Source organism: Oncorhynchus mykiss, chromosome 7 (assembly GCF_057628025.1).
Source record: "Oncorhynchus mykiss isolate SJ-2025 chromosome 7, ASM5762802v1, whole genome shotgun sequence".
Classification (NCBI taxonomy): domain Eukaryota; kingdom Metazoa; phylum Chordata; class Actinopteri; order Salmoniformes; family Salmonidae; genus Oncorhynchus; species Oncorhynchus mykiss.
The window spans coordinates 59,112,779-59,396,360 of NC_143028.1; the positions used below are offsets into that span (position 1 = coordinate 59,112,779).

The 283,582-nt window shown below is 42.4% G+C and overlaps 11 protein-coding genes, 1 long non-coding RNA gene and 2 pseudogenes across 22 annotated transcripts; 4 read left to right on the forward strand and 10 right to left on the reverse strand.

Annotated features, from left to right (window-relative positions):
* Positions 1–18,468: 18,468 nt before the first annotated feature.
* LOC110528242 (EEF1A lysine methyltransferase 3) lies at positions 18,469–21,640 on the reverse strand. The gene is made up of 3 exons (XM_021610130.3): positions 21,203–21,640; positions 20,924–21,035; positions 18,469–20,646 (listed from the first exon to the last, which is right to left on the reverse strand). The coding sequence occupies exons 1-3, from the start codon at positions 21,365–21,367 to the stop codon at positions 20,249–20,251; spliced, it is 675 nt and encodes a 224-aa protein (XP_021465805.1). The 5' UTR covers positions 21,368–21,640; the 3' UTR covers positions 18,469–20,248.
* Positions 21,641–21,814: 174 nt separating this feature from the next.
* On the forward strand, positions 21,815–36,827 carry LOC110528243 (syntaxin-16). Of its 2 annotated transcripts, none has more exons than XM_021610134.3 (8): positions 21,815–22,262; positions 24,153–24,260; positions 28,393–28,533; positions 32,718–32,880; positions 33,111–33,199; positions 35,007–35,150; positions 35,310–35,390; positions 35,541–36,827. In XM_021610134.3, the coding sequence occupies exons 1-8, from the start codon at positions 22,131–22,133 to the stop codon at positions 35,640–35,642; spliced, it is 960 nt and encodes a 319-aa protein (XP_021465809.2). In that variant the 5' UTR covers positions 21,815–22,130; the 3' UTR covers positions 35,643–36,827. The 2 variants fall into 2 exon arrangements, with proteins under 2 accessions (XP_021465809.2, XP_090097634.1); XM_090241508.1 differs by having other exon boundaries at positions 21,841–24,007.
* Positions 36,828–38,741: 1,914 nt separating this feature from the next.
* Positions 38,742–48,804, forward strand: npepl1 (aminopeptidase like 1). Of its 2 annotated transcripts, none has more exons than XM_021610137.3 (12): positions 38,742–39,186; positions 40,098–40,283; positions 41,001–41,171; positions 43,401–43,490; positions 43,724–43,805; positions 45,370–45,512; positions 45,778–45,855; positions 46,006–46,106; positions 46,341–46,464; positions 47,103–47,279; positions 47,500–47,610; positions 48,058–48,804. In XM_021610137.3, exons 1-12 carry the CDS (start codon positions 39,037–39,039, stop codon positions 48,220–48,222), a joined length of 1,578 nt encoding a protein of 525 aa, XP_021465812.1. In that variant the 5' UTR covers positions 38,742–39,036; the 3' UTR covers positions 48,223–48,804. The 2 variants fall into 2 exon arrangements, with proteins under 2 accessions (XP_021465812.1, XP_090097635.1); XM_090241509.1 differs by having other exon boundaries at positions 39,019–39,186; positions 40,098–40,501.
* A 328-nt stretch (positions 48,805–49,132) lies between these two features.
* ctsz (cathepsin Z) lies at positions 49,133–63,869 on the forward strand. 2 transcript variants are annotated; one of them, XM_021610139.3, is made up of 6 exons: positions 49,133–49,278; positions 56,458–56,621; positions 57,310–57,489; positions 57,651–57,801; positions 62,066–62,231; positions 62,805–63,869. In XM_021610139.3, exons 1-6 carry the CDS (start codon positions 49,244–49,246, stop codon positions 62,928–62,930), a joined length of 822 nt encoding a protein of 273 aa, XP_021465814.3. In that variant the 5' UTR covers positions 49,133–49,243; the 3' UTR covers positions 62,931–63,869. The 2 variants fall into 2 exon arrangements, with proteins under 2 accessions (XP_021465814.3, XP_021465813.1); XM_021610138.3 differs by lacking the exon at positions 49,133–49,278 and adding an exon at positions 51,640–52,077.
* LOC110528246 (negative elongation factor D-like) lies at positions 63,265–70,661 on the reverse strand (annotated as a pseudogene). The gene is made up of 9 exons (XR_016497500.1): positions 70,653–70,661; positions 70,406–70,498; positions 70,195–70,306; positions 69,922–70,030; positions 68,582–68,689; positions 65,370–65,521; positions 64,849–64,979; positions 64,390–64,519; positions 63,265–64,288 (listed from the first exon to the last, which is right to left on the reverse strand). The product of XR_016497500.1 is annotated as a negative elongation factor D-like (transcript).
* A 2,241-nt stretch (positions 70,662–72,902) lies between these two features.
* LOC110528247 (lysine-specific demethylase 5B-B) lies at positions 72,903–101,975 on the reverse strand. 4 transcript variants are annotated; one of them, XM_021610141.3, is made up of 27 exons: positions 101,737–101,975; positions 101,167–101,334; positions 95,222–95,299; positions 93,418–93,540; positions 93,055–93,225; positions 90,833–90,958; positions 90,407–90,506; positions 90,122–90,222; positions 89,735–89,893; positions 89,345–89,464; positions 88,947–89,105; positions 88,460–88,641; positions 85,593–85,755; positions 85,386–85,505; positions 84,873–85,067; positions 84,383–84,564; positions 83,866–83,990; positions 83,389–83,539; positions 79,075–79,195; positions 78,485–78,840; positions 76,872–77,010; positions 76,417–76,596; positions 75,946–76,104; positions 75,120–75,642; positions 74,754–74,950; positions 74,114–74,371; positions 72,903–73,781 (listed from the first exon to the last, which is right to left on the reverse strand). In XM_021610141.3, the coding sequence occupies exons 2-27, from the start codon at positions 101,317–101,319 to the stop codon at positions 73,647–73,649; spliced, it is 4,476 nt and encodes a 1,491-aa protein (XP_021465816.3). In that variant the 5' UTR covers positions 101,320–101,334; positions 101,737–101,975; the 3' UTR covers positions 72,903–73,646. The 4 variants fall into 4 exon arrangements, with proteins under 4 accessions (XP_021465816.3, XP_021465817.3, XP_090097636.1 ...); XM_021610142.3 differs by lacking the exon at positions 101,737–101,975 and having other exon boundaries at positions 101,167–101,527; XM_090241510.1 differs by lacking the exons at positions 101,167–101,334; positions 101,737–101,975 and adding an exon at positions 100,578–100,979.
* Positions 101,976–102,235: 260 nt separating this feature from the next.
* Positions 102,236–104,158, reverse strand: LOC110528248 (guanine nucleotide exchange factor MSS4). Its single transcript, XM_021610143.3, has 2 exons — positions 103,680–104,158; positions 102,236–103,363 (listed from the first exon to the last, which is right to left on the reverse strand). Exons 1-2 carry the CDS (start codon positions 103,830–103,832, stop codon positions 103,115–103,117), a joined length of 402 nt encoding a protein of 133 aa, XP_021465818.2. The 5' UTR covers positions 103,833–104,158; the 3' UTR covers positions 102,236–103,114.
* A 2,115-nt stretch (positions 104,159–106,273) lies between these two features.
* Positions 106,274–113,543, reverse strand: LOC110528249 (adiponectin receptor protein 1). Of its 2 annotated transcripts, XM_021610144.3 has the most exons (9): positions 113,243–113,543; positions 112,547–112,620; positions 112,228–112,450; positions 111,563–111,670; positions 111,049–111,220; positions 109,014–109,200; positions 108,671–108,858; positions 108,229–108,422; positions 106,274–107,675 (listed from the first exon to the last, which is right to left on the reverse strand). In XM_021610144.3, the coding sequence occupies exons 3-9, from the start codon at positions 112,369–112,371 to the stop codon at positions 107,547–107,549; spliced, it is 1,122 nt and encodes a 373-aa protein (XP_021465819.1). In that variant the 5' UTR covers positions 112,372–112,450; positions 112,547–112,620; positions 113,243–113,543; the 3' UTR covers positions 106,274–107,546. The 2 variants fall into 2 exon arrangements, with proteins under 2 accessions (XP_021465819.1, XP_021465820.1); XM_021610145.3 differs by lacking the exon at positions 112,547–112,620 and having other exon boundaries at positions 113,243–113,428.
* Positions 113,544–114,084: 541 nt separating this feature from the next.
* Positions 114,085–122,117, reverse strand: LOC110528250 (NADH-cytochrome b5 reductase 3). 3 transcript variants are annotated; one of them, XM_090241514.1, is made up of 10 exons: positions 121,492–121,600; positions 120,501–120,574; positions 118,750–120,413; positions 118,467–118,539; positions 117,919–118,025; positions 117,599–117,728; positions 116,031–116,114; positions 115,818–115,903; positions 115,534–115,633; positions 114,085–115,047 (listed from the first exon to the last, which is right to left on the reverse strand). In XM_090241514.1, exons 6-10 carry the CDS (start codon positions 117,681–117,683, stop codon positions 114,875–114,877), a joined length of 528 nt encoding a protein of 175 aa, XP_090097640.1. In that variant the 5' UTR covers positions 117,684–117,728; positions 117,919–118,025; positions 118,467–118,539; positions 118,750–120,413; positions 120,501–120,574; positions 121,492–121,600; the 3' UTR covers positions 114,085–114,874. The 3 variants fall into 3 exon arrangements, with proteins under 3 accessions (XP_090097640.1, XP_021465821.1, XP_090097639.1); XM_021610146.3 differs by lacking the exon at positions 120,501–120,574 and having other exon boundaries at positions 118,750–118,896; positions 121,492–122,117; XM_090241513.1 differs by having other exon boundaries at positions 118,750–120,574; positions 121,492–121,905.
* Positions 122,118–131,745: 9,628 nt separating this feature from the next.
* LOC110528251 (innate immunity activator protein) lies at positions 131,746–150,992 on the reverse strand. Its single transcript, XM_090242220.1, has 9 exons — positions 150,969–150,992; positions 144,907–145,044; positions 137,593–137,715; positions 137,082–137,310; positions 136,901–136,954; positions 136,507–136,789; positions 135,371–135,523; positions 134,390–135,116; positions 131,746–132,246 (listed from the first exon to the last, which is right to left on the reverse strand). Exons 1-9 carry the CDS (start codon positions 150,990–150,992, stop codon positions 132,154–132,156), a joined length of 1,824 nt encoding a protein of 607 aa, XP_090098346.1. The 3' UTR covers positions 131,746–132,153.
* A 36,263-nt stretch (positions 150,993–187,255) lies between these two features.
* LOC110527139 (C-X-C chemokine receptor GPR25-like) lies at positions 187,256–189,061 on the reverse strand. Its single transcript, XM_021608286.3, has one exon. It carries the CDS (start codon positions 189,009–189,011, stop codon positions 187,884–187,886), a length of 1,128 nt encoding a protein of 375 aa, XP_021463961.3. The 5' UTR covers positions 189,012–189,061; the 3' UTR covers positions 187,256–187,883.
* Positions 189,062–193,113: 4,052 nt separating this feature from the next.
* LOC110528999 (olfactomedin-like protein 3A) lies at positions 193,114–195,569 on the forward strand (annotated as a pseudogene).
* Positions 195,570–196,273: 704 nt separating this feature from the next.
* Positions 196,274–260,235, reverse strand: LOC110528252 (synaptotagmin-6). The gene is made up of 7 exons (XM_021610149.3): positions 259,139–260,235; positions 203,434–203,854; positions 202,099–202,657; positions 201,772–201,892; positions 201,289–201,460; positions 200,530–200,680; positions 196,274–197,566 (listed from the first exon to the last, which is right to left on the reverse strand). The coding sequence occupies exons 1-7, from the start codon at positions 259,296–259,298 to the stop codon at positions 197,495–197,497; spliced, it is 1,656 nt and encodes a 551-aa protein (XP_021465824.1). The 5' UTR covers positions 259,299–260,235; the 3' UTR covers positions 196,274–197,494.
* A 2,187-nt stretch (positions 260,236–262,422) lies between these two features.
* Positions 262,423–264,946, reverse strand: LOC149982619 (uncharacterized). Its single transcript, XR_016497362.1, has 3 exons — positions 264,789–264,946; positions 262,808–262,869; positions 262,423–262,519 (listed from the first exon to the last, which is right to left on the reverse strand). It is a non-coding gene; the product is annotated as an uncharacterized LOC149982619 (long non-coding RNA).
* Between the last annotated feature and the right edge of the window lie 18,636 nt (positions 264,947–283,582).

The following is a 283,582-nucleotide window of genomic DNA, read 5'->3' on the forward strand; positions in this document are numbered from 1 at the left end:
GGAACGGATGTGGCCACTATGCAGAGTCTCCTGTCATGACTTTAGTAAGCAGTGGATAGACAGAGGCCTTGTTCTTCCACCAGCTCAGAGGATCTGCAGATCTATTTGGAGGGGCTCCTCCAAATAGGATCGGACCTCCATTATGGCATCTGCTGAGGGATTCCTTCGTGCTGCATCCCCAGTTGCTCTCTCGTCAAAGAGCATACGTTTGTGGCATTACAGCTGGAGCTTCGGCTCCATCTGATCCCTCTTCTTGCTGTTGCCCTGGTGCCTGAGCCAGCTGACTGCTGGGGCTGTCCCTCCCTGCTGATGAGGTTATTCTTTGAAGAGCCTCATCAATCGCTCTGGCATCACTGAAGGCTAACTTCTTAAACCTGGGGTCAGGTGCAGCGGTTTCTAATAGCACCATTCTGTGGAACTTTCTGTCCATTGATGAACATAGGGTGTCCATCAACTCTGTTACATGTCCTGTGGTTACATTTGCTTCTCTCTGGCGGCTGGCTGTGATTTGCTGCAGATGCTTACACAGGAGTATCATTTTTGAGGCTGTCACATAGCTGAAAAGAGAGAACAGTAACTTAGTAGTTCAGGTTCATGTTTTGTCTACTGATACTACATTCTCATCTACTGCTCATATACGTACATATATAATACTGGATTAAATAACGATGTAGTAATATCTGCTTACTGTACCTCTCTCCACTGATCTCCACAGTGACCTGCTCAAAGGGTTCCAGGACTCTGCACACCTCCTCCCATTCCTCTTGGGTCAGAGCATCAACAGGTACATTGACAATGGTGATGGCATCCTTTGACTCAAGAAACCACTTCAACATATAAAATGTTGAATTCCACCTTGTAGTGCAGTCTTGTTTAGGCCTCAGTTCCGGCATCCCCATCTGGCATTGGGTAGACTTGAGTTTTTCAGCACCTACTGTGCTCCTGTGGAAGTATTCCACAGCTGCTTTCACTTTGTCCACAGTGGGCTTCATCACCTTCAGAGCATCTCTTACAATCAGGGTGATTGTGTGGGCAAGACATGGATGATGGGTCCATTTTAAGATTTTCATGAGTTTGGTTATGTTAGCTGCATTTTCGCTAACACAACAGAACACTTTTCCATATTACTTGCCATTCTCTGGCCACTCAACAGTTCCTCTGCCAAGTTCTCTGAGGTGTCTGTCGCTGAACTCAAAGCAGTCCAGAAGACAGCTAGACATCAAAAAATCTTCAATGAAGTGACATGTAACCGACATGTAAGAAGTGGTTACCCTTGATGTCCAGGAGTCAGTGGTAAGGCTTTTTGGACTCTTTCCCGCACTGAAGCCTGTGTGCTCTCATACAGTTGTGGAATAAGTGATTTTGAAAGGGTTTTTGTCATATATACATATATTCATACACATAGCTCATGTATTATACAGCGCCAAACTAATCCGCTTGACTCAAGTCATTGCACGTATCCCTGCCCAAACAGGAACGAACACATATACCCAACAATAAACTGCCCTCTTCTCTTATCTCTTCTCTTATCTCACGACCCCAGGACACACACAGACATTCCATCGCACGAACACACACACCCAGCCATAAAACTGCCCCTCTCAGTTCCCCCTACCTCACGATCCTCTGACACACAGAGTCGGGTACTGGTCGGGTGCCCAGAGCAGAAGACTCTGCGGTGCACCAATGGGGCTCCTGCTCTGGCTAGAGCCGCCTCCAACCCTTCGGGACCATTCAGAAGGCGACACGACAAGACTCTACCTACATTATTCTATGTATAAAAACTGCTGTAACCTTTGTCTAAGCGCTTTTTCAGCTGACTCCTTACTGAGTCATATGACTAAGTCCGTGCACGTTAAACTGCAGGACAAGATATCTTTTGACTCAATAAACTGCCATTTTGTTACAACTGAAATCCACTCTGTCCAGCGTCCATGATTTGGTCTCGTTCTCCTGTATTTGAACATCAACATTTTCCTGCTTGGAATTGTGTACATTGGATTTAGACTATTGCTATAATTTCTAAAATCTCTGTCCACAATCGAAAATGGCTCGAAATTGGTGGCAATTATTTCAGCCAATGCAATATCAATTTGTCCTTGTTTTGCTACAGACATAGACTTTGGCATAAACTGGTCTATAGAAAACTGCATTGCTGTGGTCGCGGAGTAGGCCTACTTGACTGAGTGGATACATCTCCACGTGTGGAGGTGCTGGGTCCACCACTATCACTAGCAGGCCCGCTAGTTCCTCGAAGCTCCGCTACAGCTAGCTTCACAGTTGTGTGCACAGTTCGCATATTCCGATGTAGGTTGTGCGTAGAACCGGCTTTATATGAGATTTTGTTTATGGCAAATTCTACACTGTGCTCTGACATTGTCTACATTATTAAAATGCATCCAAATGCTACTGTGCTTCAGACTCATTTTCCAGCTGTTGTTTTCACAGCTTCCCTTCCTCTCTCTCCTCAGCTGCTAAGTGTGTGACTGTGAGTGAGTTGGCTCTGCCTTCCCTCACACGTCTTTGGTTCATTGGTTGACACTGCGTGTCTGATTGACAGGATCAACAGGTGAGGCTGTTAGTCTGAGCAGACAGTCAAAACGAATGTGTGTGTGCTTGAGCATTTAGGCCTATATTATATATAGATTTTTTCGTTCTTTGAATAAGTTAATTATATTAATTTAAATATTTTGATTATTCATATCTTCATTTTAAAATGTTTAAATAAATAGATTCGGCTCTTCTGATATGCGAGCCGCCTCCCAACGTTCACCTACAAGAGCCGGCTGTTAATGTCGACTCATTCGCGAACGACCCATCACTACTCCCCATAATTCAAAAAGTGACGATTGTACATCCGCTAAGGAAAGTCCGCCAAAACTTAAAAACAACATCGATGGAAAGGTCAACATACAAGTGAAAGTAAAAACAAACGCAAATAAGTTAGAAATTGCGCTACTACGTAAAAAGTATTATTTGGGAAATTGTAGAAATAAAACATTTCCCTTCTTCAGCAGTCCCAGTTAGGCAGGCTAACGTTAGTTAGCTAATTAATTTGCTAGCTATCATACAGTAGGCGTATATTAATAATTATGTTAAATATAAGTAGACATGCACTCAATTGAATGTAGCAAAAAACACCCACAAGCTACCGGTTGCTGAAAACACAATCATCGCGGCATGAACGAGTGATGAATTTCCAGCCAAGAGTGGTCCATTTAAAAATAATTTCTTCAATCCAAATGTATTGATAGTGAGTGTGTTACTACACATATTTGTACTGCTCCCCTCACAGACCATAGGGCTATTTACATTGATATCAAAATATTTACCCCTGATACTAACCTTGGTAGAGCATCCTACTGGAAGCTAAATAGCTCATTATTAAATAATGATATAGTTCAATTTGAGGTTAAAAATCTGCTCTCACACTTTTGGGAAAGGGCTTGTGAAGAAAAATCTTATTGCAAGAACTGGGAGCTCTTTAAATTTGAGGTGTCCAAATACCTTAGAAAATATGGTAGTAATCTCGCTAAGACCAGAAGAGCTGAGGAGGAAAAGGTGATCATTAAGATATCTTCCCTTTCTCAGAGGTCCCCAGCCAACCTCTCGGGGGAGGAGACGATGGAACTAATTGAGTTACAAAATAAACTGGATAAGATATATAAATTAAAAGCAGAAGGAGTCTTTATTAGATCTAGGAAAAAATGGATTGAGGAGGGAGAACAGAATTCATCCTATTTCTTTAGACTTGAGAAATTTCACTCAAAAAATAACACAGAAGACCAAATATTAATCGCTAAATACTGTAGCAATTTTTACAGGAAATTGTATAGCTCTACGTACTGTCAGGAATCCACAGATATGTTTTTTAACTCACTGAATAATGTTCGCTGTATCAGTGATAAACAGTGTGATGAACCCATCAAATTTGAAGAGATTATAGAGACTATCAAACATCTAAAGAACAATAAATCACCAGGTGTTGATGGAATTACATCAGAATTTTACAAATTATTTTCTGAACAAGTAGCTCCCTTCCTATTTGAAGTCTTTTTAGAGAGTATTAAAAACAATGTTCTCCCTCCTACAATGAGTCAGAAGTGCTGCTCATCGATAACTGCCGTACAATTTGTCTTCTTAATAATGACTACTAATAATGATTACTACTTGCAAAAATAATTAAAGAGGTCCTGGATGCAATCATTGATGAAACACAGTCTGGCTTCATGAGGAACAGACATATTTCTAACAATGTCAGGCTAGTATTAGACTAACTTGACTACTCATACCTAATAACTGAGGATAGCTTCATATTATTTTTAGATTTTTATAAAGCATTTGACACAGTAGAGCATCAGTTTCTCTTCCACTCCCTTGAGAGACTTGGCTTTGGGGATTTTTTTCTGTAAGGCTATTAAGACTCTCTATGCAAATGGTAAAAGCTCTATCAAATTGAAATATGGCACCTCACCTAGATTTGAGTTAAAGAGAGGAATTAGGCAAGGTTGTCCTATCTCTCCGTATGTAACGGCTTTCTTCTGTGGGCGAAGGAGAGGACCAAAGCACGGCGTGGTTAGTGTTCATCATGTTTAATAAAGACGGTAAATGTGAACACTACAAAATACAAAACAACAAATGTGAAAAACCGAAACAGTTCTGTCTAATGCAGACACACGAAGACAGAAGACAACCACCCACCAAACCCAACACAAAACAGGCTACCTAAATATGGTTCCCAATCAGAGACAATGACTAACACCTGCCTCTGATTGAGAACCATATCAGGCCAAACATAGAAACGGGAAAACTAGACACACAACATAGAATGCCCACTCAGCTCACGACCCTTGCCGCCGACCCTGACTTGGGAACCCTAATAAATAGACCCACAGGACTGAGGGACACCTCTGGACTTAACAAATTCCTGAGGGGCAGCTCCGGACTGAGGGGTAGCTCAGGACTGAGGGGTAGCTCAGCACTGAGGGGTAGCTCAAGACTGAGGGGTAGCTCAGGACTGAGGGGTAGCTCAGGACTGAGAGGTAGCTCAGGCTGGTTGACGGCTCTGGCGGCTCCTGGCTGACTGACGGCTCTGGCGGCTCATAACAGACTGGCGGCTCAGGACAGACTGGCGGCTCTGGCAGCTCAGGACAGACTGCCAGCTCTGGCGGCTCCTGGCTGACTGGCGGCTCCTGGCGGCTCCTGGCTGACCTGGCGGCCCCATGCTGACTGGCGGCTCCATGCTGACTGGCGGCTCCATGCTGACTGGCGGCACATGACAGACTGGCGGCTCTGGCGGCTCAGGGCTGACTGCCGGCTCTGGCGGCTCAGGGCTGACTGCCGGCTCTGGCGGCTCAGGGCTGACTGCCGGCTCTGGCGGCTCAGGGCTGACTGCCGGCTCTGGCGGCTCAGGGCTGACTGCCGGCTCTGGCGGCTCAGGGCTGACTGCCGGCTCTGGCGGCTCAGGGCTGACTGCCGGCTCTGGCGGCCCAGGGCTGACTGCCGGCTCTGGCGGCCCAGGGCTGACTGCCGGCTCTGGCGGCCCAGGGCAGACTGGCGGCTCTGGCGGCCCTGGACAGGCGGGAGACTCTGGCGGCCCTGGACAGGCGGGAGACTCTGGCGGCCCTGGACAGGCGGGAGACTCTGGCGGCCCTGGACAGGCGGGAGACTCTGGCGGCCCTGGACAGGCGGGAGACTCTGGCGGCCCTGGACAGGCGGGAGACTCTGGCGGCCCTGGACAGGCGGGAGACTCTGGCGGCCCTGGACAGGCGGGAGACTCTGGCGGCCTTGGACAGGCGGGAGACTCTGGCGGCCCTGGACAGGCGGGAGACTCTGGCGGCCCTGGACAGGCGGGAGACTCTGGCGGCCCTGGACAGGCGGGAGACTCTGGCGGCCCTGGACAGGCGGGAGACTCTGGCGGCCCTGGACAGGCGGGAGACTCTGGCGGCCTTGGACAGGCGGGAGACTCTGGCGGCCCTGGACAGGCGGGAGACTCTGGCGGCCCTGGACAGGCGGGAGACTCTGGCGGCCCTTATTTTCTGAACAAGTAGCTCCCTTCCTATTTGAAGTCTTTTTAGAGAGTATTAAAAACAATGTTCTCCCTCCTACAATGAGTCAGAAGTGCTGCTCATCGATAACTGCCGTCCAATTTGTCTTCTTAATAATGACTATAAGATATTAGCCTTACTATTTGCAAAAATAATTAAAGAAGTCCTGGATGCAATCATTGATTGAATGCCTCAGCTCAGCTCAGCTCACGTCCTGACCAACATTAAAACAAAGAAAACACAAAGGAACTATGGTCAGAACGTGACACCGTACCTGTTTTTATGAATCACCCAACTTCTTGCAAATTCTTTAAATAATAGTCCTGTACAAGGTATTTCCATAGCTGGTAAAAATAATTATTATAAACCAGCTGGTTGATGATACTACACTTTTTCTGAAAGACGCTAACCAAATTCCGATATCGATCAATGTGATACAATCCTTTTCCAAAGCGTCTGGTCTATATCTTAACATTAATAAATGTGAACTCATAGCTGTCAAAGCTTGTGTGAGACCTTCATATTATGGTATTCCAGTAAAAGAAGAACTTACATATTTAGGCATAACCATTACAAAGGATCAGAAGTCTAGAGGCTTACTAAATTTTAACCCTCTTATTAAAAAAACCCAGAAGAAGCTAAATCAATGGCTACAGAGGGACTTATCTTTAAAAGGTAGAGTCCTAATAACCAAGGCTGAAGGTATCTCTAGACTAACACATGGCACTCTATCTTTATATCTTGACAGTAAAATAAGCAAGGAGATAGACCAGATGCTTTTCAACTTTCTTTGGAGAAACCGTACCCATTACATTAGGAAAACTGTTGTAATGAACACTTATGAGAATGGTGGACTGAATTTTCTGGACTTTACTACTTTAAAATAATAATAATAATAATTTTAAGATCAATTGGATAAAACAATTCCTAATACCCACTTCTATCTGGAATTTTATTCATCATCATGTCTTCTCTACTTTTGGTGGCCTTAACTTCATGTTGTTTTGCAATTATAATTGACAAAGTTCCAGTGAAACTTTCTGCTTTTCATCGGCAGGTTTTCTTGTCATGGTCCTTAATTTATAAACACAATTTTTCTCCACGCAGATATTATATATGGAATAATGGAGATATATTGTATAAAAATACTTCTTTGTTTTTAGAATATTGGTTCTGAAATAATATCCTATTGGTGAGCCAACTGGTAAATGCAAAGGGTATTTTACTCAGTTATAAGGAATTCTTATCACTTTACAAGGTCCCTGTAACACCTAAAGATTTTGCAATTGTTTTAGATGCCATTTCCTCAGGTGTTGCTATGTTATTCAGGAACGTGTCAAGACCTGACCCTCAGAGCCTACCTTCTATTGACCCTATTGACTCATCAGTAGGAAAGATTTGTTTCTCTTTTGGTCCATTCAACAACAGAGCGATTCGAACCTTGTTTCAGCAGGATGTTGTATGCAAACCTTATGTCATGCCTTATTGGAATGGATTTATTGATAATATCTGTTGGAAAAAAGTGTGCATGTTGCCACCCACATACCTACCTGTTAACAAAATTAAGGAAGTTCCCTTTAAAATTATTCATAAATATTATCCTGCCAACCACTATATAAAGAAGTTTAAGGAAAACATCAGCTCAAATTGCTCCTTTTGTAATGACCACCCAGAAACAGTGTTGCATCTTTTTTGGCATTGTGTGCATTTAAGAAAACTGTGGCAAGACATCAGTAGGTTTATAATTGAACACATTTATGAAGATTTTACACTATTGTGGAGAGATGTACTGTTTGGATTCTTTACATACAATAGAAATAAGCTGAAACATTTTTATGTAATTCATTTCATAATTCTTTTGGCCAAATTTCATGTGCACAAATGTAAATTTACAAACAGAAAACCACATTTTCGTACCCTACAAAAATAAATTTAACTGTATTTTAAGACTGTTAAATGCTCTACTAACAAAAAAGCTGTTAGAATTGTAAGTATATGTACAGTGCCTTGCGAAAGTATTCGGCCCCCTTGAACTTTGCAACCTTTTGCCACATTTCAGGCTTCAAACATAAAGATATAAAACTGTATTTTTTTGTGAAGAATCAACAACAAGTGGGACACAATCATGAAGTGGAACGACATTTATTGGATATTTCAAACTTTTTTAACAAATCAAAAACTGAAAAATTGGGCGTGCAAAATTATTCAGCCCCCTTAAGGTTAATACTTTGTAGCGCCACCTTTTGCTGCGATTACAGCTGTAAGTCGCTTGGGGTATGTCTCTATCAGTTTTGCACATCGAGAGACTGACATTTTTTCCCATTCCTCCTTGCAAAACAGCTTGAGCTCAGTGAGGTTGGATGGAGAGCATTTGTGAACAGCAGTTTTCAGTTCTTTCCACAGATTCTCGATTGGATTCAGGTCTGGACTTTGACTTGGCCATTCTAACACCTGGATATGTTTATTTTTGAACCATTCCATTGTAGATTTTGCTTTATGTTTTGGATCATTGTCTTGTTGGAAGACAAATCTCCGTCCCAGTCTCAGGTCTTTTGCAGACTCCATCTGGTTTTCTTCCAGAATGGTCCTGTATTTGGCTCCATCCATCTTCCCATCAATTTTAACCATCTTCCCTGTCCCTGCTGAAGAAAAGCAGGCCCAAACCATGATGCTGCCACCACCATGTTTGACAGTGGGGATGGTGTGTTCAGCTGTGTTGCTTTTACGCCAAACATAACGTTTTGCATTGTTGCCAAAAAGTTCAATTTTAGTTTCATCTGACCAGAGCACCTTCTTCCACATGTTTGGTGTGTCTCCCAGGTGGCTTGTGGCAAACTTTAACCAACACGTTTTATGGATATCTTTAAGAAATGGCTTTCTTCTTGCCACTCTTCCATAAAGGCCAGATTTGTGCAATATACGACTGATTGTTGTCCTATGGACAGAGTCTCCCACCTCAGCTGTAGATCTCTGCAGTTCATCCAGAGTGATCATGGGCCTCTTGGCTGCATCTCTGATCAGTCTTCTCCTTGTATGAGCTGAAAGTTTAGATTACAGTTTTTGATTACACACAGGTGGATTGTATTTATCATCATTAGTCATTTAGGTCAACATTGGATCATTCAGAGATCCTCACTGAACTTCTGGAGAGAGTTTGTTGCACTGAAAGTAAAGGGGCTGAATAATTTTGCACGCCCAATTTTTCAGTTTTTGATTTGTTAAAAAAGTTTGAAAGATCCAATAAATGTCGTTCCACTTCATGATTGTGTCCCACTTGTTGTTGATTCTTCACAAAAAAATACAGTTTTATATCTTTATGTTTGAAGCCTGAAATGTGGCAAAAGGTCGCAAAGTTCAAGGGGGCCGAATACTTTCGCAAGGCACTGTATGTCCCTTAAGGTCCTTGTGTAATTGTAATGTGATATTGTACCCCCTAGCTCGATTGTCCATTGTTTGTAATCTATGTATGCTTGTGTTCCCTCATGTGCTTTATGTATTGAATTTTTGTTAATAAAAAAATAAAAAAATAAAAATAATTCCTTCCTCCCTCGCTCCTTGCCCTGCAAGTGTATACTCATCAAACGTCATCAGAAGTGTCCACTTAATTTGATGGCTATGGGGATAGGGTGTCTTTTAAGTGTTTGGACCGCAATCTAGCAAAGCTGACGAAAAACAAAGGCTGAGGGGTTTAAGTTGAAAACTTCCCTTGCGTGGCTCATCATTTGGACCGCCCACCAAAATGACGAGGGTGTGTCTTTTGACCATTATTTAACCATGTAGGCTAGTTGAGAACAAGTTCTCATTTACAACTGCGACCTGGCCAAGATAAAGCAAAGCAGTTCGACACATACAACAACACAGAGTTACACATGGAATAAACAAACATAGAAGTCAATAATACAGTAGAAAAAAAGTCTACATACATTGTGTGCAAATGAGGTAAGATAAGGGAGGTAAGGCAATAGATAGGCCATGCTGGCGAAGAAATCACAATATAGCAATTAAACACTGGAGTGATAAATGTGCAGAAGATGAATGTGCAAGTAGAGATACTGGGGTGCAAAGGAGCAAGATAAATAAATAAATACAGTATGGGGATGAGGTAGTAGCTCTGACAGCTGGTGCTTAAAGTTAGTAAGGGAGATATGAGTCTCCAGCTTCAGTGATTTTTGCAGTTGGTTCCAGTCATTGGCAGCAGATAACTGGAAGGAAAGGCAGTCAAAGGAGGAATTGCCTTTGGGGGTGACCAGTGAAATATACCTGCTGGAGCGCTTGCTACTGGTGGGTGCTGCTATGGTGACCAGTGAGCTGAGATAAGGCAAGGCTTTACCTAGCAAAGACTTGTAGATGACCTGGTGGGTTTGGCGACGAGTATGAAGTGAGGGCCAGCCAACGAGAGCATACAGGTCGCAGTGGTGGGTAGTATATGGGGCTTGGTTGACAAAACGGATGGCACTGTGATAGACTGCATCCAATTTTCTGAGTAGAGTGTTGGAGGCTATTTTGTAAATGACATCGCCAAAGCCGAGGATCGGTAGGATAGTCAGTTTTACGAGGGTATGTTTGGCAGCATGAGTGAAGGATGCTTGTTGCGATAAGTAACTTCAACAGAAACATGACAATGAGGCTGATTATTATTTACATTCAAAACTAGATTCAACTAGTATAAGAGACACTGTGTGATAATAACTCCAAGCTGATTCTAGATTTAATTTTGGATTGGAGATGCTTAATGTGAGTCTGGAAGGAGAGTTTACAGTCTAACCAGACACCTAGGTATTTGCAGTTGTCCACATATTCTAAGTCAGAACCGTCCAGAGTAGTAATGCTAGACGGGCAGACAGGTGCAGGCAGCAATCGGTTGAAGAGCACGCATTTAGTTTTACTTGCATTTTTTAAGAGCAGTTGGAGGCCATGTAAGGAGAGTTGTATGGCATTGAAGCTTGTCTGGAGGTTAGTTATCACAGTGTCCAAAAGAAGGGACAGAAGTATACATAATGGTGTCGTCTGTGTAGAGGTGGATCAGAGAATCACCAGCAGCAAGATTGACATCATTGATGTATACAGAGAAGAGACTCGGCCCGAGAATTGAACCCTGTGGCACCCCCATAGAGACTGCCAGAGGTCTGGACAACAGGCCACCCGATTTGACACACTGAACTCTATCAGAGAAGTAGTTGGTGAACCAGGCGAGGCAGTCATTTGAGAAATCAAGGCTGTTGAGTATGCCGATAAGAATGTGGTGATTGACGGAGTCGAAAACCTTGGCCAGGTCGATGAATACGGCTGCACAGTATTGTCTCTTATCGATGGCGGTTATGATATCGTTTAGGACCTTTAGCGTGGCTGAGGTGCACCCATGACCAGCTCTGCAACCAGATTGCATATCGGAGAAGGTACAGTGGGATTTGAAATGATCAATAATCTGTTTGCTAACTTGGCTTTCAAAGACCTTAGAAAGGCAGGGTAGGATAGATAGTCTGTAACAGTTTGGGTCCAGAGTGTCACCCCCTTTGAAGAGGGGGATGACCGTGGCAGCTTTCCAATCTTTGGGAATCTCAGACGATATGAAAAAGAGGTTGAACAGGCTAGTAATAGGGGTTGCAACAATTTCAGCAGATAACTTTAAAAAGAGAGTGTCCAAATTGTCTAGCCCGGCTGATTTGTAGGGGTCCAGATTTTGCAGCTCTTTCAGAACACCAGCTATCTGGATTTGGGTGAAGGAGAAATGGGGAGGCTTGGGCGAGTTGCTGTGGGGGGTGCAGGGCTGTTAACCGGGGTAGGTGTAACGAGGTGGAAAGCATTGCCAGCTGTAGAAAAATGCTTATTGAAATTCTCAATTATAGTGGATTTATCGATGGTGACAGTGTTTCCTAGCCTCAGAGCAGTGGGCAGCTGGGAGGAGGTGCTCTTATTCTCCATGGACTTGGCAGTGTCTGGGGGCAGAGGTGGGGGCAGAGGCAGCAAGCGGCAACAGTGAGAGACTTGTTTCTGGAAAGGTGGATTTTTAAAAGTAAAAGCTCAAATTGTTTGGGCACAGACCTGGATAGTAAGACAGAACTCTGCAGGCTATCTCTGCAGTAGATTGCAACTCCGTCACATTTAGCAATTCTATCTTGTCGGAAAATGTTGTAGTTAGGGATGGAAATTTAAGGATTTTTGGTGGTCTTCCTAAGCCAGGATTCAGACACGGCTAGGACATCCGGGTTGGCAGAGTGTGCTAAAGCAGTGAATAAAACAAACTTAGGGAGGAGGTTTCTAAGGTTAACATGCATGAAACCAAGGCGTTTACGGTTAGTCAAATGAAAGTGCCTGGGGAATGGGAGTGGAGCTAGGCACTGCAGGGCCTGGATTAACCTCTACATCACCAGAGGAACAGAGTAGGATAAGGGTACAGCTAAAGGCTATCGGCTGGTCGTCGGCCTCCCGGGTGGCGCAGTGGTTAAGGGCGCTGTACTGCAGCGCCAGCTGTGCCATCAGAGTCCCTGGGTTCGCGCCCAGGCTCTGTCATAATCGGCCGCGACCGGGAGGTCCGTGGGGCGACGCACAATTGGCCTAGCGTCGTCCGGGTTAGGGAGGGCTTGTGGCGGGTTAGCGACTCCTGTGGCGGGCCGGGCGCAGTGCGCGCTAACCAAGGTTGCCAGGTGCACGGTGTAGCCTCCGACACATTGGTGCGGCTGGCTTCCGGGTTGGATGTGCGCTGTGTTAAGAAGCAGTGCGGCTGGTTGGGTTGTGTATCGGAGGACGCATGACTTTCAACCTTCGTCTCTCCCGAACCCGTACGGGAGTTGTAGCGATGAGACAAGATGGTAGCTACTACAACAATTGGATACCACGAAAAAGGGGTAAAAAAAATTTTAAAAAGAAAAAAGAACTGGTCGTCTAGTATGTTCAGAACAGAGTCTAAAAGGAGCAGGTTTCTGGGCGCGATAGAATAGATCCAATGCATAATGTACAGACAAAGGTATGGTAGGATGTGAATACAGTAGAGGTAAACCTAGGCATTGAGTGATGATGAGAGATATATTGCCTCTAGAAACATCATTTAAACCAGGTGAGGTCACCGCATGTGTGGGAGTTGGAATTAAAGGGTTAGCTAAGGCATATTGAGCAGGGCTAGAGGCTCTACAGTGAAATAAGACAATAATCACTAACCAGAACAGCAATGGACAAGGCATATTGACATTAGGGAGAGGCATGTGATCATAGGAGTCCAGTGAGTAGTTAGGCTGGCTGGAGACACAGCGACACAGCGATTCAGACAGCTAGCAGGCCAGGGCTAGCAAGCTAGCAGAAGGGCCTTAGAGGGACGTCGCGACGGAAGAAGTCTGTTATAGCCTCCTCGTGCGGAGCCTCCTCGTGCTGTTACGTCAGTAGTCCAGTTGTGATGGATTAGTAGTGTAGTAAACGGGTCCAGTCCAATTGGCAAAATAGGTATAGTGGCCCAAGAAATTGGCCGATGGATCTCTTCAGCTAACAGTCCAATATGCTCCAGACGGCTAGCAGATGGGCATTCAGGGGACGTCGCGACGTAGTAGCCAGTTGAAGAACCCCTCGGGCGGATTACGTCCGTAGTCCACTTGTGAAGGATCTGCGGGTCTCCGGACCGGCAGTAAAAGGGGTCCAGGCCAATTAGCAAACTATGTATTGTAAGAAAATATTTGCATGACATAGGCAGATCAAAAGAAGATTTGTATAGGATACTTTTCAAAATTCAATAGTTATACAATAAAAAATAGCCAACATTAAATTCTATGAGAATAATTCCAGTGTGTTATACTCATTTCCACATGAAGGAAATGTAATCTCTGTGATATATGAAGGAATTGTTTATGAAATACCTTGCTAAAAGTAGGCCTAATGAGTGGTTTATTGTTGTGTCATGTCAATCATGAAGAGGACATACTGTATCAATACTTCAAATGGCGACCAATACAATAAACTCATTCTTGACCTGTTGAAAATTATATATTACACAGACTATATCATGGTTCATTTTTTAAGTTTTTTTTTTTTTTTAAACGGCACAATTATTGAAACATAATTACGCAAAAATGCATCATACTAAATGCACATCTCTAAGCCAATAATCTCACATCATAAATATTAATGGAAAAGTATCTCTATTCCCAAACACAGCAAAGAGATTGTGACCATTGAGAGATGCTTTGGCAATAACTACACCCTGCCATACAATAAATCGCAGAGGTTTTGCAAAATGCCCTTTAAAGGTGCAATCTGTATTTGCTACAGATTTGACTTATAAATTAATTATATGTCCCCATTCATTCTTGAAAAATATAACTTAGTAATGCCTCAAAAGCATAGGTTGACTGTCTTACCCCATCAGAACCCCAAATATAACCTTGTTTTACTCCAGTATTTGTAAACAAAGTAAATGTAAACACACTGTATAGCCTCAAAACATATTTAAAGCCATATATCATAGCTGGTCAGTCCTTGCATCCCTGGCTCTGTACATGAATTTGAGGGTTACATTTCTCCAGACCATCTCTCAGCTTTTTAGCAATACTGTGATGGGATGCCTTGTTATTGTTTCAACATATCTCTGTAGCCCAACAGTACCGTTCCATTCCGCTCCCTCAGCAACACAGTGCTTCATGTTGGTGTCAGGCTCCTCCTTACTGATGATCTCAGCTTCACAATCTGTCTCCTCCTCAGTCTCTGTCTAAGAGTCAAACTCTCCCTCGGCCCCCATGATGACCGTGTCCCCTGAGCCGTGGCTGTTTGTGCTGCTGCAGGAGAGCTGTCATCTTCAGCTGGCCTGCTGGGCTCTTTCTCACTGCGTTTATCATCCTGTGTTGACGTTAATCAAAATGTGTCCCTTTTCGTGATCCCTTTGCACCTTGCAGTCCTTTGCTACTTCAAGGGAGCTTCCACCAGAGCTAAAAATCATCCCCTGTCTCAGGCTATCACTACTCTGGAACAACATATCCCCAATGGCCAAATAAAATCCTTCATATAGTGCAGCACCATCCTCACCAGCACTTTCTGTATCCCACAGCTCACGTCCCTCTTCCTCATTTTCTGAGCCAGGGGCTTTGTCCTTCCGGATACATTTCACTGCATCCCAGAGGGACTTGGGGTATTGTGGCTCCTCTCTATGTGTGGTAAGTGTGGTGGATACGGACAGGACAGGGGTAAAGGCCTCGGCCAGTATCTCTAGGCTCCAGGCACTAGAGGAGGGTTCTGGAGGGGGAGTGTGGGACCGAGGGAGATGGAGGGGAAGAGCGGGACTGAGGGAGGGGGAGATGGGAATTGGGACAGGGAAATGGAGTCTGAGTGTTCAGTAGGAGGGTAATCAGGGTGAAGGGGTAAGCTTATATCTGAGGGAGAGGGTGGATCTTCAGGGAGAGACAGGGTGTCTATGTTAGACTTAGGGAGGGGAGATAATGAAATGAACTGGGAGGGTAAAGTCAACAAGTGATGAGAGGAAGAGGAGGGTCTTGAATTAGAGGGGGAGGTAGCATTTAAAGGTGAGTGTGGGGGAGAATCTAGGTTACTTAGAGGTGGGTTGAGGCACTGAGAGATGGGTGGGGGAAAAGTATCATCACCAAATTGACCTGATTCCTGGCAAAGATTGAATGGGGGCTCGTTTGCACTACCTGTCTTTCGTAAAGACTTCACCTTTAAGTCACTGGTGTTCTCCACAGAGACATCACATGGGCTCTGCAACTATATCTGGTGCAGACTGGTCATCTAAAGTGACATCAGTATCTTTAGCAGAAAAATAATCTTCAGTGAGGCAGCGGGCCGCCCAGGCCTCCAGCTCCCGATAGTTACTGTCACTCAGACTTCTCTTGGCTGGCTCCCTCCTGTAGCGGACAGGACTACATGGCTCCCACTTCCTCTGCCACCCCTCCCTCTGCATCCTTCTCTCACACTCCCTTTCCCTCTCCCTAGCTGCTGCTCTATGAGCCTCTCCCACCTGCCATTCCCTCTCTCTCTTCTCTTGAGCCTGATAGTCCCTTAAGCCCTGGAGCTGTCAGAGCTGGTTGTCTAGAGCAAAAGGGAAATGAGGGATAGAGGGCGACAGATATTGATCAGTCCAGTTGGTATAGTCCTGTAGGACCCCTCTGGTCCTAGAACCTGGTACTGTCCAACAACTGAGCTCCCTGCCCTGGTACAGTGGACAATCTAATGCCTGGTGCTTGTCCTGATATCTGTGGAAATAATAGGGTGGGGAAAAAAACATGAAGATTACCCCAATACCTAGCTTTGCAGGACACAGTGTAGTAGCATGTTACATGGACACCTAATAACCCATATAGACAACAAAGAAAATATTGCATATAGTAAATTCACTTGTGAAATATATTTTTGAATGAATACAAACAACCTTATTTACACATCTTTATGTGATACTAGGTTTATTTTTCTTAGGGTTATGACTATTCTGCTCGGTTTAAGAACATTCTGCTCTGCTTCTGTTTGCCAACAAAGAGACATGAATACAAACTAAGCATAGCTATTTGTTTACACTTCTCACCTGGCAAGCTTTCACCGAGACAAACACACTATCACTTTAAAACAGCTTAAAATGAACTGAACTCACACATGTGCAAATGTGTCATATATAGGTGGTTGCCCCTCACCCACAGCCCAGAACTTTATCACAAGAGGTTTGAAACCAGAGATTGAATTCTGAAATTATTGTAGAGGAAAAACGTACATTTTATTGTTGTTTCCCTAATGTAGATTTGCCTTTTCAACTACAGTATTGCTTTTAGCATTTAGATTTTTTTTCTTCTCTATTTCATCAAATGAGATGCAGTTTCACTGTTGAAGTAGAAAACTAAACTTTTATAGTCCAGACTTGCATACAAAAGTCAAACTTTAGATTAAACCAACAAGTGTGAATTTGTATGAATTTTAAATAAGATAAATTGAAAGCACATTTAATAATCCAATGACTGTCATATCACACATACCTATGGTCAGTGTTTCTGGAGGAAGGTCCTTGCTTTTAGGGTATAATCTGATGCTGACCACACCAACGGAGCAACTTGTTTTAGAAAGAGAATGTTATTGATCCCCCCCCTTCCTCGTCCCACACACCCTCACTCCCCCGTCACCGCCAGAGAGTCCATCCTCTCGTCCACAGCCAACATTCCCATTCAAAACATCACAGTGGAATTATTTTAAGAGGCACACCCTGGTTGCAACAAACATTCCCCACCCAGTCACATTCCCTGGGCTGACAGAAAGCAGGATGAGAGAAGTGGGAATATAAACAGTGTCTGTACATACACACGGACCAATGTGACACATTAACGCAGGTTAAAAAAAGACAATGCCTGCTCCCAAATGCTTACTTCAGCGTTTCTTGGATGAAGTTAATTGTTTGGGGCAACAAAGGCTGTCTGTCATGAATTTACGGGTAGAGACGTCCTAAGGATCACGAATAGCAATAACCTGAATTTATTGGGATTTAAAATCGGATAGTTTTGGGGTAAGATTGAGGATTAGGGACAGCAGTGGTGGAGGATTTAAAACCTGATCGTTTTGGGGTCAGATTGAGGATTAGGGACAGCAGTGGTGGAGGATTTAAAAGCTGATCGTTTTGGGGTCAGATTGAGGATTAGGGACAGCAGTGGTGGAGGATTTAAAACCTGATCGTTTTGGGGTCAGATTGAGGATTAGGGACAGCAGTGGTGGAGGATTTAAAACCTGATAGTTTTGGGGTCAGATTGAGGATTAGGGACAGCAGTGGTGGAGGATTTAAAAGCTGATCGTTTTGGGGTCAGATTGAGGATTAGGGACAGCAGTGGTGGAGGATTTAAAACCTGATAGTTTTGGGGTCAGATTGAGGATTAGGGACAGCAGTGGTGGAGGATTTAAAACCTGATCGTTTTGGGGTCAGGTTGAGGATTAGGGACAGCAGTGGTGGAGGATTTAAAACCTGATCGTTTTGGGGTCAGATTGAGGATTAGGGACAGCAGTGGTGGAGGATTTAAAACCTGATCGTTTTGGGGTCAGATTGAGGATTAGGGACAGCAGTGGTGGAGGATTTAAAACCTGATAGTTTTGGGGTCAGATTGAGGATTAGGGACAGCAGTGGTGGAGGATTTAAAACCTGATCGTTTTGGGGTCAGGTTGAGGATTAGGGACAGCAGTGGTGGAGGATTTAAAACCTGATAGTTTTGGGGTCAGATTTGAGGATTAGGGACAGCAGTGGTGGAGGATTTAAGGATGACACTATGCAATATATCTTTCCAAAGATGTCATCCTTGATTTTCATGTTTGCTTGTACAATACTGAAATGACACCGAGGGTTGGCACACTTCACATTGTATGTACATGGTTGATTTGCTTAAAAGTGAATGACATTGCAAACCTAAGGGGAAAAAAGCATTACAACATGTCATCTATTATATCAACGACAATGCAGACAAGGAGATTGTTGCTGAAAGTTGTATACATTTTATTAACTTTATTTCTCAGAAGGTTTTGGTTCTCAATAATTTGATAATTGAACAATTAATAATTTCTTACAGGCACTATAGGCATAGGAAAATGATGCATAACATTGCATTTTTTTAATGTTGTACCACAGGTTACTTTTTGTCCAACTTGCTTGGGCATTATCATTACAATATTGATCAAAGGATTATTACACGCACGATGAATGTAAAAATGTGTGCCATGTAAAATATGTGCCATGTAAAAAAGCTAACGTTTAAGTTCCTTGCTCAGAACATGAAAACATATGAAAGTTGGTGGTTCCTTTTAACATGAGACTTCAATATTCCAAGGTAAGAGGTTTTAGGTTGTAGTTAATATAGTATTTATAGGACTATTTCTCTCTAAACCATTTGTATTTCATATACCTTTGACTATTGGATGTTCTTATAGGCACTATAGTATTGCCAGTGTAACAGTATAGCTTCCGTCCCCCTCCTCGCCCCTACCTGGGCTCGAACCAGGAACACATTGACAACAGCCACACTCAAAGCATCGTTACCCATCGCTCCACAAAAGCCGCGGCCCTTGCAGCGCAAAGGGAGTAACTACTCCAAATCTAAAAGCGAGTGACGTTTGAAGCAATATTTGCGCACACCCAGTTAACTAGCTAGCCATTTCACATTGGTTACACCAGCCATTAGGCTGATAGGCTTGAAGTCATAAACAGCGGTGTGCTTGCGAAGAGCAGCTGGCAAAACGCACGAAAGTGCTGTTTGAATGAATGATTACGGGCCTGCTGCTGCTCAGTCAGACAGCTCTATCAAATCAGACTTAATTATAACATAATAACACACAGAAATACGAGCCTTTGGTCATTAATATGATCGAATCTGGAAACTATCATTTCGAAAACAAAACGTTTATTATTTCAGTGAAATACGAAACCGTTCAGTATTTTATCTAACGTGTGGCATCCCTAAGTCTAAATATTCTTGTTACATTGCACAACCTTCAATGTATGTCATAATTACGTGCATATACCCTGACTCTGCGTGCAATGAACGCAAGAGAAATGACACAATTTCACCTGGTTAATATTGCCCGCTAAACTGGATTAGTAGTTATAACTAGTGATTATGATTGATTGTTTTTGATAAGATAAGTTTAATGCTAGCTAGCAATTTACCTTGGCTTGTACTGCATTTGCGTAACAGGCAGATTACTCATGGAGTGCAATGGTTAGAGCGTTGGACTAGTTAACTGTGCGGTTGCAAGATTGGAACCCCTGAGCTGACAAAATGAAAATCTGTCGTTCTGCCCCTGAACAAGGCAGTTAACCCACAGTTCTAAGGCAGTAATTGAAAATAAGAATGTGTTAACTGACTTGCCTAGTTAAATAAAAGGTATATATATAAAAGGTATATATAAAAATACAGATTTCCGATTGTTATGAAAACTTGAAATCGGCCCTAATTAATCGGCCATTCTGATTAATCGGTCGACCTCGAATACAGACCTTTTCATTCAACATAGACCTATTGGTCTATATTTTGTTTAAAATAACACTTTTGGGAGCACTAAAATCAGAGTGAGGAGCCTTTGCTCTTTTGTGTCAGGTGCCTATTCTTTCTTATCCAGCTCCTGCACAAAGTTTTTTCGGAGAGGAAGGAACACCAGAGGGTTCAGAGAGTTAGGCACTGTTGTGTGGTTCTCTTCCAAGTCTCAACCTATTTACCGGTTCATCAGTCTCCCAGTCCTATCCAGTCTCATTTCTGTCACTGCTTCCCTCTCAGAGTAGCGCTGTAGATGTTGATGTTCTGTGTGGGGTCGCGGTGCTCCAGCTTTACATGGAACCTCTGTGGCAGAGTGTCTCCATAGAAGCCAGGCGTTCCGTGCTCTTCTCGCATCTTGGATGAGAGGTACACCACTGCCCTGTCCTTGCACAGGTGAACCAGTGTGTCCAGTAGGAGGGGGTAAGTCTCAGACAGGTACACAATGTCTGCACCCAGTACCAGGTCCCAGTCCATGGGGAAGATGTGCTGGTCTTGGCCCCAGGAGAGGGGGAGGACGGAGGGGGCAACAGAAGGCCAGCCAGAGGACGGCATGTTGGCTGAGACGTTGCTTTGCAGTTGAGGGACAGCAAGGGGGAGGTCTGTCAAGGTCACATCCGCTCCTGTAACAGTGGGAAATTAGGTAAATACACCTTTATAAATGATTATCTTTGTGATGTTTTACATTTTTATTGTAGTGTTTCAAAGTCTTTGAAAAGTGCATTTGCAGGCTATTGTGCGTGTGACAGGGTAGAACACAGTGTGATGGAAAGGCAATTCAAATTCTATAAACGCTATTAAAGTAAATAATAATAACTAGGCTATTGAAATAACAGTGGCTGCTGCTGAAAATCGACATTGCCGACCTCTACTGGACGGACAAAGAATGAACCAACATACCCAAACGTGCTGCCAAAATGCCAACAATGCCAGTTCCTGCGCCCAACTCAATGATGCGCTTTCCTTTCAGGTTGAGCGAGTTTTCCTCGAAATAGCGGCATAGATGAAGCGCCTATTTAACCAACAGTAACCAAACAGTAAATACAACAGGCAGCTCATTAAATTCCTTGCATAACACTACTGTATTAAATGCACTACTACATAACCAATAAATCTGTATTCATCATGTGCAGAATAAATGTAGCCAGTGTGTACTAATGGAGTTAGTAGTGAACTTACGGCGTCCCACACTGGCGCTGCTACGCCGAGGTTGGCGCTGAACACCTGGCTGATCTTTAACTCTTGACCGATGAATTTGTACACACTATCATCAGAAAATGTATCAGCAAATAAACCGTCGTCTACAGGCAACATGAATCCCTCTTCCTCTCCATATTCTGCCATTGTCTTTAAAAATGGTTAGACTGTTAATGTAGTTTACCCTTAGCCATTAGCTTTACACATTCAAGGAAGCATGCGCAATAGAGATTCCAATGGGTACGTTCCTGTTCGCTGATAGTTACAGTTGGGGGTAGCGCTAAAAACCGAATATATATCTCAGTTGTATAGATGCCAATGCTTTTATTGCAATATAATACTATGCAATGCAGAACTATATATCATGCATCCTTGATTACCTTCATTATTTCAACTGTTCTTCAAAAATATCGGTGGACTGAAACCTTGTGGGATTGACCCGGAAAATAAAATGTTTCTTGTTTTTATGTATTTATTTTATTAATATAAAAGTACATAATATGAATATACATAAAATATTATCAATGATGATTAGATTTAGATTTAAAAATATATTATCTTTGAGGTCTCCAATTCAAATTAAAAGTGTTAACCGGGAAGTGTTTGGTCACGAAGCTCTTATTGTGTATTTACGTTTTCCACGTAGATGAGGACAGAACACCGACCTTCTCTTCAGTACATGTTTCATTGAAGTCAAACTTTATATTTTATTTATGTACTTCATAAAAGCGAAAGATAGAAACCAAACGATATGTTATTGTGAGGACAGAAAGGGGAATAACCCTTCGATTAGCCGGTACAGGCTAGCTCGCTAACTTTCCTTGCATTGTATAGTTAGCTAGTCGTTGTAGTCACTGTGCGCAGCGGGTTGTTATTTGATAGCTACACATCCTAAGTGTGTAAATTAATCATGGCAACTAGGCGCTTGACCGATGCCTTCTTATTAATGCGGAACAATGCAATCCAAAATCGTAATATATTGGCTGAGCAAGTGAGTACATACGGCACCCGTCGTACTCTGAGTACACGTAGCAATGCTGCGGTGAGTCTAACGTTAATCGTCAGGATTGTGTGTGTGTGTGTGTGTGTGTGTGTGTGTGTGTGTGTGTGTGTGTGTGTGATGGCTACCACATTTACTAAACTAGCCGTAGCTTGATTACGTCTCCTCGTTCGCTAACTAGCTTGTGGCCATCTACCACACATTAATATGATGTTGGCTACTTGCTGCATTTAGCTGTCAAGCTAGAACGCAACAACTAGGTACAGTTAGCTGTCAAGCTAGAACGCAACAACTAGGTACAGTTCGCTGTCAAGCTAGATGCGCACATTTGCCTTGGCCTGAGTCATGTCACAGAGGCATGCATTTAGAGTACTGATAGCCTCAACTTGCATTACCAATCATCTCAGAGCATGCGTTCTCCTTTGGCATGATAGTCAATTGAAGCAATGCATTTGTCAAAGTAAGAAACGAATTAAAAGTTTGGCGTAAGGTAGAACATGAAGTAAATTTTAGGGGCAATGTTCAGTACTTGATAAAGAAGTCATAAGTGTATGCTGGAATGAGTTGGATAGTCTTTTGTTATAGAGATGGTCAAATGTAACAATTGACGTGTTGCATTTTATGAGGTGTTTGTTTGTAGTGTGTACCCTTTTGCTTTTTAGTGATTTGCATGTCTTTCTCAAACCTACCCTTTTTAGATGGTGCTTTGCTCTGTTTTAGATTGAATTGATCCTGTGCTTGGTGTTGGGTTGTTAAACTGTTTAAGGTATTTTACAAACTTTACATTGATATAGCCTAGGCCTACTTGTTACTAAGATATTTGTATATGCTAATTTAGAATACCTAGTTTGCACTGTTGGTCACTGATATATATTTTCTATTTTTCATTATTGACCAGGATGCAGGGCCTTTTACAAATGCTGTCTATGTAAGTCCATAATATCTTAGCCTATTTATTTTGCTTAGTTCTTTCATTCACCCTCCTACTTCTGGGCACTAAGGTGTTTTGACTATGGGACCGTTATTGTGTTCTGCAGCTTCATAGTAGAACTCAAATCCAGACTTTGAAAGGCCTTCTTTTCATCCACCTGATTGTGGATAGTCGAGGAAGCGTTAGGCCAAATTCATTACATGACAAATCAGTCGTCTGGCATTTTGGGGCACAGTAATGTTTGTTTGGATCAAAGAGCAAATCCAGTGTTTACTAGGTTTTGAGTTTCTGAAGTAGCTTAGGTGCTCCTCCCTTGTTTTTATGGCATTATTTCTCTTGCATGGTGTTCTGGGTGCTCATGCTGAGTGATCTGCATGCATATCAAAATCCTCTTATAATGTGAATCTTTGTCCTGCATCTTTCCTTTCTCTAGGCCTATATGAAATGCTTCTGTGCTTAGGCTAATCATTTGGAGATCAGGGACATAGGCTAGCCCTATTTCTTTGCCTTCGCACACACACTCTCATGTCACACTTCACTGACCCAATGTATTTAGGCCTAGCGTAGATTTATCAAAGACAGGCCTACCTTTTTAAAGGGTGATTTTACATGTTTGAAGAACCTCGATTGATATAAAATTGCATTTCTTTGGTCAAAATTAGACATTTTGGAACATTTAGTATGATCCCTCTTTAAACGGTATCTGTGACATTGCATGAAAAATGTCTGTATGAAGCTGATCACTGCTTTTTGTCTGGGGCTCACTTACTGTTACTTCTCTCACTTCATCTCACCTCTCCCTCTCTCCTCATTGGACTTCGCTGGGGTCTGCCAATCACATTAGGAGCTTGATGAGGTACTGTCCAATCTCCTTGTATCCAAACTATACTATCAGTCACAAGGACCTATTTTTCTGGGGAAACATAAACCATGCTTTGTATAGAAAGTCTGCTTGAAATGGGAAATGATATGCTGTGTATTATCTGTGATGTTCCTATCAGTTGGCTGATGACCGCATGGCCCTGGTCTCTGGGATACGTTTGGACCCAGAAGCTGCCATCGGAGTCACCAAGAGACTGCCGCCCAAGTGGGTAGATGGGGTCGATGAGGTAAGAACCAATCACATGCTTTTTACAGTACTTCAGTATGATAAGTTTTTATTTTGTCTTTACAGTGCATTCGGGAAAATATTCAGAACCTTTCACTTTTTACACAGTTTGTTGCATTACAGCCTTATTGTAAATAAAATACCCCATAATGACGAAGCGAGAATGTTTTTTAGAAATGTTAGCAAATTAAAAACAAAAAAACATACTTTATTTACGTAAGTATTCAGAGCCTTTGCTATGAGACTCGAAATTGAGTTCAGGTGCATCTTGTTTCAATTGATCATCCTTGAGATGTTTCTACAACTTAATTGGTCAATTCAATTGATTGTACATTATTTAGAAAGGCACACACCTGTATGAGGTCCCACAGCTGACAGTGTATGTCAGAGCGAAAACCAAGCCATGAGGTAGAAGGAATTTTCCGTAGAGCTCCGAGACGGAATGGTGTCGAGGCACAGATCTGGGGAAGGGTACCAAAACATTTCTGCAGCATTGAAGGTCCCCAAGAACACAGTGGCCTCCATCATTCTTAAATGGAAGAAGTTTGGAACCACCAAGACTCTTCCTAGAGAAATCGGGGGAGAAGGGCCTTGGTCAGGGAGGTGACCCAGAACCCGATGGTCCCTCTGACAGAGCTCTGGAGTTCCTTTCTGGAGATGGGAACCATCTCTGCAGCACTCCACCAATCAGGCCTTAATGGTAGAGGGCCAGACTGAAGCCACTCTTCAGTAAAAGGCACATGACAGCCCGCTTGAAGTTTGCAAAAAGGCACCTAAAGGAGTCAGACCATGAGAAACAAGATTCTCTGGTCTGATAAAACCAAGATTAAACTCTTTGGCCTGAATGCCAAGCGTCACGTCTGGAAGAAAAGAAACCTGGCATTATCCCTACGGTGAAGCACGGTGGTGGCAACATCATACTGTGGGGATGTTTTTTAGTGGCAGGGACTGGGAGACTAGTCAGGAATGAGGCAAAGATGAACGAAACAGTACAGAGAGGTCCTTGATGAAAACCTGCTCTAGAGCGCTCAGGAACCCAGACTGAGGCGACGGTTCACCTTCCAACAGGACAACGAACTTATGCACACAGCCAAGACAACGCTGGAGTGGCTTCAGGACAAGTCTCTGAATGTCCTTGAGTGGTCCAGCCATAGCCCATACTTGATCCCGATCGAACATCTCTGGAGAGGAATAGCTGTACAGTGACGATCATCCCCATCCAACCTGACAAAGCTTGAGAGGATCTGCAGAGAAGAATGGGAGAAACTCCCCAAATACAGGTGTGCCAAGCTTATAGTATCATACCCAAGAAGACTCAATGCTGTAATTGCTGCCAAAGGGGCTTCAACAAAGTACTGAGTAAAAGGTCTGAATACTGATGTGAATGTAATATTTCAGTTTTAGATTTTTTAATACATTTGCAAAAATTTGCTTTGTCTATTATGGGATATTATGTGTAGATTGAGGGGGGAAATTATTTAATCCATTTTAGAATAAGGCTGTAATGTAACAATGTGGAAAAAGTCAAGGGGTCTGAATACTTAAACAAATGCACTGGATACAGTACCAGTCAACAGTTTGGACACATCTACTCATTCAAGTGTTTTTCTTTATTTTTACTATTTTCTACATTATAGAATAGTGTAGACATCAAAACTATGGAATCATGTAGTTTAACAAAAAATTGTTAAACAATTCTAAATATTTTTGAGATTCTTCAAAGTTGCCGCTCTTTGCCCTGATGATAGCTTTGGCACGCTCTTGGCATCTGTCAACCAACTTCATGAGGAATAGTTTTCCAACAGTCTTGAAGGAGTTCCCACATATGCTGATTACTTGTTGGCTGCTTTTCCTTCACTCTGCGGTCCAACTCCTCCCAAACCACCTCAATTGGGTTGAGTTCGGGTGATTGTGGAGGCCAGGTCCTCTGATGCAGCACTCCGTCACTCTCCTTGGTTATATAGCCCGTACACAGCCTAGAGATGTGTTGGGTCATTGTCCTGTTGAAAAACAAATGATAGTCCCACTAAGCGCAAACCAGATGGGATGGCTTATAGCTGCAGAATGCTGTGATAGCCATGCTGGTTAAGTGTGCCTTGAATTCTAAATAAATTACTGACGGTGTCACGAGCAAAGCACCATTACACCTCCTCCATGCTTCACAGTGGGAACCACACATGCAGAGATCATCCGTTCACCTACGCTGCATCTCACGAAGACACCGCGGTTTGAACCACAAATCTCCAATTTGGATTCATCAGACCAAAGGGTAGAGTTCCACCAGTCTAATGTCCATTGCTTGTGTTTCTTGGCCCAAGTAACTGTCTTCTTATTGGTGTCCTGTAGTAGTATTTTTTTTGTTGCAGCAATTAACAATGAAGTCCTGATTCACACAGTCTCCTCTGAACAGTTGATGTTGAGATGTCTGTTACTTGAACTCACAAGCATGTATTTGGGATGCAGTTTCTGAGGCTGGTAACTCTCATGAACTTAATCCTCTGCAGCAGAGGTAACTCTGGGTCTTCCTTTCCTGTGGCGGTCCTCATGAGTACCAGTTTCTACGTAGCGCTTGTTTTTTTTTTCAACTGCACTTGAAAACTTTTCTGCATTGACTGACCTTCATGTCTTAAAGTAATGATGGACTGTCATTTCTCTTTGCTTATTTGAACTGTTCTTGCCATAATATGAACTTGGTATTTTACCAAATAGGGTTATCCTCTATAAACCCCCCCCCCTACCTTGTCACAACACAACTGGCTCAAACGCATTAAGAAGGATAAAAATTCCACAAATGAACTTTTAACAAGGCACATCTGTTAATTGAAATGCATTCCAGCTGACTACCTCATGAAGCTGGTTGAGAGAATGCCAGGAGTGTGCAAAGCTGTCATCAAAGCAAAGGGTGGCTACTTTGAAGAATATAAAATATATTTTGATTAGTTGCAAACTTTTTTTTGGTTACTACATGATTCCATATGTGTTTCATAGTTTTGATGTCTTCGTTATTATTCTACAATGGACAAAATAGTGAAGATGATAAAGAAAAACCCTGGAATGAGTCGGTGTGTCAACTATTGACTGGTACTGTATATAATATTTTTTTATTCACAGTGAATGAAGGATAACGATGTAAAGACATTGTACATTTTTCCTCTACCAATCTTTGAGGCTAAGGGAGGATTGATGTATTTCCAATCCAATGAAATCTGTCTGTGGGCCAACAGGGAGACAAAGGCAGTGGCATCTAGCTGTCTATTGGTCAGGGAAGGATTGTTTGGTACTCCAAAAATAGCCCTTTCTGCACTAGGCTGCAACTCTATATCCAATGCTTCAGAAAGGGTCTTACATATAGTGGACCAATCTACCAGATGTGGACAGGACCAGAACATGTGACTCAAGTTTGCCAAGGAAGCTTTTACACCTGTCACATGTACCATCAATTTGAGCAGATTTTTAAGAATATGACCTTACTGAAATGGATACGGTGAAGTACCTTAAACTGTCTAAGGCTGAGCCGGGCACAAGAGGAGCTTCCATTTACTTTAATAAGTAAGCCACTATTTCAGACTTCATCAGAGATCTCTCCACCAAGTTTCTTTTCCTCTTTGAGGACTATCTTTTTAAACATGTAGTTTACAATTTTACTACTTGATGTTAGATAGTCCCTCATCCTGAAAGTAGTTTATGCGTCAGGAGAAACTGAACCATGGATTAGTTTTCTTTAAACAGCCACAACAAACTGCACCTTACTTTAGCCACCATAATCAATGGTAGTGATGGGGACATGTGAGCATGTTAAAAAAATAAATATAATATTCATGGCCAAATCACCTTTTTAAGTAACATCTAACCAAATATGGAGTTTCAGGGTGAGGAACAATCTAACATCAAGTTGTAAAATAGTGAGCTAATCCTTTAAGTTTAGGCTATTACATATGCCTAGTTTCACCACCATAATGAAACTGTTGAGCTGTAGATACTTAACAAAAATATCAGCTTATTAGTATTAGCCTGTACCAAATTCCAAGGTTCCGTGTCAGTCTTCTTTAAAATGTAATTTTTATTGGAGCTTTCAGTGCATGTCCTGTTCTCCCGTGCATCTGTGTTAATCTTGTGGTTGCGTGGGCTTTCAGATTCAGTATGAAATCACACGGGTCCGGCAGAAAATGAAGGAGCTGGCCGCCCTCCATGATAAGCACACAAACCGTCCCACCCTGGATGACAGCAGTGAAGAAGAGCATGCCATAGAGATCACTACTCAGGAGATCACACAGGTTGGTCAGTGACAGGAGTCCATACAAGAAACCCAATTTAAGAGAATATCATATTTATTATTCAAATCACTAATATTTATTATTCAAATCAAATTTTATTGGTCACATACATGTGTTTAACAGATGTTTTTGGGGGTGTAGTGAAATGATTGTGTTTCTAGCTCCAATAGTGCAGTAAATATCTAACAATTTCACAACAAACAATGCACACATCTAAAATAAAGAATACATAAGTATTTGGACAAGCAATGTCGGAGTGGCATAAATATAGTAGAATAGAATACAGTATACATATGAGATGAGTAATGCAAAATATGTAAAGATTATTAGTGACTAGTGTTCCATTATTAAAGTGGCAAGTCTGTGTATATAGGGCAGCACTCTCAAATGTGCTAGTGATGGCTATTTAACCGTCTGATGGCCTTGAGATAAAAAGCTATTTTTCAGTCTCTCAGTCCCAGCTTTGATGCACATGTACTGACCTCGCCTTCTGGATGATCGTGGGATGAACAGGCAGTGGCTCAGGTGGTTATGGTCCTTGATGATCTTTTTGGCCTTCTTGTAACATCGGGCGCTGTAGGTGTACTGTAGGGCAGGTCGTTTGCCCCCGGTGATGCGTTGTGCAGACTGCACCACCCTCTGGAAAGCCCTGCGGTTGCGGATGGTGCAGTTGCCGTACCAGGCGGTGATACAGCTCGACTAGGATGCTCTCAATCTGTAAATGTTAGTGAGGGTTTTAGGTGACAAGCCAAATTTCTTCAGCCTCCTGAGGTTGAAGAGGCGCTGTTGCGCCTTCTTCACCACACTGTCTGTGTTGGTGGACCATTTCAATTTGTCAGTGATGTGTACGCCAAGGAACCTGAAGCCTTCCACCTTCTCCACTGCGGTCCCGTGGATGGGGGGGGTACTCCCTCTGCTGTTTCCTGAAGTCCACGATCAGCTGCTTTTGTTGATGTTGAGTGAGAGGTTATTTTCCTGGCACCACACTCCCAGGGCCCTCACCTCCCCCTGTAGGCTGGGTTGTCATTGTTGGTAATCAGGCCTACTACTGTTGTGTTGTCTGCAAACTTGATGATTGAGTTGGAGGCAGGCGTGGGCACGCAGTCGTAGGTGAACAGGGAGTACAGGAGGGGGCTGAGCAGGCACCCTTGTGGGGCCCTGTGTTGAGGATCAGTGAAGTGGAAGGAATCAGCTGCACAGAGCGGGATTCAGACCCAGGGTCTGAGCTTAATGTTAAGCTTGGAGGGTACTATGGTGTTGAATGCTGAGCTATAGTTAATGAACAGCATTCTTACATAGGTATTCCTCTTTGCCAGATGGGATAGGGAAGTGCGATGGCATCGTCTGTGGATCTATTAGGGCGGTAAGCAAATTTAAGTGGTTGTTAGACAAGGTAGAGGTGATGTGATCCTTGACTCGTCTTTACGGAGGGAATAACAACACTGTTTGTATTTTGCCATATTCCCAGTCACCTTACCATGGTTAAATAAGGTGGTTTGCGCGAATGCTGCCATCTATCCACGGTTTTTGGCTAGGGTAGGTTTTAATAGTCACAGTGGGAACAAAATCTCCTATACACTTCCTGATAAACTCAGTCACCGTATTCGTCAATGTTTATTCTGAGGCTACCTGGAACATATCCCAGTCCACGTGATCAAAACAATCTTGAAGCGTAGATTCCGATTGGTCAGACCAGCGTTGAATAGTCCTTAGCACGAGTACTTCCTGTTTTGAGTTTCTGCCTATAGGAAGGGATGAGCAAAATGGAGTCGTGATCAGATTTTCCTAGGGGAGGGCCTTGTAGGCATCCCGGAAGTTGGAGTAGCAGTGGTCGAGTGTTTTAAGCAGCGCGAGTACTACAGTCAATGTGTTGATAGAACTTTGGTTGCGTTTTCCTCAAATTTGCCTTGTTAAAATCCCCAGCTACAATAAATGCGGCCTCCGGTTATGTGTTTTGCATAATGTCCAGTGAAGTTCTTTGAGGGCTGTCGTGGTATCGACTAGAACGGGACTATACATAGCTGTGACTAATCGAAGATAATTGTCTTGAGGTAATATGCTTGGCATTTGATTGTGAGGTATTCTAGATCAGTTGAACAAAAGGAGTTGCGTTTCTGTACGTAATCACAATCACACTATGAGTAGTTAATCATGAGAGCTATTTATTCATTTCTGCGCGATGAACTAAGAACCCAACTGACTGTACGTACAGGGACAGTATATCTCGAGAGAGACATGTTTCCCTGAAACAAACTATGTTACAATCCCTGATGTCTCTCTGGAAGTAGATCCTTGCCCTGAGCTCGTCAACTTTATTATCCGGAGACAGAACATTAGCGAGTAATAGCGGTGGGTAGTGTGCGCGCCTCCTGAGTTGGACTAGAAGTCCACTCCACTCCGAATACCTCTTCTACTCCGGTGGTGTTTTGGATCAGCCTCTGGAATCAGTTCAATTGCCCTGGGGGGTACAAACAAAGGATCTGTGAACATGTACAGTGACAGAGATGGGAATCTAGACAAGAAACCCTATTGAACGAACTTTGAAGAGTCACTACTATTATTATCACCTAAGATACCTTTTTCCTCAGCTGGTGACACCTCATAAGTGGCATTCTGTAAAAGCCACCGCCTTTAAGGAGTGCCTAATAATTGTTGTTATGAATGGAGCTCTTTGTTTGACAATATGATCTAATAATATTTAGACTTTTACGTGTTTACGTTTGTGCCTTTTTATGAGGGCCAACGGTATATGCAGCCTGCTGATGTAATATGTTAACCATTGTGGCCATTCTTGTTATGTAGTAGGATAAGAACCAATTTTTTTTCAGTAAGTATTTCTCTGTGCTTTCGGTTTGTGTAGATTAGATGTGTTGCTTGGGTTTGTGTAGATTAGTGGTGCGCGGGTCAGCGGTTTGTTCACCCGCCCGCAATTGCTAATAACCTATCAACAACCACGCGATGTGGTAAAGAGAGAATCTGAGGCCCGCACCCGACCCCAACCCGCAAATATAGAAAATGCTCTGTAGGCTACAGTCAGATGGCGGATCGGTTATAATTATTATTTTTGACAGGAATTTTTCTTGCTTAATTTAATGTGTTTCTGCTTATAATTTTGGACATTTTGGTAGGCTATTTGTCAGTGATCTTGTTCATAATTAGATACATGCAGCTTCTCTTCTGTCATTAGATGTTGCCCTAGAAGACTAAATAAACCCTTGCTCACCAGAATAAATTATAATGAATGCTTCAATCTTGGTGACATCAGTAAAGTTTTCTGTCAATTCTGCTTCTTTCGTGGAGCAAAGACGTTTAGCGACCGGGGAGAAAATGCAATAACTCTCTCTGTGCAAAATTTCCAAATGACATCCGTTTGACAGGTTGTAAGGAAATGGAAAGCTGTGGAAACGACTTTTTACCTCTACAGACAGTCCCTAACTGCGCATTCATTCACATTATCTTAAGATGCTGAAACAAATCATATTTATCCAATCCTGTTCCCAAGTCAAAATGTACATTTGGTGAATCACTTTACAGCAAGAAATGCTTAATTCTGCAGGATTTAATATTAAGTCTATGTGGGGGGGGGGTTATAGACCTACAGTCAGTTTCCAGATTTAAGTTTCTATTTAATCCATTTGAACAGTAGGCTACAGTTGCATTGACGTGCCATAGGCCTATTTAAAGTCCCCGTCAAGTGACTGTCAAATTTTTATAGCTCCTCAGAATCCTGACACATAGCATATGCACTGCTATCGTCGTCTTCTACCACTTCACCAAATCTTTCCCAAACATTAGTTTTCTGGCCCTCCTTTCTCTTTATTTTCAACTTTCCATTTCACAGCTTTTCTCATATTTCTCTGACATTGTCTTTTTTGGCTCAGTGGATGACATTAACTTTTTCTGCCCGTTCACAATAGCATTTGGTGGTTGGTGTGCGTAAAGTTAGCCCCTAAAGCTTTGGTTTACACACTAATGCCAGATAGCTTAAAATAGTGCATAAATTGCACTATAATTATACATTTATGGATGAAAGAAAATACATTTGTTTTCTTTTTATTCAACCTGACTCTTTATGAATCTAAACGCGCCTATTTATTTTGAATTTAAATTGTACAAAGGTCAAATGTTTTTCTCTAATATAGCAAAGATATATTGAGTGCTTGCTCTTTTGCCTCTGTGTGTAGATGTTTCACCGGTGTCAGCGTGCGGTGAGAGGTCTGCAGTCTCGCTGTGGCCACTGCACAGAGCAGGAGGAGAGGCTTCTGAGAAACGTGGTGTCCTCGTTGGCAGGGAGCCTGCAGGAGCTGTCCACCAACTTCAGACACACACAGTCCAGTTACCTGAAACGTAAGCGAGCACTCACTCAAACTGAACGGTGGTATTTCACCTTACTGTATTTACTCCTACACCTCTTCAGCTATCTCCCAACCCTCACTTCTCTCTCTTCTGGCACGAACTTGTGCACACACACACCAAACACACACACACACACTCTACATTTCTCTGGTCTTAGGTTTCACCTGCACCCTCATCATATGTCTCTTTTATTGTCATAATGTTGATGCTTTCTGTTACAGGCATGAAGAATCGCGAGGAGAGATCAAAGCACTTTTTTGACTCCGGTCCTCTAATGGAGGAGGATGAAGACATAGCACTATATGACAGGGTGAGCTTGGAACTGACACTGTCAGTGTATTTTGACATTTCCCTGATCAGCATTATTGCTTATACATACAGTTGAAGTCAGAAGTTTACATACACTTAGTTTGGAGTCATTAAAACAAATTTTTCAACCACTCCACAAATTTCTTGTTAACAAACTATAGTTTTGGCAAGTCATTAAGACATCTACTTTGTGCATGACACAAGTAATTTTTCCAACAATTGTTTACAGATTATTTCACTTATAATTCACCGTCTCACAATTCCAGTGGGTCAGAAGTTTACATACACTAAGTTGACTGTGCCTTTAAACAGCTTGGAAAATTCCAGAAAATTATGTCATGGCTTTAGAAGCTTCTGATAGGCTAATTGATATCATTTGAGTCAATTGGATGTGTACCTGTGGATGTATTTCAAGGCCTACCTTCAAACTCAGTGCCTCTTTGCTTGACATCATGAGACAATCAAAAGAAATCAGCCAAGACATCAGAAAAAAGTTGTAGACCTCCACGTCCGAAAGCCTGAAGGTACCAAGTTCATCTGTACAAACAATAGTACGCAAGTATAAACACCATGGGACCACGCAGCCGTCTTACCGCTCAGGAAGGAGAGGCGTTCTTTCTCCTAGAGATGAATGTACTTTGGTGCGAAAAGTGCAAATCAATCCCAGAACAACAGCAAAGGACCTTGTGAAGATGCTGGAGGAAACAGGTACAAAAGTATCTATATCCACAGTAAAACTAGTCCTATATCTACATAACCTGAAAGTCCGCTCAAAACCACCATAAAAAGGCAGACTACAGTTTCCAACTGCACATGGGGACAAAGATCGTACTTTTTTGAGAAATGTCCTCTGGTCTGATGAAACAAAAATAGAACTGTTTGGCCATAATGACCATCGTTATGTTTGGAGGAAAAAGGGGGAGGCTTGCAGGCCGAAGAACATCATCCCAACCATAAAGCACGGGGGTGGCAGCATCATGTTGTGGGGGTGCTTTGCTGCAGGAGGAACTGGTGCACTTCACAAAATAGAGGGCATCATGTGGAGGGAAAATTGTGGATATATTGAAGTAACATCAGTCAGGAAGTTAAGCTTGGTCGCAAATGGGTCTTCCAAATGGACAATGACCCCAAGCATACTTCCAAAGTTGTGGCAAAATGGCTTAAGGACAACTAAGTCAAGTTATTGGAGTGGCCATCACAAAGCCTTGACCTCAACCCCATAGAAAATTTGTGGGCAGAACTGAAAAAGCGTGTGTGAGCAAGGAGGCCTACAAATCTGACTCAGTTACACCAGCTCTGTCAGGAGGAATGGGCCAAAATTCACCCAACTTATTGTGGGGAGCTTGTGGAAGGCTACCCGAAATGTTTGACCCAAGTTGAACAATTCAAAGGCAGTGCTACCAATTACTAATTGAGTGCATGTCTGACCCACTGGGAATGTGATGAAAGAAATAAAAGCTGAAATCATTCTCTCTACTATTATTCTGACATTTCACATTCTTACAATAAAGTGGTGATCCTAACTGACCCAAGACAGGGAATTTTTACTCTGATTAAATGTCAGGAATTGTGAAACTGAGTTCAAACGTATTTGGCTAAGATGTATGTAAACTTCCAACTTTCTTTGTGTGGTGTATGAAGAGGTTACTGGACCGCAGGGAAAATTACCTGTGAACAGCACTATTCGACTGAAGTATTTTCATAGCATTAAGATTGTAACAAAACTATTTTTTTCCCCTGCAGAAGGGTGCCATTTGGGACAAAGACAAAGTTTTATTCAGTGAGCCCATATTTCTGATCTCTCCCAGGGGTTTACAGGTGACCAGCTGGTCCTGGTAGAGCAGAACACAGTGATGGTGGAGGAACGTGAGAGAGAGGTCAGACAGATTGTCCAGTCCATCTCTGACCTGAATGAGATTTTCCGAGACCTGGCTGGATTGGTGGTGGAACAGGTCTGTGAGGGAAACCCTATTCAGTGTTTGGAAACATTACAACACCATGTTTATACCTTGTGATGATTAACATCAATAACAAACTGTGTCAGTATGGCCCATGGATATGGCTTTGTATGTTTTCCCAACTGATTTGTTTCATTCTTTATCCAATATCAGGGCACAGTACTTGACAGAATTGACTTCAATGTGGAGCAATCGTGTGTCAAAACAGAAGAGGGGTTGAAACAGTTACAAAAGGTGAGGACACTATGTTAGATTGTTGATGTTTCAGATGTGCGTTGCACAATGGTTCAAACAAAGCCCAATGTATGATTATGTCCATGAAAAAGGGTAAGATGTCATTTTGCCCACAAACTTAATTATAACATTTTCTCTGTTTTCTTGCAGGCTGAACAGTATCAGAAGAAAAACCGAAAGATGCTGGTCATTTTAATCCTTACTGTTATAGTTGTCGTTCTAATACTTATTCTATTTGGGACCAAGTTCTAGTGATGCATTCCTTTGCTTTTGGTATGTTGTGTGTGCTTGTATGAGGGTCTTATCTGTACTTCAAATGATGTTGATTACCTGTCCAACTTTTCAATCAACATCTGAAGAATCATTCTTCATCAATCATTGTATGACTCATGAAGATGTTGAATGCATGATTCCTAAGAGAAGACAGCCAGGGAGAGTTCCTATTTAACTTTGGAACATGCCTGCACACACCCACTGTCTGCTCCAATACCCTCTTGAACATGACCATATCCATGTGTCATGGTACTGCTACAAAGAAACACAGAAAAAACATATTCAATTCCCTTGTGGTCGACTACTGATTAATTGTCATGGCCATATAATTTGCTTGGTTTTGGAGAAAATAAGTGGTTTTCTTGTGAGAATTAGCATCATCTGTCCAGTTTTAGTGTAAGCTATAGTTGTAAGCTCTGCTCTTCCATGTATGTTATTCCAAGAGAAGAATTCCTACAATTAAGCTACTGCACAGATGAATACTGAATGTCTATGAACGAGGAACATTTTGTCTCGTGGTATTGCTTTTACGGACCCTGGTCATTGCATACACTTCATTTGTTGAGCATTTGTTTCGTTTTCTGCTTTTTCATGTTTCTTTTTTCAAAGAGGGAGAAATTACAATGGTTTTTGTGACTCAGTGGCTGAAACTGGTTGAATACCAATAGTTCCGTTTGGATTTAGACCATCCTAAATGAATGTCTCTGTACCAACAGCAGTGTCGTTCATGATGGTGCACATTTAGATCACATGACTGCTTTCTCTTGTTTTACGACCCTTTCTATTGTTCGGTATCACTGATACATCAGTTGAGTTTATTTGGTCTTTTATACCTCTCACAGTTTGCACATCGAAAGACTGATGATTGGTTTCATGTCTGTCAAACTACTGTCTGCTGTATATTATGAAATTATTTATTTTTTAATTTAAATTCTATAAAAGGTCAAAGGATTTTGTCTAATATGGCAAAGATGTATTGAATAGCCTAAATTGTGTCTGTGGTGGCCTGTGTTGGAATGAACGATGTGTTGCAAGCTTTTGCACTCAGAAATTACTTTGCCGATTCCTCTACAAAATCAACACTACAGTTTCTTATGAAGAATGGTCCTGTTTTTTGGAAAGATATGTGACCCATTTCATGTTAAATTATGAATAGATTTCAAAGTGTGCTCAAGTCTTTATTACTGATGATGAAGCTGAATTCATTGTGAAGTCCCAAATGGCACCCTATTCACTAAATAGTGTACTACTTTTGACCAGGACCAATAGCCAGGGAATAGGGTACAATTTGGGATTTGGGATGTCTTGGACAGAATTAGCTATTTCCAAAACATTGCCCAAGTCCAGTTATATACAGTGCCTTGCGAAAGTATTCGGCCCCCATGAACTTTGCGACCTTTTGCCACATTTCAGGCTTCAAACATAAAGATAGAAAACAGTAACTGAAAACTGAAAAATTGGGCGTGCAAAATTATTCAGCCCCTTTACTTTCAGTGCAGCAAACTCTCTGCAGAAGTTCAGTGAGGATCTCTGAATGATCCAATGTTGACCTAAATGACTAATGATGATAAATACAATCCACCTGTGTGTAATCAAGTCTCCGTATAAATGCACCTGCACTGTGATAGTCTCAGAGGTCCGTTAAAAGCGCAGAGAGCATCATGAAGAACAAGGAACACACCAGGCAGGTCCGAGATACTGTTGTGAAGAAGTTTAAAGCCGGATTTGGATACAAAAAGATTTCCCAAGCTTTAAACATCCCAAGGAGCACTGTGCAAGCGATAATATTGAAATGGAGGAGTATCAGACCACTGCAAATCTACCAAGACCTGGCCGTCCCTCTAAACTTTCAGCTCATACAAGGAGAAGACTGATCAGAGATGCAGCCAAGAAGCCCATGATCACTCTGGATGAACTGCAGAGATCTACAGCGGAGGTGGGAGACTCTGTCCATAGGACAGCAATCAGTCGTATATTGCACAAATCTGGCCTTTATGGAAGAGTGGCAAGAAAGCCATTTCTTAAAGATATCCATAAAAAGTGTTGTTTAAAGTTTGCCACAAGCCACCTGGGAGACACACCAAACATGTGGAAGAAGGTGCTCTGGTCAGATGAAACCAAAATTGAACTTTTTGGCAACTATGCAAAACGTTATGTTTGGCGTAAAAGCAACACAGCTGAACACACCATCCCCACTGTCAAACATGGTGGTGGCAGCATCATGGTTTGGGCCTGCTTTTCTTCAGCAGGGACAGGGAAGATGGTTAAAATTGATGGGAAGATGGATGGAGCCAAATAGAGGACCATTCTGGAAGAAAACCTGATGGAGTCTGCAAAACACCTGAGACTGGGACGGAGATTTGTCTTCCAACAAGACAATGATCCAAAACATAAAGCAAAATCTACAATGGAATGGTTCAAAAATAAACATATCCAGGTGTTAGAATGGCCAAGTCAAAGTCCAGACCTGAATCCAATCGAGAATCTGTGGAAAGAACTGAAAACTGCTGTTCACAAATGCTCTCCATCCAACCTCACTGAACTCGCGCTGTGTAGCAAGGAGGAATGGGGAAAAAATTCAGTCTCTCGATGTGCAAAACTGATAAGAGACATACCCCAAGCGATTTACAGCTGTAATCGCAGCAAAAGGTGGCGCTACAAAGTATTAATTTAAGGGGGCTGAGTAATTTTGTACGCCCAATTTTTCAGTTTTTGATTTGTTAAAAAAGTTTGAAATATCTAATAAATGTTGTTCCACTTCATGATTGTGTCCCACTTGTTGATTCTTCACAAAAAAATACAGTTTTATATCTTTATGTTTGAAGCCTGAAATGTGGCAAAAGGTCGCAAAGTTCAAGGGGGCCGAATACTTTCGCAAGGCACTATATATATATATATATATATATATAGAAAGAGAGATTTATACACACTTCAATTATAAATCATAATTGCTCATGTCTGGATGTTTTCTTTGGGTGGGGAAACACCTTCGTCCTAATGGTATATTATGGCTTATGTTATTCTTATGTTTTTAGTTTTGTTTTACGATTGTGGTTTAAAGAAATAATACACGTGCATTGCATTGGTTCGTATCCGCAGTTTGAGATATAGCTGCTTACCAAGAAAACATTATGCATAAGTAAGATTGGATAGTCTTTTCCACTTTGATTTTACGGGGAAAATGAACAAAACTTACTGGTTTAAAAATATATTTCTCACACACTATGTACAACTACTGAACAGAAAAATCCAATCCTATTCAAGATCCGTGCTAGTGCTGACTTCCCATTCAACCTCAGCAGTGACACAGCTCTTTGAAAAGCAGGATGTGCGATAAAGTGCAAAGGGCATCAATCCATCGGTTTGTCCAAAGATGGCGAACGTGGTGCTCGAGTTCAAGGCTTCTGCTGGAGATTCGGAGCCTCAAAATCGCCCTGTCCTGATTGTCGGTCAACTGAATAACTTGGCCCAAACAAACTGGACCCAGGTCAAGGGGAAATTGCAGCCAGCTGTCAGCGAAAAGGTGAGGAAATAAAAAGTCGGGGCTGCTCGTGCTAGAGCTCCCCGGCAAGCACTCACTTGTCAACTGGCGCTGACATTGCAAGCTGGATAGTGTCAGTAAAAAAAATCTAGTTAGTAAGTTAGCTAACTAGTAATTATAATATGAAACATGCTTAATTTTACTCTTGGTATTCTGTGAAATAGTTCCAATGGGCCATGCATAGTTCCTTGGCTTGAATCTGACAATGCTAACAAAGTTAGCTAAATGCTTGCTAGCTAAATTAGCTATCACAAATCAAGTCATGCTAGCTTAGCTTTTAACATGCCATCTCCATTCTCCAACCACATTGACTCGTTACTTGATCCCTGACAATATTTTATTGGCCTTTTATTCTTAATTTCAAGACATTCTCATTTACGTCCCCCCTGCCCCATTTTACTTGAAGAAGCCAGCCTGAAGGAAAGTCAGTTTTACTGGATTAGCTAGTTAAATTATGTTTCAAGTTGCATGTGCCCGAATAACCTAACTATTGCTCCTCGTGACTACTTTATGTTTGGTCCAGCCAGCTGCATGTGGAGTCAGACCAATTCTGATCTTTTCCACTATTAGTCTTTAGACCAATCAGAGCTTTTGCCATTAATTGGGGGAAAGGATTAGAATTTGGCTGCCTGTGTAAACGCAGCTTTTGATCACTATTTGGTCTTCTGCTTTGCTAATATCTGATCACTGTTTGACAGCACAGTGTGTGCAACTTGCAGGTAAATTGTTCAACAATTTACCACATTGTCAGGCAACTTATGTCATGCTTTCACAAGTCTGACTGTATTCAGTGCCCATCAGAATCGATGCCAGCGCTTATGTGATCATCATAATATAGCACTGACAGTGACAATAATTTGCTAACAAAATGAAAACTTTATTTTTTTATCCAGGTCTGGCAGGCTGCTCTCACTGCTCTGAACCCTAACCCTACTGACAGCTGCCCTCTGTACTTGAGCCATGCAGCTGTGGCAGCCCTGCCCTCACGGGTTAGCAGACACAACAGCCCTTCCTCTGCCCACTTCCTTTCCCGTCTGGTCCGTACCTGCCTGCCTGGAGGGACAAGCCGCTGCATCCTGGTCAGTCAGCTTTTGCACTCAGAAATGACTTTGCCGATTCCTCTACAAAATCAACACTACAGTTTCTTATGAAGAATGGTCCTGTTTTTTGGAAAGATATGTGACCCATTTCATGTTAAATTCTGAATAGATTTCAAAGTGTGCTCAAGTCTTTATTACTGATGATGAAGCTGAATTCATTGTGAAGTCTGCCTGGAGGGACAAGCCGCTGCATCCTGGTCAGTCAGTTCACTGCACTGGGATTAAAGACTAATTCTGAGCTATACGGGGCCGGTTTCCCAAACACATTAAACCTAGTCCTGGATTTAAATGCACTTTCAGTGGAAGTTGTCCATTGAGAATAGTTTTTAGTCCAGGACTAGGCTTAATCTGTGGTGGGAAACATGCCCGTGGAGTTTAGGGTGATGCTGACCTTATCTGCCATTACGCGTCAGACACCAGACATTTATTATTCATCCTTAGTGATAATGTGATCGTTAAGCCATAGATGGGCCCCTACAGCTGTCCGAAGTCTCAAACAAATATAGGTTAGGCCTACATGTGGTTGAATATTTAAAGTAGGCCTATGCGGTATTCTTTTGATTTTACTTTTTTTTTTTATTTTTTACTTTTACTTTTTTTGTGATTGACACACTGCATTTATTGATCATTTTAGGTTGACTGTTATTACAAATTTGTTATCAGACAGTGAAAGTATGTTTGTTCCTGTCTGTCCAGGTGGTGTGTGAGCGGTCTGATGTGTTTGCCTCAGCCTGTGCCATCGCCCGGGCTTTCCCCATATTCTCCCGTCGTTCTGCCTCCTCCCGCAGGACCGAGAAGAAAGAAGTCACTGTGGAGTTCATCACTGTGGGCCAAGACAACGGACCACTGGACCCCACTATACTGCAGGTACCTCTAACTTCTATACTAGTCATTGCCAGAGCCATTGTGGACCTACATCAGCCACTGTTGTTGCTGCCAACCACTGGTTTTGTAAATGACTGATCAAACTGACTACAAGATCTATATGGAGTGCTTTTATGATGTACTGCACAAGTATTCCTACCAAACCGTTTAGTATGGGCACCTCTGTTCGGTCTGCACTGTGAACCTGAATGAATACATAACAAAATATAAAAACCACCTGGCCTATAGGCTATGCCTCTTGATTAAATCTGAGCTGAAAAAACATTATAGGTTATTTCCGTTAAAACCACTACAGTGCTGTGGCAAGTAAAACATTTTTTGGCCAAGCAGGTTATAGATTTAAAAAAATAACTAGCAAACAATTACGCTACTCCGATCAGAATTGAATCGGTGTCCTCCGGATGCAATGTTTTGCTCATCCCAATCTCTGTAGTGCACATCGGAGTTTAATTATTGTAGGCCAGCGTTGACAGGCACGAGCGGTCTTTCACTCATGCAGTCGCAAGATTGTTTTTTGAGATCAAATTGAGCTGTGTTTGCACCATAATTTGCAAATAAATTCATTAAAAATCCTACGATGTGATTTTCTGGAAAAATGTTTCTCATTTTGTCTGTCATAGTTGAAGTGTACCTATGATGAAAATTACAGGCCTCATCTTTTTAAGTGGGAGAATTTGCACAATTGGTGGCTGACTAAATACTTTTTTGCCCCACTGTACATGTTTTTTTCCATCAGTCTACACACGTTACCCCATATTGACGAAGCAAAAACAGGTTTTTAGACATTTTTGCAAATTTCTTAAAAATAAAAAACATACCGTATTTAAGTTTGCAGACCCTTTTGATATGAGACTTGAAATTGAGCTCAGGTGCATCCTCTTTCTGTTAATCATCAACTTGGAGTGCACCTGTGGTAAATTCAATTGATTGGACATGATTTGGAAAGGCACATACCTGTCTATATAAGGTCCCACAGTTGACAGTGCAAGTCAGAGCAAAAAAACAAGCCGTGGGGTCGAAGGAATTGTCCGTAGAGCTCGAAGACAGGATTGTGTTGTGGCACAGATCTGGGGAAGGGTACCAAAAAATGTCTGCAGCATTGAAGGCCCCCAAGAGCACAGTGGCCTACTTTCTTAAATGGAACAAGTTTGGAACCACAAACTCTTCCTAGAGCTGGCCACGCGGACAAATTGGGCAATCGAGGGAAAAGGGATTGGTCAGGGAGGTGACCGAGAACCCGATGATCACTATGACAGAGCACCAGAGTTCCTCTGGAGATGGGAGAACTTTCCAGAAGGACAACCATCTCTGCAGCACACCACCAATCAGGCCTTTATGGTAGAGTGGCCAGACAGAAGCCACTCCTCAGTAAAAGGCACATGACAGCCCGCTTGGAGTTTTCCAAAATGCACCTAAAGGAGTCTGACCATGAGAAACAAGATTCTCTGGTCTGATAATCAAGATTGAACACTTTGGCCTGAATGCCAAGCATCACGTCTGGAGGAAACCTGGCACCATCCAAAGTATGGTGGTGGCAGCATCATGCTGTGGGGATGTTTTTCAGTGGCAGGGACTGGGAGATTCATCAGGTTTGAGGGAAGATGAATGGAGCAAAGTAAACAGAGATCCTTGATGCCAACCTTCTCCAGAGCACTCAGGACCTCAGACTGGGTGAAGGTTCACCTTCCAACAGGATAACGACCCTAAACACACAGCCAAGACAATTCAAGAGTGTCTTTGGGATAAGTCTCTGAATGTCCTTGAGTGGCCCAGCCAGAGCCCGGACTTGAACCCGATCAAACATCTCTGGGGAGACCTGAAAATAGCTGTGCAATAACACTCCCATCAAACCTGACCGGGCTTGAGAGGATCTGCAGAGAAGAATGGGGTTAACTCCTCAAATATAGGTGTGCTAAGCTTGTAGCGTCATACCCAAGAAGACTTGAGGCTGTTGAAGCAACTTTGGCAGCAATTATAAAGTACTAAGTAAAGAGTCTGAGTACTAATGTAGATGTGATGTTTTATTTGTAATACATTTGCAAAAAATTCTGAACCTGTTTTTTTTTTTTTGTCATTATGGGGTATTGTGTGTAGATTGAGGTGCATAAATGTAAATCCAGAGTACATGTTTGCATGGTTGTAATTCTCTCTGGATAGGAGCATCTGCTAAATGACAAAAATGAACTTAATTTATGCTTTGGCTCTTGCCAGTGTCTTGCCAATGCTGCTGATGGAGTGAGACTGGCAGCACGGATTGTGGACACACCGTGCAATGAGATGAATACTGATCACTTCTTGGAGGCAAGTGATATCGTAATGTAGTTATCGGCTGCATCACAAATGGCACCCCATTCCCAACATAGGGCACTGCTTTTTATCCCTGTGGGCTTTGCTCAAAGTAGTGCACTATCGGGTTTAGGGTGCCATTTGGGACGCTTCCATAAAGCAATAGCACACTCGACAGTGACTTCTTAAAACAACTTAATTAAACAAAATGTACTTTTTCGTGACTGGGTATGCCTTTTTGTCTTCAGGAGATTAAGGCAGTGGGAACTGAACTGGGCATTTCTCCTGTTATCATTCGAGGAGAGGAACTGAAACAGAAAGGATTTGGAGGTAGTGTATCAGGACAGGAGGGTCTTGGCTATGTGTTATGCTTCTATGTTTTGGACCAGATTATGTGAGTTTGCTAAATATTTTAATGAACTGAGTAAACACACCGGTGCAGAATCAAGGTGACTTACAAAGCTGAGGAGGGCCAAGAGCAAGAGAGGGAGTGTGTTGTAGTGTCCACAACTAGTCATCGTGGAATCTGAAAAGACCCGTATCCCGAAAGCATGATGGTCTACTTCGTGCACATGCTAAAAGAAAGGATTGAGGTGGGTAGCTAACTGGCATTGTAGAAAAGTATTTATAAACAATAAATCTGATCTCTTAATTTTCATTCTGTCTATACAATAGGCTATCATTGATTTTGGCCCAATAGGCCTGACATGTTACTTCTTTAAATGAGCTTTCTGTTTTGATAGGGTTATACAAAATGTCAGGCCTACCTATAGAAAAATACAAAAACAACACTGCAATACTGCCTCCCTGGCAAGAGTGGGCCGAAGGGTGTTTAGCATCCCCAGTTGCTCTGCAAGCGCAGAGAGGTTATTCTCTGCTGCTGGCCTGCTCTGCAGGCACCATCACACGAGCCTGAAGCCACACTCTGGCCAATCTCTTGTTTCTAAAAGTGAATTCAAAGGCACTAATAATTCATTAGATTTTAATTATAATTAAGTCACAGCCTATATGCACAATTTATAGAGTACAATGACTTAATACAACAAAATGTTTAAATGCTGAGTGCTTAATGTTCCTGCCAGCCTAGTGTGTCGACACTCGCAAATGCTTCACTATTTATTTATTTGTAGGCTATAGCCTTGAATATAGCCTAAATGCATTTAGGCTACCCATCTGGTTCCTGACCTATTTAAAGTGTTTATATGCAGTTTAATGCGACACCTCGCCTATTTGAAATTGTGAATGCTTTTAGTCGCCTTTTCATGTTTATTAAAATACTTTATATAAAAATATGGTTTATAATATCATATGGTTTGTTTTCAATACTTCAAAACCAAGTAGTCACAAAAATAGATGGGTGTTGGTTAAATGGTGATTTTAAGGAATGGAGCGAATATGGACTCAGTTTATCCTGTGAGTGAGGATTGTATTTTAGAGGAACTGTTGGAAAGAATTTGGTACGCCAAAGCAACACTGCTCTCATACTCTAATTGGGACTCAAATATTTTTGGTGCTTTGCTTCCCATCACACAAACTGTGTGGGCCAGTTAGAAAAATGTTTTTTAATCATGTGTATCAGCTCGCATATATGATGACCACACGCTTTCTTCCACTTCCCTTTTGGAGTTTTTTGGGGGTTGGTTCTCCTCTCTGTCTTTGAATGTGCAATGTTTCTATTCTGATGATTTACTTTCTCAGTAAACTAGCTAATAAATGGGACCCAAAAGATTTAGGCCAAAAGGAATGTCAAATTAGTTTTCCCACATTGGAATAAAGCTTGTATTTTAGTTTGAGTTGTCTTGGGATGTAGATTCACTCATGGTTGTTTTCCCTGATAACTCAATATTAGTTTGTGGTTATCAACTCAATTACTCTGGACTGTTTGGGCCCTCAGGCATCTATGGAGTGGGCAAGGCAGCGGTGAACCCCCCTGCTCTGGCAGTCCTGAGCCACAAACCAGATGGCGCCACCCAGACTATTGCATGGGTGGGCAAGGGAATTGTATATGACACTGGAGGCCTCAGCATCAAGGGAAAGGTAAAGGCAAGCATGAGGCTTGTCAGTTTAGCTGCATCCCAAATAGCACCATGTTCTCTATAGTGCAGTACTTTTGAACAGAGCCCTATGGGCCCTTGTCTAAAGTGGTGTACTATAAAGGGAATGGGGCACCATTTGGAACAGATCCATGATGTGATCATTCTGTCTTTTGTATAATTAAATGGATATTTAACAGTAGCCAGCGAAATAAGTATTCAGTTACAATGTTGTGAAGGATGAATGTTCTTTTTTCCCCCACATCAAGACCAACATGCCTGGGATGAAGAGAGACTGTGGTGGGGCAGCAGCCATTTTAGGAGCTTTCAAAGCTACTGTCAAACAGGTGAGATCTACCTACTACCCCTGGTTAATCTTTCAAATCAACCTCTTATTTTGCAACATTCGGTCCTGTTTGGAGACACCCTATGGGATTGTATTGAGTGTTTGAAAAGTTGTGTATAGACCTTTTTTGAAATGCATGTCTTTTTTTTAGGGCTTCAAAGACAATCTCCATGCCGTATTCTGCCTGGCAGAGAATGCAGTCGGACCCGCTGCAACACGGCCAGATGACATCCACACACTCTACTCTGGAAAGTGAGTACCCTCCTAAATGTAGGATTAATTTAAACCAGTTAGGCAAAGTAATGGGAAACAGGCTAATACAATGGCAACCTGATGGAGGAAAGTAGGGTTTTTCCTTCTGATGGGCTTTGTGTGGGAAAGACACAATTGGCTGATATTTGACCAAGGATCCATTATTACGCTGCTGGCTTAGTTTGTGGTATGAATAGTGTTTTTTGTTCTCTTTTTGCTGCCTTTCTGATGAAGGACCGTGGAGATCAACAACACTGATGCCGAGGGCAGGCTGGTGCTGTCTGATGGTGTGGTGTATGCCAGCAAGGACCTCTCTGCTGACATCATCCTGGATATGGCCACCCTGACAGGGGCACAGGTGTGTGACTGGCAGGCTCTTCTATGGCCACAGCACTGCATCTTTGGCAACAACACACACCATATATAGGCTGAAATGAACATGTGCAAGGGTCAACAGGGCTTGTGACAGATAATTATACCCAGTAAGTTTTTTAATTTTGCTGATCTTTGCCCTAACTTAAATTTTTGTGGGCTACAGCTAAAACTCACCACATTCTCTGAGGAACTCAAAACAACGTATCAAGGTTGTCTCACACAAATGGATTTTGTGTCAAAAAAAATCATTAGGCCTAAATATTTCCTTAACAGTTGTTCTAACTCAAACACAGCTTGTGCTGACTGATAAAGCCACATCATGTGGTAACCCTCATGATGCACTGATGAGCTCATTCTGAAAGTCACATGCACCACAGAGTATTATTTTGGCTACCCAGTGAAGTAGTTCGCTAGTGAAATGTTAGTGAGGTCTGATGCACAAAAACAAGGCTGGTTTTTGTTGCTGCCCATCATAAGCGTTAGGTGAATTTGTACTCAATACATACATAATTGAACTTCTTATTACCACCTTTCACTTTAGTTCATTACCATAGTTCCTGTATAACAAATGACTACATAAGTATATGTTTCAAACAATGGTTTAATTTGTCTCTTTCCTAGGGGATCTCCACAGGGAAGTACCATTGTGCTGTGATGACCAACAGTGAGCAGTGGGAGATGGCATGTGTGAGTGCAGGCCGCAGCAGCGGAGACCTGGCTCACCCACTGGTCTACTGCCCAGAGCTGCACTTCAGTGAGTTCACCTCAGCCGTGGCAGACATGAAGAACTCTGTGGCTGTGAGTGGCACTACTACTCTTCTCTCTGCTGTATGCCCAGTCTACCAGGTCCTAATCTTAGATCGGAGTACGATCAAGTAGCTCCGTACAAAGAGTTGATGCTTCTACAGCCTATCATGATTGTTGTTCATTTTCCTTCACCCTATTATATATTTTCTGGATAAGAGCATCTGCTGAATGACTGAAATGTAAAGGTATCCCTTTTCTGTGTGTGTGAAAGGACCGGGAGAATGCTACGAGCTCCTGTGCCGGCCTCTTCATCGGCTCTCACCTGGGCTTCGACTGGCCTGGGGTCTGGGTCCATGTGGACATAGCCTCCCCCGTCCATGCTGTGAGTGACTGGATATTTGGGTTTAGTGGGGGTGTTTTCCTGGACACCGATTTAAGCCTAGTCATGGACTAAAAAGCTAACTTAATGGAGGAATCCCCACTGAAAATGCTTTTTAGTTCAGGATTAGGCGTAATGTGTCCAGGAAACCCCTTCTAATGAAATATTTTGGAAGTATAGACATCTATTAAATCCATTTCAGCCACTGCTTATCTTGACAGACTCTAACACTCTTCAAAAGAAGTGTGCTCTAACCTGCTTCAGCCTAGCTCAAACAAATGGGCAACAAAATGATCATCCTCTGTATACATTATCTATCTAGTGCTTGCAGATCGGTGAAAAAACAAATGTGTAAGAGCTAATGGAAGGGGGCTGGGAACAAAAATATATTTGAGTCATGGTGTAACCTGTTGTAACCTGTTCTATCATTCTCTTCCTTCCTCTCTGCAGGGGGAGCGTGCTACTGGCTTCGGCGTGGCTCTGCTCATGGCTCTGTTCGGCCAGGCTTCCGACGACCCTATGCTCAACCAGGTTTCTCCTCTGGGGGCGGCCAGAATGAATGCTGCATCCGGGGACCCGATGGTGCGCGACAGCAAAAGACGCAGACTGGTGTAAAACCTCTAAACAGCCACCTCTAGACTCCTCTGCCTCACGAACTCCAGACCCACACACCTCCCCTCTTTACACTGACATGCACTGTTCACCTAGAAAGCATTTCCAATCGTCAATTCTTAGTCTACTTCTTCACGATGCAGTGAACAAAATGTGGGGAAAAAGAGCAGGTGGCTAGAATTTCTCTCAGATTTGTTTGTGTTGTATTTCATTGACTGTCTTTTGATTATTTGTCCCACAAAGAATTGTGAGGAATTATGAATGTGCAAATGTTTATAGCATGTTGTAGACTTAAAGGTTTTGCTGTCCTTGAATATATTACAAGAGCATTATCACAATTTCTGAAAATGAAATCAAAATAGTCTGAAATTGACTGTTAAAATAACTGAATGAGGTATGTGATCCAAGCGATCCTGTGAGCTAAGTGATGGTTTCCTTTTTCGTTCAATGTGTGTCTTGAGTAAATTCGCTAGGCAAACACATATTTTGGTTTGCAGCCATAGCTTATCCACTGTTGCCAAACTTGTCTTTATGGACATTGGGAATAACTTGTGAATAATAAAGAGATCTTTTGGAGTAATGTTATCTGCTTTATCTTATTCCTTGTAAAATGATAACTGCATAAAATACAATGTTGACAAACTTGCCTGTAACAAATGTATAGTAAGCAAGCAAACCATAAACTATTGATGCAGGTCTTGCGATATATGGGGGGGGGGGGGGGGAGTTCAGTGTTACCAGCCAGGCAACATATTACCAAGATACACTTCTGCCATACTCCATCCCCAGGTGGCAGCACCAACTGGGTGAAGGGCTCTTCTTTGCCAGGAATCCTGGATAAATTGACAGGTGTGAGTAATCTGGATGATTGGCATTCTGTGACCAGAGGCTTCTTGGCCTGCCAGTGTTTGTGGGTTTTTGTTAGTTAACCTATAGTTTATGCTTTTCTCTAGTTTTATTGTTGTATATATTTAATTTGGGTTACCACTTTGAACCAACGCTAATCTGCTTGGATTGGCCAACTATGGCACTCATGACTAAGCTATCCCTGGAGCTAAGGTAAAGTTGCTGTCTCCTGGGTATTTGCATTCAACACCTGGTCGCATAGACTTACTTCTCACATTTATGCACACATCAAATCAGGTTACAGACCATGTAGTTAGGCCTAAAGCCCCAACATAATGGACAGTTTTGCGGGCCTATTAAACCTAATCTTATATTCAATTTGCACTTTTTAAACTCAATTGACTGAAATGGCATTTCTCAGATATGCCCTAGTTTAGATTGGAAGGCTAGTGGCAGGTTCAACTTCAGATGAATGTATAGTGGCCACTGGGTTGACCTTGGCAATGGAGGGAAATGGATTACCTGGACATTCAATGATCAAAGAGCACCACCAAGGACGGACAGAAGGGGGGTTATCGACAGGAGCAACCCACTGAATGAGTTAGATTAAATACATTTTCCATTACCGTTTCTGTATGTACAAAGTAAATGCAGCTGAGATCATTTGTTTGCTTGAGGCAAGGCTTTCATCTGACTCTTTAGGGAAGGCCCATTCCTCCTTCCCTACAAATACTGAGGTTTTTGGCATCTGAAACCTTCATCGTGAAACAAGAGATTTGTGTGATGTAAGTGAACTGACTGCATGCAGATTAGTCCAGTCTGCACTGCTATATGTGAACTGAAAGACAATTACGTCAAGTTCTCTGCAGACCACACCAACTACAAGGTAGAGTTTTATGAATATGGGAATTTGCCTGGAGTTATTGGCTGTATAGATGGATGTCATAATCCCATTAAGTATCCCTCTACTACAGCATATGCTGAGGAGTACAGGAATTGTAAAAAATGGTTCTCAAATGTGCAAAGTGTGTGTACACTCCCAATTTGCAGTTTTCCAACATTGTTGCACCCTGGAAAGGTACAATTCATGATTCAAGAATTTTCAAAAACTCCTCTTTGTACGCTCAGCTTGAAGGAGGACAACATAGTGAAATCATACTTGGTGACAGTGGGTATGCATAGACCAACTTCTTGTCCCCCCCCCCCTCTGTTCATGCAATAAGACCTGAGCAACAATGGTACAACCAAGCTCATATCCACGTCAGAGGTGTTGTGAAGCTCATGTTTGGTGTGTTGAAGCCGTTTCCAGTGTCTCAAACACATTGCACTTTTAACCAAGAACATTCTGCATTGTCAGAATTGCAACAGCAGTGCTTCACAATTGAAGATGAGGAGGACCCAAATGTTCCCATGGTTGAGGTAGACAATGACAGAAATGGAATAGACTGCAGTGATGCAGCACTTCTCACAACAAAGATAGCTCAAGCTATTTTAGCAAACAATAGCCATGGGATTGGTTATAACCTGAGGGTTGGGGCCTGTAGAAATGTATTAACTCCAGAGATACTGGATATAATGTCAAGATGCTTGTCTCCTCCCTAACAATGTGACTTGTTGTCCCCATAGCGGAACAGCGGCTGTAAACCTCTCCAACCACTCTCAAATTCATAAAACCTATAGATGCAAGGACTGACCATGCATCCATGATATAAAAATTATAGTTTTCAAGATGCACTATGCAGAAATCGCTCTGCCATTTCCTGGTTGCTAAACAGTCTAAAAGTTAGCCTAATTTCAGTTTGTGACAAGACAAGCAGTCATGGTGTATAGCAGAGTTCCCCAACTGGCGGCCCATGGGCCGAATTTGGCCTGCGGTGGTTTTATGTGCCCCCCCCAAGTCTTTTGAGCCCCAAAAAATAATGTTTTTCTTTTTGAATTTTCATTGTTGGACATAAGACTGTAATAACACCAGGGAATTAGTTCCAAGTGATATTAATTTAAGAAATCTGTTACAAGTGTTTCTACGCATAATAGAGACGTGATCGTATACAAACGTAAGCTAGCTTTGAAATGATTGTTTTGTCAAACATCTGTTTTGGGCTTCTTGCAGTCAATTTGCAGTCTACAAGTTTTATTTGTAATTATGTTCCGGCCCCCCAGCTGAATCTTGTTGATGATCACTGATGTAGAGAATCATTATACCATCTAAGCCGCTGTGAAATATATTTTCCATATCCCAAAATATTGTATTTTCAACTGTTTGAAGCTGGTGAACAAAATGAAAGTAAGAGAGACTGGAAAGCATAAAAATAACACACATACAACAGGTCTACTGCTTCTTAGACTTGCTTTCAATGAGAATGAAAGATTTGTAACTCACATTTCTATATGAATTTTGTCTGGTCGCCCAAAAAGTAACATATTGTAGCTTTAACTATGTTTTGAGGCTATCAATAGTGTTTGTTTAAATTGTTTACACACATTGGAGTAAAACAAGCTTTTATGTTTGGGTTTATCAATGGGTATATATCTTTAAGTCCACAAACGGACGTAGCAGCTAAAGATTCTTGCTTTAAAGGGCAGCAGTGGGTTCAGTTGGTTGGTTTATTAATTAATTAGAAGGTGCAACGTCTAAAACAAAATCAATTCAGCTTTTCCTGTTATACTGTATGTAGCGAGTCACTAATCATGGGATGAAATTTGCTATGTGGTTATGCACAGGTCGAACTGCGCAGTGAGAATCATATCGTCCTGTCTGTAAAACAGGTAATCAATGACAGGGAAGTCTAATACTTTTGACAGTCTGCGCTGCGCCTGCGCCCTGTTCAGGTTGACCCTCGGGTGAAACCATAAAAATAAAAGTTCCTAGGAAGTCATATGACTGATCTTTTCCAACATGGCTCGAGCACTGTTGTTGTTTGTGTTTATGTTGTCTGGTGTCTTTGCTGGACGCTACTTTAACGAGAAACAGCCATGCTATCGACCCAAGCTGACCAAGCACAATGGAGTCAGGTAACTTTAGCTGTCTTCTATCAGCTAATTTGATATGTTTGTTGTCTAAGTGCTTGCTCTCCAGCTAAAAATAGTAGCTAGAGTTGTTGCAACATGGTTCTAGTGATTTTGTTTCCAGTTGTATCAGTCCTCTTTAAAATAACAGATCTCAGTCATTTTTTAAATGAAATCTGGGGTAAAAAGAAAAGAGCAAAATTACTCCGTTATCTTTGTATTCACGCTGCCCTTGCCTTTGAATGAGGACTCAATTATTTTGCCAGTTCAATTCAAATATTTAGTGGTCCGAGTCATCTTTGCATTCACATCGCTATGTTTAGAAAGGAACCAATTGTATTTTTTCCAACATTCACTCAATGCACTCTGGGTTTTTGCGAAGTGCAGGACAAGCCATTCCATCAGACCTTGATGGAATGATGTACCTTGATATACCTGCTTACATTTTGGAAGCTAATAGATTGCATTTAATTAAGAGATGAGACCTAAAGGAACACTTTTTTTCCCGCTTGCACTGACTTTAGTGATGAATACTTTGAGGGAAAATGTACTTGATACGATTGTGATGGCTTGTTGTTTCACGGAGCGATCTTAAGATGAACTGAGAAATTGTAAGTCGCTCTTGAAAAGAGCGTCTGCTAAATAACTAAAATGTATGAATGTTATGAGATACTATTAGCATGTGAATATGATTGGTAACAGAAGAAATAGCAGAAAATAACTCGATTAAATAATGCTGTAATTAAAGTGTACACCCGATGTAGGTTACTGCTCCCTTTAAGAGCTGTAATTGATTTTGTACACTGTTGCGGTACTCCCTAAATATGTTGTCTCCTTACACTAATCAAACCCCACAATCGAATAAACAGCTTATGAAGCTCTATTTGCAATATGTGATCTATAGGCTTTTCTCTGCATTATTGACAATCGCAAATGAATATGCAAAAACAGCACACGTTTGTTGCGTGAACCTTTACATCTCCCCTTTGTGGCACCAATGTGAGTTATGGCAGGGAAACGTTGCTGTAGCAGTCTCGTGCGGGAATAATGATAAGCGAACCTGGGGGACTTTGTATTCGCATTGCCGTAAGTGAACCGAACTCGGACCATCTCTCGAGTTCGTTTCGGGGGCTCTTTTGATGGGTTCCCTTGGCGTGTTCACACTGCACAAAAAAATCAGCGAACCGGGTTCCGAGTTCACAAAAGTTGTGTGAAAGAGACCGAGTGGGGCGGCACCGAATCCCTGAGCTGACAAGGTAAAAAAAAAAACGGTCATTCTGCCACTGAACAAGGCAGTTAACCCACTGTTCCTAGGCTCATTGTAAATAAGAATGTTTTCTTAACTGACTTGCCTAGTTAAATAAAGTGTGAAAACACCCTCTGTCTAAAGATGGTCATTTATTTTGTACTTGCGCAACACTGCATAATTAGTCATTTTTGTGGTGTGTGTGTGTATATACTCTGACAGCATACAATCACAGCCATGTCTCTGATATGGGAAGTACGGTGGCCAGCCAGCGCATGTCAGATGACTGAGTGCCAAACGCTTGTTTCAGCATGGGTAGCGTCATTGAGGACTTTAACCATTTTTGAAGTAGTCAACTGGGATTTCCTGTGGGTTAAGGAAGGATCACATTATTCCATATGGGTCATCAGGAGGGATCAGTCAATTAATTATTTGTAAGCAAACAGTCCATAACTGCAGGTGGCAGGAAATCACATCAACACCATTATCCCAGAAAACCTAGGCCCACTTCAATTTGCATACTGCCCAACAGGTCCACAGATGGAATCTGTATTTCACACCAGACTGCCCTTTCCCACCTGGACAAAAGGAACACCTAAGTGAGAATGCTATTCATTGACTACAGCTCTGTGTTCAGCACCATAGTACCCTCAAAGCTCATCACTAAAGGACCCTGGAACTAAACACCTCCCTCTGCAACTGGATCCTGGACTTCCTGACTGGCCACCCCCAGGTGGTAAGCGTAGGTAACAACACATCTGCCATGCTGATCCTCAACACAGGGGCCCCTCAGGGGTGTGTGCTCGGTCCCCTCCAGTACTCCCTATTCACTCGTGACTGCATGGCCAGGCACGACTCCAATACCATTAAGTTTGCCGACGACACAACTGTGGTAGGCCTGATCACCGACAACGATTGGACTGCCTATAGGGAGAAGGTCAGAAACCTGGCTGTGTGGTGCCAGCATAACAACCTCTCCCTCAATATGATCAAGACAAAGGAGATGATTGTGAACTACAGGAGGAGGACCGAGCACGCCCCCATTCTCATCGACGGGGCTGCAGTGGAGAAGGTTGAGAGCTTCAAGTTCCTTGGTGTCCTCATCACCAACAAACTATCATGGTCCGAACACACCAAGACTGTTGAGAAGAGGGCATGACAAAGCCTATTCCCCATCAGGAGATTTGACATGGGTCCTGAGATCCTCAAAAGGTTCTACAGCTGCACCATCGAGAGTATCTAGACTGGTTGCATCACTGCCTGGTATTGCAACTGCTCGGCCTCCGACCGCAAGGCACTACAGAGGGTAGTGCGGCCCAGTACATCACTGGGGACAAGCTTCCTGCCATCCAGGACCTCTATACCAGGCGGTGTCAGAGGAAGGCCCTAAAAATAGCCAAAGACACCAGCCACCCTAGTCATAGACTGTTCTCTCTGCTAACGCACAGGCAAGCAGTACCGGAGCACCGTCTAGGTTCAAAAGGCTTCTTAACAGCTTCTACCCCCCCCCCCACCATAAGAGTCCTGAACAGTTAATAAAATGGCTACCCAGACTATTTATTTTACTTATTTTTATTATCTGCATTGTTTAAGTGCTTGTAAGTAAGTATGTCACTGTTCTTTTCAGTGCATGTGACAAATACAATTTGATTTTGATCACCAACCTTGGCATTTATACCTGTTAACCAATTGACAGGGTTCTGGTCTAGCATGGGTTCTGGTCTTTGCACAAAACACCCATTTAAATTATATAAGTAATTGTCGCTGAGACCTATCACTCACTGCTGAAGATATTAACCTTTTATATTCATCCAATGTTTATGGATGAAGTGATGACTTCTTCGCTTCTTGGGCTGGTCCCTGTGCACACTGAGTGCTAGTGCGCATGTGATGTTGCTCCTTTATAAACCAGATCTAGAAGGTCCATGTATGCGAAAGTGAGTAGATTCCCTTGAAAACAACGGACACGTTAGACAGTCCATTTCTTATTATACCTCAGTGGTTCAAACATAATACAGGTGGCAGTATGCAACCTTTGTTTTCCAACTCGTAGAAGTAGTAGAAGAAAATGGACTACTTCAAAATGGAGATGGCCTCAATAATGGGACAGTTATGCGACGCGATATCTGCGATGTCTAAATCTATGGCACTTGTCGCTAGTGGTTTCAACTGTCTAGTGTTGATTTGTGTTCTTTATTGGTTCAGGTGTGAATTGCCTGCATATTCTGCACTCGATATCATTGGTCAGTAACTGAGTATGAGTTTATTGCATGTAATTCTTTCATATGTTTTAATAATGGTTCAAATGTTGCCAAGTTCCTGCAGGTTTCAGAATTGTCCCATAATGAGAATTAGCTGATTGGTAGGCTCCTACATAACTTTCTTCTTTAAACAATATTCAAGTGCAGAATTTTTACCCCCTGTGATTTTGACTCAAGTGTTAATCAGTTTATTACAGAAAAGGCATATCATGGCTATCCAAAGTTTGAAATCAATGAAGCAATCAAAGCCGAGGGTGGAAACAAGGTAGAAAAGTTCTGACATGTCTGTGAGTGGAAGGAGATGACTGGGTCTCCAGTAGCATGGGCAGAAATTGTTTGGGACCTGACTTTTAAAGCTTTTCATCCCATTTTGCTGTTGGGCGATCAAAATTCTGCCCTCTCCAAATATATAATTTGACAACTGCATGTCTCCAGAAACATGCATGGCCCTTTCAACGGTAGTAGCTATTTGGCTTCTGAGTTTTGAAAGTATGATTGTGCTGTGGATGCTTTTGAGTGCTTGATCTTTGAATGGAGAGGCAGATATGCCAAGTTCGATCATGGGTGTATTCATTACACCTATTCTTTTTGTTTTTTTGTTGCTAAACGTTTCTTAAACGAAAGCAAACTGCATGAAACTGGGAGGGATATACCTGAATTTGTCCAATTGAAACTTGTTTTACTTGCAACACATTTTGCAACTGTTTGGACTAATGATTACACCCCTGGTCAGGTTTTGAATTGTACCGTCATGGTATGGGACCTTAAGTGCGCACTGCATTTTTGTTATCCGTCATGCTTGCTGAGACTGCTTTTAGCTGCTCTACATTAGAATTCTGTCTAGAGAACCTTGTACCCTGATGTCATGTCTTTCATTAGGACGTTGCCTAGACCCCACAAGTTCCTGAAACTCAATGAGCTCCCCAAGACGTGGGACTGGAGGAACATCAACGGCACCAACTACGTCAGCACCACTCGCAATCAGCACATCCCCCAATACTGTGGCTCCTGCTGGGCACACGGCAGCACCAGCGCCATGGCAGGTAGCTTAACCTCAAGTTCGCCTTTCCACAGTCGTCCGACCTGTACAGCTCATAGAAATGAACAAACCATATCCAATTTATTTGGGAGTTTTACAGACTCTCTTGCATCAGGAGGGAGCACCGTACAAAGGGACAAATGGATGATCAGATTGTGAAATTCTATTATTTGACCACAGATGTCTCAAACCTCTGATTCACTATAAGTACAGTATTGCACATCTTGGTAATTCATCATCAAGATGGTCATAAAGATGATTTGTACCAAATTAAAGTCACTTGGAAACAATTTTATAACAAAGGTGGAGTAAACATTAATAATTGTTCAAACATGCATGTCTGTTAGGCATTTAACACATGACCCAAATTCAGAGAAGTGGTGAGGCAGTGAAGCGGTGTGGCAATGCCAACCACTGAATGTGCTGACGTGCAGTTAAAGCTTCATGGTTTCCTGTAATTCAGGTTATGCTGTAAATCTTGTTCCTGTAAAGCATGTTTGTTGTAGAATGCAAAGTACAGTTCCTCCTTTGCTCATACAAGTAGTCCTTTGTCCTTTTATCATAACAATACCATGACTTCAGAGTTCTAGAGTAGTCCTTACTAAGTTTGACTTGTGAACATGTAAGAGCAGATTCTGTCACCTGTACTAAATTAATGGACTGGTTGTTGGTGGTTTGCTCTCCTTTGTCAGATCGCATCAACATCAAGCGAAAGGGAGCCTGGCCCTCTGCTTATCTGTCAGTCCAGAATGTGGTGGACTGTGGTGAGGCCGGCTCCTGTCATGGAGGGGATCACTCTGGGGTGTGGGAGTACGCCAACAAACACGGCATCCCTGACGAGACCTGCAACAACTACCAGGCCAAGGACCAGAGTAAGGCCTCAAGAACTCCTAGCTGAACATAATTTTTTCTTGGTTGTACATTACATTTTTTTCCCATGACTTGATCACAAGAATTTCTGTCACATCAAATTAAGATTCTGTTAATTTACAATTTCTCAGGCTTAAAATGTTCTCCATATTGTGTCTTGCAGAGTGCAAACCATTCAATCAGTGTGGAACCTGCACAACATTCGGGGTCTGTAACATTATCCAGAACTATACCCTGTGGAAGGTCGGAGACTTCGGCGCCATCAGTGGGAGGGAGAAGATGATGGCTGAGATCTACGCTGGAGGACCTATCAGGTTAGGAACTGGACCTGGTCAACATGGGCTGTGTCTCAAATGCAGGGGTGCAACTTTCACGTTCTGAAATTGCAATTTTGTCCCCTCCCCAGTTTTATCAATGCACTGTGATACAAAAATCGGCATGTGTGCTTTAGGACCATACGGATGCCTCAGAGTGGTCGGGTAGGCTGTTTGGAGGTTTCAGCCGTCAGGATTTTAGGGCTGCTCTCCGACACCACAGTGTGCAGACAGGCAGTGTGAAGACAAAGCTTCTGACCAGCACAGTGGTGCTGTCTCTTTGTTGTGCTTTTTCTCAGTTATCAGAGCAGAAACTGGCAGCTCTTTATTTGACTGATGTAGCTGTCAAGGTAACTGCTGTTTGACTTAATAGAAAAAAGTATTTATTCCCAGTTCTGAGCTAGTAGTGTAACTGAAATGTAACGTCAGCTAATGTTTCATCTCAAACTGAAATTCTGTTTGAAGAGAAACAAAGTAGCTAGCTAGTAGACCACAACCAGTTCAACTCTAGCTATCTATAAGATAGCAGAATCTAAAAGCTGCTGGGTGTATGGAAATGTCCCTTGTGTCCCGTTTCAAGAGGTAAATTAACTTGGCTAATTTTTGTCAGTTGACGCACCATTAGAGCTAGCCAACGTAAGCTAGTTCACTCACTTGATGTATTATTATTATTTTTTTAAGTAGACCTGAATAAAATCATGAAATCAGCAACCAAATGATTGAAGACCGATATACTGACGTTTTTTTTTTAGTCAGTATAGCAATGTAATGTTATTGATTTGTCAGATCCCCTACTTTTCACACTGATACAGTATAAACAGCTATGCAGACTGTCATGGTACACAATATTTTTATTTAACTAGGCAAGTCAGTTAAGAACAAATTATTATTTTCAATGACGGCCTAGGAACAGTGGGTTAACTGCCTGTTCAGGGGCAGAACGACAGATTTGTACCTTGTCAGCTCTGGGATTTGAACTTGCAACCTTCCGGTTACTAGTCCAACGCTCTAACAACTAGGCTGCCGCCCCAGGATTGGCTACGCATGGCCAATGTGATTTATAGAATATTTATCAGGATATTTTCTACTTGCAGGCTGCAATGTTTATGCTTTATGTAGGTTATTAAATAGCTAGCAATGGCAATAAGTTACTTTTAGATTTGTATATTTCTCATTTAGATTGAATGTAGATTAACCATAGACAAGGATTTTGTGATGTAAAGATTATGAATGAAAATGTGCATATGAAAATCATGATTGGTAGAAATTGTCAAATTGGCACTCCAAATGGAAAAGGTTGCTGACCGCTGGTGTAGCTCATTACCTGCAACCTCAGGCCAGCAGCGGGAGGAGGGGGTTCGGGAACAGGTATTTTTCTTCTTCTGGTTAGGCTCCTTCTTGAGTCATTTATTTAAACAGCGTGTTTCAAACATATAGGGTGTGTCTCTATATAGGCCAATGGAAAAATATAAACTTTACAGAAAAAACTACTCTTAGTGGGCCAAGATGTTATTTTTGTCAGGGACTGCTCAAGTAGAAATCCCCCCCCCCCACCCCCACTTCTATAACCAAAGTTACACTATGTAGGGAATGGGGTGCCACATAAATTCGTAACCATGGGCACCCTCATGGATATCATCCTGACCAACTTGTCCTCTAAATACACCTCTGCCTTCTTCAACCAGGATCTCAGCGATCACTGCCTCATTGCCTGCGTCCGTAATGGGTCTACAGTCAAACGACCACCCCTCATCACTGTCAAACGCTCCCTAAAACACCCCAGACTTGACTGCCCTTGACCAGCACAAAACATCCTGTGGCGTACTGCACTAGCATTGAATAGCCCCTGCGATATGCAACTTTTCAGTTAGGAAAGCTAAGGCTAGCTTTTTCAACCAGGAATCCTGCAACACTAATTCCAAAAAGTTTTGGGACACTAAACTCCATGGAGAATAAGAGCACCTCCTCCCAGCTGCCCACTGCACTGAGGCTAGGAAACACTGTCACCACCGATAAATCTACACTATATAATTTCAATAAGCATTTTTCTACAACTGGCCATGCATTCCACCTGGCTACCCCTACTCCGGCCAACAGCTCTGCAGCTGTATCTCCCTCTCTAACTTTAAGCATCGGCTGTCAGAGCAGCTTACCGATCACTGTACCTGTACACAGCCCATCTGTGAATGGCACACCCAACTACCTCATCCCCATATGATTTGTTTTGCTCTTTTGCACCCCAGTATCTCTACTTGCACATCTATCACTCCAGTGTTAATGCTAAATTGTAATTATTTTGCCTCTATGGCCTATTTATTCCCTTTACCTCCCTAATCTTACTACATTTGCACACACTGTACGTAGATTTTTATTTTGTTATTGACTGTACGTTTGTTTGTAACTCTTGTTTTTGTCGCACTTCTTTGCTTTATCTTGGCCAGGTCGCAGTTGTAAATGAGAACTTGTTCTCAACTGGCCTACCTGGTTAAATAAAGGTAACATTTGTAACTGGACTGGGTTAACATGGTGACTGCTGTTCTTCTCATGAGCTCCCACCTAACAGTGACTGTGTATGGATTCGCACAAGATGTAAAGCCAAATCACATATCTGATATGTAACAAAGGGTTTTTATTTGTACTATTTTCTACCTTGTAGACATCAAAACTATGAAATAACACATGGAATCATGTAGTAACCAAAAAAGTGTTAAACAAATCTAACTATTTTAGATTCTTCAAAGTAGCCACCCATTGCCTTGACAGCTTTGCACATTCTTGGCATTCTCTCAACCAGCTTCACCTAGAATGCTTTTCCAACAGTCTTGAAGGAGTTACCATATGCTGAGCACTTGTTGGCTGCTTTTCCTTCACTCGGCGGTCCAACTCATCTCAATTGGGTTGAGGTTGGGTGATTGTGGAGGCCAGGTTATCTGATGCAGTACTCCATCACTCTCCTTGGTCAAATAGCCCTTACACAGCCTGGAGGTGTGTTGGGTCATTGTCCTGTTGAAAAATAAATGGTAGTCCAACTAAGCGCAAAAAAGATGGGATGGCGTATCGCTACAGAATGCTGTGGTAACCATGCTGGTTAAGTGTGCCTTGAATTCTAAATAAATCACTGACAGTGTCACCAGCAAAGCACCATCACACCACCTCCATGCTTCACGGTGGGAACCACACATGCGGAGGTCATCTGGTTACGCAGTCTTACAAAGGCATGGCGGTTGGAACCAAAAATCTCAAATTTGGACTCAGACCAAAGGATTGATTTCCACCAGTCTAATGTCCTTTGCTCATGTTTCTTGGCCCAAGCCAGTGTCTTCTTCTTATTGGTGTCCTTTTTAGTATTGGTTTCTTTGCAGCAATTTGACCATGAAGGACTGATTGACGCATTCTCCTCTGAACTGTTGATGTCTTACTTGAGTGCTGTGAAGCATTTATTTGGGCTGCAATTTCTGAGGCTGGTAATTCTCTAATGAACTTATCCTCTGCATCAGAAGAAACTCTGGGTCTTCCTTTCCTGTGGCGGTCCTCATGAGAGCCAGTTTCTTCATAGCGTTTAATCGTTTTTGCGACTGCACTTGAAGAAGAAACTCGAAGTTCATAATTTTCCAGATTGACTGACCTTAATGTTTTAAAGTAATGGACTGTAATTTTCTCTTTGCATATTTGAGCTGTTCTTGACATAATATGGACTTAGCCCTATTTCTGTAAACTACCCCAACCTTGTCACAACCCAACTGATTGGCTCAAATGCATGAAGGAGGAAAGAAATTCCACAAATTAACTTAACGAGGCACACTTGTTAATTGAAATGCATTACAGGTGACTGCCTCATGAAGCTGGGTGAGAGAATGCCAAGCGTGTGCAAAGCTGTCAAGGCAAAGGGTGGCTACTTATATTTTCTATTTTTGAAGAATCTATTTTGTTGAACACTTTTGGTTACTACATGGTGCCATTTCATAGTTTTGATGTCTTCACTATTATTCTACAATATAGTAAAAAAAAAAGAGAACCATGGAATGAATAACTTTTTAGATGTTTCCAAACCTTTGACTGATTCTGTACTTTGAGTCAGCTGAACTTGTGGATACCGTTTTTGTCTCTGTGCAGTTTGAAGGAAGTTGCTAACTAGTATTACCCATAGACTTCCAATCTGCTAGTGCATTCTGTTTCCTTTCACGTCCTTGCAAAAACATAAACAAAAAAATGCTGACTAATTAGTTTCGCTTTAACTAAAGTTTTTGTTTTCTGTCCTTGGTAGCTGTGGAATCATGGCCACTGACAAGTTGGACGCCTACACTGGAGGCCTGTACTCTGAGTACATTGAGGAGCCCTTCATCAACCACATTGTATCTGTTGCCGGCTGGGGCATGGATGAGAACGGTGTGGAATTCTGGATCGTCCGCAACTCATGGGGAGAGCCATGGGTAAAATTTGTACATATTAGTCATTTAGCAGACGCTGTAATCTAGAGGGATTTTTATTTTTTATAAATATATATATATTTTTTAAATATTTTATTTATTTTATATACAGTTTCATTTATTTTAAGGTAGCTAGGTGAGACGACCACAGATCAAGTAGCTATCCACAAAGTCCGTGCTAAGACAAGTGAGTGTTGGTGAAAGTCTAGGGTGTTTAATTTTTAATTTTTATGGGGGGGGGTGGGGCTATGAGGTTAATCAAGATGCATGGTGAAGAGGTAGTTTTTTTTTTCGGAAGATGGACGTTATGGGGAAGCTTGTTCCATCCTCATTGACTGAATGAACACTGCATGCCATATTGGAGCTGGTAGTCTGTTGTGATCTTTCATGACACTAGCTGCAGCAGAGAATTTAAAACCTCATGCTCTACTGTAGATTTACCAATCCCAGCCTTTAGCCGTTCCTGTAGTTTATTAACTTGACTATTACATAAACTTCACTTTCTATTGTTCATGTTTGTTCTAGCATCTTTATCTAGCTGAAACGCCAGATTGAGTAAATGTGTTTTCTTGCCAGGGTGAGAAGGGCTGGCTGAGGATCGTGACCAGCGCCTACAAGGGAGGAAGTGGCAGTCAGTACAACCTGGCATTGGAGGAAGACTGCATGTATGGAGATCCCATCGTGCCCAAGACCTACATGTAGACAACAGGCAGTGGGACCAACCAATGTTTCTTCTGAAGACCTGGGGCCTCCATCAACCGTTGCATAAATTTCACACTAAATATCTGTCCGCATCAAAATATTGAGATTTTATGAATCGGACCTGTCGTAAAACTGCATGCGTGAACAAGCGTTAAAACTCTGCCTGGAAAATGCCCTCATTCACCTTTTTATGGTGACAATAATGCCCTTTATTTGCTGTATAAATTGGAACTAGGCCACAGTTTCTAAAAGAAAGCACAAATATGATCAAATGTTTTGAGGTGTTGACAGAATCTTAATATTTTGCAGAGGACAGTTTCTGAAAGGGAAAAAAACATTTTCAGTTTTTATGAATGCCAACTTTTGCATGTAGGCAGCATTTATAAATGAGGCCCTTGAAGCTGTTAATAGGCAGCATTGTCATAGAAAACTATAGATATACAATCTCAGGCTACTTCCACATTGTAACAATGTACCATGGTAAAATCGGGAAGAGGAAAGTTATTTTAAAAAATGTTGCCTTGATGTGCTTTCGGATCTTTTTCTTATACAAAATGTTACTGAACAAGTCATTATGTACAAATGCTGATATTAGGTGCACAATTTAGCTTAAGCTCAAAAGGCTAGGAAGAATTAATTGTGGCTGTAAATGTTGAAGCTTTGATCAATTCTGATGCCACTTGTCTTGTTGTATGCAAATTTAACTGAATGATTTCAGTATTCTGAAAGCAAGGCCAGGGTTCAAACAAATGCACTGATATCTCACTGCACTTAGCTTAAAGGTAATTTATGCTTGTCTTCATGACGGTTTCCACAGTTCAATTTGTTTGAATCCAGGCCTGTTACAGAAACTTGTTTTAATAGTTGATACATTTTCTGAACCACCTCAAAATAAATGCTGAAGAATGGTGGCTGTTGCTACGTCTGGAACTAATAAAACCAAGATGTGTCATGATTCTTGTCAAATTGAAAAAGGCAACCATGAAAAAGGCCAAACCTTTTGAGCAGTCAGTCATACATACATTTAACAGACCTAAACTTTAGCTCATACTAATGGAAACTACAGTGAAATGAATGGAGCTGCACAAGTTCTCCACATACCTCCAGACAAGCAATAATACACAACATCCTAATTCTGAGTCATGTGTTTACACCACATTTGAAAATAAAAAGTTGCAGGTGAAAGTCTACACCCAAGTGGTCAGCCTCAATCGGCAATGTTCCAGTCCTCGTTCAGCAGAACACATCCAGGGATTGGCTCATAACCAAAAGGTCCTGGTCTTCCCGCTACATCCTCAGTCAAGTTAAACCGAACCAGTGTCATTCTCAGTTCATTATGAAGTTGGATTTGCAGTGGGCTGAAACGGAGCAAAATGATGATTCTATAACTGAGCAAAAGGAAAATATTAAACCATGTAGACACTTTTGGGCCATGAAAAAGATGGTATAAGAGATTGACCTATGAACTCCGCAACAGGGTCATGTTCTCCTTCTGTCCGAATGGTTCCAGCGATGCTGTCGTTCTCCAGGATGGGCAGGAACAGCTGGACAAAGTCCGAAGTGTACGGTGGGGCAATCAAATCCTACACCTGATAAGGCAAACACTATCAATATTTTACTACTATCCAACCAATTCAGTTGAGATTGTGACAGTTGAGAGCATAACTTCATTAGACTGCCTTTTCCACAAAGCTGCTCACTCAATGTTCAAACTTATTGTAACACTGGATTTTACAGATAATACAACCATCCTTTCACAAAACGCAGGAATCAATTTAAATAAATTCAATGCATTTCCTTCAATCATATGTAATGCTGCCAAGATGGAGGACATGTATCAACAGCCTATGCTCCTTATAGGAGCCAAAAGCTTGTCAAGTAAGTCAATACTGGCAAAATAGTGTAGAGGGCAGGATACCTCTGATGTGCAGACTTCTGTACTTCCTGGCCGATCCTGCGCATGGCCGACCCTCCCTGCTCCTCCTGAGACATGATGGACATCATGGCCTGGGCAAACAGGTAAGTGTGCTCACCGTGACACACCATCTTCTGTGGAACACAGAAAAGGAGAAGAAAACAGTTCAGCTCCAAACCAACCACACAAACAGACACACTCATGCCAAAAGACAGGTAGCCTGCAACATGTTGTGTTGTGGTCCCAATGTCCTGCAATTACATATTGGTTAGTGAAATACTGATTGAAGTACCCCTTACAAATGATTCAAAATCTTGAATACATCACATTTACAAAATCATCAAACCAAGGATTTGTATTGAGTGAGAATGACAAATATGCCTAGATCTTATTCTTGGGAACACCAGGGCCGGTAATCATAAAGCGTCTCAGAGTAGGAGTGCTGATCTCTAGAATCAGTATTGCCTTTTAGATCCTAATGAATATAATTATATGGACAGGGGGGGACCTGATTAGAGGCTCACAGCGAACTCTGGCAGGTTCTTCTCCAGGTTGTCCTCTCCTCCATCCAGCAGTGTGGCCAGAGAGGTTCTCAGGACCCTGGCGAACACCTCCAGCTGCTGGCACGCCGTGGACACACTGGTGATCTCCCCTGGTAACCCGCGTCTGAGATGAGCTGAAAACACACACACACACACACACACACACAAAAAAATCAGCAAGGAGAGGAGGAAAATTACACAGTTTGACCCATAACGACGTTAGTTATTAACCTCTCTGCGCACCGAACCGGGTAGTGGGATGAAACTCGACAACATACGGTGATCACTACATGAATAGTCATATTAAACATTAATGACAATACAAGTGTCTCACATGTTTCGAAAGCCTAGAATCTTGCTAATCCAACTGCGTAGTCAGATTTAAAAAATCTGCTGCGAAAGAATACGATGTGATTATCTGAGGATAGAGCCCCATAAAAAACAAATATTTCAACCAGCACAGGCGTAACAAAATCACAAACTGCAATAAAATAAATTGCTTACCTTTGACGATCTTCCTCTGTTTGCAATCCCAATGCTCATTGGGACACAATGAATGATCTTTTGTTTGATAAATCCATTTGTATAGCCTAACACGAAACATTTTGTGAACCGCTTGTGTCGTGAATTCCGTCTCATTCCATTTTCGACGACACATTCGAGGTAAATACAGACACAGAACGTGACTTTTTCAGTCATGTTTGGTTTCATTGCAATCAACTGGTTTGTTTGTAACACAACCAAACCTGATGGGTCATTTCACGGGACGTATTGACTGAAAGAAACCGATTTGAAGACAACAAGTAATGACATCATTTTGCACCATTGATATGACCTCTGTTTCGTTGATTGACTATATTTTAACCCAATGACCACTGATCGTCTTGAAATCTAGCTGGGTAGATAGCCAATGAGCTGAGGTAAACGGCAAAATGTAATGGTTATGTGTTGGAAGACCAACCCATGTAGTAAACTCCGGCGTAAAGAGGTTCATTCGCCATTGACGATTCATACCGGAAGGAGCCACGCATGTTACGCACAGCATTGTTTTGGTAAAGCGCATATTCAGCTGTTTATATATCAATCAGTATGGCGACTAAGTCAGGAAAAGCTAAATCTAAGTCTAGATGTACAGATGTACACACAATTTTGGCCCTGTCCGGGGGTGTCCTCAGATGGGGCCACAGTGTCTCCTGACCCCTCCTGTCTCAGCCTCCAGTATTTATGCTGCAGTAGTTTATGTGTCGGGGGGCTAGGGTCAGTTTGTTATATCTGGAGTACTTCTCCTGTCCTAATCGGTGTCCTGTGTGAATCTAAGTGTGCGTTCTCTAATTCTCTCCTTCTTTCTCTCTCTCGGAGGACCTGAGCCCTAGGACCATGCCCCAGGACTACCTGACATGATGACTCCTTGTTGTCCCCAGTCCACCTGGCCGTGCTGCTGCTCCAGTTTCAACTGTTCTGCCTTATTATTATTCGACCATGCTGGTCATTTATGAAAAATTGAATATCTTGGCCATGTTCTGTTATATTCTCCATCCGGCACAGCCAGAAGAGGACTGGCCACCCCACATATGCTCTCTCTAATTCTCTCTTTCTTTCTCTCTCTCGGAGGACCTGGGCCCTAGGACCATGCCCCAGGACTACCTGACATGATGACTCCTTGCTGTCCCCAGTCCACCTGGCCGTACTGCTGCTCCAGTTTCAACTGTTCTGCCTTATTATTATTCGACCATGCTGGTCATTTATGAAAATTTGAACATCTTGGCCATGTTCTGTTATAATCTCCACCCGGCACAGCCAGAAGAGGACTGGCCACCCCACATAGCCTGGTTCCTCTCTAGGTTTCTTCCTAGGTTTTGGCCTTTCTAGGGAGTTTTTCCTAGCCACCGTGCTTCTACACCTGCATTGCTTGCTGTTTGGGGTTTTAGGCTGGGTTTCTGTACAGCACTTTGAGATATCAGCTGATGTACGAAGGGCTATATAAATAAATTTGATTTTATTAATTTAGCGATTCCCAAATGGAGGAATATTTTTTGAACGGAGAGGGCATCGTTTTGGACTGGTAAGTTCTTCTCATGCTAATGCCGTTGTTTGAAATTAATAATATAAAATATTATTTGTGAAATGAAATAGCCTATTTGAGGCTGTTGAGGGGAGGGCAGGCCCACAACAATGGCCAAAGTTAAATGGAGACAGTAGATACAGCTGGTCTGTCATAATATAATAAAGACAGTAGATCTAGCTGGTCTGTCATAATATAATAGAGACAGTAGATCTAGCTGAAATGTCATAATATAAATGAGACAGTATATCCAGCAGGTCTATAATAATATATTCAACCTTATGTTCCCTGTACTCTATATATATCTGTTTATTATACCTGTTGATACAGAGCTCATATGTGAAAATATTCTAACTGAACATTTTCTTTCACAGTGACATTTACTCCGAATGGGAGCCCGCAGTGCCAAGGTGTCCATCCCCCACTGAAGCTGGTTCATCCAGCTCCTGCCACAAGTGGTGTTCATCTGCCCAAATGTATTTCTGCAGGCATGGATGTGCTATGGCACCTGGCATCAGCAGCACAATATTGTGTAGAGGACTGAGGGTCTTCCAAATATTGTGTTATTTTGTAAATGTATATTATTTTTTCTCCATTTTTGGGGGTGGGGGTGGGGGGGGTGGGGGGGGGGGGGGGTGTTAGAATACCATTTTGGTATTTTGTATATAGTTATTCCATTCAAAATGTATAACTTCACCAATTTGGCCACTTGGGTACATTTTGGCTACTTGTGTGGGACACCTGGGTGACTTCATGATAAATGTCATGAAGCACACTCATTTTGGAGAGTATTGTTGCCCTCTTATGTTTTTCACTGAAATTGTTCCCATCATCCTTCTGAATGTTTGTTTTATCTTGTTCATTTTAAAGATGATGATACAATAAAAATAAAAAACATGTTTTTTTTCATTGTATTATCTAAACCAGATCTATTGTGTTATATTTTCCTACATTCAATTCACATTTACACAAACTTCAGAGTGTTTTCTTTCAAATGGTACCAATAATATGCATATCCTTGGTTCTGTGGCTGAGCTACAGGCAGTTAGATTTGGGTATGTCTTCAGGCGGAAATTGAAAAAAGTAGGGGGTAGCTCTAAGAGGTTGTTAACTGCTGGGTGATCATCAGTACCTTGACAGTGAAGTTGAGCATCAAACAGTCAGGGTTGGCCTCGGCCAGCTTGTAGAAAAGGTTTCTCCAGGTGGTGTGGGCGATCATCTGTTCCATCCAGAAAGGAGTCTGAACCAACAAGAGGACAGGGTTACTAAACTCAGTAAAAAAAAGAAACGTCCTCTCAATGTCAACTGCGTTTATTTCAGCAAATTTAACATGCAAATATTTGCATGAACATAAGACATAAACTGAACAAGTTTCACAGACATGTGACTAACAGAAATGGAATAATGTGTCCCTGAACAAAGAAGGGGGTCAAAATCAAAATTAACAGTCAGTATCTGATGTGGCAACCAGCTGCATTAAGTACTGCAGTGCATCTCCTCCTCATGGACTGCACCAGATTTGCCAGTTTTTGCTGTGAGATGTTACCCCACTCTTCCACCAAGGCACCTGCAAATTACCAGACATTTCTGGGGGGGATTGGCCCTAGCCCTCACCCTCCGATCCCAGACTTGCTCAATGGGATTCAGATCCGGGCTCTTCGTTGGCCATGGCAGAACACTGACATTCCTGTCTTGCAGGAAATCACACACAGAACGAGCAGTATTGCTGGTGACATTGTCATGCTGGAGGGTCATGTCAGGATGACCTGGTGTAACTCGGGCAGTTGTTGTTGCCATCCTGTACCTGTCCCACAGGGGTGATGTTCAGATGTACCGATCCTGTGCAGGTGGTCTGCCACTGTCCGTCCTGTCTCAGGCGTCTCACAGTATGGACATTGCAATTTATTTCCCTCTGCAGTCCTCATGCCTCCTTGCAGCATGCCTCAGGCACGTTCACGCAGATGAGTAGGGACCCTGGGCATCTTTTGGTGTTTTTCAGAGTCAGTAGAAAGGCCTCTTTAGTGTCCTAAGTTTTCATAACTGTGACCTTAATTGCCTACCGTCTGTAAGCTGTTAGTGTCTTAACGACCGTTCCACAGGTGCATGTTCATTAATTTTTTATGGTTCATTGGACAAGTATCGGAAACAGTGTTTAAACCCTTTACAATGAAGATCTGTGAAGTTATTTGGATTTTTACGAATTATCTTTGAAAGACAGGGTCCTGAAAAATGGACGTTTATATACACTGCATACTATAGGGTTTCTACTATACTCTGAGGGAAACACATTACATGCAAGAACAGAGAATTAAAAAAATGTATATGATTAATCAAGTTTTTTTTCTAGGAGACGAAATAAGAGTGAAAGAAAACAGCAAGCAAGCAGGAGTGCACCAGTTTTGAGCTATCTGTCACATTCAGATCACAGCAAAGCATTGGTGGTTTGTCTTTCACTGGCGACTGATATCTCACCTCTCCCTCCACGGTAAAGATGGAGTCAGCCTTCTGGGGGTCAAATGCTTGATCAGCAGACTCTTCAAGTGATTCTCTACCCGTTCCTGCACCTGAGCTGGATCTACACCTGCAATACACAGTCCGAAAAAACATACATTCCACTATGTGTCTCAAACAGTGTGAGAGGAACAAAAAAAACATTTTCAGTGTATGTGGAGTCCAGGGTTTTCCCCATGCAGTGCATTACTGGTCAAAAGTAGTACACTGCATAGGGAAAAGGGTGCCATTTGCAGCCCAGTCCATTGAGCCACTCTGCCAGCAGGTTGACAGTCTGGGCCACAGCGGAGTAGTTCTCCGACAGGAGCTGGATGACGTGTTCAGGGGAGCCACCAGCCTGAAATAACTGTGGAAACAGAAGCCTCTGCAGGAAATGGTCGGACTCTTCACACACTAACGTTACTAGGCAGACACACGCAATAGTGTGTTTACGTTAAGGGTGTACAGCAGGCTCCATGATGTAATCTCTGCTGGAGAACTTCTGTAGGCAGTCCTCCTGAACTTTCCCATCATTCTCCCCTTCAACATAGTCGTCCTGCTATATGAAAGTCACATCACTTCAGCCAAGGAAAGAACATCTTAACATTGAAGCTATCGCCATATAAATTCGCGATTTGGCTCTGTCAAACAATGAATCAACAGCCTGCAACAATGTAGATACAATATATTTTTTTTAGCTACATTGCCATTACTAGCGACATTGTACATTCACTAGCTGGCTACATACAGTAGCTAAAGATTGTGTTTACATTGCCATCCGGACCATCCCAGTCTCCAATATTCCTCTCGTAATATTCCTAGTCCATGATGACGAGAGAGTGAGTAGGGTTTATAATGTGAAGCACACGGCGAGTTATAATAAACCAGGCCTAGCTAATACTTTAGAAAACAATACAGTGTGTTTTCAAAACAATTAGATAGCCTTTGCCTAAACTAACTTGCTAGTAAAATAAATCTCAATGAGATATCTGAAGGTCCATAGTTACATGCGCCCATTGCGCCGCCTTGTGGCTTGGCAGAATAAATGCGTGTTTCCTGCTGTAGTGTAGACAGACAAACGAGAAATACAAACAAATATAGATTAATTCCAGTTGATTTGCTCTCGAAAACAATGGACATATTGTGGTGTGCCTTTTTTAACTGAAGATGCACGACTGTGGGGTAAAAAGAAGGATATGGAACTGTTTTGATAACCGGTGTGAGGATTTGATAGAAGAAAACAAAATGGTGGAAAATAGAGCATTGGGGAAATAAATCTCCCATCTTCACTCATCAGTGGTTAAATATAAACGCAACATGTAAAGTGTTGATCCCATGTTTCATGAGCTGACATAAGATTCCAGACATTTTCCATATGCACAAAAAGCTTATAAATGTTATTACATCCCTGTTAGTGAGCATCTCTTTGCCAAAATAATCCATCCACCAGACAGGTGTGGCATATCAAGAAACTCATTAAACAGCATGATCATTACACAGGGACACCTTGTTTGGGACAAAAGTTCACAGTTGTCACAAGACAATGCCACAGATGTCTCAAGTTGAGGGAGCGTGCAATTGGCATACTGACTGCAGGAATGTCCACCAGAGCTGTTGCCAGTGAATTGAATGTTCATTTCTCTACCACAAGCCAGCTCCAATGTAGTTTTAGAGAATTTGCCAATATGTCCAACCGGCCTCACAACCGTAGACCACGTGTAACCAAGCCAGCCCAGAACCTTCACATCCAGCTTCTTCACCTGCAGGATTGTCTGAGACCAGCCACCCAGACAGCTGATGAAACTGGGTTTGCACAACCAAATAAATTCTGCACAACCTGTCAAACTGTCTCAGGGAAGCGCATCTGCATGCTCGTCGTCCTCACCAGGGACTTGACCTGACTGCAGTTCAGTGTCGTCTTCAGTGGGCAAATGCTCACCTTCGATGGCCACTGGCGAAGTGTGCTCTTCACAAATGAATCCTGGTTTCATATGTACTGGGCACATGGCAGACAGCGTGTATGGCACGTGTGGGTGAACATTTTGGTGGTGTCAACGTTATGAACAGAGTGCCCCATGGTGGGGTTATGGTATGGGCAGATAAACTAGACACAATGAACACAACTGCATTTTGTCGATGGCCATTTCAATGCACAGAGAGACCGTGATGAGCTCCCGAGGTCCATTGTCATGCCATTCAGCCGCCGCCATCAACACATTTCAGGATAATGCAAAGCCCCATGTCGCAAGGATCTGCACACAATTTCTGGAAGCTGAAAATGTCTCAGTTCCTCCATGGCCTGCATATTCACCAGACATGTCACCCAATGAGCATGTTTGGGATGCTCTTCAGCGACAGCATGTTCCAGTTCCTGCCAATATCCATCAACATCAGCCATTGAAGAGGACTGGGACAACATTCTATAGCCTGGTCAACTCTATGCGAAGGAGATGTCGAGCTGCATGAGGAAAATGGTCACACCACTGGTTCTGATCCACACCCCTCTACCTTTTTTAAATCTATGACCAACAGATGCATATCTGTATTCCCAGATGTGAAATCCATGGATTAGGGCCTAATGAATTAATTTCAATTTGACTGATTTGCTTATGAATTGTTGCATTTATTTAGATACAAATATGGAAAGAAATATGCAAGCATCAGCGCGAGCTGAATAACACAATTTGTAATATTTTATTGGAAGATTAGAATGTTAACAGTAGGGACGGTTGACATGTACAGTAGGAGTTAAAAATTGTTTTTGGATTATATAATCCTACATATTTTATTGAAAGTAGCAAATATCATGTTTAGCCCACTCAGTACACCAGTGGATTATTATTCTCAGACATTATAATCCCGTTATTCTTCAGATAATTAAATATTCTTGTCCATGGGACTCACAGATATTAAATGCCTACTTGAGGATAGCTTCTACACTGAGAAAATTACAGACAACATACTTGTGGGAACAAATTATTTTATTTCTTATGCAAACTGCAACGCATTAATCATATTTACCCAAAGGAGGAAAAAAGTCGAATGATACCCGTGGCAGTTCATTCACACAGTTCCTTATGTTAGCCATGTTGCAAGTCAAATATCACTTTCAACCTACAAGGGCGTTCTATAGTATAGAACCATTTCTAAGCACAAACATAGCTCAGACAAACTGAACTCAAATTAACAATTCAGTTATTGCTCAGATAAATAATATTAGCTCTACAAGAGAAGAAAAAGGGTTCACATTGTTGTTCAGATGCATGTACAAAAACTGGGTTCCAAAAATGTTGTCCAATTGACTTCTTCTGGTTGAAAAATCCCTGCGTTGTCTTAATACACATGCAAGTAAAGTCAGTCAAGTGAAAATGTCCTGTTTCCTCCACTTTATTCTGCTTCGTAAACAGTTGGAACCTCGCGCAGTACAATCTGCATCATGTCGCTGATGATTGGAAAGATTAAGTTGATTGGCTGTATAAAGCCAGCCACTAACAAAACAGCGATGGAAGAGTCTCAATAGCTCTGAAAAGCAGTTTGGGCTGGGAAGGAGGAGGAAGGAGCACTGTTGTCACCAAGTAGAGCTAGATCAGGAAGGTCAGAGGCGGTGGGGCCAGAGCATAGCTGAGAATGGGGAAGGGAAATAACTGGGTGGTTATACACCCAGAGCTGTGACTAAACTAAAACTGATGATCCTTCAAAACTGGTCTTCACTCCCTGGTGTGGTCTGGCTGTGTGCAGCTGATACAGATGTAGTCCTCTTTCTCTGCCTGCTCTGCAGACACTCCCACACAGATCTGGTGGAACCACTGCTGGCAGCTGCCATCACACTGGACCCAATTCACCTGAGAAAAACAGAGGGGAAATATAATGCACAACGCAGCATCATAAGATGGAAAATGCATCATACCGGCTGTATATCTGTATTTTGAAAGTTATACATCTTGAAAACGTCATTGCTTACATGTAAAACAGTTTGGGACTATATCAACAATGGACTAATGAAACAAATACCAAAATATAGTTTTGGGTGGAATCTTCCTTTAATACCAATCATACTACTTTCAATATACTACAATAAGTTAAATAGTCTAATTGTTAAAACAATGTGATGTTTGGGAAAACACACTGAAATGACCCACAACATAATGGAGGTGGGTGGGGGTTTAATGCTAACCTGTTTCCCCTCTGGCTCTCTGCACCACGGTGCAGCGCACAGGGTGAAGTCTTCATCAGAGTCCGAAAGGGAGAGGTCAGAGTGAGTGGCGGTGGGTGAACAGGTCCCCTTGGCCTCCTGACTCCTCTCCTTGTTCATCTTGGGCTTCTTCTTGCGGGGCTTCTTGGCTTTGTCCTTGCGCTCGGAGCCCTCCTTCTCCATGCACCGCTTGGTCCGCTTGCCGTTCACAGCCTCCTTCTTGAGACAGGCTACTCCGTTCTGGTGAAAACAGTAAACACGCATTTAAGTCACACACATGAATGTAATGGTTTTGTTTGAATGTAAAACATTTTGTATGTATGAATGTCATTTTGTTTAAAATGTCATGTTTTTTAACTTTGTCTTTTAAAATCATTAGATGTTTGTTTTACCATCGTGGACCACTGAAGATAAGTGTTTTAATTAATGCTTTTAAGTGGCATCTTCTGGGATCCAGCGCAGAACTTATATTATTTTTCACCCAAATAAATTCATTCAAAATCATTTTTAAAAAGTTCAACATGAACAAATGTTCAGAAACGTCTCAAATACATCAAAACAACCCTTTAATCAAGTGGTTGACCTGCTATCTGAGCCTCACAGTAGTAGACTAGTATGTTACCTGGTTGTGAGGGGGGCTCCCTCCCTGAGGGTTGTGCTGGTGTTGGTCCTGCTCTGTGCTGTGCTTGGGAGAGGGGCTGTCTGTGAGGTTGTGGGAGTCCAGTCTGCTGAGGGACATGTACAACTGCTGGGTCTCAGGCAGAGTCACCTGCAGCATTAAGCCCTCCACCATCAGCTCCTCCAGCTCAGGGCTCAGTCCTGAAACACACACCAATAACACAGTTCAACACAGCCCTTAAAAAGGAATAGTTCTTTTTTTTTTCTTCTGTGTAATACATTTTATGTGTTAGACATTGAAAGAAATTTGACAAAAATGTGAATTGTTATGAGAGGTTGAGATATTAGATGTTGCTAGCCTGACACGGACCCTGCAGAGGAATGCACTGGTGATCCGTGTAAAATGATGCGCTGTATGATTCCTGAGATGGAGCCGAGGTGGGACTGGATGAGCCCCAGCGCTGATGTGATGTCATCAGAGCCATCCCCAGCACCCCCTCTGCGGAGGCCTGCTGCATGCGGTGCTGCCAGCGGACTGTCCTCTCGATGAGGAAGCGTAGGGCATCTCCCTCAGGCAGCCGCACCCTGATGCGCTGCAGGGAGGCGAGCAGGGGAAGCACCCGGTCCAGAGGTGGCTTTTCAGAGCGCCGGCAATGGGGACACAGCCAGGCCTGGTTGGGTCGGGGGTCCTGGTTGGAGCCTGAGACACAGCTGCGGTGAAAGGTGTCACTGCAGAGCTCGCACTGCAGCATGGGGCCCAACGGGGCATTGTGGCACACGCACACCCTCAACGCCCCGCAGTCGCCCGCTTGGAGGAGCTTGGACTCATTGGAGGCCCTGAGAGCCAGCAGACTCTCCATCTCCTTCTGACGTACCTCGGCTAGAGTGGCCATCTACAGAAAGGGGAACCAGCACAGGTTGGCATGACAAAACACAATACTTACTACCGCAACATACATGTAACCAAACAGTAACCTACAGTCATAGTATATGGAATTACAATACTGTATCACAAACCATACATTTAATGATATGCACCTTCATATCATGGGTGCTCATATCAATGTGAAGGCTTCACTGATTGCGATAGTTGGGTGTCTTTAGAATATGTTGGAAGTTAAATAAGTAAGTTCAATGGTCTGCTTTTGGTAAATAAAAACATGTCTGTAGACAGACTGAGTAAGAGCAGCACGTACAGCAGAGGCGGAGTCCTTGCTCTCTGAGAGGGCCTTCTCCACGTCACTCAGGCAGTCCAGCCAAGTTCCATTTCTCTTGCTGCACTGGGCCACATCCTTTGCCCTTTTAGACTTTGACTTCTGAGACCCCGTCCCAGCCTCACACCGGGGGCACAGCACCTAAACAGACAAAGGAGACAATGAGCCAAATCCCCCAAAAACTCAGGATAAAATGAACATTATCGGCACTGAAATAAAACAAATCCATGAAATAATACATTCAGCAAGAGGTAGGAGATTTGAGTCGAATCCTGCACAGATTACAGTATCATCACAGCACCCATAGGAGTCTGATCAAAAGTGGTGCACTATAAAGTGGTGCACTATAAAGGGAATAGGGTGCCATTTGGGGTACAGACTGACTATTTAGTGAAACAACCCCTAAGGCGTCTGATTATGTGTTTCGGCATTAGATTGTTGTAGGTAGTTTACCTCCAGCAGGGAGTAAGGGGAATTCTTCATTAGAAAGGTTTTGGCAGCACTCTCCTTCCAGGCATGCACGTCAGAGACCAGGGCCTCCAGTCGAGCCAGAGGGTCCAGCCAGACAGGGATGGTCTTGGCCCGGGACACCAGGTCAGTCAGGGTATCCAGCACAGGGATACGGCCTCCCAGCTACACACAAACACACACTTATAAGCAGTCTGGCTTTTTTCCCCTTTCCCAACTTTTATTTTCAGTCTGGCATACCAGAAGCAGTTATATAAAAAAGATACCAATATAGGACAGGTCTATATTCAGAGATGTCCCAATTACTTGGGTTAATAAATTAGAATGTTAGGCTATATTCCCTTCCTGGTGCACTACATGTGACCAGGGCTCTGTTCAAAGGTAGTGCACTACATAGGGAGTAGGGTGCCACTTGGGACACAACCCTGAGAGCCTCCTACCTGCAGGGTGTCTGCTTCCTGAAGCCAGTCTTTAGCCTGGTCCACCGTGTCCTTCAGCAGCAGACAGTTGGGCAGATAAGCAGGGATACTAGCCACCTCCTGCAGAGCTGCCTCAAGAGTTTCCACACAGTGACAGGGCCTGGACAAAATACAAGCTAGGCTTAAAAACACAAGTGGACTCAGTACTGCTTTTATCTTTAGTGTCAAGTTCTGTCAACACCTTTCACAACATCCCACAGTTCATATGGCTCTAGTGGTCACTTGTTACTTCAAATCAAATGTTATTGGTCACATACACATGGTTAGCAGATGTTATTGCGAGTGTAGTGAAGTGCTTGTGCTTCTAGTTCTGACAGTGCAGCAGTATCTAACAGATAACATTAACAATTCCACAACAAAACATAATACACACAATCTAGTAAAGGAATGAGAATATATAAATATAAAATATATGGATGCGCAGTGACAGAGCAGCTAAGATCCAATATATAGTAAGAATAGATAGTGAAGGATACAGTATATACATATGAAATCCGTAATGCGAGATATGTAAACATTCTTATTAAAGTGAAGAGTGTTCCATTTAAAAAATATATATATTTTACCTCTATTTAACTAGGCAAGTCAGTTAAAAACAAATTCTTATTTTCAATGACGGCATAGTGGGTTAACTGCCTGTTCAGGGGCAGAACGCCAGATTTGTACCTTGTCAGCTTGGGGATTTGAACTTGCAACCTTTCGGTTACTAGTCTAACGCGCTAACCACTAGGCTACCCTGCCGCCCCAACTTGCACTTGCATTTATTAATGTGTCCTATGATATCAAGTCTGTAGGTAGGCCTCCTCTGTGCTAGTGGTGGCTGTTTAACAATCTGAATGCCTTGAGCGAGAATATGTTTTTCAATCTCACTTTAGCACTATGAGGAGTTACATTTCAGCCTGTCTGAAGAGAACGAACCGAACCAATAGAATAAACCACCTCTGATGCAATGTTGCTTATGGACAGTGGAATTAGTGCTCTGTACATAACTTCTCTATTTCAAAAAGTTCAGAGTTCTCAAATAAGACCTTATAGTCTAAGATGTCTCAATACAGGCGACCGCCACAGTTTACCCTAATAGCAATGGGAGCCAGCTCTGCAACTAGAGCCTGTGTATAAACTGTTGTGTGAGCCAGCTGAGCAGAGCATTGTCCCAACCCACTGATATAGTTAATCCATCAGTGAGCAGCTTTCATCTCCAAATGCAAACCTTGCACTTTTCACTCTCTGCTGGCTGAACTTCTAAGCAGCTTTTCGCAAGGTAGGTGTCAGTGCTACATATTTACTATGAACTATGTCAGTGTGCTTTATTTTGTTTTACATCATTCTATTTTAAACATCTTGTTTTGTGCATCTCGTAACCATTTCCTATGGCTTTACTATTAACGTTTTTGTATTACTCAAGTTAGGAAAGGAGTTGACCTGAGACATGGCTGTAGACCATTACTACAGCTAGGATGAAACTACTGAACCAAGGGTTTTTCCTGTACATCGTTTCATGTAGGATAGAACCGGTCAACTTGCATATTCAACTACAGTACTGTCTAAGGCACTCTCCTCCTCCCTTCTCTCACCTGGTCTCCATCAGGCTGAGAGCCCGCTCCTCCCAGTGCTCAGACATTGTAAGCAGCTCCTGCAGGCGCGCCATGGCTCTCTCCACCAAGGCATGCGAGGCCAGACCCACCCCCTGGTCTATCAGCCTCCGCATGGTGTCCAGACAGAGGCTGTGGGGCTGGCTGCTGGCCCCCTGAACCACCTCCAGCCAGCGCGCCTGCTCCAGCCTCTCCCTGAGCAGGCTTAGCTGGGGCAGCTCCACATCCAGGCTCAGGCTCACGTCCAGCAGGCTCTGCAGCTCCGCTGGGCTGGGGGCCTCGTCACAGAGGAGCCTCTCGCTGCGCAGGTGGAAGTCATCCACGCGGGTAAGCAGGTCCTGGGGGAAATACAAACAAGTAAAAGGGTCAATCAATGAACACTGTTTTGTTCAGTGTTATCCTGGTCCTGAAAGATCACTGTGGCTGTACGTAGGCTTTTGCCACAGACTCCCAGCCTAGTGCATCATCAACTAATCAAGAATGTGCTGAGCGGAGTAAGGTGTGATAGCGAAGAGAGGAACACAGGAATTGTCACTGATGGTAGTGGATATATTCTGGCCCTATAGTTGTACCTTGAGTAAGGGGGCCTGGCGGATGCTGCAGGGCAGCTTGTGCAGCTGCCTGACAAACGACCTGAGCTCCTCCACCGTCAACAGGTTCTGGCTCTGGGACTTCCCTCCACCTGAACGATACCTGACAACAACACACTAAAGATCAGAGACACAGCTAGCCTACAGAGCACAAAAGCTGAAATTATTTTCACTAGGGCACATTATTGCTTTGCGCATTAGTTAGGACTATTTGGCTAACCATGTGGCTAGCAATACCAAAATTAGAAGTGGTAAAGAATTTCAACTTTAGAAAGTATCCAGCAGTTATATCTCACTGGTCATCCCCAAAGCCAACAGCTCCTTTGGCCACCTTTCCTTCCAGTTCTCTCCTGCCAATGACTGGAACGAATTGCAAAAATCACTGATGTTGGGAGACTTCGATCTCCCTCACTGACTTTAAGCATCAGCTGTCAGAACAGCTTACCGATCACTGCAGCTGTACACAGCCCATCTGTAAATAGCCCATACAACTACCTACCTCATCACCATATTGTTTTTATTTACTTTGTTTTTGCTCTTTTACACACCAGTATTTCTACTTGCACATCATATGCACAAATTGTAATTACTTCGCTACTATGGCCTATTTATTGCCTTGCCTCCTTACTCCATTTGCACACACTGTGTATAGATTGTTCTATTGTGTTAAATCAAATCAAATTGTATTTGTCACATACACATGGTTAGCAGATGTTAATGCGAGTGTAGCGAAATGCTTGTGCTTCTAGTTCCGACAATGCAGTAATAACCAACAAGTAATCTAACTAACAATTCCAAAACTACTGTCTTATACACAGTGTAAGGGGATAAAGAATATGTACATAAGGATATATGAATGAGTGATGGTACAGAGCAGCATAGGCAGGATACAGTAGATGGTATCGAGTACAGTATATACATGAGGTGAGTATGTAAACAAAGTGGCATAGTTAAAGTGGCTAGTGATACATGTATTACATAAGGATGCAGTCGATGATATAGAGTACAGTATATACGTATGCATATGAGATGAATAATGTAGGATAAGTAACATTATATAAGGTAGCATTGTTTAAAGTGGCTTGTGATATATTTACATAATTTCCCATCAATTCCCATTATTAAAGTGGCTGGGGGTTGAGTCAGTGTCAGTGTCAGTGTGTTGGCAGCAGCCACTCAATTTTAGTGGTGGCTGTTTAACAGTCTGATGGCCTTGAGATAGCGGTTTTTCAGTCTCTCGGTCCCAGCTTTGATGCACCTGTACTGACCTCGCCTACTGGATGATAGCGGGGTGAACAGGCAGTGGCTCAGGTGGTTGATGTCCTTGATGATCTTTATGGCCTTCCTGTAACATTGGGTGGTGTAGGTGTCCTGGAGGGCAGGTAGTTTGCCCCCGGTGATGCGTTGTGCAGACCTCACTACCCTCTGGAGAGCCTTACGGTTGTGGGCGGAGCAGTTGCCGTACCAGGCGATGATACAGCCCGCCAGGATGCTCTCGATTGTGCATCTGTAGAAGTTTGTGAGTGCTTTTGGTGACAAACCGAATTTCTTCAGCCTCCTGAGGTTCTTCTTCACGATGCTGTCTGTGTGAGTGGACCAATTCAGTTTGTCTGTGATGTGTACGCCGAGGAACTTAAAACTTGCTACCCTCTCCACTACTGTTCCATCGATGTGGATAGGGGGGTGTTCCCTCTGCTGTTTCCTGAAGTCCACAATCATCTCCTTAGTTTTGTTGACGTTGAGTGTGAGGTTATTTTCCTGACACCACACTCCGAGGGCCCTCACCTCCTCCCTGTAGGCCGTCTCGTCGTTGTTGGTAATCAAGCCTACCACTGTTGTGTCGTCCGCAAACTTGATGATTGAGTTGGAGGCGTGTGTGGCCACGCAGTCGTGGGTGAACAGGGAGTACAGGAGAGGGCTCAGAACGCACCCTTGTGGGGCCCCAATGTTGAGGATCAGCGGGGTGGAGATGTTGTTGCCTACCCTCACCACCTGGGGGCGGCCCGTCAGGAAGTCCAGTACCCAGTTGCACAGGGCGGGGTCGAGACCCAGGGTCTCGAGCTTGATGACGAGCTTGGAGGGTACTATGGTGTTGAATGCCGAGCTGTAGTCGATGAACAGCATTCTCACATAGGTATTCATCTTGTCCAGATGGGTTAGGGCAGTGTGCAGTGTGGTTGAGATTGCATCGTCTGTGGACGTATTTGGGCGGTAAGCAAATTGGAGTGTGGTCTAGGGTGTCGGGTAGGGTGGAGGTGATATGGTCCTTGACTAGTCTCTCAAAGCACTTCATGACGACGGAAGTGAGTGCTACGGGGCGGTAGTCGTTTAGCTCAGTTACCTTAGCTTTATTGGGAACAGGAACAATGGTGGCCCTCTTGAAGCATGTGGGAACAGCAGACTGGTATAGGGATTGATTGAATATGTCCGTAAACACACCGGCCAGCTGGTCTGCGCATGCTCTGAGGGCGCGGCTGGGGATGCCGTCTGGGCCTGCAGCCTTGCGAGGGTTAACACGTTTAAATTTCTTACTCACCTCGGCTGCAGTGAAGGAGAGTCCGCATGTTTTCGTTGCAGGCCGTGTCAGTGGCACTGTATTGTCCTCAAAGCGGGCAAAAAAGTTATTTAGTCTGCCTGGGAGCAGGACATCCTGGTCTGTGACGGGGCTGGATTTCTTCTTGAGGTCCGTGATTGACTGTAGACCCTGCCACATGCCTCGTGTCTGAGCCGTTGAATTGAGATTCTACTTTGTCTCTGTACTGACACTTAGCTTGTTTGATAGCCTTGCGGAGGGAATAGCTGCACTGTTTGTATTCGGTCATGTTACCAGTCACCTTGCCCTGATTAAAAGCAGTGGTTCACGCTTTCAGTTTCACGCGAATGCTGCCATCAATCCACGGTTTCTGGTTAGGGAATGTTTTAATCGTTGCTATGGGAACGACATCTTCAACGCACGTTCTAATGAACTCGCACACCGAATCAGCGTATTCGTCAATATTGTTATCTGACGCAATACGAAACATGTCCCAGTCCACGTGATGGAAGCAGTCTTGGAGTGTGGAGTCAGCTTGGTCGGACCAGCGTTGGACAGACCTCAGCGTGGGAGCCTCTTGTTTTAGTTTCTGTCTGTAGGCAGGGATCAACAAAATGGAGTCGTGGTCAACTTTTCCGAAAGGAGGGCGGGGCAGGGCCTTATATGTGTCGCGGAAGTTAGAGTAACAATGATCCAAGGTTTTTCCACCCCTGGTTGCGCAATCGATATGCTGATAAAATTTAGGGAGTCATGTTTTCAGATTAGCTTTGTTAAAATCCCCAGCTACAATGAATGCAGCCTCCGGATAAATGGATTCCAGTTTGCAAAGAGTCAAATAAAGTTCGTTCAGAGCCATCGATGTGTCTGCTTGGGGGGGGATATATACGGCTGTGATTATAATCGAAGAGAATTCTCTTGGTAGATAATGCGGTCTACATTTGATTGTGAGGAATTCTAAATCAGGTGAACAGAAGGATTTGAGTTCCTGTATGTTTCTTTCATCACACCATGTCTCGTTAGCCATAAGGCATACGCCCCCGCCCCTCTTCTTACCAGAAAGATGTTTGTTTCTGTCGGCGCGATGCGTGAAGAAACCAGCTGGCTGTACTGACTCCGATAGCGTGTCTCGAGTGAGCCATGTTTCCGTGAAGCAAAGAACGTTACAGTCTCTGATGTCCCTCTGGAATGCTACCCTTGCTCGGATTTCATCAACCTTGTTGTCAAGAGACTGGACATTGGCGAGAAGAATGCTAGGGAGTGGTGCACGATGTGCCCGTCTCCGGAGTCTGACCAGAAGACCGCCTCGTTTCCCTCTTTTTCGGAGTCGTTTTTTTGGGTCGCTGCATGGGATCCATTCCGTTGTCCTGGGTGAAAGGCAGAACACAGGATCCGCGTCGCGAAAAACATATTCTTGGTTGTACTGATGGTGAGTTGACGCTGATCTTATATTCAGTAGTTCTTCTCGACTGTATGTAATGAAACCTAAGATGACCTGGTGTACTAATGTAAGAAATAACACGTAAAAAAACAACACTGCATAGTTTCCTAGGAACGCGAAGCGAGGCGGCCATCTCTGTCGGCGCCGGAAGTACAGTATTGACTGTACTTTTGTTTATTCCATGTGTAACTGTTTGTGTCACACTGCTTTGCTTTATATCTTGGCCAGGTCGCAGTTGTAAATGAAAACTTGTTCTCAACTTGCCTACCTGTTTAAATAAAAGTGAATAAAAACATAAATAATAGAAATTGTGTGTGTAGCACACCTGGTCTGCCTTTTCCCATTGAGCAGTTGCTGGGCCACCACGGCACACTTCTCAGCATCCAGGGTAACAGCACAGAGCTGCCGTAGGAGGTCACTCTGAGGGAACTGCTTCACCTCCGCATCCTCCACCAGTGACCTCAGCACCTCCAAGCCTGAACACAAACAAACAGTGCTTCAGAACACTGCTTTAGACACAGTCAATGCATCCAAAGAATCATGGTCCAATGATCAAGTGAACTGTATTATTAGCAAAGGGTAGAAAATACTCTATTCTATTCTGGTATTGTGTGTTTAATTAGACAAAGGCAACATATCTGGGTGAAGAGAAGTAAAAAACATTCCATAACACATTTGAGAACATCCTGTTCACTTGGGGTTATGCAAATAACACAAACTTATTGTTGCTTATGTTATGACCAATTTCAATTCCATTGACGCTTGAACCCAAAGAGTTATCCTACTTAGGATTAGTACTTACTGCTTTTCTTGTCTTGTTTCGCCTCCAGTATGTTAGTGACATGCGAGACCCAGCCTGTGTAGGACTCGGCACGCAGAGTGACTGCTTCCATCATGGGGTAGAGCTCAGCCATGGTAAACCTGAAGCTGTAGACACACAACCAGGTAAACACAGGTCTGTAATGTTTCTGAAGACTGGAATCTTGGCTGAGTAACAGCTGTCACAACTGTTTCTTTTCTGGTCAGGTGACAGGTGTTTGTTTTTCATCAGAAGGTTCTAGAAGGCCTTTAGACATTTCAATGCTGCGTACTCTGAATTTGACCCTTTAAGTTGATAGAAGTTCTTAAATGGGCATTTCAATTAAACTTCAAAACAAGTGTTATAATTTGTGCATTGGATCTGTAAAACTAATGGCAATATTAACATGAGCTTCTGTTGATTGCCCGTTTCTGTACAATGTGGGATGTACGTAATGAGGGATGAAAGTAAACATTTTAATGTGGGCATTTAGCACGAACTTAGCTGTTGATAGACCTACTTGAGTGTGAGGTTGTTGGGGGGGCAGGAGCAGAGGTCTTGAGCGTGGTGCAGACACACCAGCTGGCCAGGGATACAGGGACAGGTGAGGGCAGACAGGTAGCAGGTGGTCCTGCACCTGGAACACTGGCGCTCCTCGTCTGGCAGCAGGTCGTACTCCACCTGCTGGGACTGCTGCACACCCTGGGGACACAGAGAGGAGTAGTGTCATAAACACACCCACAGATTAGTAGTGTCACAGATCACACAGACACCCACACCAGTAGTGTCATACTAGGAGAAACATGGATGACACAGGGACAGACACTATTGGAGCAAAGTTAACTGTGGCCATTTGCTTCTCTAATGATGTTGTCCAATTACAACTAAGATGCTTTGAATGGCATGTCTTTGAACAGGGGCACAGTATTGGTCAATTTGAAACCAGAAGGAAAAAAAACATTGATATTCAAAAATCAGATGAAAGTGTGCCAGCATGAGAGGCCTCTCACCATCTTGCTGACTTTGTCCCTCAGCTTGTCCTCCTCCTGGAGCATGACGGCCATGTCCTTCTGCACGGCCGAGGCCAGGGCCACGTCCATGGTGTCTGCCTTGGACGCCATCTTGCAGACCATCTCGTCGTGGGAGAAGACACAGTACCTGTCCAGCTGTCGGTAGTGGTCCACACACATGCGGCCCATGGGCATCTGAAATGACAGAGCACAAGGCTTTGGGTTGAAACTGTACTATTCATTTAACACTATCGAGCTGAGCTGTATACAGTGCTGGTTACATCAGTAATACCCTAACTTGATCCAAAGAGCTACAAGGTATGCAGCCTCTTGTTCAAGCCCAGCATTAACACATCTGACTGAGCAAATGTGTTGTTCATCCAGACCACGATAAACCTGTACATCATGTAGCTCTGCAGGACCAGGTGTAATGACCACTGCTCAATAGAAACACCTTCCAGTTATTCAATTATTAGCTTATGTATGCTATTGAGGGACTTCAAGTCATCATACCCAGTCCATGGTGCAGAAGTTGACAGCCTCAGCAAAGTTGAAGCCCTGGTTAAATCCACTGTGGTAGGCTCTAGGGAAAGTGATGACAAACTCGCCAGCGCACTGATTGGTGCGATAGATCTAGAGAAGAGCGGGTATGAAGTTATGGTAAAACTATAACTATACTCACAGCGTGTGTGTGTGTGTGGGGGCGCGTTTGGTACTTACGGGAACACCGTGGTTCATGAGTGTGTTGGGGTTCATGATGGTGACCAGCTGGTGCAGGAGGTCAGGCTGAGACTCGAACAGCTCGGGGGCCAGTTTCTTCATCACCCCCTCCAGCTTCTCCGCAGCATACCCCGGAGCGCCGTACCACGTCTTCGGCTCTCCCCTGAGGACATATGCCAGTTTGTCATAAACACTGACTGTTGTCACTCCTTGACCCAGAAAATATAAAAAACTAAATTGGCCTATATCGAATCTCCCATTCCTCTCAAAAACGTTAGAAAAGGCTGTTGCACAGCAACTCACTGCCTTCCTGAAGACAAACAATGTATACGAAACGCTTCAGTCTGGTTTTAGACCCCATCATAGCACTGAGACTGCACTTGTGAAGGTGGTAAATTACCTTTTAATGGCAAGGCTCTGCATCGGTCCTCCTAAACCTTAGTGCTGCTTTTCATACCATCGATCACCACATTCTTTTGGAGAGATTGGAAACCCAAATTGGTCTACACGGACAAGTTCTGGCCTGGTTTAGATCTTATCTGTCGGAAAGATATCCGTTTGTCTCTGTAGATGGTTGTCCTCTGACAAATCAACTGTAAATTTCAGTGTTCCTCTAGGTTCTGTTTTAGGACCACTATTGGTTTCAATATACATTCTACCTCTTGGTGATGTCATTCGGAAACACAATGTTCACTTTCACTGCTATGCAGATGCACCAAAATTGCCTTTGCTGGAAGCCTGTGTTTCAGACATAAGGAAGTGGATGGCTGCAAATGTTCTACTTTTAAACTCGGACCAAACAGAGATGCTTGTTCTAGGTCCCAAGAAACAAAGAGATCTTCTGTTGAATCTGACAATTCATCTTGATAGTTGTACAGTCATCTCAAATAAAACTGTGAAGGACCCTGATCTCCCATTTGACGAACATATCAAGACTGTTTCAAGGACAGCTTTTCCTCATCTACATAACATTGCAAAAATCAGAAACTTTGTCCAAATTGATGCATAAAAATTATTCCATGCTTTTGTCACTTCTAGGTTAGACTAGTGCAATGGTCTACTTTCCGGATAAAGCACTAAATAAACTTCAGTTAGTGCTAAACACGGCTGCTAGAATCTTGACTAGTACCAAACAATTTGATCATATTACTCCAGTGCTAGCCTCTCTACACTAGCTTCCTGTTAAGGCAAGAGGTGATTTCAAGGTTTTACTGCTAACCTACAATGCATTACATGGGCTTGCTCCTACCCATCTTTCCGATTTGGTCCTGCCGTACATACCTACACGTACACTATGGTCACAAGACGCAGGCCTCCTAACTGTCCCTAGAATTTCTAAGCAAACAACTGGAGGCAGGGTTTTCTCCTATAGAGCTCCATTTTTATGGAATGGTCTGCCTACCCATGTGAGACACGCAGACTCGGTCTCAGCTTTTAAGTCTTTATTGAAGACTCATCTCTTCAGTGGGTCCTATGATTGAGTGTAGTCTGGCCCAGGAGTGTGAAGGTGAACGGAAAGGCACTGGAGCAACGAACCACCCTTGCCGTCTCTGCCTGGCCAGTTCCCCTCTCTCCACTGGGATTCTCTGCCTCTAACCCTATTACAGGGGCTGATTCACTGGCTTACTGGTGCTCTTCTAAGCCATCCCTATGAGGGTTGCGTCACTTGAGTGGGTTGAGTCACTGACGTGATCTTCTTGTCTGTGTTGGCGACCCCCCCCCCCCCCCCCCCCTTGGGTTGTGCCGTGGCAGAGATCTTTGTGGGCTATACTTGGCCTTGTCTCAGGATGGATAGTTGGTTGTTGATATCCCTCTAGTGTTGTGGGGGCTGTGCTTTGGCAAAGTGGGTGGGGTTATATCCTTCCTGTTTGGCCCTGTCCGGGGGTATTGTCGGACGGGGCCAGAGTGTCTCCCGACCCCTCCTATCTCAGCCTCCAGTATTTATGCTGCAATAGTTTGTGTCAGGGGGCTAGGGTCAGTCTGTTATATCTGGAGTATTTCTCCTGTCTTTTCCGGTGTCCTGTGTGAATTTAAGTTCTCTCTCTCTCCCTCTGAGGACCTGAGCCCTAGGACCATGCCTCAGGACTACCTGGCCTGATGACTCCTTGCTGTCCCCAGTTCACCTGGCTGCGCTGCTGCTCCAGTTTCAACTGTTCTGCCTGCGGCTATGGAACCCTGACCTGTTCACCGGACGTGCTACCTGTCCCAGACCTGCTGTTTTCAACTCTCTAGAGACTGCAGGAGCGGTAGAGATACTCTTAATGATCGGCTATGAAAAGCCAAATCAAATTTACTCCTGAGGTGCTGACCTGTTGCACCCTCGACAACCACTGTGATAATTATTATTTGACCCAGCGGGTCATTTATGAACACTTGAACATCTTGGCCACGTTCTGTTATAATCTCCACCCGGCACAGCCAGAAGAGGAATGGCCACCCCTCATAGCCTGGTTCCTCTCTAGGTTTCTTCCTAGGTTCTGGCCTTTCTAGGGAGTTTTTCCTAGCCACCGTGCTTCTACACATGCATTGCTTGTTGTTTGGGGTTTTAGGCTGGGTTTCTGTAGAGCACTTTGAGATATCAGCTAATGTAAGAAGCGCTTTATAAATACATTTGATTTGATCACTTTGAAGATTGAAGAGTATTCTTGTGTTTAATACCATGTCAACCAATAAACTAATGAACTAACTCCAATACTAAGCAAGCAATTGGGTTTGACAAGATTCCTCAAAATGAAAGAAGCAGAGGCCATTTGCTTTGACCTATACAGTGCATTATACCACGGGCCAGGAGATTTTTCTGGTCCAGTTACAAGGTCAGGTAAAACTCCAGTCCCATACTAGTGGCCTGTGGGGCAGCCTTTATGTACCAGTGCAGGTAGTTGATGGAGTAGCTCCAGTGGTCCTCAATGTGCCAGCAGAAGGAGGAGAAGCACATGCCCACATACAGCCAGGGTAACTTCATCCCACAGATGTCAGCCGTAACATGAGTCAGCACCGAGGAGTCTATCACGGGCATGTTGTTCAGGTTCCAGCCACTGCTCAGGTAATCCTATGGGTCAGAGACAAGTTAAGTACAAGTTAAGGCTCGACTCAACTGCGGGTGATATTGGCTAGGGCTTAATCTCCTGTAGAACTCCAATATCACCTTAAATATAAGCCACAAGTGCTTCCGCTGTCTCTAAGAGCATAGATGTATGGGGGTTTTGAGCTATAGAACTATTTGCGAGAGTTTTCCACAACAGTTCTCTTGGTCTGAAATGGTGTACTGTTGCCATGATGTTGTGGTACAGTCAACTTCAGAATCATCCCAATATCTAGCATATGTTAACTTGTAAGAGTAGAGCCTTTGTGTACCTCATCCTCAGGGGAGACATGGAATCGTCCACCCCTGATGGGGAAGCCGCTCCCAAACTCCTTGGAGGCAATGTCTGCGCCGTACTCCACAGTGACGTCCTCCTCAATGGTGCTGACCAGTCGCCAGAACTCCTTCTCCACCAGCTCTGTGGGCACCATCTGACAAACAGAGAGACAGAAAAACCATTACCTCAACTCATTTCAACTACAGGCGGAGTTTGGATGAGTTAAGTATAATACAGCTTATATCAGGTGGGGGTTAAGTAGGCACAATGACACTGGGAAAATACTTTGAAACCGTGGTTCCATCTTAAAACTTGTCTAATAGGAACATTTTCCTGTTTTGTCCCTGCTGAACATAACACTGATGAGGACAGTACATCTGCTGTCAAACTTACATGAACTGGCATGTTGAAATAGTCTGACTTGAAGGAGTCAGCCATGTCCCCAAAAGTGCGTAGAGAGTAGTCCCTGCCAGCCTGCTCGAAGCCAAAGGCTACCTGGGGTTTGCCACACTCCTGTAGGGAAGACAAGGATGAGAAGCACTAATGTAGCTAATATCAACATGAAGTTATACTTGCCGAACACCAATAGGAGTAGGATTCTACTGAGAAGCTCCGGTATATAAGAACCACAAAATAGAGGTTAAGCATGCTTTTGTTTAGCTTTAATAAGAGTTGACTGCTGCTTCTGTATTCAGCTTCCCCAGTGGATGGTGTGTGGAGTTTCCAGAGTGACAGTGTAGTACGGTAATTGGGGCTGGGGGAGAGCGGGAGCATGTCTGTCACCTGAGCCAGGCACTTGGGGCACCTCCAGTCTCCTTTGGGAACATCATGCAGGGGCGGGATCAGACAGAAGGTGTGGTAGCTGTCATCACAGCCATCGCACAGCAGCAGGCGGTCCTCTTCGCTACCGCTGCCACACACCAGACACATGTACTGATCCACCTGAGACAGACACACAAGACAATGAGGCTTCTTATCCACTAATCAGTAAAAATGGCACCCAGGTGGGTGGATGGGATGAGTTAACTAACCATTAAAATGTAAAGAACTCAATCATTTGTACTTTTGTGAGAGACCTGAATAAATGCTATCCATTAGGATTATTATCATAGTCATAATGAAGAGACAATTAGCCTTGATTAGCTCAGCATATAAATGTATTTTACTCACCGCGGGGTTGTTTTTTTTACTAAACACGCTTTCTTTGTCACTTGCTATTGGATCCTCGTGCTCAGTGAGTTCCAGTTTCACCTCAACAGGTTTCACTAGCACTGAAAGACATCACATGGTTAATGGAGGCCAGGGCATACAGTATGTATTAATATGAACACAACCCTGTTCTTATATAGATTTAAAATCTAATAATTATCTAAACTTAAATTAAACCAGAGAAACATTTTCATTTGTTCATAAAAAATATTATTTCACAAGACTTTGCCAAAGGACAGTGTTTACCAAGCTGTGGCTCTGGCTTGGCCACATAGGAACCCATCCTCCTCCTCAGGTTGGGCCGGTTCTCACAGTCCTCCGCTGTCTCAGTCTTCATACAGCCTCCCTGTCAGAGAGAGGGGAGAAAAGGGAGGGGTTCATGCCACGTGGACTACGACAGGAGATGAAGGAAAAGCAACATATTTTTCTCGAGGTCACCACTGCACACACACAGGCTCTTTTGGTCAATATCCAGAAACACACTCAAAGCTGCGAACCGCCGCTTGTCTGCATTGGTAAATTGTGCTACTGGACTTGTCACACAATAACCTGGATAAAGATGTCTTATTAGGTTCCCGGGAACTATTGTGGGTTAGAATTGTGACTTATGGGGAACCAGAGCCACTGACAGAGGTAGAACGTTTACTTATGGGGACCCTGGAAGAGGTTCACCTCAGCTCTCATGCGCTTGGCTCTGCGAGCGATGCTGCAAGTCTCCAGGGGCTGGACAGACTGGCGCTGGGGCAAGTCATGGGGGATGTAGTCCGTATCCTTGGTGTCATTGGTCAGGGTAGGCTTCTGTAGGGGAGACATGGGGGAGTGAGTGGGCATGTAGAACTCTAACACATTTTCACAGATATCAAACATGTTGTTTGAAAATAATGAGGCAAATGACAATCATTCTGTTGAATGACAAAAGAAAGTGCTTGCTTGCTCCTTGTCACTCCTACTATTATGCTGTGACAAATTCCATTTGCCAAGAACAAACTAGGCATCTATAAACAGAGGCAGGGTCATGTGGTTGTTTAGGTGCTTAGTTGTCTAACAGTTCCTTTGGGGGTTTGATTTCCAATCTTTCATTGTTGCCTTTGAACAAAATAATTGAAATAGTTGTTGAATACCATGGCTTGATAATAAATTCAACCTTCTAATTCAAACTTCAACTGTTGATACATGTTTTTGTCTTGCAAGATCAACACATGGGTCTCTGGTCTTTCTGTTGACACCACTCACATGACAAAGAGGAAGACAGGCAGCAACACTGAGGTGAGGTGGGGGTTGGGAACACTGACGCTCTGCTGTCTCTGGTGTATCAGGAGGACAGTGCAAGGGCAGCAGCCAGGCCAGAGACAGCTAGGCCTCTACACAGGGAGGGCGGGGCGAGAGGGAGGAGGGTGAAAGGGGAGGGGATCAGGGGAGGTCAACACCAGCAAGCTGAGAGAGAGGCATGCAGCACTGCGGAGAGAGGATGAGCTGCTGCTAACCACAAAGCCCAACCAGGGCCCCAAGGTACAATCAGAGAAGCTGCAAGAGACAACTGAGGCCTTCAATAAAATAAACACGGAAAGAGGAAAACGGTACTAAGTTCTACAAAAATAACCCAATCGGGAGGAGAGCTTGCTAAAAAAATGGTTGGCTTGATGCCAGTTTGTTGTCAGGATTCAAATCATGCTTTTTAAAAGTCCCAGGCTTCATCTGGCATATAACTCAATTTGTGTGCAAAACCCAGGCTCCTTCAACTCCTCGTTATACCAAGGAACAAAGCAGATCTACTGCAGTTAAGACCTACTGAATACATAATCGCTGGCCAAATACCAAACTTACAGAGTAGTGTGGAAAAGAGGCCATGTGAGTGCCAGTTCACTTCTGACGTGCCTTCTCTGCAGTAGTAGGACAGTTAATAATGAGATTGTCTGGTATTAGCTTAATTTAGTGTGATGCTCTACATACAGACACGGCAGGGAGTGACGAGTCACTTAATGCAGGAAATAATAACTGCCAAATATTTGTTCAGTTGACCCATTTATAAAGTTGACCCTGCTTCCATCTTGGAGCAGATATTTAATGGAAAATAAATTCTCTCAACAGCTAAAACACACACACACACACATACATATACACATTCATACATACACACACACACACACACACACCTGCCATTTCGCTATGGACAATGTCTACACCTTTGACGCAGCACAACCTCCTACACCATGCCCAAACCAGACGTCCGCATGTGCCATTGTCCCCCCACAACAAACAAGACCATGACACGCAGGTTGAAATATCAAAACAAACTCTGAACCAATTATATTCATTTGGGGACAGGTCAAAAAGCATTAAACATTTATGGCAATTTAGCTAGCTTGCAGTTGCTGGCTAATTTGTCATGGGATATAAACATTGAGTTATTTGACCTGAAATGTACAAGGTCCTCTACTCTGACAATTAATCCACACATAAAACAGTCAACCGCATCGTTTCTAGACATCTCTCCTCCTTCCAGGCTTCTTATTTTTCTTTGGACTTTATATGGTGATTGGCAACTAACTTTCATAATAAGGTGCATTACCACAACTGACCTCAGTTCATCTTTCAATCACCCACGTGGATATATGTTCCTAAAAACCAATGAGAAGATGGGAGAGACAGGACCTGCAGCGTGTTCTGCATCACAAATTGAATCATCTATTTTTGCGCCTGGCAACACAGACGCTCGTTGCCACGTGTGAGCAAAGTGGGTGCAACGATTGAATAACGTGTACATTTATTTTGAAGCACACGCGACATGACCGGTGTGTTCAGCATGTTAGTCCTCAACTCGAAATAAGAGCACATTAGTAAACAGCCCAGAGCAGAGTGCCATCTGCTGAGAGAGAGCGACCCATCTAACTCACCAGAAGGTTGGCTCCCGTCTGGAACAGGTTGTAGGGGTAGAGGATCCTCTCATAGTGAGAGCGCAGATGAGAGCCTATGGCCTTGCCTGGAGCAAAGCCCATCTTTAGGGCTATCTTAGACCAGCGTCTCTCTCTGCAAACCGCGTCAAATCCCCCATCATCATTCACCAACTGGGAAAGAAAGGATGCCAATCAATGACCTTTACTGTGAGAGTGTATACAAATGTGTAAACATAGCACAATAAGAAGCATATAGAGCTCCCATGAGTATAAGTGTACAATACAAACGCCCCCTGGTTCATATCCAAGAAAAGCTGGCCAGTTTCCTGCATCCAGGGTGTGCCAGAAGTTGTAGCTACATACCTTGTTGAGTTGGTACAGGTCCAGATTCTTTCTTTCCACATGAGGGATTTTCAGGGTGCACCCTTGTAGCTCCCAGAACTTTGCGATTTGATCCAGGAAGTTGAGCTTGACTCTGGTTTGAGCCTACTCAACATCAACACAAGACATGGTACATTTTACACATCACCAACATAAAAGAAAAAAACTAAAAGCCATTGTTTCTACAATAATTCATCCCATGCTGTGCTACTTAAGTGCAGATGACAGGACATTAAGGTTAGGCGATATAGCGGTGTATTTTTTTAAATACCCACGGTATGATTTTAAATACCGTTGATACGAATGCTAGTTTACTAGATTTCGATATTTGTACTTTTAAATAAATACCCGTAGTCAAGTTGTGCACTAGGTTAAAGGATAAAGCAGATTGTGCTGTTCATTCCACATGCTACTTTTCATTATTACATTTACTGGTAGTTCCCCCAAAACAGCTGATTGAGCCCGCTTGGATTTTTTTATTTAACCTTTATTTATACAGTTTCTCTCAGAGAGATAACATCTCTTGTCCAAGAGAAACCTGGTCCAATAGCAGCAGGGGGAACAACGTTTCAGACAAAACAACTTCAGACTAACACAGGATTAAACAAAACTATAAAACACACAGTACAACAATTACATATTACGTTAAAAAACACAAAAGTCTTGACTAAAAAACAGCTGACCTAAAGACAATTACACTCCATGATAAATATGTCGATCAAGTGTTTCAACTCCACCAACGAAACTAGATCATCAAATTTAAAAATTCCAGGACCACGGAGCTGAGTAACTAAAACTAATTCTAATTTTTGGTACTGTTCGAAGCAAATGAGAATGGGACCGTAATTGATATTTATTTACCGACCTGATTAAAAAAGAGAAAATGGCATTTTACCCAATATGGCCTTGTAAAAATCAGTGTATAAGGGGTGAGGTGAGTCACTCCTGCAGTGCAACTCTAGTGAGGTGATGAAGATACACTTGCATGAAATTCACTACTAATGTTCACAAGCTTCTTGAATCTTGGTAAAAGCAGAGACAATCCCCTCCTGGATTAAGATCCCTGCTGACTAATATTTGTTTTGTGTATGCTTAAACTGAGTAGCCTTTTGAGATACTTCACTTTATGAGCCGGGTTGTCTGTCCTTGCAATTTATGTTTGCCTGTGAGCATTAGAATTCAGTATGGGAATTCCTTAGTAGGTTAGCATTTCTTGGGGCGGGGTTTACCAACAAACAGTAATAGCATGCAGCACCGGTATAGCACAGGCACAGTATGAAGTTATGGCAATATGGATACCACCCAAACTTGTATCAAAAGGAGGGGTTAAAGAAGGTCTAGGTACCAGTGACCTTTGATTTGAGGTCATCAACTTTCTCTACAAGGCACACTTCAGGGGCCAGGGAGCACTCTGGCTTCAAAAGACACCCTGCTGCTGGGTGTTATAAGCCTGTTGAAGCCACTGTTCTACAAACAAATGTATCAATGTAGCCTTCTGAGTCACCTTAGCTAATTATTTAGGCTTAATCTGACTAAATGTGTTTATTTGTCCATTTTCTTTTATTTCTTTACCACTTAAAAGAGTAGGATAATAATGTGGATTGAGACGATGTACAAGAAAGGCCAAAACCCCCAAAATAACTTTCATTTTGAAAAAAAGTAATCCACATATTCAAACTAAAAACTTGCTTACGTACATATTCAATCTCATAATAACGGTAACTAGATATACTACTATTAAAAAGCAGTACTGTATGGATAAACCAGTTTAGTAAAATAAACATACCTCCAATTCATTAAGTCTCTGGATCCGGGGAGTGAAGTGCAGTCTGTCCACATCACACGCAAACGGTGGCTGCCATTCCTGCAGGAGTAAACAACACCATCTTGTCAAACTGACTGAGGAGTCACTCACATTTTTCATAGCTCATCCTCCATTTTGAAGAATCATTATCAGTTGAGCCCCAGTCTATGCTGTATTTGAATACATGTTTATTTAAGTCATCTATACTGCACCGTTTAGAAACATTGTGACATGGCAGGCCATGTTCCATACATAAATGTAGGCTGTTCATCTTTAGTCTAAATCCATATTTGAGATCTCCTCTGTTACACTCTTCCTAATAAACACTTGGCTAAATGCCAATCAAACCTGAGTAAAATAGAGCAAAAGTCTTAGAACGCCTACTGATTCAAGGATGTTCTTTTTTACTATTTTCTACATTGAAAAAAAAAATTGTGAAGACAATCAAAACTATGAAAAAAACACAGAATCATGTAGTAAACAAAAATAATTGTTAAACAAATCATTTTATATATTTGAGAATCTTCAAATAGACACCCTTTGCCTTGATGACAGCTTTGCACACTCCTGGCATTCTCTCAACCATCTTCATGAGGTAGTCACCTGGAATGCATTTCAATTAATAACAGGTGTGCCTTCTTAAAAGTTAGTTTGTGGAATTTCTTTCCTTCTTAATGCTTTTGAGCCAATCAATTGGGAAATTAAGAACTTTGAAAGTTTCATCAAGTACAGTCGTGGCCAAAAGTTGAGAAACACACAAAAAATAAATTTTCAAAGTCTGCTGCCTCAGTTTGTATGATGGCAATTTCCATATACTCCAGAATGTTATGAAGAGTGATCAGATGAATTGCAATTAAATGCAAAGTCCCTCTTAGCCATGCAAATGAACTGAATCCCCCAAAAACATTTCCACTGCATTTCAGCCCTGCCACAAAAGGACCAGCTGACATGTCAGTGATTCCCTCGTTAACACAGGTGGGAATGTTGACGAGGTCAAGGCTAGAGATCACTCTGTTATGCGGATTGAGTTTGAATAACAGACTGGAAGCTTCAAAAGGAGGGTGGTGCTTGGAATCATTGTTCTTCCTCTGTCAACCATGGTTACCTGCAAGGAAACACGTGCCGTCATCATTGCTTTGCACGAAAAAGGGCTTTAGAAAAGGATATTGCTGCCAGTAAGATGGCACCTAAATCAACCATTTATCGGATCATCAAGAACTTCAAGGAGAGCGGTTCAATTGTTGTGAAGGCGGCTTCAGGGCGCCCAAGAAAGTCCAGCAAGCGCTAGGACTGTCTCCTAAAGCTGATTCAGCTGCGGGATCGGGGCACCACCACCACTTCTCTCCAGGAAAAACATCAGGGACAGACTGATATTCTGCAAAAGGTACAGGGATTGGACTGCTGAGGACTGGGGAAAAGTCATTTTCTCTGATGAATCCCCTTTCCGATTGTTTGGGGCATGCCTAAAATAGCTTTTCCCGGAGAAGACAAGGTGAGCGCTACCATCAGTCCTGTGTCATGCCAACAGTAAAGCATCCTAAAGCAGCAAACCCACAAATTCTGACAAACTCCAAGCATTGATTATGCAAGAATGGGCTGCCATCAATCAGGATGTGGCCCAGAAGTTAATTGAGATTGCAGGGGTCTTGAAAAATAAGGGTCAACACTGCAAATATTGACTATTTGCATCAACTTCATGTAATTGTCAATAAAAGACTGACACTTATGAAATGCTTGTAATTATACTTCAGTATTTCATAGTAACATTGACAAATTTCTAAAGACACAATATGTGTCACTCAATACTTTTGGCCATGGCTATACAAATCACAAAAACCATTAAGCGCTATGATGAAACTGGCTCTCACGAGGAACTCCACAGGACAGGAAAACCCAGAGTCACCTCTGCTGCAGAGGATAAGTTTATTAGTTACCAGCCTCAAATTTCAGCCTAAATAAATGCTTCATAGTGCTCAAGTAACAGACACATCAACTGTTCAGAGGAGACTGCATGAATCATGCCTTCAAAGGTTGAATTGCTTCAAAGAAACCACTACTAAAGGACACCAATAGGAAGAAGAAACTTGCTTGGGCCAAGAAACGAGCAATGGACAATAAAACGGTGGAAATTTGTCCTTTCGTCTGTAGTCCAAACGCTGTGCCTTTGTGAGACGCAGTGTGGATAAACGGATGATCGGCACGTGCATTTCCCACCGTAAAACATGGAGGTGGTGTTATGGTGTGGGGGTGCTTTGCTGGTGACACTGTTGGATTTATTTTGAATTCAAGGAACACTTAACCAGCATGGCTACCACAGCATTCTGCAGCGATACACCATCCCATCTCGTTTGCGCTTAGTGGGACAATCAGTTTTCCAACAGGACAATGACCCAAAACCCACCTCCAGGCTGTGTAAGGGTTATTTTACCAAGAAGAGTGCTGGAGTGCGGCATCAGATGACCTTGCCGCCATAATTTTCCGACCTCAACCAAATTGAGATGATCTGGCATGAGTTGGGCCGCAGAGTGAAGGAAAAGCAGCCAACAAGTGCTCTGCATGTGGGAACTCCTTCAAGACTGTTGGAAAAGCATTCCAGGTGAAGCTAGTTGAGAGAATGCCAAGAGTGTGCAAAGCTATTAAGGCAAAGGTTGGCTATTTGAAGAAATGCATATTTTGATTTGTTTAACACGTTTTTGGTTACTACATGATTCCGTGTGTTATTTCATAGTTTTGATGTCTTCACTCTTATTCTGCAATGTAGAAAGAGAGAGACTGTTTGACTGGAATCATCAGGAAAAACTGTGGTGCAGATAGAACATTAAGGTCACTACAGCCTCCTTATCTTTGGAGACTACACTGTCTCTGTGACCTTGCATGGCATCGGAGTGCCAGCATTCCTGTTTGAATGTGCATAATAACTCAGGAACACAGAAAAGTATAATTTTAAATAGAGGCTAGTGCTTGTGTAGCCTATCTCACAGCAATTTGGCAAATTCATCCCAAGTGACAAATAGGGCAAAACCCTTTTTGATCAAAAGTGGAAGAGTCCATCCTAAAACCCAAATACCTAAAGAAAAAGACCTAACTGACACCTCAGACTGAGAAGTGATCCAGCTGGGAATGTGGACGAGTCAGTCAAAGTGCAGTTATCAAAAAATGCTGGGGGGAAAAAAATATGGATCCCTGTGGCCGGGGAATTGATAAGACCACCATAAATTTGACCTCCATAGATTACCCTTTGACTCTGCACTCTTCTTCTGCAGTGCACGGCCCAGATGGGAGCATGGCTTATGAAACAACAGCTATGGCTGTATTTCCACCAGCCCCTTTGTAGAGTATTTGAGCAACGACAACAGACAGGCCCATTGCATAACCACTCCCATTCTGCACAAACAACTTCCATCCTCTGAACAGCTAGCCAAATTCAGCCATCATTAGACTACCTACAGTAGGCACAGCTCCAGAGTGATCTGGAGTGCATATTTTTATGTTAATCCAGTGTTGTATGAACACAACATTTCAGATTACACAATTGCTGCGCAAGATAGCCAATTGTAAATGTCTCAATTCAGCTTGTTGTTTTGAAGCCTTTGGACTGATTTCATGGCAATGCTAATATGGCAAAAATGTGCTAACTGTAACGATGTATTTGACAACAAGTGGTCATTGTGCAAATGCATTTCTGTTTTCAATATACATTGTTGACAACATGTAAGCTATATTTTGTATCCAATCTAAGCCAACCTGTTCTGTTATGCCCCATGGTTGCGCATACGTCATTTGTCGCTTAACAACCAACCCCTGTATATGTAACTTTTTTGGGCGACCGACCAAATTCAAATAGAATAATGAGTTATATATCTGTCTCTCATTGAAAGCAAGTCTATAATGCAGTAGATCTGTTCTATGTGCAGTATTTCTATGCTTCCGGGTCTTGAGTTCGAGTCTTTTACTTTCGGTTTTGTACACCAGCTTCAAAACATCTGAAAATACAATATTTATGGTTATGGAAAATATATTTCACAGTGGTTTAGATGGTACAATGATTCCTTACACTATGCTTGTTGTGTTTCAAACAAATTAGGCAAACTATTCTAATTTTAGCACCCAGGAAATGGCAGAGTGATTTCTACATAGTGTATCTTCAAAAAAGGTCAAATGCAAACTTTCTCAATATCAAATAATTTCAGGGTGACAATTAGGTAGCTTACCATGATTGTTTTTAATTAAAAAATGGTCAAAAAGAAACAAAAATAATGATAATGTGAAAATAATGATAATGCCCTTTAAGTGTAAGAGCTGTTTGAGAAGACCGCATGACATTTCAGCCTGTTTTGGTGGGATGGAGTTTTGACCTGACTGGTGACATCACCAGGTGGTACATTAGTTGGTAGACCAATAAAGAGTTGCAAATCTCTCTGCCAATAACAGCTAAGACAGTCCAAGCAATATTCTTGATTGATATACAGTTCTTTGCTAAGAAGCAATGTTCATGTTTGACCATTTTAATTGAACACACAGTAATTTGCTTAATTGTTACCCAGAAATTATTTGATATTGAAACAAAAATGTCTGTATTGGATTTAACACATTTTCCACCAGGCAGGTCAAAACTTCATCCCACCAAATTGGCTGAAATTTTAGGCTGTATTTTCAAACAGCTCTTTCACAAATGGGCATTATCATTTTCACAACATTATTCCAATCTCAGTGTGGAATTGTATGTAAAAAAAACAAACATGAAAATGCACTTTGACTGCACTGACTCTTTAATACCTAGGCTACTTTGAGGCATTTGTTTTGATAACCAATGTTCAGAGGCCAGCCCTTCAAGTAAACCATTTGGTTACCATTGGAAAAGCGGTACATATTTTCACAGATTAATTATACATTATCCTTAACAAAATTGTAATATTCTTTAATATAAATGTTACTACACTCCAATGAAAATCCACTTGGTACACAATCCAGTCGACACCAAACCACAAAGAAAACATGGAGGACATTAACAAGCTAGAAGAGTCTTCTCAGCAGGCCTACAACATACAGGCCTCTAAAATCAGCCCCACTCAGTTATGATCAAATAATCTAGGTTGTGTAGGCAAGAGGCAACATTTCAGTCAGCACAATAAACTGTCCCTAATACCCTTGAGATTTAAGGGCGCTCGGTGCTCACCATTACCTAATGTGGTCAAATAAGCAATGGGTTGAAAGCTTGAAATGTCACAAGTAGTTCAGACCAATACAGAACCAGGAACCTTTCTCCCCCATGTTCAAGAAACAAGTAAACCCATGTATGAAAATTACAGCACTGTAGTCAACAATGCAGTTTCCTCACCAACTAATCGGTTTTCCTTTCCAACGAATCACACTCCATAAAGAGATCGTCATTGTGCACGTAGCTGTCACACGGAAATCCAGCATCAAAACATTGTGTTGTCAATACAAGTGAATATAAAATGCAATATGGTCTGATATTACACATATTTTACAATTTCACATTCTAAAATTGAATTGATAAGCTGGAAGGCATTAAAGTGACTTGGTGAATTGTCTTATTTCCGTATCATTTTACAATGAACAACTCCCGGGAAGAGAAAAGGTAACCAACCTTGTCACCCATCAATTTAACCAAAAGCCTCTAAAGATGCATTGTACTTGGGTTGAACGTTCTATGGAACATAAGCGATACTTTATAACTTTGTCGCGAGTCTGTCTGCACAGAGATCACTGGGCGTGTACTTGCACACCTACACAGAGGCACACACAACCTACGCTCGCATAGAAGCTGGCAATTCAATTCAAGCCGCAATCCGCCATGTTGAAAATATGTCTAAAAAGATAACTAAACGACCACAAATGTCATCAACAGTTAGAAAATGTTTTCACTCGGAGTTTGAAATTTTACCCTAATTAAAGACACTCACCTTCGGCGGTCGGACCTTGCAGATGCCAGTTTTCTCTGCAATAGGTCGTATTTTGTTGATATACGCAAATGGGTCGGCAAATTCCTCCCAAGTGGGCTCAAAAACAGGACACTCCGGTGGAGCAATGAACTCGTTTGGCCGAGATTGGGTCATCGTCGCATCTTCGTTCTAAATAGTGGAGAGTTACGATTCAAAGTATTTTAATTAAAGTTCAATGAAAGCTGTCCCCTTTGAAGAACTGCTCCCTTTAACTCCGTCAATTAAGAACATCACCACACACTCATTGAAGTCGCACTCGCATTATCTGGTCGGGGGACAGCACCTAGGCTGCTTCCGCTTCAGAAAGTAGATACCCTCACACACACGACAATGGCATACTAGCTACAAAACATAACATATTTGTTTGAATAAATAACTACACATGGAAGGTAAATTCATGGCATGCCATTTTTTCGGGGATTGTCTAAAAACATGCACTAGCAACGAAACTAAATTGATTACTGTAAATAACAAACGGTCAGTAAACAAAACAAACACCCATGAAATCAAAATATGGTGTACACAACCTACCGTTTGAAATTCACAATTGGTCGAAGATAAATATTGAAGTGAAAATAATTGTCCTCTAGGCCTGTACAGTTTAAAATAAAACGAATAAATGTACCAAACAATATATAGATTCTTATTTATTCATCCTACAGTACTCAAAAGTATAGGCTACATTTGAGTTATGCATTCTAGTGGAAGTGAAACAGATGAGCGCATTCATACTAAAGCCTCGTGGTGACCGGGACTTGTTTTTTTTAAATGGACTCGATGGGCTCGATGATTGGGTGTAGTTCCTTGGATTCTGGAGTGAGGGAGGGTGCACAGAGAGGGGCCACCGACTTTACAAGTGATATGTAAAAATGACAAGCCATAGCCAATAGAGAATGTGTGTAAATTAGATAAAGTATTCCATCAGCTAAAAGGGGTCTTGAAATTGACTTTCAATTTCCCATGCAGTCAAGTCAATGAGGGTGAACTCCATTCTAGAACTAGAATGGAGAATTTACTAACAGGTCAAAAATCACAGGGATACATTTTATTTTACAGAGTTAATAACCGTTTGAAAGAGAATCAAAATGATGAGTCCATGATGAGCATGGACTGTGGAGATCTAATGGGGTCCTCTGGAGTTAGATGGCAATAGCTGAGGGCCAACATAGCGGTAGAGCAGCAGTCAAAGCCAATGTGGCATATCAACAGACATGACACTATCACTTGAAGTGTATCAGCAACAAATGCATACAGCACACTCAACAAATACAACCACTCCCATTATTCAGAATGTGAAGGGTGTGCTATGCTGATAAGCACACTAATCATTCAAACAGTAGAAGTACAAATGGGCCACATTTGTAGAATCAGAGATAGTCTGATAATATTTCTAAAGTAGAAAGTAATATCAAGTAGGCCTATACAGGTAATACAATTCCAAAGGCTGTAGGGTTAACCTCAGACCAAAGCATAACACCTGAATATGGGTTAGTTACAGTATTAGATTGATTAACAGTTTTATAGACTGATAAGACATTTGTTCAGAGAACCACATCAATACCATTGTTGATCAGTAATAAACAAAGGAATTGAAGAACACTTGGCTTTGAAGAACTAAGGAGTCATCCAGCACCAGCCAGAGGGAAAGTGAAGGCCAGAAAGAATTAAAGGACAAGAGAGACCAATGCATGTTGCCCATGCGCAGTGGGTGACCGTCCTATCGCCTCTGACCACAGAACATTTGCCGCCATTTTCTGTTGACTTCTCTACATGTTGAATAGGCACTGTCCGTCGACACCCAACAAGTAATCTACTGCGCACGGCTGACGTTTGTGTTGGTCTGTCTTGTCCTTCAGTTCCAAATGTGTACACCCTCTTTAGTTTCCCAAGGTTCTTACAATGGGCCACACTAGGCATGATTGACTCTTTCCAATGCAACATAGAAGCTCTTTTTGTCATCCAGGCAGTGCCAGCCTATGGGTCCAATCTCACAGTCTGCACAAATGAGGTACTTGATTCTCCCCACATCCTTTGTGAAGCCCACATTCTCAAAAGTGTACATGTCGTCGACTAACCAGTGGGTAGTCAGTGTGTCCCCATCCACGGATCCCTCTGATTGGGTGATAGTGGTCTTCTTGCCCATTGAGGGCAGGAACAGCTGGTGGATATTGGGGAGGAAATAGAAGGCCAGATTCATCATGACAATGGCCACAAATATGAATAGATATACAGAAGTGATTTTCCACTCCCTGACATTGTTTAGTCACATCATGGCATAGCAAATTGCACATTGTATGCAAAATATAATTTTGAGCTGTAGTTTAGGTGGTGGTTAGACAGTGCACTGACTTGAAATAAAACAACTGATGAATGTCCATTCGGATAGAAAAAATAGGTATATTGTGAATAATATAACTCGTAATTTAAAGGGTCATTTGTCTTTAGGGGTTACTACTGTCTAAGGTAAACCTTACCTCCTTCTCCGTAAACACCGCCATCCCTGGGCAGAGGACCTTCGATCCACAACGTTGGCACAAAACTGACTTGATATTCTTTCCAACCCCCGACACCAGCGTAGACCGGTCGACGCATCCTTCAGAGGGAGAGCACTGTTCTTGGTTGTCCATGTTGAACGCAATTTATGTGACTATACTACACTTATAAAGCGAATGCTAAGGTGGTTAGCTATAGTCAAACCACTGCTCTATATATTTCTTTCAACTAATGTAACCAAGCTAGCTACATTAATGTGAATTTTGAGGCGTCAATTCACCTCTGCTGTATAAGCTGATCAGAAAGAGTATACCTAAACTATTACCAAGCGGCTAGTGCAAGTAATGTAACTAGTAAAAGCACACGGCCATATCAACATTTTGTCCAAAAAAAAAACGACCGAACAAGCGTTGCTGGAGTGTGCACCCGCTGAAACTTCCGTTCAGAGTCCACATCGCTCAATTATATCGTTCCTTCATCATATATGATGATTGATTGGTTTGATTTTAAAATAACTGCTGCTAGGTTGTTCTTTATCTACAATTAAACAAATAATGTAATTTCATCTATATTTTTGGGAAATAGTTAGTCTACTATATCGCATATGTTTAAAACCAAACCATTTTTACCTTTGGATAAAATCAAAATAGACATACACTTGTGATAAAATCGGATTAATCTGAGTGATAACCATATCCACCCAGTTTACCAATTCGTCAGAGTAAGGTCAACAATATAGAAGGTGCCATCATGTGACTGATACCGCACACATTATTAATAGTGAAAGGGCACCATAGAAGGGAAAGGGGATACGAGTCAGTTTCACAACTGAATGCATTCAACCGAAATATCTTCCGCATTTAACCTAACCTCTCTGAATCAGAGGTGCTGCCTTAATCGACATGGGGCAGTTGTTGTTGGGGGTTTACTGCTTTGCTCAAGGACAGGCAGATTTTTCCACCATGCCGGCTCAGGGATTCGAACCAGTAACCTTTCAGTTACTTAACCGCTAATCTACCTGCATTGACATGCAATTGAACCCGATTTTTGAGTTATCATACATAGACTGTACCTCACTGCAAGTTCTAAGATACTGTATTTATAATCAGTGGAAGACATTGCAAACAGCCAGTCTCCCCATCTCTGGTACCTTCAGGTAGAATTTTAGAACTCCCAAGGTGTTTGCATTGGGTAAAGAGAATGTTCCAACTTTTTGTGACCATGCTCGCAGCTAGCTACATAACTAGCCCAGATGAATAGCCCCCTGCATGAAAGTAACAATTACATTCCATAACATATAGAATGAGTGATTAACTGCTACGCAACACCCCAGATAAAATATGATTTGTAAAGCTGGGGCTATAGACAAAATGTGGCATAAATATGGTCAAATATGGAATTAACTACATTGAAGTAGCATTGGTAACTGTAAAACATACAGTAGAGCTGCCTCTTTCAAGGAGCGGGACTCTAACCCAGAAGCTTATTAGAAATCCCGCTATGCCCTCCGATGAACCATCAAACAAGACAAGCGTCAATATAGGACTAAGATTAATCGTACTACACCGGCTCCGACGCTTGTTGGATGTGGCAGGGCTTGCAAACTATTACAGACTACAAAGGGAACCACAGCCACCAGCTGCCCAGTGACACGAGCCTACCAGACGAGCTAAATTACATCTATGCTCGCTTCGAGGCAAGCAACACTGAAGCATGCATGAGAGCATCAGCTGTTCCAGACGACTGTGTGATCACCCTCTCCGTAGCCGATGTGAATAAGACCTTTAAACAGGTCAACAGTCCAAACATACCAAGACAGTCATGAAGAGGGCACGACAAAGCCTATTCCCCCTCAGGAGACTGAAAAGATTTGGCATGGGTCCTCAGATCCTCAAAAAGTTATACAGCTGCACCATAGAGAGCATACTGGTTGCATCACTGCCTGGTATGGCAACTGCTCGGCCTCCGACCGCAAGGCACTACAGAGGGTAGTGCATACGGCCCAGTACACCACTGGGGCCAAGCTTCCCGCCATCCAGGACCTCTATACCAGGCAGTGTCAGAGGAAGGCCCAAAAAATTGTCAACAACTCCAGCCACCTTAGTCAAACTGTTCTCTCCGCTACCGCACGGCAAGCGGTACCGGAGCACCAAGTCTAGGTCCAAGAGGCTTCTAAACAGCCTCTACCCCCAAGCCATAAGACTCCTAAACAGGTAATCAAATGGCTACAGACTATTTGCATTGCCCCCCCTTTAAATGCTGCTACTCTGTTATCTATGCATAGTCACTTTAACTCTACCTGCATGTACATATTACGTCAACTTACCTGTACACATTGACTCTGTACCGTTACCCCTGTATATAGCCTCGCTACTGTTATTTTTAATTATTTGTTATATCTATTTTTACTGAACACTTATTTTTCTTAAAACTGCATTGTTGGTTAAGGACTTGTAAGTAAGCATTTCACTGCAAGGTTGTATTTGGCTCGACAAACCATGTTCATGTGTGTGAAATGTAAAGTGTGATGAAGTGTTATCACTATATGGGACAGAAAATGCATGACTTGGGTTAGTTTCCCATTTTAACATTAATAAATATTTATTATGTGTTTACATTTCAGGGAAATGTATGATCCATCAACTTGTCTACACAGGACACAACACAAAGTCAAGAATACACAGATTGTTTAGTCTTTGTAATAAAGCCACAGAAAGTCAGCTTTAAAAAAAAAAAAAAAATCTTAAATAAACAGCAGTTTGAGAAAACTATTGGAGGTCAAAAGTTTAATAGTGATTTCATTGGGTATAAGGACAAGAAAACAAAAAAGTTTGTTATCATTATATCTGGAGATCCTAATGAAGTTCACTTGACTGCAATATTGGCCCATCTATTTAAAAACTATTTCCATTGGCCTAAGGCACAGGAATACTAAAATATGATTCCTATTTCCTACTCACTACATGGTGGACCCCATGCAGTGACAAAGTTTAATGGTAATAACATATTGTTAAGGTGCAATAATTTGACCTTTAGAGTTCTGAAATATAGCCTTAAAATTAAACAAATCTCAAGCTGAGAAGGGAAAGAGTTGACCTATTCCCAGATTTGCCCATTGTGCGTTTTCCGGTTAGCTTCATACCAGCTATCAATCATACAAGATCCTGTTCAATTGAAAAGGGACATGAGGGGTAAGGGTACCAAGCAGTGTCTTTTAGGTAAGTCATTCAATTGTTTGACTTTAAGTTCCATAACCCATACCTCGATTGGAGTTGATTGTATGTCAACTAAATTTAAATCAACAAAATACTCTTAATCAATTGTTGGAATTGCCCACTGTTTTAAATTATGACTTTTACATTTAAAAAAATGAATTTAATTTCGATTAATTCCTTAAAATGACAGAATAAAAATGGAACGAACTGACCCCAACCCGGACCCTTTCTATCACATAAGCCTCCTACAGCTTGATTTGGGAAGCTCTGGAGGGCAACACCTCTCAGAGGTTCCCATCCTTGAAGGAAACATGTAATCAATCTGGTCAAAATCCCCTGTTGTTCTTCATGAGCTAAAGTGGAGCCTAGAGCTCCCTTTTGATAAAAAAAAAGTGCTGCTGCATCACTGGGATGCCCCTCTATATAGTTCACTGGCTAAAGCTACTTTATATGGGGAAAAAGTAGCACAAGCAGAAAAACACACCACAAGAAAACCAAAAATGACATGAGCAAATCGGGTGGGTGGGGGAGGGCGGAGAAAAGGAGCTACAGAGGACCATTGCGTGTTCCAGCAGCACTTTATAGGGACGGGGAACGACCAGGAAATGGCTGAGGGGGCCACAGATGGGCCTCTCAGAGAAGGGTGTCGTCAGTGCACCCTCCCTCCAGGCCGTAGCGGAACTCCTGCAGGTTGGAGACGCCGTAGAAGTGGATAAAGGCTGCCGCCACCACCAGGACGTGGAAGATCTGGTGGGAGTGGAACTGAGGAGAGAGGGAGGTCAGAGGCTGCTTACCATATGGCACCCTTTTCTCTACTTAGTGCACTATTCCCATATGGCTCTGGTCAAAAGTAGTGCACTAAATAGGGAATGTATGTCCAAAGGTTCCTCTGGTTAGAGCATGGTGTTTGCAACACAAGTTCTAGCAGTTTGATTACTACATGGGCCACATATTCCTACAGTACAGTTCAGTACTATATAGGGAATAACCAGAGTCCTATGTGGCGTACTATATAGGAAATAACCACAGTGCAGAACATGTGTGACTCACATCGCATTAAATGACGATAACATTATAATAATCATATAAATGAGGACATGGGGTTAGTTCAGGAGCTAGCTACAAGCCTGCGTCTACATCCCAAATGGCAGCCTATATCCTATATAGTGCACCACTTGACCAGAGCCCTATTTAGTATTTTCTTATGATCCCCAATTAGCCACACTCTTTCTTGGGTCCCCCTATGGGCCCTGGCCAAAAGTAGCGCAGTATAAATGGAATAGGGTTACATTTTTTGCCTCTGTTACACACTTACCCAGATGTCACATTTGCCAGGGAAGTAGCGTTCGGGGATCCTGGCGGCGTACAGTCCGGCGCCAGTGATGTACATGGCGCCCATCAGGTAGAACCAGCCCATCTGTCCCACAGTGGTGGCCTTGACGAAGCCCTCCTCGATAGTGAAGTGCACTGTGGGGACGATGCCACTCAGTCCCAGGCCCATGAACACTCCTGTGAGAGACATGGAGGGGAAAGGTTGGTTGGTGGAAGCAGGAGCAGCTGGATCAGTCATAGTATAGGATACAATAAGATGGTCAAACTTATACCAGCTATTCACACACATGTAGAAGAAAAATTTATTTCCTGATGATTTTCTCATGTTTTTAGCTGTTATATTAACACATTTACATATATGTCATTGCTCTGTATCCATGTCACAGTACACTCTCTGACAGGCTGGTTAATATGTGGTGCAGCACCTGCTCGTGTGGGCCGATGTGCGGGCGTGGAGAAGCGTTCCCACTGGGCCACTATGATGGCGGCAATGCCCAGCACACAGACAATGGTGAGGTAGATGAGGCGTGGCTGTGGGGAACAGTAGAATGAGTAGTAGAGCCAGGGCACAAATGAACCCATGATCAGCAGGGCGATACCCGAGTAGTCAAGTCTGAGGGAAAACAAAAACACTGAGGTTAGAAGAGGAGCATCCATTTAAATGACACTTTAAAGTATAAAAACCTGAACTGAAACGTCACATTTCTTTTCAGAAATACAGGAGAGCTAATCAAGATGAGCAAGAGGGAGGGGGGCATGCGGCCTTACTTGGAGAAGGTCCGGGACACTTTCTCAGAGTGGCAGTAGACGGTGTGAAAGAGCCAGGAGAAGCTGAGGCAGAGCACAGCACCCAGAAAAAACATCCCAAACACCACTTTCTCCTGCAGCGGGGCCATGAAGTACATATTGGGCCGCAGAATAGTGTACGTGCCCAGACCAATAAACAGGATCAGCCCTGGGGGTTGGAGAGGTGAGGCCATCATTTGTGAACTAGAAATCATACAGGGCATATCATGACAAATGAATATTAGCATATAGGAAGGGGTCTCTATGGGGCACACTGTATAAACACAATGGGGGACACAATCAGGAGCATTGTAAATGGAAATGTGTTGTGTAAAAGAGGCACATTTCTTTGCTATGTAGTATAGACAAGTAACTGCACAATACATACAGTTGAAGTCAGAATTTTACATACACTTAGGTCGGAGTCATTAAAACTCATTTTTCAACCACTCCACAAATTTCTTGTTAACAAACTATAGTTTTGGCAAGTCGGTTAGGACATCTACACATTTTTACAACAATTGTTTACAGACAGATTATTTCACTTATTACAATTCCAGTGGGTCAGAAGTTCACATACATTAAGTTGACTGTGCCTTTAAACAGCTTGGAAAATTCCAGAAATAGAAGCTTCTGATAGGCCAATTGACATCATTTGAGTCAATTGGAGGTGTACCTGTGAATGTATTTCAAGGCATACCTTCAAACTCAGTGCCTCTGCTTGACATCATGGGAAAATCAAAAGAAATCAGCCAAGACCTCAGAAAAAAAAAAGAAAAAAAAAACTCTAGACCTCCGCAAGTCTGGTTCATCCTTGGGAGCAATTTTCAAACTCCTGCAGGTACCACGTTCATCTGTACAAACAATAGTACGCAAGTAAAAATACCATGGGAGCACACAGCCGTCATACCACTCAGGAAGGAGACGCGTTCTGTCTCCTAGAGATGAACGTACTTTGGTGCGCAAGTGCAAATAAATCCCAGAACAACAGCAAAGGACCTTGTGAAGATGCTGGAGGAAACAGGTACAAAAGTATCCATATCCACAGTAAAAATGAGTCCTATATTGACATAACCTGAAAGGCATCTCAGCAAGGAAGACACCACTGCTCCAAAACCGCCATAAAAAAGCCAGACAATGGTTTGAAACTGCACATGGGGACAAAAATCGTACTTTTTGGAGAAATGTTCTCTGGTCTGATGAAACAAAAAGGAGGGTCTGGTGCACTTCACAAAATAGATGGCATCATGAAGACAGGAAAATTATGTGGATATATTGAAGCAACATCTCAAGACAACAGTCAGAAAGTTAAAGCTTGGTCACAAATGGGTCTTCCAAATGGACAATGACCCCAAGCATACTTCCAAAGTTGTGGCAAAATGGCTTAAGGACAACTAAGTCAATGTATTGGAGTGGCCATCACAAAGCCCTGACCTCAATCCTATAGAGAATTTGTGGGCTGAACTGAAAAAGCGTGTGCGAGCAAAGAGGCCAATAAATCTGACTCAGTTACACCAGCTCTGTCAGGAGGAATGGCCAAAATTCACTCAACTTATTGTGGGAAGTTTGTGGAAGACTACCCGAAACGTTTGACCCAAGTTAAACAATTTAAAAGGCAATGCTACCAAATACTAATTGAGTGCATGTAAACTTCTGACCCACTGGGAATGTGATGAAAGAAAAGCTGAAATAAATAATTCTTTCTACTATTATTCTGACAATTCACATTCTTAAAATACAGTGGTGATCCTAACTGACCCAAGACAGGGACTTTTTACGAGGATTAAATGTCAGGAATTGTGAAAAACTGAGTTTAAATGTACTTGGCTAAGGTGTATGTAAACCTCCGACTTCAACTGTACATTGCTTAATGGCAGCATGCTGAACTTAGGACCCAATGAATGTGCCCTAGTTGTGGGGAACGTGGACTTGTGCTTCACTGTAACTTCATAGGCAATGGTGTGAGGTTCAACATGTGAGGATTCAGTTTCCTCAGATATCTCACACACTCACTCACCCAGAAGGTGGGTCCAGATGTTGCCTGTTTCTGTGTGGATCCTGAAGATGCTTCCAAAGCATGCGCGGAAGGAGGGCATGGGGGGACGGTGTCCATGCAGGAGGTAGTCGTTGTCCTTCAGCCACTCCGGCAGGACATGAAATGGGATGACCCTCCAGCTACCCTTCCACACCTTAAAACACAAGGGTTTAAGTCTACCATGAATTTCCTGTTCATCTCCGCACTCTTATTCTCTCTGCGTATGAAGTTAGACAGAGCAGCCATGGGGGCTGTTCCAGAAAGCAGGATCAATGAGTTAGCCAGCTAACTGTCCCAGAATTTCTGAAATAACGTCATCTTTTCGAGAAATATAGACTTGAAATGGGCATGGTATAATTGACTCGACAACCAACAACTCATATTCAAGTTTAGCTTTCTAAATGAATCAGAAAATCAAGAGATACTTTAGCTGCTTATCAAACTTAGCTGGCTAACTTATTGATCCTGCCATCTGGAACAGCCCAATGATGCCTACTTTGTGCACAAACTCCTCCATCTTCTCCATTGCGTGGTGAGCCTGGAGGGGCAGCGTCAGGACCTCTTCCACCTCTTCATCATCCTCATCAGGCAGAACTGAGGCCTCCTGCAGAGAGAGAAGGTGATTTAGTTAGGCAAGTAGAGCATATGCCTTTTTGCAGTGCAGGATAAAAGTGAAAACATGGGAACGAATCCCAGTTGGTTTGGTCTACATTTCCCTGACCATTACTTAGGTGCGACCCCACCCAAGCTTAGCTCTATTGCCCAATGACCACTTAGATTGGTTTTGTCTTCAACTGGGGCATATTCATGAGGGTGCAACGCTATAGAACATTTAGATAGAAACTCATTTTGTAGAACAACCAGTTTGTTTGGATGTAGAATAGGCCAATGGGGAGATCTGCAACGTTCTGAACTTTCATCTCTCTGAATACACCCCATGGTTCACTAGACACCTGAATCTTCCAAATGTTGATTTGGAAGATTCTGCGCCCACTTTATAAAATACCTAATACCTGTGGTAATCGAGGAGTTGAGTCAGGTGGCATTCCAAATGGCATCCTATATAGTGCACTACTTTTGACTAGGGCGCTGATCAAAATTTGAGCACTGTGTAGGGAATAGGGTGCCATATGGGACGTAACCTGTCTCCCCCACTCTCACTTCTGACATCATGCCTTTCCCCGCTGTCTGCCGTCCTGTCTCCTCCAGCAGGGGTCCCAGCTCCATCAGCTCCACATCCGGGACCCGGCAGTCCTCTGAGATCCGACAGTCTGCATCACTCGCAGACCCGTTTCGGCCTGACATAGGGAGACTGCCTTTTGACCTGTCCTCTGCCCGTGTGTACTACTAAAGCCTGGCACTCAAGTCCGCAGTTGGCCCAGCGCTGAAGAGAGTCAATAAATCATAATGACAAATAAATACATTAGTTAATGTAGTTTTTCACTGAAATAACTTTATTCCAAATTGTAACTAACTTCACCTGTGACAATTGGACCTGATGTGGACTTTGGTAGGTCTATATTTCCCACCGAGAGATGGTCCTTGCACTCAGCACTGAAGTAAAAATTGCAGCTTCCAGTATTACTTTGACATAACGTTACATTTTTACACCATCAACAAAGTCTTATAATACCATGTCGTGAAAATATTCACTCGTTAAATGAGTATTTGACAACAGTTATGACGAATAAGCTACTCAGCTAACATGGCAGGAAGACCAAAATTGCTCTTGCGAGACGGCCGAAAAATGTAGTTAGCTAACGGTAACGTTAGCTGGCAGCTAACAAACAAAACTGGGAAAGACTGTCAGCTGGTTGGCTACCTTAGAACAAAGCAATCATACAATAGCATCCGAATAAACATGGAACTGGAATAGCAAGACAACGACTTCCATAATATGATTTGGCTGACATGATTCCTGACGTACACCAGCAAATTATAGCTAGCTAGAGCCCCAAGGTAACGTACGCTAACCGCAGATGCTAGCATTACTAATGCCATTAGCTAGCATGATAGGCTAGCTAGTAAGCTTTCGCATACACGAAGAAAACTGGTCACGTCTGGCTGTATCGAACAAATACCAAACACACTGACACAGTTGCAAATACAATGCTACAATATTGTTCATTGTTGTAGCTTGTTAACTTTTGCATTTTCATTCAGCGGACGTAGCTACCTGATACTCCAGACGTCAAAGGAAATGTGATCCCTTCCCGATTCTCACAAAAACAAGCCGAACCCCCGAACGAACAGTCAACGCAGCACGGTTAACGAAAATGACAAGTCAATGCCAAGCAAAGAGTTTCAACTGGTTCTCATAAACGTAACAGCGTCTCCATCTAGTGGTTTAAAATACAAATGTAAAATGTTTTAGACGTAACACCAGAATACTGTCTGTATATGTAGCCATTACATCAAATCAACATAGATTTAAGTGGTACACCGTTTTATTCCCAGGTCATGCACGTGCTTCTCCTATAAATTATTGAGTGGAATCACATTACCTCCATAATGGTGCCTGCATGTACCCCCAAATTTAACAGTAGTGGATGTACAGTATGTGAAAAGTTGTCTTCAGCACTGAGCTGTCTAAACCACATTTTAGCAGCGCAAGAAAGGCTCAATTAAAAAAAAAGATACCCTCATCCAGCTCTTTACTTGTGGATAGAGATACTCCTACCTGTAAACCAACTACCATCAGCAACTCCAATCCTCAATAATCCCTGTCAAAGGGGAACTGTACTGTAGTAGGCTGTGGAATTAGATAACATTTTTTCCAACTACCACCCTGTCACAGCATTTGGACCACACTACATTGTCTGCACCAAGCACAGATTACTCCTTGTCGTGACAGCATTCAACTGTAGCAATCAGAGCCACGTTGTTCCGGCAAACTGAATGTCCAAATGTTTAACCTCCACAATACTTTATTTTACAACAAGGGATAATATCTAAGGAACAGTCCAGTCAATACATAAAGAGAACAGGATTATGGATCCCGTATATGAGTGGAGACAATTTGAAGTGGTGGCAGAAATTTTGTCTTTTCTCTTCATAAACACAATCAATTTTTTCAAAGACTGTAGTGCATTGCAGATTAAACTCTGAAATTATATATAAAACAAAAGAGCTTTGAATAATTATGCTCACACAATCTCACAGAAATACAATAAGAAATGCAGTCAGATCCCATACTCACATCAAAAAGCCCCACATGTTCCAAAATACAGTATAACACATCTCTACAGAAGCTGTAATACTTAAGTGCATATCACTTGTTGTGTGCGCATTTAAAGCAAAGCTGCCTGGGCAGCCTCCTTATATTCAGCACTGCATCCCTGGGCATAATTCAGTTCAGTATGCAGCTTTATATTTAAGTTATATTCACTCTGTCCTGTTTTTAGGACTGCTCAAGGCTAAGAACATGAATAAACCAAAGCTTTAAAACCTCACCTAAAAATACAATTGCAGATATCAGCAGGAGATGGAGGCTAATAATACAAAGGTAGGACTTTGGTTCCAAGTGAGCATTTAATGCTCAACCTATCTGCACTTACCATATGGGTCTTTTGGCAGTATATTGATGCAGTGTTTTAAGCAGACTGAAAATGGTGCACATACTTATTTTGGGTGCCAGTACTGTATATATTTAGGTATAGGAACTCTGCACATTTTTAGCCAATAATCTATAAGAGATGCCGGTACTCAAGCAGTAGTTCCAGCCCAATCAAACATTGAATTGATGTCATTGTTGCATTGAGAAGGCCCATGCTGGGGGTGGCTGGGAGGATAGTTCCTAGGCTGGTGACTAGTAGGCGAAGCGCTGACTCTGCCAGTAGCCCAACTTGTCCAGGTTGGGGTTGCAAGCAAACTGGATCATGGGGGGTGGACCGCACATGAGCACCAAGGTGTCCTCACTGGGGGTGGGCAGGTGCTCCTGGATCATATCCACATTGATGAAGCCCTCACTGTACTCCCAGCCTGAGTGACACAAATTGATCATAATTCAGTCTTTCATGGGGTCGTAAACAAGTACCAATATGCTTAATGATTCTGCCATAAAACACAACACAAATTGCAAAAATATTTAGCTTCTATGTTTATATAGATTGTGTATAAGCTTGTCTCCCATATTTAACTTCTCTTTGGTGCCAGACTGGGTTCAAACGCCTTCTGCATGCATGTGTTATTTACTGCTATAGGGATTTCATTATTAGATTTTCACTCATTATGTGATGCGTAATGCAGAGAACACCAGAATAATTATCATTGAATTCCAGGGAATTATTGTAATATTTGTTTACATTTCAATTAATTCCATTTGGTATGGGTTGCCAATTTGACATGAACATTAAAAAAAATGAATACAATTAAAACATATTCAAAATATGTACACATTTTGTTCAGACGTCTGAAATCTTGATGTCAACACTTGAGCAATGCAAGCAAAAGCCGTAAAGCACATACCCTCGGGTGCCCTGTCCACTGTAAACCACAGCTTGAAGCGGTCTGGGTGTCTGGCCTGGACCTCCTCCAGCTCATCCCTCAGCAGGATATCCTTCTCAGTCTGCCATGAACACGCCACACACAGACAGTTCAGTGTTAACTCTAAACCCAAGCAAACCTATGAACTACATCCACAGTGAAGCTAGTAGATTTACAGTATCTGTTCTTTATTTATATAAATTAACCTATTGATATTAAAAAAGTCTCTTTTAGGAGAGAGGCCAGTGTGAGCAGCGGCCACACACCTGGTTGGCATACAGCAGGCTGCAGGTGGTCCTGTCACTGGGGTCCTTCATGATAGCGCGCACCAGCTGTAGCATAGGGGTGATGCCTACAAATAGGAAGGGAGTTCAGCACCAGAAACTAACATCACTCACTCTACATTGACCCATGGGCTATAACAAGACAACATTTAAGTGTTTAGGTTCAGAGTGCAGGGTTGCGAAGGGAAAGTTCACCTGTTCCTCCAGCTATCAGACCCACAGTACTGGCAACTTTTATCTCCGCAGGAGACTTCTTGTCTGTCTGAACTGCAAACTGCCCTGTTGAATGGAATGGGAGAAAGCAATGAGACACAAATTATGCCAAAACAATCCAGAGATTATTTTCATTTTCCAGTGTGCTTGGGGAGCAAATGAACAGTTATCTGGTCCCAAATTGAAGACAGGATGATGGACACACCCAACAACTATGTTGTGGAACATTGGATCAAATAATAAACATTTAAGTGACAACACAGTAAAAGTACATTCTTTCGGCAGTGCTTTTCTGGAACCTTTGGGGAATGAAAGTTGCAAAATGCGATGCAGCAAGCCAGGAAATTGCTCAGAGATATTGTACATTTACTGTTGACATAGTCAGTAGACTTAAGGTTGACTATAAGTGTGTGCACACAATCACTCTCAGCCAGCCACACCCAAGTACACAAAGCCAAAACCCCCATTCCATTAGAGACTGTGTACACAAAGCTAAAACCCCCATTCCATTAGAGACTGTGTACACAAAGCCAAAACCCCCATTCCATTAGAGACTGTGTACACAAAGCCAAAACCCCCATTCCATTAGAGACTGTGTACACAAAGCTAAAACCCCCATTCCATTAGACTGTGTGCGCATTCCATATGGCACCAGATTCTCTAAAGACCAGAGCCTTATGGGCGATGGTAAAAAAGAATGCACTAATATTAGGGCTGGGAATTGCCAGGGGCCTCACAAACGTAGGTGTCAATAAGATATGTATTGCAGCCTCCCGAGTGGCGCAGAGGTCTAAGGCACTGCATCGCAAGCTGTGCCACTAGAGATTCTGGTTCGAGTCCAGGCTCTGTCGCAGCCGGCCATGCACAATTGGCCCAGTGTTATCCGGGTTAGGGGAGGTTTTGGCCGGCAGGGATGTTCATGACCCATTATGCACTAGCGACTCCTGTGGCGGGCCGGGCGCAACGCACACTGTCGCCAGGCGTACAGTGTTTCCTCCGACACATTCGTGCAGCTGGCTTCCGGGTTAAGCGGGCGTTGTGTCAAGAAGCAGTGCGGCATGGCTGGGTTGTGTTTCAGAGGACGCACGGCTCTCGACAGTCGCCTCTCCTGAGTTCGTACGGGAGTTGCAGTGATAGGACTGTAACTACCAATTGGATACCACAAAATTGGGGAGAAAAAGGGCTAAAAAAAAAATAGAATATGTATTGAAATGCTCATGATTTTGTATTGCGCGTTGACACTGCAATTTTATTGCCATTTGATGTTCCAAACATGTCACTCGCTATATGTCTGCTGCAGAAAGACGAGCATGAAAAAAAATGAGTTGATCGATGAGAGAAATAAAAGTGCTGAGTTTTGCCACAGGTACAGCCAACTAGCGCTAGCTAATGCCATTTACATTAGCACTTTAAAAGAGAAGTTTAACTTGTATTTTTGTTTAACAAATTGATACTTAGTCAAATATCGATATTATATCATCCAAAAACAACATTGCGACACATCATTAGTAAATATCAGGAGGGTGTGCAGGGCAGTGGACTGGTCGTACCATGCCCTCTGTACTCCAGCAGTCCTCCTGGTCCTCTAAAGTCCACAACATCTCCCAGGTGCAGACTCTCCAGGTACTGAGACATCTTGCCTCCATCAGGAAACTTGAGGTGCACATTACTGAAGTAGATCTGGGGAGGAATTTTCTACATTAAATATGGTTTGCAGATCAGGGTCCTTATATATCAAGCGCCTCACACTAGCAGTGATTATTTAGGATAGGTTTTTCTCTTTTAGATCCCAAAGAATAAGATGATCTACTAACAGGTCCAGCATGTCATCAGTATAATATATAAGATTGCTTTGACAAACCAAACATACCTTCACAACCAAGTCAACATATCCTTTGTCGTCGTCGCTGGACACAGGTGTGTATGGTCTGACTACCAGGCTGCCGTCAATACGGGCAGAGAGGTATACATGCTTCCCTAGAGGAAACAAATAAGGGGATTAGAAACACAAAGACAACACTGATTGAAAATTGATAGGGTCATTTGGTGTGGCTTTATCCTCTGATTGTTCTGCTAAATGACTCATACACTAGAGGGCATTCAAGGACTGGGAAGCTAAGCGTTCTAGTTCCCATCAGTGCAATACAACGGCATCAAGTATTACATTTTGAGGGTAGTTATAATGCTGGTAAGCTAAAGGACTATTTGAGAGTTGGGCCAGTAACCAAAAGGACGCTGATTTGAATCCCCAAGACGACTAGGTGAATAACAGATAGATGTAAACTTGAGCAAGACACATAACCCTAATTGCTCCTGTAAGTCTCTCTGGATAAGAGGGTCTGCTAAATTTCTATTAAGGGCATGGCACTATCAAATAATAATAAATGATCAAACACTGTCACTTGACAAAAGACTTACCTACGGGCAGCCCCAGGATATGTTCTGCTGAGGGAAGCCGAAAACGGAACCTGCGAGTATCATGGCTGATCACCTATGGAAAGAGGCCAAACACATATCGAACTATTCATACATTGGTTGTCAAATAGTGTGTAAATTCAATGCAAAGACATCTACTACAAACATTTGGTTAAATGTTAGACAAAAATAATTTTTTAGTATAGTATAGTATATAATTGAATTAAGCACAGGCCTCTGACACACATAGCAAAATGTCTCATTTATTTCAATAGCACACATGTACCTCTTTATCGATGAGCGTTAGCTGGTATTTCTGGGTAGGGTCAAGCAAGGTGACTGGAGGCTTTTTCTTCTTGCCTAGGTAGAGGGCTATAATTATGCCCACAGTGGACAGCAATAACACCCCAGCAGTCACAGCTACTGTCGAGAACTAAATACAAAATAGAAAGATTGTTTTGGCATAATCAACGTATAACATGGCTACTGTTGAAAAAATAAAACAAAAATAAGAGAAGCAGATGTAAACAGATATTGGACTGTTTAAATGGGCAATCTGCAGTTCGTACATCAATTTTTGGACTTAAATTAATGTTATATAGATAATGATTCTTGAAGAATATCACTTACAAATGCCTGATGAACATAGTTCAACTGTCAAACCCATTCAGTACCCAAAATATAATCATGTTTTACACTAATATTCATTTACAATGTTTACAAACTGTATAGCCTCAACACATGCTTGAAACTATCATTTTGATATAGTGGATGGTCAGTCCTTGCATCCAAAACTCTGTTTTTGAATTTAAGAGGTTACACTTCTCCAGGCCCATCCCTCAGCTTTTTACCAAAACACAGGCAGTGTTTGCTTTGTTATTGTTTCAACTAAGGATTGACTCTTTAAATAAAACAAGGTGATAAACTCAGAAACCAAACTCATAAGGGGAATTTCATATTGCAAATGCCCTGCTATTATACAGTAAATTACATCAAGGCAGTTATTGTCAGGCATAACATTGTCGCAGAACAATAAATCTGTTTAAGGATAAAGTACAAAAGGGAATCAGCTTGTGTAGGCTACTAACAGTACTTGAGTAGTTGTTCTTCAAATACAAACAATGTCAGACAATTAGAAGTTCACTGTGCCACTGAAAAAAATAAAACGCAACATACAATGTCAAAGATCTTACTGAGATAAGTAAATTGAAATAAATTCATTGGGACCTAATCTACGGATTTCACATGACTGGGAATACAGATATGCATCTGTTGGTGAAAGACACATTAAAGGTAGGGGTGTGGATCAGAAAACAGGTCAGTATCTGGTGTGACCACCATTTGCCTCATGCAGCACGACACTACTCCGTCGCATAAATCTGATCAGGTTGTTGATTGTGGCCTGTGGAAAGGAACCCACTCCTCTTCGATGGCGGTGTGAATTTTCTGGATATTGGCGGGTACCGGAACACATTATCATACACGTCGATCCAGAGCATCCCAAACATGCTCAAATGGTTGACAGGCCATAGAAGTGGGACATTTTCCACTTCTAGGAATTGTGTACAGATCCTTGCGTTACAGGGCTGTGCATTATCATGCTGAAACATGAGGTAATGGATAATTGGCATGACAATGAGCCTCAGGATCTCATCACGGTATCTCTGTGCATTCAAATTGCCATAAATAAAATGCAATAGTGTTCGTTGCCCATAGCTCATGACTGCCCATACCATAACCCCACCATTGGGCACTCTTTTCACAACATTGACGTCAGCAAATCATTCACCCACACAACCCCATACACGCTATCTGTCATCTGCCCGGTAGAGTTGAAACTGGGATTAATCCATTTAGAGCCCACTTCTCCAGCGTGCCAATGGCCATCGAAAGGTGAGCATTTGCCCATTGAAGTCAGTTAGGATGGCGAACTGCAGTCAGGTCAAGACCCTGGTGAGGACGACAAGCACGCAGATAAGCTTCCCAGAGACGGTTTCTGACAGTCTGTGCAGAAATTATTCGGTTGTGCAAACCCACAGTTTCATCAGCTGTCTGGGTGGCTGGTCTCAGACGATCCTGGAGGTGAAGGAGTCAGATGTGGAGGTCCTGGGCTGGCGGGGATACACATGGTCTGCAGTTATGAGGCCGTTTGGACCTACTGCCGAATTCTCCAAAACGTTAGATGCTACAGAAATTAACATTCAATTCTCTGGCAACAGCTCTGCTGGACAGTCCTGCAGTCAGCATGCCAATTGCATGCTCCCTCAAAACTTGAGACTTCTGTGGCATTGTGTTGTGTGACAAAACTGCATATTTTAGTGGCATTTTTTGTAATGTCTCCAACAGAATGTGAATCTGTGTAATGAGAATGCTATTTAATCAGCTTCTTGATATGCCACACCTGTTAGGTGGATGGATTATCTTGGCAAGGGATGTATACAAATTTGTGCACAACATTTGGGAGAAATAAGCTTTTGTGCATGGAAAATTTCTAGGATTTTTTAAATTTCAGCTCATGAAACCAACACATACATGTTTAACTTATTTTTGTTCAGTAAATTATGGTATTTGCGATTCTCTAAGGTGAAATAAACTTCACTTGCTTGCTTAGATGGCTGTTAACGTTGTCAGATGTACCAGGACAGTTGGTTGCTTGGCAGACTGCTAGCCAAGACGAGTCGCATGCACAAGTTTACAACATGAGTTTCAATTTTTATTCGTCGTATGTACAGGATACAAATAGTATACACGGTCCAATGAAATGCTTACTGTACTTGAGTCACTTAGCTAACTGCACTAGGCTAGTTAGTGATCTTTTAATCAGGTCAATCGCAGAGCCAAAACTTCAAATTTTGTGCATTTAATTTGACATAATATGACCAGTTCAGGCCAGATAAATTATCTGACAGGGAGTGATAGCTCCCTGTAACGTTACCGCGTTAGCTGACAAGCTACTTTTCTACTACCACCACAGACAAAAGGGGAAACCAAAGCAACCCTAGAAATACATTCGACAGGATATTCTTACCAATGCGTACTTCATGGCGATTCCGAATCCTCAGCGCAAAGAACTACTTGGCTATCTAGTTAGTTTCTCATCAGAGTGCACACCCCCCAAAAAAGACTGTTGACGGGAGGGCGTATTTAGCGGTTACACCAAATTTGTACAACATCCGTTGGAGAGAAGCGGAAATGCCACCAATTTATACAGCAGCACGATTATGATACAACAATAGAGAGTATACCAGATGTGTTCTCTTCTCAAGTCAAATTATATATTCTACCATGAAATATACTGAAAAAAAAAATAGAAACGCAATATGCAACACATTCAGAGACTTTACCGAGTTACAGCTCATATGACGAAATCAGTCAATTGAAATACATTCATGGCAAGTCAGTTAAGAACAATAACGGCCTGTCCTGGCCAAACCCGGATGACGCTGGGCCAATGGTGCGCCGCCCTGGATATGACTGGGAATATAGAAAACTTTTTTTTTTTAAATGAGCCCTACTATGGGACTCAGGATTGCGTCACCGTATTTCTGTGCATTCAAATTGCGATGGATAAAGTGCAATTGTGTTCGTTGTCCGTAGTTTATGCCTGCCATACAATAACACCACCGCCACCATGGGGCAGGGCACTCTGTTCACAACGTTGACATCAGCAAACCGTTTGCCCACACAACACCAAACACGTGGTCTGCAGTTGGGAGGCCAGATGGACATACTGACAAATTCTCTAAAACGAAGTTTTATGGTAGATAAATGAACATTAAATTATGTGCAGCAGCTCTGGTGGACATTTATACGGAGACTTGATTACACACAGGTGGATTGTATTTATCATCATTAGTCATTTAGGTCAACATTGGATCATTCAGAGATCCTCACTGAACTTCTGGAGAGAGTTTGCTGCACTGAAAGTAAAGGGGCTGAATAATTTTGCACGCCCAATTTTTCAGTTTTTGATTTGTTAAAAAAGTTTGAAATATCCAATAAATGTCGTTCCACTTCATGATTGTGTCCCACTTGTTGTTGATTCTTCACAAAAAAATACAGTTTTATATCTTTATGTTTGAAGCCTGAAATGTGGCAAAAGGTTGCAAAGTTCAAGGGGGCTGAATACTTTCGCAAGGCACTGTATGTACATTATATTTACTATAATAAAACATTAAATTGGCCTAAAACACTTGCTTGACAAATACTGTAATTGATGGTTGAGGACCAAATGCATTTGTTTTTCTAACCTGGCAGCTGAGGAAGCTGCGCACATGTTGATATCCTGGCTGGTGCCGATTCTTGGCAATGATCTGGGCCCAGCACAGTCGTAGCTCAGCGTTGTTTGACTTCACGATGTGAGGGTACTGCTCCTCCTGTTTCTTTATATTACCTTATCAAAGTCAGAGTGAAGGTACATGATTGGTGTGACTAATTTCAAAAGTACTTTAAGCACATCTAGACTTACAGATGCAAGGTACAAAACGTAAAGTAATGAAATAAAGAATAGATAGATATCCTCACACTGATGAATTGGGGTGAATCACATTCTGGTAAATCACATGTACAGTACCAGTCAAAAGTTTGGACACACCAACTCATTCAAGGGTTTTTCTTTATTTTTACTATTTTCTACATTGTATAATAATAGTGAAGACATCAAAACTATGAAATAACATATGGCATCATGTTGTAACCAACAAAAAAGTGTTAAACTAAATATATTTTATATTTGAGATTCTTCAAAGTAGCCACCCTTTGCCTTGACAGCTTTGCACACTCTTGGCATTCTCTCAACCAGCTTTGTGAGGTAGTCACCTGGAATGCATTTCAATTAACAGGTGTGCCTTGATAAAAGTTAATTTGTAGAATTTCTTTCCTTCTTAATGCGTTTGAGCCAATCAGTTATGTTGTGACAAGGTAGGGGCAGTATATAGAATATAACCCTATTTGGTAAAAGACCACGTCCATATTATGGCAAGAACAGCTCAAATAAGCAAAGAGAAATGACAGTCCGTCATTACTTAAAGACATGAAGGTTAGTTAATGCGGAAAATGTCAAGAACTTTGAATGTTCTTTAAATGCAGTCGCAAAAACCATCAAGCGCAATGATAAACTGGCTCTCATGACGACAGCCACAAGAAAGGAAGACCCAGAGTTACCTGTGCTGCAGAGGATAAGTTCATTAGCGTTACCAGCCTCAGAAATTGCAGCCCAAATAAATGCTTCACAGAGTTCAAGTAACAGACATCTCAACATCAACTGTTCAGAGGAGACTGCGTGAATCAGGCCTTCATGGTCAAATTGCTGCAAAGAAATCACTACTAAAGGACACCAATAAGAAGAAGAGACTTGCTTGGGCTAAAAAATACAATCAATGGACATTAGACCGGTGGAAATCTGTCCTTTGGTCTGATGAGTCCAAATTGGACATTTTTGGTTCCAACCGCTGTGTCTTTGTGAGACGCAGAGTAGGTGTGATCTCCGCATGTGTGGTTCCCACCGTGAAGCATGGAGGAGGTGTGATGGTGCTTTATTTAGAATTCAAGTCACACTTAACCAGCATGGCTACCACAGCATTCTGCAGCGATACGCCATCCCATCTGGATTGTGCTTAGTGTTTTTCCAACAGGACAATGACCCAACACACCTCCAGGCTGTTTTAAGAATGGCGCCGAAGGAGATGGCAGCCATTTTACGATCCTGTAACCAATTGTGCATGTTTTCTCGCGTTATTTGTAAGTTATTTTGTACATAATGTTTCTGTCACCTTGTCTTATGACCCGAAAATAGCTTCTAGATATCAGGACAGCGATTATTCACTCCATAATGGAGGAATACTTTTTCCTTCAACAAGTCAAACAGGAAGGATTTACTTCAGACGCCAGAGAAGGCCCTCATCCCCATCATTTGCAGGAGAAAGAGACGGAGGTATTGGTGACGAAGATCTGGGTGCCTTGTTAGGATCCGTCGCTGAGAGGGTAATCTACCTTTACCATCGGTCCTATTAGCCAACATACAATCAATCAATAATAAAAATAGACGAACTGCGATCACGTATATCTTACCAACATGACATTAAAAACTGTAATATCTTATGTTTCACCGAGTCCTGACTGAACGACGACATAACATATAGCTAGCGGGCTTTAAGCTTTTTCGGCAAGATAGAAAAAAAGCCTCTGGTAGGCCATGGGGTGGCAGTCTATGTATATTACAACAGCTGGTGCACGAAATCTAAGGAAGTCTCAAGGTTTTGCTCACCTGAGGTAGAGTATTGCATGATAAGCTGTAGACCACACTATTTGCCAAGAGAGTTTTCATCTGTATTTTTCGTAGCCGTCTACATACCACCACAAACCGATGCTGGCACTAAGACCACACTCAATGAGCTTTATACGGCCATAAGCAAACAGGAAAACGCTCATCCAGAGGCGGCGCTCTTAGTGGCCAAGGACTCAAATTTGTTTTACCTCATTAAATCCGTTTTACCCGCGAGCTGTCCAGTGACACAAGCTTGCCAGATGAGCTAAATTACTTCTATGTTCGCGTTGAGGCAAGTAACACTGAAGCATGCATTAGAGCATCAGCTATTCCGGATGACTGTGTGATCACACTCTCCATAGCCGATGTGAGTAAGACCTTTTAAACAGGTCAACATTCACAAGGCCACAGGGCCAGACGGATTACCAGGACGTGTACTCCGAGCATGCGCTGACCAACTGGCATTTTAAACCTGTCCCTGACTGAGTCTGTAATACCAACATGTTTCAAGCAGACCACCATGGTCCTTGTGCCCATTAACACTAAGATAACCTGCCTAAATGACAACTGACCCGTAGCACTCACGTCTGTAGCCATGAAGTGCTTTAAAAGGCTGGTCATGGCTCACATCAAAACCATTATCCCAGAAACCCTAGACCCACTCCAATTTGCATACCGTCCTAACAGATCCACAGATGGCGCAATCTCTATTGCACTCAACACTGCCCTTTCCCATCTGGACAAAAGGAACACCTATGTGAGAATGCTATTCATTGACTACATCTCAGCGTTCAACACCATAGTACCCTCGAAGGTCATCACTAAGCGAAGGACTCTGGGACTAAACACCTCCCTCTGCAACAGGATCCTGGACTTCCTGACAGGGCACCCCCAGGTGGTAAGGGTAGGTTACAACACATCTGCCAAGCTGATCCTCAACATGGGGTGCATGTTCAGTCACCTCCTGTACTCCCTGTTCACTCATGACCGCATGGCCAGGCATGACTCCAACACCATCATTAAGTTTGCAAATGACACAACAGTGGTAGGCCTGATCACTGACAACGACGAGCCAGTCTATAGGGAGGAGGTCAGAGACCTGGCCGTGTGGTGCCAGGACAACAACCTCAAGACAAAGGAGATGATTGTGGACTACAGGAAAAGGAGGACCGGGCATGCCCCCATTCTCATCGACGGGGCTGTAGTGGAGCAGGTTGAGAGCTTCAAGTTCCTTGGTGTCCACATCACCAACAAACTATCATGGTCCAAACACATCAAGAGAGTTGTGAAGAGGGCATGACAAAGCCTATTCCCCCTCAGGAGGCTGAAAAGACTTGGCATGGGTCCTCAAATCCTCAAAAAGTTCCACAGCTGCACCATCGAGAGCATCACTGCCTGGTATGGCAACTGCTCGGCCTCCAACCGCAAGGCACTACAGAGGGTAGTGCTTACAGCCCAGTACGTCACTGGGGCCAAGCTTCCTGCCATCCAGGACCTCTATACTAGCGGTGTCAGAGGAAGGCCACAAAAAATGTCTAAGACCCCAGCCACCCTAGTCATAGACTGTTCTCTTTCCTACCGCACGGCAAGCGGTATCGGAGCACCAAGTCTAGGTCCAAAAGGCTTCTTTACAGTTTCTACCCCAAAGCCATAAGACTCCTGAACAGCTAATCAAAGGGCTACCCAGACCCCTCTTTTACGCTGCTGCTGCTCTCCGTTTATTATCTATGCATGGTCACTTTAACTCTACCTTCATTTACATACTACCAACAACGTTTTTCTTCTTAACTTTTTAAAGCTTTGTTGGTTAAGGGCTTGTAAGTAAGGACTTCACAACAAGTGCTTAGTATATGTGGGAACTTCTTCAAGACTGTTGGAAAAGCATTCCTCATGAAGCTGGCTGAGAGAATGCCAAGAGTGTGCAAAGCTGTAATCAAGGCAAAGGGTGGCTACTTTGAAGAATCTATAATGGAAAATATATTTTGATTTGTTTAACTCTTTTTTGGTTAGTAGCTTATTCCATGTGTTATTTCATAGTTTTGATGTCTTCACTATTATTTTACAATGTAGAACATAGCACAAATAAAGAAAAACCCTTGAATGAGTAGATTTGCCCAAACTTTTGACTGGTACTGTATATCCAGTACAATGATAGTGCTAGGGGTATCAGCGCAGAAGTGTTGTTACCATCATGTCCTACCTCTAGAAAGTGGGGACTTCTCTATGATCTTCTCCAGGAAGTAAGTCTTCCAAGCCTGGATGTTGGTCTTCATGATGCTGGCCATATCCAGGCCCTCGACAGCCCACAGCTCTGACAGCTGCTCAGCAGGCTTCATCAGGCTCTGGCCAGCCGACAAGTCAGGGAGATAGAGAGGCCAACCAGGCACATTGAGCCAGCTATCAAACTCCAGACCTAGCAAAGGAACCACAGGGAGAGTGACAGGTCAGATTGTGTCTTTAAGCATGAGAGTGAGCTTGTAACAGCTGTCTAAAGTCAACTACACTGCCCATTACCTCAATCTTGTGTACTCCTTTCTTCTTCAGGTCAGGGATACTCCAGGAAGAACTCCAGGGCATCCTCTGCCATAACACTGCAGAACTTGAACTTGTCAATGTAGGCCTGTGAGAAGAAACACCTACATGTCAGACTGCTACCCTCATACCCTCTCTGCAAAAGAGCCTACTACATGCAAGAAGCCTTCATTTCTGTCAAGTAGGACAGTCGAGAGAGGGATGGTGCTTATGTATTAACCTTTAAAAAAAGTATCAAGCAGACACTCAGGGTATTTACTGATGAGTAGCACAGTAATATATACACAAAATGAGAAGTAACAGTAACCTTGAGGAAGGCATCGAAACAACTCTGATCTCCAGCCAGGTGCGCCAGGTAGGAGACGAAACAGAAGCCCTTCTCATAGGGCATATCATTATAGGTGTCATCAGGGTCAACACCTGAGGGAGGGGAGAAAATACAGATGACATTTGTTGCTTTAACTTAAGCAGTCATGATCGAGTGTATCAGTTATGTTGAGTCTGCAGCTTAAGGCAAAATCTCAGTCAGTTGAACTAATTAAATTGGACTTGGCCTTAGCAGTAAAGGGTAAATGTAAGCCAAGTCTGACCTGGTTTGATCTTCACACGCAGTTTTTTGAGTGGGCGGTCCTCTCCGGTGTTGTCCATCTCGCGCACAATGACGTCAGCAAGCGAGCAGTCTCAGGCCAGGATGCAGGTTGTGATGAAGGTGTGTCAGGGGTTCTCCATGCTCCCGAGGGGGAGCACAAAATTGAGTCAACAAGACGATAGACAGAAAAGGGGGAAAAAAAGCTTGTTTACACTGCAAAGAGAAAAATAAGATTGACATACAGCAGCACACAATATTTTTCTGTGGTCATCCTCCCCTGGACATTTGGCTCAGTCAGAGTCCAGTCCAAGGGCTCACCTTCACGGAGGCTGAGTAGGTGCTCTTGACGGCCAGTGTGTAGAAGCAGGGGAAGAAGGTGCGATTGAGCACGGCCTGGTCCTGGGTGAAGATGTAGGGCTTGGCTTTCTCAGCAGTCTGCACTGGTTCCAACCAGCACACCTAGTGGGTCAGGGGGAGCAGAGAGACCAGGGCTTGAGTGTGATGGTAGGGGCTCACGTTATCTTCACAGCAGCCGAGTAGGGGGCGCTTAGTCAAGGGCTCTTTCTTCTCGCCAGTCTGAACAGGCTCCAGCCATGACATCTACAGATGTACGCTGGGATTAATAAGGGTGGTGCAGTGGTTTAAGGGAGAATCACTGTTTATTCATGAATAGGCTCTAAAGTGTTGCACATATGTAAAAAATACTTGCAAGATATGAAGTGAAACTAAAATTATGTAATGCTGCTGGCTATAAATATATAATGCATAGACAACATAGTTGATCTAATTTGAAAGGAAAAAGGTTTTCAATAATTTTTAATGTATGGGTTATAGCAGGGTTGTTAAACCTTTTCTTCCCCAGGGACCCCCTGCCAGGCAAACCGGCGGCCCAGGGACCCCCTGCCAGGCAAACCGGCGGCCCAGGGACCCCAATCCATAAAAATAAAAAATCACATCTTATCAGCTGAATGATAATGGCAAGGAGAAGTAATCAACATCCCAATGAATATATTTGTTAGATAGTTTTCATTATTTTGACCTTCATTATAAATTGGAGGAGGAAGTGTAAACTAACACAAATGATTAGCTTCAAAAAGGTAACTCCAAAAACATTTTAGCTAAGAGCAGCTGTTTAAACAAAGGTTAGCCGTGTGTTGGCAAAAATGAATGTCCAAGTCAAGAATGCTTAAAGCCAATGTCAGATATTCCACTCAGTGTAATTTGATCAATATTAGGAGTTGAGAAATAAAGTTGAAAGAATATATTCCCCTCTTTTCTACAGTATGTATGTAATTTATAATTTATTCTGTTGTTGCTAGCGATATTCATAACATTGAAAATAATATATATATATACACACACACACACATACACAGCCTTCAGAAGTTTTCAGACCCCTTTACTTTTTCGGTTACAGCCATATTCTAAAATGTATTAAATAGTTGTTTTCACTCATCAATCAACACACAATACCCCATAATGACAAAGCAAAAACAGGTTTAGAAATTTGTGCTAAATTATAAAAAAACTGAAATTTCACATTTACATAAGAATTCAGATCCTTATTCAGTACTTTGTTGAAGCACCTTTGGCAGTGATTACAGCCTCGAGTCTTCTTGGGTATATGACGATACAAGATTGGCACACCCTTATTTGGAGAGTTTCTCCCATTCTTCTCTGAAGATCCTCTCAAGCTCTGTCAGGTAGGATGGGGAGTGAACGCTGCACAGCTATTTTCAGGTCTCTCCAGAGATGTTCGACAGGGTTCAAGTCCGGGCTCTGGCTGGGCCATTCAAGGACATTCAGAGACCTGTCCCGAAGGCACTCCTGCACTGTCTTGGCTGTGTGCTTAGGGTAGTTGTCCTGTTCGAAGCTGAACCTTCGCCCCAGTCTGAGGTTCTGAGCGCTCCGGAGCAGGTTTTCATGAAGGATCTCTCTGTACTTTCCTCAGTTCATCTTTGCCTCAATCTTGACTAGTCTCCCAGTCCCTGCCGCTGAAAAACATCCCCACAGCATGATGCTGCCGCCACCATGCTTCACCATAGGGATGGTGCCAGGTTTCCTCCAGACGTGACGCTTGGCATTCAGGACAAAGAGTTCAATCTTGGTTTCATCAGATCAGAGAATCTTGTTTCTCATGGTCTGAGAGTCTTTTGGTGCCTTTTGGTAAACTCCAAGAGGGCTGTCATGTGCCTTTTACTGAGGAGTGGCCTGATTGGTGGAGTGCAGCAGAGATGATCGTTCTTCTGAAAGTTTCTCCTATCTCCACAGAGGAACTCTAGAGCTCTGTCAGAGTGAACATGGGTATCTTGGTCACTTCCCTGACCAAGACCCTTCTCCCCCGATTGCTCAGTTTGGCCATGCGGCCAGCTCTAGGAAGAGCCTTGGTTGTTCCAAACTCTAGGAAGAGTGTTGATGGAGGCCACTGTGTTTTTAGGGACCTTCAATGCTGCAGAAATGTTTACCTACCCTTCCCCAGATCTATGCCTCGACACAATCCTTTCTCGGCACTCTATAGACAATTCCTTCAACTTCATGGCTTGGGTTTTGCTCTGACATGCACTGTCAACTGTGGGACCTTATATAGACAGGTGTGTGCCTTTCCAGATCATGTCCAATCAACTGAATTTACTACAAGTGGACTCCTATTAAGTTGTAGAAACATCTCAATGATGATCAATGGAAACAGAATGCACCTGAGCTTAATTTCGAGTTTCATAGCAAAAGGTCTGAATTCGCATATATATAAAAGTTATCTGTTGTTTTATTTTTAATACATTTGCAAAAAAAATTGAGATCTGTTTTCGCTTTGTCATTATGGGGTATAGAGTGCTGAAGATTCTTTAAAAAAGAAATTTTAAAAACATTTTTTTTTTAGAATAAGTCTGTTAAGTAACACAATTTGGCTAGTCAAGGGGTCTGAATACTTTCCGAAGGCAGTGTATATAATATTTATTTTGGGGGGTAAAAATAAGTATAAAAATAAGTATAATTGTGGACCTAAACTATTAGCTGTCGCCGCGTCTAACTTCCGATGCAGTGAAAAAAACAACTTGCAGCTGTAAAAACGGTTGTTTTGGATTTGGATTTACTGCGCAAAAGTGCCACTTTTGTTTTTAATAACCTTTAACTAGGCAAGTCAGTTTTTTAAGAACAAATTCGTATTTACAATGACGGCCTATCCCGGCCAAACCCAAAAGCCGCTGCACAACTCGGGAACCTCTAAATGAGAGGTCCAATCATGAGTTGGCATGTAACATGGATACATTTCAGAAGAGATTCAGAGATATGAACTTTATTTATTGAAACAAATACTTACATTTATGAAAGGTAGTTTTACAGGAACTGTGCACATTAAATCAACATTACTGTATAAGTGCCAGTTTTAGCCAGCCAGCTAAATTACTATCTTATGTAAACAAAAAAAAGCCAGAACCTGATTACAGATCAGTACAACTATTAATATCATTCATCGGATACGTGGAATATGAGAGAATTACATATGTTTTGTGGCATTGTTCAATGTGACATCCATAGTAAATTGGTACAACTTAAGTATCATGTATCTATGCACAGAAAGTGTATTCATATGCATAATAAAATGGTTTATCAATGGTGTAATTAACTTCCACAACCAGGTGGCAAAAGGTAAGAAATAAAGGCATCAGTTGAACTCAGTTGCCATTCAATTAGCTTTTTGCTCTAAATGTTTGCCAGGTAAATAGTAAATTGATAAAGGATAGTGCATCTTCAATGCTGAATGGTCGATTGATGACAAAAATAATACAGGTACTTATTCTGATCCTATGAAACAAAAGACTGGTCCACATTCCTGTTGGAATTGAATTCTCAATTCTGAAGAAAATTACATTCATAACAGAATGACACTGACAGGATTAACAGTATAAATCTTTATTTATTAACTTCTACAGAGAAATATTTTCTTTTAGAAAAACAGTTTAGAAACATTTTTCATAGTACTAAACAGATCCGTACAAAATAAAGCTAACTATGAATTAATTCAAAACAGTAGCTCTTTCACAGTAAAAAGGGCGGCACTATTTTAGCATTGTGGTCTGTTACTTCCTGCCTTAAGTTGATCATTTGTTGTTGCCCAGGTAACATGTTGAGGTCAATGGTATAAAGCCTCAGGCCCTCTTTCATATTATGCCCGGTCTCCCTCATCTCATATCTGCACCAGGTCCATTAGTGTAATACATTAATGAATAAATAGGGCTTTGTGGACTGGGGGCAGAGGTTAGTGTTCCAGAGAGGGTGTGGCACTTGGTGCCCTCTCCCTAGTCCTACACCTGACTGATGAGCTCTGACTCGTCACCCACAAACCACTGCTCCGGGGTCCCATCCGCTGCCTTCTGGAGGACCCGTCTCTGGGGAGCCTGCAGGCATAATAACAAAAACAGGGAACATTTATTTCAATGTCTGGTTTGTCAAGTCTACCAAGTCAGTACTAACAGAGTTATACTTACTTATACTATCACTAGCAACAACATTATTGGAAGGTCACAGTATGGAAAGAAGGCAACAAAGTAGATCCGTGCCTACAAGCACAATGATGTTTCTGCTTGTGGTTCCCTACAACCCTTCTGGGCCAGGAGTGACAGCAGAGACCATGCCCTCAGCTGCTATATTACTCAGTTCTCACAACACAAGGAAGTTGGAGACACAAATGTGATGTTAAAGGAAGTACAGTATATAGCACTGTGTGGTATAACTTCACCATTTAGAGCTCCTTAATGAGAAGGGCATAAACGTTCAAACCAAATCAAACCTAATTTGAGTTCAGCCATTATGTTTTTAGCAGCTGATCCACAACAAGGTGTGGTGTTTTTCTTTACAGTGAACCACACTGTGACTCAGTGACATTGCGTGATTTACTTTCTGGGATCAGAACCTCCCCTCGAAAATAGAATAGTCACCACTACTACTGAGAAATATTCAACCCAAAAGCTACTGAGAAATATTAGATCCACTACTGTACTACAGCGGTATTACCATGCGATATAAATCGTCGCTGAAGAGTAAAGACAGTAAAACGATACAGGAATGTGGCACCTGGGTTTTACACTTACGCAAGACCTTTCCCATGCCTTGCCCTCTGGAGAGAAAATCTCAGGATACCAATTTCCTCTCATATTATAACCATTTCAATGTCTCAAGATCACATTGCCTCCATAGATCTTCTTAAACTGTATCAGCTCAAAAGATGACAAATAATTGTAGTTAATATAAGTGTCAGTTCTTAAATCAGGCATTTTGAGGTTAATTTTAGATAGATAAAGTATGTAACGAAATAGGCTTTGTCCTGAAGCGAAACTCAGGGTCATTCGCAGCGTTTTATGACGCACAGTGTGCGAGTTATCTGTGAGGCTGACAAAACAGCAGTAAGGAGGCCATGGGGTGGGACTGGAAAACCGTGTATGTCCCAAATGGCTCTCTACTCCCTATATAGTGCACCATTTATTTTACCCGGGCCCATAGCACTCTGGCCAAAAGTAGTGCACTATGTAGGGAATAGGGTGCCATTTGGGATGAACACAAAGTGTATCATGCTTCTATAACTGCATTGCTTGCTGTTTGGGGTTTTAGGTTGGGATTCGGTACAGCACTTTGAGATATCAGCTGATGTACGAAGGGCTATATAAATAAATGTGATTTTGATTTATCATGGTTTCTCTCTCTCAATGCAATTTAGTGAGCGTGAATATTGCCCTTGGACAATGGGACCAGAAAAAAATGATATTGTGTGAACAGTGGTTCCTGAACAATTCAAAACAACCATTGGAAGTCATAAAACGAGCTGAAACAAGGATCATTGAACAGTTGCGTTTTGTCCAATGACTCCTTTTGTCATAGTGTGCTTACTAGTTCATGGAGGTAATACTGGAGGTAATACTTGTTTGTGTAATACTTGTTTGTGTGTCAGGTGTGATTGCCAAACTCACACAGTTCAGTAGAACACAAAGTAAGTTGGCTTGTAAGTAACTGTATTTAGATATGGCACAAGCTTCTGAAGCTAAGCAGGGTTGGTCCTGGTTGGTCCCTGGATGGGAGACCAGATACTGTGGTGTTGGAGTGGTGGTGTTGGAGGGCCAGTAGGAGGCACCCTTTCCTCTGGTCTAAATATCCCAATGCCCCAGGGCAATGATTGGGGACATTGCCCTGTGTAGGGTGCCATCTTTTGGATGGAATGTTTAATGGGTGTCCTGACTCTCTGTTGTCAGTAAAGAGCCCATGGCACTTATCAAAGATTAGGGACCGTGGTGTCCTGGCTAAATTACCAATCTGACCATCATCCCCAGGCTCATTCTTCCCTGTAACTATTCCCCACGTTGTTGCTGTAAATGATTATGTGTTCTCTGTCTACTTACGTGGTAAAATAAGGATAAATAAACATTTTTATACTCCAGTGATATTCATTATTACGGTGGGGCTGACAGTAACTCCACAAAGGCAATAATTTAAGATTGGGCAACTACATTGTAATCATGTAGTGAGTGAAGTGCTGTCGTGGCTGTTTACCTGTTCAGGGTACTTGTGGTGGTGGGAGAGAGGTGACTCGCAGCCAGGTACGTTCCTCAACCTGATCGCAGTCTGTCGGTCGAGGGAGTGAGGTCTGAACTGGTTGCGCTGGTGCCATGACTTGAGCTCCTCGTTTACCACCTGCCGGGGGAAGCCTCTGGAGGGGTGGTGGGGGCACTCTCTGAGTGAGGGGGCGCGGGACAGTCTGACGTGGGGGGAAAGGGACTTGAGAGCCCGCTGGGGGTGCACAGGGGCCTCCTCATACCAGTGCTCATATCGGCTGGAGTGACAGGGGGGCGGAGGGCCGTGATACAGCCTGGCCATGTCCATCTCTGAAGGGTAGACCATCCCGTGGTCATAGTAACCTCTGTGGAAGCTGGGGGTGGACTGATGCTGGTGATTTTGGTAGAAGCCGGGGCCTGGGGGGTAGGCCATTGGTCCATGATTGTCGTTGGGGCTGGACTGGTACCTATAGGTGGGCTGACACTGCCATGGCAGGTCACAGGGCATCTCACGACACAGGGAGCTAGTATAGGATGGGGCAGAGTGTTCAGAGTTACTGTCCTTAGTCTCAGAGCTGGAGTGGTAAATGTGGTTTCTGTAGCCTCCCCTCTGGATGGGGGACTCGCCTGGAGACGTTACTACGTATTCCGTCAGTAGCCTCCTGGGAACACGGGTACGACCCCGGTCCTTATCCAGGTTCAACGGAGGCTCACTGTTGGGAAGCCTGTAAAATATCACAAAGAAGCATTACAAACTAGGCCAAAACCGTACAAAATGAAAATAATTTGTAAGATAAAGTGAGACAGTTCCAAGATTTAAGCAGTGTGGTGACAGTGTGGATGAAATATACAATGGTGCTATGTGACTGTGATATGGGGTTGTCTTACCTACCTTATTTGAATGAACTGACTAAGTTGCTCTATAAGAGGGTCTGCTAAAATACCAAAATGTTTTTAAAAAGTTTAAAAATGTGCTGACCTGAGAGAAAACTGACGGCGAAGGTGCATCTCTGGGGTGGAGGGGGCGCTGTTTGACTGGATTGGGCACAGTCTGAGATGGGAGAACTGCAGGGGCAGAGCAGTGTCTTCATAACAGGCTTCCACTGGAGGCAACACAGGGGTCACGGCTGGACTATTGCAGAAAGGTAACATGGACAGGAAGGAGAGATAAGTGGGTTAATGACTAAACCCTGAAGATGTTATCATTCAGATGGAAAACAGGCCATGAAGGGGCCAAATGAGTGGATGTGCTTTCCATGCTTAAACCTGTTCCATGTGCCCTTATCTCAGTCTATTTGCGCTGCCACTCAAAGACAAGTTGTGACTGAATCAGAATGTTCCAGAGTAATATCCTCCCCGAAATAACAAGGTACACCTTAATGCCTACTTTAGCAAAACCACTTCAAAAGGAACTCATTTTTTAAATATCAAATGGAGTTTAAGTTGCAGAGAAGTGCTGCCAAAGCGTATTTTGTATACACTGAGGATACAAAATATTAAGAACACTAACTTTTCCATGACAGACTGACCAGTTGAAAGCTCTGATCCCTTATTAATGTCACTGGCTAAATCCACTTCAACCAGTGTAGTTGAAGGGGAGGAGACAGGTTAGAGAATGATTTTTAAGCCTTGAGACAATTTAGACATGGATTGTGTATGTGCGCCATTCAGAGGGTGAATGGACAAGACAAAAGATTTAAGTGCATTTGAATGGGGTACGGTAGTAGCTGCCAGGTGCACCAGTTTGTCAAAAGGACATCCAGCCAACTCGACAACTATGGGAAGCATTGACGTCAACATGGGCCAGCATCCCTGTGGAACACTTGACACATTGTAGAGTCCCTGCCCCGAATAAATGCAACTCAATATTAGGCAGGTGTTCCTAATGTTTGGTATACTCTGCATTTGAGTTCAACTATGAAGCTTAGAGCACTACAAATGCATCAATTCAAAAGGTCAAGGCAATCTTACATGAGGCTACATAATGGCTTGTGTATAAGAGGTTTCACCAACCCGTGAGGCTTCCGTTATGGCTATTCTTGGGCTTTCCTGTACAATAAATTCAAGGGTAGCGTTGATTACAGGAGGTACGCTGGGTTCTCCCTTGGCCTTTACCTTGACTTGCTGCTACAAGAGTGTGACTTGTTCTTGGTTTTCTGGTAAGGCTGGTCCAGACTGGACTCAGTCCAAGGGGAGTGCTCGATGGGAGGGGCCTCCAATTCCAGGTTGGTGTTGAAGCTGGACTGTAACTCCTCCAGAGTTGGAGTAGTATGGGCTGGCTTGTGGGGGCTAGGCCCAGGGAGGTGTGAGGGGTCTGGGGGGGGCTGGGGAGGGTCTGCTGGTCCTCCTGGGTGAGGGGCCTCCAAGGATGGTTGAGATGACTGACTGATCAGCTTTTCTGGAGAAAAATATAAATAATGAAGTTAAGACAGTACTCTGGTGCTATTGTCAGAGCATGTTTATCTATACAACTTTCACAAGAGTCATTTTTGCCTAGTAACGCTCTAACCTTCATCGAGCAGCGCCGAATCGGACAGAGAGCTATCATCAGAAGTGCCCTGATCTGGAAACAAAACCAAAGCAAACAACCGTATTAATCCACGGAATGGCACTGGAATTACATACCTCTCAGATCAGAGAGGAGAGATGTTAATGTTGTTTTATTAGTCGGCCAGTAGATCGTCACTCACCTCTTTGTGTGCTGATGCAGCCTGGCCGTGGTGAAGACCGCCCGTGCTGTAGGTGCAGCTGAAATGCTGTCTGCAGTTGTTTGACTTTCTTCTCCTCACGCTTGCACTGCTGTAACCGGCTTGTCTTCTGCGCCTTGCTGAGGTGTTCCTCATGGCACAGTCTTCGGGCCGCTTTGTATATCTGCAGCTGAAGAGATAACTCAGCTTCCACAGAGTTCAGCTCTGAGTCCTACAAGAAGCAAAAAAAGGACGTTGGGCAGAAGTGAGTGGTTGAACATCAAATATCTCTTCCTGGCTCTTACAATGACAGAAGCCTGACTAATGACGATTGGTGTCAAGGAAGGTAGGGCGATGGGTTGAATTGAGAAATGTATTTTTTCCCTAAGGGGAACCACAGGAGTGGCCTTCAGTATTAAGTACACCTGTGTGTGGGGCTTTACAACCACTGTTAAAGGGAGAGTCAGTGTAAATGACAATAGTGTCCATGTCCAACCCCTGTCAGGCTCTTTACCGCTGCTCCCTGTGAGATGCTCTGCTCGTCTTGTTTGAAGGCCGCTCCGATGCGTTGGCGAATTTGATGCGGCTTCTCCCCAGGCAACACTGGGTAATCTGCAGACAGCCGACCAGTTAGCTCCTATATGACATGGAAAGAAGGCACCAGATTTAAGTAAAATGTGTTGAATCATATTATTTTAATGCAACACAACAAATCATGTGCTGTATGTTAATATACAGTGTACTCCAACGGTATTGGGACAGTGACACGTTTTGTTGTTTTGGCTCTGGATTCCAGCATGTAGGCATTGTATCATTTTAAATCCAGTGAGGTTATTAAAGTGCAGACTGTCAGCTTTAAATTTGAGGGTATTGTCATCCATATCAAGTAAACTGTTTAGAAATTACAGCACTTTTTGTACCTAGTCCCCCAATTTTAGGGGACCAAAAGTATTGGAACAAATTCACTTGTGTTTATTAAAGTAGTCAAAAGTTTAGAATTTGGTCACATATTCCTAGCACAAAATAATTATGTCAAGCTTGTGAGTCTACAAACTTGTTGGATGCATTTGCTGTTTGTTTTGGTTATGTTTCAGATTATTTTGTGCCCAAAATAAATTAAATGGTAAATAATGTATTGGGTCGTTTTGCAGTCACTTTTATTGTAAATAAGAATGTTTCTAAAGACTTCTATATTCATGTGGATGCTACCATGATTACGGATCATCCTGAATGAATCATGAATAATGATGAGTGAGAAGGTTGGACGCACAAATATCATAACCCCCCGAAAATGCTAACCTCCCCTGTTATTGTAATGGTGAGAGGTCTTGGGAGTATGATATTAGAGCGTATGTAACTTTCTCACTCATTATTATTCACAATTTATTCAGGACTATCCGTAATCATGGTAGCATCCATATTAATGTAGACGTGTTTGGAAACATATTATATTCTCCTTTACATAAATGTGACTCCAAAATGACAATACATTATTTACCATTCATTTCTATTGGGCACAATATTATCTGAAACACAACCAAAACAAACAAGCTTGATGTAATCTGTGCTGTAATTTCTAAATGGTTCACAAGATATGGATGAAAATACACTCAAATAATAGCCGACAGTCTGCACTTTAACTGCATAGTCCTTGTTCTGGAGTACAGAGCCAAAACAAGAAAAATGGTCACTATCCCAGTACTTTGAGCCCACTCAGTTAGAAAATAAGAAAATTATGAGAGGACCACTATTACTTCAGAGGTAATATGTCCCCATTCCCCTCAAATCAACCAGGTTGATGAACCCTCATTGAGTTCATTTTGAAATATTGTACAAAAATCTTTGCTTCCCAAATGACACTTTAGATCATTCGCAATGCTGCCTTTCCATAGAATCCTACTCTTTCACAACAAATTCTCAGGGCCTCACCTGCCCAGTGAATGCAACCAAACTGGCCTGCCCTCTAGCTAAACCTACATTCAACCTGAACGTGCGATAGTGCATATTATTTATTTCATTTGGGAACAGACATGTTTGTTTTGAGTTAATCTACATAAAAGGTGTATATCCCCCCAGACAATAGTGTTGTTCATGATCTCAGCTGCTGTCGTGTTCCTGAGAGCAGGAAGAGGAGTTATCAGAGCCTCCATCTAGGCAGCACACCTCGACAGGACAAGTCCCGACAGGAGAGCCACGCCCAATTGTCAACAGAAAAGAATGATCAGACCTGGGCGGCGTCTCAAACGGCACCCTATTACCGACATAGGTCTCTGGTCAAAGGTAGTGCACTATATAGGGAATAGGGTGTCATTTGGTACACCCACTCAATGTATCCCTCAACAGCAGCTGAACAGGGGACTGGCTCCCCCATAGCTCGTAACGATGACGGATGGCACAGTGACATTCTTAGGGCTGAATTTGTTTCTGAGACAGATACGGGAGATATAATCTAGTGTGGTATAATAGGGACACTTAAGGTCCATTGGCTGCCTCTCACTTAAAATCCCAACAAATCAGCCTGACTGAAAGAGAAGGGAACAGTAGTGTTCTCATTGGTCAGGAGCACCAAACCAAATCATATTTTCAGCTCAGACTAGGCAGCCTTTATTGGCTAAGTAGTTTGATTGCCAGGCAATTATTGATTAACATCTCAAAAGAATATAAAAAACACACACACAGCTGGTATCACTTTAGTTTATAAAGCTTACGTATCAGCCTCGCTGCCTTTGTCAGATCTTGAATCACATCACTCCTCCATCTATTCTACTATCTATCTAAATAATGTGTAACTGTTAACATTTTCTTATTTAACCTTTATTTAACTAGGCAAGTCAGTTAAGAACAAATTCTTATTTACAATGACAGCCTACCAGGGAACAGTGAGTTAACTGCCTTGTTCAGGGGCAGAACGACAGATTTGTACCTTGTCAGCTCGGTGATTCGATCTAGCAACCTTTCGGTTACTGGCCCAACTCTAACCACTACGCTACCTGCTGCCCTATCACAGTATCACTTATGGGGAAATATGGGTACTCACAGCCTCTCTGGGGGGGGCAGCAAGGGAAAGTCCACTTTCACAATGCCCTGCAGAAATACACAATTATGTTCATCTTCTTCAACGATACAATATACTTTATTGTCCATCTGCATGAAAATTCATTTTAAAGTCAGCATGCAAATAGAGCACTTCTATACAGTCTCATTACACTACAGAGAGTGATTCAATTTAATAGTACTAAATTGTTGCTTTTCAGCACAATTAGAATATCTAATTTTAGACAAAGTTAATGGGATCCATCCAACATTGAGTGATTAGACTTCTAACAAAACACTTAACCCTTCAACCATGAAAGTCAAACCAAATTCTCAGAGACTTTGCTCAGGAAACAATGATGCTTAAAAGGGCCACTCTTCCCATTACTTTGAGCCATTCCCTCCTGTTATGTCCTGTCAGCACAGCCTCACCAGGGTTTAAACCAGAGTGGATTCCCACTGTGACCATTTAACTCACAGCATAAGTCCTGAATGGCACCCTATATAGCCTATATAGTGCAGTACCTTTGACCAGGGCCCATAGGGCTCTAGTATGTAAGGAGTAGGGGGCAATTTGGGACACTGACCCACACTGTTCTTCATCAGGTGAATGTTTTGCCTGCAGCTAATGGGCTGGCTACTTTAGGGAGAAGTTGAGGAATGCCTGAACACAGGAGAGGAGAGGCCAGTCCAACAACAATTAGTCTTATTATTTTATAGGCCTATCTTAAAGACTACCAACAAAATACAGACTTAAAGAGTCTGGAATAATATCTTAATGTCCTCCAGAAATATGAATTATCAAGTAATACAGCGCCAAGGAAAGGACATTAGATACATTCAGTAGAGCAGTCGAAAAAGGTCAAAAGCTTATTATGAGTTCATGTAATCATGTTTAAATTCATCAACTGTATTTTGAATATCTGTATTGAATATTGATGTATGCAGGCTGACTTTATTCAAGTGTCCATTGTTCCTCCAAACAACTGTAGAAACAGGAGTCATCCATTATGTTTTGTTTAAAGCATTGATAGTGCCTTCAGAAAGTATTCACACCTCTTGACTTTTTCCACATTCTGTTGTTACAGCCTGAATTTATAATAGATTAAATTGAGATTTTGTGTCACTGGCCTACACACAATACCCCATAATGTCAAAGTGGAATTATGTTTTTAGACATTTTACAAATTAATTAAAAATGAAAAGCTGAAATGTATTCAGTCAATAAGTATTCAACCCCTTTGTTATGGCAAGTATAAATACGTTCAGGAGTAAAAATGTGCTTAATAAGTTACATGGACTCACTGTGTGCAATAATAGTGTTTAACATGATTTTTGAATGACAGCCTCATCTCTGTACCCCAGTCATGCTCTGTACGGTCCCTCAGTCAAGTGGTGAAATTCAAAACACAGATTCAACCACAAACAGGGAAGTTTTTAAATGCCTCACAAAGGGCATTGTGGATAAAAAAAAGCAAACAATCCCTTTGAGCATGGTGAAGTTATTAATTACACTTTGGATGGTGTATCAACACACCCAGTCACTACTCAGTTACCAGAGAGGAAGGAGGCCAATGGTGACTTTAAAACAGTTAGAGTTTAACGGCTGTGAAAGAAGAAAACTGATAATGGATCAACAACATTGCAGTTACTCCACAATACCAACCTACATTTGTTATTTTAACCTTTATTTAACCAGGCAAGAACAAATTCTTATTTTCAATGATGGCCTAGTGGGTTAACTGCCTGTTCAGGGGCAGAACGACAGATTTGTACCTTGTCAGGTCGGGGGTTTGAACTTGCAACCTTCCAGTTACTAGTCCAATGCTCTAACCACTAGGCTACCCTGCCGCCCCATGACAGAGTGAAAAGGAGGAAGCTTGTACATAATAAAAATATAACAAAACATGCATCCTACCTGCAATACGACACTAAAGTAAAACTGCAAAAAAAAACAACAATGGTCTGTCTGCCCTATATAAAGGATCAAACCTGGCGGAGGAATAAACATAGCATAAATTGGAAAGTATACCAGTTTAATTTGAGGACCAGGATGTTGACAGAAAGCCAATCCTCAGTAAAAAAAAAACATGACAGCCCACTTGGAGTTTGCCAAAAGGCACCTAAAGGACTCTCAGACCATGAGAAACAAGATTCTCTATTCTGATGAAACCAAGATTGAATTCTTTGGCCTGAATGCCAAGAATCACACCTGGAGGAAACCTGGCACCATCACTATGGTGAAGCATGGTGGTGGCAGCATCATGCTGTGGGGATGTTTTTCAGCGGCAGGGACTGGGAGACTAGTCAGGATCGAGGCAAAGATGAACAGTGCAAAGTACAGAAAGATCCTTGATGAAATCCTGCTCCAGAGCGCTCAGGACCTCAGACTGGGGAGAAGGTTCACCTTCCAACAGGACAACAACACTAAGCACACAGCCAAGACAATGCAGGAGTGGCTTTTGATAAGTCTCTGAATGTCCTTGAGTGGCCCAGCCAGAGCCCGGACTGGAGAGACCTGAAAAGAGCTGTGCAGTGACACTCTCCATCCAACATGACAGAGCTTGAGAGGATCTGCAGAGAAGAATGGGAGAAACTCCCCAAATACAGGTGTGCCAAGCTTGTAACACCTAAGAAGATGCAAGGCTGTAATCGCTGCCAAAGATGTTCAAACAAAGTACTGAGTAAAGGGGCTGAATACTTATGTAAATGTGATATCAATTTGAGATTTTTTTATACATTTACAAAACCTTCCTAAAAACGTGTTTTTGCTTTGTCCTTATGGGTAGATTGTGTGTAGATCGATGAGAAAAAACAACAATTCAATCCATTTTAGAATAAGGCTGTAACGTAACAAAATGTGAAAAGTCAAGGGGTCTGAATACTTTCTGAATGGATTGTAATGCAAGGAAATGAGGCTTGATTGTTGTTCAGTGACCGAATATCCAAAACTATCCAAATATAAAGAAAGTTATTAATTGCACTACAAATAAAGATGAAATTGAACATTCTCTGGTATTGTCTTACTAGTAATCCATGTACTGAAAAAGGTTGATCAAAGTGATACACTTGAGTGTCAATAGAGATAGCTCTAAATTCAGTCAAATTTCAATCAATCAACTTCACAAACAGACAGCCTAAAACCCCAATGAGCAAGCAATGCAGAGGCAGTGGCTGGGAAAAACTCCCTAGAAGGCAGGAACCTAGGAAGAAACCTAGAGGAACCAGGCTCCAAGGGGTGGCCAGTCCTCTACTGGCTGTACTGGTAGAGATTCAGGAGTGCATGTGGCCATTTAGGCCGGATTCAGTCTGTCCACTGAGTTTCTCCAACCAAATGTTAACTTGGTTGACCATGTCCTTGAAGCCAAGTCAGCTGATTTGGTTCCCTCAGATAGAGGCCAGTTGGTGGAATGACATGATCCTGGTGACATGACCTTGATCCATACACTATTGCTGTGTTCAAGACAACTGGGAAGTCCAGCTTTTACTGGGAAAAATAATTTAGCATGGTCATCCAACTTGGAATTCTAAGTCGAGAACTCGTCCTCTTTCTAGAGCGCTGACTTCCCGGCCTGAAGATCACTGACGTCATGATTTGACCTCTTTTTTTTCAGAGTTCAAATGCTGTGTTTAAAATAACTGGGAACTAATGAAAAATATTAGGTCAAATCACGAGGTCAGTGATCTTCAGGTCAGAGCTCTAGAAAGAGGCCTGAGTTCCAGAGTTGGAATTGCCCAGTTGTTTTGAAGCACTGAAGTCGTTGATTTCCGAATTCCCTGGTGTTTGAACGTGGCACCAGTCGTATTAGTATGACACATACTTCTTGCTATACAGTCTAGGGAGCTTCCTGTGATTGTCGAGCTGTTTGTGAAACTTCCACGTCATTAAGACTGCAATCTCAGTTCGGGCAATGATTGACAGAGAGAAAAAAGCAGGGCTTTAATTGGCTGATGCAACTGTGTGCTGAAGGCTTATTGACAACAATGCGTGTATTGTCCCGAAACAGCTTGAATCCAAAGGCAATACACTTTTAGCGCATGTGCGAAAATATTATAATGGAATTCAATTTAAATCTCATGTCTATAGTATGCAAGGCACGTTAGGTTTTGTGGAAACGCTAGCACGATAATTATAATGAGGGAATTCTTAATATACAACATGGAATAAACTTTGTTATCATAAAACTCATGACGCGTGGGAACAGAGGCATCATGTATTACCCGAGACTGAATGGGGTATTCATGAGTAAAATACTATAACCTCCGTAATATTTATAAAGCCAAATGATAAAGTATACAAGACAAAAGACAAAGCCTAAACATTTCAACGAAACACGGATGTAGACTTTAATCAGGAAACGATTGATTCCGCGCATATCAAGTGTCTATCTCCCCAGGTCGCTTGCATGAAGCATAAAGACTGTATAACAATTGAGACAATAGTCCCCCGTCACTTTCAAGAAACTGTTTAATCTAACATGTCTACACGACCTCCCACACACTTCCAATAGCCATGGTTACGGAGTCAACTAAAACGAAGATGTTAAATTTTCATTAAAAGGGCATTACGCACCAAACGCTCTCTTTTCAATCCCAACGAGGTTCTCCTAGTAAAGGATAGAGGACAGGGGATTCGAGCAGAATGAATGAAAATCAACCCAGTTTTTAAAAAATAATTTAACGTAACCTAAGTATTTCGACTGTATAAAAATAGTTAAACTCTGATAATTTCAACGGAACACCTCGGAAAGAATTTTGCGTAAAGTTAAAGCGCATTAAAAGAGCGTGCACTTACATTTGCATCAATCTGGTTCAAAAGTCGACTCTTGAAAACTGCCTTACTAATACTATTCTCGTATTTCCCACTTGAATAGAAGTGATTGAAAGGCGAACTGCCTTGATTTGAAGTAAGGTAGAAGAAGGACGACTCACACTCAAAAGGGGAGTGGTCCGCAGAGGTGGTACCAAGTCACTATTATTTGAGTCACAAGGTTCAAGTCCAGTCCTAAGTAGAACGGGTCGAGACTCGAGTCAAGACTAAGTCGTCTATTCTAAGAGCAAGTAAAGTCAAGTCCAGTCACAAGTTCAAGTCAAATATATATTATATATATATATATATAGACACTGACTTGTTCAACTCCAAATCTGTCTATTTACTGAGGCTACCAGGCAGCCCTTTTCATTATTTTGTCTGTACATTTTATGTGATAATTCATTTTAACAAATTCCAAACATAACATTCATCAGTAAATTATCAATTTGTACCGAAGCCACTCCAGCGTTGTCTTGGCTGTGCTTAGGGTCGTTGTCCTGTTGGAAGGTGAAATGTCACCCCAGTCTGAGGTCCAGAGAGCTCTGGAGCAGGTTTTCATCAAGAATCTCTCTGTACTTAGCCCTGTTCATCTTTTCCCTCGATCCTGACTAGTCTCTCAGTCCCTGCCGCTGAAAAATAACCCCACAGCATGATGCTGCCACCACCATGCTTCACCGTAGGGATAGTATTGGCCAGGTGTTGAGTGGTGCCTGGTTTCCTCCAAGCGTGACGCTTGGCATTCAGGCCAAAGAGTTCAATCTGATAGTCTTTAGGTGCCTTTTGGTAAACTCCAAGAGTGCTGTCATGTGATTTATTTTTTTTTACTGAGGATTGGCTTCCGTCTGGCCACTCTACCATAAAGACCTGATTGGTGGAGTGCAGCAGAGATGGTTCTCTTTCTGGAAGGTTCTCCAGTCTCCACAGAGTAACTCTGGAGCTCTGTCAGTGACCATCAGGTTCTTGGTCACCTCCCTGACCAAGGCCCTTCCCTCCCCTGATTGCTCAGAGGCCACTGTGTTCTTGGGGAACTTCAATGCTACAGACATTTTTTGGTATCCTTCCCCAGATCTGTGCCTCGACACAATCACAATTCCTTTGACCTCATGGCTTGGTTTTTTCTCTGACATACACTGTCAACTGTGGGACCTTTATATAGGACAGGTGTGTGCCTTTCCCAATCCTGTCTAATCAATTGAATTTACCACAGGTGGACTCCAATCAAGTTGTAGAAACATCTCAAGGATGATCAATGGAAACAAGATGCACCAGGGCTCAATTTCAAGGCTGAATACTTATGTAAATAAGGTATTTTTATGTTTACTAAATGTACATATTTTTCTAAACCTGTTTTCACTTTGTCATTACTGGGTATTGTGTGTCGATTGATGAGGATTTTTATTGACTTATTTAGGCTTACAAAATATTTGTCAAATGGAACAATCATTTATGTTTTAACAAGCTACATAGTTTTGAGGATAGTTTTGAGGATAGGCATGACAGAAATAGAGTAGGATTTCATATTTGAATCATCTTTGAAAGATTACATCTTTATGTTTTACAGACAAACTGAAGCGCGGAGATCATAAGTTAAGTGCATGCATAGAAATGGAGTCAACTAGTTCTTCTGGCCAAGGCCAAGAGATGATATCAACTGGTATGTGGATGACCAGATTGTGCATCTGATGCCAAAGCCGCTGCCACTGAACAAAAGATTAGCTCAGATTGACCACAGTATCTGGAAGTACTTTGTTAGATTACTTGTTAGATTTGTGTGTATTAGGTAGTTCAATCAATCAATCAATCACATTTATTTTATATAGCCCTTCGTACATCAGCTGATATCTCAAAGTGCTGTACAGAAACCCAGCCTAAAACCCCAAACAGCAAGCAATGCAGGTGAAGAAGCACGGTGGCTAGGAAAAACTCCCTAGAAAGGCCAAAACCTAGGAAGAAACCTAGAGAGGAACCAGGCTATGTGGGGTGGCCAGTCCTCTTCTGGCTGTGCCGGGTGGAGATTATAACAAAACATGGTCAAGATGTTCAAATGTTCATAAATGACCAGCATGGTCGAATAATAATAAGGCAGAATAGTTGAAACTGGAGCAGCAGCACAGTCAGGTGGACTGGGGACAGCAAGGAGTCATCATGTCAGGTATTCCTGGGGCATGGTCCTAGGGCTCAGGTCCTCCGAGAGAGAGAAAGAAAGAGAGAATTAGAGAGAGCATATGTGGGATGGCCAGTCCTCTTCTGGCTGTGCCGGGTGGAGATTATAACAAAACATGGTCAAGATGTTCAAATGTTCATAAATGACCAGCATGGTCGAATAATAATAAGGCAGAATAGTTGAAACTGGAGCAGCAGCACAGTCAGGTGGACTGGGGACAGCAAGGAGTCATCATGTCAGGTAGTCCTGGGGCATGGTCCTAGGGCTCAGGTCCTCCGAGAGAGAGAAAGAGAGAAGGAGAGAATTAGAGTAGTTGTTAGGAATTGTTAGATAATTTGTTAAATATTACTGCACTGTTGGAACTCGAAGCACAAGCATTTCGCTACACTCGCATTAACATCTGCTGACCATGTGTATGTGACCAATATAATTTGATTTGATTTGATTTACTAGGAGGAGCACCTGAACGTGTGAAAGTGGCAGATGCGAACTGGCTACCAGAGAAGAAGCCTTCAGAGGCTAGAAAGCAATGGAGACTTGGAGATAACAGATGGATGTGACACAATAACATTGCAAAGACAAACATATGGACAAACTTTTCTAAAGACAAACACATCTCAAGTAAAAGTGAAGCTAGTATGGGAATTTATTAGTACAGGAAACAGGCCTATTCCATGAACATGTTTTACTGCATATAAAATGTTTGTATCAATGCTTTTGGGAAAACTTAGTCTTAGTTTACATTCAATGTTGTGTTTCTATAGTTCCAATAGACATGTTTTATGTTTGTACGACAATGTTGTGTTAGGAAATACATTTTAGTCAATTGGGTTCATCTTTTGGTCTTAATCTTTGACCAGTAACCTCCATTTTATTGTTCATATGAAATCAACACGCTATAAAATTATTTGTAATAAAAAATAAAAATGACTAAATAAGTCAAATTTGTATGGAATAATCCTATGTCATTCGTTTCACATTGTGTCACAGGTGTTGGTGTTCTGGCGTCAGAGTTTCCCATTTTCATAGAATGTTTATTTGTATCTTCCCAACTGCTGCTGCATTCATTAGTATGCATTTTAAGAATATGATAATCACATTTTGATGACTCAACCTCAATTATTTCTGATTTTACAAGAAAAACCAAGTGGCAGAAATATAAAAATATCAAAAAATAGAACTTTTCACATATTGGTTTAAAGTAAATTACTAATCAAAAAATGTCTTAATATTAGTATTAACCTTTTCTGTCTGATTATATGTGAACATTTAATTGTGAAATTAGATTCAGCAAAGCCTGAATTGTCATCTAAAATATAGATAACACCAGTGACAAAAAAGGAAGCACTTGCAATAAAATACATTAAGCTTGCATTTATGTTGATTGATAATGGTGTGAGTTAACTATATACGTTTTGGTAAAAAAATGTTGGCTCTTCAAAATTTTCAATTTCCTTAGAATCATCTTTATATACATGTATACTGTACATGAGCGTTTCATTATTTTAGCTCAATTACTGACTGAGTAGGCACATTGTTATTCATGTTTTTGTTGTTATTGCATTTCAGTTGGATAGGGAAAGCTGTTTTTGCACTGCAGAGGAATTACAGTCAATGCTTATGAACTGAAAATTGTGTGTAAATTGCCTATTTATAGAATTGGCACTAACAAAAAGGTTTGATTGTTCAACAACATGAGCTGTACATGCCAACACTGCTTTGGTGATGAAAGGTATGTCACAGAGGTGACTATGTAGAAGCTACATTGCATTATATGCCCAGAAACTAATTCACCTGGTACGGGTTTCACCCAGACAAATATAAGGTGCGCACCTCTTTGCCCCTGGTAAGTCTTTCCCCTGTTGATCACTGGAGTAATTCATGCACTCGTCACTGATTGGGACCTGGGAGTTGCTTGCACCTGTTCTTTATTTAAGGTCAATGCCAGAAGCAGCACACCATGGATGTGAGCAGTGTGGCAGCAGAGCCAGAGCAACTGAGGAAAACTCCTGCTTTTACTGGAGCAGACCGGGACCAGTGTTAAAATGGAGAGAGAAGCCCTTTATGGGAATTGGGATGGTAAATGCTTACCCTTTCCAAATCTAAGTACCTCTCCATACCCATTTCCAACATTTCACCTGCTAGCAATGCCTGCCTACGTTCTCTACTGCTTTGTGAGCTATGCAGTCAATGCCAGTCTGCCTACTGTGAAACAGAAAGATGGCCTTTTGGGATACTGGGAGGGGGAAGCACGTTCACCTTTCCCTAAATTAAGTAGCCTACACTTTTAATTCCATTCGTACCGACATAGACTCTCAACCAGGGCGAATTCCTTTCGATCGCACTCTAGAAATCATTGTCGATTACAGCTTTTCTGCCTTGAACACTATCCACTCAAATCTGGGCTATTTGAGTCACTGGTGTACACCCCTCACTGGCTCTTACTACAAAGACTATTGAAAACCTGAGCTTGGATTGGACTTTATTGACACCAGATACCATGACTCGAGCCACTATCCCTGCCTCCATTTATTTTGGTTTAAATGAATGTATCAAGCCTAGTTGACTTTCCCATTAAATTTGTTTAAATCTTTTGACCATTTCCCCATTAAAAATATTTTTTGCTTTGATATTATTACTAATTTCCTCAATTCCTTTGTGGCTTATTGTTATTTTGTTTCATCATTTTTGGAGAGGTATTGTGGAGGTTTATTGGACTTGGCCTTCTGTGTCTCAGCACAATCTGCTGACAGAATATTTGTCTTTCACTCAATTCAACACAACCCAGGAGAGGCCTGCTGTGAACACTGGCTTGGATCCCTCAGAGGTTGCCTGCCATGGTAGGACCACAGAACGCTCCTCAAGGACTTTTAAAATAGGACTTTTCATTTAATATTTTTGGACTTGTCCACTTCGGACTTAGCTTTGTTCAATAGCTAGTGTAGAACACTCTTCTGTGTTTTGGAAGGTGTACCTTTTTAAAATGTTTTTTTTAAACTAATCATTCATACAAATGCAATAACTGACTTGTCTATTGTCCCACTCTTCATCATGGTCTTTGATATACACTGAGTGTACAACACATTAGGAACTTTGCACAACAGACTGACCAGGTGAAATCCATGATCTCTTATTGATATCGCCTGTTAAATCCACTTCAATCTGTGCAGATGAAGGGGAGGAGTAAGGTTAAAGGATTTTACTTTTTTAAAGCCTTGAGACATGGATGTGTGCCATTCAGAGGGTGAATGGACAAGACCAAATATTTAAGTGCCTTTGAACGTGGTATGCTAGTAGGTGTCAGGCACACCGGTTTCAGTGTGTCAAGAACTGCAACGCTGCCTGGTTTCAAGATCAGTTTCCCGTGTGTATCAAGAATGGTCCACCACCTAAAGGACATCCAGCAAACTTAACTGTGGGAGGCATTGGTGTCAACATGGACCAGCATTCCTATGGAACGCTTGACACCTTGTTGTCCATGCCCCGATGAATTGAGGATGTTCTTAGGGCAAAAGGAGTGCAACTCAATATTAAGGTGTTCCTAATGTTTTGTATGCTGTTTTAGTTGACATATCTGTGTGATGTCTCAAACATTAATACAAATGTATTCACCCTGGACACTTGAATCATAAGCTCTAAGTGTTGTCTTCATTGATGCATGTTTAAGTTACCATAGTAGTTTAAAAAAAAATGTGAAGATCATTTTTTGTAACCTAACAATATATACAATTTATACACAGCTTTATTGCATTTAAACATCCCTTAAATCCGGCCATTGAAAGCCTTGATTGTTGTATCCTTCCTCAGGGACCGACCTGCTGACAACATGATGGCATGTTTTGATGTGCTGCTCTAGAGTTCCATGGCCCAGCAGACTCACCTGGGGACAGGGGGAAAGATTCATGTTAGTTTTTTATTAAAGTCTGGGAGACTGAGGGAGGAGAGAGCATGAGTTTAAGTACAGTAAAAATAAAAATAAATATTATATAAAAATAACCAGTGACTAATTATTAATTAAACGCTATATCACAGACAGCAATAGTGAAGGTGCATAAGTATACTATTACGAGCATAGCCTACTTCTCTGTACTCAGAAGAGACCGCAGGTAGTTGGTCAGAAGGCTCTGGAGGCCCTTGGAATATTCTGTCTCTGTTGCACCTGGAGAGAGCTGGATAGAAGTACTGAGTGTGTTTGAAAGAAAGGGAGCAATAGTTAATATGTAACAAATACTACATTATTGAGGAATATAAAGGGGCCTTCAAATCAGACCAATTTAAGTGTAAGAGACACAGCAACTCAATGGTTTTCAATGGGAGGAGTGTGTTGGAAAGCCCTAGCATTGTAGTGCGCTGTCCATGAAAAGTTGCAAAGATGTATCCATTAAAAATCTAGAGGAGTTTCTCCTTACCACACCGCTGCGTCAGACATGCATTTTAGGCATTTTGATTTGAAGGAGGCTTTACTCTGTTTGAAATTGCATCTTCATGTCTAACTTCGCTCTTACTTGCCACAGATGGGTGGAGATTTCACTTAAGAACCAATGGAATGGTCTAAAATGGGAAAACTCTACCCACCCAGGGGACTGGGCCATGTTAAATGAACTGGCCCACTCTCTGACCCCTAAGCCCTCTCCAGTGAACCCTCTTTGTCATAGGGTCTCCTGTCTAACCCTCTAATCAGTGTCTCTGACGGGGTTACTCCACTAGACAGGTTTATGGTGCATAGGTATTCTCCGCTCCTCATATGCCTGGAATAGTAGTTCAAATAGTATCGGTTGGGAGCCCAGCGCCTAAGGAGTTGGATCTATAACCGAAAGGTGCTGCTTCAAAGCCCGGGCCAGGTGCTAGAAAAAAAGGAGGGAACTGATCTGGCAATTGGAGGGCTGCTGGGCTCACATCCTATAGACCATCCCCTACTGTTGGGCCATTGAGCAAGGCCATTAACACCACATCATGCTTGCCATACAGGGGCACTGCACTGCAGCATGACCCTGTGCTCGTCTCAACTGTTAGTGATGTGTGCCGTCATGACTTACTGACACAGTGCTCCATGTTCCTGCTGGTAGCAGACCTTAACCTGGATGAGTATGGTTGCATCTATCTGCACCAGGCTCCTTGGAAATCAGATGACACATCTGCATACATTAGCAAAATACAATTGTTCCTGTATTTCGACAATTGTAGTCAAGACAGACAATGTTTATTTTAAGCAGGAGTGTACAGGTTTTTGTTCCAGCACTAACACTTCACTGAACTAATTGTGGTCTAAATTGAAGACCATGACTAGTTGAATGAGATGTTCGTGACAGGCAGGAATAATAACGTGCACAGTTCAGTCCCCTGGGACTAGAGTTGCAAAAATCCAGTAACTTTCCCAAAATATTGGTTATCCAGAAATTTCCTGCTGATTCGGGGAAACTTCCAACCAGGTTTTCTGGAAGACTGAGTAATTTTGAGAAAGTTACCAGAATTACCAGAATACACATGTCTGTATTATAGAACAAGATCCCTAAGTTACAATGAGATGACAATTCTACATGATAGTGAATAACATTTGTGGATCTACAGGTAACTGCCAAAATAAAAGGTAACACCAACAAAGTGTCTTAATAGAGCATTGGGTCTTCACGAGTCAGAAATGCTTCAATGCACGTTGGCATAGATTCTACAAATGTTGAACTCTATTGGAGGGATACCACACCATTATTCTACAAGAAATTCCAACCCTGGTGTTTTGTTGGTGGTGGAAAACATCATCTCTGGCACCGCTCCAAAATCTCCCATAAGTGTTAAATTCAGTTGAGATCTGGTGACAGACGGTCATGGCATATGGCTTACATTGTTTTCATGCTCATCAAACCATTCAGGCACTTGTGCCCTGTGGATGGGGGCATTGTCTTCCTATGAGGGCATTTCCATGGTAGCCAAAATAACGGCCTGCCCAGAATTTTTATACATCACCCTAAGCATGATGGGATTTTAATTGCTTAATTAACTCAGGGACCACACCTTTGTGGAAGCTTCGGCTTTCAATATGATTTGTATCCTTCATTTACTCAAGTGTTTCCATTATTTTGGCAGATACCTATATAAGTATCTAACATGTTACACCTTACTGATTTAACCTCAGATTTTCCTTGTGCTCAGGAGATCCTTAAAGTTCTACATATGTTTGGGTGTTATGTGCTTAAGTCTTAAATATAACTAGCAAATATATAGTTTTGTTTCTAGAAACCTATCATTAGCTACATTGATGAACTCAGCTGATGGTGGGACTTAGCTATCTAGATAGCTCTTCCCCAGCAGATTCAGCCTAGCTAGCTACCTATCTACCTACCTAATGGCCTTTTTATCATCTTTATAGATGAATAAAAATATATTCATTTTAGTCTCACATCTAGAGCTGCCTAATATAGCAAGCCAGTTGATAGTACAGTAGCTAGGATGAATACAATGTGTGACAGTAGCTATGGGCGACATTATACAATTGAGTGAGATGTAATCCGAAGGAATGACATCACAACAGAAAAAGATTTATAGCTAAACTAAAATAACTGATTCTACCATTACAGATATCCACTGGCAAATCTTTACACAAATGAGATCTTCAAAAACATGTTGAAAAAGCATTAGGATGAATTGGCTAGCTAGCTTTTTTACCTAAAAGAAGAATCACCTTGCGGGGAGTCCTCCATGTTGCAATGTGGCTAGCTACCTACTCAATGTCTAGGTTTACCTCTACTGTATTCACATCCTACCATACCCTTGTCTGTACATTATGCCTTGAATCTATTCTTCCGCGCCCAGAAACCTGCTCCTTTTACTCTCTGTTCCGAACGCACTGGACGACCAGTTCAGTCCTCCTCTGTTCCTCTGGTGATGTAGAGGTTAATCCAGGCCCTGCAGTGCCTAGCTCCACTCCCTTTCCCTAGGCGCTCTCATTTGTTGACTTCTGTAACCGTAAAAGCCTTGGTTTCATGCATGTTAACATTAGAAGCATCCTCCCTAAGTTTGTTTTATTCACTGCTTTAGCACACTCTGCCAACCCGGATGTCCTAGCCGTGTCTGAATCCTGGCTTAGGAAGGCCAACAAAAATCCTGAAATAGATATCCTCCTGACCAACCTGCCCTCTAAATACAACTCTGCTGTCTTCAACCAGGATCTCAGCGATCACCGTCTCATTGCCTACGTCTGTAATTGGTCTGCGGTCAAACGACCACCCCTCATCACTGTCAAACGCTCCCTAAAACACTTCAGCTGGCAGGCCTTTCTAATTGACCTGGCTCGGGTATCCTGGAAGGATATTGACCTCATTCCATCAGTAGAGGATGCCTGGTTATTCTTTAAAAAAGTGCTATCCTCACCCTCTTAAATAAGCATGCCCCATTCAAAACCAGGAAGAGATATAGCCCTTGGTTCACTCCAGACCTGACTGTCCTTGACCAGCACAAAAACATCCTGTGTCGTACTGCATTAGCACCGTATAGCCCCCACAATATGCAGTTAGGAAAGCTAAGGCTAGCCTTTTCAAACAGAAATTTGCATCCTGTAGCACAAACTCCAAAAAGTTCTGGGACACTGTAAAATCCATGGAGAATAAGAGCACCTCCTACCAGCTGCCCACTGCACTGAGGCTAGGAAACACTGTCACCACCGATAAATCCACGATAATTGAGAATTTCAATAAGCATTTTTCTACGGCTGGCCATGCTTTCCACCTGGCTACCTCTACCCCGGTCAACAGCACTGCACCCCCCACAGCAACTTGCCCAAGCCTACCCCATTTCTCCTTCACCCAAATCCAGATAGCTGGTGTTCTGAAAGAGTTGCAAAATCTGGACCCCTGCAAATCAGCTGGGCTAGACAATCTGGACCCTTTATTTCTAAATTAACCGCGGCAATTGTTGCAACCCCTATTAGTAGCCTGTTCAACATGTCTTTCGTATCGTCTGAGATCCCCAAAGATTGGAAAGCTGTCGCGGTAATCCCCCTCTTCGAAGGAGGAGACACTCTAGATCCAAACTGTTACAGACCTATATATACCCTACCCTGCCTTTCTAAGGAATTTGAAAGTCGAGTTAACAAACAGATCACCGACCAATTCGAATCCCACAGTACCTTCTCCGCTATGCAATCTGGTTTCCGAGCTGGTCATGGGTGCACCTCAGCCATGCTCAAGGTCTTAAACAATATCATAACCGCCATCGACAAAAGACAATACTGTGCAGCCGTATTCATTGACCTGGCCAAGACTTTTGACCTTAAATGACTGCCTCGCCTGGTTCACCAATTACTTCTCAGAGTTCAGTGTGTCAAACCGGAGGGCCTGTTGTCTGGACCTCTGGCAGTCTCTATGGGGGTGCCACAGGGTTAATTTCTGGGGCTGACTCTTTTCAGAGTTCAGTGTGTCAAATCGGAGGGCCTGTTGTCTGGAACTCTGGCAGTCTCTATGGGGGTGCCACAGGGTTAAATTCTGGGGCTGACTCTTTTCTTTGTATACATCAATGATGTCGCTCTTGCTGCTGGTGATTCTCTGATCCACCTCTATGCAGACGACACCATTCTGTATACTTCAAGCCCTTCTTTGGAAACTGTGTTAACAAACCTCCAAACAAGCTTCAATGCCATACAACTCTCCTTCCGTGGCCTCCAACTGCTCTTAAATGCTAGTAAAACTAAATGCATGCTCTTCAACGGATTGTTGCCCGCACCTGCCACCCTGCCCGACCGACATCACTACTCTAGACGGTTCTGACTTAGAATATGGGGACAACTACAAATACCTAGGTGTCTGGTTAGACTGTAAACTCTCCTTCCAGACTCATATTAAGCATCTCCAATCCAAAATTAAATCTAGAATCGGCTTCCTATTTTGCAACAAAGCATCCTTCACTTATGCTGCCAAACATACCCTCGTAAAACTGACTATCCTACCGATCCTTGACTTCGGCGATGTCATTTACAAAATAGCCTCCAACACTCTACTCAGAAAATTGGATTCAGTCTATCACAGTGCCATCTGTTTGGTCACCAAAGCCCCATATACTAGCCACCGCTGCGACCTATATGCTCTCGTTGGCTGGCCCTCGCTTCATATTCGTCGCCAAACCCACTGGCTCCAGGTCATCTATAAGTCTTTGCTAGGTAAAGCCACACCTTATCTCAGCTCACTGGTCACAATAGCAGCACCCACCCGTAGCACGCGCTCCAGCAGGTATATTTCACTGGTCACCCCCAAAGTCAATTCCTTCTTTGTCCGCCTTTCCTTCCAGTTCTCTGCTGCCAATGACTGGAACGAACTGCAAAAATCACTGAAGCTGGAGACTCATATCTCCCTCACTAACTTTAAGCATCAGCTGTCAGAGCAGCTCACAGATCATTACACCTGTACATAGCCAATCTGTAACTTGCCCATCCAAGTACCTCATCCCCATATTGTTATTTTTATTTTTTTCTCCTTTGCACCCCAGTATCTCTACTTGCATATTCATCTTCGGCACATATATCACTCCAGTGTTTAATTGACAAATTGTAATTACTTCTCCACTACGGCCCATTTATTGCCTTACCTCCCTAATCTTACTTCATTTGCACACACTGTATATAGATTTTTTCTATTGTTTTATTGTCTGTACATTTGTTTATTCCATGTGTAACTCTGTGTTGTTGTTTGTGTCGCACTGCTTTGCTTTATCTTGGCCAGGTCGCAATTGTAAATGAGAACTTGTTCTCAAGTGGCCTACCTGGTTAAATAAAGGTAAAATCAAAATACTTGGGGATGTAAACGTCATGTATGGTTCAAGCATTACATTTAGCTAGCCAATCAATGGCATTGTAACAAAAAGCTGCCAATCATATTTTATTAACATGTCATTGTAGATTTGCGAGCACAGGCAAGTATACCGTGAGCAGGGAGTTGCGTGCTCAATACTTAATTGGACTCCATCTCAGCTCCTCAACATGATCCTCTGCACCCTCTTTTTTTGTTGATCAATTCTCTTCACCCACACTCTACATTATTGTCCACGTTCTCGACACGCCCCACATTCTCGACACGCCATAGGTTGATACCATTTTAACAGAACAAATGAGAGTGAATCCTCATTTAGCTTTAAGTCTGTTTTTCCCTATATCTTCACAGAAATGTTATTATGGCAAAAACTTTGGGATTTGGCAACAGCTCAGTAGGGCATGCATACTAAAGGTTTGTTAATGAGAACCACACAAATATTAATAAGTAGTTACTTTACCATGTTTATACACAAGCTGCATCACTTTTAAAACAGAAACATTCACTGATTTGTTAGAATGTACATTTACTGCCCTCTCCTGACTGTTTCAGTTAATTGTCTTGGAACGAGGCCTATCCAAATTAGTTATGCATTTGGTTTTAAAATACAGCAGCTTAGAGAACCTCAAATAACAGAGAAAAGGGGGGATACCTGGTCAGTTGCACAACTGAATGCATTAAATTGACATCCACATCATTGGTGCCCTGGGAGCAGTTGTTGGTGGTGGTTAACTGCCTTGCTCAAGGGGCAGAACAGCAGCTTTTTTGCACCTTGCCAGCTCGGGGATTTGAACCAGCAACCTTTCGGTTACTGGCTCAATGCTCTTAACTGCTAGGTTACCTGCTGCCGATAACAAACTATTTACATGATCTGGCAGTGACATCACAGAGAGCTATTCCATGGAGAATGTAAACCTGGTAAACCATCAAACACTTTAGTCATTTTCAATGAGTTTCAAGTTTCAACTTTGTCACATGCACTGTATACAGTAGATGTAAAACAGAACAGTGAAATGCTTACTTGCAAGCTCTTTCCCAACAATGCAGTATTCAGTATCAAGGTGAGAGGAAATAATATAAAGGAAATAACTGGGCTATTTCCTGTAATATTTGAAATCCTCTGATTGCAGTTTCAAGTGCAGTCATATCTTTGGTATAAGGAAGCATAGCCTATTATGAGTGAGTGTGTGAACCAGCGGAAGAGCCACAATGCACAGTGCCCACCAGGGAGGGAAACATAGTGGTGGGAATCAGAATGTGTGGACACAGCACCTGCTTCACCACTGCATGGCTGACACATGCTCAGAATCTCGATATTCACTCAGGCTCTCAAAGAATGTTGGTGCTTAGGGACCCTGAACAAGCCCCCACAATTCCCATACAGCAGGGTATCAATTCACCAACACACCAAGCACCAAGACAGCAGCAATTAAGAAGGAGGCCTTTATCTGGTTCAGTCAATTCCATTATTAACACAGTGTAAACCCCAGTTGCTTCACGTTTATAAATGAGCCTGGTAGTAAAGTAGTTATAACCTAAAAGTAGGCTAGTATCTGTTGTCTTGCCTAAGTGCATAGAAGACCTAGAGAAGAAAATTATTTGTAGATACTTTCAATTTTTAAAAATGTTTTAAAGGCTGGCACATTCCACAATTTACTCTGTCAAATCAAAAGACAGTACGCAAGTCCAAAGACATGTGAGGCAAATCCAACTGGCCCAAGAAGTGAAAGGAAATCATGTGTTGCACAGCCACACAGAGCTTTGTTTGACATCTATAGGATTTCCATGGGACTGAGGAGAGAGCCTGCTCATTAAGCCTTGCATAAGACTAAATCTCCATATTCTCTGAGGCCCTGATGATTTCTATTGTCACACTTCCTGGAACTTCATTCCAATTGGCACCCTATTCCCTAAATAGTGCACTACTGTGCACCCTTTGACTATGTTAAAAAAAATAGCACACTATAAAAAGGGAATAGAGTGCCATGTTAGACGCCTCCTGGGTCTACAGTGGGTGGGAACTGAGTGTACACAGGCGACTCTGAGGGGGTGTTGTTGTGGTGATTCCCCCACAGTCCTGCCTATTCACACAGGGAGCTCATGTGTACTGAGTGTGGTGATGAACCATGGCCCGGCACAAAGCTGGGAGTAGCACAGTCTGCTTTTACACCACTCAACTGTGGCAACAAAAGCCTCATGGGTGACTAGTCTCTGCATTCTCCCTCTCCTTTCTCTCATGCTCTGTGATTTCCTTCTGGGGAAGTCTGTCTCAGCCAGGGCTGAGGTCTACAGACGCCCAAGACATTGATATCAGTGCTGCAGAGAAACAGACCGGCTCCAGTCCGGCACAAAACCAACCATGCCTGGTTTCATTCACATGGAGGATGTTACGGATTCACCAACTTGCAATCTCAGAGAGACAGATTGGATTTTGTTGAAGGGAACATAGCAACTGGCAAAACAATATTCCCTGAATATTCTTGTTGTTTATTACATAATGGCACTGCTAGGCTATATGTAGCAACTAAGAATTACCCTCAGTAAGCTGCCAGGATGAGAAGCACTTCAGGCAACAGTCAGACCTTTTCAACAAGTAACACTTAGCAACTTTACTGGCTCCGGCATCAGTAATTAGTCATTTGCAGATTACTAATGCTCTGAAAATAATTGCCAGTTGAAAGAGGTCTTGAGAACGCTGAGTAAACCAGACTCTCAGGGCTACTGAACTCTCGCACCCTTCTGGTCAGTGCCTGTATGGCCTTGTGAGGCTCCAATTATGAAGATGTGTAACAGAAATGTATTTGAGATGATCCAAAGCAGAGACTGGAGCATCCTTGATGTGGAAGGCACAGGTTACCTCCTAAATGACACTTTTTAAGTAAAAACCTGCAGTCAACTTGGAGATAAAGAATAACTCTTTCTTCATTTCACCTGTCACATTTTTCATTATGAAGCTTACCGGTAGTCCCCAGTCACATGATGTTTGTTTACAACCACACAACAATGAGAGACCGGAGCCTTGTGAGTCACTCACTATTGTGCAGCACATGCCAGGTGATCTAGCTACAGTATGGAATTCAAAATGTAATGTTAGCTGATACACTACATGACCAAAAGTATGTTAACTCCCCTTTTCTGCTGTAACAGCCTCCCCTCTTCCACTAGATGTTGGAACATTGCTGCGGGACTTGCTTCCATTCAGCCAGGAGCATTAGTACGGTCGGGCACGGATGTTAGGCCATTAGGCCTGGCTTGAAGTCTGTGGTCCAATTCATCCCAAATGTGTTGAGGTCAGGGCTGTGTGCAGGCCAGTCAAGTTCTTCCACACCAATCTTGACCAACCATTTCTGTACGGATCTCGCTTTGTGCACTGGGACATTGTCATGCTGAAACAAGAAAGGGCTTCCCCAAACCGTTGACACAAAGTTGGAAGCACAGAACCGTCTAGAACTGTGGTCACCAACCTTTTCTGAGTCAAGATAACTTTCGCAGTCAAAAAGCAAGCTGAGATCTCCTGCTCATATAATTTATTTTTACATTAACCTCACACTAACAGTTTTGTAGGAATGAGGTTTGGGCAATAGGCCTAATACAGTATCACAGCATATTGGCTATATTATTGCCTTGTCAATATTGTTAATCAGATTATATTATATTTCAAAACTGGAGCTTTGATAACAAAATAGATCAATTGGTTTAGCACTTGTGAGGCACTGTGGAGCATGAATTGAAATAATTAGCTTTTTTTGTTTAACTGGACTGCGTCTGATGGTCAACGAGGTCAAATCACGACGTCAGTGATCTTCAGGTTGAAAAGTCTGAGATGTAGTAAGAAGGCAGAGTTTCTGACTTGGAATTCCAAGTTGGATGACCATTCAATGATTTTTTCCCAACCACCTCTCACGGTCCCTGCTCTCTCCTTCCTTTTGACAAGCTGACTTGTTGGAAAGATGGCATCCTATGACGGTGCCACGTTGAAAGTTACCAAGTTCTTCGGTAAGGCCATTCTACTGCCAATGTGTGTCTATGGAGACGGTATAGCTGTGGTTCACCAATTACTTCTCAGAGTTCAGTGTGTCAAACCGGAGGGCCTGTTGTCTGGACCTCTGGCAGTCTCTATGGGGGTGCCACAGGGTTAATTTCTGGGGCTGACTCTTTTCAGAGTTCAGTGTGTCAAATCGGAGGGCCTGTTGTCTGGAACTCTGGCAGTCTCTATGGGGGTGCCACAGGGTTAAATTCTGGGGCTGACTCTTTTCTTTGTATACATCAATGATGTCGCTCTTGCTGCTGGTGATTCTCTGATCCACCTCTATGCAGACGACACCATTCTGTATACTTCAAGCCCTTCTTTGGAAACTGTGTTAACAAACCTCCAAACAAGCTTCAATGCCATACAACTCTCCTTCCGTGGCCTCCAACTGCTCTTAAATGCTAGTAAAACTAAATGCATGCTCTTCAACGGATTGTTGCCCGCACCTGCCACCCTGCCCGACCGACATCACTACTCTAGACGGTTCTGACTTAGAATATGGGGACAACTACAAATACCTAGGTGTCTGGTTAGACTGTAAACTCTCCTTCCAGACTCATATTAAGCATCTCCAATCCAAAATTAAATCTAGAATCGGCTTCCTATTTTGCAACAAAGCATCCTTCACTTATGCTGCCAAACATACCCTCGTAAAACTGACTATCCTACCGATCCTTGACTTCGGCGATGTCATTTACAAAATAGCCTCCAACACTCTACTCAGAAAATTGGATTCAGTCTATCACAGTGCCATCTGTTTGGTCACCAAAGCCCCATATACTAGCCACCGCTGCGACCTATATGCTCTCGTTGGCTGGCCCTCGCTTCATATTCGTCGCCAAACCCACTGGCTCCAGGTCATCTATAAGTCTTTGCTAGGTAAAGCCACACCTTATCTCAGCTCACTGGTCACAATAGCAGCACCCACCCGTAGCACGCGCTCCAGCAGGTATATTTCACTGGTCACCCCCAAAGTCAATTCCTTCTTTGTCCGCCTTTCCTTCCAGTTCTCTGCTGCCAATGACTGGAACGAACTGCAAAAATCACTGAAGCTGGAGACTCATATCTCCCTCACTAACTTTAAGCATCAGCTGTCAGAGCAGCTCACAGATCATTACACCTGTACATAGCCAATCTGTAACTTGCCCATCCAAGTACCTCATCCCCATATTGTTATTTTTATTTTTTTCTCCTTTGCACCCCAGTATCTCTACTTGCATATTCATCTTCGGCACATATATCACTCCAGTGTTTAATTGACAAATTGTAATTACTTCTCCACTACGGCCCATTTATTGCCTTACCTCCCTAATCTTACTTCATTTGCACACACTGTATATAGATTTTTTCTATTGTTTTATTGTCTGTACATTTGTTTATTCCATGTGTAACTCTGTGTTGTTGTTTGTGTCGCACTGCTTTGCTTTATCTTGGCCAGGTCGCAATTGTAAATGAGAACTTGTTCTCAAGTGGCCTACCTGGTTAAATAAAGGTAAAATCAAAATACTTGGGGATGTAAACGTCATGTATGGTTCAAGCATTACATTTAGCTAGCCAATCAATGGCATTGTAACAAAAAGCTGCCAATCATATTTTATTAACATGTCATTGTAGATTTGCGAGCACAGGCAAGTATACCGTGAGCAGGGAGTTGCGTGCTCAATACTTAATTGGACTCCATCTCAGCTCCTCAACATGATCCTCTGCACCCTCTTTTTTTGTTGATCAATTCTCTTCACCCACACTCTACATTATTGTCCACGTTCTCGACACGCCCCACATTCTCGACACGCCATAGGTTGATACCATTTTAACAGAACAAATGAGAGTGAATCCTCATTTAGCTTTAAGTCTGTTTTTCCCTATATCTTCACAGAAATGTTATTATGGCAAAAACTTTGGGATTTGGCAACAGCTCAGTAGGGCATGCATACTAAAGGTTTGTTAATGAGAACCACACAAATATTAATAAGTAGTTACTTTACCATGTTTATACACAAGCTGCATCACTTTTAAAACAGAAACATTCACTGATTTGTTAGAATGTACATTTACTGCCCTCTCCTGACTGTTTCAGTTAATTGTCTTGGAACGAGGCCTATCCAAATTAGTTATGCATTTGGTTTTAAAATACAGCAGCTTAGAGAACCTCAAATAACAGAGAAAAGGGGGGATACCTGGTCAGTTGCACAACTGAATGCATTAAATTGACATCCACATCATTGGTGCCCTGGGAGCAGTTGTTGGTGGTGGTTAACTGCCTTGCTCAAGGGGCAGAACAGCAGCTTTTTTGCACCTTGCCAGCTCGGGGATTTGAACCAGCAACCTTTCGGTTACTGGCTCAATGCTCTTAACTGCTAGGTTACCTGCTGCCGATAACAAACTATTTACATGATCTGGCAGTGACATCACAGAGAGCTATTCCATGGAGAATGTAAACCTGGTAAACCATCAAACACTTTAGTCATTTTCAATGAGTTTCAAGTTTCAACTTTGTCACATGCACTGTATACAGTAGATGTAAAACAGAACAGTGAAATGCTTACTTGCAAGCTCTTTCCCAACAATGCAGTATTCAGTATCAAGGTGAGAGGAAATAATATAAAGGAAATAACTGGGCTATTTCCTGTAATATTTGAAATCCTCTGATTGCAGTTTCAAGTGCAGTCATATCTTTGGTATAAGGAAGCATAGCCTATTATGAGTGAGTGTGTGAACCAGCGGAAGAGCCACAATGCACAGTGCCCACCAGGGAGGGAAACATAGTGGTGGGAATCAGAATGTGTGGACACAGCACCTGCTTCACCACTGCATGGCTGACACATGCTCAGAATCTCGATATTCACTCAGGCTCTCAAAGAATGTTGGTGCTTAGGGACCCTGAACAAGCCCCCACAATTCCCATACAGCAGGGTATCAATTCACCAACACACCAAGCACCAAGACAGCAGCAATTAAGAAGGAGAACTTTATCTGGTTCAGTCAATTCAATTATTAACACAGTGTAAACCCCAGTTGCTTCACGTTTATAAATGAGCCTGGTAGTAAAGTAGTTATAACCTAAAAGTAGGCTAGTATCTGTTGTCTTGCCTAAGTGCATAGAAGACCTAGAGAAGAAAATTATTTGTAGATACTTTCAATTTTTAAAAATGTTTTAAAGGCTGGCACATTCCACAATTTACTCTGTCAAATCAAAAGACAGTACGCAAGTCCAAAGACATGTGAGGCAAATCCAACTGGCCCAAGAAGTGAAAGGAAATCATGTGTTGCACAGCCACACAGAGCTTTGTTTGACATCTATAGGATTTCCATGGGACTGAGGAGAGAGCCTGCTCATTAAGCCTTGCATAAGACTAAATCTCCATATTCTCTGAGGCCCTGATGATTTCTATTGTCACACTTCCTGGAACTTCATTCCAATTGGCACCCTATTCCCTAAATAGTGCACTACTGTGCACCCTTTGACTATGTTAAAAAAAATAGCACACTATAAAAAGGGAATAGAGTGCCATGTTAGACGCCTCCTGGGTCTACAGTGGGTGGGAACTGAGTGTACACAGGCGACTCTGAGGGGGTGTTGTTGTGGTGATTCCCCCACAGTCCTGCCTATTCACACAGGGAGCTCATGTGTACTGAGTGTGGTGATGAACCATGGCCCGGCACAAAGCTGGGAGTAGCACAGTCTGCTTTTACACCACTCAACTGTGGCAACAAAAGCCTCATGGGTGACTAGTCTCTGCATTCTCCCTCTCCTTTCTCTCATGCTCTGTGATTTCCTTCTGGGGAAGTCTGTCTCAGCCAGGGCTGAGGTCTACAGACGCCCAAGACATTGATATCAGTGCTGCAGAGAAACAGACCGGCTCCAGTCCGGCACAAAACCAACCATGCCTGGTTTCATTCACATGGAGGATGTTACGGATTCACCAACTTGCAATCTCAGAGAGACAGATTGGATTTTGTTGAAGGGAACATAGCAACTGGCAAAACAATATTCCCTGAATATTCTTGTTGTTTATTACATAATGGCACTGCTAGGCTATATGTAGCAACTAAGAATTACCCTCAGTAAGCTGCCAGGATGAGAAGCACTTCAGGCAACAGTCAGACCTTTTCAACAAGTAACACTTAGCAACTTTACTGGCTCCGGCATCAGTAATTAGTCATTTGCAGATTACTAATGCTCTGAAAATAATTGCCAGTTGAAAGAGGTCTTGAGAACGCTGAGTAAACCAGACTCTCAGGGCTACTGAACTCTCGCACCCTTCTGGTCAGTGCCTGTATGGCCTTGTGAGGCTCCAATTATGAAGATGTGTAACAGAAATGTATTTGAGATGATCCAAAGCAGAGACTGGAGCATCCTTGATGTGGAAGGCACAGGTTACCTCCTAAATGACACTTTTTAAGTAAAAACCTGCAGTCAACTTGGAGATAAAGAATAACTCTTTCTTCATTTCACCTGTCACATTTTTCATTATGAAGCTTACCGGTAGTCCCCAGTCACATGATGTTTGTTTACAACCACACAACAATGAGAGACCGGAGCCTTGTGAGTCACTCACTATTGTGCAGCACATGCCAGGTGATCTAGCTACAGTATGGAATTCAAAATGTAATGTTAGCTGATACACTACATGACCAAAAGTATGTTAACTCCCCTTTTCTGCTGTAACAGCCTCCCCTCTTCCACTAGATGTTGGAACATTGCTGCGGGACTTGCTTCCATTCAGCCAGGAGCATTAGTACGGTCGGGCACGGATGTTAGGCCATTAGGCCTGGCTTGAAGTCTGTGGTCCAATTCATCCCAAATGTGTTGAGGTCAGGGCTGTGTGCAGGCCAGTCAAGTTCTTCCACACCAATCTTGACCAACCATTTCTGTACGGATCTCGCTTTGTGCACTGGGACATTGTCATGCTGAAACAAGAAAGGGCTTCCCCAAACCGTTGACACAAAGTTGGAAGCACAGAACCGTCTAGAACTGTGGTCACCAACCTTTTCTGAGTCAAGATAACTTTCGCAGTCAAAAAGCAAGCTGAGATCTCCTGCTCATATAATTTATTTTTACATTAACCTCACACTAACAGTTTTGTAGGAATGAGGTTTGGGCAATAGGCCTAATACAGTATCACAGCATATTGGCTATATTATTGCCTTGTCAATATTGTTAATCAGATTATATTATATTTCAAAACTGGAGCTTTGATAACAAAATAGATCAATTGGTTTAGCACTTGTGAGGCACTGTGGAGCATGAATTGAAATAATTAGCTTTTTTTGTTTAACTGGACTGCGTCTGATGGTCAACGAGGTCAAATCACGACGTCAGTGATCTTCAGGTTGAAAAGTCTGAGATGTAGTAAGAAGGCAGAGTTTCTGACTTGGAATTCCAAGTTGGATGACCATTCAATGATTTTTTCCCAACCACCTCTCACGGTCCCTGCTCTCTCCTTCCTTTTGACAAGCTGACTTGTTGGAAAGATGGCATCCTATGACGGTGCCACGTTGAAAGTTACCAAGTTCTTCGGTAAGGCCATTCTACTGCCAATGTGTGTCTATGGAGACGGTATAGCTGTGCGCTCCATTTTATACAGGTGTGGCTGAAATAGACGAACCAACAAATTTGAAGGGGTGTCCACGTACCTTTGTATATAGGGTGCATTTGGAAGTATTCAGACCCCTTGACTTTATCCCCATTATGTTACGTTACAGCCTTATTCTAAAATGCATTGAATTATTTTTTTCCTCATCAAGCTACACACAATATCCCATAATAACAAAGAGAAAACAGGTTTTTAGAAATGTTTGCAAATGTATTACAAATAAAAACAGATACGTTACTTACATTAATATTCAAACACTTTGCTATGAGACTCGAAGTTGAGCTCAGGTGCATCCTGTCTCCATTGATCACCCTTGATGTTTCTACAACTTGATTGGAGTCCACCTGTGGTAAATTCAAGTGATTGGACATAATTTGGAAAGTCACACACCTGTATGTAAGGTCCACAGTCGACAGTGACACTTTCTGCAGCATTTGAAGATCCCCAAGAACACAGTAGCCTCCATCATTCTTAAAAAGGAAGAAGTTGGGAACCACCAAGTCTCTTCCTAAAGCTGGCCAGATTGAGCAATTGTGGGAGAGGGGCCTTGGTAAGGGAGGTGACCAAGAACCTGATGGTCACTGACAGAGATCCAGGTTTATCTGGAGATGGGAGAACCTTGCAGAAGGACAACCATCTCTGCAGCACTCCACCAATCAGGCCTTTATAGTTGAGTGGCCAGACGGAAGCCACTCCTCAGTAAAAGGCACTTGAGTGTCCTCTAACGGACTCTGACCAGATTCTCTGGTCTAATGAAACCAAGACTGAACTCTTTTGCCTGAATGCCAAGCGTCACGTCTGGAGGAAACCTAGTACCATCCCTATGGTGAAGCGTGGTGGAGGTGCCAGCATCATGCTGTGGGGATGTTTTTCAGTGGCAGGGACTGGGAGACTAGTCAGGATCGAGGGAAAGATTAACAGAGCAAAGTAAGATCCTTGATGAAAACCTGCTCAGGACTGGGGCGAAGGTTCACCTTCCAACAGGACAATGACCCTAAGCACACAGCCAAGACAATGCAGGAGTGGCTTCGGAACAAGTCTCTGAATGTCCTTGAGTGGCCCAGCCAGAGCCCGGACTGGAACCCGATCAAACATCTCTAAAGAGACCTGAAAATAGCTGTGCAGCATTCGCTCCCAATCCAACCTGAGAGAGCTTGAGAAGATCTGCAGAGAAGAATGTGAGAAACTCCCCAAATACAGGTAATCTAAGCATGTACTCAAGAATAATTAAGGCTGTAATTGCTAAATATTTATGTAAATGTGACCTGTTTTTTATATTTTTTACATATGCAAAAATGTCTAAAAACCTGTTTTTGCTCTGTCATTATGGGTGTGTAGATTGATGAGGGATTGATGAGTAGATTGATGAGGGGGGGTGACGATTTAATACATTTTAGAATAAGGCTTTGCTTTGTAGCACCTACAGCCACAACGTTATGGAGTCCCATAAATAAAAATCATTCAACTCCTGTCAGTCTGGTGAAAGCCTATGTTCAATCAGTGGGTAAAAAAAGAAATGTCCCCATAATTTAACTTCTAAGTGGTCCGCCTTTGAAGATCAGGAAATCGTTTAGGAACGCGTCATAGTTATTTAATTCTTATCACTTGGGATGTGGGATTACACAGTACCTTTTAAAATAATTACCTGCACTCCAGATCGCCAAATTAGCCAATAGAAGGCCAAACTTGTCTAGAACACATCCGTCCTTTTTTCTATCGTCATGACAAATTATAGATTTAGCTAAAATGAGCTCACTCTAAACAGTGTACCAACAATGGCAAGATGGCGCTGACAGACATGGCAGCTCTGCTTCTAGCTCCTTAGCAACTTTGCAATATTATTTTTTTTGCATCTTATTTCTTCCATTATTAGCACAGAACGTTTTGTGTTATTACATACAGCCAGAAATAACTTTTGGATATCAGAGCGGCGGTAACTCACAAGCTTTATGACCAGAAATACAACTTTGCAGAATTGGATCCTTTGTTCGCACCCCCCAGGCAAATTGAACTTGCCCCAGAAGCTGCTCCAAGACGCCACCGGTGGAGAAGAGGTATTTGGAGTGGACTTCTAGTCCAACTCAGAAGGCGCACACACCACCCACCGATTCTGAGTATATTACTCGCCAATGTTCTGGAAAATAAAGTAGACAAGCTCAGGGTGAGGATCTCAGGGATTGTAACATACTTTGTTTCACGGAATCATGGCTCTCTCCGGATATACTGTCCCTGTCCATACAGCCAGCTGGGTGCTCAGTACATCGTGCAAACAGAAATAAAGAACTCTCCAACAAGAAGAATGACGGTGATGTATGTTTTATGATTAACCACTCATGGTGTGATTGTGATAATTATGTTCTCGATGTTCATAAACCAATTCAATCAAACTACTCAGTCTGCTAGATCCGGATTTGTAAGATACTGATAGAAATGAAGCAGAAATAGTCAATACTGATAGAAATGAAGCAAAAATAGTCAATAAGGTTAATTCACGGGAACGTTTTAAAGTCAAGAATACAAAACAATTCATTTTATACTGGCTTCTCACGCAAACACATTCACACAACCGTGCGCACACACATTCACACTAAAATTAGCACACAATGTCCTGCTACGCACACACATTCACACTAACAGAAGGTATCCTACACACATCACTACCCAGCCGACAGAGATTAGGGAGACCTTGAGACGTATTCCCCGTTCTCTCCCAAATCTCGAGTCAGGTCGGCGCCGAATTTTGCTCAGACAGTCTGTCTTTAAAATAGCGTAAAGACAAACATTATCTATATTGTTTTACCCTAATTCTGACTAGAACTACACATTTATTGATTATAATTTTATACATTCTAATAAATTCCATACAATTATATGGTTTCAGGGTGGAATATTTGAATCATTCAATTAACAGATAAATCCAATTAACACATACAGAAACTCAAGTCCTTTTGTTCACCCGACCTAGAATATCTCACAATCAATTGTCGACCATATTACCTCCCAAGAGAATTCTCTTCGGTTATAGTCACGATCATGTATATTCCCCCTCAAGCCGATATCACAACAAAGTTCTATCAACACATTGACTGTAGTTCTCGTGCTGGGAAAATAGTGGTCTCTCTTCCTGGATGCCTACAAGGCCCTCCCCCGCCCGCCCTCCCTTCTGAAAATCAGTTCACGACTCCTTTTTGCTCCTCCCTTCCTATAGGCAGAAACTCAAACAGGAAGTACCCGTGCTAAGGTCTATTCAACGCTGGTCTGACCAATCGGAATCCATGCTTCAAGGTTGTTTGAATCACGTGGACTGGGATATGTTCCAGGTAGCCTCGGAGAATAACATTGATGTATTAATGGACACGGTGACTGAGTTCATCAGGAAGTTTATAGGGGATGTTGTTCCCATTGTGACTATTAAAACCTACCCAAACCAGAAACCGTGGATAGATGGTAGCATTAACCATGGCAAGGTGACTGGGAATATGGTCGAATACAAACAGTGTAGTTATTATCCATAAGGCAATCAAATAGGCAAAACATTAGTACAGAGACAAAATGGAGTCGCAATTCAACGGCTCAAACACGAGACGTATGTGGCAGGGTCTACAGACAAGCACGTCTTACAAAGGGAAAACCAGCCACGTTGTGGACACCGACGTCTTGCTCCTGGACAAGCTAAACACCTTCTTCGCCCGCTTTGAGAATAACACAGCGCCATCGACGCGGCCCGCTCCCAAGGACTATGGGCTCTCATTCTCCGTGGCCGACATAAGACTTAAGCGCATTAACCCTCGCAAGGCTGCCGGTCCAGACGGCATCCCTAGCCGCATCCTCAGAGCATGCACTGACCAGCTGGCTGGAGTGTTTACGGACATATTCAATCTCTCCCTTGCCCAGTCTGCTGTCCCCACTTGCTTTAAGATGTCCACAATTGTTGCTGTACCCAAGAAAGCAAAGGTAACTGAACTAAATGACTATCGCCCCGTAGCACTCACTTCTGTCAACATGAAGTGCTTTGAGAGGCTAGTCCATATCACCTCACCTGACACCCTAGCCTACACCTACTTCAACTGGCTTACCGCCCCAATAGATCTACAGACGATGCAATTGCCATTGCACTGCAGACTAACCTATCCCAGCTGGACAAGAGGATTACCCATGTACGTAAGAATGCTCAGCTCAGCCTTCAACACCATAGTGCCATCCAAGCTCATCATCAAGCTCGGGACCCTGGGTCTGAACCCCGCCCTGTGCAACTGGGTCCTGGACTTCCTGACGGCCCCCCCACAGGTGGTGAAGGTAGGAAATAACACCTCCACTTCACTGATCCTCAACACAGGGGCCACACAAGGGGCGTGCTCAGCCCCCTCCTGTACTCCCTGTTCACCCATGACTGTGTGGCTACACACGCCTCCAGCTCAATCATCAAGTTTGCAGACGACGCCGCTATAATAGGTCTGATTACCAACAATGCTGATACAGCCTACAGGGAGGAGGTGAGGGCCCTGGAGGAGTGGTGCCAGGAAAATAACCTCTCCCTAAACGCCAACAAAACTGATTGTGGACTTCAGGAAAAAGAAGAGGGTACATGCCCCCATCCACATTGATGGGACATCAGCGGAGAAGGTGGAAAACTTAAAATTCCTTGGCGTACACATCACTAACAATCTGAAATGGTACATCCACACAGACAGTGTGGTGAAGAAGGCGCAATAGCGCCTCTTCAACCTCAGGAGGCTGAATAAATTTGGCTTGGCCCCTAAGACCCTTACAAACTTCTACAGATGCACAATTGAGATCATCCTGTCAGGATGTATCACCGCCCACAACTGCAGGGATCTCCAGAGGGTTGTGCGGTCTGCTCAATGCATCACCGGGGGAATACTGCCTGCCCTCCAGGACACCTACAGCACCCGATGTCACAGGAAGGCCAAAAATATCATCAAGGACAGCAACCACCCGAGCCACTGCCTGTTCACCCCTCAAAGCTGGGACCGAGAGTCTGAAAAACAGCTTCTGTCTCAAGGCCATCAGACTGTTAAATAGCCGTCACTAGCCGGCTACCACTCGGTAACTCAAACCTGCATCTTGACACTGGTCACTTCAATAATGTTTATATACTGCTTTACTCATTTCATATGTATATACTGTATTATATTCTACTCTATATTAGTCAATGCCGCTCCGACATTGTTCGTCCTAATATTTTATATTTTTCAAAATTCCATTATTTACTTTTAGATTTGTGTGTATTGTTGTGATTTGTTTGATAATACTCCACTGTTGGAGCTAGGAACACTAGGAAAGTATTTCGCCACAATAACATCTGCTAAATATGTATGTGTATGTGACCAATAAAATGTAATTTGATTTAATTTGTAGCGTCATACTTTTTTTTTTTTCACACCATTATTTAACCAGGTAGGCCAGTTGAGAACAAGTTCTCATTTACAACTGCAACCTGGCCAAGATAAAGCAAAACAGTGCGACACAAACAACAACACAGAGTTACACATGGGATAAACAAGCGTAGAGTCAATAACACAATAAAAAAAATCTGTAACCAGTGTGTGCAAATGAAGTAAGCAATAAATAAGCCAATAGTGGTGAAGTAATTACAATTTAGCAATTTACACTGGAGTGATATATGTGCAGATGAGGATGTGCAAGTCGAAATAATGGTGTGCAAAAGAGCAGAAAAACAAAAACAAATATGGGGATGAGGTAGGTAGTTGGTTGGATGGGCTATTTACAGATGGGCTGCAGTGATTGTTTAGCTGCTCAGACAGCTGACGCTTATAGTTAGTGAGAGAGATATAATTCTCCAATTTCAGTGATTTTTGCAATTCGTTCCAGTCATTGGCAGCAGAGAACTGGAAGGAAAGGCGGCCAAAGTAGGTGTTGGCTTTGGGAATGACCAGTGAAATATAGCGCATGCTACGAGTGGGTGCTGCTATGGTGACCAGTGAGCTGAGATAAGGTGGCGCTATACCTAGCAAGGACTTATAGATGACATGGATCCAGTGGGTTTGACAACGAATATGTATCGAGGACCAGCCAACGAGAGCATACAGGTTGCAGTGGTGGGTAGTATATGGGGCTTTGGTGACAAAACGGATGGCGCTGTGATAGACGGAATCCAATTTTCTGAGTAGAGTGTTGGAGGCTATTTTGTAAATGACATCGCCGAAGTCAAGGATCGGTAGGATAGTCAGTTCTATGAGGGTAAGTTTGGCAGCATGAGTGAAGGAGGCTGTGTTGCGAAATAGGAAACCGATTCTAGATTTAATTTTGGATTGGAGATGCTTAATGTGAGTCTGGAAGGAGAGTTTACAGTCTAACCAAACACCTTGGTATTTATAGTTGTCCACATATTCTAAGTCAGAACCGTCCAGAGTAGTGATGCTAGTTGGGCGGGTGGGTGCGGGCGACAATCGGTTGAAGAGCAGGCATTTCATTTTACTAGCATTTAAGAGCCGTTGGAGGCCACGGAAGGATAGCTGTATGGCATTGAAGCTTGTTTAGAGGTTTGTTAACACATCGTCTAAAGAAGGACCAGATGTATACAGAATGGTGTCGTCTGCGTAGAGGTGGATCAAAGAATCACCCACAGCAAGAGCTACATCATTGATATATACAGAGAAAAGAGTCGGCCCGAGAATTTAACCCTGTGGCACCCCCCATAGAGACTTCCAGAGGTTCGGACAACAGGCCCTCTGATTTGACACACTGAATTGTATCTGAGAAGTAGTGAACCAGGGAAGGCAGTCATTTGAGAAACCAAGGCTGTTGAGTCTGCCGATAAGAATATGATGATAGACAAGGTCGAAAGCCTTGGCCAGGTCGATGAAGACGGCTGCACAGTCTGTCTTTAATCAATGGCGGTTATGATATTGTTTAGTTCCTTGAGCTGAGGTGCACCCGTGACCAGCTTGGAAACCAGATTGCATTGCGGAGAAGGTACGATGGGATTCAAAATGGTCGATGATCTGGTTGTTCACTTGGCTTTCGAAGACTTTAGAAAGGCAGGGCAGGATGGATATAGGTCTGTAACAGTTTGGGTCTAGACTGTTTCCCCCTTTGAAGAGGGGGATGACCGCGGCATCTTTCCAATCTTTAGGAATCTCAGACGATACGAAAGAGAGGTTGAACAGACTGGTAATAGGGGTTGCAACAATTGCAGCAGATCATTTCAGGAAGAGAGGGTCCAGATTGTCTAGCCCAGCTGATTTGTAGGGATCCAGGTTTTGCAACTCTTTCAGAACATCAGCTGTCTGGATTTGGGTGAAGGAGAAGTGGGAGGGCTTGGGCCAGTTGCTGCAGGGGGTGCAGAGCTATTGGTTGGGGTAGCCAGGTAGAAAGCATGGCCAGCCTTAGAGAAATGCTTATCGAAATTCTCAATAATCGTGGATTTTTAGTGGTGACAGTGGTTCCTAGTCTCAGTGCAGTGGGCAGCTGGGAGGAGGTGCTCTTATTCTCCAAGGACTTTACAGTGTCCCATAACTTTTGGAATTAGTGCTACAGGATGCAAATTTCTGTTTGAAAAAGCTAGCCTTTGCTTTCCTAACTGACAGTGTGTATTGGTTCCTGACTTCCCTGAAAAGTTGCATATCGCGGGGATTATTCGATGCTAGTGCAGAACTCCACAGGGTATTTTTGTGCTGGTCAAGGGCAGTCAAGTCTGGAGTGAACCAAGGGCTATATCGGTTCTTAGTTCAATTTTGTTTTGAAAAGGGCATGCTTATTTAAGATGGTGAGGAAAGCACTTTTAAAGAGCAACCAGGCATCCTCTACTGATGGGATGAGGTCAATATCCTTTCAGGATACCCAGGCCAGGTCGATTAGAAAGGCCTGCAGAAGTCTTTTAGGGAGCGTTTGACAGTGATGAGGGGTGGTCATTTGACCGCGGACCCATAACGGACGCAGGCAATGAGGCAGTGATCGCTGAGATCCTGGTTGAAAACAGCAGAGGTGTATTTAGAGGGCAAATTGGTCAGGATGATATCTGCCCAAGTTTACGGATTGGGATAAGAAGACTTGAAGCTGTAATTTCTGCCAAAGGTGATTCAACAAAGTACTGAGTAAAGGGTCTGAATACTTATGTAAATGTGATATTTCAGTTTTTATTACATTTTTTATAAATTACCAAAAATTGCGAAAACCTGTTTTTGATTTGCCATTGTGGGGTATTATGTGTAGATTGACGATGGGTGAAAAAACAATATAATACATTTTAGAATAAGGCTGTAACCTAACAAAATGTGGAAAAAGTCAAGGGGTCTGAATTCTTTCCCAAAGGCACTGTGGTACTCAGCTATTTTCAGGTCTCTCCAGAAGTGTTCGATCGGCTTCCAGTCTAGGCTCTGGCTGGGTCACTCAATGATATTCAGAGACTTGTCCCAAAGCCACTCCTGCTTTGTCTTGGCTTTGTGCTTGGGGTCGTTGCTCTGTTGCAAGGTGAACCTTCGCCCCAGTCTGATGTCCTGGAGCAGGTTTTCATGAAGGATTTATAAAAAATAAAAAACGTAACCCCTTTTTCTCCCCAATTTTGTGGTGTCCAGTTGGTAGTTACAGTCTTGCCTCATCGCTGCATCTCCCGTACAGACTCGGGAGAGGCGAAGGTCGAGAGCCGTGCTTCCCCGAAACACAACCCAACCAAGCCGCACTGCTTCTTGACGCAATGCCCATTTAACCTGGAATCCAGCTGCACCAATGTTTCGGAGGAAACATGGTACACTGGGCGACCGTATCAGCGTGAACTGTGCCTGGTCCGACACAGGAGTTGCTAGTGTGCGATGGGACAAGGACATCCCTGCCGGCCAAAACCTCCCCTAACTCGGACGGTGCTGGGCTAATTTTACGCCGCACCATGGGTCTCCCGGTCGCGGCCGGCTGCGAAAGAGCCTGGACTCGAACCCAGAAACTCTAGCTGCGATGCACTACTAGCACTGCGCAATTCGGGAGGCAGGATCTGTTGTTAAAATGTTACCCAAGAGGATGGCTGATGTTTTACATGCTCCTAACCAACTGTGCTATTTTGTTAATTTTGTTTTGCGTTGTTTGTAACTTATTTTTAAACTTATTTTCTACATAATGTTGCTGACATCAGAACAGCGATTATTCACCTCGAACTGGAAGAAGCTTTTTCCTTTAACGAGTTTGACGAGAAGGATATACTGTTTTCCCTGGAACAGGCCCAAATCCCTGTCGTTTGCGTGAAGAAAAGACTGAGAAAAAGGGGGTGGGTGTCGGGCTGCCTTCTGAGAATTCATAGGCGAATGAGTAAACTCCCATTGCCATCCTTTCTATTGGCTAATGTGCAATCGTTGGAAAATAAAATTGATGACCTACGATTTAAGATTATCCTACCAACGGGACATTAAAAACTGTAATTTCTTATATTTCACTGAGTCGTGGCTGAACAATGACATGGATAATATAGAGCTGGCGGGATTTTCCATGCACCGGCAGAACAGAGAAGCTACATCTGGTAAGACGAGGGGTGGGGGTGTGTGTCTATTTGTCAATAACAGCTTGTGCGTGATGTCTAATATTAAAGAAGTCTCGAGGTATTGCTCGCCTCAGGCGAGTACCTTGTGATAAGCTATAGACCACACTATCTACAAAGAAAGTTCTCATCTATATTATTCGTAGCCGTCAATTTACCACCACAGACCGATGCTGGCACTAAGACTGCACTCAACTAACTCTATAAGGCCATAAGCAAACAAGAAAATCCAGAAAAAAAAAACAAAAAAAAACAAGCTCATCCAGAAGTGGCGCTCCTAGTGGCCAGGGACTTTAATGCAGGCAAACTTAAATCAGTTTTAACACATTTTTACCACATGTCACATGTGCACACAGAGGAAAAAAAACTCTAGACCACCTTTACTTCACACACAGAGATTCATACAAAGCTCTCCTTCGCCCTCCATTTGTAAAATCTGACCATAATTATATCCTCCTGATTCCTGCTTACAAGCAAAAACTAAAGCAGGATGTACCAGTGACTAGCTCAATACGGAAGTGGTCAGATGACGAAGATGCTACGCTACAGGACTGTTGTGCTAGCACAGACTGGAACATGTTTTGGGATTCATCCAATGGAATTGAGAAGTATACCACCTCAGTCATCGGCTTCATCAATAAGTGCACCAATGACGTTGTCCCCACAGTGATTACACTAATCTGGATGCTTATAAGAAATCCTGCTAAGAAATCCTGCTCAGACGATTAATTAAACAAGCAAAGCGTCAATACAGAATTAAGATTGTATCCTACTACACCAGCTCTGACACTCGTCGGATGTGGCAGGGCTGGAAAACTATTACGGACTAGAAAGGGAAACCCAGATTCGAGCTGCCCAGTGTCGCGAGCCACCAGACAAGCTAAATGCCTTTTATGCCCGCTTTGAGGCAATCAAAACTGAAGTATGTATGAGAGCACCAGCTGTTCTGGATGACTGTGTGATAACGCTCTCGGTAGCCAATGTGAGTAAGACATTTAAACAGGTCAACATTCACGAAGTCGCAGAGCCAGATGGATTACCAGGACATGTACTCAAAGTATGTGCAGGCCAACTGGCAAGTGTCTTCACTAACATTTCCAACCTCTCCCTGACTGAGTCTGTAATACCTACATGTTTCAAGCAGACCACCATAGTCCCTGTGCCCAAGGAAGCGAGGGTAACCTGCCAAAATGATTACCGCCCTGCAGCACTCACGTCGGTAGCCATGAAGTGCTTTGAAAGGCTGGTCATGGCTTACGTCAACATTATCCTCCCGGATACCCTAGACCCACTCCAATTCGCATACCGCCCCAACAGATTCACAGATGACACAATCTCAATCGCATTCCACACTGCCCTTTCCCACCTGGACAAAAGGAACACCTATATGAGAATGCTGTTCATTGACTACAGCTCATCGTTCAACATCATAGTGCTCACGAAGCCCATCACTAAGCTAAGGACCCTGGGACGAAACACCTCCCTCTGCAACTGGATCCTTGACTTCCTGACGGGCCGCCCCCAGGTGGTAAGGGTAGGCAACAACACATTTGTCATGCTGATCCTATACACTGGGGTGTGTGCTTAGTCCCCTCCTGTACTCCCTGTTCACCCACGACTGCGAGGCCAAATCCAAACCCGTCCAAACACACCAAGACGGTCGTGAAGAGGGCACGACAAAGCCTATTCCCCCTCAGGACACTGAAAAGATTTGGCATGGGTTCCCAGATCCTCAAAAAGTGCTACAGCTGCACCACCGAGAGCATCCTGACCGGTTGCATCACCGACTGGTATGGCAACTGCTCGGCATCTGACCGTAAGGCGCAGGACGTATATAGGACATATATAATAGGCGCTCCAGGATGTATATAATAGGCGGTGTCAGAGGAAAGCCCATAAAATTGTCAGAGTCTCCAGTCACCCAAGTCATGGACTATTTTCTCTACTACCGCACGGCAAGCGGTACCGGAGTGCCAAGTCTAGGACCAAAAGACTCCTTCTACAGCTTCTACACCCAAGCCATAAGACTGCTGAACAATTAAACAAATGGCCACCAGACTATTTATATTGACACCCCCTCCCCCTATTTGTTTTGTACACTGCTGCCACTCGCTGTTTATTATCTATACATAGTCACTTCACCCTTACCTACATGTACAAATTACCTCAACTAACCTGTACCCCTGCACACTGACTCGGTACCGGTACCCCCTGCATATAGCCTCGTTATTGTTATTTTATTGTGTTACTTTTTTATCATTCTTTACTTTCATTTATTTGGTGAATATTTTCTTAACTCTTCTTGAACTGCACTGTTGGGCAGGGCTTGTAAGTAAGCATTTCACAGTAAGGTCTACACTTGTTGTATTCGGTGCATGTGACAAATAAAGTTTGATTTGATTTGGACTTTACTCTGTTCATCTTTCCCTCGGTCCTGACTAGTCTCTCAGTCCCTGCCTCTGAAAAACATCCCCACAGCATCACCGTAAGGATGGTGCCAGGTTTCCTCCAGACGTGACTCTTGGCATTCAGCCCAAGTTCAATCTTGGTTTTATCAGACCAGAGAATATTGCTTCTCATGGTCTGAGAGTTCTTTAGGTGCCTTTTGGCAAACTCCAAGTAGGCTGTCATGTGCCTTTTACTGAGGAGTGGCTTCCGTCTGGCCACTCTACCATAAATGCCTGATGGGTGGAGTGCTGCAGAGATGGTTGTCCTTCTGGAAGGTTCTCCCATCTCCACAGAGGAACTCTGGAGCATCGAGTTCTTGGTCACCTCCCTGACCAAGGCCCTTCTCCCCAGCCCTTCTCAGTTTGGCAGGGCGGCCAGCTCTAGGAAGAGCCTAGAGATGATCAATTGAAACAGGATCCACCTGAGCTCATTTTCAAGTCTCATAGAAAAGGGTCTGAATACTTATGTAAATAAGCTATTTCTGTTTTTCTGACAGGATGCTCTCAATTGTGCATCTGTAAAATGTTGAGGGTCTTAGGGTCCAAGCTAAATTTCTTCAGCCTCCTGATGTTCTTCACCACAGTCTGTGTAGGTGGACCAGTTAAAATTATTAGTGATGTGTACACAGAGGAACTTGAAGCTTTTCACCTTCTCCACTGCGGCCCCATCGATGTGGATGGGGTTGTGCTCCCTCTGCTGTCTCCTGAAGTCCACGATCAGCTCCTTCATTTTGTTGACGTTGAGGGATAAGTTATTTTCCTGGCACCACTCCTCCAGGCCCCTCACCTCCCTGTAGTTTGTCTCGTCATTGTTGGTGAGTTTGCAGACTGTTGTTTCGTCTGCAAACTCGACCAATCATGTCAATGCGGAGCTATACAGATATCAAGTTACACCCATTGATGCTCACCATTGGTCTGTGGCCGTTTCTTTCGCGTTGGGACAACAGTTGTTGACTATTGTAGCTAAGCCTGAAAGCCAATTCAAGCTTGATCTGAAAATGTGGTCTGAAGCTTAGTTTGGAAGGTGTTATGCAATTGTGGAACCTCTGGAGGCATGTAGAGGCCAAATCAAGCTCTGTACCGCATCGCCATGCGACTCAAATTTTGTAACAATGCGGAGGGCTCCGTATAGCTCCGCATTGACATGATTGGTTGATGGAAGGTGGGGGCGGTACGTTCTGTATAAACACAAACTCACTTCCTTGACAACTTCCTTCACAATAGCTCTGCTCCTCTAAGCACAAGAAGTATGAAAGCCCTGACACCTGCAGAGGCTGCATCTCAGTAAATTCTATACTGCCACTTCAGATGTTGGATTGACGATGCAAAGCATTCGACCCTAACCCTTTTCCTAACCTTATCCTCATTCTCATAACCTTCCAATCGAATTCATCTAACTTGCCACGTAAGTTATCCTAACCTTCAATGTAAACAAATAATCTGTGTCCAGAAACCATCAGTTTCATAACACCAGAGTTGACCAATGGCAGGCACCAATGAGCTTGTCCTGAAATCAAGCATCAACCACATCAAGAAACTATAATTTTTTTAAAATTCAAAATTCAACTATAGAATTTATACATAATTATGATAACGTAAAATGTTCATAGGAAACACCCTGAATTGTGGTCTGCAATTACACCATATTGGAGCAAGGCCCTAATGAGTGAATGCATTTTCTAACCAGAATGCATACTCTAACCTGCAAACACTAGGTGTCAAGAGTGCATTGTTTATACTTTTTGCAGGTATTGAAAATGATACATCACCACACAGGCTATAACAACTCTTCCATTTATTTTGTATCCTATGTTCCCTCAGTCTGTTGCACCCATTATTAAGATCACAATCATTCTAATCATGGTTGGGCATCCTATTTGGTAAGGTAAAGGATATACAGTGCCTTCAGAAAGTATTCCCCCTTGACTTTTTCCACATTTTGTTGTGTTAAAGCCTGAAAATGTAGATTTTGTGTCACTGGCCTACACACAATACTTCATGGTTTCAAAGTGGAATTATGTTTTAAGAAATGTTTACAAATAATAAAAAATGAAAATCTGAAATGTCTTAAGTCAATAGGTATTAAACCCCTTTATAATGGCAACGCTAAATAAGTTCAGGAGTATTTAAAAAAAATATAAAGTAACATAAATTGCATTGACTTGGTGTGCAATAACTGTGTTTAACATGATTTTTGAATGACTACCTCATCTCTGTACCCCACACATACAATTATCTGTAAGGTCCCCCAGTTGAGCAGTGAATTTCAAACACAGATTCAACCACAAAGACCAGGGAGGTTTTCCAATGCCTCGCAAAGAAGGGCACCGATTGGTAGAAGGGTAAAAAAAATGACATTGAACATCCCTTTGAGCATGGTGAAGTTATTAATTACACTTTGGATGGTGTATCAACACACCCAGTCACTACAAAGACACAGGCATCCTTCCTAAATCAGTTGCTGGAGAGGAAGAAGCTGCTCAGGGATTTCACCATGGGGCAAATGGTGACTTTAAAACAGTTACAGAGTTTAATGGCTGTGATAGGAGAAAACTGAGGATGGATCATCAACATTGTAGTTACTCCATTTGTCACATTTGTTGGAAGCATACTCGGACCAACGTGCAGCGTGATCTGGGTTCCACATTTAAAAAATGTAAAGTAAGTGAACCACACAACAAAACAATAAAGCATAAACGAAACGTGACGACAATGGCGTGCTAACATGCAACTACACATAAACAATATCCCACAAACACAGGTGGAAAAAAGCTACCTAAATATGATCCCCAATTAGAGACAATGATTACCAGCTGCCTCTAATTGGAATCATACAAAATCACCAACATAGAAAAATAAAACTAGAACCCCACATAGACTAAAACTAGACTAACCCCCAGTCATGCCCTGACCTACTCTACCATAGAAAATAAGGGCTCTCTATGGTCAGGACGTGACACCATTTTAACCTGCGTGTCCTGATCACGCCTGGTGTGGGTAAACAAAATCAACTTCCACGCACATGGATGCACACTCGTGCGGTATAGTCAGCATGTGAGCCTATTAAATTTGGTTGTATAATGGTTTAAATTGTTAATAAGACAAACTCTTATTCCATCATGTAACCTTGCAAGGGTTTCACTGTTGAGGAACGTTCTCACTTTTGGATGGATGCATTCAATAATGTGCATAAACTCTGGATGACTGACAGAGGGCACTGAATTGAAGCCACCGCACAGCCATTTTGGCACCTCCACAATTGTAAACAATATTTTGGAAGCTATAGAAATGCATTTATTAATAATGTCTACATTCATTTTTGACACGTTTATTTAAAAGTATATTATGTGAGCTTAAACATTAGAATAAAAAAATACTTAAATACATGTAATTTTGTCCTTGAAACATTTAATTGAAATACTGTAGAATTCCATTAATTCCAGTGGAGGACTGCTCCTACTGGGGAGTGCCAAAATGTCAGACCGGTGGCTTCAAAGCCTCTCAATGGCCAATACATACCATACGCAATCCAGGGCTTGTATACGTCTTTGCCAAATTGTAAGCCTATTAATTGGTGCAATTATTTATTTATCCCAGTAATTAAGGCATGTCAACATCGGGCCCTAATTTGAATGGGCCCAAATTTGTTGACAGTGACATCATGTGACAGTGTGCAAAAAAACTATCAAGAAGAAGGTCATGTTGCAAAATCAAGACATGAGAGATTTCCGTGAAAGAAACAAGGTGTTGTAGACAAGACAAAAATATAGGAGACAACATAGGAGACAGAAAGTAAGTTTTACATGCAATTTGTTATGCTTTTTTGTATCTGTATCTGTAAATCTGCTGGGCGATTTAGCATAGGTAGTCAACTAAACTAAAAAGAAACGTCCTCTCACTGTCAACTGCGTTTATTTTCAGCAGTAAATATTTGTATGAACATAACAAGATTCATCAACTGAGACATAAACTGAACAAGTTCCACAGACATGTGACTAACAGAAATGGAATAAAGTGTCCCTGAACAAAGGGGGGGGGGGGGGGGGGGGGGGTCAAAATCAGTATCTCGTGTGGCCACCAGCTGCATTAAGTACTGCAGTGCATCTCCTCCTCATGGACTGCACCAAATTTGCCAGTTCTTGTTGTGAGATGTAATCCCACTCTTCCACCAAGGCACCTGCAAGTTCCCGGACATTTCTGGGATCCAACAGGTCCTAGACGTGGTCAATGGGATTGAGATCCGGGCTCTTTGCTGACCATGGCAGAACACTGACGTTCCAGTCTTGCAAGAAATCACGCACAGAACGAGCAGAATGGCTGGTGGTATTGTCATGCTGGAGGGTCATGTCAGGATGAGCCTGCAGGAAGGGTACCACATGAGGGAGGAGTGTGTCTTCCCTGTAATGCACAGCGTTGAGATTGCCTTTAATGACAACAAGCTCAGTCCGATTATACTGTGACACACCGCCCCAGACCATGACGGACCCTCCACCTCCAAATTGATACCGCTCCAGAGTACAGGCCTCGGTGTAATGCTCATTCCTTCGATGATAAATGCGAATCCGACCATCACCCTATGTGAGACAAAACCGCTAATCGTCAGTGAAGAGCACTTTTTGCCAGTCCTGTCTGGTCCAGCGACGGTGGGTTTGTGCCCATAGGTGACGTTGTTGCCGGTGATGTCTGGTGAGGACCTGCCTTACAACAAGCCCTCAGTCCAGCCTCTCTCAGCCTATTGCGGACAGTCTGAGCACTAATGGAAGGATTGTGCGTTCCTGGTGTAACTCGGGCAGTTGTTGTTGCCATCCTGTACCTGTCCAGCAGGTGTGATGTTTGGATGTACCGATCTTGTGCAGGTGTTGTTACACGTGGTCTGCCACTGCGAAGACTATCAGCTGTCTGTCCTGTCTCCCTGTAGCTCTGTCTTAAGCGTCTCACAGTACAGACATTGCAATTTATTGCACTGGCCACATCTGCAGTCCTCATGCCTCCTTGAAGCATGCCTAAGGCACATTCACACAGATGAGCAGGGACCCTGGGCATCTTTCTTTTGGTGTTTTTCAGAGTCAGTAGAAAGGCCTCTTTAGTGTCCTAAGTTTTCATAACTGTGACCTTAATTGCTTACCGTCTGTAAGCTGTTAGTGTCTTAACGACCGTTCCACAGGTGCATGTTCATTAATTGTTTATGTTTCATTGAACAAGTATGGGAAACAGTGTTTAAACCCTTCACAATAAAGATCTGTGTGTATGAGGATTTTTATGAATTATCTTTGAAAGACAGGGAGTCTTTGAATGACAGGGAGTTTAGCTAGCTAACATTTGCTCGCTAGTTAGCCTAGTGTTGGCTAGCTAATTAACTGTAGCTAGGTAACTAACGTGAGCTTTTCTGGCGTTTTTGTTAGGCCTACCAGTTATCTACAGAATAGACTTTCCATGCACTTTCCATGCAATCTGAGTTTTTGGGGATTAGCTAGCTAGCTATGGCCCTACTTCGGAAAAAGTTAATGGGGACAGACATGCTGAAGTGGATTCGGCTTGAGTACCATTAGTGATTCTGCCGGACTCGGGAAGAGCTCCGCCCGTATGAAGCCCCCCGTCTGAGTCAATGCCGAGTTCCCCGAGTCTCAAACGGAATAGGCCCGAAGCTAACATGTTGACTGGGTCGCACGCTAGTTAGCAAGTTTGTTTGGTAAAGCTGCCAAATATAAATTTCTGATGGTTTCTTATTCTGTATATATAGTGTAAATGAGCTACTAGGAAACCAGCACAGATAAACATTATTCCTGCATTTTCACCCTTTAAAAAATTGTTTGGTAAGGCTGCCAAATATCAATTGCTGATGGTTTCTCATACTGTATATATAGTGCATATGAGCCACTAGGAAACCAGCGCAGATAAACACTATTCCTGCATTTTCACCCTTTAAAAAGGAACAACAGATCAGTCAATTTGTTTAAATGTCCTATTTAGGTGTTGACCACTATAAAGTAAAAATACTTCATATGCTAACTGTAGATCAGTGTTCCTTTACAATGAAGGAAATGAAACCAAACCACAGGCTGGCAGTGTCATGTGATCACTTCAATGTGAGGTGTTGACTGTTTTGAGGTTCTGGTTGTTTTCACACCTTCTGCACACTCCTTTAGAGCGTAAGCTCGTGTCTTATCTAGGTTAAATCTATTCTCTTCTTTTCATTTGCTCTGCCCACAGAATTGAAGTAAACACATCCTCTGCTCTAATGTCATTGAGTATAGGCTACACATCTATCTCTCAAAAATATATAATCTATCAATCATCCGATGTTCAATGTGTGATGGTTTTGCTGAAGGACTTCACCTAGGCCTAATGATTACATATCAATCTCCAGTAAGGTTGACTCAAACAGGTTTCACAACCATTCTCAAATTGAGCAACTGAGTGTACACTGTGTGCCAGCGGGTCACAGATAATGCCATGAGAAAATGACAGGATGTTTGTTCTCATCACTGCGAGCACAGAGAGCACCAATGGAAACTGACAGATGCCTCGCACCCTGTCACCTAAAGCAGTGCCTGGTAGTGAGATTAAAGGGTAATGGGCCATGCTTCTCATTTCATGTGGTGTGATTGGTAGAGAAGGAAAGTCCCAACAGTGAGGCCCTCAACTTGTCCACAGTAAGGCCCTCAGCCTGACCCCCTGCAGAAAAAATAACAACTACTATAAAGTGATATGGGTTTACAAAAGGAACCAATTGAGAAGGAAACCATATCCTTGCCAGAGAGACCTCTTGGTCAAAAGATAAGGATTCTGCTCGGCAAAATCATCTCATCTTCATTAGTGATCAAATCAAATTATATTTGTCTAAAAGTGAAATGCTTACTTACGGGTCCTTCCCAATGACGCATGCATTTTGTATGTGCTAATTTGAAATAACTGTGACTTGATACTTTGCAATAACTTACACTGAACAAAAATATAAACGCAACATGTAAAGTGTTTGTCCAATGATTCATGAGCTGAAATAAAAAATGTTTTATTTCTCTCATTCTGGGCACAAATTTGTTTATATCCCTGTTTCTTTGCCAAGATAATCCATCCACCTGACAAGTGTGGCATGTCAAGAGGCTGATTAAACAGCATCATCATTACACATTACACACATTCTAAAATGTGAAATTTTGTCACACAACACAATGCCACAGATGTCTCAAGTTTTGAGGGAGCACGCAATTGTCATGCTGACCGCAGCAATGTTCACTAGAGCTGTTGCCAGAGAATTGAATGTTAGTTTCTCTACCATAATCCGCCTCCAACGTCATTTTAGAGAATTTGGCAGTACGTCCAACCGGCCTCCTAACCACAGACCAAGTGTATGGCGTTGTGTGGGTCGAGCAGTTTGCTGATTTCAACGTTGTGAACAGAGTGCCCCCTGGTGGCGGTGGGGTTATGGCATGGGCAAGCATAAGTTACGGACAACAAACACAACTGCATTATATCGATGACCATTTTAATGCACAGAGATACCGCAACGAGATCCTGAGGCCCATTGTTGTGCCCTTCATCCGCTGCATCACTTCATGTTACAGCATGATAATGCACAGCCCCATGTCTCAAGGATCTGTACACAATTCCTGGAAGCTGAAAATGTCCCAGTTCTTCCATGGCCTGCATACTCACCAGACATGTCACCCATTGAGTATGTTTGGGATGCTCTGGATCGACGTGTACGACAGCGTGTTCCAGTTCCCACCAATATAGAGAAACTTCGCACAGCCATTGAAGAGTGGGGCAACAATCAGGCCACAATCAACAACCTAATCAACTCTATGCGAAGGAGATGTGTATGTACGCTGCATGATGTAAATGGTGGTTTTCTGATCCACGGCCCTACTTTTTTTGAAGGTATCTGTGACCAACAGAGGCGTATCAGTATTCCCAGTCATGTGAACTCCATAGATTAGGGTCTAATGAATTTATTTCAATTGACTGATTTCCTTATTTGAACTGTAACTCAGTAAAATTGTTGAAATTGCTCCATGTTGCATATATATTTTTATTCAGTATAGTTTTCAGCGACTTGACTAGCAAGCATTAAACTGTGAAGTTAATTGTCCATTTCAACAACCTGCCATCATTCTGATTAAGTGGAACAGAAGGTCAGGTCTGGGCTCCAATGCAGTTTTTCTGAAGGGAACTTCGGCTGAAGTACAGTTATGCTTTAGGTTCCCACAGACTGGCATCTAACCCAAGTTTCTCAAAACCATTTGAAACTGGATGATTCATAGTGTAAATGCAACTTAAAAAACATGTGGGCATGAATGAACATTTGAACTTTCAAGTCATATAACCAGCCAACAAATTCCCATGCGAAGAACTCTTCTTATCTCAATGAAGTTTCATTTTGTGTCATTTATGAGAGAATCTGTTTTATCAATCAAAGTGGATGTTATTTTGTTGCCACTGGTCAGCAACCAGCACTCTAACTTGCAAATACAGCAGTTTGCCACTGATTTTAGTGCAAGTCCAATCATTTTTAGGAAGCAGAGAAAACATTGTTGAGCTTTTGGATCTATTTTGATTGGTAAGTTTGTTTTGATGAGTTACCTAGTCACTGAAGAAATAAACTGAGAAGTGTTTTGACTTCTCAATATGTTACTATGTAGCGTGAACATGTAATGCCAATAAAGGCTATGAAAAGTAAAGTTATGTTATAAAAATAGGCATTTCGATACAATAACGTTATAGGAACTACTTATGAGGAATTTTCATATATTACTTTTTTTTATTATGCTTTCTTTCAGTATGCCTAAAATATAGCTTTGTTTTAATTCTTCTGTGTTGCTTTATTGTAAAAAGTACACACAAATCTAATCAAAGCATTACAGTTGATATTAACCTCATTTGGAATGTTTTCAGCTGAATGCCCATTGTTAAACTGCAAAAAGACTTAATAAACTATGACATAGTTTGGGAAAAAGTAGATATTAGCAATCATATAAACACCCAATTTATTCAAAAAGTGCATGTTCTGTATTTAAAATGCTTAATATGTCATCTTACTAATGATATGAACATGGAAAACCATTTAGAATATTATTGTAATAGTTTTCATACAGCAGAAAGGAACCACTAACAAATTAATGTTACTGTTAACAAATTGCTATTTAATATTACTATGAATTTAGGAATGTTAACAATCATAATAAACAGTCTACTGGTGAATTAATCATATTCAAAATATGGTTGTTCGTTTAAAAAAAGATCATCAATTCAAACTATTAATGATAATGAAATAACTTTTATACATAAAATATATTATAGTGTATGCTTTCACTGAGCTTTTGAATTACATACAGTAACACCTAAAATCATAATACAACATTTTTCACCTCAACCTTTAGGGCTTTGGACTACAAAAATGCTATAAAATGTGCAGAACCCTGCTATCAGACTTTCTGGTCGAACGACTGTAAACGAGTTCTGGAGGCTGTTGTGCCACAGCTCTCTGAGGTGCCGTTGTAGGAGAAGTCTGTGGACGAGGCATAGCCCTGGTGCAGCCCACGCTTCCGCACGCAGCTCAGGAACAGTCTTTCCGCCTGCCGTCTGAAGTGGTGGTCCAGGAGCAGGTAGATGGCCGGGTTCACGCAGCTGTTGAGGAAGGCCAAGCAGCAGGAGAGAGTGAGGCCCTGACTCAGGACAGACTGGGTCTCATTGCTCAGATCGGCTCCAGACAGCCTGAAACCAATTAGGAGGGTCTTGAAGATGTTGAAGGGAAGCCAAGACACCATGAAGGCCACAATGATGGTGAAGACCATTTTGAGAGAGTGGCGGCGGCGGGCTTCCGCACGGGGGTTGCCGGCGGCAACACAGTGTCGGCGCAGGTGGGCCAGGAGGGAGCTGTAGCAGAGGAGGATGATGAACACTGGCAGGGCGAAGGTCAGGAAAACCGTGGCCAGGCTCAGACCCAGGAAGAAGGACGACTCTTTGTCCTCCAGGCAGAAGGGCTCACCGTTGGGGGTACGTACGCTACGGTACACCAGGGAGGGGGTACCCAGAGCCAGGGATAGCAGCCAGACCATGGTGCAGGTGAAACGCACACACTGGCTGCTGCGGAGGAAGCGGGAGTCCATGAGGCGCACCACGGCCAGGTAACGGTCCACGCTCATACAGGTCAGGAAGAAGATGTTGGAGAAGCGGTTGACGGAGATGATGTAGCTGCTGAATTTGCAGAGGAGGTTCCCAAAAGGCCATTGTCCCTCCTGTCTGGAGGAGACGGCCCACAGTGGGAGGGTGAGGACAAACACCAGGTCCGCCAGCGCCAGGTTAACCACAAATGTATCCACCAGACGCCCACCCCTCTTCCCCCTACTGCCCATGACCATGATCACAAAGAGGTTTCCCAGGAAGCCTGTGAAAAACATGAAGAAATAAAGTAGCGGCAGGTAGATGTGAGAATGGGGAAGACTGGAGTTGGAGTGGTCCCCAAGGTTGGTTTGATTGTAGCTGTAATTGTACAGCATGTCAGTGTCATTGTCATCGCTGTAGTAGTACTTGTCGTTATCATACATTTCCATTCTGTGGTCAAAGAGAAGTGTCTCAGCTGCTTGCGCTCTGTGTGTCTGGCTGGCAAGCTCAATACTTCTAGACATACTATCCTGCGTCACATTCTTAAAAACCACAGACAAACTGTCAAGTTTTCTTCTGTGATCTCTAGCATGATCTCTGTATGTTTTCTTTCTGGCATATTCTTGCACAAAATTCTGACACAAATTACTACTATTTCTCATGATAATCTTTTACAATATACTCTATTTGCATATCGGTTTTCAAATAGAAACACTTAAGACACTTCCTTACACGCAGGCGAAACGTTAAGCAAGAAGAAACATAAAAACATATCAAGAGAAAAAGTACATGTACAATCTGGGCAATGGCATTGAACGAAAATAATAAATCAAACAATAAAAGCTTAAAACATTTGACAGGGATAGGATGTTTATGGTATTCAAGGGATTGATGTAGGCATACTTTAATTATGATTTGTACATATTAAAAAACCTACATTCACAGTGGATTTGTAATTTCAATCATTAAATTGAACTGAGACATGACATTGAAAATCAACTTTATGTATATATTTATTTAAAATGAACCTTTATTTAACTAGTCAAGTAAATTATTATTATTATTATTTACAATGACAGCCTACCCCGGTCAAACCCAGACGACGCTGGGCCAATTATGCCCTATGGGACTCCCAAACATTGCCGGTTGTGATACAGCCTGGAATCAAACCAGGATCTGTAGTGACACATCTAGCACTGAGATGCAGTGCCTTAGACCGCTGCGCCACTCGTATTACTCATAGTATCTTGTGTGAAAGGTGTGAAAACAGCAAACACTGTTATCAAATTGCACTTGTCACGTGCCGAATACAACCGGTGTGGACTTTACTGGGAAATGCTTTCTTACGAGCCCTTCCCAACGATGCAGAGTTAAAAATAATAATACAAATAAAAATAGTAACACAAGAGGAATAACATTCACAAGAATTAAGCTATATACAGGAAGTACCAGTACCAGATCAATGTGCAGGGGTACGAGGTATTTGAGTTAGATATGTACAAAAAGGCAGGGTCAAAGGACCTGGCATCAGAATTGATGATAATAATAAGTAAAATAAAGAACAGAGTAGCAGCAGCAAATAATGAGTGTGAAAGTGTGTGTGTGTGCGTGTGAAAGTGTGAATGTGGGTGGGTTGTGTGTGAGAGTGTCAGTGTACTTTAGTGTAGTGTGTATATAGTCTTGTGAGTGTGCATAGTCAGTGCAATATAGGGTCAATGCAGATAGTTTGTGTAACCTTTAATTAACTATTTAGCTGTCGTATGGCTATTTAGCAGTCTTGGGGGTAGAAGCTGTCTCGGAGCCTGTTGGTCCGAGAGCCGATACCCCGGTACCGTTTGCCAGACGGTAGCAGAGTGAACAGGCCTTCAACTGACATCACCTGATATAGAGGTCCTGGATGGCAGGGAGGTCGGCCCCAGTGATGTATTGTGCCGCCCGTACCACCCTCTGCTGAACATTATGCGAAAATGCTTGCATGTGGAAATGAAAATGGGACTTGCCAGACCCGATATGATCGTGCACATGAATAAATCAGACATCTCATCAGATGAGTCATATTATAGATGAAACTTACCATAATGTGAACTTGATGAGAACTTGATGTGAAAGGCTATGAAAACCATACATGGAATGACATCTTCATTTAACCAACCACTTCTCCTTTTGACTGATAGTGGTGTGTGAACATGAACAATGGACAATGGTCTCTGTCAGAAATGTAAATCATCACATGAACAGTTTTAGAACAGAGTGAAACTACTTATATAATACTATAGTTATATAATACTATAGGTATATAATACTATAGTTATATAATACTATAGGTATATAATACTATAGGTATATAATACTATAGGTATATAATACTATAGTTATGTAATACTATGTTAGAGGAAAAGGAAAGGGAACCAGTTTCAGCCTGAGCTAGTTGAATGTTGGTTATATAATACTATATGTATATAATACTATAGTTATGTAATACTATGTTAGAGGAAAAGGAAAGGGAACCAGTTTCAGCCTGAGCTAGTTGAATGTTGGTTATGTAATACTATAGTTATATAATACTATAGGTATATAATACTATAGTTATGTAATACTATGTTAGAGGAAAAGGAAAGGGAACCAGTTTCAGCCTGAGCTAGTTGAATGTTGGTTATGTAATACTATAGTTATATAATACTATAGGTATATAATACTATAGTTATGTAATACTATGTTAGAGGAAAAGGAAAGGGAACCAGTTTCAGCCTGAGCTAGTTGAATGTTGGTTATGTAGAAGGTTACTGTTCCAATAAAAACATGAGGGGAGAAAGGATGTTCTATTTGGCAAAATGGTTTTCCTCCACTCTCAGCGTTGCACCAGCATTTGCTTCCCATCAATGCTTAAGAGTTTACTTCGAAACACATGAAACTAAATCAAATAGTAACAGGAGTGAACAACTTGTTTTTAATCAAGAGTGACAACTTCTAATAAATAGTGACAACTGTGCAAACAATATTTTTCTTTAACTTATCTAAACATTGCATTTTAGTGTGATACGAGTCATCAACCATACGTTTCAATGTATTTCAGTCTCTACAAACATAGAAAACGAATAAAAACAAAAGAAAAAGTGCCTCCCAACCTAAAGTAACCTATATTCATCCCTAATGTGCTATAAGCCTTATATATGGAGTTATTTGGACAATTTCTCTGCAAAAGACTGACCAGCTGGCTCACTTCAAGGTGTTGATGTGCAACAACACAACTCCACTGCTTCACTGCCAAATATCTTGTACCCATATTGTCACGTTCTGACCTTAGTTCCTTTGTTTTGTCTTTTGTTTTAGTATGGTCAGGGCGTGAGTTGGGTGGGTTGTCTATGATAGTTTTTCTATGATTTTCTATTTCTGTGTTTGGCCTGGTATGGTTCTCAATCAGAGGCAGCTGTCAATCTTTGTCCCTGATTGAGAACCATATTTAGGTAGCCTGTTTTCAATTGTGTTTTGTGGGTGGTTGTTTTCAGTCTTTGTGTGTCTGCACCAGACAGAACTGTTTCGGTTGTTTTGTTGTTCAGTTAAGATCATTATTAAAAATCATGAACACTTACCACACTGCACCTTGGTCCTCACCTTTTTCCCACGACAGCCGTTACACATATCCCATTCTCCCTCTTGCTTTCTCAGATGGAAAATAGTTGACTTCTTCCTCTCTGTGCTCTGACTGCATGAAGAATAGCTCCCAAACATGTTGTTTATTGAGAGACTAACTATTCAGAGAAACCTCTCGGTTCATTTCCAGCCAGTGAGTCATAAAAAAAAGGGTAAAACACTTGCCAATTCAGGTTGATCAAATAAAATAAAAGGTTATTTGTCACATGCTTCGTAATTACATGTGTAGACTAATAATAAAATGCTTATGGGCCCTTCCCAACAATGCAGAGAGAAAATTTAAAAATAATTGAAAAATAAATACACAATGAGTATTAATGTTGTTTTAGTGAGACTCCTTAATCATCCTGCAGCAGTCTGTGCAAAGGAGGTCACACTGCTTGCTTGGCGAGTACCATTTCCCCCGATTTGGCCTATACCTGGCACAAACTCGGAACCAATGCTTTGCTAGCACATGTGACCGCACTCCGGAAGCATCTTACCAGTCAGCACCACTCGAAAAGCCAGATATTAGCTGGCGCAAGTGGGGACATGTCCGGCTGAGGAGTAAATTTCACACAATCCCATGTGATACATCCACCTGAAATAATATATCAGGTGATAATTCAGTATACTGTGGACATGGAATATTTTTTAATTGAAAAGGATTGCTGCATGTCACTTCAACGCTGTCACACAGTGTGTTATATCCACTGGTCATCCCTCTCTGTGGCGCTGGTAGCTGTCTTTTCCTAGTTCCTAGCCACACCAGTGGCTCTTGAATACAACTATAATCCTGACTTTTCTGCACCCCCTCCTAGCTTTGTCAACAAAACAAAACACTGGCTGTCGGGTAGACAGTAGCGCTGTTTCCCCCTACTGCAGATTCCATCTTTAATGTCTCTGTTCTCCTTTAATGCGATGGCCAAAGGTTCCAGGCCCAGAACCAACAGCAAGGGAGAGAAAAATCCCTGCCTCATCCCCCTGTGGAGCCTGAAGCCATACCATTGGTTCTTTAGAAGCCATATCATTGGTGATGACTGTGGCAGTGGCCCCAGAGAACAGGGTGTTAATTACTCCTGTGAAATAGGGACAGCACCCATATGCCTCCAGGACTACTTGCTCTAACTGTCTTCTTCTCACCTCTCACCTCTCCTACTAGGACCATATCTCGGTGTGGTACGAGCAGACCAACTGCTATGCCACAGAGCTGCGGGAGTTCAAGCAGCAGATGGTTGCCCAGATTGAGACCCTGGACAAGGAGACCCTGAGGACAGACCTGGACCGTGTGGGGACGCATGTGGAGCTCGAGATGGACTACCTGGAGACACAGAACGGGGCGCAGCTCTGCGTGGACCTTGACGACAAGCTGGTGGAGCAACAGGTGACTGTGGTGAAGGAGAAGAGCAAGGCCAAGTGCGACAAGTTGAGATGTGGCAGACATGGTGGCAGATGTGGTGACATACTGAGGGGACAAAGACACATGATTACTTACTAAGAGGATCATAGCAAGCCTGGTAATTAATTGCACCCACCTGGGAAATAAATAAATCCCTAGAGGGGAAGAATTCATTGATAAAAATCAGCAGTGGATCTAGCTTCGAGGTCCATATTTGTATTTTCCTGGCATAGGCCTACTGAAAGGACAGATATATGAAGTAAACTCAGCAGTAGCGGTAATGCAAGGCCTTGTTTCCTTAACAAGTCTTCTTCTACATGATGAGTGGAGATATAGTGGGCCACAGGTATGAGATGTTGAGAAACGTGTATGCAGGCCAAGTGTCTCAGCTGCTGTACTGTCATGTAACTAAGTTAGAAAATCAATCTACCCTCATATCAGGATTCTACTCTCAGAGGCCCTTATTAAATAATTTAAGTGGCTTTCATTCAATGTTGTGCTTAATATTCCTTGTTCTGCTCTAAAACATTAAGGTTAGGGTTGATAACATATAGAACACCATCTGGTTTTGTTGGCGGGCATAATTATAAATCTAGAGCAGGTATTCAGGAAACTATTTACACTTGGTTGTTGAAGTACAGGAAGTGGGAGGACAGTTACTGAGTTCCTGTATGAGAGCATGCTGATGAAGCACATACTGTAGATGAAGGACTGACTGAAGATGAGATGCTGATTTAAATATCATTCTCTAAATTATGCACCACTTTAATTGTAATATCTGGTTTCAGTTGCACTAGAGCAAAAATTTGTAGGCAGTGACTAATTAGATTTAATAGCCTGTGATCTTTATAAACGTTGCCATGAAATAGTTTTTTAATTTAGCCAGTAATGAAATCAGATGAGTGCTGTTGCCTACTAAGTAGGCAGTTTCTTCTGACACAATCAGGTTGAACACCTGAACATACTTCAGATCATTTGAAAGGTGTGAAAATTTGCTAAAACATTTTTCTTTAAATGTAACTATCCCTTGAACTTTACTTAGTCCCTTAGTATCACTTTTGTTTGATTTATCAATATGGTATGCTGTAGTTTGTCTCATGATATTGGTATAATAGATATCACAGTTGGACTGTAACAATGTCTACATTGTAATTACACTGAACCTGCTGTGTAATGTTAACTACCATGTAAAAAACATGATACTAAACTAAATTGAAAGTGGGACCAGGAAGGGTCATGTACCTCTCTTCTCCCCTCGCAGACTGCAGGGACATGATATCCAGCATCAAATCCATAAAGATTTTTAAGTGAGTTGGAGGCCCAAAGACGTGGGCAGCAGCTCGGGAAAGGTTTACGTCTTCAACGGCACAGATGAGGGCACCCTCTATGAGATTGGCTCCATCAGGGACTTCACCGTCTCCTTGGGCACATCTATGGCCAAGACCATGAAGCTGCCATCCCCTTGGCAAGGTAGCGGCCACACCGTTTACAACAACCACACGTACTACCTGAAGGAGGGCAAGGAGCCACGGCTGGTCAAGTACGACCTGTGGCAGACAACGCTGTCTTCCCTGTCCAGGACCACGTTCCCGTATATGGCCTAACCCTGGAGACGGTCATTGACCTGGAGGCAGACGAGGAGGGCCTCTGGGCCATGTAAGTGCATGCCACCAAGGAGACTGAGAGGCACATCTCTCTGGACAAAATGGATGACAACACGCTGGACATCGAACAGATGTGGGACACGCCGTGTCCGAGGGAGCCTTCATCTGGGGCACGGTGTACATGGTCTACAACACTGCGGAGCCCAGACGCTCGCGTGTCCAGTGCGTATTTGATGTCAGTAATATGGTGACCAACGACGACGCACCGCTAGTGTACTTTCCCAAGTACAATCTACTGGAGCTGCGGATCTACGCCTGGGGATGGCTACCAGATCCTTTAGAAGCTGGCCATGAAGAAGAAACTGGAGGTATGAGCTCAGCAACGCTGCCTAGTGTTGAGATTTCATCATCTGTACTGAGTAAAAGCCCAGAAAAGTCTGTGTAGATGAAAATAAAACATTTTCATCATCATATTCAGGTTTGTTCAACTACAGATGCCGTGTCTGCATTTGATCATGCTGTTGCAGGAATTTGCCTGCACTACAGGAAATGCAATCTTGTAGTGTATCTGAGGTTAGAAAGGCTTCCAATTTCCACTTTAAACTTGATTTGCCTGAACACATTTACCAACCCCTACAAATGTGTCAATTTATTATAATCCACATGTCCTGTTGATGCAGGATAATTTTTATGCTGTAGCAAACTGGCTCAAATTAAGATCCTACATCTGCAGTTACGATTTTGAACAGTCCTAAATGTAATCAGATCATTGTCATAGTCTTTCCTGTCTTACTAACAGAAAAACAGTTCAGTGACAAAACCATCAATTTACTTTAGATATTGCTTGTTATTAAATATTTATATGATAATAAAGATCTAGGAGCACGTGGACGGAGAATCTGAAGTGAAAACAGTACAGTTGTATAATATTTTTGTTTTCTGTTTAGCACTTTTGAAAACCACATTTTACCTTTCACTGGCTATGCCTTGATGTTGAATAAAAACATAGTTGGATGAAAGTGTGTAAGTTATTTTTCTTCCATGTTACATTAAAAGAGGAACATATATCTGCACTCAATTTGGAATGTTAGAACCAGAATAAACAACTTTATTGTAATTTCTTTAAAATACAAGGGATGCCTGGAAACAGTTGTTACAAATACAAATGTTCAATAGAAAAGTGGAAAGTTACTCTAAATTGCTTGGAAAAAACAGGAGAGTCCTTATTTTAAACACTTATCACAAGGCTGATGATGCAAATGAGTCAAGGATCAAGCCAAGTCCCTCCAGGTACATGACATTGCCTGAACAGGAGACTATTGGAAAATACTTCACAGGTAATAGGAAAACAGAGCAGTGAAGCTGTAGTCACTGTGAAATTGAAACAGAAAAGTAAGTTCAGGGAGATAGTCATGTGGATAATATAATAAATATGTGATTCTAAATTCAGTGCTATTATTGATGTCAGTATCAAAGGGCATTATATACATATACTGTTGTACATTAAGTCCATACCTACAGTGTAATTTTAACAGTACCGCCACAAACCAAACAACATTGTTTGCAATGATGCTAGCTACCTATTTAGCACGTAATGCAGCTACACTTAAGACGTAAAAAGTATATGATAGCCAGGTATGGTGTATGTTGTGTACATGAAACAAATAGAAATAAAGTAGAGGGATGAAACACTTGTCATCCTGGAACATCTACTGTAGTAAACCAACAATTATTTAAGTAACAATACAAATGTGTATAAAATGGTTCACTTCATAATACCCTGTTGATTGTTTTGGACTTGCTGTAAGAGGGAACTTACTGTAAGTCGTAGGGTACTTCAAGAACATCCTGCACTCAACAGCAGCAACTATAACATTTGACCTATTTAATATGATGTTGTATCGTATGTTCACAAGACTGCCATTATGCCCTGACCACACTTCAGACAGATACACATAGATGTTAACCTCAGATGTATAAAAACACCAGGCTAAGCTCAACTGCAAAAATATTGTTGCAATAATACTGATCCCACCAGACCCAGTACACACTATACATTCCATGACAAAGTGGCTGTCCAAGAGGGCACAAGAGAAGTGTGTGAGTGTTTGTCTGTATTTCTGTGTCTGTGTGCTGGGGAGATAATGTCCAGTGTAAACCGACTGTTCTTCCAGAATAACTTACTGCACTTTACTTATTTTGAGCCACAGAATTTATGGGTCTGGGACACTCCAATATTTCAGGCCTTGCTGCAGGGCAGGCTTCGTAGAGTAGTGTAGTATAAATTCTGGCTCCTCCCTCATGGACTAGACAGAAGTTTTGGAGAGGGGCAGGAGCCTTGGCTGTCAAAGCTTGCATTGCGGGTTTTCCACTGTAGGAGACATTTCACATGGTAAGATTAGTGTACCAACATGGAAATTGCTGTCACTTAAGAGTTTACCTACCATCAGAAATCCTAAACATAGATGGATATATATATATATATACAGTGCATTGGGAAGGTATTCAGAACCCTTGACATTTTCCACATTTTGTTACTTTACAGCCTTATTCTAAAATGGATTAAATTGTCCCTCCCCCCATCAATCTACAGACAATACCCCATAATGACAAAGCAAAAACACTTAGACATTTTTGCAAATATGTATTAAAAATAAACAACTTAAATATTAAATTCATAGACACTTTACTCAGTACTTTGTTGAAGCACCTTTGGCAGCAATTACAGTCTCAAGTCTTCAAGCCATCGCCGATCCACTTTTCATTTTCCATTTGTTTTGTCTTTGTTTTACACACCTGGTTTCAATTCCCCAATTACATGTTCATTATTTAACCCTCTGTTTTCCCCATGGTTTTTGTGCGTGATTGTTTTATGTATATTCGGTCTGTTATTGTGGGCTCGGTATTACGAAATGTTATTGGAATATTTGAGTAAAGTTACTTGTGTTACTCATCTCTGCTGTCCTCTGCACCAGCTACACCCAGACCATTACAGGTGGAGTGCTGCAGAGATTGTTGTCCTTCTGGAAGGTTCTCCCATCTCCACAGAGGAACTCTAGAGCTCTGTCAGAGTGACCATAGGGTTCTTGGTCACCTCCCTGACCAAGACCCTTCACCCCCGATTGCGCAGTTTGGCTGGGCGGCCAGCTCTAGCAACAATCTTGATGGTTCCAAACTTTTTCCATTTATGAATTATGGAGGCCACTGTGTTCTTGGGGACCTTCAATGCTGCAGAAATATTTTGGTACCCTTCCCCAAATCTTTGCTTTGGCACAATTCTTTCAACCTCATGGCTTGGTTTATGCTCTGACATGCACTGTAAACCTTATATAGACAGGTGTGTGCCTTTCAAAATCATGTCCAATCAACTGAATTTACCACAGGTGGACTCCAATCAAATTGTAGAAAAATCTCAAGAATGATCAAGGGAAACAGGAGGCACCTGAGCTCAATTTTGAGTCTCATAGCAAAGGGTCTGAATACTTATGTAAATAAGGTATTTCTGTTTTTTTATTTTTAATACATTTGCAATGATTTCTACCGTTATGGGTTATTGTGTGTAAATTGATTGTCACGCCCTGGTCGAAGTATTTTGTGTTTATCTTTATTTATTTGGTCAGGGTGTGGCATGGGTTTTGTATGTGGTGTGTATGTATGGGGATTGTAGCTAGTGGGGTGTTCTAGTTAAGTCTATGGCTGTCTGAAGTGGTTCTCAATCAGAGGCAGGTGTTTATCGTTGTCTCTGATTGGGAACCATATTTAGGCAGCCATATTCTTTGAGTTTGTCGTGGGTGATTGTCCTTAGTGTCAGTTTGCACCAGTTTAGGCTGTTTCGGTTTTCACATTACGTTTATTGTTTTTTTTTGTAAAGTTCGTGTTTCTTTATTATTAAATAAACATGGATTGCAATAGCCACGCTGCATTTTGGTCCGATCCTTGCTACACCTCCTCGTCCGAGGAGGAGATAGAAGAAAGCCGTTACATTGATGAGGATTTTTCATTTTATTTAATCCATTGTAGAATAATGCTGTAACATAACAAAATGTGGAAAAAGGGAAATGGTCTTAATACTTTCCGGATGCGCTGTATATACTGAACAAGATAGAAACGCAACAAGCAACAATTTTAAAGATTTTACTGAGTTACAGTTCATATAAGGAAATCAGTCAATTGAAAAAATTAAATAGGCCCTAATCTATGGATTTCACATGACTGGAAATACAGTCAGGTGGTCACAGATACCAGGTTGGGGCGTGGATCAGAAAACCAGTCAGTATCTGGTGTGACCATCATTTTGCCTCATGCAAAAAACACAACTGCTTCCCGTAGAGTTGATCAGGCTGTTGATTGTGGCCTGTGGAATGTTGTCCCACTGCTCTTCAATGGCTGTGCGAAGTTGTTGCATATTTTGGTGGGAACTGGAACATGCTGTCGTACATGTCAATCCAGAGCATCCCAAACATGCTCAATGGGTGACATGTCTGGTGAGTATACAGGCCATGGATGAACGGGGACATTTTCAGCTTCCAGGAATTGTGTACATAATTTGCAATATGATGGAGGTGGATAAATGGCACTCCAATGGGCCTTAGGATCTCATCACGGTATCTCTGTGCATTCAAATTGCCATTGTGTTCATTGTCCATACCATAACCCCACCGCCACCATGGGGCACTCTGTTCACAACCGCTCACTCACACTGCGCCATACACGTGGTCTCCGGTTGTGAAGCCTTTTGGAGGTACAGGAAAATGATCTAAAATGATGTTGGAGGTGGCTTATGGTAGAGAAACTAACATAAAATTCTCTGGCAACAGCTTTGGTGGACATTCCTGCAGTCAGCATGCCAATTGCACGCTCCCTCAAAACTTGTGCCATTGTGTTGTGACAAAACTGCACATTCTAGAGTAGCCTTTTATTGTCCCCTGCACAAGGTTCACCTGTGTAATGATCATGCTGTTTAATCAACTTCTTGATATGCCACACCTGTCAGGTGGATGGATTATCTTGACAAAAGAGAAATGCTCACTAACAGGGATGTAAACAAATTTGTGTACAACATTTGAGAGAAATAAGCTTTTTATGCGTATGAAACATTTCTGGGATCTTTTATTTGAGCTCATGAAACATGGGACCAACGCTCTACATGTTGCATTGATATTTTTGTTCCGTGTACATACATTTACATTTTGATAATTTGGCAGATTCTCTTATCCAAAGCGACACACAGTCAGTGCATCCAACTAAGGTAGGTAAGACAACCACATCACAGTCATTGCAAGTTATACCTTCCTTAATAAAGCAGCTATCAGGGAAACAGAGTAACCGACCTACCTCTTTCTGAGACTCGGTGGCCTCCAGTAGAGGGTGCCAGTGAGCGATGGGCTTGCGGGGATAGGCCAACATCTCGTTCCAGTGGTCTCTACCCAGTCCCTCTGCATGACTGCCGACTCTGTTCACACCTATGATCTCATTGTGTCCCACCCTGTGTATAAAAAAGGTAAAAGGCACCCATTAACACTTCAGCCACATCTGGCATGTAACTTCACATTTTCTCTTCTACTATTAGCAGAACCGACAGTATTAGTTGGAATCTCATGGTTGTAGCATAAACAAACCAGACCTAGGTTCAAACACTATTTCCAATATCAAAATTACTTTCACCTACATTCTGTAGTAAGTATTCAGATAACCTTTATTTGAAAGCAAAGTAGTTGAATATTGGAATGCATTTGGAAATACAATAACAATATGAATATACACGGACTCAAATACATTCCCATATTTAACCCAGGTATTTGAAAATAGTATTTCACATAAGTATTTGAAAATACTTCCAAATACAATTTGGAAGACTATTTGGTTTTTACAAATAACCGTTCAAATACTCAAATAAAGGTACTTGTTTTGGGCTGCGTATTTGAAAATACTGAAATACACAGAAACAGTATTTCAAAATCATAAATAAAAGCCCAGGTCTAACACAAACAGATCAATAACAATAATTTACTAATTATTCTTGATAATAAGGGCAAATATAACAATTGATATGGCAATACAAACAACTATATATATATTATGATAATGGCATACAAGTCATAGTCCATGACGGATATATGCAGGCTGACTTGGTCCATGTTCTCAGGGGGGATGTCGAAGATGATAGCTTCGTTATAGGTGGGGTTCAAAGTGTTCCTCTTGATGGTGGTTTTCCTCTTTTTTAAGCGCCGTCCGTCACTCTCCAGGGAGACTTTGACATATGGGTCTGCCAATAAACAAGAAAAAATATGATTTGATTTCTTTAAAACTAAAATTGCTTAGCTACTTAAAGGATCAAGCTGACCTGACTCTAGCTACATTATGTGATATGTAAATTAGCTAAGTATGGCTCTTGTGTTACGAAACCAGATATATGATACCAAATCAGATTAAATTTTTGTCTTGTAATTTAGCATAGGCCTACACTCTTTTACCATAGAGATGGCCAAATCAATGTGTAGAACAAGAGTGAACAACCGTGTTTAAGGTAAAACAAGCACAACACCTTTTAAAGTGAACCCACTGACTCAACTATACCTGAGTATCCTGTGATGTCCATGGCCTTGAGGTTCCTGCACTTGATGATGGTCATGGTGAGTCGGCCTGCGGTCGGCAGGTAACAGAGAGAGAACATGATCTCCCCCAGGTCTACACTCTCCTGTGTTCAAGGCCACAGACAAAACATATCAGAACAGAAGGAAACAGTTATCACACATTACAATGCCACTAATATTGTTAAAAGTATAGTTGAATGATTTACATGTTTACATATTTGTTTCATTACTTTGAAAGCAGTCTATGTACAATGTCTGATGTAAAAAGGGCTTTATCAAAAACATTTGATTGGATAATTGATTGACTTACAGAGGTGGCGTACTGAATGTCCTTCCAGATGGCCGTCTCGCGAGAGAGGTCCGACACCTCAAACAGGTTCTCTAGGATGACCTCGCCGATCATGTCGTGGCTGGAGAAGCGGTCAAAGTCAAAGATGCTCAGGTGCAGCTTCCTGCTGCCCAGCTCCTCGTAGGGCACTGTGAACTGGAAGGACTCGTCAAACATGGGGTTGAGAGTCTTGCGATGGACGCGGGTCTGGAACTTGCGCTTGCGGTCAGGCAGGAGGTAGATTTTGACGTAGGGGTCGGAGCTGCCGCATAAGTCCTTGGCAGGCAGGTCGAAGGCCTTGAGGATGTTGACGAGGAGAGCCTCGGACTCATAGTCGTACTTGAGGGAGAAGTTGATCTTGCCACAGGTCTTGGAGGACTCGTCGGCCTCCAGGGGGCTCTGTTTGTAGAGCTCTGGCTGGATGCGACCCAAACTGGCCAGGCTGGTGGGTTGGTCCTCTGCATAGGGGAAGTCGCTGCCTCGGTCAAGGCTGGTGACATGGTGAATTTGTCGGGGGAGGTGCTTCTTAAAGGAGCTGTGCCTGGAGACATGGAGACATGGAGACACGGAAACACGGAGACACGGAGACATGGAGACATGGAGACATGGAGACATGGAGACATTTTTGCCAGTTGAATCATTGTCATGGACAATTTACACACTCAAGCAGTGAAATAATGCTAGTATCATATGGCATGCCTGGGAAATCTGTGCCCTCGCATCCCTTCAGAATAATGTCAGATTCCAATTTAGAGTAAATGGAATCACTTTTTCTTTCTGATATTAGATGATTTTGTTTTTTCTTCATTTAGCGCAATAGGAGCGACACGGCAGTAGGGGCATTCAACTGACAACCTCATTGCTTTTTTTATCTATCTCATCTTAAAGGTCGCAAACGGAGATATTACAGGGGTGGATATGATGCGTAATGAATCATATCTCTGTACCACTATGATACACTATAAATAGCCACTTCCTGACAACATCACATACTATTACCTCAATACTAAAACATGGCCTTGGCATAAACTGGACCTCAGAGGAGCCCTGTCTAACCTATTTAAGTAGGATGCCCATAGACACGGTTATTAGGTCAGTTTTGTGTTACTCCACCCAAATGGTTAGGATTTGGGAAGGATATACTAATAAGCTGATACTAGGGATGCCTCCTAAATGGCACCCTATTACCTGTACAGTATATTGTACTAGTTTTGAAAAGGGCCCAAGTCAAAAGTAGTGCACTATGTAAGGAATAGGGTGCTGTTTGGGACACAACCTAGGTCTGTGTTTAAGGGCAACTTCCTCCCGGAGCCTGACCTATTGGAGGAGGCAGGCTCGGTGGTCTGCCTGGCCATGCGCGTGCGGCGTAGGAAGTGGTCTTTCATGGACAGCTGCACCTCGGCAGGGATGTTAGGTGACGTGTGGCTGATCTTCACCGCAGCCTCCAGGAAACTCGCCGGATCCGAAGGATTCAGCTTGTCAGATGCCATGGCGTGCACGTGCGTGTGTGCGCGTACGAGTGTAGGCCTGTGGGCATGTGCTGAGAAGGCTCTGTCGTAGGGTCTGTCAGAGGCAGAGGAGGGGGGGGCGGCGGCGGGGGCAAGGGCGGTGGCACTGGAGGAGAGGTCCTTGGTGCGCCAGGGCAACCAGCACAGCTTCCAGGAGGCAAAGACGATGACGCCCAGCAGGGCCAGGCCACAGGCCACGAACCCCAGGAGCAGGAAGCTGAAGGAGAGATCTGGAGGAGGCAATGGAGGGATGGAAGAAGGGATGGAGGTGGAAGAGAAGAAAGAAAAGGGGAGGGGTCACTCTCGCACACACAGATGCAGAGTGCAAGTGCTCACTGTTTGACTTGCAAATGAGCTAAATGTAATTTCAGTCTTATCCAGAAACAGTCCCACAATACATTTGACCGAGGAGCAAAGCCCCACTCATAACCAGATAATTTTTCTATAAACCTAGTTGAACAAATAATATCTCAAATTATTGTTTGACCATAATCTCAGAAGTGAGATTTTAAATTAAGATTTTTTTTTCCTGAGGCAGAGATAAAGCAAGTAGCACAAAGGGTGGAGCTTTAACGCTGAATCTTGGTCTGATGGTGGTTTAATAAGCTCTGTTCATCATAAGGGAGTGTGCTGAGCCTGCTGCTGTGGCACAGGATCTGGGCTGTGTCCCAAATGGTACCCCCATTCTCTGCATAGTGCACTAGTGTACTCATAGGGAATAGGGTGCCATTTGGGACTCAAGCCTGGATTTGGGAGACACATTTTCCCTCAACAGTCCAGTCAGCACATGTATTTTTTTATTTTATTTATTTATTTCACCTTTATTTAACCAGGTAGACCAGATCACCTTTATTTAACCAGGTAGACCAGATCACCTTTATTTAACCAGGTAGACCAGATCACCTTTATTTAACCAGGTAGACCAGTTGAGAACAAGTTATCATTTACAACTGCGACCTGGCCAAGATAAAGCAAAGCAACAACAACACAGAGTTACACATGGGATAAACAAACGTACAGTCAATAACACAATGGAAAAATCTGAATACAGTGTGTGCAAATAAAGTAAGGAGGTAAGGCAATAAATAGGCCAATAGTGGCGAAGTAATTACAATTTAGCAATTTACACTGGAGTGATATATGTGCATCCTCTTGGTGGAGAGAATTTAGGACAACTGGTAATCCCTGTATACTCGAAAATAAAAAGTTGGAATTTCACAGTCACTCAAAATTCTGTGGCTTACTTACACCCTGATTATCTTTTGGGATATTGAAATGATCTGAGTGGGTGGTTGGGTGACTAACCCACTACGGCCTCCAACTGCTCTTAAACGCTAGTAAAACCAAATGCATGCTTTTCAACCGATCGCTGCCTGCACCCGCATGCCCAACTAGCATCACCACCCTGGATGGTTCCGACCTTGAATATGTGGACATCTATAAGTACCTAGGTGTCTGGCTAGACTGCAAACTCTCCTTCCAGACTCATATCAAACATCTCCAATCGAAAATCAAATCAAGAGTCGGCTTTCTATTCCGCAACAAAGCCTCCTTCACTCACGCCTTCACTCAAGCTTACCCTAGTAAAACTGACTATCCTACCGATCCTCGACTTCGGCGATGTCATCTAAAAAATGGCTTCCAACACTCTACTCAACAAACTGGATGCAGTCTATCACAGTGCCATCCGTTTTGTCACTAAAGCACCTTATACCACCCACCACTGCGACTTGTATGCTCTAGTCGGCTGGCCCTCGCTACATATTCGTCGCCAGACCCACTGGCTCCAGGTCATCTACAAGTCCTTGCTAGGTAAAGCTCCGCCTTATCTCAGTTCACTGGTCACGATGGCAACACCCATCCGTAGCACTCGCTCCAGCAGGTGTATGTCACTGATCATCCCTAAAGCCAACACCTCATTTGGCCGTCTTTCGTTTCAGTACTCTGCTGCCTGTGACTGGAACGAACTGCAAAAATCGCTGAAGTTGGAGACTTTTATCTGCCTCACCAACTTCAAACATCAGCTATCTGAGCAGCTAACCGATCGCTGCAGCTGTACATAGTCTATTGGTAAATAGCCCACCCATTTTCACCTACCTCATTCCCATACTGTTTTTATTTATTTACTTTTCTGCTCTTTTACACACCAACACACCTGTACATGACCATCTGATCATTTATCACTCCAGTGTTAATCTGCAAAATTGTTATTATTCGCCTACCTCCTCATGCCTTTTGCACACATTGTATATAGACTCCCCCTTTTTTTTCTATTGTGTTATTGACTTGTTAATTGTTTACTCCATGTGTAACTCTGTGTTGTCTGTTCACACTGCTATGCTTTATCTTGGCCAGGTCGCAGTTGCAAATGAGAACTTGTTCTCAACTAGCCTACCTGGTTAAATAAAGGTGAAATAAAAAAAATGAAGTTTAATGTACCTTCAATAAGTGATATAGCTAAGTGCTTCTAAGTATCACCTCCCGCCGCCGGTGCTCAAAAGCCTAAACAAAAACCATCAGAACAATTTTGCCCTTTGAGTGTATTTATGTTTAGTGTTTTTTTTTCTGTAATACAGAGTTGTATTGCTGTAATAAATGTTTAAGTACCAGCAGTTTATTGAGATGTACGTTAATTGGTCTCCTAGGCACACACACACAGACTTCAAATCAAATATTGATGTGAGAGCAATGCAAGCTTGTACAATTACTACACATCTCACACCTTTGACATCTCAGCCTAATGCAAAACCCAAAGCCAAGAGATGGTAATAGGTGGTATTCAGTGTTCATACAGTCATTTAATCTAGCGTGTGTCTTTTTAAATCAGTAGATGTCAGAGAGTAAGCCTACTGTGTTCATGATATTGTACTTGCAGTTTTTATTCATCATAAAATTGTTGAAACATACAGTATGTATAAAAAAGAACAAATGTATTTTGTGAAAAATGACTGGACATAAAGGCATGATGCAGTACAATTGGATCTTACTGTCTGTAAAATGGGGGAAACGACCACATTTAATGTATCTGCTGCACTGCTCTGGCTGAAAGAACATGCAGTGAGACCAGACCAGTAGAGCTTTTTCAGGTACTCATAAATCTAATTAAACCTTTCTTTGAAGCAGAGACACAGAGAGAAACCAAAGCCCCAGGGTTTGTTCTCTTTGTCAAGTGCCCTCATATACAACCTGGTCTCAAAAGAATCCTTGCCATTCGACATTTCCACTCCCACTCTCCCCAACCCCTTAATTCTGAGAGTCTCAAACACAACATGCCAGGTAAACAGTCAGGTCCAACATTATTGGCACTCTTGATAAAGATGACCAGAAAAGACTGTAGAAAATAAATAATACAAATACTGAGCTATATTGTACGCAATAAAAAAAAGGAAACATTTGTCTCTGGACTAATTGAAAACTTGTAGTTTGAATTGAAGAGGGCAGTCCATAAGCACAGACAAAGGATATCAAGGATCTGGAAAGATTCTGTATGTAGGAATGGTCTATGATCCCTCCCAATGTGTTCTCCAATCTCATAAACATTTTAGAAAAAGGCTCAGTGCTGTTATCCTCACAAGGTGAGCTATTGAAAGGTGTTGAAAACAGGGGTGTCAATCATTTTGACCCCTATCTTTTTGAGAGAAAAAAAAGTAGTACTTGTTAAACATAATAGATTTGTTTTTAAAATTGTGTTAGTATATCATATATAATTTCCCCCCTTATCTCAGCTCGCTGGTCACCATAGCATCTCCCACCTGTAGCACACGCTCCAGCAGGTATATCTCTCTAGTCACCCCCAAAACCAATTCTTTCTTTGGCCGCCTCTCCTTCCAGTTCTCTGCTGCCAATGACTGGAACGAACTACAAAAATCTCTGAAACTGGAAACACTTATCTCACTCACTAGCTTTAAGCACCAACTGTCAGAGCAGCTCACAGATTACTGCACCTGTACATAGCCCACCTATAATTTAGCCCAAACAACTACCTCTTTCCCTACTGTATTTAACTTATTTATTTATTTTGCTCCTTTGCACCCCATTATTTTTATTTCTAATTTGCACATTCTTCCATTGCAAATCTACCATTCCAGTGTTTTCTTGCTATATTGTATTTACTTTGCCACCATGGCCTTATTTTGCCTTTACCTCCCTTATCTCACCTCATTTGCTCACATCGTATATAGACTTGTTTATACTGTATTATTGACTGTATGTTTGTTTTACTCCATGTGTAACTCTGTGTCGTTGTATGTGTCGAACTGCATTGCTTTATCTTGGCCAGGTCGCAATTGTAAATGAGAACTTGTTCTCAACTTGCCTACCTGGTTAAATAAAGGTGAAATAAATAAATAAAAATTATTTGTATTCTTTATTTTTTCTCATCTTTATGAAGGGTGCCAATAACTTGGGACCTGACTGTATGTAAGCAATCGAGAACATTCATTATTTATTTTTTTTTTAACCAGGCAAGTCAGTTAAGAACAAATTCTTATTTACAATGACAGCCTAGGAACTACCTTGGTCAGGGGTAGAATGACAGATTTTTACTTTGTCAGCTCAGGGATTTCATCTAGCAACCTTTAGCTTACTGGCCCAATGCTCTAACCACTAGGCAACCTGCCACCCCAACTTCCCAGTTCTTACACTAATTCTCTATGTCTTGGTGGATGATGTGCGATAAAAAGCTCAAAAATAACAACTAATCACCCTTGACTGGGACGATTTGCGGTGTCTCATCAGGAGTCAAGTGGCAGCAAGATGGCTCCTCTTAAATAATCTTTAAGCAATTTCCCCAGCAGCCTCCTCGGCTATTTATAGGCCTCAGCCGCCTCACACATTGGCCACTTTATCATTCTCCCCACTCAATCCTTTGCACCTGGGATTTACCCACAGAGATTATATTTATGAGGGATCGGCCAGTTAACTAATTTATTATTGGACAAAAATGTAATCGGTATGGGATCATCCCTTCATCTGCAATGACCACATGATTAGGGCTGACAATACACAGGAAATGGGCTACCTGTCTGAAAAAGAAATATACATTATCCAGCTGGTTATAGTGGTTCTGTTGGAGAAAACACAGCCCATCAAAAGGCAAGACAAGAGCACAGAAACATTATTTTCCCATTGCATTGTCAAGTAAAGGGTATAACAATATTATATATAATGTATGTCATTAAAGGGATACTTTGGAATTTTGGCAATGAGGCCCTTTACTTCCTCAGAGTAACTTTTTTTTATTTAACTAGGCAAATCAGTTAAGAACAAATTCTTATTTAAAATGACAGCCTAGGAACAGTGGGTAAACTGCCTTGTTCAGGAACAGAACAACATATTTTTACCTTGTCAACTTGGGGATTTGATCTTCCAACCTTTCGGTTACTGGACCAACACGCTAACCATTAGGCTACCTGCCACCCCCTATGGATACCATTTTTATGTTTCTGTGTCCAGGAAGTAAGGGAGTTAGATGTAGTTTTGCAAGCCAATGCTAACTAGCAGTAGTGCAATGACTGTAAGTTTATGGGTATCTGATAGCATGCTAACAGTTACCATAGATGTCCAGTCATTGCGCTAACGCTAGTTAGCAATTGCGCTAACACTTGTTAGCAACTTCCTTCAAACTGCACGCAGAGACACAACAATGGTATCCACGAGTTCATCTGACTCTGGGGAATGTTATCGGTTTTGGTTTTCCATTTATATTTCGAGGTAGCATGTTAGCACATAGGGCGCACCAATTGGTGTCACCTCGTTAGTAAGTATGTGGTATGTCTGTGCTGGCTTGTCCATCTCAGTAGTCGGAAGTGTTTGTTTTGCTCCATATTCTTTTACTCTCGATCCTAAATTGTGGATTTTTCTTTTAGTTTGTCTTTTCGGAGGCAAACCTAGTGGGCATCCATGGTGGGTGTCTTTCAGAACCCCTTTTGAACCCCTTTCTGTTTTGTTTTCATTGTCAGAGATGTTTTGCTTTGTTAGTTCCCTTTGTTGTGAGCAATATTTTGAGTTTGTCAGGTGGGAAAGTAACAGGAAGTAGATAAAAGGTCTCATTGCCAAATCCTGAAGTATTTCTTTAAGCAGATCTGCATATACACTGAGTGTACAAAACATCAAGGACACCTGCTCTTTCCATGACGTACACTGACCAGTTGAAAGCTATGATCCCTTATTGATGTCACTTGTTAAATCCACTAAAATCAGTATAGATGAAGGGGTGTGCGAAGAGTTAAAGAAAGATTTTTGTGGGTGCCATTCAGAGGGTGAATGGGTAAGAAAACATCGGTTTGGGTCAAGAATTGAAACACTGCTGGGTTTTTCACGCACAACAGTTTCCAGTGTGTATCAAAAATGGTCCATCACCCAAAGGATATCGAGCCAATTTGACACAACTGTGGGTGGGAAACATGGGCCAGCATCCCTGTTGAATGCTTTTGACACCTTATAGAGTCCATGCACTGACAAATTGAGGCTGTTCTGAGAACAAAAAATGTAGGAGGTGCAACTCAATGTTAGGAAGTTGTTCTTAATGTTTTGTTGACTCAAGTTATTTTATGTATGGGTGGTCCTGGGAATCAAACCCACTACCCTGGCATTACAAAATCCATGCTCTACCAACTGAGCTACAAAGGATGACAAAACAAAATAAATATGTTTTACTGTTATAGTATAGCCTCCATCCTATAGCTCCTCCCAACTGTGCAGCGCAGCCTCCACATAAACTGACATTTAGGTTAAGTGCAGAAAAATTGCAGGCAACATTTTCCCTAAGCTGCAGCCCTGGTGACCCTGTGTACAGTATAGTATGGAGGAAAGAAAGGCACACTTCTTCAGTGTGAGGATATTTACAGACAAGCAATTACTGGGATTGCCATGTGGAAACTCACCACAACCCTTGAGGTATAGGCCTACCTACTTCCAACAATCCCCTATTTAAAAGGGGCTATTACTGAACTGTTGCCAAACGAAAAACATTAAAATAGCCCTATTGTAAACAAAGCAAGGTTGTTACAAATAATCAGTTTAGTTTCAGTTAGTTTTCAGACTTATTTGGTTTCAGTTTGATGAAAACATTTCTATTTCGTTTTTATATTATTTAGTTTCAGTTTTAGTTGTAGTGTTAGGGACAGAAAGTAGCCAATGTGTGGGAGGCTAGGAGCCATTTTTGTGTTGTAGGCCTATAGTTTGTTCACTTCTTGCCACTAGGGGGCTGGCTGTAAGGTGATAGGTCAGGACCATAGACTTGGATAGACATAACATATCTATATCTCTGTCATGTGTGTGTCTGTGATAGCAAGGGCAGCGCCATTGAGGCTATCTCCATCTTCAAATCATCAATTTTCTTCTTCACAAGTAAAATTCATTGGCTGATGCCTCCTGATGACCCCGGCTGTCACGACTCCAACCGGGTCATCAGGTCATGCCAACTGGGTCATCAGGAGAGATCAGCCAATAAAGTTGACTAAATCAAAATGGAAAAAGTCCTCAATGGTGCTGCCCATGCTAACACAGGCTTTAGGGCACTAGTGGACTCCATACAACGGACATGCTGTAGGTTTGGTTAGGTTTAAAATATAAATAAACCCTAATGTGACTGGTGCAATAAATATGAAACTCTCTTGCCCATGTTTTTTACTTCAGTAGTAGATGTAAGAAGAGTCAAGTACCTTTACAGTACCTTTTTCTGACAGAAAGAGAGAGAGGAAAAAACTACAAATGAAGTCATGACACATTTGGCGTGTTATGTTTATGTAATTGTAACAGTTTAGCTTTCGTCCGTCCCTTTGCCCTGACCCGGGCTCGAACCAGGGACACTGCACACACAGACAACTGACACCAACGAAGCATCGTTACCCATCGCGCCACAAAAGCCGGGGAACAACTACTTCAGGTCTCAGAGCGAGTGACGTCACCGATTGAAACGCTATTAGCGCACACCACCGCTAACTAGCTAGCCATTTCACATCGGTTACATAATATTAAACATGTATCACTGACTAACCCCTTCAAATAGGGTTAATAAAAACAGCTGCAACAACAGCAAAAACATAAGCAATACAACACTTCCTCATTTTCTGGTTTATCTTCTCGTTCCAGAGAGGTGGCCGTTCTGTTTCTCCATGAATACTTGGGATGCAGGGCAGAAACCAGATCCAGTACCACAGTGCACAGCTTTGGACAAACAGCCATCCTTGCCTGCCAAAACTGGTGAGGGGACTCTGTGAACATGCCCCCATTTACTTCTTCTAGGTATTTCTGCAGCACGGGGCACTTAATGCCCTGCCAGGTTGACCCTCTGGCTTGACAGTGACTTCAGACACAATCTTCAAAGCGAGGAAGCTATATTTCTGAAGCACTGTGGTTGAGATTCTTGCTAGATTTATTGTGCTGGCATCTTCCTGGGGTCCTGCTGCTTCATGGCTGTACTCTGATTTGCTGAAGTACAAAATACTTTGATTCCCTCATCAGGGGCTCCATCTCAGTTGAGCGAAGTGCCAGAGACACACTTGGATCCATCAGACAAGCTGCTGCAGGGATTGGATCGAAGTTGGCTGCAAAGGATTCAGTATGCGTAAGAAGTGCTCACGCAGTGACTTCAGGAGGACCTGTGCCAACTGTTTTGCAACAGTAGTTGACTTCAAGTTTGCCTCAAGGTTGAGAAGACACGGCACCACATCAGACAGCGACTGGCTGTCAGTTTGAAGTTGGTCGGTGTGGATTCTGAACTGCTGCAGCAACTTCACAAGCTGTTCTAGCTTGGCACAGTCACACTCCATGCTTCCCTGTTAGCTAGTAATAGCTAGAGATAGTGAGAAAGAGAGAGACAGACACAGAGAGAGAGAGAGAGAGAGAGAGTGAGAGAGAGAGCGATCCTCAAAAAGTGTGTGGATTCCGAACTACTGCAGCATCTTCACAAGCTGTTCTAGCTTGGCCCAGTCACACTCCATGCTTCCCTGTTAGCTAGTAAGAGCTAGGGATAGTGAGAGAGAGAGAGAGAGAGAGAGAGAGAGAGAGAGAGAGAGAGAGAGAGAGAGAGAGAGAGAGAGAGAGAGAGAGAGAGCGAGCGCGAGAGATGAACCTGGAGATGAACCTACAGAGAGATGAACCTGGAGAAGAGTCCCCTAAGCAAGCTGGTCCTGGGGCTCTGTTCACAAACAGACCCCACAGAGCCCCAGGACAGCCACACAATTAGACCCAACCAAATCATGAGAAAACAAAAAGATAATTACTTGACACATTGGATAGAATTAACAAAAAAACAGAGCAAACTAGAATGCTATTTGGCCCTAAACAGAGAGTACACAGTGGCAGAATGCCTGACGACTGTGAATGACCCAAACTTAAAGAAAGCTTTGACGATGTACAGACTCAGTGAGCATAGCCCTGCTATTGAGAAAGGCCACCATGACTCTCAAGAGAAGACAGGCTATGTGCACACATATTTCCCTCAGATTACACAGATCCACAAAGAAATCGAAAACATACCCAATTTTGAGAAACTCCCATATCTACTGGGTGAAATTCCACAGTGTGCCATCACAGCAGCAAGATTTGTGACCTGTTGCCACAAGAAAAGAGCATCCAGTGAAGAACAAACACCATTGTAAATACAACCCACATTTACAGTGCCTTGCAAAAGTATTCGGCCCCCTTAAACTTTGCGACCTTTTGCCACATTTCAGGCTTCAAACATAAATATATAAAACTGTATTTTTTTGTGAAGAATCAACAACAAGTGGGACACAATCATGAAGTGGAACGACATTTATTGGATATTTCAAACTTTTTTAACAAATCAAAAACTGAAAAATTGGGAGTGCAAAATTATTCAGCCCCCTTAAGTTAATACTTTGTAGCGCCACCTATTGCTGCGATTATAGCTGTAAGTCGCTTGGGGTATGTCTCTATCAGTTTTGCACATCGAGAGACTGACATTTTTTCCCATTCCTCCTTGCAAAACAGCTCGAGCTCAGTGAGGTTGGATGGAGAGCATTTGTGAACAGCAGTTTTCAGTTCTTTCCACAGATTCTCGATTGGATTCAGGTCTGGACTTTGACTTGGCCATTCTAACACCTGGATATGTTTATTTTTGAACCATTCCATTGTAGATTTTGCTTTATGTTTTGGATCATTGTCTTGTTGGAAGACAAATCTCCGTCCCAGTCTCAGGTCTTTTGCAGACTCCATCAGGTTTTCTTCCAGAATGGTCCTGTATTTGGCTCCATCCATCTTCCCATCAATTTTAACCATCTTCCCTGTCCCTGCTGAAGAAAAGCAGGCCCAAACCATGATGCTGCCACCACCATGTTTGACAGTGGGGATGGTGTGTTCAGCTGTGTTGCTTTTACGCCAAACATAACATTTTGCATTGTTGCCAAAAAGTTCAATTTTGGTTTCATCTGACCAGAGCACCTTCTTCCACATGTTTGGTGTGTCTCCCAGGTGGCTTGTGGCAAACTTTAAACGACACTTTTTATGGATATCTTTAAGAAATGGCTTTCTTCTTGCCACTCTTCCATAAAGGCCAGATTTGTGCAATATACGACTGATTGTTGTCCTATGGACAGAGTCTCCCACCTCAGCTGTAGATCTCTGCAGTTCATCCAGAGTGATCATGGGCCTCTTGGCTGCATCTCTGATCAGTCTTCTCCTTGTATGAGCTGAAAGTTTAGAGGGACGGCCAGGTCTTGGTAGATTTGCAGTGGTCTGATACTCCTTCCATTTCAATATTATCGCTTGCACAGTGCTCCTTGGGATGTTTAAAGCTTGGGAAATCTTTTTGTATCCAAATCCGGCTTTAAACTTCTTCACAACAGTATCTCGGACCTGCCTGGTGTGTTCCTTGTTCTTCATGATGCTCTCTGCGCTTTTAACGGACCTCTGAGACTATCACAGTGCAGGTGCATTTATACGGAGACTTGATTACACACAGGTGGATTGTATTTATCATCATTAGTCATTTAGGTCAACATTGGATCATTCAGAGATCCTCACTGAACTTCTGGAGAGAGTTTGCTGCACTGAAAGTAAAGGGGCTGAATAATTTTGCACGCCCAATTTTTCAGTTTTTGATTTGTTAAAAAAGTTTGAAATATCCAATAAATGTTGTTCCACTTCATGATTGTGTCCCACTTGTTGTTGATTCTTCACAAAAAAATACAGTTTTATATCTTTATGTTTAAAGACTGAAATGTGGCAAAAGGTCGCAAAGTTCAAGGGGGCTGAATACTTTCGCAAGGCACTGTATGCTTATTTATTTTCCCTTGTGTACTTTAACCATTTGTACATTGTTACAATACTGTATATATACATAATATGACATTTGTAATTGATGACATTTGTAATGATAACAAGTTCAAACAGGTGCCATTAATATAGGTAACGAGTGGAGGACAGAGGAGCCAGTTACAGGTCTGTGAGAGCCAGAAATCTTGCTTGTTTGTAGGTGACCAAATACTTATTTTCTACCATAATTTGCAAATGAATTCATTAAAAATCCTACAATGTGATTTTCTGGATTTTTTTCTTCTCATTTTGTCTGTCATAGTTGAAGTGTACCTATGATGAAAATTACAGGCCTCTCTCATCTTTTTAAGTGGGAGAACTTGCACAATAGGTGGCTGACTAAATACTTTTTTGCCCCACTTTATATATATATATATATATAACAATTTTACAAATATTAAAATTGCATTGTTGGTTAAGTGCTTGTAAGTAAGCATTTCACTGTAAGGTCGACATCTGTTGTATTCGGCACATGTGACAAATACAATTAGATTTGATTTGACTTGACAGAGAGAGAGAGAGCGACAAGGAGAGACAGACAGAGAGAGTGAGAAATAGAGAGCTCCACTTCACTATCACTTTGATAGGACTCAACAAAATAACAAGGTAGAAAATGGACATTATTTTCCAATGTCTAGACACAATGCTGAATTGTTATGTATCAGAGAGAGAAATGTTATGTCTGCCTATTGATTTAGTCAATTCCATGAAACATCTGGTACAAAAACAAAACGTATCATCATTATAATAGAGACCAAACAGAACAAAATATATTATCATATGAATAAACAAAACAGTAAACTCAAAAGGGCACTTTTGAGAGTGCCAATGTTATATACTTTCATGCAATACAATTACAATTACATTTGAATTTGACATTTGTCTCAAGATAATAACAATGCTAAGAAATAATGTGGCGTTTAGTTGAATTTTTTAAAGATTTGTGTGAATAAAACATTTAATAAAAATTAAACACGCCAAAAAAGCAGTTTACACCAGGGAATATAAATTGAACTCCAGAGTTGGTGTTCAGCAATTAATTTCCATAATATGTCTAGCCACCCAGAGGATGATAATGTGGGACAGTTGTTGAGGCTAGTAATTAAACAAGGCTGAGAATCCTACAGCGTGATTCGTGAACACATTATTAGCATGTTTCTCGACAAGAACGCTCCCCCAAACCAAATGAGAGCTCAGTCGGTAGGATTCGAGCAGGAAATGCACACTGGATCCTTTTACAAATACAGCTCATTATGTGAAAACCTACAGCAACCTACATTTGATTTGATTTGATATACAGAAGAATATACATAACTGTCTTATGATTTATATTATCTTGGTTGATGTTGTAAATTTAATTGTCACCAACCCCTGGGTTATATAAATAAGAAGTATCATTGAGGCACACACACACACACACACACACACACACACACACACACACACACACACACACACACACACACACACACACACACACACACACACACACACACACACACACACATACACACACACACACAACAGACAAGTGTCCTTGCAGATAAAGCAGAGGGGCAGGGGGATGACGCAAGTATCCTGTCCCTTTCCTGTCCCTTTCCTGTCCCTTTCCTGTCCCTTTCTTATGTGTGTGAAAGTGGGTTAGATTAGTATTTGTTGGGCTGGAGACTGAGGAGAGTGTGGACGGGAGATAAGAGAGAGAAAGGCCAGGCTTGCAGGTTTTGATGGACATAGCCGGTCATTCTGAAGAGAAGCTGCCGAGAGGTAGCCAATAAGAGTGCTTGGCTGAGCAAATGTCCCTAAATCTGACCAAGACTGTTATAAAAAAAACAAAAAAAGTCATATTTTGGGAAAAGTCAAGTTATTCAAAACTGTCTGTTAGGGTGTGAGTGTTGGAGAATGAAACCATGTGATTTTAACCAAGAATGGACTCTGAAACATTGCCTTAGGCTAGCCTTGTCTCACTTACCAAGTTGGAAAGCAAAGACTATTAAACTAGTAGAGCCCAAACAATGGTATGCTACCTGATGAATGTCCTGTCCAACCAACCAAATATACCCATCTTCTGCTAAAGACACAGAGGGAAAGATCCTGAAGTCAACACTGTGACTCTGCAGACTTGTCTCTGGGTCCTAAAGCGCCTTATGCAAATTCCAAACCCAACTCCAACAGCCTACACAACATATGCCAGGCAAAGTCAAAAATAGAGCATTATAAAAATAAAGCTTTTAACAGTAGCCTGGATAAAAAGTGACTACTCTCACATTATGCTCTTGTGAAAAGTAATGGAGAGATCAGTTTTGGATGAATTGTAATGTGTTTTTAATTTATTGTCAAACTCTACTACACCTTACAAAAAAATTGCATGCTACAGAACTCACCGATAACATATTGAGTGGTGAGTTACTGTTTGAAAGAAATGATGTACTATACATATATAATTGACCCGAGCAGAAGGATTGGCTAGCCACCATTCAATAAGCTATCCTCTCTTAGGGATCTGATTGACTGACAGTTTGAGTTGATAAATGAATGGAGGGATCATCCCCTGCAGCCAAAACAGCCAAACCTGATTTCTAACATTAATTAGACAAGAGTGAATAGATTCACGTCTCTTATAAAAAATCTTGTGTTTTAGGTGGCTGAAAAAATCTTGTGTTTTAGGTGGCCAATCCTGTTCATGGAGCTCTTACTCCATCTCCTCTGTTTCTCCATAGATTAATCAGCCATAAACATCTAATTCGTCAACACCTGGACCCTTGGGGGGACTGACTTCCAAATTAATCATTCAAATCAATACAAATCCATTTGGGTGCTGCTTTTTTATAAAGTCATTCATCATCTGGCCCTCGCTACATATTCGTCGCCAGACCCACTGGCTCCAGGTCATCTACAAGTCCATGCTAGGTAAAGCTCCGCCTTATCTCAGTTCACTGGTTACGATGGCAACACCCATCCGTAGCACGCGCTCCAGCAGGTGTATCTCACTGATCATCCCTAAAGCCAACACCTCATTTGGCCGCCTTTCGTTCCAGTTCTCTGCTGCCTGTGATTGGAACGAATTGCAAAAATCGCTGAAGTTGGAGACTTTTATCTCCCTCACCAACTTCAAACATCTGCTATCTGAGCAGCTAACCGATCGCTGCAGCTGTACATAGTCTATTGGTAAATAGCCCACCCATTTTCACCTACCTCATCCCCATACTGTTTTTATTTATTTATTTTTCTGCTCTTTTGCACACCAATATCTCTACCTGTACATAACCTTCTGATCATTTATCACTCCAGTGTTAATCTGCATAATTGTAATTATTTGCCTACCTTCTCATGCCTTTTGCACACAATGTATATATAGACTTTCCTTTTTTCTACTGTGTTATTGACTTGTTAATTGTTTACTCCACGTGTAACTCTGTGTTGTCTGTTCACACTGCTATGCCTTATCTTGGCCAGGTCGCAGTTGCAAATGAGAACTTGTTCTCAACTAGCCTACCTGGTTAAATAAAGGTGAAATAAAAAAAATATAAATAAAATGTGAGGCTGGACAAAAGACCACGACCCAACCTTACCTTTCAGAGGAACAAGAAAAGGGCAACAGTGGCAAAGAAAATCTCCCAAGACTGACAGATTGAGGGTGAGCACCAGATAGCGAGTTATCTTCTGCTCGGCACAATGCAGGAGTTTGCATGACCGTCACAGCTGGTCAGTTATGGCCAATCTCCTGTCAAAAAGGCGTTGGTTGATCAAATGCTGACTTGAATAAAGGGTAAACCCATTTGAATTCAATCACTTCTTGACAGCACCCATTTTGAAGCAGTCATACATATTTGCCCATGGTAAAAGTGCTCAGAAAGTGACTTTATGGATCTGAATGCCAAAACATTCAAAAGATAGAGATGCTCAAGGTTGACCCATTTTGCATACCCCACCATACCATGAGACATCATGTCTTCATCACTGGAAAATATAAACGGTTGAGTTTGATATCATTTATGGTCCAAAAAAAGTCACTTTCTGACCTCTTCTTCCATGGACAAACATGTATGTAAAGTTTTGTTTAAATCAAAAGTGATTGAGTTCAAATGGATTTGCTTGGATGACTGGATCCTGAATGTGAAGACGTCCATGGCTCACATGATCAAGGCTCAGGCTTGAGATTTTGATGCAGAATAGATCCAGTCCTACAGTGCACCCATCGGGCCCTGTTCAAAATCAGTGCTCTATATAGGGAATAGGGTGCCATTTGGGATGCAGACTTACTCTGTGTGGTTCTGTCCAGTACCTGGGGGATGATAGAGGCACACTGTATAACAGGCCCAATCTCCGCACTGACCAATGGGTGCTCACACTCACCTCCTGACACATTGCTATTCATGCCCTGATGGGTTGAATGAATGGTTGCCTGGTATTGGTTGATGCTGTCCTGATGCACCTTCATTGCACCTTAAGAATTTTCACGTGCATGGGCAAATTCTGTTACACTTTGTTAATGCACTTACGTGCCCATCGTAAATACCCAAAGTGCTCAAAAAGAAATCACCAATGAAATCCTAATTACATTACATTGACCACAATGTTGAATGAATCAGACGTTACCGGGGCCTTATCTGGAGTGGTAGCTGTCACCAGTCATACAGGTCCAAAGGAGACTCACGAGTCACTGCACACCATATCAACATGCTGTCATGGTAACAGTTGCAGGAGCCCTTCAAATAAGTATGCATAAAACATAATGAGGAGTCTTCCAAAATGTTACACCACAAAGCACTATATACAGTGCATTCAGAAAGTATTTTTCCACATTTTGTTACATTACAGCCTTATTCTAAAATTGATTAAATTACTTTTTTCCTCATCAGTCTACACACAACACCCCATAATGACAAAGCGAAAACAGGTTTTTAGAAATGTTAAAGATAAAAAAACAGAAATACCTTATTTACATAAGTATTCAGACCCTTTGCGATGAGACTCGAAATTGAACTCCGGTGCATCCTGTTTCCCTTGATCATCCTTGAGATGTTTCTACAACTTGATTGGAGTCCATCTGTGATAAATTAAAATGATTGGACATGATTTGGAAAGGCACACACCTGTCTATTTAAGATCCCACTGTTGACATTGCATGTCAGAGCATAAACCAAGCCATGAGGTCAAAGGAATTGTCCGTAGAGGTCCGAGACAGGATTGCGTCGAGGCCCAGACCTGGGGAAGCGTACCAAAACATTTCTGCAGCATTGAAGGTCCCAAAAAACACAGTGGCCTCCATCTTTCTTAAATGGTTTGGAACCACCAAGACTCTTCCTAGAGTTGTCTGCCCGGCCAAACTGAGCAATCGGGGGAGAAGGGCCTTGGTCTGGGGGGTGATCAAGAACCCGATGGTCACTCTGACAGAGCTCCAGAGTTCCACTGTGGAGATGGGAGAACCTTCCAGAAGGACAACCATCTCTGCAGCATGCCACCAATCAGGCCTTTATGGTAGAGTGGCCAGATGGAAGCCACTCCTCAGTAAAAGGCACATGACAGCCCACTTGGAGTTTGCCAAAAGGCACCTGAAACACTCTCAGACCATGAGAAACAAGATTCTCTGGTCTGATGAAACCAAGATTGAACTCTTTGGCCTCAATGCCAAGCGTCACGTCTGGAGGACGTGAAGCATGGTGGTGGCTGCATCATGCTGTGGGGATGTTTTTAGGCAGCATGGACTGGGAAAGGATAGATTAATGGAGTAAAGTACAGAGAGATCCTTGATGAAAACCTGCTCTAGAGAGCTCAGGACCTCAGACTGGAGCGAAGGTTCACCTTCCAACAGGACAACGACCCTAAGCACACAGCCAAGACAACGCAGGAGTGGCTTCAGGACAAGTCTCTGAATGTCCTTGAGTGGCCCAGCCAGAGCCTGGACTTGAACCTGATCGAACATCTCTGGAGAGCAATAGCTGTGCAGCAACGCACCCCATCCAACCTGACAGAGATTGAGAGGATCTGCAGAGAAGAATGGGATAAACTACCCAAATACAGGTGTGCCAAGCTTATAGCATCATACCCAAGAGGACACGAGGCTGTAATCACTGCCAAATGTGCTTCAACAAAGTACTGATTAAACGGTCTGAATTCTTATACTTAAATCTGCTTTTTTTTGTATCATAATTATACATTTGCAAACATTTCTTAAAACATGTTTTAGCCTTGTAATGATGGGTTATTGTGTGTAGATTGATGAGTGGCAAAACTGTTTAATTCATTTTAAAATAAGGCTGTAATGTAACAAAATGTGGAAAACATCAAGAAGTCTGAATCCTTTCCAAATGCACTGTACTACATTCACTCTGCTTTTTGTCTGTCTCTTTCTTTAAGTATTCCTCTTGTCCATGAGGCACTCTCTCTGGTCTGAGACAATAGTTACTATTATATCCCTTTCTAACATGGTATTGGTGTATCTTTCTGTGTTCTTTGGGTTGGATCCCATTCTTCCACAGTGTCTACAGGAAACAACAGGCCATCTAAGCTAGTTAGCGAACCAACTCTCTCTCATCTTATCTATACCCGCCTGCCCTTAGCTTCCCATTTCAGTGAAACCTTTCCCTTAGAACTGCCCTCCAGTACATCGCCAGTGTACTAACCACAGGTCCTGGGATCGGGGTGAAAACAGAACCACGGCCCAAACGGCCATGTCAGTCACCACCATTGGATCCCGGCCAGCAACATGTCACAGGGCCAGCCTTATTAATCAGACCGTGTGGCCTGAGTGCCTCAAAAACACTCACACACTCCTGCAAGTAGAGCTGCGGTCACTGAGAATGTGGATTTTTCTTGTGGGTTTGTTTGCGATAGTGTATTCACAGCACATAGATCCCACTGGGGCTGAGGCTTTTATCTGGAGGTTCATTCGTGAGTGGGTTGGAACCAGACCCATGCAGACTGACTGCAATCCTGTAATTGTGAATGAACTAGGCACAAACACAAACGCACACACAAACATGAAATGCAATTGTCTCGTTCTAAACAGCCCTTGAGAAGGAATGTTAGAATTGCTCATCTGACTGCAATATGTTTAATGCACTTGAAGGGTAATGGATTGAGACACAGCTCAGTACAGTGAGATCAATACTAACACAGTATGCAAGATAATATCAAATTGACTTCTTACAGTACACTACACCAATAAGGCTTTGCTTAGAGATGTTTCAAAGCAAAACACCAAAGAGCTTCGGAGGAACATTGAAAAATCAATGCCTTACCCTATTTATTTATCTAGGTTTTCACATTTCAAGTAAAAAAAAGAAAAGTTAGAAAGATCTGAGATAAGATTGATTAAGGGCTCTGACTCCCACAGGTGCGACACACGACAGGCAACAGTGGAAAAGGGCAGATTAACTCTGCATTTCTTCTAAGTCACAAATTGTCCTGTTTCCATTTGAAATTAGATTTTGAACCAGTCGTACTACTATATGCCCCCAATTTATCAACATTGTTATAATATTACATCAACAAGCAGCTAATATCATTCAAAGTGATAGCACTCACCGGTGACCAACACTCTCCTCTCTCTTCCCTTTGTGAATCTCTGTACAAGCGCTCTCTCTTTCTCTTTTTCTAGCTCTCTTTCTTTTATCACTCTCACTCTGTTTCTCTCTCTTTTTCTCTGCCACTCTTACTTTCTCTTTCTCTCTCATTCAGAGGATGCTCTCCTTACCCTTCCTCCACACCGAATGAGCTTTCAACTGGGACCCCGTTTCTATGGAGCTGTGAGCCATACAGTCAGTCAGCCAACCAACCAGCCAGTCATCCAGACAGTGTGCAGTACTAAATGCTGTATAACCTACTGCAACTGTCCAGGGGAAGGTACTTCAGCCAAGCCTGGAGAGCAGTTACCAACCTTTTATAAATAAGACCTACAGCTGATCCATAATTCCATTAAATATGGACCGGCTCCCTTTATTTATAATAATAATAATAATAATATTAACTGCCAGTGTGCAGCGCTAGCAGTTATTAGCCCTCTTAATTAGCCTATTGAGGTTCTCCATCTCTCCTCCTGTTCCTTTTTTGTGGCGAGCAGAGAAAACACATTTTCATTCCTTTTATGTCCTAAAGAGAAAGAGGCTAACAGAGGAGGAGGGTGAACATGTTGGACTGCATGCATATTAATGAAATAATCTTATGAATATCAGACACATGTGTGAGAGGGTGCCTTGGATATTACACCAGGACTGATAAAAAAGACTGGGAGGAGGAATAATCAAATACAGAAATAGGGAGCAACTTGGAGGAGAGCAGGAGAGATAACCTTATCAATTGTATACAAAGGCTTATATAATCAGTAATGGGCAGATGGACCAATGGGGACAATGTGTGCGCGGTCCATGTACTGTATGTAGTCTGGTCTGTGAAGCGTGTATCTGATGATGGACATGATTTGTGTCATATACCTCTACCGGTGCCCAGCCCAAATGGGCTTACAAGACACTACAGAACAAAATAAATGTTTCACAAATGATACCCATACAATAAGCATTGCAAGTACAGCTACCGTCTAGCCACACAACACAAACAGTACATTTCTCCTTCTCCAGGCATTGTGAACAAACTGAGTAATTTCAAACACGCTCTGTCTGAAACAAAATTTAAGCCTCTGCTAGAACACATCAGGTTTATCACCAAAAACAAAGGTCTCAGATTGTCATACAGAGGGCAATAAAACACCAAATGGATTTGATTTCGATTTCCCCAAGATCACACAGAAGGCAAAATCTCTCCTCTTGACACTGTTGAATCTACCCATCTCTATAGCCAGAGGAAGGGTGCCGGACCTGAGTTGTGTACAAGCTGACCTTTAGCTTTTTGTTAGGTTCAAGCGAACATATGGTTCAGGGCTGTAGTTCTCTTTGATGAGAGTGTTTAGGTTTAAACCAAACATCAACTGTCCATTATTCCTTGTGGTTCAGAAAAAGTGTGTCGTTGATTTGGTTAACACCACATGGTAATTTGTTCCTGAATATATACTGCAAATCAGTTTCACAAAAAATAAATAACAATTATTTTGCCCACAGATAGTTATGACCAGGGTTGGGTACAGTAGGTTACTTTCTAAATGTAATCAGTTACTAGTTAATTGTCCAAAATTGTAGTCAGTAATGTACCTTTTGGATTACCCAAACTCAGTAACGTAATCAGATTACATTCTGTTACTTTTAGATTACTTTCCCCTTAAGAGGCATTAGAAGAAGACAAAAATGTATGTTACCAACTGAACCACATCTATTGCAGGACAAATCAATGTTAAAGTTTACATAGCTGGCCATATATGGATGTCAAATTTTACTTTACGGGTTGGTTATGTAGAATTCTTCTAACCAACTGCTTTCTACTGAATGTAATAATACCATTAAATTATAATTTTACATTAAAAAACCAAGTCTATCAGAATTCCAGTCATTCCAACAAATGATATACCCCTTGATCTTCAAGAATAGGACTTGGAAATATGGAAGTATAGATTAGCCAAATTGTTTTACCTGAGCATGACCCCAAAACTAAGGAGTTATTAGCCAGCCCTACTCTGTAGTTTGTGATTTTGTTGTCATGGAGGACTGATTAGGCTCATTCATTCGAGTTGAAAAATAAATGCTGTGCTCATGGAATGTTGTGCCTTGAGCACTAATGAAAAGTGCTATTTACGTGTGAAAAATGAATGCCATATGCTGCATTTGCTATAGGCCTATTGTTTACCTTTTTGTTGGTGACACTTTGATATCTTGATAATAATATGCAGCTGTTTAAAGGGAAAATTCACAGATGACACAATAACAAAACGGTCGACCCACCTCTGTTTTGGTAAAAAGCTGTGGGACGGGCCTGGAGAAATGTACCCACTCTCAGATTAATAGAAAGAGCTATGGATGCAAGGACTGACCATTCATGATGTAATAATATTGTTTTAACCATGTAATGAGGCTATACGGTGATTGTTTACATTTACAATGTTTACAAACACTGGAGAAAAACAAGCTTATATTTTGGGTTGTCATGGATTGTGACAGTTGAACTGAGCTCATGAGGCATTTACAAGTTAAATTCTTCAAGAATTGATGGAGTACCAGTCAAAAGTTTGGACACACCTAGTCATTCAAGGGTTTTTCTTTATTTTTACTATTTTCTATATTGTAGAATAATAGTGAAGACATCAAAACTATGAAATAACACCTATGGAATCATGTCGTAACCCAAAAAGTACATTTGATATTTTTCAAAGTAGCCACCCATAGCCTTTTATTTAACTAGGCAAGTCAGTTAAGAACAAATTCTTATTTTCAATGACAGCCTAGGAACAGTGGGTTAACTGCCTTGTTCAGGGGCAGAACAACAGATTTTTACCTTGTCAGCTCGGGGATTTAGATCTTGCAACCTTTCGGTTACTAGTCCAACGCTCTAACCGTTGCAAACTCTTGGCATTGTCTCAACCAGCTTCATGAGGTACTCAACTGGAGTGCATTTCAATTAACAGGTGTTCCTAGTTAAAAGTTCATTTGTGGAATTTCTTTCCTTCTTAATGCTTTTGAACCTATCTGTCACACCCTGACCATAGTTTGCTTTGTAGGTTTCTATGTTTTGGTTGGTCAGGGTGTGAGCTGGGTGGGCATTCTATGTTACATGTCTAGTTTGTCTAGTTCTATGTTTGGCCTGATATGGTTCTCAATCAGAGGCAGGTGTTCGTCATTGTCTCTGATTGGGAACCATATTTAGGTAGCCTGTTTGGTGTTGGGTTTTGTGGGTGATTGTCCTTGTAACTGTCTTGTGTTAGTTTGCACCAGTTTAGGCTGTTTTTGGTTTTCAAGTTCCGTTTATTATTTTTGTATTGATTCGTGTTTACGTTATTTTATTAAACATGAATCTCAATAGCCACGCCGCATTTTGGTCCGACTCTCTTTCCCATACAGAAAACCGTGACGCTATCATTAGTGATGTGACAATGTAGGGGTGGTATACAGATAGCCCTAATTGGTAAAAGACCAAGTACATATTATGGCGAGGACAGCTCAAATAAGCAAAGAGAAATGATACTCCATCATTACTTTAAGACACAAAGGTCAGTCAATCTGGAACATTTCAAGAACTTTTAAAGTTTGTCAAGTGCAGTTGCAAAAAACATCAAGTGCTATGATGAAACTTACTAATGTAATTGTCACGACTTCCGCCGAAGTCGGCCCTTCTCCTTGTTCGGGTGGTGTTCGGCGGTCGACGTCACCGGCTTTCTAGTCACCACTGATTCATGTTTCAGTTTAGTTTTGTTTTGTCTGTATTACACACACCTGGTTTCAATTCCCATATCATGTTCCTTATTTAACCCTCTGGCATACATTTCTGTTCTGTCCATGATTGTTGGTGTCTTTAATGGTTGTATGTGCTAGTGTGTATGTATGTTCCTATTTGGAATTTTTGCTTGGCTTTTTGAGTAAACTCTGTTGTGTTGCTCAAAACCTGTGTCCTGTGCCGGACTCCGCTACATATCTGCACCCAATCGCTGACAGTAATAAAACATAATCATTAAAAGCTTTAATGGAACCTGTAGCCACACCTGTATAGCATTAGATGTACAAAATGTACAAAATAAATAGACAAATATTGTAATCCAGTTGCATGCCTGGATAAGAAATGTCATAATCAATGTAATGAATGTACTTATGACTATAGCCTGGTGGGTGCTGATATAATCTATACAATGAATGTACTTGTGACTGCAGCCTGGTAGGGGCCCCTATTATTTTTTAACCAAACTGTCGCAGTTGAGCCACCAATATAATCGGTTCAGTGATTTGTAGAGGGTTAAATGATTTGTAGAGGCGGGGAAAAGCCTGCCTCAAAGAAAGAACTTAGGGTGGGAAACAATAGTGGCGCAAAGCCAAAAACAGTTGATCATTTACATAGAGAGGAGTGACTATGTATGTGATGTAAAGATTAAACTGTATAAAAGGAGTGTGCTGAGGCTGGGAAAAACAGTTGGTCTATGGACCAGCTCGGCTTGTTACTTTGTAATAAAGTTTATTTGAATTCACAAGTTCCGGTTTCTGAGAAATATTATTGGACCAATATTTCTACGACAGCGCTTAGCAGGATTATCATTTGTTTTGTCTCCTCGTTGTCGGTGATGAGGTCAACCACTGTTGTGTCATCGGCAAACTTGATAATGGTGTTGGAGTCGTGCCTGGCCATGCAGTCATGAGTGAACAGGGAGTACAGGAGGGGACTGTGCACACACCCCTGAGGGGTTGAGAGAATGCTGGTTGAGAGAATGCCAAGAGCGTACAAAGCTATTATCAAGGCAAAGGGTGGATACTTTGAAGAATCTAAAATATAACATATATTTTGATTTCTTTAACACTTTTTTGGTTACTACATGATTCCTTATGTGTTATTTCATAGTTTTGATGTCTTCACTGTTATTCTACAACATAGAAAATAGTAAAACTAAAGAAAAACCCTTGAATGAGGTGTGTCCAAACTATATATACATATAATTTATAAGTCCAAAAATGGATGTAGCAACTACAGATTGCCCCTTTAAGTCTATCAAAGTGTGCTTATGGATTTTTTTTTTTATCAGCATGATTTCGATTGAGCAATAAAAGCCCTACTTTTATTCCATAGGCTTGGATCCACACTGTGCAGCTGTTGCAAGAACACATTTTTCACTGGCTGTCCACTGGTTTCAAAAACAAGGATGAATAGGCAGCTTATATGTATTGAATTCAACCATTATTGTGTTCAAATACACATTTCGATTTGTCAACAGACATCCACAACAACCACAATCTGAGAGGGGCAAATAGCTAAATGAGAGAGCAGCAGTGTGATTCAATGCGCTATGTAGATATCAATAATAAGTGATATCCATATCGCTGTAGACTACACCACTGCTCTCATCCTTACCTCCAAGAGTTTATTCAAGTCAGATAATCTTTGGATGCCGACAGCAGTCACACCATTGGAAGACAACTTGGATTGTAGCCTACAAAAGCCTATCACTGCTCTTTTCCCACGATCCATCAAAGACATTTGGTGTGTGATCATAGTGGTCTCTGACTTGTGGTCAGACTCGCTCAGGTGGAACAAATTTTAACTTTTGCCTTTTTTCAATGCTGATTTGAATGTCATTGAGAAAACATAGAAGTGTCAAAGATTTGTTTTCGCAAACATCCTTTCTGAATTTGAAAGGAATCCTCAAAGTAATCATCTAGTTTTTCAAAAGTATCTGTAATCTAATTACAATATCTTTGCTGGTAACGTAACGGATTACAGTTACGTTTTTTTGTAATCTGTTACTCTCCAACCCTGGTTATGAGTAACTATCAATCTCTCCCTTGTCCAGTCTGCTGACCCCATTTGTTTCAAGAAAGCAAAGGTAATTGAATTAAATGACTAGTAGCACTCACTTCTGTTACCATGAAATGCTTTGAGAGGGTAGTTAAGGATCATATCACCTCTACCTGACACCCTAGACCCACTTCAATTTGCTTACCGCCCTAATAGATCTGCAAATGATGCCATCTCCAGCGCACTGCACACACTGGAACGAACTGCAAAAATCACAGAAGCTGGAGACTCATACCCCCCCACTAGCTTTAAGCACCAGCTGTCAGAGCAGTTCACAGATCACTGCACCTGTACATAGCCCATCTGTAAACAACCCATCTATCTACCTCATCCCCATACTGTATATATTTATTTATCTTGCTCCTTTGCACCCCAGTATCTCTATTTGCACATTCATCTTCTGCACATCTACCATTCCAGTGTTTAATTGCTATATTGTAATTACTTTGCCACCCATGGCCTATTTATTGCCTAAACTCCCTTATCTTACCTCATTTGCATTCACTGTATATAGACTTTTTGTTTTATTTTTTCTACTGTATTATTGACTGTATGTTTTGTTTATTCCATGTTTAACTCTGTGTTGTTGTATGTGTTCGCAGTTGCAAATGAGAACTTGTTCACAAATTGCCTACCTGGTTAAATAAAGGTGAAATAAATAAATAAATAAAAAACTGCCCTATCCCATATGGACAAGAGGAATACCTATGTAAGAATGCTGTTCATTGACTACAGCTCAGCGTTCAATACCATAGTACCCTCCAAGCTTAACATTAAGCTCGGGCCCTGGGTCTGAACCCCCGTCCTGTGCAACTGGGTCCTGGACTTCTCAACAGGAAGGTGATGAAGGTAGTAAACAACACCTCCACTTCGCTGCTCCTCAACACAGGGGCCCCACAACGGTGCGTGCTCAGCCCCCTTCTGTACTCTCTGTTCACCCATGACTGCGTGGCCACGCATGCCTCCAACTCAATCATCAAGTTTGCAGACAACACAATGGTAGCAGGCCTGAATACCAACAATGATGAGGCAGCCTACAGGGAGGAGGTGCCAGGAAAATAACCTCTCACTCACGTCAACAAAACGAAGGAACTGATCGTGGACTTCAGGAAACAGCAGAGGGTACACTCCCCTATCCACGTTGACGGGACCTTAGTGGAGAAGGTGGAAAGCTTCAATGGAGCAACAGTGCCTCTTCAACATCAGGAGGCTGAAGAAATTTGGCTTGGCCCCTAAAATCCTCACAAACTTTTACAGACGCACAATTGAGAGCATCCTGTCGGCCTGTATAACTACACCGCCCACAGGACACCTACAGTACCTGATGTCACAGGAAGGCCAAAAAGATCATCAAGAACATCAACCACTCGAGCCACGGCCTGTTCACCCTGCTATCATCAGGAAGGCGAGGTCAGTACAGGTGCATCAAAGCGGGGACCGAGAGACTGAAAAACAGCTTCTATCTCAAGGCCATCAGACTGTTAAATAGCCATCACTAGACAGCTACCACCCAGTTACGCAACTCTGCATCTTAGTGGCTGCTGCGCTATATTCATAGACTTGGAATCACTGGCCACTTTAATAATGGAACACTCGTCACTTTAATAATGTTTAAAATTATGTTTACATACTGCTTTACTCATCTCATATGTATATACTGTATTCTATTCTACTGTATTCTAGTCAAAGCCACTCTGACACTGCTCAATCTAATATTTATATATTTATTAATTATATTATTTTACTTTTGTGTATATTTGTGTATATTGTTGTGAATTGTTAGATACTACTGCACTGTTGGAGCTAGGAACAAAAGCATTTCGCTACATCCGCAATAATACCTGCTAAATATGTGTATGTGACCAATAACATTTGATTTGATTTTAACTGAGCTACCACCCAGTTACGCAACTCTGCATCTTAGTGGCTGCTGCGCTATATTCATAGACTTGGAATCACTGGCCACTTTAATAATGGAACACTCGTCACTTTAATAATGTTTAAAATTATGTTTACATACTGCTTTACTCATCTCATATGTATATACTGTATTCTATTCTACTGTATTCTAGTCAAAGCCACTCTGACACTGCTCAATCTAATATTTATATATTTATTAATTATATTATTTTACTTTTGTGTATATTTGTGTATATTGTTGTGAATTGTTAGATACTACTGCACTGTTGGAGCTAGGAACAAAAGCATTTCGCTACATCCGCAATAATACCTGCTAAATATGTGTATGTGACCAATAACATTTGATTTGATTTTAATTTGATTGTTAAGGTCCCAGTCAAATTTTTTGGGGGGTGATTCTGTGTTCTGGCATTTTTATCAGTCTGTTCCACAGACGTCACCTTTTTGCCTAACCACACATGGTTCCCAACCCATATTTCCACAGATGGCCAGTTTTGAAGTCAGTTTGCGCACACCAAGAAAGCAGGGGATTGCTCTGTTTTGAACAATAGTGGAATATTGTGTATCATTGCATTGATATGCCTCTGAGCAGCTGCCTTCATCCTCAGTCTTCTGAAGTTATTGTTATGTATAGTAGTAGATTCCACTGCCATGCGATGTTCCTGCTTTGCCTCTGCCTGCCTTTCTCTGTGTAGTGGAGATGTAGCTGTCCCTTGTAGACTACTTCTGGCCAGATTAGCATCAGTGTGCATTAAAGATGGGGAAGTGCCCAGTGTTGGGGGAAGGGAAGCCTCCAAGTCCCCTCTCTGCCTTCTCAAGAGCCACAGTGTAATTTGTGGTAAATTTATACAGTTCACCAACTTGGGGTAGCCAGCTGTCGACCCACAGCAGTTATTGGGGTGATTAGTGAGATTGGAAGGGGGAAAGAGAGTCATGATTCATTGGAATTCGTAATAGATGAACTGATGGTGTCAGAAATGTTTGTTTAAAATAATATTTTTGCATCAGCACGCAGGGAGACACATGGTTGGAAGACTTCATCTCCTGCTCTCTCAACGCATTTGGAACATTTCACTTCAGAAGTGTATAACTGTAATGAAACACTGTCTGATTACGTGTGACTATACCCTGAGGAAAATGATCAAAAAGTATTCACCTTATGCTTCACTATTTTCTTCCCAGCTGTGGCTGTTAGTTTCTCATGTCAAGCCTGAGCCTTAATCCCACAAAGATCTGGAGGTGAGACACATGATAGCTGCTGTGATGTGACTAATATCTGCCTGGCAGAGTGAAAGAGTGATGCATTGCACCTAAAGCCAAGCTCACGGTCTCACAGAGAGAGAAGCCTAACTACAGTATCTAGCTATCTGCCAGATGAAGGTCATGGCTCGTGCTGAGCTGTAGTTGTTACGGTGAGTGAATGAGGACCCAAAAGCGAACTAACTTAAACAGAGCTTCTTTAATAACCAAACATAGGTAGGCTCAGATAGACCGGCAGATTCCGACAGGACAGGACAAGGTTACAGCAAACATGACGATAGTCTGGCTCAGGCATGAAACACAACAAACAAGAATCCGACAAGGACAGGAGCAGAAACAGAGAGAGATATAGGGACCTAATCAGAGGGAAAAAGGGAACAGGTGGGAAAAGGGGTGACGAGGTGGTTAGGAGGAGACAAGGCACAGCTGGGGGAAAAGAGGGGGAGAAAAGGTAACCTAACAACGACCAGCAGAGGGAGACAGGGTGAAGGGAAAGGACAGAGACAAGACACAACATGACAGTACATGACAGTAGTTGTACCTCCCAGAGAGGATCTTGTACAACAAGGCTTATTTTGATGTAAATCAATGTGTAATTATGCATGTACTCATTTACATATTCCAGGCTTTCCTATGCTGGGTTGATCCAGATGGCTGTTAGTAGAATAGTATGATAGAATATACTGCTATGGGATTTACATTTTTAAGCAGTGTCACTTGGCCTTGGGCCTGAACATGTCCACAGAATACTGATCGATCGGATGAGAGGAGGAAGTACCTTTGAATTGGCACCCAGAGATCCCGCATTGTTACTGTGATCTTTGTTTCTGAGGAGCACTGTCTATGTTCTAAAGTAAATCTCTCCTGCAGAGATGGGAGGTAGTGCAGAGATACAGTATTTGGAGGGTATCGACTACCCCACAGGAGAAGATTATTTTCATTTCTCCAACACTCCTCAGTTTCCAATATTCTTTATTTCTACTGTCTTTACTTTTATTCTATCATTCAGTCGGTTGGACATCTCCCCATCTTCCGTTTGCCCTTGCCTCTATGATTTCCAGTAATGGAAATTCCATGGTAACAGAATGATCCTGAGACTCAGATTTTTCACTTTAAAATGTATGCCAAACAAAACCCAATGATTGCAAAGTTAAACAAAGCATCCCAGCTAGCACATTTTGTTCCTTGGAAGTTGTGGGAACGTATGTTTTTGGTTTCACATTCACAATTATTCCTGCACAATAACGTAATATACAATTGAACAATAATTCATGCTTCAGGAATTATTTTCTTGTCCATCCACCCACCTTTAACCCCACCACTCACCCAATTTCCCATTTACCCTCTCCCTCCCTCCCTCACCCTCCCTCCCACCAACCCATATCTTCTCATGGAGGGAAAAAAAGCAGACAAATCATAACAGCAAGTGATAAACATAAATAATAATAACACAAGAAACCAAGCAAAACCAAACAAATAATTATAATAAAAGCAAACAAAGAAGATAGAAGTTCAAGTATTCAAACATTGGTATTAAATAAGTTGAAGTACATTTAGTGGTACATTTCAATGTATTTATTTATGTTATTTATCATGATCCTTTCCTAAGTAATTCCATCTGAAATACATCATTGTCTTATTTCCTCACCTGCAGAGTTATTTATTAGTCCGAGCCCCCCGTCCACTCCACATACCGACCCAACCCGACACCAGCACAACAGACCACGCAGGTCAAAGTCTTTCTGGTTCAATAGTTGGATCTGGTGTGTTAGAGCCAGAACGGACCAAGCACTAAAAATCTCTGGGACACTGCAGTGTCCACTCATTCAGAGTGGTCTTACTCTCTCATTTTTCAGAATACAAGCCTGAGACAATTTCTAAAGACTGTTGACATCTAGCGGAAGCCATAGGAAGTGCAATTTGAGTCCTACGTCAATGGATACTGTAATGGCATTCAATAGAAAACTACAAACATGAAAAAATCCCACTTCCTGGATGGATTTTTCTCAGGTTTTCGCCTGCCAAATCAGTTCTGTTATACTCCCAGACATTATTTTAACAGTTTTGGAAACTTTGGAGTGTTTTCGATCCAAATCGACTAATTATGTGCATATCCTAGCTTCTGTGCCTGAGTAGCAGACAGTTTACTTTGGGAAGGCTTGTTTACTTTGGGCAGGTGTGGCCAATTAGGGTGCACGGGTGCACGGCCGACATACCTGAACACACTTAACAAGATAGAGAAGTTTTGTTGATGCTGAGAAAGGAATGTATACGTTTTTCTCTGACCACTACTAAAGTGTTCTTGTGTTTTTTATGGAAAGTTTTCTTAAAGTTCTCAGAAGAATTTGAGAACATGACTTTAAATATAACCACGGGGAAACCTTTAGGAAACGTTATACCGAAGTACTGAAATTCCCACAGAAGAACATTGTTTAAAACTGCAATATGTAACTTTTTTGACGACCCGACCAAATTCACATAGAAATGTGAATAATAGATCTATCCTTCTCATTGAAAGCAAGTCTAAGAAATGGGAGATCTGTTCTTTCTGCCTTATTCTATGCTTCCCGTTCTTAAGTTTCATTTTCCATAAATATATTTCACAGCGGTTTAGATGGTACATTGATTCTCTACACAATAAGTGCTTGTTTTGTCACATAAACAGAAATTAGGCAAACTATTCGAGTTTTAGCAACCAGGAATGTCAGAGCAATTTCTGCAAAGTGCAGCTTTAACCTTCTCTGAACTATTTGAGAACATTCCCAATGTCAAATCAGTTGGATAAATTTCCTAGAGCATGATCAACTTTTAGGAAACGTTTTGTTCAAGTAATGAAATACCAAGTTCCTTAAATGTGCTGAGAATGTTCCAAAGCCATGCAACTATACTGTACCATTCCCTGAAAGTTGTGGCAAGGTTGTGTACAAAATATAACCTTAGGACAACCATGCTCTCACCAAGCTCTAAGAAACATATCATTCTCAGAACTTTAAGTGCTAGCTGGGATCCAACTACAGTGCATTCGGGCTCAGGTGCATCTTGTTTCCATTGATCCTCCTTGAGATGTTTCTACAACTTAACCTGTGGTAAATTAAATTGATTGGACATGATTTGGAAAGGCGCACACCTGTCTATATAAGGTCCCACAGTTGAAAGTGCATGTCAGAGCAAATACCAGGGCATGAGGTCGAAGGAATTGTCCATAGAGCTCCGAGACAACGCAGGAGTGGCTTCGGGGGACTGAATGTCCTTGAGTGGCCCAGCCAGAGCCCGGTTTGAACCTGATTGAACATCTCTGGAGAGACCTGAAAGTAGCTGTGCGGCGACACTCCCCATCCAACCTGACAGAGCTTGAGAGGATCTGCAGAGAGGAATGGGAGAATCTCCCCAAATACAGCTGTGCCAAGCTTGTAGAATCATACCCAAGAAGACTTGAGGCTGTAATCGCTGCCAAAGGTGCTTCAACAAAGTACTGAGTAAAGGGTCTGAATACTTATATAAATGTGATTTCAGTTTTCTATTTTTTATACATTTGCAAAAATTTATAAAAACCTGTTTTTGCTTTGTCATTGTGGGGTATTTATTGTGTGTAGATTGGTGAGGGGAAAAAACTACTGAATCTATTTTAGAATAAGGCTGTAACGTAGCAAAATGTGGAAAAAGTCAAGGGGTCTGAATACTTTACGAATGCACTGTATATGCACAGATGACTTTTAACATTTACAAAAACAGATTTCCTTGTTAAATGTAATCATTGATTTTTGTGAAAGTGAAAGATCTGAGTCTTAGAATCATTCTGTGAGCTTGGAATTGCACTAATTTATACTTAACAAAAACATAAATGCAACATGTAAAGTGTCTGTCCCATGTTTCATGAGTCAAAATAAAAGATCCAAGAAATGTTACATACACAGAAAAAGCTGATTTCTCTCAATTTTGTGCACAAATTTCTTTACATCCCTGTTAGTAAGCATTTCTCCTTTGCCAAGATAATCCATCCACCTGACAGGTGTGGCATATCAAGAAGCTGATGAAACAGCATCATCATTACACAGGTGCACCTTGTGCTGTTGACAATAAAAGGCCACTCTAAAATGTGCAGTTTTGTCACACAATGTCACAGATGTCTCAAGTTTTGAGGGAGTGTCTAATTGCCATGCTGATTGCAGGAATGTCCACCGGAGCTTTTGCCAGATAATTGAATGTTCATTTCTCTACCATAAGCCGAGAATTTGGCAGTTTGTTCAACCGGCCTCACAACCAGATCATGTGTAACCGCGCCAGCCCAGGACCTCCACATCCGTCTTTTTTACCTGTGGGATCATCTGAGACCAGCCACCCGAACAGATGATGAAACCGAGGAGTATTTCTGTCTGTAATAAAGCCCCTTTGTGAAGAAATGATAATTTTGATTGGCTAGGCCTGGCTCCCAAGTGGGTGGGCCTATTCCCTCACAGGCCTACCCATGGCTGCGCCCTTGCACAGTCATGTGAAATCCATAGATTAGGGTCTAATGAATTTATTTCAATTGATTGAGTTCCTTGTATGAACTGTACATCAGTAAAATTGTGGAAATTGTTCCATGTTGCGTTTATATTTATGTTCAGTATAATTACTGACAAGGTGTTCGCATGACAACGAGGAATAAAACACATGGCTCCTTTCAGGATCAGAATACACACACATATCATTGAGGATCACTTTGATAGAGAATAAGGGAAGTTGCCTAATGTCACATTTATATTAATAATCAGGGTTGGGTAGGTTACTTTCTAAATGTAATCCGTTACAGTTAATAGTTACCTGTCCAAAACTGTAATCAGTAATGTACTTTTGGATTACCCAAACTCAGTAACATAATCAGATTACATTAAGTTACTTTTAGATGACTTCTTCCTTTAAGAGGTATTAGAAGAAGACAAAACCTATTGAACAACATCTATTGCAGGATAAATCAATGTTAAAGTTTACATAGCTGGCCATAAATAGATGTAAAATTTCACTTTATGGGTTGGTAATGTAGGCTTTTTCTAACCCATTGCTTTCTACTATATATAATAATAATAATACCATTCAATTATATCTTTACATTAAAAAGCAAAGTCTATCAGAATTCCAGTCATTCTAATACATGTTATACCCCTTGATCTTCAAAAATAGGACTTGGAAATATGGAAGTATAGATTAGCCAAATTGTTTTACCTGAGCATGACCCCAAAACTAAGGAGTTATTAGCCAGCCCTACTCTGTAGTTTGTGATTTTGTTGTCATGGAGGACTGATTAGGCTCATTTATTCGAGTTGAAAAATAAATGCTGTGCTCATGGAATGGCATGATTTGAGCACTACTTAAAAGTGCTATTTACATGTGAAAAATGAATGCCATATGCTGCATTTGCTATAGGCCTATTGTTTACCTTTTTGCTGGTGACACTTTGATATCTTGATAATAATATGCAGCCGTTTAAAGGGCAAATTCACAGATGAAACAATAACAAAACGGTCGCCCCGCCTCTGTTTTAGTAAAAAGCTGTGGGACTGGCCTGGAGAAATGTACCCACTCTCAGATTAATAGACAGAGCCATGGATGCAAGGACTGACCATCCATGATGTAAAAATTATTGTTTTAAACAAACTCAAAAAAGTTCTGGGACACTGTAAAGTCCATGGAGAATAAGAACACCTCCTCCCAGCTGCCCACTGCACTGAGGATAGGAAACACTGTCACCACCGATTAATCCACTATAATTGAGAATTTCAATAAGCATTTTTCTACTGCTGGCCATGCTTTCCACCTGGCTACCCCTACCCCGGTCAACAGTACTGCACCCCCCACAGCAACTCGCCCAAGTCTTCCCCATTTCTCCTTCTCCTAAATCCAGTCAGCTGATGTTCTGAAAGCGCTCCAAAATCAGGACCCCTACAAATGAGCCGGGCTGGACAATCTGGACTCTTTCTTTCTAAAATTATCTGCCGAAATTGTTGCAACCCCTATTACTAGCCTGTTCAACCTCTCTTTCGTGTCGTCTGAGATTCCCAAAGATTGGAATGCAGCTGCGGTCATCCCCCTCTTCAAAGGGAGGGACACTCTTGACCCAAACTGCTACAGACCTATATCTATCCTACCATGCCTTTCTAAGGTCTTCAAAAGCCAAGTCAACAAACAGATTACCGACCATTTCGAATCCCACCATACCTTCTCCGCTATGCAATCTGGTTTCAGAGCTGGTCATGGGTGCACCTCAACTATGCTCAAGGTCCTAAATATTATCATAACCGCCATCGATAAGAAACAATACTGTGCAGCCGTATTCATTGACCTGGCCAAGGCTTTCGACTCTGTCAATCACCACATCCTCATCGGCAGACTCGATAGCCTTGGTTTCTCAAATGATTGCCTCGCCTGGTTCACCAACTACTTCTCTGATAGAGTTCAGTGTGTCAAATCGGAGGGCCTGTTGTCTGGGCCTCTGGCAGTCTCTATGGGGGTGCCACAGGGTTCAAATATTGGACCAACTCTATTCTCTGTATACATCAATGATGTCGCTCCTGCTGCTGGTGAGTCTCTGATCCACCTCTACGCAGACGACACCATTCTGTATACTTCTGGCCCTTCTTTGGACACTGTGTTAACAACCCTCCAGACGAGCTTCAATGCGAAAGTATTCGGCCCCCTTGAACTTTGCGACCTTTTGCCACATTTCAGGCTTCAAACATAAAGATATAAAACTGTATTTTTTTGTGAAGAATCAACAACAAGTGGGACACAATCATGAAGTGGAACGACATTTATTGGATATTTCAAACATTTTTAACAAATCAAAAACTGAGAAATTGGGCGTGCAAAATTATTTCTGCCCCCTTAAGTTAATACTTTGTAGCGCCACCTTTTGCTGCGATTACAGCTGTAAGTCACTTGGGGTATGTCTCTATCAGTTTTGCACATTGAGAGACTGAAATTTTTTCCCATTCCTCCTTGCAAAACAGCTCGAGCTCAGTGAGGTTGGATGGAGAGCATTTGTGAACAGCAGTTTTCAGTTCTTTCCACAGATTCTCGATTGGATTCAGGTCTGGACTTTGACTTGGCCATTCTAAGACCTGGATATGTTTATTTTTGAACCATTCCATTGTAGATTTTGCTTTATGTTTTGGATCATTGTCTTGTTGGAAGACAAATCTCCGTCCCAGTCTCAGGTCTTTTGCAGACTCCATCAGGTTTTCTTCCAGAATGGTCCTGTATTTGGCTCCATCCATCTTCCCATCAATTTTAACCATCTTCCCTGTCCCTGCTGAAGAAAAGCAGGCCCAAACCATGATGCTGCCACCACCATGTTTGACAGTGGGGATGGTGTGTTCAGTGTGATGAGCTGTGTTGCTTTTACGCCAAACATAACGTTTTGCATTGTTGCCAAAAAGTTCAATTTTGGTTTCATCTGACCAGAGCACCTTCTTCCACATGTTTGGTGTGTCTCCCAGGTGGCTTGTGGCAAACTTTAAACAACACTTTTTAAGGATATCTTTAAGAAATGGCTTTCTTCTTGCCACTCTTCCATAAAGGCCAGATTTGTGCAATATACGACTGATTGTTGTCCTATGGACAGAGTCTCCCACCTCAGCTGTAGATCTCTGCAGTTCATCCAGAGTGATCATGGGCCTCTTGGCTGCATCTCTGATCAGTCTTCTCCTTGTATGAGTTGAAAGTTTAGAGGGACGGCCAGGTCTTGGTAGATTTGCAGTGGTCTGATACTCTTTCCATTTCAATATTATCGCTTGCACAGTGCTCCTTGGGATGTTTAAAGCTTGGGAAATCTTTTTGTATCCAAATCCGGCTTTAAACTTCTTCACAACAGTATCTCGGACCTGCCTGGTGTGTTCCTTGTTCTTCATGATGCTCTCTGCGCTTTTAACGGACCTCTGAGACTATCACAGTGCAGGTGCATTTATACGGAGACTTGATTACACACAGGTGGATTGTATTTATCATCATTAGTCATTTAGGTCAACATTGGATCATTCAGAGATCCTCACTGAACTTCTGGAGAGAGTTTGCTGCACTGAAAATAAAGGGGCTGAATAATTTTGCACGCCCAATTTTTCAGTTTTTGTTTTGTTGAAAAAGTTTGAAATATCCAATAAATGTCGTTCCACTTCATGATTGTGTCCCACTTGTTGTTGATTCTTCTAAAAAAATACAGTTTTATATCTTTATGTTTTAAGCCTGAAATGTGGCAAAAGGTTGCAAAGTTCAAGGGGGCCGAATACTTTCGCAAGGCACTGTATGTCCGGTCTAAATTTTATTTGTACTGTGTGGAAGGGCATCTCCATTGTCCAGAAAATACTTCCGGGGCCGACAGAGATGGCCGCCTCGCTTCGCGTTCCAAGCTAAGCGTCAGTATAGAGACAAAATAGAGTCGCTATTCAACGGCTCAGACACGAGAGGTATGTGGCAGGGTCTACAGTCAATCACGGACTACAAAAGAAAAACCAGCCCCGCCGCGGACCACGATGTCTTGCTCCCAGACAGACTAAACAACTTCTTTGCTTGCTTTGAGGACAATACAGTGCCACTGACACGGCCCGCTACCAAAACCTGTGGGCTCTCCTTCACTGCAGCCAACGTGAGTAAAACATTTAAACGTGTTAACCCTCGCAAGGCTGCAGGCCCAGACGGCATCCTCAGAGCATGCGCAGACCAGCTGGCTGGTGTGTTTACGGACATATTCAATCAATCCTTATCCCAGTCTGCTATTCCCACATGCTTCAAGAGGGACACCATTGTTCCTGTTCCCAAGAAATCTAAGGTAACTGAGCTAAATGACTACCGCCCCGTAGCACTCAATTCCGTCATCATGAAGTGCTTTGAGAGACTAGTCAAGGACCATATCACCTTCACCCTACCTGACACCCTAGACCCACTCCAATTTGCTTACCGCCCCAATAGGTCCACAGACGACGCAATCACAATCACACTGCACACTGCCCTAACCCATCTGGACAAGAGGAATACCTATGTAAGAATGCTGTTCATTGACTACAGCTCAGCATCTAACACTATAGTACCCTCCAAAATCATCATTAAGCTCGAGACCCTGGGTCTCGACACCGCCCTGTGCAACTGGGTCCTGGACTTCCTGACGGGCCGCCCCCAGGTGGTGAGGGTAGGTAACAACATCTCCACCCCGCTGATCCTCAACACTGGGGCCCCACAAGGGTGTGTTCTCAGCCCTCTCCTGTACTCCCTGTTCACCCACGACTGCGTGGCCATGCACGCCTCCAATTCAATCATCAAGTTTGCAGACGACACTACAGTGGTAGGCTTGATTACCAACAACGACGAGGCGGCCTACAGGGAGGAGGTGAGGGCCCTCGGAGTGTGGTGTCAGGAAAATAACCTCACACTCAATGTTAACAAAACAAAGGAGATGATCGTGTACTTCAGGAAAGAGGCAGAGGGAGCAGTCCCCTATCCACATCGACGAGACAGTAGTGGAGAGGTTGGAAAGTTTTAAGTTTCTCGGCGTACACATCACAGAAAAACTGAAATGGTCCATCCACACAGACAGCGTGGTGAAGAAGGTGCAGCAGCGCCTCTTCAACCTCAGGAGCCTGAAGAAATTAGGCTTGTCACCAAAAACACTCACAAACCTTTACAGATGCACAATCGAGAGCATCCTGTCGGGCTGTATCACCGTCTGATACGGCAACTGCTCTGCCCATAACCGTAAGGCTCTCCAGAGGGTAGTGAGGTCTGCACTATCACTGGGGGCAAACTACCTGCTCTCCAGGACACCTACACCACCTGATGTCACAGGAAGGCCAAAAAGATCATCAAGGACAACAACCACCCGACCCACTGCCTGTTTACCCTGCTATCATCCAGAAGGCGAGGTCAGTACAGGTGCATCAAAGCGGGGACCGAGAGACTGAAAAACAGCTTCTATCTCAAGGCCATCAGACTGTTAAACAGCCATCACTAACATTGAGTGGCTGCTGCCAACATACTGACTCAACTCTAGCCACTTTAATACTGGAAAAATTGATGTAATAAATGTATCGCTAGCCACTTTAAACAATGGCACTTTATATAATGTTTACATACCCTATATTACTCATCTCATATGTATATACTGTACTCTATACCATTTACTGCATCTTGACTGTGTCGTTAGGCCATCACTTATTCATATATTTTTATGTACATATTCTTATTCATTCCTTTACACTTGTGTGTATAAGGTAGTTGTTGTGAAATTGTTAGGTTAGATTACTTGTTAGATATTACTGCATGGTCGGAACTAGAAGCACAAGCATTTCGCTACACTCGCATTAACATCTGCTAACCATGTGTATGTGACAAATAACATTTGATTTGATTTGATTTACATATTAATACATTAATACATTACATAACTAAAACATATAACAATACAATACAACAACATGATCCAGCCTAAAAAAATTATTTACACTCCTATTACAGGTCTCGTCCCATATAATGTTATTACGGGTCTCGTCTCACTCTTTGTTTGGGTTACAGCCCAGTGTTATATATATACGTGTTTGTTTTGGGCTTCGTCACCGTCATGTTCATGACGTACGCTATTTTGGGTAGAGAAATAAATAAAAAAATGTTGTATTCCTGCGCCTGTCTCCTATCACTATACAACGTGACAACGTTGCTCCATACACACTCAGTAGTTGATGAAAACACTGGGAAATATTTTCTCTCTTATTGAGCTGACTGGCTTTCGAGGCAATAAAAGTGTCACAATTCCCATCTCCTCCACAGGCTTGTCAATGTCTATGATCCTTGTTAACCTCTGTCTGTTGCAGTTTAGTTTAGCAGAGGAGAAATGTTAGGCATTTGCCAGGCAGCCCTTGGCTGAAAATTAGATTTCGGGAATCAGCCAATGTGGGTGTACCTCCTCCACCCTGCTGTACCCCCGTTCCTCTCATCTTCTGTCCCCTCCCTAGTCATTCCCCCCTTGTCTCCCCTCCTTCCCTTGCTCCATCCATCCCTCGCCTTACATCAGGAAAGGCTTCTTATTGAATTTTCAATTGTCCTTTTGCTTGTTTCCCCAGGATAACCTCAGGCCTTAAGTGGTGTTTTTGAAAAACAAAGCACAATATTTTACTGGAAATTGGAGTGAGGTACAATTTAACGGTCATCAGGGGCTAATGTTCTTGTGCTAAGATGCTTCAAGGCTCGCCTGTGAATACTGAGCGCTGTTGTCTCATTCTCATCACTGATTTGTCTGTGAGATATAATGCTTTCACAATGACCCAGAACTCCCTGGCCGGTCTGGGTATCTGAACAGAGGCCTGTCTAATATCTGACGTATTTATATATGACATTACACATCCCCATCCCTTCCTCTAAGCATTACACATCCCCATCCCTTCATATGAGCATTACACATCCCCATCCCTTCATATGAACATTACATATCCCCATCCCTTCATATGAACATGACACATCCCCATCCCTTCATATGAACATTACACATCCCCATCCCTTCATATGAACATTACACATCCCCATCCCTTCCTCTAAGCATTACACATCCCCATCCCTTCATATGAACATTACACATCCCCATCCCTTCATATGAGCATTACACATCCCCATCCCTTCCTCTAAGCATTACACATCCCCATCCCTTCATATGAACATTACACATCCCCATCCCTTCATATGAGCATTACACATCCCCATCCCTTCCTCTAAGCATTACACATCCCCATCCCTTCCTCTAAGCATTACACATGCCCATCCCTTCCTATGAACATTACACATCCCCATCCCTTCATATGAGCATTACACATCCCCATCCCTTCCTCTAAGCGTTACACATCCCCATCCCTTCCTCTAAGCATTACACATCCCCATCCCTTCATATGAGCATTACACATCCCCATCCCTTCCTCTAAGCATTACACATCCCCATCCCTTCCTATGAACATTACACATTCCCATCCCTTCATATGAGCATTACACATCCCCATCCCTTCATATGAGCATTACACATCCCCATCCCTTCCTCTGAGCATTACACATCCCCATCCCTTCATATGAACATTACACATCCCCACCCCTTCATATGAGCATTACACATCCCCATCCCTTCATATGAGCATTACACATCCCCATCCCTTCCTCTAAGCATTACACATCCCATCCCTTCATATGAGCATTACACATCCCCATCCCTTCCTCTAAGCATTACACATCCCCATCCCTTCCTCTAAGCAATACACATCCCCATCCCTTCCTCTAAGCATTACACATCCCCATCCCTTCACATGAGCATTACACATCCCCATCCCTTCCTCTGAGCATTACACATCCCCATCCCTTCACATGAGCATTACACATCCCCATCCCTTCCTCTAAGCATTACACATCCCCATCCCTTCCTCTGAGCATTACACATTCCCATCCCTTCATATGAATATTACACATCCCCATCCCTTCCTATGAACATTACACATCCCCATCCCATCCTCTAAGCATTGCACATCCCCATCCCATCCTCTAAGCATTACACATCCCCATCCCTTCCTATGAACATTACACATCCCCATCCCTTCCTCTAAGCATTACACATCCCCATCCCTTCCTCTAAGCATTACACATCCCCATCCCTTCATATGAACATTACACATCCCCATCCCTTCATATGAACATTACACATCCCCATCCCTTCATATGAGCATTACACATCCCCAACACTTCATATGAGCATTACACATCCCCATCCCTTCCTCTAAGCATTACACATCCCCATCCCTTCATATGAGCATTACACATCCCCATCCCTTCCTCTAAGCATTACACATCCCCATCCCTTCCTCTAAGCATTACACATGCCCATCCCTTCCTATGAACATTACACATCCCCATCCCTTCATATGAGCATTACACATCCCCATCCCTTCCTCTAAGCGTTACACATCCCCATCCCTTCCTCTAAGCATTACACATCCCCATCCCTTCATATGAGCATTACACATCCCCATCCCTTCCTCTAAGCATTACACATCCCCATCCCTTCCTATGAACATTACACATTCCCATCCCTTCATATGAGCATTACACATCCCCATCCCTTCATATGAGCATTACACATCCCCATCCCTTCCTCTGAGCATTACACATCCCCATCCCTTCATATGAGCATTACACATCCCCATCCCTTCCTCTAAGCATTACACATCCCCATCCCTTCCTATGAACATTACACATTCCCATCCCTTCATATGAGCATTACACATCCCCATCCCTTCCTCAAAGCATTACACATCCCCATCCCTTCCTATGAACATTACACAGCCCCATCCCTTCATATGAGAATTACACATCCCCATCCCTTCCTCTAAGCATTACACATCCCCATCCCTTCCTCTAAGCATTACACATCCCCATCCCTTCCTCTAAGCATTACACATCCCCACCCCTTCCTCTGAGCATTACACATCCCCATCCCTTCATATGAGCATTACACATCCCCATCCCTTCATATGAGCATTACACATCCCCATCCCTTCATATGAGCATTACACATCCCCATCCCTTCCTCTGAGCATTACACATCCCCATCCCTTCATATGAGCATTACACATCCCCATCCCTTCCTCTAAGCATTACACATCCCCATCCCTTCCTCTGAGCATTACACATCCCCATCCCTTCATATGAATATTACACATCCCCATCCCTTCCTATGAACATTACACATCCCCATCCCATCCTCTAAGCATTACACATCCCCATCCCTTCCTATGAACATTACACATCCCCATCCCATCCTCTAAGCATTGCACATCCCCATCCCATCCTCTAAGCATTACACATCCCCATCCCTTCCTATGAACATTACACATCCCCATCCCTTCATATGAACATTAAACATCCCCATCCCTTCATATGAACATTACACATCCCCATCCCTTCATATGAGCATTACACATCCCCAACACTTCATATGAGCATTACACATCCCCATCCCTTCCTCTAAGCATTACACATCCCCATCCCTTCATATGAACATTACACATCCCCATCCCTTCATATGAGCATTACACATCCCCATCCCTTCCTCTAAGCGTTACACATCCCCATCCCTTCCTCTAAGCATTACACATCCCCATCCCTTCATATGAGCATTACACATCCCCATCCCTTCCTCTAAGCATTACACATCCCCATCCCTTCCTATGAACATTACACATTCCCATCCCTTCATATGAGCATTACACATCCCCATCCCTTCATATGAGCATTACACATCCCCATCCCTTCCTCTGAGCATTACACATCCCCATCCCTTCATATGAGCATTACACATCCCCATCCCTTCCTCTAAGCATTACGCATCCCCATCCCTTCCTATGAACATTACACATCCCCATCCCTTCATATGAGCATTACACATCCCCATCCCTTCCTCTAAGCATTACACATCCCCATCCCTTCCTCTAAGCATTACACATCCCCATCCCTTCCTCTAAGCATTACACATCCCCATCCCATCCTCTAAGCATTACACATCCCCATCCCTTCCTCTAAGCATTACACATCCCCATCCCATCCTCTTAGCATTACACATCCCCATCCCTTCATATGAGCATTACACATCCCCATCCCATCCTCTAAGCATTACACATCCCCATCCCTTCCTATGAACATTACACATCCCCATCCCTTCCTCTAAGCATTACACATCCCCATCCCTTCCTCTAAGCATTACACATCCCCATCCTTTCCTCTAAGCATTACACATCCCATCCCTTCCTCTAAGCATTACACATCCCCATCCCTTCCTCTAAGCATTACACATCCCCATCCCTTCATATGAACATTACACATCCCCATCCCTTCATATGAGCATTACACATCCCCATCCCTTCCTCTAAGCATTACACATCCCCATCCCTTCATATGAACATTACACATCCCCATCCCTTCATATGAGCATTACACATCCCCATCCCTTCCTCTAAGCATTACACATCCCCATCCCTTCCTCTAAGGATTACACATCCCCATCCCTTCATATGAGCATTACACATCCCCATCCGTTCCTCTAAGCATTACACATCCCCATCCCTTCCTATGAACATTACACATCCCCATCCCTTCATATGAGCATTACACATCCCCATCCCTTCATATGAGCATTACACATCCCCATCCCTTCCTCTAAGCATTACACATCCCCATCCCTTCCTATGAACATTACACATCCCCATCCCTTCCTCTAAGCATTACACATCCCATCCCTTCCTCTAAGCATTACACATCCCCATCCCATCCTCTAAGCATTACACATCCCCATCCCTTCATATGAGCATTACACATCCCCATCCCTTCCTCTAAGCATTACACATCCCCATCCCTTCCTCTAAGCATTACACATCCCCATCCCATCCTCTAAGCATTACACATCCCCATCCCTTCATATGAGCATTACACATCCCCATCCCTTCCTCTAAGCATTACACATCCCCATCCCTTCCTATGAGCATTACACATCCCCACCCCTTCCTCTGAGCATTACACATCCCCATCCCTTCATATGAGCATTACACATCCCCATCCCTTCCTCTGAGCATTACACATCCCCACCCCTTCCTATGAGCATTACACATCCCCATCTTTTCCTCTGAGCAGTACACATCCCCATCCCTTCCTCTGAGCATTACACATCCCCACCCCTTCCTCTGAGCATTACACATCCCCATCCCTTCATATGAGCATTACACATCCCCATCCCTTCATATGAGCATTACACATCCCCATCCCTTCATATGAGCATTACACATCCCCATCCCTTCATATGAGCATTATACATCCCCATCCCTTCATATGAGCATTACACATCCCCAACACTTCATATGAGCATTACACATCCCCATCCCTTCCTCTGTAAGGATTCAGCATTTCCTTTTATAATCCAATTTACAACACAAGGTATCATATGATATCAAAGCCTAGAAGTTTGGGCACCTGCCAGCAACAATAAAGCATTCATTGTGGCACTCCACACACACCTCTAGTCTCTGGGTTTTAGAACAACATCAGATACATGTTTTACATAACTGGGCTTTTACCCACTGGGATTTTGTGTCAACTCAGTCAAAGCCCCTCTGAAATCCATACCTGGCTTACAAAAGTAGCTAACCATCAGCTTAGAGAGCCCAACCTGGTGCGAGCCTTAAGTCTACAATCCATGCTATTGACATTGCTGGAAAACAGTGCAACAGTCAGCTGAATTATTTACATGTGGCTCAATAGGACTGCTGCCTAACATCGCTGTAATAATCCCCCATAGGTTACAAAGACTAGACAACTCCACAACACTCTCCCACGACCTGTACATGCTGTATTAATGCTATTTTCTCAGCCCCACTCCTTTATTTATTCACGTTCACATATTGCAGCAGCAGACGCAGCGTGGTGGTGGTGGTGGGCAGCACGCTGCACAGTTCTGCTGCTATTCCTCTAGATGACAAAGATAAGACTTCAGCCTTCTGTAATATTTGCTGTTTCCAGATGAGGTTTACAACCAAAATTGGAAAACTAACAGTAAGAGGTGACTGTGGCAGTGCAGAGATGTTCTGATAAGAGTGCTGGTGTTTGTTTTTAGTTTCCTCTCGTTGTCCATAACAGTTTTCATATAAACCCAGGCCTATTTTCTCCTCCTCAATTTCCCTCCTTCTCCACTCTTGGTTATCCCTCCTCAGTGACATGAAGTGAATGATCTAATGCTCATAACGCTGGATAAAACCATGCCCTAATTTCACTGCCTGCACACACTCAAGTAATGATGCAACCTCAGGACCTTTATTCAATCAAGAGTAGTTATGGTAAACCCTACCATATCCATACAATAACAGCTAATGCAATAGAACAAAATACAGATACCCCTGAAGATATCGTGAAGCATCATTGAATTATTGAACAATCTCAATTATTGAGAAGACGTGCTGTAGCGGGAATTCGATTTGATCTGCACCAAGATATACGTCTATTCATCCAAACTGGCACAAAATCGAATACATTCAAAACAAGGAGAGAGAGAGAGCGAGAGAGAGAGAGAGAAAGAACAGCCTGGGTCCTCATGGTAACTTTTTGGTAAGAAGAGACAGACAACTCCATGAAAGAATTTCTATAAACCTAAACATTTCCGCTTCACATAGCAGTAATCGAAAATGAGAATAGACAAAGGCTGTCTATCTTTTAGTTGTACAGAGCTATTCGGCATCATAGCACTACTTGTACTGCACCTACAACAACTACCTATACCAACACTACACCATGAGCTACAAAAACTACCTATACTAACACTACACTATGAGCTACAAAAACTACCTATACTAACACTACACTATGAGCTAAAACAACTACCTATACTAACACTACGGAGTGAGCTACAACAACTACAGTACCTATACTAACACAACACAATGAGCTACAACAACTACCAATACTAACACTACACAATGAGCTACAATAACTACAGTACTTATACCAACACTACACTATGAGAACAACAACTACCTATACTAAAACTACACAATGAGCTACAACAACTACAGTACTTATACTAACACTACACTATGAGAACAACAACTACCTATACTAACACTCCACTATGAGAACAACAACTACCTTTACTAACACTACACCATGAGAACAACAACTACCTATACGAACACTACTCAATGAGCTACAATAACTACAGTACTTATACTAACACTACACTATGAGAACAACAACTACCTATACTAACACTACACCATGAGAACAACAACTACCTATACTAACACTACACATTGAGCTACAATAACTACAGTACTTATACTAACAATAAATTATGAGAACAACAACTACCTATATAAACACTACACAATGAGCTACAACAACAACCTGTACTAACACTACACAGTGAGCTACAACAACTACTACTACAATACCTATACTAACACTACACAATGAGCCACAACTACCTATACTAACACACTATGAGCCACAACAACTACCTATACTAACACTACACAGTGAGCTTCAACAACTACAGTACCTATACTAACACCACACAATGAGCCACAACAACTACCTATACTAACACTACACAGTGAGCTACAACAACTACAGTACCTATACTAACACTACACAGTGAGCTACAACAACTACAGTACCTATACTAACACTACACAGTGAGCTACAACAACTACAGTACCTATACTAACACTACACAATGAGCTACAACAACAACCTATACTAACACTACACTATGAGCTACAACAACTACCTATATTAACACTACACTATGAGCTACAATAACTACAGCACCTATACCAACACCACACAATGAGCCACAACAACTACCTCTACTAACACTACACAGTGAGCTACAACAACTACAGTACCTATACTAACACTACACAATGAGCTACAACAACAACCTATACTAACACTACACTATGAGCTACAACAACTACAGTACCTATACTAACACCAAACATGGAATTGTTGTTCAATTAATGGGATGTAATGATGATGGGATGTAATGTGATTTTAGCTTCTAAAATGTGAGATTTGGGTTTTCAAAAGATAGGGCTCTGCTCAATCAGTGTCCCGCCCGTGTGAAGGGACATGGGCTATAAAACTTTTCAAACACGCCCTCCTCCCCCTTCCTATATACGCCCTTGACGACAATATAACCTCCTGTTCCGAGGACGTGAGGACGACGGTCCAATGTCAGAATAGTTCAGATAATAACTACAGAACGAAGCCAACATCAGCGTGAGCTTTGGTTGCGAATGGTATGAACTTTGAACTCTTATTCACTACAGAAGTGATACCTCCTAGCCGTTGAGTTAGCAACAGCTGCTACAAACGAGGGTTAGGAAGGAACAGACAGAGTATCCCGTTTACCACACAACGACGTTACTACAAAGTATTCAATTTACCAGCAGAGACATTCTTCAAAGGACGAAGGACGAGGTTCAGAGTAAGCGCAGCTCAGAGTAAATATTTATTGCATTTTCCTTTTCCAAATGGGCGGTAATTTAGAATGCTTAAGATACTGTATTTACGGTAGCACAGCTTCGCCCTTTGTTCCTCAGTCTTCCCGCTCTTTCACTCAAACCCAGCCCCTTTTCTTTTGTGTAACAAGCTGTCATATCTGTTCCTCCGGCTAGGGACGTTTTCCTTTATGACGTAATTTGTAATCAAGTTATGATTTAATTATGTATATGTGTAATTCTGTGTGATTAGTTAGGTATTTAGTAAATAAATAATTAAACCCAATTTTGTATTGCTGGTTCAACTTGTTAGCCAGGGTTCGTGCAGATAACCAAGAATTTACAACTTTCAGATGAGACTGAATTAAGATGACGATTAATATTGACTGCTATTGATGTGAAATATTACTAGGTCTTTAAGAGTTTATTCGGAAGATAACAGCTCTATAAATATTGTTTTGTGTTGCCCGACTCTCTAGTTAATTACATTTACATGATTAGCTCAATCGGGTAATATTAATTACGGAGAAATTATTTTATAGAATAGCATGTCACTTAATCCGGCATAGCCAAAGACACAACACTACACTATCAGCAACAACAACTACCTATACTAACACTACACAATGAGCTACAACAATTACCTATACTAACATTACACAATGAGCTACAACAATTACCTATACTAACACTACACGATGAGATACAACAAGTAACTACACTAACACTACACTATGAACTACAACAACTACCTATACTAACACTACACTATGAGCTACAACAATTACCTATACTAACACTTCACTATCAACTACTACAACTACCTATACTAACATTACACTATGAGATACAACAACTACCTATACTAACACTACACTATGAACTACAACAACTACCTATACTAACACTACACTATGAGCTACAACAATTACCTATACTAACACTACACTATCAACTACCACAACTACCTATACTAACATTACACTATGAGATACAACAACTACCTATACTAACACTACACGGTGAGCTACAACAACTACCTATACTAACACTACACTATCAACTACTACAACTACCTATACTAACATTACACTATGAGATACAACAACTACCTATACTAACACTACACTATGAACTACAACAACTACCTATACTAACACTACACTATCAACTACTACAACTACCTATACTAACATTACACTATGAGATACAACAACTACCTATACTAACATTACACTATGAGATACAACAACTACCTATACTAACACTACACTATGAGCTACAACAATTACCTATACTAACACTACACTATCAACTACTACAACTACCTATAATAACATTACACTATGAGATACAACAACTACCTATACTAACACTACACTATGAACTACAACAACTACCTATACTAACACTACACAATCAGCTACAACAAGTACAGTACCTAAACAAACACTACACTATGAGCTAAAACATCTACAGTACCTATACCAACACTACACAATGACTTACAACAACTACAGTACCTATACTAACACCACACAATGAGCCACAACAACTACCTATACTAACACTACACAGTGAGCTACAACAACTACAGTACCTATACTAACACTACACAGTGAGCTACAACAACAACCTATACTAACACTACACTATGAGCTACAACAACTACCTATACTAACACTACACTATCAACTACAACAACTACCTATACTAACACTACACTATGAGATACAACAACTACCTATACTAACACTACACTATGAGATACAACAACTACCTATACTAACACTACACTATGAGATACAACAACTACCTATACTAACACTACACTATGAGATACAACAACTACCTATACTAACACTACACTATCAACTACTACAACTACCTATACTAACACTACACTATGAGAACAACAACTACCTATACTAACACTACACTATGAGATACAACAACTACCTATACTAACACTACACTATGAGATACAACAACTACCTATACTAACACTACGGAGTGAGCTACAACAACTACAGTACTAACATTACACTATGAGATACAACAACTACCTATACTAACACTACACTATGAGCTACAACAACTACCTATACTAACACTACACTATGAGATACAACAACTACCTATACTAACACTACACGACAGCTCTATAAATATTATTTTGTGTTGCCCGACTCTCTAGTTAATTACATTTACATGAGTTGCTCAATCAGGTAATATTAATTACAGAGAAATTATTTTATAGAATAGCATGTCACTTAATCCGGCATAGCCAAAGACACGACACTACACTATCAGCAACAACAACTACCTATACTAACACTACACAATGAGATACAACAACTACCTATACTAACATTACACAATGAGCTACAACAATTACCTATACTAACACTACACGATGAGATACAACAAGTAACTACACTAACACTACACTATGAACTACAACAACTACCTACACTAACACTACACTATGAGATACAACAACTACCTATACTAACACTACACGATGAGATACAACAAGTAACTACACTAACACTACACTATGAACTACAACAACTACCTATACTAACACTACACAATCAGCTACAACAAGTACAGTACCTAAACAAACACTACACTATGAGCTAAAACATCTACAGTACCTATACCAACACTACACAATGACTTACAACAACTCCAGTACCTATAATAACACCACACCATGAGATACAACAACTACCTACACTAACACAACACAATGAGCTACAACAACTACCTATACTAACACTACACAGTGAGCTACAACAACTACAGTACCAAGACTAACACTACACAATGAGCTACAACAACTACCTATGCTAACACTACACTGTGAGCTACAACAACTACCTATACTAACACTACACTATCAGCTACAACAACTACCTATACTAACACTACACTATGAACTACAACAACTACCTATACTAACATTACACTATGAGATACAACAACTACCTATACTAACACCACACAATGAGCCACAACAACTACCTATACTAACACTACACAGTGAGCTACAACAACTACAGTACCTATACTAACACTACACAGTGAGCTACAACAACAACCTATACTAACACTACACTATGAGCTACAACAACTACCTATACTAACACTACACTATCAACTACAACAACTACCTATACTAACACTACACTATGAGATACAACAACTACCTATACTAACACTACACTATGAGATACAACAACTACCTATACTAACACTACACTATGAGATACAACAACTACCTATACTAACACTACACTATGAGATACAACAACTACCTATACTAACACTACACTATCAACTACTACAACTACCTATACTAACACTACACTATGAGAACAACAACTACCTATACTAACACTACACTATGAGATACAACAACTACCTATACTAACACTACACTATGAGATACAACAACTACCTATACTAACACTACGGAGTGAGCTACAACAACTACAGTACTAACATTACACTATGAGATACAACAACTACCTATACTAACACTACACTATGAGCTACAACAACTACCTATACTAACACTACACTATGAGATACAACAACTACCTATACTAACACTACACGACAGCTCTATAAATATTATTTTGTGTTGCCCGACTCTCTAGTTAATTACATTTACATGAGTTGCTCAATCAGGTAATATTAATTACAGAGAAATTATTTTATAGAATAGCATGTCACTTAATCCGGCATAGCCAAAGACACGACACTACACTATCAGCAACAACAACTACCTATACTAACACTACACAATGAGATACAACAACTACCTATACTAACATTACACAATGAGCTACAACAATTACCTATACTAACACTACACGATGAGATACAACAAGTAACTACACTAACACTACACTATGAACTACAACAACTACCTACACTAACACTACACTATGAGATACAACAACTACCTATACTAACACTACACGATGAGATACAACAAGTAACTACACTAACACTACACTATGAACTACAACAACTACCTATACTAACACTACACAATCAGCTACAACAAGTACAGTACCTAAACAAACACTACACTATGAGCTAAAACATCTACAGTACCTATACCAACACTACACAATGACTTACAACAACTCCAGTACCTATAATAACACCACACCATGAGATACAACAACTACCTACACTAACACAACACAATGAGCTACAACAACTACCTATACTAACACTACACAGTGAGCTACAACAACTACAGTACCAAGACTAACACTACACAATGAGCTACAACAACTACCTATGCTAACACTACACTGTGAGCTACAACAACTACCTATACTAACACTACACTATCAGCTACAACAACTACCTATACTAACACTACACTATGAACTACAACAACTACCTATACTAACATTACACTATGAGATACAACAACTACCTATACTAACATTACACTATGAGATACAACAACTACCTATACTAAGACTACACTATGAACAACAACAACTACCTATACTAACACTACACAATGAGCTACAACAGCTACAGTACCTATACTAACAATACACAATGAGCTACAACAACTACCTATACTAACACTACACAATGAGCTACAACAGCTACAGTACCTATACTAACAATACACAATGAGCTACAACAACTACCTATACTAACACTACACAATGAGCTACAACAACTACAGTACCTATACTAGCACTACACTATGGCTACAACAACTACCTATACTAACACCACACAATGAGCTACAACAACTACATATACTAACACTACACTATGAGCTACAACAGCTACAGTACCTATACTAACACTACAATATGAGCTACAACAACTACAGTACCTATACTAACACTACAATATGAGCTACAACAACTACAGTACCTATACTAACACTACACAATGAGCTACAACAACAACCTATACTAACACTACACAGTGAGCTACAACAACTACAGTACCAATACTAACACCACACAATGTTCCACAACAACTACCTATACTAACACTACACAATGAGCTACATGTAACGGTCGTCGTTGGAATGAGGCGTAGCGCAGCGTAGTAAGTGTTCATCATATATTTATTAAACCGAGAACACTAAACAAAATAACAAAGGAGAAACGAAACGAAACAGTTCTGAAAGGTGACATACACATAACAGAAAATAATCACCCATGAAACACAAGTGGGAAAAGGCTGCCTAAGTATGATTCTCAATCAGAGACAACTAACGACAACTGCCTCTGATTGAGAACCATACCAGGCCAAACGCAAAACACAACATAGAAAAAGGAACATAGACAACCCACCCAACTCACCATAATAAAACAAAGACAAAACAAAAGGTCAGAACGTGACAGCAACCCCCCCCCCCCCCCCCAAAGGTGAGGACTCCGGCCGCAAAACCTGAACCTATAGGGGAGGGTCTGGGTGGGTGTCTGTCCGCGGTGGCGGCTCTGGCGCGGGACGTGGACCCCACTCCACCATAGTCTTTGTCCGCCTCCTAACCTGCCTCCGTGGTCTCTTTAGAGCGGTGACCCTCGCCGCCGACCTCGGACTGGGGACCCTAGCTACGGGTCACGAATGGACGGGAGATTCCGGCAGCACCGGACAGGCGGGAGACTTCTGCGTGAAGGGCGATTCCGGCAGCTCCGGACTGACGGGCGGTTCTGGCCGCTCCTGACTGACGGGCGGCTCTGGCCGCTCCTGACTGACGGGAAGGCTCTGGCCGCTCCTGACTGACGGGAAGGCTCTGGCCGCTCCTGACTGACGGGCGGCTCTGGCCGCTCCTGACTGACGGGAAGGCTCTGGCCGCTCCTGACTGACGGGAAGGCTCTGGCCGCTCCTGACTGACGGGCGGGAGACACTGGCAGCGCTGGACAGGAGGGAGACTCTGGCAGCGCTGGACAGAAAGGAGACTCTGGCAGCGCTGGACAGGAGGGAGACTCTGGCAGCGCTGGACAGGAAGGAGACTCTGGCAGCGCTGGACAGACGAGAGACTGGCAGCTCTGGACAGACGGGAGACTCTGGCAGCTCAGGACAGACGGGAGACTCTGGCAGCTCAGGACAGACGGGAGACTCTGGCAGCTCAGGACAGACGGGAGACTCTGGCAGCTCAGGACCGACGGGAGATTCTGGCAGCGCAGGACAGACGGGAGACTCTGGCAGCTCAGGACAGACGGGAGACTCTGGCAGCTCAGGACAGACGGGAGACTCTGGCAGCTCAGGACAGACGGGAGACTCTGGCAGTGCTGAGCAGGCGGGAGCACCTGTAGGGAGGAGACGACCGGACCGTGGAGGCGCACTGGAGCTCTCAAGCACCAAGCCTGAATAACCCTACCTGGCTGGATGCTCCCCGTAGCTACAACAACTACAGTACCTATACTAACAATACACAATGAGCCAAAACAACTACCTATACTAACACTAAACAGTGAGCTACAACAACTACAGTACCTATACTAACACTACACAATGAGCTTCAACAACTACAGTATCTATACTAACACTACACAATGAGCTACAACAACTACCTATACTAACACTACACAATGAGCTACAACAACTATAGTACCTATACTAACACTACACAATGAGCTACAACAACCTCCTATACTAACACTACACAATGAGCTACAACAACTACGGTATCTGCACTAACACTACACCATGAGATACAGCAACTACCTATACTAACACTACACAATGAGCTACAACAACTACAGTACCTATACTAACACTACACTATGAGCTACAACAACCACCAAATAATCATTGTTATTGCTAACCCTTCTACTACCAACTACACTCCCCTCCCATATGCTATCAGTGTGTGTGTGTGTGTGTGTGTGTGTGTGTGTGTGTGTGTGTGTGTGTGTGTGTGTGTGTGTGTGTGTGTGTGTGTGTGTGTGTGTGTGTGTGTCTGAAAGGCAGAACAAACCAATCCAGCCAGTTTGGTTTCGAGAAACTCATCCACAGCCAACTTTGACATTCGCCTCAGCACAAACGGTCGCCCAACCTGCCACTCCAAATCTGTGACCTTTGGTTTTTGGAAGCCGGTGTACAGCGCTCTGCAGGGGCGTATGCGTCCGCAGTGGCAGTCTTCTATTCATGTGGTATTACTGCCTGTGGACTGGTGCACACTGGTCTCTTCCTGGCCGTGCTGCGGGCGCTCCCTCTGACAGACACAGCACAGCTCTTTAATTGGAGCACAATCAGCGTGAGCTGATGCCACTTCAATTACCTGCCAATAAACCCCACGGTTAAGACAGCAGGTAGCCTACCGTTTTAGAGTAACTGGGCCAGTAACTGAAAGGTTTCTGGTTTGAATCCCCGAGCCGACTAGTGGGGAAAATCTGTCAATATGCCCTTGAGCAAGGCACTTAACCCTAATTGCTCCTGTAAGTCACTCTGGATATGTCTGCGAAATGACTGCGAAATGTCTGCGAAATGACTAAAATGTAAAGACGGAGCAGAGCTATGGAGCCCACACCTGACAGAAAGAGAGAAGAGAGTGACAGTGGATGTCTGTGTGAGACCAATGTAAAGTAATACAGTGTGATACTTTGAAAAGTGAAAGGCAAGGCCACCCCCATGATGACTAATGGGGTGTTGTCAGTCAGTCAGTTTCCCCTTGGCTGGCACATCATTAAAGGCTTCCTTGAGTTGAATAGGAGGAAAAGTGTGTTGTAAGGAGAAAGTGGCCCAAAGCTTAGTTCAGGGAAACATCTTCTTGTATGATACAGGATACAATTATGGCACAGAGGATTTCCAGATGACCTCCCTCACATATCTGAGAAACACACACAAGTGGGAGGAGAATATGGTAGAGAAAAACAGCATTTTTCCTTTGACTAACAGGGGTTTCTGTCATCAAAACTGCATCTGCAATCGAGGAATGTTCAACATTATGACAAGGGAGTCCTATTGAGAGCCAATAGTTAACACAATGATGTAAAAAACCTATTTCATCAGCTAAAATGCAATTTTATGTTATCTATTTCCCTGGGGAATACATTATCTATCAATCCACACATATTCTGCCACTACCCTGAAAACATTTTTCTCTCTCTCTTTTCATTCCAGGAACCAAGCCTATCGTTCAAGGCACCTATCTTTTTGATTTCAACAACTTTGCATTTTCTTTAAATAAATCACCCTAGCAACCGACATATTTGATTTTCTTTCTTGCCATGTTACAGAAATAAGTACTTAAGTCTAAGAAAGTACACTAGCTAAATTAGCCAAACAAGCCCACCATATTTTCCCGTGGTTAGATTGTTGTCCAGTATCCGAAAGGTTGCTATATCAAATCCCCGAGCTGACAAGGTAAAACTATGTGGTTCTGCCCCTGAACAAGACAGTTAACCCACTGTTTCTAGGCCGTCATTGTAAATAAGAATTTGTTCTTAACTTACTTGCCTAGGTAAATAAAGGTTAAATAAAAAAATATCCTATCTGGCAGGAATGATAAATTACCTGTACTGGACCACTACAAAAAACATAGCAGTTAGCATGTTCAACACATCATGTGACCCCAGTCATTCACCACACAAACAAACAGTGGTGACCAGAGGGAGGCTGTTGGGCTGTGGAGCATACCTGACCATGCAGAGTTTGGGTTGGTGGCCAGCAGTGTGATGAAGTCCTGGCAGGTGTTGGGCTGCAACAGTGGGCTGTCGTCCAGACAGAGGTCAATGATGAGGGCCACCGCCTTCTCACAGTGCATGTCATGGTCCTTTCTCTCCTCCGCAGAACTCATCCTCCTTTGTGAGTCCCACACAGTCTCTAGCTTTCATCCAGGACTGGAGAAAGTGCAGGAGGGATGGTGGTGGTGCTGCATAAAAAAATGTATGCAACTTGCCGCTTTCCTCTTGTTGTAACTCACTCTGGCTCTCTCTGCCTCTCAGGCTCCTGGATGTACAGCCAGTCAGTATCAATATGTGTGTCTGTGTGTGCATAAGACAGAATGTGTGGGAGGGGGTTTGATGAAGCAGTGGGACCCCCCAGGTGTTCCTGGAGCAGGAGTGTTGCATCATGCCATATCCATGCTTAGAAAGAGAGAGACAGAAGGTGGAGACAGACAGAGGGTGGAGAGAGACAGAGGGTGGAGAGAGAGACAGAGGGTGGAGAGAGACAGAGGGTAGAGAGAGAGACAGAGGGTGGAGAGAGACAGAGGGTGGAGAGAGAGAGAGAGGATGGAGAGAGACAGAGGGTGGAGACAGAGGGTGGAGAGAGACAGAGGGTGGAGAGAGACAGAGGGTGGAGAGAGACAGAGAGAGAGAGGTCTTCCTACAGACTGAGTATATTTATCTTATGCACTCACTCGTGTGTACGTAAATGTGTATAATGTAGAAGACTGTACATGTTACTTTGACTAGGGATGATAGGAGTCGCTGTATTTCAAAAATTCAACTCAAATCTGTTTAAATACTCTACTCAAACACTGTACATGTATTTTTTTTTTTTACCATGCAGGTGTGACCCATGAAAATGAGTTCTACATTATTCCAAATGTTAAAAAAAATACATAAATGGAAGGTGCCCAAATGAAAAAAATGCCTTTGTTTACTATAGAATACTACAGTACATAGTATTGTAGTCCACTGTAGTATACTGTTGAATACTATACTACACACTGTAGTATCCCTTGATCATGTGTATTATTAACTATAAAATGGTGTAGTATATTGTAGAATACTATAGTAAACACTCAGTATACTACAGTCCGCAAAAACCCTACAGTAAATATTACAGTAATGTCCACAAAAAAAAAAAAAAGTTTTTTAACTGTAGTAATACTACAGCAATTCATTTGAATATACTTTGCCAATTGTCCTTCCCCTTATCCCAATTTGTGCCACCCATAAGTTAGAAACCTACATGCCAAGTATAGACCATATATTGTGTTCAATACAGGTTACAGAAAAGAGCAGAAGCTCTGAACTATCCACTCAGACTGTAGTATACTACTATAGTATACTATAGTAATATCTGAACAACACTGTAGTTAATTCTACAGTATACTACAAACACTGCCAGTTTTTTTAACTATAGTTTTACTACAGATTTTATACTATAGTAAACTATAGTATTTTTTTAATGTGGGTATTAATGGAAATAAGTATTTAAGTGTGAGAAATATGCATTTGAATGGTGGTACATGGGCTGAATCACATGTGATATATAAACAAATTAATCAATTTGGTGTTGCTTTATTACGTAATCTATTTATTTCCAAAACTGATAGTGATATCAAATACAGCTGCTAACCCACTCATGCTGCACCCTGCTGGTGACATAATACAGTGTGAAAGCAAAGAGAGAGAAAGAAAGAAAGAAAGAAAGAAAGAAAGAAAGAGAGAGAGAGAGAGAGAGAGAGAGAGAGAGAGAGAGAGAGAGAGAGAAAAAAAAAGAAAGAGAAATAGAGACAGAAAGAGAGAGGCTCCAGCCACAGAGGTTGGATTTTTAGTATTCCGTAATCTGAGCCAGGATTATGAAATCGGAGTCCAGATTAGGAATATATAGATTTATCGACAACTATCGCAAAGATGATCTTCACCACTCAGCAAAACATGCCCTCTGACATGGTAAAGTCACTTTACACACATTTTAATGAATTATTATATTCAATAGTATTGTTTATAAAACACTGTACATAGGAATCATCCATCTGTCTGAATTGAGAAGTCATACAGGAGAACTATCCAGGATCGATTTCCTCAGGAGGTATACAATTCAGTTATGACTGTCTAGTCTTGTGTTTTTCATGTTAAAGTCACGTTTCTGCTCAAATCTGTCTCCAAAGGTCTGTACGCTACCCATGTGCATAGATCTATACACTCTTAGAAAAAAGGTACCCTCTAGAACCTAAAAGGGTTCTTCGGCTGTCCCCATAGCAGAACCCTTTGAAGAACCCTTTCCACAGAGGGTTCTACATGGAACCCCAAAGGGTTCTACCTGGGACCAAAAATGGGTTTACCTGGAACCAAAAAGGGCTCTCCTATGGGGACAGCAGAAGAACTCTTTTGGAACCTTTTTTTCTAAGCGTGTAGACAACAATACTTTATTTAAGTGTCTATGTGCTGCTGTTCCTTTCTTGTCTTCAGATATTGTGGTGATGTTGACCTTAACTTGTTGGCAGGCTTATGCATTTCTGGCATCCAAACAAATGTAAAAATAAAAAACCTGTCAAACTCATAACGTTTACGACTACATGCTGTAGAAAAAGTTATCGTTCAAGAGAAAATTGCAATTTTAATGATCATTATAAGTTATCAATAAGGTGTTTCTCCTCTTTTAAACTCTCCTCCATCTCTGTAGCATATAACTGTATTTTAATTAGTGAGAATTACTGTAACTTCCCAATGGGATCTGATCTATGTCAGTTCTTCCTTATCTACTATGACTGCCTTTATCCAAGGCAGGGTCTCAGGGTTATCCAGTGAAGCGTTACTTTGAATCACATTCATTGACATGGATGCTTTACTCAGCAGTGCTTCTAATTTGAACTATACCTAATGAAGTGCCACTGATAACTTTGTTCAAGTCCTTGATGACTTATTTTGTTGTCTATTGTGCTAATGACATCTATGGTGCAATCTCCACTTTATTTTGTAACTCGACCTACATACATCTGAAGTTAGAACCTAACTACTGTAGTGGGTGTGTGTGTGTTTGTGTGTGTGTGTATAAGTGAGTGCATGCGTGTGTGTGTGTGTGTGTGTGTGTGTGTGTGTGTGTGTGTGTGTGTGTGTGTGTGTGTGTGTGTGTGTGTGTGTGTGTGTGTGTGTGTGTGTGTGTGCGTGCGTGCTTGCCTGCGTGTGTGTGTGTGTAAGTTTGCATACTGGTATATGTGTTTTCTCCATCAGAATGGTGTGGCCTACCGTGGTCCTCCACGTAACTGGAGAGGCATTAGGAAAGTGTTGATGGTGATCCTGATGATCATAACACTGGTCATCCTGTCTGTCATCATGGTCACTTCTGGTAAAAGGAAAACAAGCTAGGCTCGGAGACAGATGCTAGACACATTTTGGGTGTTCAAAAATGATGAGACTACTGTCCCTCCCAATACCCCCACAAAAACATGCCTACTACTTAAAACAAAGCAATACATTTGGCATGCATTCTAAGTACGGAAGCAGATTCATGTAAAGTTTTTTGGGGTTTTGTTTGGCATGAATCTGCTTCCGTATCAGAGTGGTATACTGTAGTACTATGGACATTTGTACCATTTCCTCCTACATTTGTCCCTTTCCTCCTGCTACTCACCCCTCTCGGTCTCCATCTTTGTTGCAGATGAGTCTCTCCTGTTCCAGCGCTCCCGTCTCACTCTGAAGGACGTGGACAAAAAATGGTTTAAAGTTCATGACCCCTATGTGACCAGGCTCAACAGTCAGCGAGCCAGGTTTCCATGTCAGAGATTTAATTTACCAAACACGCATGTCAAGCCTTAGGCAGCCACCAATGCCTAGGCAGCCACCAATGCCTTAGGCAGCCACCAATGCCTAGGCAGCCACCAATGCCTGTTCAATAATAGAACAGTTTCCAATTCAAAACAAAACCATGTGAGGCATTGACAAAAGGTTGAAAAAATCTAGTCACATAAATCAAATACATGTATATTTGTCATAAGTTCAATGGCTTCTTATTACATTTGACAGTTTATTTGTTTAGCAGACACTCTTATGCTGACCGATTCTCAATAAGATAGTGTATATTTTCTTTTACTTCAGGAAAATCAGGATGCTTTCCTGGACCTAGATTAAGACTGGACCTCCATAACTGGATAAAACATAATTCTCAATAAAAAATCTTCAACAAAAGTGTTTTTTAAGTCCACATCTAGGCTTAATCTTAACCCAGCTTTTCATATATAAACCACAACATTGTTTTCTGTCTATTTTTTCTGTCTATCTCACCACTACTTGGCTTCTACTCTATCTACTCTCTGTAGATGATGTGGTGGCCTTTCGCACCAGGGAAGGGTACATCCTGAAACACAACCTGAGTTAAACATTAACCGTCTCTCTGCTGGATGGCAGCATCCTAGTGAGTACAGATGCCACAAACAAAAGGCCTGCTCTAGAGTGATTGATTGACAGACTGATGGATCTTGTAGCTTGGATGGCTTATATGCTTTATCATACATATCCATACCCCCAGTCTCCCACAGATGTCAACTTGTATTTGAAAGAATAATCACTCCTACTGACGTTCTTTATTTTCATTTTAATCTTTTTTTGTTTTTAAAGAATCTGCAGGACACAAAGTTTCAGGTGTCACCAGACCAGAAGTATATTCTGCTGGGGTACAACGTGCATCCGGTTGCTAAAATTTAACATTCAGTGTATTTATTGAGGAATATTTAAAGAAAAATCTGGGAACATACTTCTGATTTGTATCCATACCTCCACCCCTTGTTGAATGGACTGATTTCATTCTGCTCTAAGAAATATATTTGATCTATTAACAGGATGTTTTAATTCAGATGGGACTAAGCTAAGCCAAACAAATCAAAACACTTATGCTCCTGAAGGGCATTTTCCACCCAATCTAAAATCTGGCACAGTTTCTCTTTAGGGTATGTGTGTTTTACTCTTAAATACTTGAAAACGCCACAATGCATCTCTTCTATTTAAAGAATATCAAATATGTGTCACCAGCCGCTAACTAACTGAGTTATCATTCTATCCATGCTAACTATAAATGGAAACTATTTGGACTGACATACTGCGTAGTGTCCTTTATTGTTGATTTGATTGCCCTTGACAGGTGTTCTCAAAATCCTTTTCAGCCTCCGATGCCATTTACAGTGAGGGGACGGGATAATTATTATTGATAGCATGGTAATATATTCCTATATCGTGAATATGAAGCCATCTGCTTTTCAGTACGCTGTCTGGGGTCCCCGTGGAAATCAACTGGTGAGGCCCTAAGGCAGGGGTGCACAACATACAGCCAACGGCCCAAATGCAGCCCAAAAAATGCAATTTTTTGGCCCATGGTTCAGTGGATCCTCTACTACTGTATATTAATAGGTGTATGTTGAATTCACATTGACTAACATAGGCACTGTTATTTTGGCAGATCTACATCTTTCAGAATAATCTCTACTACCAGGCGGGTGTGTACAGCGGTCCTGTACGTCTCACCACTACAGGCAGTGGACCTGTTATCAACGGGCTGTCAGACTGAACATATGAGGGTGAGAGAGACGCTGCCTCTGTAAAGTAAAATCATGCTTACTTACTTATAGGCCGCAACAATCTTCTACCAATGGAGTCTGTCTTTGGCCACAACTTGCACCCTATCCCATGAGAGACCCATCTCTTCCAGCTCAGCCACAACTGTTCGTCGCCATGTCATTTTTAGCCTGCCTCGTTTGTGCTTTCCTGTTGGTGTCTACCTGACAAAACAACAACATAGACATTGCTTATATATATTTTGTCATATACAGTGCCTTGCGAAAGTATTCGGCCCCCTTGAACTTTGCAACCTTTTGCCACATTTCAGGCTTCAAACATAAAGATATAAAACTGTATTTTTTTGTGAAGAATCAACAACAAGTGGGACACAATCATGAAGTGGAACGACATTTATTGGATATTTCAAACTTTTTTAACAAATCAAAAACTGAAAAATTGGGCGTGCAAAATGATTCAGCCCCTTTACTTTCAGTGCAGCAAACTCTCTCCAGAAGTTCAGTGAGGATCTCTGAATGATCCAATGTTGACCTAAATGACTAATGATGATAAATACAATCCACCTGTGTGTAATCAAGTCTCCGTATAAATGCACCTGCACTGTGATAGTCTCAGAGGTCCGTTAAAAGCGCAGAGAGCATCATGAAGAACAAGGAACACACCAGGCAGGTCCGAGATACTGTTGTGAAGAAGTTTAAAGCCGGATTTGGATACAAATAGATTTCCCAAGCTTTAAACATCCCAAGGAGCACTGTGCAAGCGATAATATTGAAATGGAAAGAGTATCAGACCACTGCAAATCTACCAAGACCTGGCCGTCCCTCTAAACTTTCAGCTCATACAAGGAGAAGACTGATCAGAGATGCAGCCAAGAGGCCCATGATCCCTCTGGATGAACTGCAGAGATCTACAGCTGAGGTGGGAGACTCTGTCCATAGGACAACAATCAGTAGTATATTGCACAAATCTGGCCTTTATGGAAGAGTGGCAAGAAGAAAGCCATTTCTTAAAGATATCCATAAAAAGTGTTGTTTAAAGTTTGCCACAAGCCACCTGGGAGACACACCAAACATGTGGAAGAAGGTGCTCTGGTCAGATGAAACCAAAATTGAACTTTTTGGCAACAATGCAAAACGTTATGTTTGGCGTAAAAGCTACACAGCCCATCACCCTGAACACAGCATCCCCACTGTCAAACATGGTGGTGGCAGCATCATGGTTTGGGCCTGCTTTTCTTCAGCAAGGACAGGGAAGATGGTTAAAATTGATGGGAAGATGGATGGAGCCAAATACAGGACCATTCTGGAAGAAAACCTGATGGAGTCTGCAAAAGACCTGAGACTGGGACGGAGATTTGTCTTCCAACAAGACAATGATCCAAAACATAAAGCAAAATCTACAATGGAATGGTTCAAAAATAAACATATCCAGGTGTTAGAATGGCCAAGTCAAAGTCCAGACCTGAATCCAATCGAGAATCTGTGGAAAGAACTGAAAACTGCTGTTCACAAATGCTCTCCATCCAACCTCACTGAGCTCGAGCTGTTTTGCAAGGAGGAATGGGAAAAAATTTCAGTCTCTCGATGTGCAAAACTGATAGAGACATACCCCAAGCGACTTACAGCTGTAATCGCAGCAAAAGGTGGCGCTACAAAGTATTAACTTAAGGGGGCTGAATAATTTTGCACGCCCAATTTTTCAGTTTTTGATTTGTTAAAAAAGTTTGAAATATCCAATAAATGTCGTTCCACTTCATGATTGTGTCCCACTTGTTGTTGATTCTTCACAAAAAAATACAGTTTTATATCTTTATGTTTGAAGCCTGAAATGTGGCAAAAGGTCGCAAAGTTCAAGGGGGCCGAATACTTTCGCAAGGCACTGTACTATACCACAACTCATAAATAATAATCAATCTATAATATGCAATGTAAATGAATGTGGTGTACTTGAAAGTGCCTGACATCACAAATGAAGTTCCCATGTAGAGACATGACATTCTTATCCCAATCTATACTAAGAACTGGTGTCTGTATACAACACAGATGGGCCCAATACACCTGGTACTGTATGTTAACTTGTTATGTCATGTGTTTCCAGAGGAGATCCTCCAGGCGTACCCTGCTTACTGGTGGTCATGTCTTTCACGAGGAGATCCTCCAGGCGTAACCTGCTTACTGGTGGTTGGACACGGGGTCCGTCTAGCGTACTTGTCCATCAACCACACACACCCACCCTATGTGGGGATCCCTCATTTCACTGGAGGGGCATACCACTCAGGAGCCTACTATCCATACCCCAAGGTGAAACTTACAATAATAATGTAAACAAAGTCTACTTCTGTACACTTTAACTTTGATTTCAAGGACATCTCCTGTGCCATAAACCTATTGACAGAGGCTACACTAAGATGAATTGAGGTCAATACAGAATGTCTTTGGACAATGTGATTATTTGAGATAATATCCCAGTAGTTACTCTTTACATGGTGAACGTCTTCAGCCCTACTCACACTCTGAGGATGACTAATCCAGTCTCACTCAAAAGCAGGTACTGTATGTACTAGTTTACATATGTGTGCTTTATCTCTCAATAGGTACATAGTTTTTCAGACTTACATCTTTGTGTTTCTCGTCTGTCTGTCTGTCTGTCTGTCTGTCTGTCTGTCTGTCTGTCTGTTTGTTTGTAGTCTGTCTGTCTGACTGTGTTTTTGTCTGTCTGTCTGTCAGAGGTCATTACGTCTCCATAGTGAAGTGGACCAGTTGGACCTGGCTGGCTGTGTGTTGGTTAAACCAGGTCCAGAACCATTCTATTGTCTCTGTGTGTGAGGCAACCACTGGAGTCTGCTCACAGGTGATACACTGATCCGTTATATAGGGATTAGATCCACATCAATTTCTAGCAGCTCTATGTGGATGCATGACTGTTTATTGGTTGTCACTGATATAAAGTGTATGAGTGAATAAATCAGCGATTCCCTTAAAATGTTGAATTAAGTTTTATTCATGGAGGACTGTAAGATGCAATGTAATTCTTTTTTTCTGTTGCAACCCCCACAGAAGTGCAAAATGACCATGGAGGTCTGGTAAACACAGCCACAAGTAAAGTCAGTCTACTGATTACTTTAACCAAGATCAACCAAAAGGCTGAATTTATTGACAGACATTTTATAAGAAATGTGAAAACTTCCTGTGTTTCAGCACAGTATGCAACCTTCATTATATGTAGAGACTTTAGTCTGTATAAAAGCATTGAGAACACTTCTCAATTCTCATCTCCTGGTTTTGGTTTCGCTGGACAAGTAAGAACCCTGAGGGGGAGAAATGGCCTATTCTAATCATTAAGTGATTATATTCAATTAAATGAATGTGGCTGAATGAAAACTGAATACATTTATTCCAATGGGACTTGGAGGGAGACAGGGGAGTACTATACTGAACAAAAATATAAACGCAACATTAAAAGTGTTGGTCCCATGTTTTATAAGCTGAAATAAAAGAAATGTCCATATGCACAAAAATATTATTTCTCTCAAATGTTGTGCACAAATCTGTTTACATTGCTGTTCGTGAGCATTTATCCTTTGCCAAGAGAATCCACCTGACAGGTGTGGCATATCAAGAATCTGATTAAACAGCATCATGATTACACAGGTGCTGGGGACAATAAAAGGCCACTCTTAAATGTGCAGTTTTGTCACACAACACAATGCCACAGATGTCTCAATTTTGAGGGAGCTTGCAATTGGAATGCTGACTGCAGGAATGTCCACCAGAGCTGTTGCCAGAGAATTGTATGTTCATTTCTCTACCATGAGCCGCCTCCAACTTCGTTTTCAAGAATTTGGCATTATGTTCAACTGACCTGACAACCGCAGACCACGTGTAACCACCCCAGCCCAGGACCTCCACATCCGGCTTCTTCCCCTGTGGGATCATCTGAGACCAGCCACCCAGACAGTTGATGAAACTGAGGAGTATTTATGTCTGTAATAAAGCCCTTTTGTGGGGAAAAACCAATTCTGATTGGCAGGGCCTGGCTACCCAGTGAGTGGGCCTGGCTCCCAAGTGGGTGGTCCTATGCCCTCCCAGGCCCACCCAAGGTCCTATGCCCTCCCAGGCCCACCCAAGGCTGCGCCCCTGCCCAGTCATGTGAAATCCATAGATTACGCCTAATGAATGTATTTCAATTGACTGATTTCCTTATATGAACTGTAACTCAGTAAAACCGTTTAAATTGTTGTATGTTGCGTTTATAGATTTGTAAAATAGGTAGTGTTAAGTAATGGGAATGAGTCGAGATGATTAGGGTCCACAGTTTCTCTCCTGACCACGTGGCTTGACCAGGAAAACTCTGGGCCCCTTTGGGTGTGGTCAGGTCACGTTGACAAGAAAGCCGCTAGGCCCTATGACAAACAATAACTGTGAAAGTTACTCTTTCCGGCCAACAGGAGCTGCCTCTCTTCTCTAGAGCTGGTTCTGTGTTCTATGTCACTCTGCCGCAGTACAAGGGGGGTGCAGAGAGTATCAACACATAGCTGTCCTCCTTGCTCAGGTCAGAGTTGTTTCAACCTTATCTACCCTGCTTTATCTCCCATGGTCTCTGTGTCCTTGGCTTGTCCCCCCTTCTCTCTCTCTAACTCAATTTCCCTCTTCCTGAAGCCTTTGACTTCTCCCATATCTCCACGGTTCCTGACATCAGGGCACTGGGATTGATGTCACTTTGTGGACTAGATAAAGATGCAGAGAAAATGTAGGAGGAGTAAAGGGTTTTGCAAATCACTAACATCTGCTGGTGAGACTGCAGCTGGCATTTATGTATCCACAGCACATTGATTAATTAATTATACCACAATCCATAAATATATCCATATGTTTTTTCCTGAACATGAGACCTGACCAGGGAAAACTCTAGGCACAAGTCCAGAATGTATCCTGGTAAAGTCTCTTTTGGTCGGGAGCTGTGGCAACCCGTCATTCAGGGCTGGTGTATTTTTGTTGGGGGGGCATGCCTGTTTGCGTGCTATTTTGGCATTAATACTTGTCACATATCAGTTTGCAAACAATGTAAAAAAAATATATATATAGATAATTGAGTAAATAAAGCCGCATACAAACATGGTCTCTTTTTTATTTTCTTGAGTAAGGCAGCTTCAAAATGCAGTTTTTTTCAGCCTAGTCCAGTGCTTTCTATGGTGGTGGGGCAGGCCAGCAGAAAATAAGAGCATTGCGCTGGGATTGGCTCAGTATTCTGTCACTCATGGTGACCTTGCGCAATCGCCAAGTTTAAATCCTTAGAAAGGGTAGACATTCAACATTTCAGCACTTTGGATCCTGCCATAGAGTTATATTACAAGTGCCCTTCCAATAAAGCTCAAGGTCATTGGCCACAGAAATTACGTCAAATCACGTTATACTATGTACAGTAGCTTTGATTGGACTGATCATGTCAACATCTTATTTTCACAATCTTAGCTATCAGTCATCATCATAAAACAAGTCTACTGGCAAATCCTTTTTAATCCTTGTCATATGAAGAGAAAATATAGATAAAACGTATCGGTGCTTATCGGCCATAAACATTACACAACAATTTGGAGATCGCAAATTCAACAATGAGTGGTTTGTAAGGAATCGGTGACAGTGGCTTACTGCAAGCATTGCACCTGGGAATTCGGGAATAAACAGCTCAAACTGGGAAATATGTTTTGAACGGTTATTTAACTCGGAATTGTAAATCCGGCATCTTTCTCTTTGATTACAAATTTTGCCCACGAAGGACCGCCGCGCCACTTTCCTGTTAAAGCACATCACAGTCCAAAAATGTCTTAAGCTGCTTCATCAATTATGTAGGTAGATATGTCTCCTGTAGCTAAAAAGTAATACTAAGTGTATTTTGTGTAGTAAGCTGTTAGTAGCCCATGTGCCTCACCCTAATAACTTGGTCTATTTTCACCAACGCAGTATTGTAAACACATCGTTCCTGGCAGGCGTGTGCTTGTTTACTAACTTTATTTGTACATCTTTAACAGTGCTACTGACAGTAGTGGTGGCGCCTGGCTTGCACGTGAAAATTCAGCACACACATTCTAGAATTGAATTGTGTTATTTGACGTGTCAAATTAAAATCTTAATTAACGCGTAAAAAAAAAAAAAGCCAGCTGTAGCATTGACAAGGTTTTAGGAGTGCTGTTGGGATTCTGCTGTTGGGACAGCTTAATGTAGGCCCTAACAGTTTGTTGGCACCGTTTGTCACCATTATAGTGCAATTCTTGTATTGTTTAGTGTTGTGGCTTTGCTGGCATGCCTCCCACATTTTTTATTTTGCACCACCAAGATTTACATGCTAAAATTGCCACTGGTGGGGAGTAACTCAGGTCCATAAGAAATGTTTACATAGTTCAGTCTAAATGCTTTCTATTCACTGTTCCTTTCCCTCCGTGTGAACGTCTGGGAATTCTCCCAAAGACACTGTCTTACCTGCACTCTCTCAAAGACCTACCGCTTCTACAGGCCACAGTTCAACCCCAGCCACATGCACTTTATTCTCCACCGCTTGGGTGAATCTCTTTCTCTCCATCTATCTCTTTTTCTCTTTCTTTAGTTTTTCTGTCAATCTTGATGTCTCTTTGTTGTTGGCCCTGGCATATCCAGAGTGACTGTCCACAGCACCATAGAACGTTTCAGTGAGCACTGCTCAGGTTGTTTTTTTTATGTCTCAATATTTCCTCTAGATGTCATCATTGAGCTATATATACATGCTTCCAAGATGTCCCGCCCCACATTCTATTTTTACTCAATTCATCTGAACAAATGGAATGGGCAGGTCTAGCTAGGAAGGAGTATATGTGTTTGTGGCAGATAACATTGAACACTGTTTGACTATAGTCTTCCTACTGTCCTTTACTCCATGAACAAAGGGAATTAGCTACTTGACAATATATTGTCTGAGCAAAGAGGTTGGGATTGAGCACAATCGAGTATGTGTAGATGTCTTACATTGTCGGCAGCTGTAGCCCTTGAACACTTGAATGGTTGTTAGTTCAGCCAGATGTTTCATGTTCAGTATTCAGTCATTGTGAAGATGCGTCCCAAACGGTACACTTTTCCCTATATAGTGCACCGTAAAGGGAATAAGGTGCCATGTGGGATGCAAACTGAGTGTTGTTCTCTCAGGGTACACAGCTCTGGAAGACAACAGGCCTCTGTCTCTGGCCCTGGTAGGCAAACAGCTCCCCATCATATGCTACAAAACCCTCACAGCTGACCACTGTGGTTCGGTAAACACTGGGGAAAACACCCTTTTCTTAGAAAACACATTATGACTTACCATAATATGAGAGCAGCTGTGGGATCCATGTTGCAGATGTGCATCTAAAGCTGGGTCTACCACAGGGGTATGAAGAAAGCCTACATCCTCTCCTCATCATCATGTAAAAACATTAAGCACTAATGTAAACTTTAAAGGGATAGTTCAAATTATGCCACATTGGTTTCCTTACCCTTTATGCACTGTATGGACAAGGTATGACAGCAATCGATGCATTGGTTTTGTTTCCTCGCCACTGTTTCCAAATGCTAACGTTTTATGATTTGAACATGATGCGTGAAAAATGCTGATATCGGTCGCATGACTTGAATGGGATTTGTCCCACAAACGCTAAATGCTAAATGGGATTTGTGCCACAAATACATTTTAAAACTGTGCCAGAGATACTAAACCAAAGCATGGATTGCTGTCCAAGATGACGTAGCAGTCAGTCATGTGTTGTGTTTGTCTTTGTCTTATCCGTGTCTTATTCCGTGTAAATAGACAGGTTTTTTTTTCTTCTCGTATACATTTTAATCTCACTTTCTATCTACGAACTAAATATACTTTTCTGCAATCCGCCTCACCCAAATGTGGTACGGATCTGCTATTTTTATTCCTTATAACTGGAACCTCCATCAGGAGCTAGCCAGCTAACTAGCTACTAGTCTTTGTTAGCCACAGCTAGCGGTCTTCACCTTTTAGCTCGGACAATGCATGCCAGTCTGCACAGCGTGATATCAACCCAGAGCATATCAGACTGCTTCTCCCTATCACCGGATTCCTGCCGCTCTGGATCATTACACCGGATCGGGTGGCTACTGTTAGCTAACGTCTCTTTCCCGAAGCAAGCACCAGTTAACCTTGAGCTAGCCACAAGCTAGCCCCATATACCAGCTAATTCTAGGGCTACAATACCTCTTTTGTCAATTGGCCTGGAACCTTTGTTGTCGACGAGGAGCCCCGCCAATCCATCACAACTGGTGGTCGCCCGATGTGGTCCCAACGGGCTTTTCCATTGCGATGTCGCCGAAGACCCATCTTCTTGCCCCGGCCCGCTAGCTTTTTAAGCGCCGTGTCTCCCACTCGCCTGGCGTAGTACTGACTACTGAACGGCTCTCTGACTCACCAATTGCTGTTCTTTGGACCCTGAGATCACTCGGCTACACAGCTGATGCACCCTGGACTTTTTAAAAACACGGTACCTCATTTTGTTTATCTGTCGGCCCCAGCCTCGAACTCTGGTCCTGTATGTACCTAACTGACCTGCTCTGCCCATTCCCCCACACATGCGGAGACCTCACCTGGCTTAACTGGTCCCACCAGAGACGAAACCTCTCTCATCGTCACCCAACGCCAAGGTTTACCTCCACTGCACTCACATCCTACCATACCCTTGTCTGTACATTATGCCCTGAATCTATTCTACCATGACCAGAAATCTGCTCCTTTAATTCTCTGTTCCAAACCAACTAGATGACAATTTCTTATAGTCATACCCTTATCCTACTCCTCCTCTGTTCCTCTGGTGATGTAAAGTTTAACCCAGGCCCTGTAGACCCCAGTACCACACCTATTCCCCAGGCGCTATCATTTGTTGACTTCTGTAACCGTAAATGCCATGGTTTAATGCATGTTAACATCAGAAGCCTCCTCCCTAAGCTTATTTTATTCACTGCTTTAGCACACTCCGCCAATCTTGATGTCCTAGCCGTGTCTGAATCCTGGCTTAGGAAGCACACCAAAAATTCTGAAATGTACATCACCAACTACAACATTTTCCGCACAGATAGAACTACCAAAGGGGGCATGGTCGCAATCTACTGCAGAGATAGTCTGCAGAGTTCTGTACCCAAACAGTTCGAGCTTCTACTTCTAAAACTCCACCTTTCCACCCCCCTCAGCCCCCAGTTGTACCCTGGACTCCATATGCGAATTGATTGCCCCCCATTTATCTTCAGAGTTCGTACTGTTAGGTGACCTAAACTGGTATATACTTAACACCCCGGCCGTCCTACAATCTAAGCTGGATGCCCTCAATCTCACACAAATTATCAAGGAACCTACCAGGTACAACACCAAATCCGTAAACACGGGCACCCTCATAGATATCATCCTGACCAACCTGCCCTCTAAATACACCTCTGCTGTCTTCAAAAAGTATCTCAGCAATCACTGCCTCATTGCCTGCGTCCGTAATGTGTCCGCGGTCAAACGACCAGCCCTGATCACTGTCAAACGCTCCCTAAAACACTTCAGCGAGCACGCCTTTCTAATCAACCTGGCTCGGGTATCCTGGAAGGATATTGACCTCATCCCGTCAGTAGAGGATGCCTGGTTATTCTTTAAAAGTGCTTTCCTCACCATCTTAAATAAGCATAACCCATTCAAAAAATGTAGAACTCCAGACTTGACTGCCCTTGACCAGCACTTTCTAAAATTATCTTCCGCAATAGTTGTAATCAAATCAAATCAAATTTATTTATATAGCCCTTCGTACATCTGCTGATATCTCAAAGTGCTGTACAGAAACCCAGCCTAAAACCCCAAACAGCAAGCAATGCAGGTGTAGAAGCACGGTGGCCAAAACCTAGGAAGAAACCTAGTGAGGAACCAGGCTATGTGGGGTGGCCAGTCCTCTTCTGGCTGTGCCGGGTGGAGATTATAGCAGAACATGGCCAAGATGTTCAAATGTTCATAAATGACCAGCATGGTCGAATAATAATAAGGCAGAACAGTTGAAACTGGAGCAGCAGCACGGTCAGGTGGACTGGGGACAGCAAGGAGTCATCATGTCAGGTAGTCCTGGGGCATGGTCCTAGGGCTCAGGTCAGTTGAAACTGGAGCAGCAGCATGGTCAGGTGGACTGGGGACAGCAAGGAGTAATCAATTTAGGTAGTCCTGGGGCATGGTCCTAGGGCTCAGGTCCTCCGAGAGAGAGAAAGAAAGAGAGAAGGAGAGAATTAGAGAACGCACACTTAGATTCACACAGGACACCGATTAGGACAGGAGAAGTACTCCAGATATAACAAACTGACCCTAGCCCCCCGACACATAAACTACTGCAGCATAAATACTGGAGGCTGAGACAGGAGGGGTCAGGAGACACTGTGGCCCCATCCGAGGACACCCCCGGACAGGGCCAAACAGGAAGGATATAACCCCACCCACTTTGCCAAAGCACAGCCCCCACACCACTAGAGGGATATCTTCAACCACCAACTTACCATCCTGAGACAAGACTGAGTATAGCCCACAAAGTATTAACTTAAGGGGGCTGAATAATTTTGCACGCCCAATTTTTCAGTTTTTGATTTGTTAAAAAAGTTTGAAATATCCAATAAATGTCGTTCCACTTCATGATTGTGTCCCACTTGTTGTTGATTCTTCACAAAAAAATACAGTTTTATATCTTTATGTTTGAAGCCTGAAATGTGGCAAAAGGTCGCAAAGTTCAAGGGGGCCGAATACTTTCGCAAGGCACTGTAAATTGACAAGCTAATATTTCACAACAATGAGATCGATATCACAGGTGTCGTACAAATCATAATAATCATTAACACAAAAGCTCCATAACTCCCTAAATGTCTTCCTCAGTGTACTTACTTCTCCTCCACCTAACCTGATTCCACTTATTTTCTTCCCTTCTCTGTCTGTGTGTCTTAGGGATGGAGCCCCTGACTCTTCTTTGTTTCTAGTAGTTGTTAGAGTTGCCCCACATTGACAACAGAAGGATTGCTTTGTATGGAAAGGTATAGGGTCGTATTTCCTGCTATATTGCTGCATTGATTCTAGAAAAAAAGTTGATCATCCATGTTAGATAAAACAGTATTCTGTCTATAGTCACTACTGCATGTGAATACCCCAGACATTTGGTGGACTTCTGACACTGAAGATGTTGGCAGCAGCCTCTCTCAAATGTACTAGAATTGTCCCTTTAGTCTTCCTTTGAACCAAAAACATGAGTCTTAATTAAACATGTATTTTCAGGCTGCATCTTTGTTGCATGATGTGGTAAATCTGAGGGACAAGAACTTCCTATTTTTACATGGAACTGCAGATGGTGAGAACCATTATGATCTATTCAACTATTGCGAGATTTAGGGGAATTCTTTCAGAAGTGCTACAAAAATAAAGGTATACCCCATATGAGATATTGGATTGATCTATTTGCACATATTTGTAAAGTAACACTTCCATCTTGCAATACTCTGTTTTAATTTATTTTCTCTTTCAGCACATGTCCACATCCAGCACACTGCCGAGCTAATAGATTGTCTGGTGGCAGCCAAGGCAAACTACTCTTTGCAGGTGTGAGAATTTTGCATGAGGAAAATTTGAAAAGGCATGTAAGTGGGAAGGGAAAGTATGCTCTGAAATGTCTCTTTTTGAGTAGTTTGCATACTTATATTTAAATGATGGATATTGCAGAACCTGATCATTTCAAAGATCCTTAAGAATGTTTTCTTGTTTCTGAAGTGAATTTGATATTGAATTACATATTTATTTGTTTGTTTACTGTTGATTACAGAGCACTCCTTCAGCAGTGGCCCTGTCCGAGAGGATCAAAACTGTAATGTATCACGGTTAAATTGTGACTGACTGACTGATCTACAAATAATAATGAGTCGTTATTTATGATGCAAGGTGATTTGTAAATCAGTCAGTACACTGTCGCCTGCAGTCGTTTTGGTGCTCTCAAACACGGCCAATGTACCGAGTTAAAGACAGTTTCAGGTTGGATATTTGACGGATATTTGTGCTTTCAAACCTCAATAGCTTTCAAACCACTTGAGCTACAGACTCCAAATATTTTCACGATATGGACATTAATTCGCTTTGCAAAGCTAATAAATGTGGAAATGTGAGCAGCATTTTGTATTCCTTGTTGAATTAGTTAGGGAGCGTAAACAAAGTACAAACTTTTTTTTACATTTGAATTTCATTAGCCCCTTGGTCATGTGACCTACTGACTTCAAACAAGGTTCAGAATGTACACTGATTACCCTTCTATATTCCACACCCTTTAGTTTGTCCATTTTCATCTCACATTACTTTATATTAATTTGCCTGCTCTGCCCCCCTGAAGGACCGTGTCACTCACACACCTGGCTTCCAGGCAGACCCCCATTGACCTGGGGGCCTGGGTAGCATGCTAAGGTCAGATACCATCAGAGGCTTTTCTGTCTTACAAGCTGGACATCAGTTGCCACTACTAACCTTCAGCGTACTTTAACTGGGTTTTTACATCCAACATCAAGTGCCAGCGCAATACTTATAGGCTTGAGAACAGACAGAACCGTGGGAACCACCTTTACCAGCGCTTCATCGATATTCCTCACTTTGACATGAGGGGGTCACAGTCACCCCAAGGGTAATTTGAGTGTGACCATGACAGGTGGGTACACTCGTTTGTTGACATTCAGTGAGTTGACATTCAGTGATCCGTGCCCAGTGGGAACCTAGGATTCTTCCATCTATTTTATGGTTCTGCAGCTAATCATTGGGCGTGGATGTTACTACCCACATCAGATGTAGGCCTCCCTCCCCAGAGGAGCTGGAGATACCTCTCCCCACTTCGTAGGGCATGGTGCCGTACGATCCATGTAATGCCCTGTCACTGCGGGGCCAATGGGTTTATTCTCCGCCTCAAGTCTAGTGAGCGTAGACGAGACCTCCCCACCTACAATGTGTGGGGCCGGCGAGTGCCGTAACTGGGGAGATCTGCGAAAAGAGCCCGGCGCGCGTACAGAGTTTCCGCCGCGCGTACAGAGTTTCCGCCGCGAACCGCCAGACCCAACCCCCCACCGGTCCGCCTTCGGCCCACCGACGGACACCACCCTGACAAACCACCGCACGCAACCCCTTGCGAAACCAGGTATGAGAGACTGCGAGATGGGCCGCACAACAAACCTCCAGTGGTGGCGAGAGGAGGGCGATGGAGCGACTGTTCCCACAGCCGCGGCTCGAGCCCAGCCCTGCTTCGCACCCCAGCCTTACCGATCCAGACCTTAGAGCCAATCCTTATCCCAAAAATACAGGTCATTTTTGGCAACTTTCCTTACCTACGTTGTTTAACATGCCAGAGGCTGTTCACCTTGGAGACCTGCGGTGGATATGGGTATGGGTATGGACCAGCGTGAGAATTTCACCCTCTCCCCCGGATTTTCAAGTGCCAAGGAGAGCTCACCGGATGCCGTCAAAACCGCAACTCTTTCCATGGCATGGGCCCCTCTCTCGGGTGAACCCATTCCAGGGCCCTTCACAAAGAAAAGAGAACTTTCCCCGGGGCTCCCTCCAGCTTCTCCGGGATCAGCACGTTACTGCAATGGATGCATCGCGGCGCCCGTCTCTGCCAGCCCGTGGATATTCTGAAAGTAGTTTGAGGTCAGTAGGTCACATTAACAAGAAGCTATTGAAATGTGAAAGTTTGAAAAATTCATGTAAAATTGCGTGAGATGAAAATGGACAAACTAAAGGGTGTACAATTGTAACCGATGTGAAATGGCTAGCTAGTTTGTGGTGGTGCGCGATAATAACATTTAAATCAGTGACGCGACTTTTGTGGCGCGATGGGTAATGATGCTTCATGGGTGTCAGTTGTCTGTGTTTGCAGAGGGTCCCTGGTTCGAGCCCGGGTTGGGGCGAGGGGACAGACGAAAGCTATACATTGATGCTGTTGACCCGGATCACTGGTTGCTGCGGAAAAGGAGGTCAAAAGGGGGGTGAGTGTAACCGATGTGAAATGGCTAGCTAGTTAGCAGTGGTGCGCGCTAATAGCGTTTCAATCGGGTGACGTCACTCGCTCTGAGACCTGAAGTTGTTGTTCCCCTTGCAAGAGCCGTGGCTATTGTGGCACGATGGGTAACGATGCTTCGTGGGTGACTGTTGTCGGTGTGTGCAGAGGAGCCCATGAAAATGGACAAACTAAAGGTTGTGCAATATAGAAGTGTATTCAGTGGACATTCTGAACCTTGTTTGAGGTCAGTAGGTCACATGACCAAGGAGCTATTACATTTTTTTAAAGTAAATAAATTATTTAAAATATTGCGAGATGTAAATCGACAAAAAAAGTGTGTGCAATGTGTGTATGTTAGCTAGAACCGTTTTGAAAGTTAGGTAATGGTTAAAGAGCTATTGATTTTTGAAACATTTGATTTGTCACTATGTTGACGGTCCTTAACTGCTGTTGGTGGACGTAAGAAAAACTACAGGAGAATATCCAACCTGAATCTGGTTTTACCTCGGTGGCCAATGTATACTCGGTTCAGTTTGGAGGGTTTTGTCTAGATGGGATACAGCTGTTTTCAAAATGGACTTTTCATAGCAGGTTAGGAGAACTTAGGTAGTGAACGTTATTTATAATAAGGGTTACGTGGAGAAAATCGGACATCTGAAATTAAAATGGATGGCTCTCCCTGCAGCAAAATATATTTTACCTAAACCCACAATGAACGCTTGAAAAACAGCAAGTGACCCTCCCCTATATTCAAAATAAAGAAAGTGGATAGCAGAGAACGTCTACCCTCACTTTTAGGACAGACCAGAGCCTTAGATATGCAGTTTTAGTAAATGTTCTTCATTTTGCAAGCATATAATGCCAAAGTAGAAATGTTTATAGTGCACAGGGCTGCGGGCCAGAAGGTTGTGGTTGTGGGTTCGCAGTCCACCATAGGGCTGGAAAGAGCTCCTGTATAGTAAAACCATTAATTCCATGTTATTTTACAAATTAGCAGATTTGTTTTTAGACCACACAAATTATTGAAATGACAGGTTAAGAATAGACAGATAGATATGTCTTTGTTCATCTTATATTTCTCCAATGCCAAATCAGTGTCTTTGCAATGAAACTGTTCCTGTTTGCAAATAATTAAATCTGAGATGCCATTAGGAATCTGAGCATGGTATCTTCAAAAGTTAGGTCTACCTTTCCACCCCAGACAGAGCAGGCCTACCAAAGCAGACAAATGTAAGCATTAACTGCTGGCTACTCTTCTTCTGTGGCTTAACCCAACAAGAGAAAGTCATAAGTGTTTCCCTAAAATCTATTGTACAGAAAGTGAATAGCTTAATCAATTTCTAGTGACAGAATTAGATTACTTCCCAAGCAAAGTCTATTTTTTGTCTCCTCGGCTATAGAAGGTTATAGCTCAGCCTCTGAATGTCAAAGAAACGAAACAATGATATCCCCATATGAGTCACGTATTTTCTGGGTATTTCCAAAGCGTTATAGATAACTTTATATAATCAGATTTTAAAATAACAAGGGGTAGGCCTGTGCTTTTTGCCATTTTCTTGAATAAAAACGTAGGCCTATGGCATACCTTCTCATAACCCATCAATTGTAGTCTTGGTTTTAACTTAACACAGAGGTAGGCTATTTAAGGAGTGCACGGTGGAGGAATTGATCTATGGCTATAGAAATAGGAAGAAATAGGCCCCCAAACAAAGCCCTCCTTGTTAGTAAAGTCTAATTAAAATGAATTATGCCTACTCGAATTTGCCTAATTTCAGCACCATGTGCTTTTCATTTCTGATTGCTTGTGCCACGGCTGCTGTTTCAAGTTTCAGCACCACAATGTAAATGACTGGAATCGGGTTTATTGTGAGGTCAATAACTCTGATAAATACATAATGGCCAAGAAACATATTGTTTTTAATAAAAATCAATTATTTTATTTTATTTGATTTCACCTTTATTTAACCAGGTAGGCAAGTTGAGAACAAGTTCTCATTTACAATTGCGACCTGGCCAAGATAAAGCAAAGCAGTTCGACACATACAACGACACAGAGTTACACATGGAGTAAAACAAACATACAGTCAATAATACAGTATAAACAAGTCTATATACGATGTGAGCAAATGAGGTGAGATAAGGGAGGTAAAGGCAAAAAGGCCATGGTGGCAAAGTAAATACAATATAGCAAGTAAAACACTGGAATGGTAGATTTGCAATGGGAGAATGTGCAAAGTAGAAATAAAAATAATGGGGTGCAAAGGAGCTAAATAAATAAATAAATAAAATACAGTAGGGAAAGAGGTAGTTGTTTGGGCTAAATTATAGGTGGGCTATGTACAGGTGCAGTAATCTGTGAGCTGCTCTGACAGTTGGTGCTTAAAGCTAGTGAGGGAGATAAGTGTTTCCAGTTTCAGAGATTTTTGTAGTTCGTTCCAGTCATTGGCAGCAGAGAACTGGAAGGAGAGGCGGCCAAAGAAAGAATTGGTTTTGGGGGTGACTAGAGAGATATACCTGCTGGAGCGTGTGCTACAGGTGGGAGATGCAATGGTGACCAGCGAGCTGAGATAAGGGGGGACTTTACCTAGCAGGGTCTTGTAGATGACATGGAGCCAGTGGGTTTGGCGACGAGTATGAAGCGAGGGCCAGCCAACGAGAGCATACAGGTCGCAATGGTGGGTAGTATATGGGGCTTTGGTGACAAAACGGATTGCACTGTGATAGACTGCATCCAATTTGTTGAGTAGGGTATTGGAGGCTATTTTGTAAATGACATCGCCAAAGTCGAGGATTGGTAGGATGGTCAGTTTTACAAGGGTATGTTTGGCAGCATGAGTGAAGGATGCTTTGTTGCGATATAGGAAGCCAATTCTAGATTTAACTTTGGATTGGAGATGTTTGATATGGGTCTGGAAGGAGAGTTTACAGTCTAACCACACACCTAAGTATTTGTAGTTGTCCACGTATTCTAAGTCAGAGCCGTCCAGAGTAGTAATGTTGGACAGGCGGGTAGGTACAGGTAGCGATCGGTTGAAGAGCATGCATTTAGTTTTACTTGTATTTAAGAGCAATTGGAGGCCACGGAAGGAGAGTTGTATGGCATTGAAGCTTGCCTGGAGGGTTGTTAACACAGTGTCCAAAGAAGGGCCAGAAGTATACAGAATGGTGTCGTCTGCGTAGAGGTGGATCAGAGACTCACCAGCAGCAAGAGCGACCTCATTGATGTATACAGAGAAGAGAGTCAGTCCAAGAATTGAACCCTGTGGCACCCCCATAGAGACTGCCAGAGGTCCGGACAGCAGACCCTCCGATTTGACACACTGAACTCTATCAGAGAAGTAGTTGGTGAACCAGGCGAGGCAATCATTTGAGAAACCAAGGCTGTCGAGTCTGCCGATGAGGATGTGGTGATTGACAGAGTCGAAAGCCTTGGCCAGATCAATGAATACGGCTGCACAGTAATGTTTCTTATCGATGGCGGTTAAGATATCATTTAGGACCTTGAGCGTGGCTGAGGTGCACCCATGACCAGCTCTGAAACCAGATTGCATAGCAGAGAAGGTATGGTGAGATTCGAAATGGTCGGTAATCTGTTTGTTGACTTGGCTTTCGAAGACCTTAGAAAGGCATGGTAGGATAGATATAGGTCTGTAGCAGTTTGGGTCAAGAGTGTCACCCCCTTTGAAGAGGGGGATGACCGCAGCTGCTTTCCAATCTTTGGGAATCTCAGACGACACGAAAGAGAGGTTGAACAGGCTAGTAATAGGGGTGGCAACAATTTTGGCAGATAATTTTAGAAAGAAAGGGTCCAGATTGTCTAGCCCGGCTGATTTGTAGGGGTCCAGATTTTGCAGCTCATTCAGAACATCAGCTGAGCAGATTTGGGTGAAGGAGAAATGGGGAAGGCTTGGGCGAGTTGTTGTGGGGGGTGCAGTGCTGTTGACCGGGGTAGGAGTAGCCAGGTGGAAAGCATGGCCAGCCGTAGAAAAATGCTTATTGAAATTCTCAATTATGGTGGATTTATCAGTGGTGACAGTGTTTCCTATCTTCAGTGCAGTGGGCAGCTAGGAGGAGGTGTTCTTATTCTCCATGGACTTTACAGTGTCCCAGAACTTTTTTTAATTAGTGTTGCAGGAAGCAAATTTCTGCTTAAAAAAGCTAGCCTTGGCTTTTCTAACTGCCTGTGTATAATGGTTTCTAGCTTCCCTGAACAGCTGCATATCACGGGGGCTGTTCGATGCTAATGCAGAACGCCATAGGATGTTTTTGTGTTGGTTAAGGGCAGTCAGGTCTGGGGAGAACCAAGGGCTATATCTGTTCCTGGTTCTAAATTTCTTGAATGGGGCATGTTTATTTAAGATGGTTAGGAAGGCATTTAAAAAAAATATCCAGGCATCCTCTACTGACGGGATGAGATCAATATCCTTCCAGGATACCCCGGCCAGGTGGATTAGAAAGGCCTGCTCGCTGAAGTGTTTCAGGGAGCGTTTTACAGTGATGAGTGGAGGTCGTTTGACCGCTGACCCATTTTTATTATTTTTTTTTATTTTACCTTTATTTAACCAGGCAAGTCAGTTAAGAACAAATTCTTATTTTCAATGACGGCCTGGGAACAGTGGGTTAACTGCCTGTTCAGGGGCAGAACGACAGATTTGTACCTTGTCAGCTCGGGGGTTTGAACTCACAACCTTCCGGTTACTAGTCCAACGCTCTAACCACTAGGCTACCCTGCCGGATGCAGGCAATGAGGCAGTGATCGCTGAGATCTTGGTTGAAAACAGCAGAGGTGTATTTAGA

Excerpts from the sequence above, each read along its gene's own strand:
- LOC110528242 (XM_021610130.3), bottom strand. The coding sequence starts at position 21,367 with ATGGCAGAATATGGAGAGGAAGAGGGATTCATGTTGCCTGTAGACGAC. Across the intron at positions 21,036-21,202 it reads CAGCGCCAGTGTGGGACGCC|GCGCTTCATCTATGCCGCTA; the intron begins GTAAGTTCACTA and ends TTGGTTAAATAG. Across the intron at positions 20,647-20,923 it reads CATTTTGGCAGCACGTTTGG|GAGCGGATGTGACCTTGACA; the intron begins GTATGTTGGTTC and ends CCACTGTTACAG.
- LOC110528243 (XM_021610134.3), top strand. The coding sequence starts at position 22,131 with ATGGCAACTAGGCGCTTGACCGATGCCTTCTTATTAATGCGGAACAAT. Across the intron at positions 33,200-35,006 it reads ACATAGCACTATATGACAGG|GGGTTTACAGGTGACCAGCT; the intron begins GTGAGCTTGGAA and ends GATCTCTCCCAG. Across the intron at positions 35,151-35,309 it reads CTGGATTGGTGGTGGAACAG|GGCACAGTACTTGACAGAAT; the intron begins GTCTGTGAGGGA and ends ATCCAATATCAG.
- npepl1 (XM_021610137.3), top strand. The coding sequence starts at position 39,037 with ATGGCGAACGTGGTGCTCGAGTTCAAGGCTTCTGCTGGAGATTCGGAG. Across the intron at positions 43,491-43,723 it reads ATACTGATCACTTCTTGGAG|GAGATTAAGGCAGTGGGAAC; the intron begins GCAAGTGATATC and ends TTTTGTCTTCAG. Across the intron at positions 46,107-46,340 it reads CACACACTCTACTCTGGAAA|GACCGTGGAGATCAACAACA; the intron begins GTGAGTACCCTC and ends TTTCTGATGAAG.
- ctsz (XM_021610138.3), top strand. The coding sequence starts at position 51,962 with ATGGCTCGAGCACTGTTGTTGTTTGTGTTTATGTTGTCTGGTGTCTTT. Across the intron at positions 57,802-62,065 it reads TACGCTGGAGGACCTATCAG|CTGTGGAATCATGGCCACTG; the intron begins GTTAGGAACTGG and ends TGTCCTTGGTAG. Across the intron at positions 62,232-62,804 it reads ACTCATGGGGAGAGCCATGG|GGTGAGAAGGGCTGGCTGAG; the intron begins GTAAAATTTGTA and ends TTTTCTTGCCAG.
- LOC110528247 (XM_021610141.3), bottom strand. The coding sequence starts at position 101,319 with ATGACCCAATCTCGGCCAAACGAGTTCATTGCTCCACCGGAGTGTCCT. Across the intron at positions 95,300-101,166 it reads GCAAGGTCCGACCGCCGAAG|GAATGGCAGCCACCGTTTGC; the intron begins GTGAGTGTCTTT and ends TTACTCCTGCAG. Across the intron at positions 77,011-78,484 it reads CTCAGCCTGATGGAGACCAG|GCCCTGTCACTGTGTGGAAA; the intron begins GTGAGAGAAGGG and ends TATTTTGTCCAG.
- LOC110528248 (XM_021610143.3), bottom strand. The coding sequence starts at position 103,832 with ATGGACAACCAAGAACAGTGCTCTCCCTCTGAAGGATGCGTCGACCGG. Across the intron at positions 103,364-103,679 it reads CGGTGTTTACGGAGAAGGAG|CTGTTCCTGCCCTCAATGGG; the intron begins GTAAGGTTTACC and ends AATATCCACCAG.
- LOC110528249 (XM_021610144.3), bottom strand. The coding sequence starts at position 112,371 with ATGTCAGGCCGAAACGGGTCTGCGAGTGATGCAGACTGTCGGATCTCA. Across the intron at positions 111,671-112,227 it reads GGAAAGGCATGATGTCAGAA|GAGGCCTCAGTTCTGCCTGA; the intron begins GTGAGAGTGGGG and ends CTCTCTCTGCAG. Across the intron at positions 107,676-108,228 it reads CTGGCAAATGTGACATCTGG|TTCCACTCCCACCAGATCTT; the intron begins GTAAGTGTGTAA and ends CTCTCTCCTCAG.
- LOC110528250 (XM_021610146.3), bottom strand. Across the intron at positions 117,729-117,918 it reads ATGTTGACTTGGTTGTGAAG|ATCTACTTCAGTAATGTGCA; the intron begins GTATGTTTGGTT and ends ATTCCTCCCCAG. Across the intron at positions 115,904-116,030 it reads TCTGATAGCTGGAGGAACAG|GCATCACCCCTATGCTACAG; the intron begins GTGAACTTTCCC and ends TCCTATTTGTAG.
- LOC110528251 (XM_090242220.1), bottom strand. The coding sequence starts at position 150,992 with ATGAATCTTTCCCCCTGTCCCCAG. Across the intron at positions 137,716-144,906 it reads TGAACCAGATTGATGCAAAT|GAGCTAACTGGTCGGCTGTC; the intron begins GTAAGTGCACGC and ends CATGTCATATAG. Across the intron at positions 137,311-137,592 it reads GCATCTCACAGGGAGCAGCG|GACTCAGAGCTGAACTCTGT; the intron begins GTAAAGAGCCTG and ends TGCTTCTTGTAG.
- LOC110527139 (XM_021608286.3), bottom strand. The coding sequence starts at position 189,011 with ATGGAAATGTATGATAACGACAAGTACTACTACAGCGATGACAATGAC.
- LOC110528252 (XM_021610149.3), bottom strand. The coding sequence starts at position 259,298 with ATGAGTTCTGCGGAGGAGAGAAAGGACCATGACATGCACTGTGAGAAG. Across the intron at positions 203,855-259,138 it reads CCCAAACTCTGCATGGTCAG|ATCTCTCCTTCAGCTTCCTG; the intron begins GTATGCTCCACA and ends TGCCTCCTCCAG. Across the intron at positions 197,567-200,529 it reads CCACCGAGTCTCAGAAAGAG|TGGAAAACCCGCAATGCAAG; the intron begins GTAGGTCGGTTA and ends TGTCTCCTACAG.